The sequence below is a fragment of the Dermacentor variabilis genome, chromosome 8, assembly GCF_050947875.1.
Source record: "Dermacentor variabilis isolate Ectoservices chromosome 8, ASM5094787v1, whole genome shotgun sequence".
In the NCBI taxonomy this organism is placed as follows: Eukaryota; Metazoa; Arthropoda; class Arachnida; order Ixodida; family Ixodidae; genus Dermacentor; species Dermacentor variabilis.
In genome coordinates this window covers 13,209,299-13,480,773 of record NC_134575.1, presented here as the reverse complement: position 1 = coordinate 13,480,773, position 271,475 = coordinate 13,209,299, and the positions used below count along the sequence as shown (strand labels likewise).

The following is a 271,475-nucleotide window of genomic DNA, read 5'->3' as shown; positions in this document are numbered from 1 at the left end:
GATGCGCATCAGCTTAACAGCTACCTTAACTGCAAAAAAGGAACTGCCTGGAATTTTCAGGTACATTACAAGCAGTGCATCATATCCATTGAAGTAACAAAGCAAAATTTTCCATGCATGTCCACAACTATCACCATAGGTACACGGGCGTCGACCCTGCGCAGATGCGGAAGACCGTGAAGACGGCCGGACCACATCTGCCACCTCTAATTTCTAACCAATTAGAGGAAATAAAGTTTTTCCTCCGCCTCCTACTGCTTTTACCATCCGTAAACAATTTATCCGCTAGAATATCATCGTGAGTTACGTTGTTCGCTAATGACTGCATTATTTAACAGGCTTCAATGGCCATTCTATTCTCCAAAGTGACCTTGAACTAGCTTGGCCAATGTTCTGTAACCATTCAAAATACAAGGTAAATTTTGTTAACCGTTGACACGCGAACTTCAAGTTTTCCTATTCTATTATTAATACCAAAGATTACAAGACTATATCGTATAAACACTTTGGCGCCCATCTTACTCCTAATCTTTCCTGGTCCATTTCTGATCCTTCCTTTTGAAAGCCTCTAAGGCTCTCGCATATCTGCGCAGAGACTTGCGTGACTCCCCTACTAACATAAGCAAATTAGTTTACGTAACCTATTCTCGTATGCAACTAGAATTCACGCCATCCACATGGTCATCTTATCAAGATTACCTTATCTCCATGGTGGACGCTGTGGACTCCCTCATGCGTTATTTTACCAGAACGTTTACATCAATAGGTCTCAACCTTCGCCGCTTCCTCCACCAGAACTCAGGTCATTATGCCTTAGAATACCTTCAGCTTTATGCGCATGCCCAATGAAGCGCGAGCATTTAACTCCTCTGCATTGCCCTGCTCTATTGCGCATTGAAAGGGTCTTCCGAACTACATGGCCTCCCGGTACAATCCCGAAACATTTCGCGATAACTTGAATACGCTGCACTTTTATATTGTATTATGATGTTTCGCTGAACTTTAACTGTGTTTCCAAACGTTAATTTGTAAATATGAACGTCCATTGCCTTTGTATTTACTAGGATTGATTTTTTTCTGCACCGTGCCAAATATGTTACACGCCGGGCTCAAAGCTCTTGATTGGGCCTGTTAGGTGTTGTAAATAAATAAATAAATAAATAAATAAATAAATAAATAAATAAATAAATAAATAAATAAATAAATAAATAAATGCGATCACAATATTTGTGCAAAAAGCGGACTAATTTCCGCAATTGTATTCTCTATCGGGCTAAATCAAGCGAAAATCAAGAGCTTTTCAGTCGCGTCAGCGGCAACGACAGTAAATGATTAGCGCAATTTTTGAGATCTTTCCTCGTGATTCCAGCTAGATTATAACAAGACAGTAACACGTCATAAAGCGCTCAACGCTGAGCCCGAAGGCATTAACCGGCACAAAGGCGTACAGCCACGAATTCAAAGCTTACTTTAAGTGCTAGAAGAATGTCTTCGTTTTGATGACCTAAACCTCTGGCCCTTATTATTTCTTTTTCACTGTATATCCTATACTTCACAGCCATCTGCTGCATAGACGCAGTTAGCGTCAAGTAAAAAAAAAAGAAGGAGAAGAAGGACTCCATCTTTTTTTTTTTTTTCCTTGAACACTGCTAGCAACACATTTTCTCTCGTTGCGTCTTCAAAATTATCTACAGAGGCAAGTGCATTCATACGATTCGTCTGCAACGAATTTTGTAAGTAAAAAAACACCGCTGTTGTATTTATTTATTCCCTTCTTAATTTTTTTGTGCCGTACGTGCTAGCGACACCCAAACGCACATATTTACATCGAAAAAATTTGTTCGTAATGTAAGATGAACTACAGATTAGCAGATTCCTGACCGAATAACTTGCGATTTGATTTCACAGTTAAAGCTACATTTTGTGGGTAACCTTCGGTGAATTGTAATCGTGAGCAGAGACCTTCATGTGGCTATTATTCACTTTAGTTTTGTCCACGTCCCTAGAATAAGAGAAATAAATAAAATTTTATTTGCAATTTGATAAATGAGCGAAAAACGAGATATTTGCAGGGGATGCAGTTCCCTCTGTTACTGATCGTAATAGGCTCAGACTTGCGAGTACTGTGCTCTGTCTTTACTTGGCATTCAAATGACGAAGATAGGTAGTGCATCTGCACAACCTGTTGCAAACTGAAGTCAAGGTGAACGTTCAAGCCTCGTCGATGTGTCTTGCCTCGAGGCTACAGCTCGAACTTTAACGAATGTGCTCAGTGCTGCACGATTACAGGATCATTGCTCTCAGTAAGGAATTACCATTGCATATGGCGAAGATGCGTCGTATCGATCACCGCACGTCGACCATGTGGTCTCGTTTCGGTTTGTTTCACGAGCTTTATTTTACTAACCTCTCTCTTAAAAAACAGCTCCTTCTGCCTCCCACCTGTGTTTCTTCTCGCAGTGACCACGAATTCGGAGAAGTCCAGAGGCCGAACCAACCTTTCTTTTTTTCAATTCCTTTAAACCACGCACGAGCAACGAATGGAATCGTCTCCCTCCCTCAGTTGCTGCAATTACTCATGCTATCGCCTTCAAGAAAGCCATGTTTGAAGATGTTTGTGTATGAAAAAAAGATACTCTCTCTTCTATGTAAAGCCTTCGGATCCTTTAGAGTACTGAAATAAAATAAAATAAAACATATACCAAGCACACCAAGGGTGTCTGCGGGCAGTGGACACAGACTGTGAAAAGGAAATTGGCGCGCAGCCGACTAACGCGACCAATCCCCTATTTTTTCATCATCTGTTGCTCTGAACAAAGACGTCGCAAGACGATGCAGACTTGAAATGGTCAACAGTGACTGAGCAAGGGGAGCCTTCAACCTGGAGCTTTCGACGAGGGGGCTCTTCGTCAAGCACCTTCCCCGCAGGGCCACCATTTCGGCAATGTGACTTGTCTTCGCCAGTATCCTAAGAAATACAAGTCCTCTTGTGACCCCAGTCTTCGCCAAGTGCAGCAAGGGCCTCGAAACAACATTTCAACGAGATGACTTGGCTACATAAGGGCGCTAAGAAAGATAGATAGATAATATTTAATGGCAGAAAGGTGGAGAGGTTGGCCTGAGTGAAGTGCCTCTAGCCTGCTGCTCCACGCTGAGGTAGGGGTTTGGGGAAATCACAGTGATAGGATGTGAAGAGGAAGGATGGTGGTGATAGAAATACATGTACTTTTTTTTGACGCCGATGTTTCGACAAGGGGCACTTGTCCTCTTCAGGCTCCTAAAAACAAGACGTGACAAGGCAAAATAAGACGACGGGCCTTGTCTTCGCCAAGACCCTGAGGAAGACAAGCCCCTTTGTCAAAACGTTGCGCTCAGTGGCTTTCTTTGTCCAGCCACTGTTGATTGCTGCTTTGCTGGGCTGTGTAACGTAAATCTATGCATTCTAGTTTTATTCCAACCACCTGACTTCAAGCTTACGCAACGGCCGACGCAAGGTTACGCGCAGTTTTTTCAGCAGCAGCGCACAGAAATGGAGAGCGTTTCGGTTTATCCGAGCCAGCGCAGTAAAAGCAGATACCGAAGGAGGGATGCAGCGCGGGCGTCTGCGATTGGTCCGCTTCCCCTTGCTTTCATTACGGTGGCTGATCAAAAATCGTGGAGGCGTGCAACGGAAGGTTATGAATGCCGCTAAAATGGATCCTCAGACAAGGAAAGTTGGCAGAACGATGTCTTATACCTGCCGCAAGGACTCGATAACGTTATATTGTTGCGCAAAAATTCTCATTATACTCTGAGAATTAATTCTCCATGGCATCTCGGAGCAGCCAGCACCAAAGCGATAGCGGGCAGCCATCTTTCATTTCTTTCAAAACGGAGGAGTCTCCGGCTATTCAGGGAAAAAATCAGTTTGGTATTTAACTGCATCGTTAATGCGTGCACGTGACTTTGGCGTGGTGAGCGATTAAATTTTTTTTGCGCTGCGTGACGGAAAGGCGACGTGGGGGTAGCCCGAAATATTTTGACTAATAGCAGAGGGATAATTGCAGAGAAGGCCTAGAATAGGAAAGAGTTATTTTTCGTTTTGTCGGCTTAATCACGTGTAATCAGTATGTACAAATCATATCCGACGGGGAGTTAATTATCGCAGTTTTGGTGACAGACAGAGGAAGTGGGGGGGTGGCCCGAAAAAAATGTTGACCAATCGTGGAGTGCTAGTGGCTGAAATGGAATAGCTTTACGTTACAGCACCCCTTGTTCCCAGAGAAGTGTGCGGAAATCCTGAAATAGATGCTATACCTACATAACATTCGCAGATAGCTAATATGTTTTTAACAAGTACTGTACGATACTCTCTCCAATATTTTCTGCTTTTCTTTTTCTCGAAGATTAATGTCATGCGTTTCTAACGTGACGCAGTACGGGGGCCGAATCGAGGCTACGAAAGGATCGACGCTCCCTTGGTGCCATGACGCTGTCACCGACTCGGAGATGCCTCGACCGGAAGCTCTCGACTGGGCGCGGAGCGTCGAAGGGCCTGCTCGCCTTCTTCCTAGTCGCGATCACGTTGTCGACACTGCTTCTGCAGGCGACCGCTACGCGGATTTGCGAGCCGAACGCATGTGCAACGCGGTGCCTAGGAAGAGGGTTCGACAATGGCATGTGCAGCACCCACCGGGATTATTTGCACAAGGGCCAGGCACTGTGCCGCTGCGCGTACATGCTCGGATCTGCGCCCAAGGTGCATCGACGCGAAATGTTTGAGAAAGCGGCGCACAGGGGCACCTAAACTGGACACGGAAATAGCTCGCAAGTAGCTACAACCGCGAGGTCAAATAAAAGTTTTTGCAGTGACCGTATACTTGGAATGATCCTATATTTATAGGGATAACAGACATCACGCACTGGTGGTTTCAACCACACACAGACAGACAGACAGACAGACAGACAGACAGACAGACAGACAGACAGACAGACAGACAGACAGACAGACAGACAGACAGACAGACAGACAGACAGACAGACAGACAGAAAGACAGACAGACAGACAGACAGACAGACAGACAGACAGACAGACAGACAGACAGACAGACAGACAGACATCCCGCAATTAAAGTGCCTGGAGTGGCCAGTCGCGCTACAATATTGCGTGTATTTGGGGGCTTCTTTCACGCTCGGAAAAACACTTTTATGTAGCACGTATTGAGCAACAGAAAGCTGTATCGCGAGTTTTTCATGTTGCTCTGCAATTTTCTCGCTGACACTTTTCATCAAACCATAATATTCGAGAAGTGTATAAATAATTAGGACTAATCATGTAATTATAAGCGGAATGCAAAAAAAATACTATGAGTATCTCCAAGCGACGGCTAACAACGTTACCTTGGTTCTGTCCAGAGACATGGCATTTGAATATCTTTCTTTAAATCATGGTGTACGATCGTTGGGACACCCAGTATACATTCGTCACTTTGTCGTGACGGTGAATAATAAGAATATGGCACAACGGCTAATCCCAAGACTAACTCTTTATTGGGCGATCCTGCGCATACAGACAGCAGTTACGCTCGTACAGAACGATATATTGACGAGCACGCGCGTCGATCGTCGAAATATGATTCTCCGTGTCAGGCGCGTCGGCTATTTGTGCACCACACTCGGCGAAGATTCCAGCGTAATCGCTGGTGCTCGCACTTGTTCATTCTAGAATGAACAACCCTATTCGCGTCGCGCGTGCGGTCTGATCAAGCGACGTTCGGCGACAACACAGGCAACAAATAGAACCGGCGATGTCATTCGAGAAAGTTCCAATGCATGCAGGCGCCTCTTGCGCTGAGCGAAACTTTTTGGTAGCAAGTGAAAAGCGGCCCCCGGAAAAAGAATAAACAAATGATAAACAATGTACGCGAGACCCCGGACACGAGACCTCACATGCACATAGACAATCAAAACTTGTACTGCTAATCAATAATCCAAACGCAGGCAATGAGTATGACAAAATAAAGCAAAACAGTCCACTGAAAAAAAAGCGCCTATCTAACGTGACATAACAGGACAGATTGCGTGAGGAAACGGGGCTAGAATTTAGCAGCGAGCTCATAGTTTAAGCGTCCATCTGACGCGGTGCGGTGGTGCCGGTTCGCCAGTAGAGTTTGGCGCCTCTGGTTCCTGTCGATGTAGAGGCTTGGTTGACGTCATCGGCCGGCGGAGTTGGCGATGACGACGCGATGACGCCTCGCCTCGCGCTAGGTTGCGGGCCGGCGTCTTTCTCTGCGGGCCTCGTAGCGACCGCGCGATCCGAAGTCGAACGCGTCTCGCCTCCATCTGCCGCCCTCGGAACTGCGGCCACGCGACGCCCGGCCGGGATGCGGTGTTTCCATCTTTCGCATGGTTCTTCGCCAGAAGCCCTGTGCAGAAGCACCTTTGTTTCGGCCTTTCTTGTTGAGGTTTGGCTGTCTGCGAATGGTCGTCACAAGTCCGTCTGGTCGCCCGCTGCCTCGTCGTCTGGTCGCCCGATGGTCACCGTGGCTGCTGCTAGGTGGGGCAGTAACCAGTGTCTCGCGGGGAAACACCCCAGTCACTACAGAGACTCACCTCCTGCAGTCAACCTAACCACGCAATCTTTTTCTTTTCATTGTATCTATCCGAAACAGATAATGTGAGACACATGCGTCAAGTGCATGCAGTCGTCAGCAAAGTGAAAGAGAATACCGAATTTGCTTTCAAGCGGGCGGATTTGCACCTGTCATGTTCGTATGTAACAAGTAGCTTTTCCGCCGTTTTGTGCCATCTTTGTGTTATACGTAATACGCTGGCACGATATGCGACACTTTAAGCATGCTTCTTATAGACGCAACTTTTCAGTGGTATTACCGTACACATGTCGGAATATCGGCGTTTTAGCATGCCTCTATTGAGTCTGTAAAATTATTGCTGCAATGAAGAAATGCGCTTAAGCCTTCCGCATCACTGGCGCTATAATTCTGTGGCGCCATCTCCTTGGGCGAAATCAAGCCACCCTTCTGGTCTCTCTAGGCGTAATGTCGTCAAAACAAGCCTGCTTATCTCAATAATGAGGACGAAACAGCACTGCTACTTGGTCCTCGGCGTGAGTTGAGACTGAGCGATGGCTCATTTTACCATTTATTTATTTTTTGACGAAGAAAAGCACGTGCACGTAGCCAGGGCAAATTCAGATCGACGAATACTGTGTGGGCGCCGACATGCTGCTGCAAGATAATGGCGACCTGCGGTCTAACTAGATTTACGGTAACACGTGTTTAGTCACAAGAAAGTAATCCGTCTGCTTCCTTTCATATTGCTCGACGGGGCAGAAAAGGATCTAATGCAGCTAAAGTTACTACTACAAGCCCAGACATAACAAACATGACAGTTCAGTTCAATCCAGCCCAGAAACTTAAGTGGGATAAGCGTACACACTTCATCCCCAAATGATAACACTCCGATTGGATATCATATTTGGTTATAAAAGTTCTCCATACGCAGTACTCTTCAACTGAAATGCAGTACTGAAGGAAGAATCGATTCGCAATTCAGACCTATACTAAGCGTCGTTCTCATAGGGCTGTACTGCTGTATTCATGGCCAAAGTGCGTAAGGCAGTTCGTAAAACGCCACCGAAGCTGGTAGATAGCTGTTACGTTGCCACTGGAATTTCTGCCGTATCGCGTTTGCCCTCGCCGCCGCTCTCGGAGGCCCATTGTTGCCTGATCGTAAGCGATGTGGGTCGCCGCTATCGTTAGATCACTTCAAGCTTGCGGCAGCGAGGAAACCAGTGATAAGTGCGTGTCCGACCCACTTTATCTGGTAATATCAAGAACGTTTGACAGTAAATAGATATTATAATAACCAGGCTTCTTTTTTTTCTTCTTCTTTTTTAACGCAGAAACATCGCCCTCAGGCTTGGCCTAACGCCGTGGCATAACCAGTCGAGACGGATGCCGACCAGAAAACCTGCAAACGAGAGTCAGAAGATGCACAGGTGAATGGAAGTTTGCACTTAACGAAATAAAAACACACTGACTTCAGAAGTAGTGTCTGGTCCAACGTTAGTCAGGTCAGTGCTATGCAAAAAAGATTGTAAACTAGGGATGTACGAATATCCGAAACTGTCGAATAACGAATCGAACACTGTCCTGTTCGATTCGTAGATCGGATCGAACAGTCAATATTCGAAAATGCGAATTTCTTTTTAATGCATTTTGAATATTTCAAAACGTCAACTGTGCCCAAATAAACATAAAACTGGAGCAAAATTACGGTAAATCTTCACCCTCGCGGTGACAGTATGAACATAAAACACGACGGAATATCGCAAATCAGTTCTGCGGAATCCTGCAATGTGGAGGAAGTATTCATGAAAGTTATCATCCACCCGAATGTAGCACGAAGCTACAAAGAAAACCCGTACGGGTTTCTCAGAAATAACGCTTCACAGTTGAGGAAAGAATTCGTCCTAGTCCGGAACCAGGACGAATTTTTGCTCAACTGCGCTCACTTTGGGCGACCCTGCTAAATTTTTTTTTTTTTAGCAGCATGTCATTTGTCGGTCAACTGAAGTGCAACAAGGCAAGACAAATTGTTCAAGTCGTTTGGCCAGAAGAGCTCACAAATGTGTTTGTTGTGAGCATAGAGTTACTGTAACAACTGTGGAGGAAATGCTGAGAGAAAAAAGTGGTATAACCACAATGACGCCGCTAGGAATAATCAAAACATGATGCAACAACAAGCATTTACACGTATCACGTACGTGTGGACAATGTGTAAAGTTCATTCTGTACATTTTCGAGATAGATCCGACGGGTATTTAAAAAAAATTTGCGTGTTAAAATTTACGATGCTTAAAAGGATGCGTCGGCAGGCACATGAACCAGATGGCACCACCACAATGACTCAGGATCAGTCAGGTGCCGATCGCGCGTTTCCTTTGAATCGCATCTCATCGTTTGCCAGCATAGCATTAAAGCTGGTTTCTCTCTCTCACATCTTCTGCGCCTGAGCACCGGCACACAGTAGCAACATGGGAGGGCCTTCGCGGTTACCGATTTCGATGCATGGGCGCTATGAAGTGCTTTTCCTCTACAGCTGGTTATATTAACTCTATGGCTGTGGGCATCAGAGACCATTAGGGAAAAAAAAAGAAGAGAACTAAGGCGAGAAATGTAGGAAATAAACTCAGTTGCTGGATGTCGCTCATGCCATCATGCTCGCTTGCTACGTTTACTGTCTCCGTGCTTTCTCATCAATATTTCTTAAAGGTGCGCCGACATGACATTCTTGCTTTATGACTGTATTTAAGTATATGAAGATTCAAGCGGTTTAAGCCCTTCAAAAATCGTGGCAAGTGTCAGAGGGCCCTAAATAATTCCCAGTCAGCATGAGAATGATAGGCATTACATGAATTTGCCTAAACTTCGCCGTTATGGGTTTAAATGGCTTCGCGGCATCACAAAGTGATCCTCTTCAAGTAAGTATTGCGTTATAAATAATGAAAAGAAGCTTATCACAATTGTCCGATATTAAAACCATTACGCCCGAACACATTTATTTTCTTTCATGGTAATTATTGTATCATGTTTATGCAAGAATCATACTATACGCGAGAAATGTGCAAGCACTAGCCAACACGTCTCGTATTCATGGCCTAGGAAGGACGTATAAATGACATTGAGCATATAATGCACCACACAAAAACTGCAACTAGCTTTGAACTCTAAAAAGTGGCAATGGCAAGCAATGTATCAGGAGATAGTACCAGTACAATTGCTGAACCCGTTGTTTCGTCGAAATTTTCTGTATTCTCAAATGATTGAACACTGGAAGGACAAGTACGACTTTACACGTTTTCAACCGGTCTGGTTCGCCAAGGACTCATGGACAAGCGGAACTTCTGCAATTAGCAAAGATTACTGCTACCTTCTATATCAAAAAAGTGTAAATTGCTTTTGAAATTTAAGCCAGTTCAGGCCCCGATGAATCGTAATAAACGCAGCCACAAGAATGTCTGGAGCCCCAAGCACTATGATCAGACAAATGGATGCACTACCCATCATTCCCATGGTGGCCGAACGATCGCAGCGCCCGAGTTCTCTCTAGTGATTGTAGCAAACTCTATGGATGGATGAATGCTTACGTCATGATACGCTTGCTCGTTCGATTCCGGCAATCGCTGCGACTGCTACAAGTGGGCGTATTTTGAGCCATAAATAATGCGCGCAGCACTCTTGTTTGATCTTTTTTTGTGTGTGAGCAACATGATTATACCAAGTCGTATTACGATTTATTTCATTTATTTTAGCCTCAGAGCCTTTCAACATTACAGAGAGAGAGGACGGGCAAGTTAGCAATACAACACAAATATACATAAATACGGTATAAAACTTTCCGTTGAAAATCGCAGTGAAAGGCTGGAAGAAATAAACACAATACTATTACAAGTGCAATGCAACAATAACAATGATAATATAAACACGGATTATTACAAGTGTTACTCAATTACAATAAAATGTAGTATAAAGCAAGAAAGGAAGCCAAATTAAAATTATTAAATTTTTTAGAGCTACAGGAGCAAAGAAAACATTTCTTCGAATGTAACCAAGACTGCAGCTAGTTTTTGGGATGGCTGAATGTGCTTGTAACTGTCACGCTAAGTCAAAAGAGATGTGTATTCCTAAATATTTACATGACTATACTGTGTCAAAACCACGTTACGAATTGACACAGTATGCCAGCAAATTTAGCTATCTGTCACAACGCCATAATAATGTCGATGATGCCAGCTCTATAGCACGCCAAGACGACAATCTAGTATCAAATGAAAATATCTGTTTCTCAACTTTCGTACTTACTAATCTCATCCTTTTACGCGTGAAAAGCGCGTGATATCGTTTATACAACCTTGAAACTACGTGTCAGCTCGTATTCTTAAAATGTCCCAACGTGTTACCAACTAACCCGAGTGTGCCTTCTACGCTAAAGTTATCTCTTCTACATGGACGTACTGTGACTGCCTCTAAACACACTCAATACTTCCATATTTTGTTGTACCTTCCAGGGGCGCCCCTTCGTTTTGGTGGGCGGAACCAAACGTCCGAGCAGTGGCACCTCTTCTCGTTCCTGTACGGCCAGAACTCGAGACACACTCCCGTCAGGTGGCGCCAGGCGACGCAAAGTGTGCGGCAGAATGACTCATTGCACCTGCCTTGCTCGTTCTTTGCAGCTTCCACTATCCCCAACGAGGCCGCTAGCGCCACCACAATAATGACCAGTGTGGTCATGGCGACCGGTGAAGTGGCGAACTCTGGGTGCTTCATCTCATCTACATATCAGCCGTCTTTCCAAGCACTTCCTTTTGGCGTACCCAGTTCCAAAGAGCTGACCTTCGCCTGAAAAGAAAAAATCGAATAAACCATTCGCTGCACTCAAATGCTCCCAGACGCCTTCTTGTAATAAATGCGTCTTGCGACAGATAAGCACGAGGCGTAATGTTACGTCGAAATGCCTGACGCGTACCCATATATTCTCAAGTGCGAGGCGCTATTTTTTGGATCGCGAACGTGAGCAGGGAGACAAGGCTCTCTAGCCTCCGTAGCGCTGATAGCTGTAGATGAAGCGCAGTATAGGTGACTAAGACTGATTTTCTAGACACGTCTTTAGCGATGTCTCTCAGCTACCGCTTGGCGCACCGCACCTCTCTGCCTGTCTCCAGTGTGTTAGAACGCAACAAGTTTCCCCTTATGGGAGGAATGACCTAATCCACCACGACGCTCTTTCGGCTCGACTTGCTAGCGCTCCCGTCATGGTTCGCGTAAACCCGATGGCCGGATTTCAGCCTAACAAGCTGAGTCCACCTGATTTGTCGGTTGTATGTAAACGTAGCTAGTGGTTATAGAAAGACGATACTTGTCTGCCCTTGAAGGCGGGGGGAGGGGGGGGGGTGAATGTATGACACGGGCACAACAATGACGTCACAGTACCACGTATATACCTTGCATGAAGGTTCACATGTCGGGGGTAAAAACAATGTGGAATAGCAAGCCAGAGACACCTTCTATGTCACCGAATTTTCTCTCACTAAGTTTCATTCTCTTGGTCTCTCACATGCCTTGGAGCCATATTTAAGACATTACCTACTGCTTTAAAATTGCAATCTGATTGCCACAACTTGATGGTGCGTGTTGCTGTAGTTCACCTTTACTATGTCTGAATTTTTTTTTGCGGATTCAAGAGAATAGTTAGCAGGTGCTAACGGCTATATGAAATGAAGGCACTGATAGTTACCCGGGTCAAACTTATTTGTAGCAAAGGGCGGATGCTCCTGGCAGATTACAAGGCTTGGCATAATTCTTTGGAAAGTATAATGACAAAAACTCACTCGGTACTAGGTAGAACAGCCATCGGCCTCTTTGCCGCAGAGAATGGCCAGTAGTACATACAACCCCTTGACTTTCAGTCACCCTCTGCTTAATTCTGGCTTAAGGATCATCCGTAATTCTTTGTCCTCTTACACCACCACGACTGAAAAGAAAGAAAAGGAACTAAAACACAATGCGAGCTCTGTTCTTCTGTGTCGGTGTTGAAACGCTCATCTAGTTCCATGGGCTGCGTAACGCTGCCGTCAAGACGTGCAGCTTACGTGTAAAAAAAGAAAAGTGTTTCGAAAGCGGTCGACTTTGAAAGCTCTCCCAGCTGGCACTGAGTATTCATTCTCCGAAAAAGCGCTGAAGACAAAAAAGAAAAATGGTGCATAAAAGTGAGTCCTTACGCAAATCTCAAAGAGCCAGAAATTAGTTAAGCTCGGCATCTGGCGGCGTGGGGATCAACTAAACTTTTCACAGGCGCGTCGCACCACTCCCAATCCTTCGCACAAATTTCTACCGCAAGAACATCTTCTGTTCCTGTTACCACGGTGGTTCATTCGCACGTACTTCTGCGTGGCAGGAGGTGCCGGGATCGTTTTCCAGATCATTCTGACTGTAGCGGAATGCAAAAGCGCACCTGTACCACGCTTTTGAGTGCCTGTTAGGGTAGAGAACACCAGTTGAAAATCATTATTCCGGAAGCTCCCACTATGTATTTTCACATAGCCGTCGACGATGAAGTCTTACAGCGGCTGAAAGATCCAGCGATCCAATTGGCTGCCTTTTCAAAACATTTCGTGGGGTACTTCACGACGACATGCTGCTTCCTTCGGATAAATCCCCTCTTCTTCAAATTGCCATGTAATGTGGCCATTTTCTATCAAAACACTCGCGGTCTTCGTGAATTCCACGCCAGTGTCATTTCATCCTCCTTTCCTATAATTGTAATTACCGAAAATTTTTGGTGCAGTGACATATAACCTTCGGATTTTTTCCCACCTGAGTACAATGTCTCCCGCAGTGACCGAGACTTTAGTGAACCAAAACAAGAAGGTGGTGGTGTATTGATTGGCATTTTGACTTCCCTGAAATGTGTTCGGCGCGTGGATAGTTAAGCCATACGGGAATCTATATGGGTTGAAATCAGCCTAGAGCGCACCGAGAAATTGCTGTGTACACTTTTATGTGCCTCTCAATGTACCTCCTCTAATTTTTCATGAAGGCATTGCATCAATCGAATGCGTATTATCCTCCCACAGTAAATGCAGCCTATACTTGTCCTCGGTGATCTTAATACACCGGGCGTTGATTGGCGCATGCATACACTACACCTCCTCACAGTAACCACTACGTATACAAAGCAAATGCGGCTTCTTGTTCGACTTTCTAGCCCTTAATTCCATTCAACAGCATAATTCGATCACGAATTGTTGTGGTAATGTGTTAGACGTATGCCTTACGAATGCGCAGGATGTACAGGCGTCGCGTTCTGACATTCCTCTCGTTTAAGCCGGCAAGTTTCATCCGCCCCTAGAAATAACAGGCTCCGCGGCCGGGTCTTAGACACAACACTTCCAGCGGTATCACCAGATGTCCAAGCTTTGCTTTCAAGCGTGGTGACTAAGTATGGCCTCTACGACGTCTTTTCCAACCCCGATTAGTCTCAGGTTACTGGCATAGTGGATGCTGAACAGCAGGCTCGCAAAATTATGGAGCTTGTTCTTGATGACATACAGAGATATATCCTCGAGTGCGGACATAAGTGCGCAAGGTGTCCTCATTGGTTCTCGTTTTAACTGATAAATGGTTAGAAGCATAGAAAAGTCGTGCGCACAGAAAAACTAAATGCTCACGAGGTGAAGATTGGGGGCAGCAATGTCGTCTTTTTAGAGCTCGTCGCAAACCTCTCTACAAGCGAGACCGTGATTTGCATGTGACGTTCCTGTAAAAGGGCGCCTCTGAATGGCTGGCTGATGTTTGAAAATAAATCCTAAATCGCTCCAGTAAATACGGAGAGTCCTTTCGTCTGCTTGACTCAAATGGTGCAGAAGCCTCAGTGGTTACTAATTGTTTTTTTTTCTTCTCATTTTTCTTCAATATACAAAACTTCTTATATCAGCGATAGTGCCTGTGAGCAGCAGGCTTCAGTTACGGTGCCTAGTACGGTGTTTTTAGATGAGAAGCTCATCCATGACTTCATTCGACGTTTTAAACCCTCATTGTCTTGTGGTCCAGATGGCATTCCCCCGGCCATTTCAAAAGCTTACGGCAACAAATTTCCGCAAGTATTTACACCTATATTTATTAACTGTCTAAATAGTTCGACCTTTCCCCCCATTTGATAAACTGCTCGTGGTTTCTCTGTAATTAAGTCTGTTTCCTAAACATATAGCTCAAACCGCAGGCCAATGTCGCTCCTCAGTGCCAAACCCAAGATTTTTCAGCTTGCATCGTAGTGTCTTCTGGCGTAAAGAGCTTGTTAACTCCAAACCAACACGGATTTCTCTGTGGTCGCTCAATAGTCACCAATCTTACGAGGTTTATGGCACAGATTTCTGCGTCAATATTCCAGAGGGGACCAGTCGATGCCATATACTGGGACCTCAGCAACGTTTTGATGTGGTCAACCATCCAATGCTCCTTCTCATGTTTATGCGTCATGGTGTTGATGTTTCAATCGTAGCTGTCTTTCGCAGCTACCTTTTGGAGAGATTTTGCAATGTTAGCATCAATGAACAGCCATATTTTGTGTACAAGGCCACTAGCGGTGTCCCTCAAGGCTCCGTATCAGGACTACTCGATCCTCTTCTCGGTATTTGTTAACGCTGTTTCTTCCATTATCCAGAAATCGTCCTTTCTTCAATATGCCGATGACATCAAGATTTTCAAAGATATTCCCATTATTGATGACTGTCAGATTCTTCAGCCTGACCTGGTGTCGTTTGCAGAATGGTGCAAAAATAATGGTCTCAGCCTTAACGCTTCTAATACCCAAATTATAAACTTTACTCGCAAGATCGAAAATGTTTTGTTTTCCTATTCTCTGGACTCTTTTCCGCTTAGTAGGGTTGCTGAGGTCAATGATCTCGATGTACTCTTTAACGCCTCTTTAAGCTTTTCACCTCATCTGAACGCATTGCTATGCGTGGTCTGCGCTCTCTAGGCTCTGTTTACCGCCTCTCACGCGAATTCAAATCTTACACTGTTTTCCTAATGCTGTATCAGGCAATTTGTCCTCCCCAACTCGAATACGCATCGGTGCTAAAAAATGGAACTTCCAAATCCCACAGTGATAGACTAGAAAGAGTACAGAAAAGTTCGTAGCAATTTACACCGTTTTTGCGCGGGCATTGGTCAATCTTGTAGCGCTTGCACTTTACCCTTACTACCGTCCCTTACCTGCCAACGTATTCGTCAAGACCTTCTGTTTCTGTATCAGCTCCTTCGCGGAAACCTTCACTGCGCTGAGCTACTTAATTATGTCACGCCTCGAATTCCGTAGAAATTCACACGGGGAGCATCGACTATTCTTCGTTTCTGCTTGTCACAACAAACATTTTGCTGTGTATAGGTTTAAAAATCTGTATAATACTTATTTCGCTTTTCTTAATATTTTTCATCAGTCGTTTTCCTCGTTCTGTTCACAGCTTCGTATTGTCGTGTGCTAATTTTTCTCCGTATACTAACGTGCTCTCTTTCGCCGTGTGATTTAGTACACTGGCAGCTTGCCTGGTGACATGTCTAACGTCTCAGAAAACTTTTTACTTTCTTTTTCTTTTACACGTACATTCAGTGCTCTTGTTGTATCGCATTTACATGTATTTTACATTAATCAATTTTCCTTTCTTCATTCACTTTCGCTTACATTTGTACCTTTAGCAGTACAGTTCTCTCTTTTTCATCGTACTGTCTCACTAATCTTCTGTTAATTTTCGGTTTACTTTATCTTTTCGATAGATATATGAGAACTTGTTTTAGCAACTTTCCATTACCTTGGTTGTGTGTCAGCATAATGCCCGAATGGCTTTTTTTGTGCATGCATCTTTTTCTTTTGCCATTGTATTCTAATTTTCAAGGCTGTGCAATATATTTTAGTTAGATTACCTTAGCGCCAGTATTATGACCATGTTTCTTTCTGGGCACATAATCTTAAAGACTGGACAAATTAATTTTTATTGACTCCCACGCATTGTTCGTATTTTCTCCGTCTTTCTGTTGTGCATTAGCCGTGGGTTTTGTTGGTTGTAAACTGTTCCTTTCTTAATTGTCGTTTTCATAATTGTCTGTCTTTTCCTGTATTTTTTTATTTCTATCTTTATTTATTTTTTTACCCAGCACGCAGACTGTAGAGTTGTTCCTGAGCACGTTAACTAAGCATGATTTATTTCAAAAGTACATACTGGTGGGCTAGTTGGTATGGCACTGTTTACACAGTAGCGCATCACATGGGCGACGATGGCGGTGTACCCCGACGATCTGAATACTTCGGTGTCCTACCTCAGGAAAAACTCATTGTCGTTGGTTAGCGCTGTGTCCCCTCTTTTTCTTTCGTCGTCCATGGGCTTCTCCACTACTGCGTGAAAACTGACTGACTGACTGACTGACTGACTGACTGACTGACTGACTGACTGACTGACTGATTGATTGATTGATTGATCGAGTGATTGATTGATTGATTGATTGATTGATTGATTGATTGATTGATTGATTGATTGATTGATTGATTGATTGATTGATTGATTGATTGATTGATTGAGTTCATTCATTCATTCATTATTAACTTCCTTATTAGGCCAAAAGAAACACATTGTAAAAGATAAGGACTTGCAATGCCTCAAGTGGCTAAACTATATATCAGCACCTGGTAGACAGCGGGAAACTAACGAATGGACAAACTTATTAAGACTGAACACACACAAGACATCAGCTTAGTTCCCAGAAGTACGCGTACAAAACAAGCTAATTGATAACAAAACAGGAATGTGCTTCAAGTTTCTGGCGCGAAGAACACTTGAAAGCAAGCGATTGAAACATATGATGAATGAAATCACGTGGATCCAACGCACATGTTCGAATATATATGTGAAGCAAAGCTTCCGTGAAGCGGTAAAGCAAATGCCACGGGACTGTTCACCTTCTGCGGTGCAGTCAGGGATCTTTCAATGCTATCGTGTTCCACTCTTAAAGGCGAAGCTTCAGCGTCCACCAATTTTTTTTTTTTAAGGCTGTGTACCCCGTGCGACACCTTGGCACGTTCATTGCGGGGATTGGTGAAAAATGAACGCTTGCCGATATCGCCTGCTCAGTGCCGAAGTTGCCTGTTCGGGAACATGCGCTGCGGCACGTAGCCCGTTACCCAACCGGCCTAATAGGCCAGACAGCTGCCACAACGATTTGTCTATCCTGGCACGTGCCACGTGACCCACTTTGTCTGCTCAGCGAGACTAGCAGCCAGCCCGTACATATAGTGGCCCCATGCTAGTGCACAATTTGCGTCGCTCGGTGAAAGAGGCTATATATATATATATATATATATATATATATATATATATATATATATATATATATATATATATACACCGCAAAGTGGGTAATGCTCCCGAATATAGCTAATCGCAATAAAATGTTAATTAGCGAATATTTTTAATTAGCTACATATTATCTTGCGCAGGAAATCTGCGTCTCTTCTAGAAATACACTTGAAAATAAAGTACAATGCTATGTGTCGCAGTCGTTTCTTTTTGTCTCTTAATCTCTTTTACCAAAAACAAGAAAATGTGGAATATGGCGAAGAACTGTGTCGAAAGTTCGAAATGTAACTCGGCAAGTGGACAAAAAAACACAGTGTGCCGAAATGTAGTTTAAAATTCTTGCGTTCTGCTCGAAATTCCGCTGTTCGCATTAACTGAAGCGATGGCTGCGTGTGTCTACTTCTGTGCGCCCTGTCTACATCGTGCTCTATCCACCGTCACGAAGTGAGCGAATCGTAAAGCCATTGAAGTCTTTGGGTTTATTATCCTAATTATCCTGTTCTTCAGGCAGAAGCGTGATCTCGGTGGCCTTATCTTCGAGGGCCTTTCGTGTCCCCTCAGCGTGGGAAGAATATTCGCTGCTGCTGTTGCTGCTGCTGGCCCTTGGTGCCCGGGTAGTTGAAGTGTCGGTCTGGCAAGTTATAGTAGATGGAGTCGGAGCACGTGCACAGCAGGTATCGCACGTTGCTGTAGTAGCGGGGCAGGCACGCGCCGGGCCCACGGCCACTGTACTGGCACAGCTGGTAGCACAAGTAGCTGACACATTGTCCTCGGGTCAGAGGCAGCAGGGCCGTAATCACGACCAGCGCCACCAGCCAAGGTGAGGCAACAGACGAGGGGCCGGTGGCGAGGAACGGGGGAACCTTGTGGTTCTTTGCGGATGGCATCTCGTCAGACGTCGGGCTCGCTACCGCTGTTGGCGAAAAGGTCAAGTCGAAATTTCAGTTCTCCGTTGAGATATGGAGATATTTCGGTCACGAGCGCCCGGCCTAGGCTGCTTGACGACATTCGCTGCAAGAATGTTTAGTGCGATTAGCTTTATTTGGGAACTTTACCCGTTTTGCGGTTGGTTTGTCTGTGCGTACGCATTTAACCTTCAGCGACAAAATGATCACGTAAACTTTACATATAGTTCTATCAAATAAAAACATTTATTCAATCATTCATTCATTTGTTCGTTCATTCATTCGTGGTTCCTGAAATCACTTACATTGAGAGGGCAAGAAAAAGATCAATAGCGAACACTACAGACAACATCAGTTGAAAAATACACGTTGCTTATTGAGTAAATAAGAACACTCTTTCAGCGTTAAAACGCAAGATGTTCCCTTTAAATAGCTGTAACTATACAGCGCAAACCATATTGAGGGGCGCGGTCATGTTAATGGTGCATTAAATAAAAAACGCTCAATCAGTTTTCACTCGTGCTACATTCTTTAAAATATACGTCCAAATTCCTTTGCCTCTACGAAGTGTATATCGAAAGTATTACGTCTGAAATGTACTTCCTGGAAAGCGACTCACTCACCTCGGAATGTTTTCCGGCGCGCTATTTTTGCGACACCATGAAGTTTCAGTCGAGGGCAAAGGAACCGAAAGGGCTCGCGCCAGAGAAGGATTACGCCAACTCTCGAACGGGGGTCATACTACTGCGCGCAAGGCCTTCTTTTTTTCTCTTTTATACGCTAAAGCATTACCGACCATCTTCTCAGAAATGTAAAACTTCGTGCTTTCTCGCGAGCATTCAATCCAGACGCGGACCACAACGAATAACTCCCCCTCCCCAAGAAAAAAAGAATACCTCCCTTCGCTGCCTTTATTTATATGCTTCTTTCCATTATACCCCGTTCCTGTCTCCCTGCTGCACGCTTACAGCGCGGGACGTCGGGTACATGGAAGCTTGATGTTTTTTGAAGACCTTCATAAGGACACGAATCAGACTTACCGAACCAGCGGCATGCAGGAACAGGCAAACCATCACAAAGTTTCAGGTGCATGCGAAACACGTAATCCTAAAGGCATCGCGCCATTGTTACTCTGCCGGAAGAACGCGCTTGCAAGTACGCTCACGATATACCCAACCTTGACTTCGCATGTTCCAAGTGCGGCAGCATGTACACGTACAACTTCGGGCACCACGTGGACCCATAAATTTATGTCCTTTAACAGATTAGCAGCGTATAACATTCAGCTTAGAGCACGGTTTTCATTGGCCTCGGTTAAAATTTGGATTCCGTGTAACGTCTTTTGATGCGCAAGTCCATGAATACGCTTCACAGAGCGTCCTGTAAGTGCCATAAGAAAGAAAAACAGCGATAAAGGAACTACCTACGTTGAAATGAAGCACGCACCAGTTGCTCTTTGCGAAGCGCACGTCGAGATTAGATTCACGAAGTGAAGGATGTTTAACTAGTGAAAGAACGAGCGCAATTTTTTTTCTCTTCTTCCTTTTTTTTTCGAAAGCGTCGCGGTGGCTCTTTTCACTAAAGCAACGAGCACTAAAAACGTTCAAAAGCCGCCACATGGCAGGTGTAATCTGTCGTACGCACCAAAGCGGCAAGCACCTACATTAAACAGTTCGCATCATGCTAGCTAATAACTGGGACCTTCACGCCTTTACGTATCTTTTTTTATTTGACATTGGTTACAACACGGTATCACGAGAAAATAAATTGAGTAAAATTGTGTTGCCGCATTCATACACTGCAGGAGGGACTGGTGAAATGGGCCGTCCACAAGCCATCGTTGTAAAAGAGAACCCGTGTATCTTTGTTGCAGTAATAGCTACTTATAGTAATAACTATTTATAGACAACCAAATCGAAGTGTAAGCGCGTTTTTAGATGCAATCTAGCACTTCTCTTTCCCGTTGCGTCCCCTTAGCTTACTTGGAGATGTAAACGTTGATTTGATAAAATGTAGATGGGAAAAGGTTGTCCATTACCTTATCCATGATGACGTTGGTATTGCTGCTACACTTAATTGTCCCACGCGTGTCGAATTTCTGCTCGATTCTTCAGTTCCACCCTGTCTCCTGCATGTTAATGTTCGGTCTACGCTTACCTACTTTTCACCAAAAGTTTCGGATAAACTTTTGTTTGTCGGCGTTTCTTATCTTCGGAAGGATCAGAAAACCATCACCGAAAGTTTGTTGCAACAGAAGTTGTACACGAGAAAAAGCTAGATCAATTGCTTCAATATTATGATTGCGGGATGCTTCCTTACGTCTGTGCCAACAAACAGGTCACAAGAGTCTATCGTTGAGTCTATTGATGCAAGAAAGCGTTAGTTGTGTAGCTAAGCTAGAAATGCCTTGAATTAACAAAAAGGTCTCAGCGGCTATTGAGGAAGGAGAATTGGTTTGGGCGTGGTCTCAACATTTACAAAGGAATGCTAAAATTCAAATTAGCCCGCAATAAGGCGTCCGTGTTACTTCATGCCAAAAGGCGAAAGTATTCTTGCTTTAAACTTAAACTATCGTAATTGAGTTCTTCCAGAACTCGGGCGGCAATTATTGAGTTAAGAAGTACCACATCTAGAAGTACACTTGAAGCGATCTATGCTAGTTCTTGGGGTGAATCCTTAACTGTACGGCCGACCAGTTTAGCTCATTTTTGCTGTGCCAGCACATTGCATAAATACAATGTATATATAATGGTCTTTTCCTGATTTAGCGTGTCTCCATCGTGTACTCGGACATCATCCGTTGTATTCTGTTCAACTTCAAACTAAGTTTGAAAACCTTGACTTCATGGCATTTCTGTTGATAAGTTGCGTAGACGACCTGCTGAGGTTCGTACTGCGCGACGCTTTTCCTCTGCGAGACGTCGGTTTCGAGGTGGGCATGGCGAACGACACCATGCTCGAGACATTCCCGTTCGAGATGGTCAACCGCACGGCCTGGCGGTTCCGTCGCCGCGTTCAGCAACTCGGCGACTGCCAAAGCACGCTGTCTGCTGGTAAAACGATGCGCATCACGTGTCCACCATCACTCGCCGGACTGATGGCGAGGTACGAGGTGGAATCCACTTCTGGCCCACGTGGGGACAGTCGCGAGCTGCTATTCCTCGGGTCATGGGGATATGGAGATCGCAGCGACACCGGGTAAGCCTTGTTTACTCGATCATGGTGCGCGTATGTATGTATGTATGTATGTATGTATGTATGTATGTATGTATGTATGTATGTATGTACGTACGTACGTATGTATGCATGGATGTATGCATGTATGTATGCATGTATGTATGTATGTATGTATGTATGTATGTATGTATGTATGTATGTATGTATGTATGTATGTATGTATGTATGTATGTATGTATGTATGTATGTATGTATGTACGCGTATGTATGTCTGGATGGATGGATGTATGTATGTACGTATGTACGTATGTATGTATGTATGTATGTATGTATGTATGTACGTGTGTATGTATGTATGTATGTATGTATGTATGTATGTATGTATGTATGTATGTATGTATGTATGTATGTATGTATGTATGTATGTATGTATGTATGTATGTGTGTATGTATGTATGTATGTGTGTATGTACGTGTGTATGTATGTATGTACGTACGTACGTACGTATGTATGTATGTATGTATGTATGTATGTATGTATGTATGTATGTATGTATGTATGTATGGACCCACAGGCGATTCAGTTGACAAGGAAAACTTTAAACACCCGGGTCAATGTGCAACTCTTTCTCTGCAATGTAAATTCTCTTACTTTGGTAGTGTTAGCAAAAAATTTTCCTGTCGTAAGCCGCTTCTAAGGCCCTTTTGTCTATATGCGTGCTGTAGTCAAGTTTGGAATGGAATACCAGCTAGTCCGTACCTAAAACCTGGTTTAGATAAAATGCCGCTGCTGTGATGTGAGATTTGGTGACACTGAAGACGGTGCCTTCCACGACCTCCTGGAAGAAAACTTTATCTCTTGTCCCAACAGTAATCATGAGGAGAGACATGTGCTAAGTCTCTACAAATCTACGGAAAATCGTAACGCACGTTTCATTCTTGCTAACTATTCTCGGACATCAAGCGTAACATCTGTGAAGGCTACTTTAAACCTCCCTCTCCTATCATCCCGTAGGAAGTTAGCACGCTTATCACTGCTGCACAAAATGTATTACTACAATCCGGAAAATAAAAGTGAACTTTTGTCCGAAGCTGCATACATATCATCTCGTACTGACCATCACCATAAATTGAGCGTTCCACGCTGTCGCACGAACCTTTTTTTTTATTCATTTATTCCTAAAACTACCAATGAATGGAATCATCTCCCGGCCTCAATTGTTAACATAACCGATACATCTGCTTTTAGAACTACTATTGAAGAATACCTTTGTTAATCTGCACTTTATAATTTTTTTTATCATTATACCCTGTTATCTGATCATGCTCTGTATTTTGTTCCACTCACTTATGTTATGCCTTCGGGCCTTGAAAGTACAAAAAATAAATAAATAACATAAATAAGTGTATTCTTCGCCAATACTTATGTGGGCCGCCCCGTGCTTTTCAGGTATTTACCCACCGCGGTGTCGTATGGTGGCCTTGATAGTGTGCTTCTAAGTCCGAGGGCGCGGGATCGAATGCCGGCCGCGGCGGATGCACTTCAATGGGGGCGAAATGCAAAAGCGCCCGTATACCGTGCATTGAATACACGTTAAAGAACCCCTAGTGGTAAAAATTATGCCGGACTATATATCGTGATTGTGGCACGCAACCCCCCCCCCCTCAATTTATTATTAATATTATCGTGCTGTACAGATTTTAACACGGGGGCTCTCCTTACTTGGGTCTTCCAATTCCTGCCAAAATTTCAATAGTGCTTCCCGAGTCTGCGTCGCTGGAATTAACGAAAGGTTTTCTAAAGAGACCTTTCGATTGCGTAGCTTCCACACCCATCATCTTTTATTCTGAAACGAAGTCTAATCAACCCGTTCTTGTTTTTCATTTATCGGGGAGGCCGGCGCAGCTTACGTCACCCCGCCTCTTCTCTCTGAAGATGGAGATGAGACAAAATGACCGGCTCCTGGTTCAACCTGACTTGGACGCAATTTTCGGGCTCAAGGTTTCTGAGAATGTGGAAAGGACGCTGTGGGAAGTCCTGGAAATCTCGTACGTCATCCTGATAAGCCGAGTTCTTCAAAGTATACGACCTCGGTTGCCTACAAGCATGTAAAGCAGTATACTCATCTTGTATAAATTCTGCATTGAGTGAGATGAATTAGTGGATCAGAAGAGCTCGGTTTTTTCAGACCCATTCGCCTTCTTTATTTAGCCCCGGCACTTCTCATGCCCCAGCCATGCACATGGAGTGTATTTTCTGGCATCTAGTTGGCGGTACGTCGCACACTACATGACTGCACGACTGCTAGTATATCTTTCTTAATTTCGCTAATGTGATAGCACCATAAGAATCATTGGAGGACACTTGACGTTTCACGCTATCATTAGAGTTGGGAGAATATAAACGTTAATGCGTTAGCATTCTTTGGGTATACCTCACTAACTTTTCGGGGACTACGTTTGTAGCTGCGTTTCTATCTAACCGTCTTCGCGCCTACCTGCGCCACTGGGTAGTGCGTCGTCGAATGGGTAGTGCTTCACGGTTGCTGTGCTGAGGCAACAGGGTTGGGAGACAACCGTTGGACCGATTTGGGTCGCTGAGTCACCGAGTACGTGACAATGTGCACATATGTACCGCTCTTCAACGAACCTCTTTCACACCGACGTGGGTCACCGTATATAGATGCGGGACTGGGTAGGCGCCGCTGTTTGTAGAAACTCTTTGGCGCTGACTTGGAGCGCTGCGTACGTGCCACTTTGTCTGCAGTTCTTCAATGAACCTCTTTCATGTATACTTCTGCCACTGGATATGTGCCAGTAGATGTGCGCCACTCTCAAATGAACGATTATGGGTAACTCGGGTAACTAGGCATGTGCCAACGGTAAAGGGCCACTCTACAACGACGAAAAAAAGATTCTTTAAATTTATTTGTTGCGGCGCGGAAACGAGCGCATGTCAGAAGGGTTCCTCAAGGACAGCAATTCGACACCTTAGCAGGCTGCGCCACAAATGCACTGGGTATGCTGCTTTTCAATTGTCTTTCACGCCAGCGCTTTAGCGAGCTGCGCCTTGAATGCAATGGACCACCAAAAAATGTGCCGCTAGGTGCGCGGCCATTCTTGTTCACGGAGTGCCTGTTACGCAGCATGCTTAGCCTTCCGGTGCTCGCCGTCGCGGTTTTCGACCAGCCACCGTAGGCTAAGCAAGGGCAATCGAGCCAATCAATGCCAGATGCTGGCATCACCCTCCTCATATAAGGTTAAATACTTTCACTGCACTAGATCGGCCCCACTGAAGCCCTCTCCCCTTCTGCGTGCTCCTCGTCTCTTGTCAGCCAATTGGATAGGAAAACCCTGTCGAGGTAGGCAATGATATTCGCTTTGAAAGCAAACAAAGGTGACCTCTTATAAATGAGGAGAGCGTTTGATTGGGTGGTTTGAACAACGCTGCGAGTCACCGCCCGATTCTTGCGTTGGCGGTCACGGAAATTTGATGTCAGGAGACTGGAATAAAACACAGATTGGAATATTTTTACGTTACAGGGCCCCAGCTACTGCATGCAGGAGGATCTAGTGCAATGACATTGCTTGCCGTGGATGAGTTTCCTTACGATGCATGAACAACCCATGCGTAGAAGTCGAAACGTTAGCACGGAAAAAGAAGGCAGGAAGACAAACAACGAACGACACTTGATGTTTATTCATTACAAAAATACACATGAATTAAAGTATGTGCTAAGCTCTAGACGCTCCACGTCCATGCGAAAGAAACACGAGCCCTCGCAGGGCTTTGCGGCCACTCAAGGTCAGAATGGATCAGGAGGTCAGAAGGTCAGAAGGATGGACAGGCTCAGTCAGCTAACAGGTAGAGACATATTAAGCGCTATAAGTCAGGTCGATTTCATCAAAGAGATGCCACCCACCCCGATATAATTTCTTGCTGCAGGAGCTTGATATGGGCAAGTTGGTGCAACATACTTGAAGAAAAAACAGCGCAATAGAGGCGAGGACAAAAAGAAGATAGGTACAACAGACGGGCGCTAACTTCCAACAAAATTTTTATTTGAAGAAGCAAGGTTTATATACGTGCATAAAAAAAAAGAATTGCACCAGCGTGACCCCATGAACTCTCTATCGCATCAGAAAAGCAATCTCTTTGTCGGAAGTGCCACTCATGGGCAGTCTATGCACGTGCTCTCTGCCCTCGCAATGTAAAAGGCTTCCAGTAACACCCTTTCTAGTCTATCTCCAGAACGTGCCAGAAACTTGGTGTTGGATGGCATTTGCAACGCTTACAATGTTCAGTCAAGTGCCCGCCCGCATTGTTATTTACGGCCCAGCTGTGCTCTTGCGCCCTTTCATTGTAGCAACGCCCCGTTTGCCCAATATGTACCTGGTTGCAGCTCAGGGGAATTTCATAGACAACATTCCTTAATTGTGCATTGTGTGTACATGTTTACACGTACGTGCTTCATGTTTCTTAGAGCAAGGGTCTGGTTTTGCCTTGGTCGCCAAGGACATATCTTGGCCAATCTACATGGCGCACTGAAGGTAATGTTAAAATTGTGCCTTTTCGCAACCTTTTTGAGGTTATGGGACATCCAGTGCCAATATGGGGTCGCATGTACGTTCCTGCTATCACCTGGTTTTTCTTTGCTAACTCCCTCCCTTACCTGTCTGATCATTTGAAGAAACTTATCACAAACGCTAAAAACTAGATATCAAGGAAAAACCGGCTTGTCTCAGCCTTGTAACATGGCTATTAAAGCTCTGTTATACGTTCTGAATGCAAGATTTATTTAGTGCTTGCTTCAGGCACGTCATAGCGACTCCTCTTTTTACTAATAATTTGGAGTGGGCACTGTCATACGAACTCGGTTGCTTGTTCAACCGTGTCTGGTACACCTGGCTGGTACAACCGTGGCTGCTACACCGTGAATGGCGTGTTCAACAACGTGATCTTCAGTTCCAGAAAACGAATACAATTGTCACTTGGCCGCTTGCTTGTGAAGCTTACAGCCCCAGACGCGTTTATAAAGGCGTTAATTATCGTTTCTACTTTGTCATCTAGCCTCGACTGCAGTACTTCGCTAACGACCATTATGTAGTCGTCGAAGTGCCTCAGTACAGTAGGAGCACTTGACTGATCCAGAATGCTATTTGCACGTTCGTCAAGTGTGTTAATTAAGTCGGAAGTTAGCGCCCGTACGTTTGTTAACCGTTTTCTTTTCGTCCTCGTCTCGCATGCGCTGTTTTTTTTTTTTCAAGTGAATTATTTCTTGCTGTTAAGAGAATTGTCACGAAGATTTTTAGCCTGTTGATTCATTGAGGCTTTAACGACATTCTTGCCACGCGGGTCACCTACGAAATGACCGTCGCCGTGACCAGAGAAAAAAATCAACTAATAAAGATTTGGGGATAACCGGCTCTTCAGTGGCCGAGTTTCTCATGGTTGGCAGTTAATAAACAAGAAGAAAATTGACTGAAAAAGATAAACAAGGAAAACAAGAAACTTCTTGTACTCCCCCGAGAAATATACGAGAGGAGATGAGTCATTTCAATTTCGACTATATACGTGAAATGTCCTCAGAAATATCAGTCTACTGCGGTGCATGCTAGAGATCTAACAGTTGGCGAGCTAGGAGCGGTTGCAACTTTCGAGCTCCAAACAGCGAGGTAAGGCACAGGTGAAAAATTGTCGAGGAAGCCGCTAAGCGTTGATGCGTGCTTCAAGCGCCGCCGTGCGGGCTTTCCTCATTGAACCTGTGCTTGGATCGCGCTGCATTTTCTCAAGCTTGAGCCAGATGCCATCGTTGACTACTGTGGTAATGAACGCCGAGCTCAGCTTGATAGGTTCCTGCACAGGAATAAATAAACAAAGATAAAGACAAAGACTGAATGAAACAGCAACTTTTTTTTTGCGAGTGATAAGTGATATTTCGCAAAATGGTATCGGACTAGACGCGCCCCTACCCGCACCACAAGACCCCGTGTATTTTTCTTACACTTCTGAGTTTGCTTGAAAAAAAATTAACTTTTTCGTTGCTGAGACAATACTGATAATAATAGGTCAAGCTGCCAATACCAATATTAATAGGTCAATTTGGGCAAGTTATGCAGAAGGCGTTTTTGGGAATGCCAAATAGGTGTTGGATGAGAGATGTTTGATAAATTTGTGGCTGACTAAAGTTGTTGAGAGCGGCGACTTGGTGCGTCAAACGCTTTAAACCGCAATGCGCAGTCGCAATGCGATCTCGACCGAAACTCCCTCGCTTTCCATAACTTCACAGAATTTAGCAAAGTTTGGAGGAAGTTGGTTATACGCTTAACAAAAATGCATTGTGCAAACCTCGCGGATAAACGAGTCTGCAGCCTGACAACTATATTAGAAATTCAGGGCACGAAAGAGAAAGAGTGTGTGAAAATCAGTCTCAGTTCGTGTCGCCACACTGTCGTCACCTTCCCCGTAATTTGGCAGGCAGATTCAGAAAGGACAGCTTGTCCTTGATTTCCTCCGTTAATCCTTATTTTTGATTTCATCAAATGTGACGAGCGCTCTCAGAGCGTAACTTAGCATTAGTGTCCGGTTTAAAGTTTGTCTATTCAAATATCGTTCCAATTATCTTATGTATTCTATGCCTACATGTATTCTTGGCTTCTTCAGCAGTTACGGTTAAACGGAAAAAGCAAAAGAGCTCAATTTACACCCCCTGACGCCAATAAGTTTAACTTCCCAGCACATTGTTTTCAAATCTAACATCAACTCACAGCCGACGCCTTCAATGATTGTATACACGATGTAGAAAGGTGGATGTACGTTGCAATATTTTACATGGTCCCGAAAGCGTAGTGTCTTGCATGGAGACGCCGTAGTAAATGTTTGTTTGTGAAACTTTACAAAGAGCAGGAAGGAAGAAAATTGCTGCTGGCCCCATTGTAACTGCCAGTGGTTAACACCTGAATGGCGCTCAGCAATGGGCGAGCGGTGTGATGCGATTAAGAGGACAAAAGAGAGAGGATAGCTGAAACGGCAAAGAAGACGAGAAATGCCTATTTATATTCTAGCCTATGAAAAGGTTCATTACTAGGCGAGAGCTTTCACTGTAGTTCACGTATTTGGCACAGCACATAGCAGATCACTGAAGTCACTGTTTCTAGAGCCGACTGTCGAAAGTCACCAACACTTCTGCTGCGTACGTACTAGTACGTGCAGCGTGACTTGTAGATTGTCTCGCGCTTACCTTATGATGCTCCTCGTCAACGATGACCCTAAAATTGGCGAGGAATTTCGAGAGCATCAGTTTCATCTCGACGAGAGCAAAATTCTTTCCGAGGCATTCCCGGGGGCCTTTCCCGAAAGGCTGGAAGCTGACCGGGTGGATCTGTGACTTGTTTTCTGGGTTGAACCTATGATGTGCATACAGTAGAGAATGAAAAATACGTGATAAGAAGTGTCTGAACATGGGAAGCCTCTGTCCGAAGCCATCGTTTCGGCAAGGCCCTGACGAATACAAATCCCCTTTCCGAAATGTAGATTCGAGGATGACATTTCGTTTGTTCGGCCACAATAACCACTTCGAGTAATCTTCCACGAATTCTTCGTGTTTACTGAATCTCGCATGAAGCAAAGAAACCACCAAAAATGCCATAAGGAAAGAAAAGTGGCAATGAACCATTACGCACAAAAGCTTAACCTTGTGTACGAGATAACTTTTGCGTAGGATTGGTGTATAGCTTCTCCAACAGCAGCCGCTCAATGAAAAGTGTAATGTTTTCGATTGTGCCAGATGTTTTATCGACGAAAGAATGCATCTAGCCTAATCTCTTGTTTGGCTGCTTTTCTCAAACGCTCCCCTACGTAGGCAAGCCATTATTTATATCTGAGTCATTGTTCACCATTAAAAGATGCTTTGAAAGCGTGTTTTAAAGACAAATGATGGCATAATTACAAAAAGTTGAAATAGGTGGGAAAAGTATTGCTGAACATGCTTTTAGAGGCATTATTTCATTGGAACGCGTATTTTGAGCAATCAGTTGGAGGAAGAGCACAACAAATCGTTCTTGGTGAACCGGTTGAAATGTCCTGGAAAAACTTGTTGCCTGTGCGCAAATCTTTATATTTACCGTTTCTACGTAATATTAGGACATTTTAGCACAGCTTGCCGCACTAACACTACCTTTGCTGCTACCGCATGCCATGAATAGTAAACCCCGAGCAGCGCAGTCGGCGACAGGACATCTCATTAGCAGTAACGCTAACGCCGTGCTTAGTTACTTTAGTAAGCCAACAGTCAATTTATTTGAGGACACAATGCGCACTATATTCTACCGTGGTTCTCGACATACACTTTAAGCTTAAAAAGGCAACACGCAGTGCCCCGGTTGCTAGGGCGAAGATTGCTAAGCTAATGCTGAAAACGCAGCAGTCTTGTCAGCGGTGAAAAAGCTCTAATCATTGGTGAAATTTTACGTCAAGGAGCTCTAAAATGCACCACGAAGTACGCCGCGGTGCAGGGATCCAAAATAATTTTGACAACTTGTGGTTATTCAACCTACAACAACGAGTTTCTTGAGCATCCCAGCCTGAACCATGAACCCGCAACGTTTGGCAGAATGTCGCAGCACCTTTGAGCGAGTAAGTCATGACGTTCAAGTATATCAGGAGACAGTATGCTTTCACATCTCTCTACGCGCTGCTTGACACAGGAAACATACTTGCTCTTAAAAGCTCCGCAAACATTTTTGTTTCTAGGTTATACTACGATGGCAGAAAATCAGAAAATAGAGCGGCAGGGTTCTTCTCACCTTTCCGGATCAAACTTTTCCGGTTCGTGCCAAACTTCGGGATCGTGATGTAGGTAAGTGACAGGCACCATGACGCTGAGACCCTTGGGAATTTTGGTGCCCTTGAACTCGAAGTCGCTTTCTGCACGCCGTGTAACAAAGCTGCGCATATGTCGCGCCAAATAAGTGGCCTCCGTGATATGCGCCGACGCTATGAAGTCTGTTGTGTCTCGCTACAACGAAGCGAGCGTAGTCATGGCCAATCGCACTAGGTTTCCTTCAGTAACTGGTGGGACGCATAAATAAATCATCGTGCGCTAAACCAAACCTGGCCTTCAATTACCGGGAAAAAAAAGATTCCTGAAATAACTAATGCCACTCGCGGCTGGAAAGGTTAAAAGCATTTAGAAACATTACGTTAGAAATGTGAAAAGGCTTGAAACTATGACTTCCTTAAGAACTGCTTGAGTAACATACTGCAGTATGTTCAGGTTAGCGGTCTACACTACGAGAAATTGGTCATTTCGCTAGGTGTTCAAGAATCAATATTGAAATCACTAGTGTTTTAATTATGAGTACAGGATTGATATCGCTAACATACGCGAATAGCTTGATGTGATAAGCTGACAATACCAACACACTTTATTATCTCTTTCCCAGTCCCAAATAAAAAGCTGTGGCAAATGCTTATTCAAGTAAACTTCATATCTACTTAATGGCTAACGAGTTAAACTCAATTTGTCGAAGCCAAACTACATTTTCTTTCTCCCATTAATACAGTAGGACGTATAATTCTTTAAGTTGTTCAGGATCATACCTAATTACGGCAAGCTTCAAAGCCAAATTTTCTTGGTGTTTGGTTTAACGAGAAGATGAGGAACCTTTCCTGCAATTTTCAAACCACAAAGTTACCTTCTGATGCGAATAAAACCATTGGTTGTCTATACAAGATATCTCATCTGTTGCCAAAGACAGCCATCAATTATGCCCTTGTGCAGTCTAGGTTATTGTACTGCATTCTTGTTTAGGGAACTACGACGTCCAGTAATTGCATAAACCATTTTTTAACTAAACGCGCTTTGCTGGCTATAGAAGTTTTATGCGACAGACCTTTAGACGTACGCACGTAACCCCTATTACATAAACATAGAAAACAAACAAAGTCTACTGAAACACATTTCTGTTTACTTTAACACATCCATCGTCATGAATGGGGCTTTCATTTTCAGATAATTCAAGCAGCCGAATCCGCAAGAACCTAGAATTCCACCAATGACGCGCACTAATTGCGGCATGCAAAGACTAATCTGCGAAATTTCAGAAATAAAAAGTTGATTTCCTTTCGAATGTGGACATTACGCCTAACTAAAATGTGTTCAATCTACCATTACACAACATACCTAACTGAACAGACCAAATAATATATTTATTTGGTAGATATACCCCTACACGCATCTTCCTACCCGTAAAAGGGTTTTCTCTTGCTTGCGAAGGTGTCAGTTTTGAAATAGTGTTCTGTGTTTTATTACTGACCTTTTGTTTATCTGTACAATATTATGTACATTTAATTGTATCTGCCATGCAATATGTTGTCGATACTTTCTAGTTGTACGCACTTCTTACAAAACTTGATGCACGTTGACTTCCTGTTCACACGCTTGTATAATATATTATAAAATTGTCGTGAAGCACTTGTGCACAATGCCGAATTTTTTCCGGTTCCCCAAGCTCCTGTCAGGCCCTTGTCCTTTTGTGTTGGCACCCAGTTATCGTTTAAAAGCAATAAACTTTCGCTTTCACTTTTCCTGATAAGAAAATAGGCCTATCAGAGCTAGCCGTATACGTTCTTACTACTATCTCCTTTCTCAAGACAAAGCCATCTCTTTATCTTAAGGAGTAATGCGCTGACATATCATAACGGACTACCAACTAATAAGCAGCCCAATTTGCTCTCCGAATCGTATATTTATTAACACAACGTGGGACCGTAGCATTTATATTTTTATCCTATCTTTAATGTTAGTAACTTAAGTACAACGCTGAATGTCTAGAGGTATGTGTTGGCAGGTGTCAAAACAAGCTCAGACTCAGCAGGACATTGACGCTTTGAAATCGGGACGCGCATTTGTGTAAGCAGTACTCACCCGACCACTCCAGTGTAGAAGCGCATAGACTCGTTCAAAACCATATCCATGTACGGCATTTCCATCACGTTCTTCGAAGTAAACTTGCCCTAAAGTAGAGAACACCTATTGTAAGCTGAACAAATGGCACTGCGGCGTATTTATTAGAGCTGGACTTCCACTATCTTCTGAGCACAACATAGTACCTTGTAGCAGCTGTGAACTTTTGCCTTTCGTCTGTAGAAAGGACAAGACAAAACTTACAGCTACAGAGCGTCTAAAAATTTCGCTTTTGCAATGAAATCGACCATTCCGCTTGAAAGTGTTAGTGAATGTCAAAATTCGTCAAAAAGATTTGTCGACAGCCTTATTTCCTTTCACGAAAAAGGAAATGTGTTCATCTAGAAAAAATAATGTACAAAGAGAGATAACGCATTCGACTCGACAACAAGGCAAGTGCCTTGCTGTTACCTGAAGAAAAGGTTCACTGAAAGCACTTGACTTGTTATCCAGTCTTGCATGCTCTTTTGTGTAATTTCTTTCAAAATGAGCCGGTACCAACCAGGCGAACAAGTCCTACACAATGAAGTCATTTAATAGTTGGAACAAAAGAACATCAGACTTAGGATACACATCTGTGACGCTCTGAGAAAAAATACGTGGACAGCCAATCTATGAGAGAGTTTTGAGCACTATCCAAAACAGCAGTAGCTCCAGAATCATTGATTACTGGGCAAGATAGCGTGGAATCATGGTGAAAATGTAGCGTTAAAAGCTGGATTTTAGAGCTGCGACAGCGATCAATACTACGACAGTTAGCTCAAATGCTTCAAATGCGCTGAAGGGCCACCGCATTCTCCCACTTCAGGGAAAAGTCGCACTACCCGAAGTCGTAAAGTATGCGGCGGGATTTAGATATCAGCATCGAGTCATCTCGCCCGCTAGCTCACGTCTTTTTGGAGAACCTCCGAGATCTCAGCCTGTAGCCTGTCTTGAATCTCGGGATGCAACGCGAGAAGGTGCAGGGTGAGACCCATCGTGTTCGGCGTCGCTTCCAGGCTGCGAGCAGTAAGAGCATGTAGGCTGTGCTTCAGAACGAGAACTCGTCAGCACTCTAAACGAAAAAAAAAAAGATGTTTGCTGCATTTGCTGCATTCTGCTGCAACGAAACGTTATCTAGAGATAAAAAAAGGCCTCGATAACTTAACTCTGAATCGCTTCTAAAGCTTCGCATTGCAAGGAACATGGTACTTGCCTGTATCTAGTAGTACTGCGTGTTCGTGTTCTTTACGTTGATCTAAGCTTAATAACTTGTTAGAGACCCAAAGATCAAACCTTGCCTAAGATAAAGTTTTTTTTTCTGGAATATCAGCCTCTATAACGTTTAAGGTTGAATTGATTCGTTTGCCCGTTACTCTGCTCGTTTGCACGACCGTGTCGTGCATGTCGTAGTTAATTTTGGTACCGATACATTTTTTTTTTCACAAGAGAGCGTTTTATTACGTCGTGATCGCACATAAAATAATATAGTGGTATATACACAGTATAAGCTTAACGAGCACTTCGCGTGACGTGAGCAAAAGGTAAAAGAAAAAGCTTTACATACCCTGCAATCAAATAAAATGCCGAATTCGCGATCACTTCTTCCCTCGTTAGCGCCAGCTTCGTTTTCCCGTCGAACCCTGTTTCGGAGATAAATGATGGAAAAAATCGGTGCCTACTTACAGTGTTCCTTGAGATGTCGCGATTAACCTCGCTTGCTACTTTGCTTCGTGCTGCGAACCGGAGTGCAACGGATACTGTTCAAAGGGATTCTCGCTAATTGACAGGATTGTTGAAACATATGGGTAACAGCGCGAACAGACGATCACAAGAAGGCAGACACGTACACACAAGCGCTGTGTGTGCGTGTCTCCCTTCTTGTGGTCGTCTGTTTTGGCTGGTACCCATATGTTTCAAGATGAACCAACTCATCCAAAAAGAAGTATTAATGACAGGATTGTGCGGCAGATTCTCTCTCGGTTACGCTCTCAACCATGTGACGTTGCGTGCCTCTGTGTGTGACTGTGGGCGACCACGTGGCGCCTTGACAGACTCAGTGAAAGCGCCCAACACAGATGGGTTTCCTTTTCTTTCTTTAGCAATCGACGTGCCACTATTTTTTAAGAACGACTTCCTTACATTACATTATGGGGTTTTACGTGCCAAAACCACTTTCTGATTATGAGGCACGCCGTAGTGGAGGACTCCGGAAATTTCAATTACCTGGGGTTCTTTAACATGCACCTAACTCTAAGTACACGGGTGTTTTCGCATTTCGCCCCATCGAAATGCGGCCGCCATGGCCGGGATTCGATCCCACGACCTTGTGCTCAGCAGCCTAATACCACAGCCACTGAGCAACCACGGCGGATGACGACTTCCTTGGTACGCGCAGAACGCCGCCCTCCTGCGGGGTCGTACTGCCTGCTGCAGCCGGTGAAGCGCATGCTGCACATCACCACCATTTTACGAGTCTGAGTTGGGCATAAAACTCTGCACTAATAAATGGCGTCCAAAACATAGCGTCTATTACGGGCTTCTGGCTCTTTGAATCGCTCCCAGCACTTGCAGTAGGCAAAAAACATTGCCTTCTTGATTGGTGTTTGCTATTCTCAAGAAGCCGTCGTTGGGGGCGTGAATTTGAAAGGTCAGAAGTGTGGCAGTTTGGGCGAGTTGGTATGTCATTTTTTTATTTATACATACTGCAGCCCGTTATGTATAAATAAAAAAATGACATACCAACTCGCCCAAACTGCCACGCTTCTGACCTTTCAAATTCACGCCCCCAACGACGGCTTCTTGAGAATAGCAAACACCAATCAAGAAGGCAATGTTTTTTGCCTACTGCAAGTGCTGGGAGCGATTCAAAGAGCCAGAAGCCCGTAATAGACGCTATGACTTTTTTAGGCTTATAGCGCAGCTCAGAAAGAGCAAAAAAGGAAGGATGTAGGGGTAATCAAAGGGAACGGAAAACAGAGTGAGCGCTATGCTCACTCTGTCTGCTATATGCTCACAGTCCTCTATGTTTGCTCTATGCTATCAGTGCGGAAGCGCTCACTCTGTTTTCCGTTCCCTTTGATTACCCCTACCTCCTTCCTTTTTTGCTCTTTCTGAGCTGCGCTATATGCTTAAAACAGAGAATTTGAAAGCCATCTATTGAATGCAGAGCAATAGTTCCGAGGTTAGCAGGTGCGGCTCCCACTTTCAAGGGTATAAGATCATTCTGCAGTGACGGAGAGGCTGTGCTATTCGCCATATGGCAAGGATGAGCACGGTAACTGACGAAGATGATACTATGGAGTAACGCAAAGGATAGACAGTCCGACAGACTCGCACAATAAATTCAGTTTTGAACTTTGGAACACTTTGGCGCATAACAGCACATCATGCACATTATTTTGCAATTTCCTGAGGGTTACTGCCTCTTTCCTATTTAGGCTGGGTCTACGTTATTCTATTGCACCGGATCTCATCCACTCAGCATTCATACTTCTGCACGTACTGTGATGTCCCAGGCATACTACGCTCTATGGTATGAGGATGTGTCGAAAAACATGGCCCCGTAGACACCCAAACACTAATCAAAGAGCACTGGGAGGCCAATCTATCAGACCCGGACCCGAAGAACCAACGCAGCCTGATCGAACCGGCCCGGGAGATGACTATGGCCCACGTGCTACCTGGGAAAAAAAGGCCGCCCGCCTAGGGCGCAGACTGCGCTTGCTCTGACTAAAAGTTTACTCTCTCTCTCTCTCTCTCTCTCTCTCTATCCACATCATTTTATTTGTATAAGCAAATCGCTCACCTTCGTCTATTTAAATTACAAAAACAACTCCTATGTTATACTTGCGGACAACTTTCCGTGCAATGAGGGAAAAGCTACGGAGGCAAAGCACGCACTAGTACCAGCATTCTTGGAAAAAAGCCTCCCATTCTCATCCGGGTTAGTTTAAGCTGGGGAAGCGAGAACATTGGCGTCACATTTGCAACACCAAAATAAGGCAAATACGCGGCTCAGTGCCATTTCTAAATTAATTTCCTTTTTTTTATCTCTCTCTGTCTCTTTTGCGCTTGGTAAAGTGCGAAACCGTTGCACATGGAAGCTGCCCTGATTCAGCATCTGTTCCAAGAAATCAAAAGTAACACAGTGCGGAAGCTCCGCCCCTCTATAGCTTTCCTTTCATTGCCACAGAAAGTTGACCGCAAGTATAGCAAAAACGAAATGCTATGCACGTGTTTGACAATCTGTTTTGAGCTCAACAAACTCATTTTGATATCTGTATTTATATTATTTGTCTTGCAGTTCATCGGTAGTTTCATGTTTTAACGAACGGAACCCTGCTAGGACTATTGAAAGGGTTCTGGGGTCTTGCCTGTATAAAAGTAGGATTTTATATATCTCCGAGAAACAGTAAAAATAATTCATTGAGCTTAACTACTATCACCGTAAACACCTTCTAAAGCTCGATGCAGCGTTATCTGGCATGAAAAGCATCAATCAAAGCATCATTGCGTGGTCGTTTAAACAAGACAGGGAATATGGCGCTGAGAAGGTATCAAAATTAGGAAAAGATCCAAAAATCTTTATTGCAATTTGAAAAAACGAAGAATTTTATTATATCTTGGAGTACTGTTCCCGCTGCGACGCGCTCCCCGCTAAAGAAAATAATGTTGCCGCTTCTAAGGCTCGAGTTTCCGAGGAAATAACAGACCCGCAGTCACGACTCACCGTGTCCGTCGTTCTTGAACAGCTCTCCCGTGCTTTCTTTGTTCAAAAGAAGCTGCAGGACATCAGCTTTCTCACGCTACAAAAGATGTTCGAGAAATAGAACATAAGAAGAAAAAAAAAAGCAAAACGTCGTGCACCAACAGAATTTGCTAATCCTACCAACGTGAAACTGCTCGCTTGCTGCAAAACACGAACGCTATACAGCATGGGCGTTAAAACGTCGTTACAGTTCTAACATTCTTCAAGACTAAGAACTTGCTATATACCACTCTCCCCACATCCTCCTCTGGTTGAGAACTGTCGTGACCGGACCTCAAGGAGCTGGCAATGGCCTGCCATGACGCGGCAGCCCGAGTGCCGTCACATGGATGGACTGCGCATTTTTTAGACGAATAAGTCAAATAAATATTTTCTTATTTTTTTGCAATTTAGTTTTATTTTAGGATTCATCTTTTCTCTCGACTTTAAGTTCGAGGATCACTTTTTCCTTTCTATTTTCTTCTAACTTTATTGACAATGTAGTTGCGTTTTGGAATACCAGTTCAACTTCGGTAGTATAAGATCTGGGCTCTTAGTCAAGTATTCTTTTGCCTTGCAAAGCAACACATATTACTTTTCCGTGTGAAGCAGGAAAATCACTAGAGACATCCGGCATGTGCGCAAACACACGGCTCCTGTGTTCTAGATGAAATTTTTGGTGGCTGTGTTTGTATATTGCTAGATCTTATTCGAGCCCACGCCAATACCATAAGGGCGAACTTACAAAATGAAACGGCAGGAGGCAAACTAAAGCTTTAGTGGTAAACTAGAGTGTGATGGAATTTGTCGGGTCGAGACAGGACGTTATCTAACATGAAGACGAACATCAAACCACAAAACCCAACAGCAATGTTACCGCTTCGGCTCCCGCGCGGAAGCGCAGTTCACAATCAGATAAAAAAGCTACGAAGCTGTCCTTTAGGTACGTCATATACAACGTAACCAACCCAACTATAATGCACGTATGCAGGTGGCAAATTACAGTCGTTTCAGTTGAGAATTCGCACCACAATTTAGATGCATAGCCAGTCTAGATAAAGGCGGTTAGGTATTTTGAGGTCGCAGTTTACCTTCGCCTTTTATCCCGCAATCACTTAGAAAAAAAAAAGCTGCTTGCTTTACTTAAGGTTATTTTACAAGCGCACGTATTCCAAATAAATATTGTTTTGTCTGGTCACCACTTTACGTTCCATTTGAAGAATAACAAAACAAGTCACGCTCACTAGCGCCTTCGCCCGCCTCTCGGACATAACCGGCTGGATGAGCTTCGTGGTTAGGGTGAAGTAAGGGACCACCGCCCTTGACGTCACCCACGTGAGAAGGAACCAGAAATGGTGCAGCTCCGGGAAGCAGTCTGGAAACAATCAGAAAGACCCAGTTCGGTGCATACATGTGATGTCCTCGTCTATAGTACGTTGTCAGAATCAATTTTGTTTTCTTTCGTGGTTTCGTCTGCATTGCTGGTGGCGTATTTCACGTGATGATTTGTGAGCATTACTGTCATTAAGACAATCGATATAATTCCTATGCAAAACAACAAAAGGAAATTCTTCTGGCACGCGCGATACCTGAACCTGAACAGTATCTAGGACGTTACATTCCGTTTTACCTCTCGGATCTCACTACGCTCCTCGACAAGGGTAAACAAGCATACTTGCGGTTTCGTGTTATTGATTGATGGGAGAGCATCGAATGACTCACTGAACAAAAAGCCGGCGTCTGTAGCATCAAAACGGCACCTAAATTCCCATTGGCTGCGACGCCACGGCACGAGCGCGCCTCGACGGAGAGGAGCGGGAGAGAGGGAACACCTGTTACCTCAGTAGCGCGCCAGGTGCTGCGCGAGGGGAAAGGGCATCGCCACGAGGCGACGTCGCCCTCGCTCTCCGAAGCCTGCGTCTTCCGCGCGTTCCTTGTTCACGTACGCTCTCACCTGCTTTCTAACTGCGCCTCGCTAAGGCCAAATCAAGACGCGCTCGCTTGCCCGTGAGGAGTTCATAATTCGAAGGACCGCTCCGCGGCGTTCAATTGGGCATTAATGCTTTCGCATTCACAACTCATAAGAAGTGCTTAGCAGTCCTCAGATTTTTTCCTTATTCCTCTATACAGACAAATGGATGCCTATCTTACGAACAATATACACATACGTTGAGTAAGAACGCAATAAATAATACCGCTGTTGAATCAAGGAGGGAAAGTGGGCATAGTGTCGGAAAGAGGCGAAGAACACATAAGCCGGTGTCAAGCGGTTGCGCTCTCACTGAAGGTGCAGGATACGGCCATAGAGGAGCAGATCACTCAGAGTCGATGCAGAGAAAGACCTGCTGAACAATGCGCATACATGGGTAGTGTCTTAATTTCTTTAGGGCATACATCCATGATGAGGGGAGTAGGTGGCGCCCTCTGCGAGCGGTGGTGGGAGACTCAGTGCGTGCGTGCGTGCGTGAGCGAGCGGCCATCAGCGTTGTAGGCCTAATAAACCTGACTATTCCTCTATCATCTGTCGCAGCAAATTCGTCGAGGGGACTAGAGAATTACAGGTCAAAATGGTTGTTCAATCGGCTCAATTTCATTCGTATCTACGGAAAGACTAATTCATTTAACTACTCCGCTCTTCCAAGAGCCATTCGCCTTTGGAGCGACCTTCCTAATGCCATTGGTCATGAGAGTGACCAAAAAAATTTTTTACTTTTTCTAACAACGCATTTTTCAAACTCTACATAACCAACGTGTTTTTTCTTGCCTTTCCTGTTGTTAATGGGCAACTATCCATTAAATATTGTTTCGTTATACCCTAATTATGTCCCGCTCGCTCTGCAATCTTTATTGTTAAATGACCTGTCGCTTTCAAAAGCATTCGCTTTGTCCGTTGTACAATTGTAACACCACATTACTGTATGTTAGCGCATTTCTTACACTGTACTTTTTGTATATGTATTCACATATGCTGTTCTAATTATTGCATGTTATAATCTTTCAGTGTGCTCTCCCTCCTTACACAATGCATCTACGGGCCTGTAATGTATCTTTAAACAAATAAATAAATTATTAAAGTTATCTCCTTTTTTACGCATAGTTTTCTTTTCACTGAATTAGAGACAACTACCAAGCCACAAGTACAGCCGCTCACTCACTGGATAGAAAACTTATTCCTTGCAGGGGTACTCTCCTCAACAGCGCTCCAGCGCCGTCGCCCATCTGATCCAGAGGTCCTCCAGGGGTGCTATGCTGGACGTCGAGGTTGACGCCGTAGCCTGCCTTGAACATGGTGTCCATGGTGGCGCGCCTGAAGGCCTTCGACACCTCCACGGCCTCGCCCGCCGCGGCCTTCTGGTGGAGCAGCTCGATCATGGTGTCGGTGCACTCGTCCATAATGACGAAGATCTGCGGGAGGTGCACCAGTAGTTGTGGAAGCAAAATATAAGCAAAACCATAGGGGCAGACCAAACTGAAGACCGGTAAGCCAGAAAGGACGAAATAAAAGCAAGAGGTACTCTACGCCACCGTCATGACAATTGGCGCATCAGCTCCTTTATTCAGCGTCCTGTCGTCATCACCTTTGAATGAACTACACTGTGACCGAGACTATAGACTACATCCTTTGTTTGTCTGCTGCACTTGCGAGATAGACATTCATGTGTCGGATCTTTGGTGAACATCGACAAATCAGTTCTTCTGAAAGTCTCTTTTTTTTTTGTCAGAATCATGTGCGCTTCAGGCCCCGAAAGCCATTGTGGCGTTATCTAGAGAAATTGAAGAGCATATGCGATAGTAATACGTGCTTCCAGTTGCGTTTTTTTTTTTTTTGCGCTGATGTACAGCTCCTTATTTTATCTCCTCATCATTACCTTCAGTTTCTCCCTCTCTTTCTTTTTTTTCTTCCTTCTTACCCCAACGCTGGAAACGCAGTAATCCAGACCGACCTCTCAGCTTTTACGCTACAATAAATCCCTCTCGCTCTCCATTTTGTCAACATTTGCTCAGCAAGCAAACGCTCGACATGAACATATTCAATAACTTCTCAGAAAGGGGCCCAGTGCACGAAAATATTGCTAAATATATGTTGTCACTGACCTCGCGGGTGCGCTGGTTTGGGCGATAAGTGTAGATGTCAAAGTTTGGCGTCCATTTTTTTCTGTATATTTAACTGACCTTTCCGTCTGCTGATTATATTCCAAATACAGTTTTTAAACCATCATTTGTCAATCCAAGTGGTGCACACCTTGTTGCCCTAGTAAGTTTGCATGAAATTGGCGTTCAACATCCATATCTTTCTCAGGTTATTGCGTTCATTTACAGGTATCTCATCAGGCAAATTGAAACTTTTCTATCATTTGGCTAAACTTTCTTTAACTCCGTAATTAGTGCCTCAATAGTACTTTGTTTTGGCCCACATGAACATTTGAACATTTGGTTCAAATGTTCATATGTATTTAACCGTTAGCTTCTCGGGCTATATACGAAAAGAATAGGAGCGGTAAAAAGAAAAGCTAAGGCGAAAGCGCGTAAGGAAAAAAAACCTGTGACATTAGGTATCGTATCGCATTACACATCTTACCGCTGTTCTCGCTTCAAGAAGGACAGCAACAGCACGGCGTCTGACACGTATGTTAACAATTGAACGTTGAATCTTTGTCTTTGGCAATCGTCAAAATCCAATATGGGACAAAGTGCATAGCGCAACACCAGGACATGGACGCGAGAAGAACCGACAGTCACACAGCGCTTGTCGTGAACGACATCTTATTTCGCGACGAGCTGCATGGTATCTACACATCTGTGTCACGATCCACGTTTCAATACACATTTTAGGCGAAGAAACGGAAACAAAAAACAAAAAAAAATAAGAATAAAAAAACGCACTAAAAGTTCGCAAAAACTGCTCACAACCGCGAGCCCACGAGCCCACAGAGATACATTTCATTCAAGAAACACTTTGTTTATTGTTGAAGGTTAGCGCTTTGTGTCTGTCGTTCCTTCTTGTGTCGATGTTCTGGCGCTGTGCTATATACACTTTGTCCCTCGTTCAATACGCCCGGCCAACAGGCCCACACCTCCACCCAGGTCAAAAAGATCGAGGTGTTGACGCACTGAGATGGTGAGGACCATTAGGTCCCCCATGTCAGTAACAAAGACAATCCTTACTGGTGGCTTCGAAGTAGGCAAAAGCGCCATGTCTATGCCTACCTGCGACAGTTTCCTGGTGGTGAAGGCGGGACTGAGCACTGCGCGCATCTCGCGCCATCGATTCACCGGAGCGGTGACGATCAGCCTCTGCCGAATGTCGGGCACGGCCTGGACCTCGATGACATTCTGGACGGGAACGACAGTGCGTGGCCAAAGGGTTTCTCCAGATTCAATAACGTTCGAAAAAAAAAAGTCGAATTGTAGCGATGCCCTGAGGATAAAGAGTACGACCCGCTAGCCAGAGCTGCTGCAAAGGTCGTTCAATTCAGGGCGCCCTTTGGGTTGATTCTTCCCGTTCACCGATTTTGAGATGTGAGTAACCAGTTTCTACAGGCTAGCGCTCTCCCGCCGAATGATGTTTGCGTTTCAGTGTGCATATTCGTAGGCGCTGTTGTTGGTGTTCGCGGTGCCTGTGGCGTCCGCTCGACTCCTGTGCTCAGAGGTTTGACGCACCAACACAGTCGCCTCGAATTCCTAGCTTTACCGATTCGGCACGCGAAATAAATCTCCAACTCAAAGTTAGTTTGTTGCACACACAGGGACACTACCCTTCGTGAGCCGACTTTTGACTTCGCGCGCGGTGTGCAAGAATCCCATGAATAATTCTATTATTTGTAATTATTAGTGCTTGTATATTACGTGTTATACATCTCTTGTGCGTGAATTATTTAACACTGTGTAATTCCTCATCTGTTTATCTGCTCATCGAATTCTACATCACGGCCGTTTTTGTGTGTTTGTGGCTTTGTTTGGGAAATCATTGTGGTGCAACTTGCATTTGAATTTTATACTGTTATGTTCATGGGCGTATAGGACTGTGCTGTGGATTTCTGACCATATGAAGTGATTTCTTTTCATTTTCCTACATATTTTTATATTGTTGTTTCCGCTATGAGAAAAGGAGTAGCCGTCACCATTATAAGGTGACTACCGTCTCTTTCTCTTATTTTCCTTTCAATAAAAAAAAAGGTTGGTAGCCGTAGGCGCCTCTGGTTGATGTCGTTCCGCACAGCTCGAGCAAAGAATATGCAATAAGATGCTTATTCCTGCAAGATGGAATGACCGAACGGATCCATTTCTCACGTTTTTGAAACCTGCTTCTGTTTCTTTTTTGGATTCCGCCAGACTCATCTAGCACACAAATGAGCGCCACTCACCCCTCGCTCAGCAAAATTGTGAAAATCTTCGATTTCCACTTTCTTCAGCAACTCCAGGTCATTGACCAGGAGGAAAGGAATGGCGCCGTTGTAGAACCTGCAAGTCAGTGAAGATGCCGTAAATGGCCGCTTCAGATTTAATTCAATTGAGAAGCTCGACTTGTGCACACAAAGAAAGGGTAAAGAAAAGAAAATTTGTGGATATACACAATGTTTCGTCGCTATCAAAGATATTTATAATCACCTTTGATTTCCAAACTGCGGGCTCATTTGCTAGAATATATGACAGAAAAAATGACATTTCGTGGTGGATCTTTAGTGACGGTGAGCCCCAGAACAAGGCTTTGCAGCAAGTTCGATTTCTGTAATACTGAGATATTTTGTTAAGAGATATCTAAAAGCCTAAACGGATCTCTTAAGTGAGTCACAAAGAAAATTAGCGTTTCCCCTTATATACAACAAATTTTATTCCAGCAGGTGCATCGGAATCCTCTCGGAATCTCGTTTTTTTTTTTTTTTTTGCTTAGAAAAGCCTACAGTTCTTTTTTTTTTTTTCGTGAAAGCTCAATTGAGCCAGACCTTTAACCTAAAGCTTTCTTCGATCCAAAGTTATAGTTAACTCTCGAAAACTGAACTTCGCTCAAAACTATCGTTTTATCGATGATTTCGCTACATATTTTTCCGACGTGTACGAATCGGTTCATATATCAAACTGCTCAATTATTATCTTTTTGTCTCTATCTCTCTGTCCTCACCGCTGTTTCTAGGGTGTCCCAGCTAACGTGAGCCGAACTATTCAAAGAAAAATATAATTTATAAAACACAGCACAAGATACGATTTTAAGACTTACGGTATTCGGTCGTCAGGCGTCTGACGACCGAATACAGTCTTAAAATCGTATCTTGCACTCTGCCTTTTTCAAAATATTTTTTTTATTCGGACAGCTTGGCTAACGTTAACTTCGACATACCGTATGTGCGCTGCAAGACGAGGAAGCACGGAATGAGAAATTTCAATTCGGCGAACTAAAGACGAAGTGTAGAGCTACATATCTATGGAACAAAATATAGCGATGGATAATAGCGGTAGAACGATACATGCACCGCACACCGATCCACAGCTCACTGTTGACGCGCGGGCCTGACATCAGTGAGCACACAAGTCATGCGCTCTTGGAAAAGAAGGTGTACGTACTAGAAGGTCTGATCACGCGTCAACGTACCCGACAATATTTCCGTACTTCTTTATCCATTCAGCAAACATCGTAGCGCCACCCTGTAAGGAAGGGGAAACAAAAAACAATGTGCAAAAATGCGCATATGGCTAAAAATGTGCACAGTCTTCAACGCGGTAATGAAAGGCCCCTACATGTAATCGTTCGCGCACATGTACGAGTACTCAGAGTACAAGACGTGCTACAAAAAAGGGTGACGAAAATTCCACCACTGATACGAAACAGTTATTGCATTTCGTTTTCGTTAATTAAACGTCGGCTTGGTTTTGTTCCCTTCAGAAGTGTCCTTTTATTTAAAAGATAAAGAATGAGTTCATTCTTTGTTTTAGAGAAAATTAAGATTGGTATCTTAACTGCAACAAGTTCAATATGAGTTCGATCAAGCTAGCAAATGTTTCTCCTTAAATAATTATTTGATTCATTTATTCAGTATACCATCAAGGCCCTCCGTTGGAGGCTATTATATAGGGGGGATATGCAACATCGTCAAAGGTAACATGTAACAGGTGACAACAATATACAAGGTAAAAAAGAAAAGCGGAAAACATTCACACTCTAAAAAAATATTGTAGGGCCAACTTGTGTTAAAGGTTCACTTTATGCAATGCAGAACAATGCAATGGTTGCAAAATGCAAAACACTGAAATTTAGTGCTACGAAACCAGTTCTTTTTAACAATAAGTAAATATAAAAAACCGAGAAATAAGAAAAAAGAAAGGAGAAACAGCGATAAAAAGGGGATGAGCACGGTTGATGAACATCCAGGGCATAAGATACGACCAAACAAGTTTCTGAAATTGATTAAAGTCGAGTTCTGTTGCAATATCAGATGGCAGCTTATTACACTCGGTTGTAGTGCGCGGCATGAAAGAATGAGCGTATCGCGATGTGCGACAAAAAACGCGTTCGAGTTTAAAAGGATGATCATGACGAGGCAGTATAGCAGACGGTGTATAAAAAAACTCATGCAGGAATGGGTGGTGATAAAGTTTACAAAATAGTGGAGTTATGCGCACTATTTTGCGACGAACTGACAAATTCTCGAGTTCAGCACGCTGTTTTAAAGGGAAGCTGAAGAATTTGTCGAATTCAATAAGACGCTCATATACGGATGCGGGAACCTTATAAACCATGTAGGTAAAATTTTGGGGTTTTTTTCAATTAGGAGCGACGTAATCGTCGGTTAAAATTGCGCTGTAGCTCCGCCCCCCGTCGAATGCCGCGCGCTGCTGCTGACGCTGACGATGCGAGCGGAGACCGCAAACCGCGGTGTTGTGACGTCAACTCTAGTGTTTTGTTCCTTTGCAGCCTGCGCGACCGTGCCTGACCGTGCTTGTTTCTGCGTGCGTGCCATCGTAATCTGCTTCGATCGACCCTGCATTCCTTTGTTGGTGCGTCTGCGTGTATGTAGAGTGGTAGTCAACATGTGCAGCATCAACTGAAGTGGTGGGCCGATCATGCCGGCTTTCTGTGCAGCCTACGGTTGCACGAGCACCAGCGGCCGCGACGATGTTGTCTTCCATTGCTTCCCACAAGACAAGAAGCTTTTAACGAAGTGGGAGGCTGCTGTGAAGCGAAAGAATTTCAAGCCCTCAAGAACAACAGTGCTGTGCTCCAACCACTTCCGTGACGACGATTATCACGAGAATTTATCATTAAAACGTGCGTTGGATTTGCCAGTCAAGTCGGCTCGTCTAAGGCCCGGCGCCGTGCCGTCAGTGTTCGCGTACACAAGGAGCGTACACACGAACTCGCCCAAACCTGGATTTTGATTTACTGCGAGCTCCTTCGTGTTAGCACGCTGAACGGAATGTGTATGTTTATCTCCCACCCCAAGGTAAATATACCTGGTAGCGAAGCTTCCATAGGAGCCCATACGTTCAAAACATGGCGGTCCATCGGCGGTTCATGGGGCTTAGCGCCATCTGTATGTGGTGGGAACACTTCCGGCGGAAGAAAAAATAATGTGACGCCATGTCCGTTAAAAGCAGAAGTGGCGTCATTTTGCTTTCGAAGGCGCGAAATTTGTTTTGTTGTCCTTCCTTTGGAGTTATATATTCAAATGCCCCGCCATTCGACTTGATGGGCGTTTCGAGCTTTCAGCGTAGAAACCGATGCAGGAAAAGCCCAGCCGTACGGTTGTCGAAATCGCATCCCTGCACAGAACATACTTTCTTTGGAGGCCGGCGAAAGCTTTAGATGTCGAGTGCTGATCCTATCGTCGGATGCCAAGCCCGTCGGCCAGCGCAGTCGCACGAAAACAACTACACAATTATCTGGCGGTCGCAACTCACTACTTTTGACTGAACAGATTAAAAAGCGATGAAGCTACCCGCGTCACCAAATTCAGACAAACTTCGACAAGCAAAAAGGCACGAACTGCGAGAGGGGCGTATTTCAACAGGTGAACTTTACGAGTGCGCCTTTCTGCCCATTTCAAGACGTGCATTGCATTGCGAGTGATAGTGGCGTCAACGCCCCCTGTAGCGATGGGCGCTGAAAAGAAATGCATTTATTACTAGTAATAAAATTAAACTTGTATTTTCTTAACTCGTCACGAATATATAAAATTGACTAGGAATTTTATTTTCGTTGAATGAATCTAACTGTGTCTCGTTTGAATTAGAAAAAAACGCTTTTTCTTTCCCAATGTTTGTTCCCTCCAAACATAGTCGTGCTTCAATCGCTGCTCCCATAACCCCCCTTGCTGATGTCGGTGACAATCTGTACTGAACCGCTTTTCGCCCGAAGCTTCGCGACCTATTTGAATCGACCTTGTCCCGCCCTTGACGCAGGTTTCGTCGCAAAGCGCCGCGAATTTTCTATTTGCACGTGTGTTGTAAAACAGCCTGCATGCAGCTACCATAACGCAGTGCAAATGTAGGGTTTGCATGTGCTGGAAAGCCGGCGCACGCCAGGACGCTACGCTCCCCTCTTCTCTCGCGCACAGCGACAAACCGACCGTCTCACGTAGCCGACGGAATTCGCCGCCTTTACGACTTCGGTTACGAGTAGTGTGCGGATGCATGAACCGGGAAGCTTTTCACGCGTTTAAACCGTCTTTGTAGATTGCCGACAGCTTTGGACAGCGCACAAATGCCGACGATCGCATCCCCGCTTACGTTCCACGAGGAGGCATGCAGGAACACAACACTACAGCTGTTTGACCGGAAACGAGCTCACTAGATCGGCGAAAGGTCGGCGAGATCACTAGATCGCTTTGCAAAAAACATACTCACCAAAGAGCATTTCCAACACGAGGAGATCCCAAGACTTCGCTTTCGTTCGCGTCGAAAGCACTGCTCGCACCAGCATCGTTTGCTTCTTCGAGAGGCCGGCTCTTCGCAATCGGCTCGTGCATGTAGGGAGTAACGCCGAACTCCTCAGGAAAACGCAGTCTCTCTCAATTTTCCATTACCTCTTAATTTTCCATTACAGCACCAAACTACCTGGCACCGCGCTTCATGTGTAGCGGCAGCGGTCGGTCACTAGAGTTGACGTCACGAGGCGCCCGACCAATCACAGGCGGAAACGAGACGCGCGAGCTGGGCGTGTCCGCTGCTGCACTTTTCGTCGAAATAAAATATATTTGCGCTTTCTTTCGCTCAATTTCGATACGATATACGAATTCGGAGGGTTGAAAACCATTATGTACACATGTTCACTCATTTTTTTCTGGAAAACCTTTCAGCTTCCCTTTAACTGTGTGACGCTAGTTATTCGTGAACAGTCCGAAAAAATAAATCCCGCATAGCACGATTTTGCAGAGCTCCAGTGTCATGTGTACTCATGTGTCATGTGTCTCATGTGTCCCATGTGTCTCATGTGTACAATGTACTCGTGTTCGGGGTCCCATAAGGTCGACGCATATTCAAGCTTTAGTCGAATTAATGTAGTAAATGCTAGTTTTCTAACGTGGGGTGGGGCGTGTGCTAAAATGGTTTCAATGCGGCTTTTCCACGTAAGATCACTGCAGAACCGGAGCCCTAAGCGGAGGCAAGCTCAACGTTAGTATCGTTTAATACGTAGGAAGTTTGAAGTCGAGTAGTTCGATTAGTAAAAGACATAAATTTAGTCAATTTAGAACATTCTGGGGTTTCACGTGCCAAAACAACGATAGCATTATGAGCCACGCCGTTGGAGGGGTTACGTAATAATTTTGACCACCTGGAGTTCTTAAACGAGCAGCAACTACACGGTCCATTCACAAGTTCCCACAAAGAGAGAACGTCAAAAAGTTACATCACATGAGCTGTGACGTCAGAACGCGCACGTGTGCGTGTGCGTGCGTGTGTGCGCGCGCGCGTGTGTCGACACTGACACAAAGCTACACTATATATAAATTCCAACTCGCTGGATCTGCTGCATTTTTTTTCATTAGTACTTCGCTTGAACTGGAACGGAAAACCTTGCGTTACCTTTTGCCTGGCATGTGCCCTGCGTTGCCACATGCGCGGCGGCGTTTCTTTTTTTTTTTTTTTTTTTTGCCAATATAGCAGCTGTGTAAACCTGCCTTGTGGATTTGTAGTCTTGCTTCGCCACCGCCTCAAGTATTGTTATAATAGGCCCTGGGCTGGGGATTCAAAAACATAAGCTAAATGCGAAACTTCCCTGTGCTGCCTCTTTAATTAGGCCTAACCAGCAACAATAAATTTGTTTAGACTGGTGAAGCTATTCAGAAGTGGTCGTATAAACCCTGATGTTTTTCTGTTCACTTTCTGATGCTGTCAGTAGACATGTGGAGATTGAATTGAATATATGGCATGATTTGTGCAAAAGAGTGGTCTGTCACGATTCCACTCGTGCTCATTTAGACGATATTTTCTGCAGTAGCGGAGAAAATGAAAATCAAAGTTTCCTTTGCTCAAATGAAGCGCAACTGTAAGCTGACTCCTTGAATCAAATCTTCAGCTCGTTATACGCCATTGCTTGGTCTTTCTTTACAAGTCTTTACAGTTAGGTGTTGTGCTTCTACTCAGTTTGTTGCATCCAATATGTGTTCTGTTGGAACGCACATGAATGCCACGCACGATATTTGTAAGAGTTGCCATTCCATCGATTTGGGCGTTGAGATGTCTCTGCACACCTTCGCACGGATTCACCTAACAATCTTTCCACTAAGCCACGACCGGGGACAAGTGGTGCAGAATGTGACCGTATACGACTTGAGCGCTCAGCAACAGAGCAGCAAGAGTGTTTATTCATAGCACTAGCTAACACTATCTACCGCAGCTGCTTTCGCATATGTGCAGCAGCGGGTTTCCGTGGTGCAAGCAAAGTCAAGGGCATCTTAGCGGGACATTACAACAGCTACAGCATACGTCGACACTGGGTTACGACACCAGAGCACACGTTCAGCCCGCACTGGCGACGCATTGGCGCACCTTATCTCTATGTGGAGAGCAAAGGGGCCATATGCGTGGCAACCGCTTTCCCTTGACTAAAAATGCGAAAAAAAAAAGAAACATCGCGCGATACCGAAGCACGGGTCGTCGAAAGCCCCGTGTGGATCAGCGCGTCTGCACCTGGTGATCGCCCAGGCGTGCTTAACCTAATGCGAAGATGACAAGGATGTTTGTACCGCTTATCCACAGCTTTTGACTTAATCGAGAAGTTTCACACCCTGAAGCTGTGCACAGTAAGGCTGCACATGAGGGACGCCCAAGCAGAGGGCTTCAGATTAATTTCGGACCATTTTGGGGGTTCTTATACCCAAACCACCGGTACACGAGCGTTCTTGCATTAAGTCCCTATCGGAAAATGGCAGCTGCGGCCAGAAGCTACCGTATTTATTTGTGTCTGTCTGTCTATCTGTATGTCTGTTCTGTTCTGTTCTGGTCTGTCTGTCTGTCTTGTTGACAGAACTTCAGCACCGCGCCAACAATCTCAGAGGCTACACCCTGAGTTTCTGTGAACGTCACCACTGACACCACATGATTGCACTCGAACACGACAATAATAATAATAATATATGGGGTTTTACGTGCCAAAACCACTTTCTGATTATGAGGCACGCCGTAGTGGGGGACTCCGGAAATTTTGACTACCTGGGGTTCTTTAACGTGCACCTAAATCTAAGTACACGGGTGTTTTCGCATTTCGCCCCCATCGAAATGCGGCCGCCGTGGCCGGGATTCGATCCCGCGACCTCGTGCTCAGCAGCCTAACACCATAGCCACTGAGCAACCACGGCGGGTGAACACGACAACACGAACGTTCGAAAATTCTGGCATTGTCGTAGTCTGAGCAAGACTTGGCGCGTGGTGCTTCGGCTAGTCATAAAACAAGGCCATATTTTTTTTTTTTTTGTCGCTTGGAATGTTGTCTTTTTTCTTGAACAGAAATTACTAACAAAATTGGGTGTCCGAAGGTGAGATTTCAACTACGATTCGCAGGCGTATTAGGCCTATTTTATAACGGTTAGGCTACAAGTGCAGGCTATTAACGCGTGCTTAATTTTTAGCTTTGCTGGCTACGTCGCTTATCTCAGCTTGCTGTTGGAGTCGACTGGAGCGCGCATAGGCGCTTACTGATTAATTGATGTTTATGAAACAAATGGGGGGGGGGGGGGGCATCTGAGGCCATAGAGTGCTTAAATAATGTTTTGACGATAAGCATAACTTTAAAGACCTGATTCATATTGTGAAAGTCACTGACTTTAATCCTCAGCAAATTCGCTAGCCGGTGGTCGTATTTTCTGCACTTGAAACATCTATGTAGGTTTGGGATTAATGCTCTTACGCTGATCTTTGTATATCATGTTTTGAACTATTCTGTTAGCAAAGTCGACGCGAAGGTATGAAAGGAGTTTCTTTCTTGTCACGCCTGATCTTTATTCGTTGTACTTGTATAACATTCTATAATCCTTCCATCCCTCTAAAAAAAAAAAACCTGCTTCGTTCAAGTTTAAGAGGTATCACTCCTCAAGTCCAACGTAAACCGAGGTGTGCAGTCACCGTGGTTGGAACATCACCGAATGCCACAGTGTTTGACATTTTTCCGTGTTGTTGGCTATCGTAGACCTCAATTAGGAGGTCATCGCTGGCTTTGTAACCGGAACCTGGTGTGTCAGTAAGAAACCTTGCAACAATGAAGGGTAAAAGTGTTCTCACAACCTTTCCGGGATTTTTGCTGTGCATGGCGTGAAAGCGCGGAAAAAAATTATTTGTGCTGGACAAGAGTATGCCCACTCATCGCTACATCCACTTTTGAAAGAGGACAATTAGTTAGTCGAGAGAACAACTCTGAAGCTATGCAGCTTTCGCCGATTTGGGCCGCGATTCCAGCCGCCCAGCACCGAGCCCAACAAGACGACGCCACAAAACCTAAAGGCATCGCAGACGTTACTACTTCTTATAATCAACGAGAAGAATGGGGGTTAACCGAGAGGCCCGATTTTTATTAGTCATATCATAAGAAGCCAACAAACACTGACATCAAGGACAACATAGGGGTAATTACTCGTGCTTAATAAATGAAATAAAGAAAACGATAAATTAATGCAAGTTAAAGTGGATGAAAAAACAACGTGCCGCAGGTGGGAACCGAACCCACAGCCTTCGCATTTCGCGAAGGTTCGATTCCCACCTGCGGCACGTTGTTTTTACATCCACTTTAACTTGCATTCATTTATCGTTCTTTTTTATTTCATTTACTAAGCACAAGTATTTTCCCCTGTTGTCCTAGCATATGTGGATTTATTGACCAGTTGCCTTCACCCAAAAAGATCACGTTCTCGTGACGCCTGTGGCAAAAAGGACGTTCCACGTCCGCCGCCAAGGTCTGTGAGTGGTGGCGCTGGCAAACACCCCCAGGGTTCTACTAGGACACATAAATACCCAAGAAAGTGGATAGGAAAACGGTGCCGTGGTAGCTCAATTGGTAGAGCATCGCACGCGAAATACGAAGGTTGTGGGTTCGGTTCCCACCTGCGGCACGTTGTTTTTTCATCCACTTTAACTTGCATTAATTTATCGTTTCTTTATTTCATTTATTAAGCACAAGTAATTTCCCCTATGTTGTCCTAGGTGTCAGTGTTTGTTGGCTTCTTATGATACTTCTTATAATGTAACATACCCAAGGTTAGATATAATACATCAGATTAACCCAAAGCTACGATAGCAATTTAGTAAAAAAGGATATGACGGGATCGAAAGGAAACTTCATAGGAAACCAAAAGATCGAAAAGGTATAGGAATAAGCGACCGCCGATTTCCTGAAAGTGGGACAGCCAAGGGGCACCGACTATGTGAAACTGAAGCCGAAGTGATGTCTTGCCTCCGCCGAAGGGCATTAAAGGTCCAAGCACAACTGGACCTTAACGGCCCCGTACAACGCTGTCAGGCACGGCTAAGCGCTACAGGGTCCAACTCCCATGTGCTCGGGTCCGTGGTGTCGCACAAAAGCAACGACCTACTGACTGCAAACACCAGTGAGGGGTGCACAGGTGCTTATACGTAAGCACGTGCACGCGTCTAAAATATATTCTATAAATAATATCGGCACGTGAACGTAAAAATTACAGGGCGACAGTTTTGTGTGGCGACATCTGGTGAAAACGAAAGAAACGAGCACGTTGCACAGAAGCTTTGAATGGTTCATAATTAGTTCTCAATGATATAAGGCTTATTCGCTTCATGCTATACGAGCACTTTGACACAATATAAACGCTCGTGGACGCTTAGAAACACGCGGATGCGTCTAAAAGCACATCATGAATAATTCCCACCATTGCCACCCTTTGGTCGTTGCAGCTAACCTTTCGAGACAATTCAAATTCTCATTTGCGCTCGTAAAGCGATAAATGAAAGCAAGTTTACCGCGAGTGTGGGCCAAACGACACTTTGCTTGCACCTTTTCCCACAGTACATAGGACCTGCACAATTTTACTGCGATAGCAATTATATGGACACTCCAGGCACATTTCTGCCGTCGGTGTTTGCGTCGGCGTCGCCGTGGTGTTCCGGATCCACGTGCCTCATTATTCTTATGAACCATATCCACTATCAGCACTTCGAACATTAAACCAGATCTCGTTCGTTTCGAAATGCTCTGCACTTACCCTTCGCTTTATTTCCATCAGGTTCCCAAATATCAGGCTTGGTTCTGGCCCAGGTATGCCCATATCCTTGAAGTACGAAAACTTCCTCTTGCGCCATCTGCAAATGAAGAGGAAGGCAAGAAAATGGGGCTGAATCCATCTCACGATGAATGTTGGTGTTAATGCGATTGGAACGGAGCAAAGCAGCGACCCAACGTGATTCCACCACACAGGAGCATCGTGTTTCAGGCGTGCGTACTGCCGGGCTACTCACACGCGCTTCCCTTTGGATCATCATCATCATCAGCCTGGTTACGCCCACTGCAGGGTAAAGGCTTCTCCCATATTTCTCCAACTACACCGGTCATGTACTAATTGTGGCCATGTCGTCCCTTCAAACTTCTTAATCTCATCCGCCCACCTAACTTTCTGTCGCCCCCTGCTACGCTTCCCTTCCCTTGGAATCCAGTTCGTAACCCTTAATGTCCATCGGTAATCTTCCCTCCTCATTACATGTCCTGCCCATGCCCCCATTTCTTTTTCTTGATTTCAACTAAGATGTCATTAACTCGCGTTTGTTCCCTTCCCCAATCTGCTCTCTTCTTACCCCTTAACGTTACACCCACCATTCTTCTTCCCAAGCTCGTTGCATCGTCCTCAATTTAAGTAGAACCCTTTTCGTAAGCCTCTAGGTTTCTGCCCCGTACGTGAGTACTGGTAAGACACAGCTGTTATACACTTTTCACTTGAGCGATAATTGCAACCTGTTGTTCATGTTCTGATAATGCCTGCCAAACGCACCCCAGCCCATTCTAATCTTTCTGATTAGTTCAGTCTCATGATCCGGATCCGCGGTCACTACCTGCCCTTAGTAGATGCATTCCCTTACCACTTCCAGTGCCTCGCTACCTATCGTAAACTGTTGTTCTCTACCGAGACTGTTAAACATTACTTTAGTTTTCTGCAGATTAATTTTTAGACACACCCTTCTGCTTTGCCTCCCCAGATCAGTGAGCATGCATTGCAATTGGTCCCCTGAGTTACTAAGCAAGGCAATATCATCAGTGAATCGCAAGTTACTGGGGTGTTCTCCATTAACTCTTATCCCCAAATCTTCCCAATCCAGGTCTCTGAATACCTCCTGTGAACAAGCTGTGAATATCATTGGAGAGATCTTATCTCCCTGCCTGACTCCTTTCTTTATTGGGATTTTGTTGCTTTCTTTATGGAGGACTACGGTGGCTGTGGACCCGCAATATATGTTTCAGTATTTTTACATACGGCTCGTCTACACCCTCCTTCCGTAATGCCTCCATGGCTGCTGAGGTTTCGACTGAATCAAACGCTTTTTCGTAATCAATGAAAGCTATATATATATAAGGGTTGGTTATATTCCGCACATTTCTTTATCACCTGATTGATAGTGTGAATACGATCTATTGTTGAGTAGCCTTTACGGAATCCTGCCTGGTCCTTTGGTTGACAGAAGTCTAAGGTGTTCCTGATTCTATTTGCGATTACCTTAGTAAATACTTTGTAGGCAAAGTATGTAGGCAAAGTATGTAGGCAGCGTATCCCTCTGGATACGCTGGGTCATTCAGCGGCGTCACCGCGAAGTCTGCGCATGGCAATTGTGCGAGAATACATTCAGAGAAATTTGTCTGCATTCCGCTAAAGGATTAGAGAAATAATAAATGATTTTTTGTTTTGCCATTCAACAGTGGCGCATACTGAGAGGCGCATAGTTACCCAAATTGGCATCAAAGAGGTTTCTTTGCAGAGCGACATATACGCTGTGGCACACACCTGGTGACCGAAGTTGGCGTCTAGGAGGTCTACGGAAGAGCGATACCTAAGCAGTAGCACATACCTAGGAACACAAGTTGGCGTGAAACGCGTTAACTGATGAGCGGCAGATACCCAGTGTCATACCCAGTGACCCAAGATGGTCCAGCGGTTGCTGTCGCACCCGATTCACTCAGCCCGATGCCCTACCCATTAGACAATGCACTTCCCAATGAACGAAGTCGGTGGAAAAACGGATACGGACGGACGGACGGACGGACGGACAGACAGACAGACAGACAGACAGACAGACAGACAGACAGACAGACAGACAGACAGACAGATAGATAGATAGATAGATAGATAGATAGATAGATAGATAGATAGATAGATAGATAGATAGATAGATAGATAGATAGATAGATAGATAGATAGATAGATAGATAGATAGATAGATAGATAGATAGATAGATCTCGAAAAGTGGGTGACGTACCCTAAGAATGCTAATCATATTAAAACAAAACCCCTTTATTGTCATCTCCCCACGCATACTGCGCACAACACGGCAGAATCCAGCCTTTATTAATTACAGCAGTGTTACAAATATTGCATTGTATTACTGAATTCTTTGTTCATATACATTTCAGGAATCGGCCTTCTCGGAAAGATTTAACCAAAGTTCGCCTCACGAAATAAAGAAACGCCTGAATTTTTCACCATCATCTCACCTTAAGATGTCGTTCTAGTACATTCTTACATTGTTTATTTTTTCACCATCCTCTGGAATATGTTATTCTCCTCCCTACGCGGAATAGCATGTCAGCGGTAATGTACCCACTGGAAAGATACCTGCCTTCCAATAAAAAGCTTCCCTCCCTTTTCCTGTCTAGGGGCGATGCCATTTTGAATTTTGATAATCATGTGACAGTTACACGCGGTTCAATGGACTTTATAGCGCCTGATCGCGACTAGTTCGACGATAACGAATAAAGAAAATTGCGCAGAAACCATCGACGGTGATTGTCAATGTAAGCGAATAGCCCCAAGTAACGAACTACCGAAATAACGAGGGAGAGAGCGAGTGAGAGAGAGCGAACGAACAAAATAACGTTTTCTTTGCCGAGTCTTACCACCTATCAACGACTATCACTGAACTCCGACCAATCACGGTAACTAACGGCCGAAAGAGGCAATGAAATCTGTTCGATTTAAAGGATAATATTTTTACATGCAAGCGTATAACATTACAAGAACCGAGAAACAAAAAATAGCCACACGTCTAAATTTACAAAGATTACATTAAATTAAAATTAAATAATGGGGTTTTACGTGCCAGAACCCCAATCTCATTATGAGGCACGCCGTAGTGGGGGCTCCGGAAATTTGGGCCAGCTGGGGTTCTTTAACGTGCACCCAAATCTAAGTACACAAAGATTACATGTGATTCGAAAACTAAAAAAGGCAGTGTGGCAACTTTCAGGAAGCTTTGCAGCGAAAGGACTATATGCATGTAAGTAATCGAATATAATCGAATGCAACAAACTTCGTCAAATTTGGCGCAGTGGTTGCCGAGAAAAAGGAATTGCACTTCTACATGTATTTAGATAAAATTAAAAAATTAAATTATTGGGTTTTACGTGCCAAAACCACTTTCTGATTATGAGGCACGCCGTAGTGGAGGACTCCGGAAATTTCGACCACCTGGGGTTCTTTAACGTGCACCTAAATCTAAGTACACGGGTGTTTTCGCATTTCGCCCCCATCGAAATGCGGCCGCCGTGGCCGGGATTCGATCCCGCGACCTCGTGCTCAGCAGCCTAACACCATAGCCACTGAGCAACCACGGCGGGTTGTATTTAGATAGGAGCACCCGAGATATAATGCCGAGCTGCAACGTAAGCCCCCCCCCCCCCCCCCGAACGAAATTTCTGGCTACGCCACTGCTGTGTATGTGCGCGTGAACCATTCAAGTGAGGAAGGAGTAAAAGCTTCCGTGAAGGTCTCTTAAGGCCAGAGGCGGCACAACAAGGCTCTGCCATTCCTTGGGGACTTCAAATTCCATCTCTCGGTCAACCGGCACCCTGACCACCCCGAATCGTGGGAGCTGCGCGTTCAGGACACCTTATCTATTGAGAGAAAACTGATTGATACGCACGTATAGAGAACCCATAATACGGTAGCTGCCAAGACTACGGAGATCCAGACGGCCATGCTCCCCTGCTCCAGCAAACACGTCAGAAGGCTTTCGATGACTCCAACTCTACTGCGATCGCCAATGACTGGTCTACAGATGAGGAGTTCGTGGTTAGCAATATAACTATCTGCTGCTGAATGTGAAAAGTAACAGCTGTGCATTTGCAAGCGCACCCGCGTGCGAGCACCCGAAGGCGGAAAAATAGAACAAAAAGAAGATAGCGACTGTCGCACATGTGGCATTTCCAGGAACGGGATGGCAGAGTGAAACGCAGCTCTTTATCGCAGGGTGGTGTATTTTATTTACTGATTGCGTAATTCACTGATTTATTGATTGTTAAAATTTAAGGTACAAAAGCAACCACCCTGTCACGCACAGACCACGCACAGACACCTTGTCATCCTCTTTTCGATCAGACTGTCGTCGTGTGTCGCCACCGCAACAGCTTGACCAGGGAGATCGTGGAGGCCACAGAAATAGCACCGGCCGGAGAAGAAGGCTGCATCAGTTGGGAGGAGGTCAGTGGGTTTATCAAGGAAAGAGTTCGAACGCTTGGCATAGATGGCACGTGGCAGTTTACCTTCTTCGTATCGGTTCGTTCCCTTTGCAGATTCAGATGGGTGCACATATATGCTCAGGATCCGCAATAAAACCTTAGTTTAAAGTCAGCGCTTGTCCTGTCTCGACGATTTGTCCTTTGTCCTTGGTGAGTCGCGTTTTCTGTGTTACAATGAATACCAAACACGCCCAAACCTGTTCCCTTGTCTTTGCCATTGACTGCCTGCTTTCACTAATTATATGCACATCATCAGGAGTGACTCAAGTTATCTCTTACGAGCAATTCTATCCTAATGAATGAATGAATGAATGAATGAACAACTTTAATTATAAGGATTAAAACCCTACAGGTACTGCGGGGATGGGACGCGACAGAGCCATTTACTCGCGGTAGAACTCTACCACCTCCGCGGTCCATCCCAGAACGTCGTCCAGCAGACCAGCCCCCGACAGCTCCACACTCTTAAGACGGGAGAGGGAAGGGGGCGGCATTTTATCGTAAGAGCTTTTAGTGAATACTGGCTCAGATTTTTAAAAAAAAGTTTATTTGATGGCAGACGCCTTCACCTCACATTCCTGCGAAAGGCTGAAGCGGCATACTGATGGTGCCGCACTTTCGTTGCACGGAAAAAGACCCTCAAGTCCACCACACTCCACCGCTGCCGCACCCATGCAACAAACACACGCCACCCGTACACATACATACAGATACAGATTTGCTTAACCTCTTCTTTTCTTGTTTTAAATCCAGGTGGCAAGAGCAAGCTGGAGCCGTTCGGAATGAATGATCTCTAAATGACCACACGCAACCCTCTTGAAGTGCTCGTCAGCGCCGAAGTGAACAGGGCCTTCGTGCAAGAGACGACAGAAAACTGCGAACGCATACTGTGGCCAACCTTGCAGGGCGACTGCGCGAGCGCTTTAGGAGTTCACAACGGGGAACAACCGTCCATAGGTATTTTAGGGAATCAGCGGCGCTTCAGTGCCCTTTAGCGCGTTGAACGTGTCATCGGGCGATGCGAAATAAAAAGGAAATATCATATGATTTTTCGCCACTGGAAGCAGTAGGCATGGCTGAGGGGTCGCACGCATGAGTTATAACGTTTCTCGAATGAAAAATAAAACAAGCTGCATGAGAATTCCCATATTCCAGTGACACTTTAGAAATCCATCGAAAAAAAAATGATATGCAAACAATATATGACTATTAAAACAATTGGGCAAGTTGGTTTGCTATACATATATTTTGGAATTGTGCACCATAAGGAAACATAAAAGCAGCGAAATATTGGCGACAGAAAAGCGCCAACTAGGAACTGTTTAATGAAGGCTCCAGGCACGTAGCAAAGAAGACTTCCGCACACGAGCAATACACAGCACGATAACAAGCAACTTAGCAACTGCAACAGCAACATCAACATAGCAACAGCAACAGCAACACAGCAACTGACATACATATGAAAGCACGGATCAACCCTCGAACATCAAGCCGCCGACGCATGCGCAATGCTCTTAGCAAGGTACAGATTTTTTAGTTCTTTAAATTGATGAACACAACATTTTGCCCTAACAACCTTATCTTTAAATTCAGCCTTTTAGAAAAGCTATCTATTTATCTATATCTCTATATAGTGTCAGTATGAACCAACTGGCCCAGCAAGCAGCACTTCTCCAGTAACACGTCGATTCTCTTAATTGTTTGATACTGCTCAAAGAGGTTGCAACGCTCTCATGCGTCCTTGTGCAGCCACCGTGCCGAAATCATACCACTATCGTTATCATCGTCTTTGTAGTGGCCGTTGTCATCAGCGTTACACCACCGGTGGCATGACAACGGTGTCATTATCATGACATCGCCATTATGTCACCTTCGTCCTCCATCTCCTCATTGTCGTCCCACCACTGTCATCATTGTCGAGGAATTGACGTCATGCAGCAGTCATTGTCGCTTTCCTCGTATTGGCGTTATTGTAGGGTTAACTGCGCAGTGCAGTAAATGAGTTATTGTGTCTCAAAGGTACCTGTCTCTCTTACATTGCGTTGCCTCGGTCGACGCCAAAGTGTGACGTACGAGCTAACAGATGCAGTCAATTTTCTGGTGTGTAACCGCTGTTCGCAATAACTGACTGTAGCGGACCACTCATTGGAAGGTCCTAAGTGCCACTCAGAACATTAATAGCTGACCACACGATGACGACGACAGCAATGACACCGCTGACGGCACTGCAGTGATAGCATGACAACAACAGCAAGAATAAGCTAGAACTCGTAGTGTGCAAATCCAGTATGTAATTTTGGATCCCCTTAGAGTGCGCAAATGTTAAGAACTTTCAGGTAAGGAATCAAATATTGTACCATTCAATTCAGTAAGCCCCATCTTGTCCTCGAACCAAATAGGAACAGTTCCGAAATACGAATATTCCGGAAGCCAGGAAAAGCAGATACCGAAATGTGAGAGAACTCGTCGACGCGTTACATAAAAGAAACAAAGGGCGCGAATGTCTTAGTGACCCACACTAAGCAATAAATTAGCTTTAGCCCTCTTTCCGGAAGGTATGGACTTGCCAAATACATGATGCACTTGCAGTAAGGGCCTTGCCTCTCTCTCAGCGCAAATCCCATGAATGGTCATGCTGTTTGAATAGGAGTATGAGCTACTTCTTTGACAAGCCTTATGTGCACGCCCTATTCGTCAGAAACGCCCTTTTTTGAAAGACAGCTCTCATTACAAAGTCGTGTTAACGTTGTTATCGTGCTGTGTATTGCTCGTGTACGGAAGTCTTCTTTGCTACGTGCCTGGAGCCTTCATTAAACAGTTCCTAGTTGGCGCTTTTCTGTCGCCAATATTTCGCTGCTTTTATGTTTCCTTATGGTGCACAATTCCAAAATATATGTATAGCAAACCAACTTGACCAATTGTTTTAATAGTCATATATTAAATGTGGTTACGGTGTCAAGCAACAACAACCCAATATACATTTCACACTAAACGTCAAACTCTTTAAGTACAGTGTAGCATGTTTCATATCATGGTGACATTTATTCATCGTTGTGAAGAAAGGTCTAGCGCTACAGCTACCCGCTACCCACGGAAGCGTCATGGAGGCTGCGAGGTTAATGAGCTCCGACGCGAGAGTCTACAAACCGATGACGGAGAGCTGTCATACAGCGGCTACGGATGTTCGTCATCGTCAAAGGATGTAGTGTGGGTTGGTCTGGGCCCGGCTCGAGACGAAACCTTGGCAGGGAAAGAAATGCTGTCTCCAAGCCGCAGCCAAAGCCATCTGCGCAGCTGAAATGACATTTATTCCAGAAACAAATTGCTAAAGAACGAAACATTATTTCAGGAACGTGGGATAACGTATCCAAAAGTAAGTTTCAAGAATTCAATGGTAAATCGAAAGCAAAGTAAATGGGCGGATACCACTGGAAGATAATTGTCCAGCAATAGGTCTGTTGTGGGCTTCCTGACATATGTTGCTGTAAACGTTTTGGTTAGTTCTATATTAGTGTATGCTATGAGGCGTGCGAGTGCTATGATGTTTTACTGGCTCCAAGGTCGTCCAGCGTTACAAGCCACATTAAATGCCTTGCGAGGAGTCACATATCGCACGGGTATCAGAACCGGTACCGCCAAGCCAAGATCTTTAATTACACTGTCGATCTGTCGCATCAGCGGAGCTCACTCAGCCTGAAGGCAGCCGCCCATTCAAAGTCCAGGGAAGAGAAGGCACTTTAGTAACAAGAATGGCTCCGTGACCGAAGCAGTGCTCAGCATCAATGGTTGGTAGCATAAAATAAAGAAAGAAATAAAGGAATATGTAGCGCTACCCTAATCTAACGGAAGAAGAGAAGCAAGAACGTTTAGCTTGGAAACGCACAAATAAGGCGCCACTATTTATATCGCTTCGCACTACGACAATTATCCAGAAGGGAGTTTCGGTCGTATTTTTTTATTCGAATAGACGAAAAATGCTCGCACTGGGCTTTGGGCCGACGATTCTAAAGGTAATCGAAATGTGAAGCTGCGTCCACGAATATGTGACAGCCCGCCGACCAATGACAAGATACGGCGGACGTCTTTCCCTATTCGCGTGCCTCCTTATGCTTTGATTAGCAGGTCAGGCAGTCTGGCCTGTACATATAGCATTACAAGGACAGGAGGCAAGCTGCATAGCATGTTCCGAGTCGCACCAAAGTTTATTATTGACGAACCAAAACACAAATTGTCCATTTTCTAGGACTCGAAGACGACACTGCTGTGTTTACTGTCAGCCTTACAGCACGGTCCGCATGAACAGTCGGTGTTTTAAATTATAGATACCATACACCATCTCACTGAAAAACGACACGAAATCATTTTTCAGTGGCTACCAAGTCACTGTGGTATTATCGGCAATGAACGTGCTGATCAAGCTGCTCGTTTGGCTCACGTAGAAGAACACCGGCTATCAATCCTGCTGTCTAGTACAGATGCTGCAAGGATGCTCCGTCTACTTACACGCCAGTGCACCACACCGGAGTGGAATGAACCACATTTTATGCACGCCTGTTTACAAACCCTGGATCCAACCTTAAACCTTCGACTTCCACCTAGACTTGCCCGAAGAGAAGCGACCCTTTTGTGTAGGCTATGGTTGGCCGTCGCGTTTACCAAATGCCAACACGTTGCGCATAAAGATGGCCGACACCACAGCATGTGGTGTTTGCAGTGACGAAGAAACAATTCATGTTCTATGCCAGTGCCCACATTGTGTGCAGAGGCAATCGTTTTCCGTCATGCTCAACCAGTTGGACGACAAGCCTCTGTCGGAAGAAAGAATTCTACAACCTCGACGGTGCTTAACATCGCATCAGAAGGCCGTACGTGCAAGCGCTTTTTGAGATCGACCGGCCTGTGTGATGAGCGCCTGTGACTGGAACGCATTTCTTGTTACGACGCGTTTCTGTGCTCCTTTCTCTTTCCTTTTTTTCTTATTTTTACATCGAAGCTGTACATGGCTAGTTTCGATGTTCGTAAACCGAAAACCGCGGGCCGATCTCGAAGATTGTGCAATACCGGGCGGACCCGCGGCAGAGATGAAGCAGGCTTCAAACACTCCACAAACTCGCAAAAATAAGTTTAATACCTTGGGTCCAAATACAACCAGTATCGGATACTAAGCTTAGAAGAGATAATCGTTAAAATTAACGCACTTCTTGCTTTACCGCTCGCCTGTCTTGTTTCGCTATCGGTCGAAGGAATGTATGGTGCGCGGGTGTACGTGTGTGTGAGTTTTTCTATTTTATGGCTGTTTGAACGCGATAAGCTTTTACGCGTGAGTCAGCGCTCATGTTTTGTGTCTCCGTGTTTTTAGTGCGAGCTGTAAGTAATGATAATGAAGATAAGAAAAGATACTACACTTTGACATGTCTACGTTCGCACCGCCCTCTCTTTGTCGGCGTTCCAAGCGCTTGAGCATCTCCTTTCCTTTCCTTCCGCTCTCCCGTGATGACGGTACCGTCGAAACGTCACGCGTGTCTAGTTTCCTCCGCCTCCTCGGGGCGGCGGTCCCGTAGTCCACGCAAATGTACGTAAATACCACGGTAAATGAGTCCGCACCTATGCTCAAAATTTTGTGTCACCTCTGTGTCGTAAATGCTAAACAACTTGGCTGGTCATCCACTTTCCCATAGTGGAATGGCTCAAGACTTTTTCTTTCTCTCTTTGCCCTCTTTCCAACCCCTATTTCCCCCACACAACGCAGGGTAGCAAGGCGGAAACTCTCGTCTGGTTAACAGCTCCCTGCATTTTTTCTCTTCCTCTCTTGCTACCCTAAACATTTTGTTTTCTTCTGCGCTTTGCGAAGTGCCTGCCGGACCACAAAGTCGTTCTATGCGCATCGAATACGCCTCGCATAATCCTTGCCATCGTTCGCGTTCCCGATTCTGTCGTTTCGGTGCTAACCTATGCTGGCGAAACCAGGGAGTAGCGAAAGGCAGGGAAGGTTAAGGGGCAGCAAAAAAAATGTGGTTTGCTACCCTACACTGGCGGAGGGGTAAAGGGAGACAGAAATGCAAGTTGGCCTATTGGAGACACGGCGATCGAAACGCTGTGGAGGCTGCAGAGGATTACACGCTCGAGTGATGGCTTAGTAAATTTGCAGAAATATGGATGGCAAAACAAAGCTAATCAAATCTCTCGAAGAGGACTTTAATGGGACGCTAAAGAGAAAGATAAAGTCGAGCTAGATTGAAAGATTAGGTTTCTGTAATCGTAAGTACTGAGAACAGAGCTTTTGTAAGCAAGAAGATGACGAAATAGGAAAATCGGAGTGGCGCCGCCTGCTGTGGACTACGGCACCTTTCATGTAACTTCTGTACCGGCTGATTCACAGAGAACGGCTAGAGGGAGGTCACGTGGAGATTACGTCAGTTCGTCCGTCATGGCGCAGCTTGTTGAAATTAAGAAGCAGCAACGGGACCTTCGGCGACAATCTTCTACTAAAGAAAGTGCTATATTGGCGCACATAAAGCAATGATAGACTTCTAGACGAATAATCTATCGATATAGCTCGACCTAATGTTTTCATTTGAAACAACATGTTAATAATGAACGTGTTGACGGCAGCCTTTTTTCCTATTTCTGTTCTTTAAATGAATTAATTAATTTGGAGAATCAGCGATTAAACGGTTAATAACTTCATCGCTAATATTTCTTTTTCTATTTCCCCTGAGCTTCAACAGCCTTGTAAATTTGGTGCCTCTGAATATACGTAACGCCAGCTGCAACAAACACAAACAGTGTTGAATGTTGTTACTGTGAAACAACGCCTACGAGAATCTCGCCTTATCTCACTAGTGTAACAGAGGCACTTTATCTGAGTTCCCCGGAATCTTAAGAGCTCGATGGCCGCGTGTTTGTGCGAACACAGCGCGGATAACGCTGCGGCCTCACTTAAAAGACGCATTCTCGCAACGCCCCCGCACTGTTCGAAGACCCACCCATTGACGTTCCAAGTGCGGGGGCGCCTCTCGGAGCTACCAGCCGTAAGTCCTAAGAGAATCTGTTTGCGAGTGATCGGCCACAGCAACGTTGCGCAAGCTCGTCTCATTGTTTATATTAGCGCCAGCGATCGCAAATGAGTTATGTCGAATGTGTTGCTTTAAGCCACGGTGCTGAGGTGAGTGACCGCTGTTTTTCCCAATCGTATCGATAATTCCCGAGTGCAGCTGCACCCTCGCCCAAATATATCGGAACGTATTAGGGGATATGCGATTCGCAAGGAATGCTGTAGAATGCTGGAGAAACCTTTCTTTTTCAATTTTTCTTGTTTCGTCCGAAAGCCGTGCACATCTTACTCGCATGTAAGCTTCAGGTTAATCGAAACTACAGAGTGTAAAGTATACAGCCACAGGCAGAGAAAGAAAACCACGCACCTTGTTTAAAAAGGTCACAAGCTGCAGGTTCGTACTTTAAATGAGTACTGACATATTTCCGACTCTTCATATCTTGCGTTAAATGACCTCGAGACCCTAAAAAAAATGCTGGAAAGCCTCATGGCGTCCTAAACTAACTTTATATAGTAGTAGTTTTTCCGCAGACACTTTCAATGTCGTTGAAAGCAACCAAAGATCGCTTTCAAGATAGGGCCCGATCTGCACCGCCATACGCGGCGGCCGCCGCAGTAACCTCCCTCCCCCTCCCCCTCCCTCTTCTCTCTCCTCCTCCCGGTACCTTGCGCGCGACGGAAGACGGCGCGCTTCCTCTCTGCTTTCTTCCCTTGATGGCGCGATATTGAGCCGCCATCGTCGGCTCACCCCCGCACGCTTTAACACGCACATACAACACACGGCGCGCGGCGACAACGTTATCGCCCTTGGACTTTACGTGAACATCCCGGCGACACCGACGACGCCTGAAGTGCCCATATAATTGCTATCATAATGATAAATACTCCAGTTACGTGAAAGTCCGCGAAATGAATAATCGTGTCTTTTCTGAGCGGCTGCTCGAAGCAGAGTTGGCGCTGCCAGTGTCGCTCATTCTCTGTCGTCTGCTACTGGCAGCTCGTTGCGCCGCCAGCGCTCCCTGACAGGAAGTCATATTTCTGTGCCACGCGAGAGGCTAGGCTGGGTCGGTGAGTTTTGCAGCTGACCTTGGTTCTATAAACGTAACTGCCAAAAGCGACTGCAGTGCTGGAAGAAAGTTGTCTGGCCAGTAAAGGAGGTCTCCTTCGAGCGTATAGCGTGAAGCGGGGCCAAGGGCGCGGTATTGCAGCTCTGTAGGGTTGAGCTTTGCGTTGCGAGTGCTGGGCAGAAGAGGAGAGTCTCACTTTCACCGCAGAAGCCGCAGACTGTTGAATTTGCTCGGCCTTGGCTGTAAGGCGGGCGGCAGCAGTTTTGACACAGCCGGAAGAGAGGGAGTCATCGATACGCACATGCGAAACAACAAAGAGAACACGAGTATTCGACCGGCGCCGGAAAAAATCAATAAACCGGCTCAGTCTGGACCCGGCGCTCGTCCCGCCCGCATGCTTCTCCCTCCCACGCGGGCTCGCCTCAGCACCTTCCCGCTCTTCGTTCAAAACAGCAGGCATCGCAGCGTACCCGCGTGGATATACGGCCATCTTACAGCCGTCACGGAGGCAGTGGACGTAAGTGTGACTGCGGAATTCCATTGACGAGTCTCCATTGGCCAAAGCGCGTGCTCACGTCACCCGGCTGGTAAAAGCTTCGACAGTTGTTAGACGACCTGTCCCTGAACCCGAGCAGACCCGGGGAGGGGAAAAAACTAGTTTTAACAAGTTTACATAGTTATTACCGCGTAACAATAATGTGTCATAGTATAAGTACTAAGATGCAGGGCGCACAAGTGTCACCGAACAAGTACGCGGAAGAAACCGAAAAACACGACAGACGAACTCGGGTACAAACAATATAATTCTATTTAATTCTGGACAGAAGTTCTATTCGAGGCAAGGATTTGGTTTAGGGCCCGTAGTTCATGCAGGAACTATTTTTGTATTGTTTTTAAGGGATGGATTGAAATGTTTTAACCACAGAGGAAATTTGTGGGCGCACGTGCGTCTGCAGGTTCGTCCTGACACTGATGAACTGCCTGAAGCATTTTTCTTTTCCTTTCCTTCTTTCTTTGCGTTTACAGATGTCCACGCTGCAGCAGCTTCAACATTTTGTTTTCGTTCCCGTTTCTCCAATTCCTCTCTTCTTTTCTTTTTCCAAAATCATACAAATGGTATTAGCCAAGATATGAAATGCCTGAACCTTTCTGCAGCAAATAGCTGTCATAAAAGAACAGAAGGACAGATGTAGGAAAGTGGGGAGGATATGCAAATTAAATAAATACGAGAGCGGATACATTATCTGGCGCATTCGTTTCGCAGTACAGCGTAGTGTAGTGCAAGAACCCCTATTGGGGGGGGGGGGGGGATTGAAATATATGCCGTAAAATAATTAATTAAGAAGTTGATTTGCGTAAACGTTTTAATTATTCTATAAGGTATTTTGATTTCTCGAACAGATAATGGCCACATCACTGAGTAATTTAGATCAAGGGTTAGAATTCTGCTATCTAGCTGCCACAAGCAATGTAAAAAAATTTGGTGCAGCTAAAAAAGAGACGCTGAATGCATATGCCGGTTTCCGCTCGAGTGTCAAGCGAAAACGAGACCATTATTCATATACAAATAATTTTAATAGCATAGCTTGATCACTGGCTCACACAACGTCGGTAGCGTTCATTACCTTTCTAACACCTGCATTTATTATCAACCTTTACGAGAAAGCGAACTTCGTGGAGAAATCGAGTTTGGGCAGATATCCAGAAAACTTGTTCAAAAGGCGAAAATTGTGACTCATCGGGTTTTGCCTGAAAATGAAGGACAATAAATGCCAGCTGCAGCAAGGTGCCCGTAGTGTAAAGGACTCAAGACTGCACAGCAGCACCGACGTATAAAAAGAATTGGTTCATTAAATCAGCTTATCGAAGTTAATGTAGAATAGCCATGGTAACAGAACAAAAGTCCATGATAGTCAGTCAGCCTCTAGAATCTGTGCAGGAGTACGTTTATTTATTTCAATTGCTCACAGATTACCTTGATCATGAGAAAGAAATACACAGAATAATAACGGCTTGGAGCGCATATGGCAGGCATTACCAAATCATCACGGGGATGTTACAGCTATCCTTGAAAGGAAAAGTGCACAATCATTGCATTCTACCGGCGCCAACATATGGGGCAGAAACTTGGAGGTTAGCAAAGAAGCTCGAGAAGAAGTTAAGGACCGCGTAAAGAGCGATGTAGCGAAAAATGTTGGCTGTGAGGTTAAGAGAAAGGAAGAGAGCGGTGTTGATCAGAGAGCAAACGGGGATAGACGATATACCAGCTGACATGAGGGGAATTAAATGGAGCTGGGTAGGCCATGTAACGCATAGGACAGATAGCCGGTGGTCCATCAGAGTTACAGAATGGGCGCCGAGGTAAGGGAAGCGCAGTCGAGGACAACAAAGAATTAGGCAAAGTGGGGAAACTATAGGGCATTTGCAGGCACAAATTGGAACCAGCTAGCTCAAGACAGAGGTGATTTGCGATTGCTGGGAGAGGCCTTCATTCTGCAGTGGATATGAAGATTATGCTGCTGATGATGATGATTACATGGAACGGTATCTAGTTCGGCAGTTTTCCGTATATCGGCACAGCCGCGCAGTCTTGGGACCCCTTCAACCAGAGGCGACTTGTCGCGAGTCATATTGAACGCGAGTGCCCTTCAAGACAGGAGGTCCTGCCCGAAGCCGAAGGCTGTGCACAACCTGCAGTTCTTATATAGGAATATGTAGATTTATGCTCCTGCTGCCCTTTACCGCTCTTGCTTCCGGGGCATACTTTTCGGGGACGGCCAACTTGTGTCAATGCGTGTGATTTTAACCGAATTTATTGCGAATTAATTGCTTTATTGAATTTGTTACCTTAATTTTAGACAAACAAGGATATAATGTTGTTAGCTTCTATAGTTCGATCACATTTTGCACGATCATTGCCTCCATTATTTTCATCCCCAAACTGAAATATGCGCATTTAAGATTTGAGCTCTTTAAGTAAAATGCCTTGCTAAATATCCTTAACCTAGTCTTTGCTTCTGTCGGCTATTACATGGTAACTTTACACTTGCGCTGCTCAAAAAAAGTTTTTCGCAATGTTTTATTGTCCCTGCAGTTTTATTGTGATACTTTTTGACATACCACTTGCCGTAAAATCTCGAGAGATGTCCCACCCCTGAAAGACAACTCAACCCAATTTTCAGCACGATTTTCTAGTTTTTCAAAAACAGCGATAGATAATCTACCCCTGACAATAGCATCGTCCCTTTCGGTGATAACGTCCGCGGAAACGAGGTTAGCTAGCGTAGGAGATGACCAAACAATGGGCACTGGCTGAACTGTGACTGCGATAACAGGTCACACACAGGATCACTGCAAGGCTGTGGCAAAGCTTCACCGTGGAGAAGAAAGTGAAGGTTGTCCGTTGGCACATACGCCAATTTGGGCTGCAAATCGAAAGCAAGTTAGGCGGTGAAATTCTGCTTATAAAACTCTCCTTCAGGAGTGTCACGGAAAAGGAAAGCTTAAGCGCTCGTTGAACAGCGGTCGACCTGTGTTTTCCGGGGAGACTGACGACAGACTTCTTGAATTTCTGCCATAAGGGAGAGCGGCGGGATGGTCGGTTAGTAACGATTCGCTACAAGAACATACAGGGAAGCTCGCATTGGAAACCAAGCTGGGGGACTTCAACGCTTCGGGCCAATATCTGTCCCGATGGAAAACGAAGTTCAACGTGTCACTTCGCGCCGCGACAAACGACAGCCAGAAACCTCCGATCGACCATGTGGAAGCTGTATCGGCCTTCCGAAAGGCTGTAGGAATGCTGTGCCTCCAGCACGACTACAGTGGCTTCTCCATCACCAACGTGAACCAGACGATGGTACGGATGGATCATTCCGCAAAGCCAACCAACAACGTCACCGGGAAAGCAAGTATCCAGAGCACGATCCGTCAATTACGATCATGCTTCCGTCGTAGGTTTACGGCGGCGTTCTGTGCGACCGCGGCGGGGACTAAGCTCCCGGCATTCAAAATCCTCAAAGAGCCGACCGGCCGGATCCTTCCGAAGGTGCTGTTCGCCCTCAGCGTTCCGGGTGGCTGCACACCGATAGTGCAGCCAGCTGACGTGAGTTGGATGAAACCGGTCAAGGACAGCATTCGCAAGGCCTGCACAAGCTTCGTTCGAGCTCGGGCAGTGACGCCTAAGGGGAATCTCAAGAAGCCATCGCGACAAGATGTCGTCGACTTCGTTTCCAAGGCTTGGGCGGCCGTGAGCGAGGAAGCTGTCGCCCACTCCTTCAAGCGGTGCATGTGGTATATCAACCGGACATTTTGAAGCAATAATATTTCTAAGTCACGTACACACCGAGTTCCGGGGCCGAGCTTGGTCATGCAGGTGCAGGCTGGGGCCTGGTCTGGGCATGTAGCCACGGGCCCGTGCTGTGCTCTAGTACTGTGTGTGCTTTTAGCCCGCATAGACGTCACGGATTCTACTTCATTTCTGCTCACGTTGGTGATCGTCTGGTGCCTTGTCTATTGCATCACTGGTGGACGTGATTACGGAGCGTAGTAATGTTTAACGTATAAAGGATAAGAATAAATTATACCACGAATTCCTTAGTTGTCGGGATCCTGAAGTGTTTTGTAGATACAAAAAATTCCGAAATTCTCTGAACAATGATTTAAGAAAAGCTAAAAATAATTACTACACAGCAAAATTTGAGAACATATATGACAACGCTAAGAAGGTGCGGGAAATGGTAAATGCATTAACAAATAGAAACAGTTTGGTGATATAAAGGAAATTATATAAATGGTAGAACTACTTGTGGTGAGGATCTGGCTAACTCAATGAATGCCCATTTCATAAATGCAGGATGTTATGAAGAGCCTAATGCCACTGATTGTGAACTAATATTACAGCTATACCCATGTTAGAACAAACAATATTCATGCAACCAACATCTCCTACCGAAGTGGAAGCGTCCATGAGGCTGCTAGAAAGTAACGTCGCCCCTGGAATTGACGAAATTGGCTCTAAAGAATTAAAACAAATATCTCGCCTTGTTTCGGGGACAATTGCTCACATTATTAATCTCATGCTAACAACCGGTGTGTTCCGACATAAACTTAAGATAGCAAGAGTAAGAGCTATATTTAAAGGAGGTGACAGAAATAATTTATCAAATTACCGACCGATATCGGTGCTCCCCATTTTGTCCAAAATCTTTGAAAGTGTGATTAACCAAAGGCTGATTTCTTTTTTTTTTAACGAACACAAAATCTTGTCTAGTAGCCAATATGGATTTCAAAAAAATAGATCAACTGAAGAAGCGTTGTGCTATATTAAAGATAGCATACTTACAAACATTGACAGTAAGAAGTTAACACTTGGTTTATTTCTCGACTTAAAGAAAGCATTTGACTCAATAAAATACGATATTCTACAGCACAACCTGTCTAGATATGGTGTGCGGGGAGTTGTACTAGCGCTCGTTAAAAACTACTAAAGTGACCGCTATCAAATCGTGCAAATAAAAGACACCACATCATCACAGCTAAAGTTAACACAAGGAGTTCCACAGGGCTCAATATTAGGACCGTTTTTATTTCTTGTTTACATTAGTGACATTGTAACTATACCCAACTCTCCTGAACTTATTATGTATGCCGAGGGTATACTAATATCTTTTTTAATTCCACAGATCAAACAGATTTAGAAAGAAGGGCCAACACCTACCTTGCGTCCCTCGCGGCCTGGCTCCGCGAAAATAGGCTGCAGCTTAACACAGCGAAAACAAAGCACATAATATTTCATGCACTTAACAAACCACTAAGTAGAGAAATAGCTTTAACTATTGAAGGGCAACAGATAACCAGGGTTAAGGAGCAAAAGTTTCTTGGTGTTTGGTTCTAAGAGCACCTTTCATGGAATGTACACATTAATAATTTAGCTACCGAACACTCCCGACCTGTTGGATGCTTGTATAAAAATGCACACCTATAATACCTATTTGGCTGAAACAAAACTTATATACTTCACTGTTCTACTCCAGATTATCGTACGGCATATTGGTATGGGGTACCACAACAAAAACTAACTACAACAGGCTCATTATTCTACAAAAGAAAATATATTGCACATTTATGAAAACTATCAGGGACCATGTCATGAGCTAAGCACATTACCATTATTTTTAAATACCGAATGCTTAAAGCTCACGACGTTTATGATTTTAAACTACTGCAGTATATATATATAAAAATCCACTATATATACACGAAAACATTAATGAAGTTACTTACGATATGAGACTAAAAAGAAAACGGACCCTAAACACAAGGACCAAGTATGTAAACAAACAACCAGGTACCAAGTACTAACAATCCTAAATAAGCTAGAAGATAACATTGATTTCAGTATGACTAGAAACGCCTTCAAAAACTATGTGAAGGAATTGTTACTAACACAGTGTTTGAGAGAGTGATTGTTGCAACATAAATATATTATAACCCGCTTTTTTTCCTTTTTTCTGTTTTACGTGGATACATACATGTTCATGGTTATGTGCTGCACTTTAGTGTACTATGGTAATTTACCTGTATAACCTGTACTTTATTGCCTGTGGACCGGGAGAGGAAAGGGGAAGAAGGGGAAGAAGGGGAAAAAGGGAACTTTTTTTTCTTATTTCACCGTCTATATTAGTAAACAAACTGTAACCCCATAATTTTTTCAGTTCTGTTCTCAGTTAGTGTAAACTCGTGTACAACGTGTTAAAATATGTAACGTTATGTGTGTCCGCTCACTGGCAATGAACTACCACTAAATAATGTATAATAAAAGCGTATATTGCAGGTACAGGGGCCCCTGTCAGGCGCTGTGCGCCTTTTGCCTCTGCACCTTTCTTGAAAGTGTACTCAAGATGAAATGAATATTCATTCATTCTTTAAAAAAAAAGATTAAGTCCTTCACTAAAGCGCTCGAAACCGCAGTATGTTTCAGTCCGTCAGGGAGAGTCTTGTGCTATTCCACGAATTCTCGGCAGTCTAATAAGTAATGTTTCAAATCACAACGAGCGTGACAGAAGGAATTGCTCTGACACACCGCGATAGTCCAGTGGCTATGGCGATGCGCTGCAGGGCAGGAGGTCACGGGTTCTATGATGGCCGCGGCGGCTACATTTCGTTCGGCGCAAAGTCCACGAACACTGGTGTGTCGTGCGTGTACGTTGAAGGATCCCAGGGAGTCAAAACTATAATCCGCGAGTCCGCCCCCCCCCCCCACCTCATACGGCGGGCCTCATAATCTGATCGTGGCTTTGGCACGTAAAACCCCAGAATTTAATTTTAATGAGCTGTTGTGCATGGCAGACACCCGCAAGCTTTCTTTGAATGTTTCGTTCCAGGTCGAGGAACACCGCGCTGTAACTAGAGGCGGCAAGCGCGAAGACAAGCAAGCGTCATGGCGTCCGAAACGAACGAGCCCTGCCTGGTGAACCTCCACATGACGCCGCTTCAGGCGAGCCACGGTGCTCAGGAGCTGGCCAGGTCCGGCGTCGAGCTGCCGAGCTGGATCCAGCACTGGGCGATCGTCTTCCTGTGGCAGGAGCAGGACCGCGCCCTGCGAGTCGAAGGCATCGAGGAGGACGACAAGTGCGAGGTCAAGGTCAAGGAGATGAGCTTCCAGGAGGGGCTGGAACAACCGGGAACCAAGGTATTTTGCTGTTTGCAAGCACGGACCTTGGGAAACTTCCGGCATTGCCCGCGTAAATGACTCGTTTTTCTGGTGAGAAAGGACGAGCAATTGTGTAAAGAAAGGAAAAGACAGGGATAAGAAAAGAGCGTCAGTCACTCTTGGCAGTTTTGTGGCGTCCTTTTCACGTCATTTTGCATATACGCGCTGTCATATATATATATATATATATATATATATATATATATATATATATATAATGTTACGCATGAAGAAAACGAAGACCAGTGAACGTGCTTGCGGTCCCGAGTGGAAGAAGAAAGAAGAGAACGACGCTCAGTTGATAAACCAGCTGACCGCTCTTGCGCTCACCTTCGCGACGTAAAGTAAACGGTCCCCTTCATCCGTCAGGGTTATAAACGGTCTCCTTCGCGCGTAACAAAGTGGTGGAGGTGCTGGGTATCGCTCACAACAACGGAACCATCACTGCCGCAGCTTCGTCGAAGCCGTCGACTTGCCGGCCTCCCGCCATCAGCCGTGACCATCTTCGACATGCCAGAAGAAGGAGCCACTCCGAGGGCAGCGCCTAGCAGTCCGCTGCCATACTATCGAGTTCCACCCACCTTCGGAGGCAAAGCGGGGGAAGATGCCGACGAGTGGCTCGTCCACTACAAACGAGTGAGCAAATCCAACGGGTGGGATGCAACCGCTCAGCTCACCAACGTGGTGTTCTCCCTGACCGATACCGCCCTCGTGTGGTATGAGAACCACGAGGACGCGCTTACGACGTGGGAACATTTTGTTGACGAGTTAAAGGCGTGTTTTGGGGACTCAGTCGCCAAAAAAAAGCGTGCGGAGTAGACACTGTCGCAACGGGCGCAGCTACCAGGTGAGACATGCACAACATACATCGAAAAAGTGTTAAAGCTGTGCAAGGTGGTCAATGCTCGCATGTCGGAAGAAGATAGAGTTGGGCATTTGCTGAAAGGAGTGGCTGAGGATGTGTACAATTTTCTAATTGGAAAGGAGAGCCTCAGTTCTGTGTCCGATGTCATACGGCACTGCAGAACTTTTGAAACGCTAAAGATGCGTCGGATTGCGCCAAAGTTTGGTCGGTTGGCAAACGTTACGACGGTTGCCAGTGTGGACACGAGTCCTTGCCTCGACCTTCCTTCGACCATCCGACAGATTGTCCGCGAGGAACTTTCCCGCCGCGAAGGGTTGTTGCATTCCACTGGTGACCACCATGGCGTGTACACGTCACGTGAGGCTATGACGGCGCCACATTCGGCCCCTTGGCAACCGATGGTTACCGCAGCGGCCGTGGAGTACAGCGCAGCCCCACAGTCGAGGATGACAACATGCCCGCCGACTCCGCGCTATGACCAACGCACTCAGCGCACGCCTTCTCGACGCTCGATGTATCGTCGTGACACTCGCCACGAACCAACCCACTACACGCGGGAAAATGATAATATCCGCTTCATCGACGAACGACCAAGGTTTAGACCTCTCCCGGTGTGTTATTCCTGTGGTGTCCCGGGTCATATATCGCGGTTTTGCAACCAGCGTATAACCACGTGGTATGGCCAGCCGTCAGAGTTTTTTCGGCCCTCCGAACGGCCACACGGTGCCCCGTGGCCAGCACACGTATCGTCTGGCGACGAGTATTGGCCGAGCAGCTCCCGGAATCGCTCCCCAGCATCTGACAGAAGTTTGACACCCCCACCGCAACGTCGTGCTCCCCGTTCTCCCTCACCGCTGCGTCGCACCGCGTCCCCTTCGTCACCGGAAAACTAGCTAGCGCGGCCGATGGAGGTGAGGTCGCTGGAGACGTGCTACTGACAGAAATACCTCCTGTGTTGATGCTGAAAAACAAAGTTCGCGTGCTTGTAGATAATGTCCCTGTGATGGCTCTGGTGGACACAGGCGCAACAATTTCGGTCATGAGTGTCTCGTTTAAACACGTGTTAGGGCGAAAGGTTTTGTTTAAATGGGACGAAGATTCAAAGTTCTGTGGAGTGAGTGGTGAGCCGTTGCGACCTATTGGTGTGTGTAGTGCTGACGTATTTTTGGGAGGCCATGTTATTACGACAGAGTTTGTAATTATTCCTCGGTCGACCCATGATGTTATCCTCGGCATGGACTTCTTGCGGGAGTGTGGTGCTACTGTCGACTGCCGCACCGGAAAAGTATTCTTAAGTGGTAGGATTCCATCAGGACTCCTGGAGAACCCTGTAGATCGCGAAACTACACTGTGTGTTTGTGGTGATACGGTCATGCCTGCATCATCTACCGTTTGCGTTCCCGTTGTCTGTTGCGGCGCCGATTCCGACTGCTTCGAAGCTACCGTAGAACCGATGCACTTTAACTGTATGAAGAAGAATGTTTTGGTTCCACATTGTGTGGTGTCGATCAAAGGCGGACGCACTGGCTTATGGACCGTAAACTGTTCTAAGGAGCCCCTTATACTATCTGACGGCATGAAATTAGCCTTCGCCAGGGAACACGCGTCCTTATCAGTGGCTCAACTTACAGATGTGCCGGAAGAACCTGACGGCCACAGTTCGGAAACGGCCCTTTTGTCGATGGTCAATAAATCGCTCAGCACGAGTGAACGCCGAACGTTAGTGGGTGTGCTTTCGAAGCACGTTTCGGTATTCGACTTTGCGCAGAAGGACAATATACCTGCAATCCCTGCGTCTCGAACGCGCCATACCATCAACACGGGTTCGGCAAATCCGATTAGACAAAAGCCATATCGTGTTTCACCATCAGAGCGCCAGATTATCAACGAACAAGTGCACGAAATGATGAAAAAGGGAGTCGTACAAGAGTCAGCAAGTCCGTGGGCAGCTCCAGTGATTCTTGTTAAAAAAAAAGATGGATCTTGGAGATTTTGCGTCGACTATCGCCGTTTGAATGCTGTAACAAAAAAGGACGTGTACCCACTCCCACGTATTGATGACGCAATAGACTGCCTTCATTCCACCTCTTACTTTTCCTCAGTAGATTTACGATCCGGCTATTGGCAAATTCCGATGCATCCTGACGACAAGGAGAAGACTGCCTTTGTAACCCCTGACGGGCTCTTCGAATTTAATGTGATGCCATTTGGATTGTGCAACGCTCCGGCAACTTTCGAGAGATTTATGGACACTGTATTGCGTGGCTTGAAGTGGAACATCTGCATGTGCTATCTCGACGACGTCGTCATCTTTGGCCGCACCTTCAGCGAACACAACTCGCGTCTGGATATTGTCCTGAACTGCATCAGAAACGCTGGTCTAGTTTTAAACTCTAAGAAATGCCACTTCGGAGACCGCCAAACCCTTGTGCTTGGGCACCTCGTCGACAAGGATGGCATCCGCCCTGATCCCCAGAAAACAGCAGCCGTTGAAGCGTTCAGTGCACCGCGCTGTGTCAAGGAGCTCCGTAGTTTTCTGGGGCTTTGTTCCTATTTCCGCCGATTTATTCCTAAATTCGCCGACGTTGCGTATCCGCTGACATGCCTGCTACGAAAGGACACCCCCTTTGAGTGGACTCCGGAGTGCGACTCTTCTTTTCGTCAGTTGAAGTTCCTGCTGACGTCACGACCGGTTCTTCAACACTTCAGTCCTTCAGCTCCGACAGAACTCCATACGGATGCCAGTGGCATAGGTATTGGTGCCGTCCTAGTTCAACGCTGCGGTGACCGCGAACACGTGATCGCATATGCAAGCCGCTCATTAAGTAGGCCCGAGCAGAATTACACTGTGACGGAACAAGAATGCCTCGCGGTAATATTTGCGGTTCAGCGGTTTCGTTCTTACCTGTATGGACGCCCCTTTACAGTGGTCACCGACCACCACTCGTTGTGTTGGCTTGTGAATCTTCGTGACCCTTGTGGCCGCCTTGCGCGCTGGGCGCTCCGACTGCAAGAATACAGCTTCACCGTCTCTTATAAGAGTGGTCGACGACACGCTGATGCGGACTGTCTCTCGCGTATGCCACTTAGTACTACGGACTGTGACGCCGACGACTTCGATCACCTCGTGGCTTCTGTGTCGCCGCGTTTTCCAGACTTCGACTGCTTCACAACCGAACAGCGAAAAGACGATAAATTAACACCGCTCTTCACCGCTACGACCGCCTCGACGACAGCAAACCATTTCTGTGTACGTGATGGACTCCTCTATAAGAAGAACTTTTCCAGCACTGGCGCACCTTTTCTCCTAGTGGTGCCGGAGAGCCTTCGCACAGCGATTCTGCGTGCTATGCACGACGACCCTACGTCTGGCCATCTGGGTTCGGCGAGGACGCTTTACCGGATTCAGGAACGCTTTTATTGGCCTGGAATGCGACAATCTGTTGAGACGTATGTGGCCAGCTGCATGCAGTGTCAGCGCCACAAACGGCCATCTACTGCTCCGGCAGGTCTTCTGCAGCCGATCCCGCCTCCAAGCACGCCTTTCCAACAAGTGGGCATTGACTTCGTAGGCCCATTTCCCAAATCAGCCAAGGGAAACCGCTGGATAGTTGTGTGCGTCGACTACCTCACACGCTACTGCGAGACGGCGGCCGTGCCCTCCGCAACTGCCACTGACGTTTCAACATTCCTGCTGCAATATGTGATCCTGCGACATGGTCCGCCCCGCGTGATCATCAGCGACCGTGGACGACAATTCACAGCGGACGTCGTAGAGGAGCTGCTTCGTTTGTGTGATTCCCACTTGCGTCACTCGACACCATACCATCCACAGACGAATGGGCTTACGGAGCGTACCAACCGAACAATTGTAAACATGCTATCTATGTACGTTTCATCCGACCACAAGAACTGGGATGACGTACTGCCTTTTATCACGTACGCATTCAACACCGCCAAGCACGAGACCACCGGCTATAGCCCTTTCTTCCTGCTGTACGCACGGCCACCCCGGTACACAATCGACACTGTTTTCCCCTTCTGCAGTCACGAAAATTCCACTGTCGCCGAGACTCTCCGCCTCGCCGAAGAAGCTCGTCGTATTGCTCGTTTGCGCACTTTGGCATCGCAGGACAGATCAAAAGTACGCTACGACATTCGCCACCGTCCGGTAACCTATCGCCCTGGTGATTTAGTCTGGCTGTGGACTCCAGTACGGAAACGCGGGTTATGCCAAAAGCTTTTGGCCACCTACGATGGACCGTTTGTGATTATTAGAAGACTCACGGAAGTCACGTATAACATAGCTCGCCTCACGGCGAGTGGTAGAAGAGCTGCCAAGACACAAGTGGTCCATGTCGCCCGCTTGCAATTGTTCACGTCAAGACACATGGATTGACTCGCCCGGCGGGCTTCGTCTGCGACGAGAGGAATGTTACGCATGAAGAAAACGAAGACCAGTGAACGTGCTTGCGGTCCCGAGTGGAAGAAGAAAGAAGAGAACGACGCTCAGTTGATAAACCAGCTGACCGCTCTTGCGCTCACCTTCGCGACCTAAAGTAAACGGTCCCCTTCATCCGTCAGGGTTATAAACGGTCTCCTTCGCGCGTAACAATATATATATAGTGTGTGTGTGTGTGGGAACCAACTAGCCCAGCAACGAGTAGTGATAAATAACACGCTAACAAGAATGACAGTGGTGAGCCGACCTAGCGCTGGAACAGATTTGAGGAGATCACTTGACGCTTTTTCTTTGCAGCTATCTCACTTTTGCAAATTGACTTTACTAATTTTACATTACTAAATTACGCATATTTGTACTTAAGTCATGTGGCAAATCACTTCTATTTGAAAGCGTAAAAATAGATGTCCCGCGCACGTTCAGCCAACTTGAAAACGTGCTTGTTTTCCTTATATAACACGTGACCGAAAGTTTCTCGGGGAGCAAGCTCACTGCTATCGTAGCGTTCGCAGGACCATCTATTAGATTGGGACCTTTAAATGTGAGAACATATAACTTGCGTGCCCTCAGCCACTTTGCTGAGCCTGACTGTCATCATCTGAGCAACAGACGACGCCGGAGAATACGATAGAAAAGAAAGGAGAGCGTCACAAGGTGCACTAACTGAAAGCTTAGTTCTTGATCGCGCTGAATAAATCCGGTTTGATAAGAATAAACCGAAGATACGCGCCATCCCAAGCACACAAAGAAAGCTGTAAACTGTCGAAAATTATCAAAAGGACCGTCATCCGCCGCGGCGGCTATATGATGTTACGCCGATAGTTAGCACGAGGTCACTGGTTCGATTTCCAGCGGTGTGGGCGGGAATTATTCTGACCGGGGCGAAATGCAAGAACTCACATGCACTTAGCTTTAGGCACTCGTGAAAGAACCACGGATGGTTAAAATTAATCCGAAGCTTCCCACTATACTGCGTCCCTCATATCGCATTGTGCACTTTCAAGACACGAAACCCCACAGGTTATTTCAGTTTAATCTGGCTGTTTACCATCGAAGCTAAGAAAATATATATTTAAAAAATTAATTAGTTTGGTTCGAAACAACAAGCCGGCGGCCGTGATACAGGCCTCTTACCATTAATCCACAACGGCATTCCACAACCACGACACACAACCGCGACAATGGAAGAAAAAAAAAAGTTGTGCTATAACTTTACTCTCCAATTTCACAGAATCGTTTTTGATGGGTCCCCGTAAAGGTATCATCAAAAAACATGATATCTCTTGTTTCGTGATGTAAATTAAACTCCAAAATTATTAGCTATCGTAAGGACAGGAAGTGCAAATGATCGTGTGTTCACAAGAAATACGCAGAATTTGAAACTGCGTAGTTATACCTATCATACTCCTGCACACAGTCCCCTGCTCATTGTCGCAGGTAGGGAATCGTCTACGGAGAACCAGAATCGCCCCTGACGTGACAAATATATCCACTATAAAAATAACACTGTAATGCCCAGCGTACCATATTGTATGGTACGCCGATTTTGATGCCTCAAATTGGTGATTTACGCGTGGAAATCTTAACGCGAAGTCTACAGTTGCGTTTTGGTGTGCTAGGGTGAAGTTCCAGCCGTGAATAGTTCAGTAAACCAATTAATAATCAGTTAATTTCTGTACTAATAGAGTTTTAACTCGAACAACATTTAATCTTTTTTTTTTCTTTTTGCACAAATGCACTCTCCAGTAAACGCGAATAGCTGCTCCAATATTGCTACTGTGACATTGTGTTTTAGAGCATTACAGGGATATACAAAATTATACGAATAGTGTCTTAATGCGCGCGCCCTCTCCCAGATAGTCGTTATATGTGAATTCTGAAACATGTTCAACAATGCGGTGGTGTTTGGCGCGTTCAGTGAGAGTTTCTCCTCTGCGAGATCCCTTCAAATTATTCCAAAAGTCATTGGATAAACATCTGGAAAAGAATGTGCGAATCTTTTAGCGGCAACTACATACATATCGACAGAAAGCAGATGCCGGTATAGGCTATGCCTTGAATAGCAAGAAAGATTTTATTTCTAAACGATCTTTAGACCAAGCCATCACTGGAATCTATCTGGTTCATCTGCTATGATGATAGGTCAAGTTAATCTAAATATTTGTTACTACCTTGTCCCTGTTAGGTAGGGTAGACATAAAGGAGCCTCTATGCAAAATTATACGTTTGAAATACAAGCGCAAGCGTCACGGAAAGCTCACAAAAATTCCAATCTTTAATACCGGAACTAGGGTGGCTAGTCACCATACTGAAAATGAAAAAAAAAGATAATAATAATAACACCGTCATTACCGCTTGCCGGAAATGACGTATGAGCTAGAGCGCGCGGCTCTTCGGCATGACCTCCGAGATTCCGCGGCTACCCGCGGCGCAGTGAAAGATCTCGGATGCGGCGTGCTGGAACATACGTCAAAGTGACAACCACCAGGTGTATGCTTCGTCTGCTTACGTGCTGTTAAGTGAAAGCTAACAAGAAAACTGTAATTATCAACCCTGCGGCGTTGACAAAATTGCTTTAGTGGTACATGCTAGTCAGTTATAACAAATTTAGTCAAATGAAGCTTTGTTGCAGTTGGCCTCTAAATGTAGAGGCCGCAGACCGCAGCAATTCTTCGTATATGCCACCAAATCTTCATTTTGAAAATAATACAGCGATGTATGCGTGTGACATTTGAGCGCCAACGATGCAGTGGTCAACTGAAAATTTTTGAACTTGTCGGACCAAATACGCCGATCACTGTACTGACTGTAGTGTACTGACTGCCTCTTTGCAATGCTCGATGTCTCTTGCCTTCACACAGGTCGAGTGCGGCACTTATCCATTGACTATTGAACAAGTGAAAAAGGTAGCCGAGGAAAAAGGTGCCAATCCACCAGACTACGACGAGCTTACAGCTAGCTGCCAGACTACGGCCAAGGAGGTTCGTTCACACTGCATGGTTTTGCGTTTTATTTTTAAGCCTCGGCATAATGCCTCCGCAGAAGCTTCTGCTACTATGCAACACCTGTGACGTTGCAGCTGCTTCGAAAACCTGAAGGCGGTGTGGGCACCTGTTTGTCACTGTCTTTCGTCGTGTTCCATAGAGCGCACTAAATTTAAGTTGTCTGAAAGAACCCGTCGCATACAAGCCGTATATATTTTACGAGTTTCTGTCGTCTGCAGTTTGAGTGCACGTCGTAGTACATAGTTAATCACATGTGGTTCGCCTGTTGCGGTGTATACCAGCTAGGCCCAGTGCGATTGTCAAACGCGCGCTATGCTTATACCGAGCAAGACGTGACCTAATCGAGGGAGAACGCCATGCGGAGCGAGAGATAAACACTTTATTTCAGATAATCAAGTCCGATGCCTCGCTGTTACGATTCTTCAAGGCAGCGTCGACGAACTCCACCAGGTAATCCTGTGCCAGTCAAGCCGCCGAAGGGAGAGTGGTGGAGGGACAAGGAAGGAGAGGAGAGAGAAACAGGCCGAGGCAGTGCCATAGAAAGCGCTGGGAAGTGATTGATACGAAAAGCAGGGAAGAGATTTATACGACCGGGCCCGTTATAGACATAGGTAGCGGTGCAAGGTAGATAGAGAAGTTTTGAGGAAGAAAAAGAACATTAATTAAGGACACCAATTGCAATGCATGCTCACTGACCTGGAGAGGCAAAGCAGAAGAGTGGGTCTAAAAATTAATATGCAGAAAACTAAAGTAATGCTTAACAGTCTCGGGAGAGAACAGCAATTTACAATAGGCAGCGAGGCACTGGAAGTCGTAAGGGAATACATCTACTTAGGGCAGGTAGTGACGGCGGATCCGGATCATGAGACGGAAATAATCAGAAGAATAAGAATGGGCTGGAGTGCGTTTGGCAGGCATTCCCAAATCATGAACAGCAGGTTGCCGTTATCCCTCAAGAGAAAAGTATATAATAGCTGTGTCTTACCAGTACTCACCTACGGGGCAGAAACCTGGAGGCTTACGAAAAGGGTTCTACTCAAATTGAGGACGACACAACGAGCTATGGAAAGAAGAATGATAGGTGTAACGTTAAGGGATAAGAAAAGAGCAGATTGGGTGAGGGAACAAACGCGAGTTAATGACATCTTAGTTGAAATCAAGAAAAAGAAATGGGCATGGGCAGGACATGTAATGAGGAGGGAAGATAACCGATGGTCATTAAGGGTTACGGACTGGATCCCAAGGGAAGGGAAGCGTAGCAGGGGGCGGCAGAAAGTTAGGTGGGCGGATGAGATTAAGAAGTTTGCAGGGACGGCATGGCCACAATTAGTACATGACCGGGGTTGTTGGAGAAGTATGGGAGAGGCCTTTGCCCTGCAGTGGGCGTAACCAGGCTGATGATGATGATGATGAATTAAGGAGGTGCACACAAAAATGCAGAAAGCATGTATAGCATATGTTATTAACTCAAGCAGGCTAGGTGGCTATTTGCCACCACCCCGATTCAAAAGTGATGTCAATAAATTATCATCATCATCATCATCTAGGAGTTTGAGTAACCCCCACAAAAGGGGCAGATTAGTGTAGGTTCATCTGCGAAAGCGTGGAGAAGGCAGATGCGGGTTGGAGAGAGCAAAGATTTGGACTGAACTAAAGCCCCTTAAACTTCGTAAAGTAGCAACACTCTCCTCCTCCGCCTTCCCTCCTCTTCGTTTCTCCTCTCTTTCACACTCCCTCCTCGACCGTGGCGCCGCCTACACCGCTCGAGCGTAGCAACTGCGCCAACATGCGCTCCTCGCCACTCCGTAGACGCTTCTCGAGCGAAAATGGCGCTGATGCACGGCGCGAGGGCCCACGTGGTGCTATCAGGCCAATAGCGACGCGGTGTCGGCCTCAGCCAGAGCGCGTGTGGAGGAGGCGGCATTCTTCAAAGCGTGGCGCTACATTACAAAGTTTAAGGGGCTTGAGACTGAACATGCGGTAGGTGCAACGCAATTCGCAAGCGGGAGTGCCGGACGGGCAGGGGAAGGCGGAAGGACGGAACCGCGGGCGGATGCGCTGGCGTCGGTGAAAGAACAGAGAGAGAGACAAGAAGGAAAGGCAGGGAAGTCAGCCAAAGTCTCACCCGGCTGACTATACCCTACACGCGGGATGCGATGGGACGAGTGGGGAGGTAGCGCTTGATCGAGGGCTTTACCCCGCGAAACGTCCCGTTGGGGTCGCATGCGACGTGAGAGGTGAAGTAGACACCGTAGGGAACGGCGCAGCCTAAGCACTCAATGATAGTGCGGCCCTGTCAAGTGAGGCCTAGGCGAAGCTCTTCCCATTTAAGCGGCGAGGGGGGGAGTAAGGGAGCTATAGCTCTAGGACTATATCGTGCTCATGGAAAGTAATCATTCTTTCTCAATACGTTCGCCGATTACTGAAGGTGTAAATGGAGTAACAGCGGTGCATATCTCCCTTTGGCCAAGCAAGGTGGATCGGTGCGCCCTTTTCTCGTCTAAGCGGTGAAGTCACCCGCGGGTGCCAAATAACTGCAGCGCAAGGCGCTATTCTTGTTGAACAACTGCGTTAACCGATAAAGAACTTGCCTTTTTTGGGATCGCACATGCCCTCTCGTTCATCTTAAGAGGGTAGCTGTGATTCGTTTTAAGTTTGAGTGCTCGCTCATGTTGGCTTCATGCTTTGGAGGGGACGTTTTTGCCTTGGATTCTTGGTCATGTATGCTTGTTACCCGAAATAAAAAAAATATGCCGTGGTTGAACGCAGTTGAACCAAGTTTATCGAGCGAGCGATAGCACGGTTTTGCTTGCTTTTGGAATGAACACAAACGCCGCTCTGCGCCGTCAGCAACTATAGCCGCATCTATAATTCCACCACAAGACAACGCACAGACGCTGTTCGGCACGGCAGCAGCAGCGAGCGAATTGGCCCCCATGCTGCGTCTCGCTTCAACGCGAACTAAGCGTCGAAAGAACAGCGCATACGAAGCTACCAGCACTCGGCGCACTTTGTACACATCGCAGATCGCTTTGAAAATATGGGCGCCCACGCTGCGTACGCAGCAGCCGCCGGTAGTGGCAGGCTAAGTAGCAGTTTGATCTTGGCTGAACTTGAAGGTCAGATTTACGGAACCAAGCGTTCTCTGGATTTGTACCTGGAGCAGTAGAGCTATCGCTCTAAAAATTCAGCTAGAAGTCAGCGCTTGTATTAGTCTTTCTAACCCCTCGTCTGTGTATGGGTTGTAAGTCACGTTCGCAATGGAATACCAACTAGTCCGTACAGGCACGTACCCAGGTGGGGGGGTCAGCTCCCCCCCCCCAAATTAAGCGGCATACCCACCCCCCTATCCGCCCCACGCCGCCACTCCTCACACACGTTCCTAAAGCGCCGACTAATCAATCTGCTCGGCGGTCAACATTCTGCTGCGTTTACCGCGAAAGCAGTGTGTGACTAACTTCCACAGTCTTTTCGGCCAGGAAAGGGATTCGGTTCGGAATATTTTCGGCCAGGAAAGGACCAGGAAAGGGTTTCGGTTCGCTGGTCTGTATGCTCGTGGAACGAGTCGTGGCAGGAGAAAACGCCATTTGCGTTTACCTTTTGCTTCATTATTTCCTCGACTGACAGTTCGCCGCGGCACTGGCAGATCCTCGGAAGCATATACCCGCGATATGGTTTAGATAACGTGGAAAATAAAATCATGCGAAACAACGTCTATCATCAGACTCTGCAACAACCGTTAAACCCATAAGCAATATGACTGTCATCCGTTACCTCGTCTGGCTTTTCCCTAATTGTAAATCACTTTTCGTGCAAAATTGGCAATTGGAAACAAGAGTCGCAAGGAGTTGAGAAATTAAGCGATCTACTAAGGGAAAGATAAAGGCAACAGCCAAACAGGGAGGAAAAGCGAAAATCGTTTGTGAAAATATTTATGGATCAACGTCTTTTGAGTTAAAAAGGAAGTAGAAAAAATGCCGCCGGAAGTGGCGAATAATTCCGTGTGTCTTGATTGACGCTGCTACAGTACTAAATCGAGCCGCCTGACATAGCCACTTCTCTGCTGTGCTAATGTGGGTGTTTTTCTAACCTTCCGCGGTGGGCACAGTAAGTCTAGAACCGCAGCGTTCTGCGCTCTATACGTGTTTGTATGGTACTGGTGACCACGCATCGTTACGCAACTTCCCAAATAACAACGTGAGTCGGTTTTGGCACTTAGTAGAGCCGTAAACGAGGGATCCAAAAGAATTGTGATTGTTCCGCAAATATATATTTATCTACAATTCTTCCAGAGCTAATTCGAAAAACGTTGCTAGAAACCTTTATTTTGCACTTTCGCTTGTTAACTTGTTCTTGGCAAGATTCTTCCTGCGCATCTTTCATGAGTGAGTCCATTTGATGTGGTTATTTGTTTGCCAAGTAAAGGAGAGGTGTACCTCACACGCGTACCTGTGAGATACACGTTATTTCAATTCTCTTTTCCGGGTTCACCCGTCTTTATGGCAAATGGTGGGCATTATTCAGATTCGTACTTCCCCCTCCTCATTTGCATAGAAAACTTGCCTTAGGCTGCCCCCCCCCCCCGAAAAAATTTTCTGCGTACGTGCCTGAGCCCGTACACAAACCCTGCTTTATGTGGAGCTGTACTGTATACACTAACAGAATCTTAATGTAAACTAAAAATCAAAAATAAAATTATTTTAGCTTTGATATATATATATATATATATATATCGATAGCAAGTCACATTTGAAGCATGGCATCCGAGATAGGGCGGCGCGCGATGTCAGTGTTCCACCCGATCTCGAAGGCCAAACAACGTGTGCGCGGTTTCATGAAGCCTTGCGTGTCAGTGGTCACTCCGAGACTTTTCGAGACAGGCAAAATTTTGCTTTCGATAGCGAGTTATACCGTTTGTCCTAGATCTCAAGCCTTGCATATAATGTGTCTAGTAGTACAAAAAGCAAAAGAAAAACAATAACGGCGTGAAACGAATAAGGTCTGCACCAAAATCTCGGAGGCAACAGCCATCGCACGCGAAATGCACGCCAAGTGGCGCCACAACACTGCACCGCTTTAGCGCCACGGCTTCACCAAGGCGCACGTATCTGCGCTTCTGCGCCTTGCTAGCGACGTTCATCAACTATGTCTGTACAATGTCGTCAACGCACACCTGAAGCGCTCATTGATCAACAAGAACACGTACCCGCGTCGTCGGTACCAAACAATTGCTTTCATTCAGTTGTATACATAGACGCTTTAGTTTTATTTTAGAGCGCATCTCTTAGGCGCCCGTTCCTGCTTGAGCGTCGACGTCCCTCGGCGTAACCGAGATAACAAGGACAGCGAAGGATGAAAGAGCGAATGCGGAGCGCGACGGGGGATGAAAGACGGCGAAAGCGAAGAGAGCGCGAGGAGGAAAGAAGAGCAGGCAGGAAGGTATGGCGAAAGCGTAAGAAGAAAAATGTAGTGCCGCGCAAAACGTATTCTGCGGCGATGATCGCTACGAGATGGCGCTAGAGCAGCGCGCATCATCTGTTCACCGATGACGCCATCGAAAATGCATGCGGAGAGCGCGTCCGTCGATAAACAAAGCGCTGCATGAGCCGAGGTCTGTTTGCAGCGGCTGATGTGAATCGCGCCCGCGCGTCACCCACGCGCTGCCTCTCACGATCTTCAGGTTAGTGAGGCAGTCGCGCCATACTTGGCTCCGTTCGCAACGTGTCGCCCGAGACATTGTCCGCGCCAGCCAATATATCGCGAAATGAAAACACGTGTAGAGGTACGCTTAAATTTCGCATTAGGGAGCATTGTAATCGTCGGTGAATATTTTATTACCTTTATAAAACGAGGCAGTTTTGCAGCTTGTGCGAAATACAGTTTCGGAAAACAGTTGTAAACTGCATAGCTTATGCTGACATTCAAATTTATATGCGCAATTTTTTTTCAGGTTCTCTCGGACCTCGGCATTACAATCGGAACGCAGAGTGCGCTCGAGTCTGTGCTGACCGTTTTGCTGTCCCTAGGAGGAGACGGCGCTGCTGAAAAGTTGCAGTCTGCCCTCAAGGACAAAACAGCGCGTTAGCCACCGCAGCAAAATCAAAGGACTGCAGAAAATTCCGGCACATGTGCCAAAATGAAAGTACACACTTGTGGTTGAATAAAAATCACTACATCCCAATGAAATAGGGCGACAGTCTAAATTCGCCATTTTTGATGATCTTACTGCGAAAGGGTGAAAATATACGATTTTCGGACTCCCTAGGGGCCGCGAAAACGTCCGAAAAAGTGAATGCATGTCTTTTACAGCCCTTAAGGGCTCAAATCGCCACCGGCACGCCCGAAAAAGCTCTGAAGGTCTGCCTTTACACTTATTAGGCATATCGGTGCTCGTAATGTGACAGGAGGTGGCGGGTGCACGCGTGTATGGTTAAGGAATACATACTGTGCCCCGTGACAGTTGCCCCTTCCCACACCTATGCTTCACAGCGTAACACTGCTGTAATGTGGCGAAGCTGACTTCCAGAAACCGGCATTATGCAACGCGCCATGCTTTCCGAACTTCGAAGCCAATCGCGATGACCGCAAAGGTGGTGTCGGTGCCGTTGCTGACAGCGGCGAATTCTTTCAATGAAAAACACGTCACAGAACGGCAAGAACCTCAATACCGAACCTCGAAGCAGCTAAGCCTAGCATTGCCGCGGTGCTGGCTACGGTTGCCAGTGAATGTGCGTGCGAGTTCGCGGTTGTGGCTTTTATGAATGCCGTTTCGGACCTGTGGTCACGGCAAAAAGTCCGGGAAATCTGACGGCCGAAGGATTCTTGCATCCGAAATTTCAGACGTCCTTATACATTGACCCCAGGGGCTACGTAGTGGGGCCGCGAAGCCGTCCGAAATATCTGGCGTCCGGAAAGTCGCTCGTTGACTGTACTCTGGCAACTCCTCCAGCCGACGACGCGGCGTCAAAGACCATTCGTTACGATTCCTCTCTGTTACTCGAGTCAGCATTACCGCGACTTTCGTTTCCTTTCAATAAAATTACAGCTAATTTTTCCTTATAGAAGCACAAATTCCCTGAGTTTTTCCGGACTACTCAAAATCGCTCAGAATTTCCCTTTTCCCGGTTTTCCCGGTTGGTAGACACCCTGAGTGGACTCCACATACACACACACAAGAAGAAAGGAAGCCTTCAGGCAGTGGCGTATAAAGGAGGAGACATCGGCCTGGAGAGCGTGTCTCTAGCCTGCGCTACTCCCCACTGGGGAAAGGAGAAGTGGGAAATACACGGAAGGGTAGGTGGAAACAGCTGAAAATCACACGAAAGCTCGCGTGCCCTTCTCCTCGAGGGTACGGCGCTTTCTGTCGGAGAATCAAGGTCGACCGCATAAACCAACGTAACTCGATCTTGGTAACGTCACCGATTACGGCAGGTGACTTCGGTAAGTTATCCACTGAATTAACACGCAAATTAAACCACCACTGGAAGATCGTGCTCTCGCACAGCCCACATATGCATGCACACACAAAAAGAGATAATGGAAAGAAGTCAGCGACGATTAAGCGGCAAATGAGAGAAATAAATGCGTTATAAACATCACGTCGTAACTCTAGCATCGCGAATAGTTTTAGCTCGCTCGGCGACACGTCCAGCCTCTTCGAGAAGCGAAGTGCGACTTGCGGTAGTCCAGAACAGATTTCAGCGCCGCCGCCTTTTCGCTCTCTCGAGCACCCATTTGCAGCTGTGCTGTTAGAGGGAGTGAAGGTTTTTTATGGCGGCGAGGAGTTACGGAGTCGCCATCTATCGGAAGCGCCTCGCTGGCGTAGTATGAGGGATCACGCGGCGCGCTCTTCATAGGTTTTGCTGTCAGCGCTCACTGAAAACAGCACGCGCGAGCTCTCCCGGACATTTCTGTAGGTACTTTCGAAACGAGAGACGTTTTTTACTGTCTAAATAATAATCTTGGGCAAACTGAAAGCACACAATCGTTTACAGACCCTATCGCTTTACCGAATACGTACAGTGAACGCCACTGTGCGAGGTCGCCGCGATGAAGTCGCCCGAACCGGCTTCTTGCGTGAAAGGTAGGTAAACGCTGAGAGCAAACTATGTGAAATATGTTCTTATAGTGTTTGTATAACTAAATGGAGCGTAATAGAACGACTCAATGCAGCGATCGCGCAGATTCGCAGCGACCGACTGCGCGTCTGCACGCTTGTCCGCGCACTGTTTCGCTTTCTCCGCACGCGCGTTTTCGCACCGTGCCATGAGATTTAGGCCGCAGAATATGAGCATTTGACAGTATACAAGCAACCATTGTTGCGTGGGCGCTATCAGAGCTTTTCAAAAATAATTTCATTGTAGAGACTTCGACTTTTACAGGGACTGTGATGTGCCGTCGCGACGATTCAATCTTTTTTTTCTTCTAAATTCTTTGTCCTTTCAATATTATTTCTCGAGTTGCGTCGCACTGTATGTTTATCGGTGTTCTCAGCGTGTAATTTCCCGCTGCTCCTTTCTTGTAATCCAGTGCATTAATTCATAACACAAACATGACCATCTGCCATGCTTTCTTTAAATGTGCTTCTTACCGCTGCCTTTCCACTCCACTGAACTTGCCAGTATCTATAGCATCGACAAGTTCATAGACCAAACCGTCATGACATTAGTCGGGCAGCGGACTCGGGCGAGCGTCTCAGTGCGCGTTTTCAGAACATCGGAGACCGGGCGCCGTAGCAGAAATCTTCCTTGCATCTGTGCTTGCTGCATACCCGAGTTGTAGCCGATGACTGTTTGCCGGTTTTATGTTTCGCGAGCCAAGCTTCACGCAGCTTCTTGTCCTGCGGCTACGTGTGAATAAGGCTGACACCGGCCTCCGTTACGCGCGTCCGGCCCTGTGGCACCGAGCAGTAGCCTTCCATGTTGCGCGCCTTCAAAGGCAGCCACTACCTATATGTAGTGCTTTCAAGCGTTGTAAAGGAGACACTCGAAGCGGGGAAATTTCGCCACTAAATGAGGACCGCAGCGTACAAGGGAATTTAAACTCGTTTTCAGCTCGCTTCGGCGCTCCCGAAGCAGCCGACGCGGCCGCTACGTCCACGTGATCCCTCCTAGCACGTCACGCCGACGGTGGCGCCAGCTTTTCCAGTGGTGAAGCTAGAGGCCAATAGTACTGCTCTCTCCCCTTCCTACCCAGTTCCGAGTGGCTTCTAGACTGCCCACGCTCTGCTAAGCTTTCCTATTGGTCAGCTCTTGTATGCTCTCCCATCCGCTCTCTACCTCTGCCACGTGACCAGCTTCGTATACCTCGAACCGGCTTCACACTTCACACTATTCTCCACTTCGACTCCCCTAATGCGGATGCATTAAAAAAGGAGGCGGGGCTCGTGTCGTAAACGTGACGCGGTTTCTCGGCTACGGCATGGAAGATGGCTGGGGTGCCTCGATGCCACGCTTATCCGTGGGCGGGAGGTGGCGCTGAGTAAAATAGACTTTGAACAGGTAGAAATAACTTAACGGAGGCTGATTGGTGGGTAATATCAACGCAAAAGTAAAGGAGTAAATACATAGGTATGCATGCATATAGTACCATTCAAGGCAAGGTGGCGCGCGCCGCCGCGTCCGATTCAAGGATGCACCACTGGCCTCCTTGAAACCCTTGGGTATAGTGTACTAAAATAATACACTATAACCTTGGGTTCCGCGGGAGCAGTGGAAAAGTAAACATGTCTGCAGTAGGCATTAGTAAGAGGCGATTGGAGGATTGGTGGAAGTAGGGAAACGACAAAAAACGGAGACGTACAAAAGCACAGTTAGCAATAAGGGATCCGACAATTTGGGTGTGGCAGTTCATAGTGTTTATTTTTTTATTTTTCATTGTTTAACTTAGGTAGGACATTCAGCAGTATAATAGCAAGAGCTTTGTGGCGCAACCCACCGCCCCGTTCCAAAGGGGACGCTCATGACATCCATCCACTTATCCATCCATCCGATTCAAAGGGTTGAGCATCGAGTTTCTGTTGAGCCTCATTCATCCATCCATCCATCCCAAAATGGGTGGATGGATGTTATAAGCGTCCCCTTTGTAACGGGGCGGTGGGTTGCGCCACCAAGCTCTTGATACTGCCTAATGTCCTACCTAGGTTAAACAATAAAAAAAACACTATGAACTCCGACAACCAAATTTTCTGATCCCCTATTGCGAACTGTGCTTTTGTACGTCTACATTTTTTGTCGTTTCCCTACTTTTATTCCACCAATCCTCCAATCGCCTCTCACTAATCCCTATTGCGGACATGTTTACTTTAAAAATGTCAGCAAAGGGACGCCCCTCGCGGACGCTAGTCGTGACGAAAACAGAGCGTCAATGTCGGCAGCGAAGCTCGCCTTCTGGCCGCATGGCGACACGTTATTCCAATTTCTCCTATCTACTCTAACAATGAACCGATTTGAAATATTCCTGCGGTCGAAAATATTCCCCATACGGCGCTTTACAACTTGCAGTGTATCCTCTTCGCTACCAGTGTCCACATTTGTGGACACTTTTTCTAAAGCCGAGTACTCCCGAGGAGAAAATTAAGAGACATTAAAATTGCGCTGGTGCGGCCGCTGAAAAAAAAAAGTGAAGATGGTTGCGAGCACCTTCACAAGTACTCCTGCTCGCTACCAGCGTCCATGCTTGTGGACTCTCTTCCTAAAGCCAAGTATGCCGTTGTGAGAAGTTGAGGTATTCAAATCACGCGAGTTTGTCCGCCTACATCTTGGTTTGCCCTGCTTCCAATAAAGGGTGCCATATCTCGGCTGAGGCAGCAGTAAAAAAAAGAAAGAAGAAAAGGAAACGGCTGCGAGCAGCTCACGAAATGTTTTCACAACATGTGCACACATTTGCAGACATGCTTTCTTTCTTTTTTGGTTTCAAGATGTTTTTTTATGACACCATTTTTTTTCTGTGAGCTTTTTAAGTAGTGTGAACTAAAATTTTAAGAGAGTTACTCATTTCTCTGCCTACATTGCCTTCAGTAGAGAAGTGTGTACACAACAAAAATTACCGGTAGGGCCTAGTGAGGAGCCTTTTAACGTGCACCTAAGTCTAAGTACTGCCATAATTCAGTTAGGAAGAATATGTTGCAAGGGAAGTGCACTAACAAGAATGCACAGAGGTGTACTGTCAGGATTATCACGTGGGCCAGACGAAAACGAGTCAATTCAACTAGCCACAATTAAAATATCCACAATGTTGCCCACAACGAACACCGAAAGAGAGAACAAAATTGCAACATTCCACATCAATGAAAGATTGACGAGATGCGAGCAATTTATTTAAATTATTTGCATTGAGCAGCCCGACACACTCCCCAGAAAAGTCGTTGAAAGTACAGGAATAACTTTAGAACAGCACCACTGCATTTTCACTGATGCAAGAATAGTAATCATATGCTAGATGACATATTGAACCATTACCGAAGTGGCTGACACAAAGTTTGACGAAACGCTGCCATTTACTCACCACCCCAGCAAATCTAGGCAGACTGTACAGAGAAAGTAATAGAGTTTGTCCCAAAGTAAGGCACAAAATTTCATGCACCGTGTACAAAGATGCCACTTGCAACAACATTAGCAACAGCCACTGCAGACACTATTCAGCAGGACGAAGTCTGAAGACAAAATTAACTTATGTGGCATCACTAGATACCAGCACATTAATTTGAATATCACGTAAGACAAAACATATCACCAAACAGGGTCTTGCAGTCTACGTCTACATGAATGACCAAAAGCCTGAACCAGTGCTTATAATACGAATGAAGGGAGTAATAGACTCTTTCAAGATATAGAGATAATAAAACAAAACAAAAAACTGTTGGACCGTATGCAATTCCTAGCCTCATATACCGTATCCCTAGAACCGGACACTATTACAGATGCATGTGAACTATGAACTAGTACATTGTGAGAACTAATGCTTCATAGTGGCCGTGAAAAATCGGTAAACATGATAAAGCAGCCGTGAATACCATTCCAACCTGCCCTGACTTGACTACCCTGGATTTTTTTTACATTCAATAATAACGGTCAAACAATCGGAAAGTTAGAAAATCATAACTAAGCAATCATACAAAACCTACCAAGAAAAAGATAAGGAAGATGAAAATAGAACAAAGCCTTTGGGTTAACATCATTATGACAAAAAATTTGAAAACATATTGAGGTAGGTATAGTGATAAACAAGAATGTCATGGTAATATAAAATGTAACGTATTTCATGGAAAATTTGTTCACAGATGCAATTAGTCATCACTATACTCTTCTACAGAAGGCTTCATAAAAAATTGCAGTAATAAATGCTGGATTACTAGCCACTGTTTGGCACATATATTTTCATTGTGTCCTCGTGTGTTCACGTATCTCATGCTCATGAAGACTTCATGTCTTCATGTACTGTCGTGAGCAAAGGTAACTGACCCCTGTTAGCACATGGCTGGACTATGCTGAACCGTATCACAACGCTACCTACTTCCATGCCATTGAGCTCATCTGTGAGGCTCACGTAGTGCGTATCTCTGCCCTATATTGGTTTGGCATGATCTTGGCTTTATCCTAAGCTTCACACTACCGCTGCCCCAGTTTTGAGACAGCTGGCACTACCTGCATGTTTTTTTCTTAACAGTCCTATGCTGTGCTGGAAGATAGCGGGACACCATAAGGTGCCCCTACTACAAGATCCTGCCAAGCCATACGTGGCAGGCAGCGGTGGCTTATACAGAACTCGCCAAGGAGTAGCGCAGCATATCAGACCGAGCAAACGGTCATGCTGACGAGCAATATAGGATGCACGTGCAGACTGCATGGTTCTCAGCACGGTATGAGCTCAATTGGCAAGGAAGTGGTTGGCACAGTGATGTAGTTCAGTGCAGTCCAGCAACGTTCTCACAGGGGTCCATTGCTTTTGCTCAAGACTGTACATGTACCTGATTGGTTTATGCTTGTGTATGCGCAATGCTTCCCAAGCATCAAGGTAGAAGGCAAGCAAACAGGGCGCTTACGAGTGCCTCAAGCTCTGGAGTTGAGCATTTGTCCACACCAATGGCAGACCAAAATTCAACGCAAATCATTCTTTAGAAACATAAATCTGGCATAATCTATAAAGTCTTACGAACATTGCAGCACAGTGAGCATGAGAAAGCTTTACTTTTGAAAATTTGGAGACCATCATAATGGCATGCGCCTATTCGACATTCATGGTCCACAGATCTATTGACAGTAGGAGCATCTCATTTATTACTTTTTTTTTTCCAGGACAGTTCGAAAAGCTTACAATTCTATTACAACATGGCACCCTGTAGGTACCACCATCAATTATATAGCTTAATGCTTTTGCATGGGAATTTTCTCCATAACTTGATTTCTAGCACTGTGGTACAATTTTGTTCCAGCAGGCATTGCAAACTCTCTGCATAGCACCAGGAAAGCAGTGTTAATACATTCCTTGCATTTTGAAAACCTTTGACTAATCTGGCAAATAATTTGGGGTCTCAAACCAGTATAAGGCATGCTGAACTATCACTAGTGATATCTTTACTAGTAGTGTAGCTATGGCAACAAGCCATATTAAGACTATTAGGAAATGGAATATCCCCCTAAATGAAAGGACACTGTCAAAACAGTGTCCTATTGTAAGAACTAGCTATGAGGTACTGCATCATACCCCCATAAACCTGGACAACATCAGAACACTCCCAGAAGTACTCTCAACCTTAGCAATAGGTGTTGTGGAAATGCTCAGCCAACAGAAATTTACCTTCAAAACAACTCCTTGTATCCCATTATATCCGGCTGTAATCATAAATGGCAAGATTTTTTTTTTTTTTACATAATCGGCCATGCTAAAAAGTAGATGGGAGGCAGCTGTCGCTTATGTTGACAGTGACAGCTTCATAAATGCAAAATTTGTTTAAAGCTGATTAGAGAAGGAGTATGTTTATGTCTACTGCAACTGTTCTGTTTAAGCAACTGTCATAGAACAAAGAGGTTTCACCCCTTAGAAACTTACTAGTATCTTAGCACCAGACAATGTAGAGCTAGTTTACAAGATAACATAGTTAAAAGAGAGTTTTGAGACAGTTGAAAAAAAATTCAAAATATGTTTTCATTTCTTCCTGTAATCGCTAGCAGCCTAGCCTCAGAAAAAAAAAATACATTACCATAGAAAATTATGGATCTTGCCAACATGAACTGAAAACAGCAAAATAAAGTGATCAGGCATAACATACTTCATGCAGGGCTTGGTCTCTGATCACATACTGAACAGTAATACATTTGAAAACAAACTGCACAGATATATAGTACTGCCAATGAGAGCCAGTAAATGCGAGTCATTTGAGATTTCTCAAGCATAATTGTCTTTCCTGATCAATCTTCAATAATTCTCAACATGGATTCACCAGCTGACATGTACTCTGTTTACTACGCAGTCATTATATAATGTTGAAAAAAGATGTATAGGAAATTATTATGGAATAGCTTACAGCAGTTATTCAGAATGGGTGGTTGCAAAATGCATCGCGAGCAGTTCAAAGTTCTAACGCTTCGAATTCCCAATATTTGTGCAACAATCTGTTTGCAGTTATAACTTAGAGTAAAAACTTTAAACTCAAAAGCAGGAGCCAAAAGGAAAATAACAGGCATTTAACGCAAATCTCTACCTATATCGTTCCTAAGCTATTAAGACACTTTCTCATGTTTTCTGGTGTCAGAAAGTATGGCTTGGATTTATCCATTTAAAAGACAATATGACTCCATAAATAGGCATTGCAATACAATAGCATAATTTCCGTCTCAAAATAAAAAAGAAGCTTATCTCACACTCAATGCTGACTCAAAGAAACAAGCATTTAGGAAATCCACTGTTTCTTCACTCACCGTAGAACGTATAACAAGAAGGCATGTCCACAACATACCAAGTAGCTTTCTCCCTGCTAAACCAAGAAATCCAACACCATAGCAAATCACAACATTAAATTAGTAAAGATCTAACACCCTTCATCCTAAAAGACTAAAGACCATTTAGGCATACAGATGCCAATAGAGCGAACTCCAGTCATTAATTCTAAGTGACAATAAACAAGCGTAACTACTGACAAAAAGAAATGAACATACAATAAAGCATTTCATTTGAATCTCACCAGGATGTTTCAAAGCTAGACGGCTGATGATTGCACAATGGCTTCACGACCAGGAAATGCTGCAGTGACCCACTCCAGAAACACAATCTGTGACAGAAACATCACTTCGGTGCTTGGCACTATCCCATGACATTTCTTAGAGCTTTCTGCAATTTAATAAAGTAAGTTCTACTGGTCAAGCAGCACACTAAGGCCCTTCACATCATTGCCACCACCATAGTATTGTGGAAGAAGCAGTGGCCGTATTCAATTAATGTTATCTACATCTGGGCATCATAGTAAAAAAACATTTGCAGCACCATCTTTTCAAGTGGATTATGTAAACCCCAGTGACCCAGCTATTAGAGCAATCATTTTGAAAACGGGACATTACATTTGTGGCGTTCAAATTCCCAAAAATGGTCGTGCTGAAGACAGCCCTCATCGCATGCGGGCTGAGAAAGTTATGTGCGTGCGACGCTGACAGAATTGCAGCATTGACATTTTCATTACAGGGAGTCTCGTCACAGTAATCTCGTTGTGATGTACTTAGAAATGGCAAGCACTTTGCAATGCCACAATGGATGTGTGTGTCATATAAAACACTGTCGACGTTGAATGTTTCTTCAGGGAGGATGCAGTCGGTGAGCCCCGTCTCTTTGAAAAGTCACACGGCACGCACACACACGCACCGACATTTGACAAAGTAGTCCACGCTGTGCGTACTGAAGACTCGAAAAATCTGTTGCTTGAAAGAATGGCAGCTGCTGCACCACTGCTGTTCATGTCCACAGCAAATTTTATACAACGTTTTAAAAAACACCCTATGCCAACCACAAACATCATGAGTGCCCTCTCCGTCGTAGCCGTGTCAGCAACATCTTGCATAACGTCTTTTCCCTGCGGTGTGTTTCGGCCAGCCTCGACGGCGGAAGGTTCAGCCTTGAGCAGCGCAGCCGCCATGCCTGCAGCTTGCGTAGGCTTCGCAGAAGGCAGATTCGCGAATCACACAGTGTCTTCACCAGCTGCCTCGCCACATCGTGGCGAAGGTGTCGTAACACAAAGCGCACAAGTCGCGTAGTGGTGATGTAGCCCGAATACTGGACGCTGTCCGCTTTTCTGCAAGGAAAATGGCAACGGATGCGCAGAGCAAATTTAGTGATTGATTTTTGCATATCACAGGTACACATAGTCTATAATGGGTGTTGTACGAGTGGTGGAGGACTATTGTTTTGGCTATTTGAGGCTCAGAACAAGACCATTTCGCCACCGTGGCTTTCAGGGTTTACTTCATCCCCTTTTCATGGCATCTCCTATCCCGTTTATCATAACAAAGTTTCTTTGGAAGGACAAGCAGCTGGAAAAAGAAAGATTATTGTCCCCATCCATGGTTTGACACCCGGGTCCATGATGTCTGTGCCATAATGCCATCACCATTGCCGTCTTGTGAACATGGTCTGCATGTCGTCACTGTTATCACTGCCACCATCGTCACTGTTGTGTCATCATCTTCAAGCTGCTGTCGTAATAATGGCCATTGTAGTGCCATTGTCATTGAGAAAGCTACTGCTGTTTTGATGGTGGTACTTAAAGCTTTCCTTTTGATGGTTCACTGCAATTTTCTTTGCAGCTCACCTCCTTTTCTTTTTGAAGCCACCTGAGCCGGGATCTTTCGCAGTGCAGAATTCTGTGGCTTCCAAGCCGCTATAATAAGTACACAGAGCCAATTCACACAACACAACAGATGCAATTCCTTGGACAAAAGACTGCGATAATGATAATAAATAGTACAAGTTCAACTCTGCCATCACAGTGTGAAAGGCTACAATTCTTGCAGCGGGCATGCAATGAATCACAAGGAGAGATTCCAATGTTGAACAGAATATCGTGTCAAACTGAAATCAACACAAAGGCAGCCTGCTTAAAGCGATGGAGTTCTTATAGCGCAGCTTCAGAAATCTGCCAATGTCACAGAGTAGGAAGCAGTCAAAGTTCACTGTAATGTCACAATCCTGTACCGACGCCTGGCTGCACAATGGGAGGACTGCTTCGGATGGAGGCAAAAAATTATAAATGCATGTTAATGATCAACATGAAAACTGTCATGCTCACACCTACTTCTTACTAAGGGAGAGAAAATTGTTTCAGCAAATTTAGATTTTTTTAGGTAAAGTTCTTGAAGAGGTAGCCAATGTTTTCAGTCTAAATGGTCATTCCTTTTGAAAAACCATTAAGACTTTTTAACCGCAGCACAGTTTATCAACTGACAACATTACTGCAGTTTGGAACATCACTTGTGATACAGATGTTTGGAACACTGGCATCACTGTACCATACAACAAAGGTTAGCTCTGGTTCAGGTGTTTCTAACGATAGGATGAAATGCACAACATAAGTGTGGCTGCAAGCTTGACCACTCACATATAACTGTGATTTGATATTGTGCAACATACGACAGAAAGTTTCTTACTTCCGTGAAAAGAAAATGATGGTGGGATACTGTTGTACAGTGAACTCCCAGGGCAGGTCATTCTTGAATGCATCGACCCTGAAAAAAAAAATGATGGCAAACTTCAGACAGAAAGCATACTGTGCCATATTTTCCTATGTATAAGACACATTTCTTATTCCAAAACTTGTGTAGGTGCGTCTTATACAACGACGTGACTTGTATAATGACGTGACTCAAGACTGCGAGTGCTGGCTGGACAAATATGTGCATTTTTTTTATGAGTACAAGAAACCATGTGTATCAGCATTATGAAAGAATTTGAATGTTGTTCAACAGTGGAGCGACCGGAGCAACAAATTTTAGCTCTTAGGCCTCACCATGTAAGCACTGTGACGACAGCAGTAAAGGACTAAATGAAAAGAGGTCCCATGAGCTAGCTTACAGTTATAGTTTAGTTTTTCTTAAAGAAAAGGTTAATCCCCCAGAATTGGCACCATAAATTTTTAAGATGCACCGCAATATTTTTTTTTGTTCGGTTGTAGTGCCCAATAAGACCTGGCATAAAAGAAAAGAAAAAAATGTGAAGAAAAACCCGTAGCACTAAGTGGTGTCCAAATCCACACCCCAGTGACGGCTCTCTTGGCAGCAAAAGCCAATTTCCACGGTCATGCTTTTGCTGACTGCACGTGCCGGAAGCAATGGCAGAGTCAGAAACACGTAAATGCTGCCATGTTTTGAATACCACCTCTTAGTTATCACCATCATCATCAGTCTTTGCGAGAAGTCACAGAAGTCCAGCAGCTATAGCAGTAGTCGAAGTGCTTCCAGCTTCCTGTTACCATTTTGCTTTTGTATGCGTGTGTTCAGGCATGATGTGATCGTTGTTCCTGTGTTTTTCCCAAGCATGCCAATGCCACAGAGGCAATGCCAGTGACATGCTTCAAGATGCTTTAAAAAAAGTTATTCAGAGGCCGACAAAGGTGACCCAGCGATGCTACCGGCTGACATTGCTAAGCTTCTTGACAGCATGTCGGAGGATGAGTCCTTCGATGGCTTCAAGTGAAGTGCAATAAATGTTGGTTTCCTGCGCCTAAGAGAAGTGTTGGTTTAAGTTTTATCCTGCTAGCATCTGCAGCTCGTATAAATATATTTTTGGAAGTTTAGTGTGAGTACGGCATTTTGCTACGAGTGTACAAGCATGGATAATCAAACTTCATGATGCCAAAAGAGTTAAAATATGTACGTCTTATACACAGCTGCGGCTTATATAAAGTAAAACCTTGTTTCGAATTTCCCAGGACCGAAAAAAAATGTCCAAGTAAACTGAATGTTGAATCATCGAGGGTACCAAGAGAAACATAGACAAATGCTTACTGCATCAACAAACCCTTATTTACTGCATTAATCAGCAAATCCTGTTTCCATATTGCACAAAAGCTGCACGATACCTCCTATTCTCATCACCCCGTGATTGATTAGTGCAAGCAGCAGCGAAGGCCTCACAACTTTCTATGCAGTGTGGCCATAGCACAAAACCCACGCCTTCACCCGCAACACACTTTTCTCTACCACATGCACATCCGAATTATTTTTCACCAGTGAGCTGGCTGGCAAAAGTATCGCGATGTAGCCGGCGGGTTCGATGCCAGCATGCAGACCGTGGTAGAATCACTCTTCTCCTCGGCAACTTTCACCGCGTTTGACATTGCTTGCACATTGCACTAAGTCAAAACGAAACCACTTATCATCACAACCACTGCAGGCAAGTTGACGCCATCATGGATAATGACCATGCAGCTCTGAAGGCACGCAATGAGTACATACTCGTCAGAATGAAACTGTACAACTGCTGCGGACAAAATCACAGTCACTATCGACAGAGTCGTGGATGTTGATTATGCAGTTCCGAAGGCGCACAATCAACACAGCATCACGTGTGGTGGTAAACACAAGAACAATGTCTACAAAGGTACATATAGGAATAAAACGTTGGTTGGATCCTGTAGTTCCCGTATGGTTTTTGCTGATGACTAAGGCAATGCGGACTCCAGCATCTTGTTTCAGTTGGACGCTTGCGTCGCTCTTGCTCTTTTGCATTGCATGTTTGTGACGCACCATACTCCAAGGATTGTCCAAATTAACCTGTGGATCTGTCCAAATGAACGAGAGTTTGATGCTGTTAAAGAGTGCATATGCCTGGCAGGACCAGAGGACGATTCCGAATTATCCGGTTTTGCGAATTAACACGGGTCGAATTAACAAGGTTTTACTATATCAACTTTGTAGAAAGTCATGAAAAGTAGAGCATGCATCTTATACAATGCTGTGATTTATACACCTGAATGTACTGCAAGTTCAGCTGAAGGAAGAGTAATGGTATATTCAACTGGTCACTGTCAAGCATTCTCAAGCAATCTTGACTCGGACATGGTTTCTCCGGTTCCACTGTCAAGAGACCTCAGCATTGCTGCAAGCTGAATCGGAGGACCAGTAGGAACCAAATAAGTATACCACAAGCTTGTCTTCTTAATTTGAAATAAAAGACATGGTTAACTGCTGCTGCCTCTACTGTACAGTATGTTCAAAAATCACACCTTTCCCGTTTCACTTTCTACAACTTCAACATACTGCTACAGATCTCTTTTTTTTTCGAAGTATTATTTTTCTCACCTGGTAAACCATTTCAAGACTCTTTTGGTCAATAACCTTATTTTGCACTTTTGTTTTCTGAACATTGCCATGGTTATCTTTTCTTATAACAGCTCCACTCCTGCAATAGTACATTGTTTAGCTGATGGCATTAACAAATCATATTAATGAATATACATCAGTCCTAATTAATCACTGACACCTCGCATCTACTCGCGAGTGGCACCGAGCAGACTGGGGATGATCCAATTTAAGTTAAATATCCCAGTCTCATTGTTTACTGGGCCAAACAGAGCAGGAACGTCATGCATCCCGAACACCAGTATGGCAGCTTTTCCACTAAAATAAAAAAAAGAGTTTTAAAAAATGTGCACTGATCACTTCCTCAGAGTGGACATCAACCACAAAATCCACGAGATCATACCACCACAAAAATGCAGCCCATGTGGCATGGTTACATTGTGCAACAGTGTAACAGTAATAATTTTGTATTGCTCCCTATGCCTTCCCAGGCAAAGTTACAGAGTGTCTTTGTGACCTAGCACAATACTTCTGAGTAGAAAAGCTGTGTTCATCTCCATTTCTCTCTAGGGAACTGTTTTTTCATGCTCGCAATTACAGCGCCAATCCGAAATATTGCTGCAGCAAAAGTGTAGCAGTGAATCACAATTGTTTCCTGCTTTAACCCCACAAAGCCAGAAACCATTGCACATGAAGGAAAATTAAGATAAGCTGTTTGCATTTATGTCTGGTCATGGAAAGAATATATTAGTACAAAAAGAAAGCAACAAAAGGAAATTCAAGTAAATACTATCATTTACCGTAAAGACTCTTGTGAGGGCTGCAATACCAACTTAGCAGCCAAAAATTTGCAAAAAACATTTCGAACGAAGAAGCAATCAAGTTCGGTAACCTGATGACACGCGCACGCTTGTGCAAATTTTGGTGCGATGCATAGTTCCGAATGTCACTAACGGATGGCGAGAGCTGCGCACTGACCTGTGATGCAGTGGATCCAGGGTGTGCACAAGTCACCGGCTGCACCAGCACCATTTTCACTAAAAGGTTCGGTCCAGTGTAAGGGTCGCCCCTCATCAAAATTTTTTTAAGTGCGGCCCTTACATGAGTCTATACGGTAGTACGGTAATTAGTTAGTATAATTGGTCATCAATTATGTGCAACTAAAAACTTCCTCCGGCACATCAAAAACACTACCATGGGTTCTGCATGTCGATTACAGGTATAAATCAGAATTTTAAGGTATCTAATTCAGCTCATTAACAATCATGAGGTTTATAGGGTGAAGTATACAAAGTCCTACACTGTTGACTCACCTAGCAAAGATGAGTCCTTTGAAACCCCTGAAGAACCTTGCCGTAGCAAAGAAGTGGTGATAGATGGCCTTGCAGAAGCCGCACCAAGACGCATAAAACAGTACGACTGCATCCTGGAACAAGATGCGCAGAGGGTATTTAAAAGTAATAACCGGTGTTTGGTTGAACTCAAACAAAGCTAATATGGAATTGAAAGATCAATTCTAACAACCACAGTTTCTGACGCGAAGCACACGCAGCAGAAGACAGAAAGAGCAACCTGTTTGGTAAAACTCGGAATCACATAGCTTTCACCAAACTGCCCCGGACTGGGCAACAAAATGCGATGATCAATTCTGTAAAGAATGCCCAGTTCAATCATTTCTGAAAGGCCAGTGGTTATTTAAGCCCAAAAGAATGCAGTCAACCGCACCCTCACTGGCATCAGAATAGAACCCGGAATACTATGTGGGTGGGCCATGCAACATGTCTTGAAAATGAACAGAGCTGCGCAAGGCCACAGCTGATGCCTTCTTTGGTTCGAAGTGCTAAGAAGGTGCATAAATCTGCATCTCCCTTCATTCTTCTTATCATTACATTTTACTATTTTCTTCTCTCTCACTTTCATCGGTGGTAATCCCACGCCTTCTCTTGTGCATACAGGAGTTTGTTTTGCAATAGAGCTCTGCTGCCAGGTGGTTGAGCTTGTCGCACTGTATTGCCTGATGGTTGAGCTTGCTAACATTGAGCTCAACCATATGATCCTTAGTCTAAACCATCTTAGTCTTAACCATTTAATTATAAAGCTAACAGCAATAGAGTGCATACAGAGTCAGAACTCGTGGAAAATTCTGCAGAACTTTGTGCTGTGAAATCACCCAGCTACGAGAAAAAAGGCAAGCGATGTGAGCAGAAGATAATAAATTTTGCAGCAGAGCAGAACTGAATTCATTGTACAGCCCACAAATCAACAGATGCTAATCCAAACCAGTGTTCTCACCCGTGTAGTGTCCAACATGAGCTTCCGGAAGCCCTTGCTGCTGAGTTCGGCGACAAGGCCGTCACTGCTACCAAGTGCGATCGAATCTGGTCCAACCGAGTTTAAGTGGCGGTCCAGGACCCGATCAGCAAAGTCAACAACAAGCTTCTTTAGAGTGGGCGCGGTCACTGGTCCACGAATAACATACTGGGCTTCATCCTATGTTTACAGAAAGAAAAAATTCAGTGGTGATTTAGCAGTAAATGCGAGAGAAATGCATTAGCATTACATTGTACTTCATTGAGTTCTCGGATCTATGATTTAAATCGCATCCACCACATTGCAAAGTGTTGTTCAAGACTCACTAAACATACGTGAGTGAGCATACGGATACAGGGTGTCCCACATAACTGGACAGAACCAAGGTAATGTTGTTTGCCGTCACTTGGAGATACTCAGATTGTTTTTTTAAAATTTTGCTTAGTTAGATAATTAGTATTAATTAAATAATCAACTTCTCAAATATTATAATTAGATGAAAAGTGTCAATGAGAAAATTGTAGAGCAACATGAAAAACTAATAATCCTTTCAACAGAATGCGTTGTTGGGCAAGTTGGTTCATTGTAATTGGAAACGCTGGTTGCGCTTCCTTGCGCCTGTCCTGTCTCCCTTCCTTGTGATTGTCTAAAAAGCGCAACCAACGTTTCCAATTACAATAGTCCCTTCAAGTAGGCAATAATCTCTTCAAGTAGGCAATAACACGAGTATTACGGTAGAAGCCTTGTAGAAAGGTTGCCAAGTGAGAAAAACATGACAAAGTTATGACTCCTGCTCCTAGAGTGTCATATGAAAGCATCATAGATGGAAGTTGTTGCAGGCACACTACATTAACAGACTAGAATATGGTAGTTACACTAAAATTAGCGAGCTCTGAAAAGACGGAGATAAAGAGTTGTTAAAATGCACCTTCGTAGCGTAAATGACAGCGGTAGGGATGCCATCAGAGAGGAGACCAGGTGGCGCAAACTCCGAGTGCCTTCCATCCAGGGCAACAAAATTGACAGTGTTGTTAGTCCGGCAGCTGAGGCCCGAGAAGCGACCTTTCAGGTCACACGACTTGTAGTCCTGGGACAGCTGATGCATCTGCATGTGAATATGTGAGGATTCAACTTTGCCAGGCTCTAAGAAAACATGGAATGCATTCTGCACATCCCAGGAGCACATCAGAAACGGTGGACTACAGCAGTAAAAATGCCTTTTGCCCAATACTTTTCATTAGAAGCATAGTTATTAATAGCAGCAACTCAAGGAACCAAACATGTCTTCTATTCAATGCTGAAATGATTTGGGTAGTGTAAAACATGGCGCAGTGAAAACAACTGTCTGATCACCACAAGTACATCACCACGAAGTGCATAGTAGCTTTTCACTACTTTCCCCTGGCAGCAGCTTCTAAGCTTACTGCAGTTTCTCTGCTATATTCAAGACTTTGCTGAATGGGCACTAGAACCAATTTCACATTATGACTTTAAGTTGTGCACGTGTACTCAGACAGAAAACAGACATTTTCTGCATTGGTATTCTTGAGTTAGCTTGTATGTGTATTGGCTTGTACATCCCACTGCCAATAACTCCATTCAATTAAGTCAAGCTTGCACCTTATCACTCAAGAGAGCTATGCACATATGACTAATTAGCATTGAAGAGTTAGTCATCATGCAGTAAACATTAACGAACAATAACCAGCAGTACATCTCCTTAGTGTAAAATCTATATACATTTTCAGTGTTACACTGACTACATTGCCCACCAAGTTTAAAATTCATAATCATTCTGAGTGTCATATAACACATTATTGTCAATAAAGCAATAATTGGGGTTGGTTCGTTCATTTTGATTTCTTTTAAGAATGTGCTGATTTAATAGTATTACACAAAGAAATCACACGGAAACATAAGTTGACGAGACAAAGCGCAACTAATACCTTTAAGTTGTTAGTCATGCCTTGTCCAGTAAATTTGTGCTTCTGTCTTGTTTCTTTGTGTAGTGCTTTTAAATCAGTGCTTTCTTAAAAGAAAATATAGTGCACATGTTGACTACTAAGCATCAAGTACCAAAAAAAATTTGTGTTTATGTGTGCGCCAAACAGATGAAGAGATCAGAAATGACTAAGCACCTGAAAGTATTCTGGGCTGCCATGCTCCGCATAAAGGACAAGCGCTGAGTGGTTCTCAACAAGCTTCGAAAGACTCCTGCTTTTCAGGCCAGAGGGAGACACCCAGTGTAGTGTTCGAGCCTGCACATAGGATTCACAATCGAACATGCAAGCAAGCCAGCAGCTGTGAAGGCAATGAAATATAATGCAAGACTTTAAGGTGCACCTATAGTCGAGTGAAATTTAATACCTCACGAGCTTTGTTGAACGTCCAATCAAGCACAGTCTTGTAGTCCGTACCTTTCTCACTGTAACCCTGTGAAAAAAGAAGGAATCCGCCTTAGTACAAACACAAAGGAACCTTCGGAAGATTCTTCACCTTACCAGAAGTTCGCAAGAAAAGTGTGCCAAGTCTACAGGAAAACAAAGGTCCCAAAACTGTTCAGCTTGTCAGACAATTTAGCTCACCAGGATTCGTATGAACCCTTCAGCCACTTTCAGGAAAAAATTCTGGGATATTACACTCAATATTCGAGACCTTTCAATGTTGTGTTAGGCACTGCATATTCATCCATTTGGCAGATGGACGTGTTGCACAGCATCACAGGAATGCTGCACAAAGCATTTGTCTACAAGAACACTTACTGATCAACTAACGGTCACATGCCATGGTAGCTCAGTGGCTGCGGCATTGTGCTACTTAGCACAGGGACGCAGGTTCGATCCCGGTCAGAGCAGCCACATTCTGATAAAGGCGGAATGCAGAAACGGTCATGTACTGTGCATTGAAGAACCCGAGGTGATCTAAATTAATCCAGACCCCTCCACTATAGCGGCCCTCATAAGCTACAGTGAAGTTTAGGGACATCAAACACCACAGTTTAACTGCAATGATCATCTGGTGGCCGACTCCCAAAAACGAACTCACCAACGACGCGTTCCAGGTGAACAGCGTCACAGCGTGCTCGACGCCGATCTCCAGGGCGGCACGGTTGTCCACGGCCACGGCGAACGCGACGTCCCGCCAGGGGTCTCGGGTGAGCGCCTGCAGCGCGAACCCGTAGAAGCTCTCGTACGCGCCGCCCCTGGGGTCGCCCACGATCCCTAGGACGACGGCCGTGTGGCGTCGAAGCAGCGCCGCGAGGTCGACGGCGCTCGTCACACGTACCAGCGGCGTCGAGACGTGTTGGAGGAAGCCGTCGAGCGTCCGCATGGTGGGCGTCACGTTCATGGGGAAGACGACGTCTCCGAAGTCTCGGACGTGCGCCACGACGATGGGGTAGAGCGAGGGGGAGTGGCGCTTTCGGCAGCGGCCGTTGGGCCACCAGCAGTTGACGGCGCCGAAGGCGAACTGGTCCCGGTACCGGTACGCCAGGTACTCGAAGGCGTCGCGGGCCCGCATGCTGGCGGCGTCCCACGGCGCGTAGTATAGGACGAGGGACACGTCGTACTTGTGCACCCGCTCCGGGTCCAGCTGACCCCTGCGTTAAGGAAGGAAGGCGCGTACTTTTTTCTAATGTCTACGGATGCAGAGCTTATCTGTAGGTTTTCGTTTCTACTGGTTTTCGCCGCAAAGGATTTTACCTCCGTCAACGAGCCGCACAGATCACGTGTCGGCTGCTACGCGTTTAATACTAACAGCAGCTGTCGAAGATGAAATGTGCTATACGCGTATGTTTACTTTTTTGTTCTTTATCACGCGCTCTGTTTAATGTATTCGAGTTTATTTACAGAAACCCATGTGGTTTCTGCTTAGGTGTCTTTCATTGCACAGACAGATCTACAACTCTACCACGAGTACGGCCATGAAGTGGTTCCCACGTCTTTGGCTCTCACGGTAAACACAGATGACTTCGACGGCACTCTATAGGAAAGTGTAGTTTTCGTTCGTGCGCGGTGTTGCAGGGTAACGCTATGCCAGATTTTTCCTTTAGGTATTCCGCGTAATCGACAGCCGACAGACGTCTGCTTTTAGCCAACCACGTACCTGTAGGAGTCATTTACGGGCGAGTGTTTTGAAAAGAAGCGTCGCGGAGGCGACGCCGGTCGCGTCTTCTTGGCCGTTTCGTGCAACGCCGCCCAGCTCGCCAGGAGCAGGAGCGTGAGGAAGAACAACTCTCGTGCGTACGACGTCATCGTCCTCCTGCGGTGTCCGTCGAGATTATCCTCGTCGACGAGTGTTTCAGAGGTTTCAGAATCGGAGCGCTGCTCCCGCGGAGCGACACGTGGATTAGCGTCGTCGTTCGTCGTCGGCTCATCGCTGTCACCACTGCTGCTACCGCTGGTGTTTTCGTCGAGCTCTTCCATGGTGACGTCATTGCCCCCACGTCTCGCCGAAAGCCTCCTCGACGTTCAGTGGAAGGCGCGGAGAGCTTCGGACACGACACGATCGCCGCCGGCAACTACGCAGCGATATCGGTGCAGCGACGAGGGCACGAGTGTTGCGTGAAGAACGCTTAACTTTCCCATCGGTTTCGATATCTGCCTATCAGGCAGCGCCATGTTGGCTCGCCGGTGATGTGGCTTGTCTCAATGCAACCTTCGAAGTTGTTTTAGAGCACGCATCCACGGATCCACTTGCAAAATACAGTTTCATCTTATGTAGTAAAATAAAACGCAGATAATAATTCTACTCGTTTTATTTGCTATATTTGTAACAACTATATTAAAGAAAACCTACGTAGTTACTTTGGGTGTCAGATTGCCATCGTTTGAGTCCCACGAGTAGTGCACCTGGCAACAAGCAACGCTTGAAAACATACAAGATGGCGGCCACGTGAAATCGAAACTGCCCGTGAAACGCCTCTCCTCAGAAATGACAAACGGCTTTGCGAATATTTTCCTACCCGTGCAGCTGTGCCAGGGCACGGGGGTGCTCGTAGGATGTGCGGACAATGCGGAGACCAACATCGCGTGCTCCGCATCGCTTCTGCTGCCCGATTCCGAAGCGACGAAAGCCACAATCGACGTGTTCAGGGACTGCCTGGCGAGCAGCTTAGCGCGGTGCGGCGAATCGTGCTTCGTGGGGCTGCTTACGAGGGGCGACGACCACGTCGTGTTGGTCGCGCACGCAAAGGAGACGCTCGACTTCTGCATCCAGGTCGACGATTACGGGAACGTGGTGCAGTCCTTCGTGAGACAGCCCTCGACGAGGACGATGGTCGTGCTGTACGACGCTCACGTGCTAGAGCGCACTCCTAGCTTCCGAGAGCGCGGCGTCAACGCCTTGGTCGGCTGGTTGATCGAATGCCAGCAGTTTCGACTGCCTGAAAGCGTCGGCGGCGCCGCAGACGTCGTGTACGCCAGTTCCGACGCGGAGGAAATCTCTTTCCTGTGGCAGCCCGCGATCTGTGCCGGTTCGTTGATACATGCTGCGAAGGCGGGAATGGCGCGCAAGCTGCCCACTCGGTAAGCTGTGCACTGCGTGTCCCAGTTGTTCGACGTGTGTACTATTCCAGGTCGTTCAATATTGTAAATGCACTGGGCACGATATTACGCGCGCGTTGCTAGGGCAATGAAACATGTTCGATAGCGACCACATAGCTCACACGTACCACGCTAATGCATTGCGCATAGTTAGGGGGACAGCAAGGAGAAAAACAAACGCCTTTCGTAAGGCATGTTGCCACCCAATCGCGACAGCGAACGAAAGTATCGTGTTTTCTCGAATGGAAACCACATACTAGATATTCATCTTCAGGCCGACAAAAAAGAAGAAACTCGTACGCAAATTATTGGGCGCCAGTGTTAGAGCTGGCGTTTTGACAAATATTTTTAAAAGATTCTACACGACAAGCAACACGAGTTCAAATAATAAAAGCTTGTGTTCTGATATATCGAGAGAAACAGGAGCATCGGGCAGTTATTCGATTGGAGAATATCGTACAACGTGATTACACCGACAGTAATTTTTTTTTCTTAATTTTGAAGTGGCTTTGTGTTATTTCATTCTGAGTTCCTCCAGAATAAAACGATATTTGTTGCGTAGAATTCGTGGTGTATTATTTGCTTCACAGCGGTGTATTATACATGCACTGCGTAACCAGTGCATCACTGTGGGCACCCAAAGAAGGCTGCGACATTCCTAAATTTATACCTTCTCTTTCAGAACTACAGAACACGTTTCATGAGTTTTACCCGCACGGAAAAGTCACAGATAAAATACAGAGCGATATTTTACCGGCTTCGTTCCATAAACAATATATCCTCTTCTGTACGATAATTTTCTGACGGCTGCATTGTATACCGTTCGATTAACCGTTCCACTGACCCCGCGGCACTCCAAAATGATCTTGCACATATCAGTGATTGGTGTGCTACCTGGCTCATGTCTGTAAACGTGTCGAAGTGCAAAGTAGTTTCCTTTTCTCGAAAAAATTAACTCTCACTTTTATTATCATTTTGATTCTAACATAGTTGACCACACCATAGAATATAAGTACTTAGAAGTGCTCCTTACGCACAATCTTTCATAGACTAATCACATCACCTCCATTTCAGCTAACGCCTCCAGATCATTAGGATTTCTGCGCCGCAACTTAAGAACTGCGCCTTCACCACTAAGAAAACTCGCTTACATAACTGTTGTACGGCCATGGAGAGCATCCAGAATAGAGCGAGCCGTTTCATTAAAAAAAAAAAAAAAGATATAGTAACCAGTCAAGTGTAATCCAAATAAAAGTCGATCTTTCGTTGCAACCACAAACTACTCGCCGTCGTATTGCACTTCTATTATTATTTCATAGATTCATTTACACAGTTTTTCTAACCTTATCAAACCTGAAGAAAGTGTCCTCGACCTCACGAAGACTGAACAATCAGTTCAGCTACACCCGAATTTATGGCAACACACACGCTTTTAATTTTTCAGCTTTGCCCCGTGCGGTCCGTTTATGGAACGCTCTACCAGATAACATCGCTTGCCAATCTAAACACAGTGCATTTCACAACCTTCTAATCAATGAATATGCCGTTTAAACACGTCTTGCCTTCTTTGATTTCTTTCCTGCATTTTTCTACAAGTTAATAAAAGAATTTCAGTGATCCTAATTTTCTACTATACTTACTACTGTATACATGCAAAAACGTTTATAATGTTATTATGTTATTGTGTTTACCGTTTATTGTTATTGCTCTACATATTGTATTTGCTAATGTATTAATTTTCCATGTTGCGTGCATATTCCTTTGCACGCAACATTCCTTTGCATTGCACTCATGTTTCTTTTTCCCCGATTCCATACTAATATGTTACCGTATCCCCCCCCCTTACATAGTGCCTCTCGAAGGCCTGTAAGGTACATGTAAGAAAATATAAATAAATAAATAAATAAATAAATAAATAAATAAATAAATTAGTCCTTGCACCCGAATATGGCTTTTCTGCAGTGCTGGTGAGCCGTGGGGCAAAAAGGCATCTTCGAGAATGAACTAACTTTACTTTGGGCGCGGAACAAACAAATCTTCGACACAACCTCGCCCAGTTCTATCGTAATTTGGCTGCGTTTCCTCCGCTTTGAGTTTATTATGGACACCCCGGAGTGTCCAAGAGGGGCTTTATTGAAACTGATCTGGGTTAATCGGAGGCTATCGGGAGTTTTCCATTGACGCTGTTTAGATCATGGATCCGGGACCTCAAAGAGGTGTGACATAATGCTAACGCATTTCTCTCTCATTTACCGCTTAATCAGCACATACTTTTTTTTTTTTTTTGACACGGCACTACCTCATTGATGGTCGCCCTCTGTGATCATTCCAAAGTGCCACGTATGCCAGTCTTCTATCTATCTATCTATCTATCTATCTATCTATCTATCTATCTATCTATCTATCTATCTATCTATCTATCTATCTATCTATCTATCTATCTATCTATCTATCTATCTATCTATCTATCTATCTATCTATCTTTTGTCATTTTTAGGCGGAATAACAACTCTTGTTAAATGTACGCTGCAGGGCTAGGACGATTCTGTCGACGTGTGCCCAGGCAACGTCCACGGGTGCACTGATCTGCAAGCGACTCGACGACTTCGCTGCCGTCGCCGACAGCGTGCGGTTACATGGCCGCATCACTCTTCGGTAAACCAAACCGCTATAACCTGCTTCGTGTGCCCGCATTGCAGAGGGGCATATGATAAGTGCGACTTTGCTATCTGCTCTCCCACGCGAGTAAAAGTTAACAGAAGCGCACGAATACAATTTCAGGCAGTACAGTAATGTATACAAGCAAATTAACTCTCCCTGCCCGGCTCTCTCTTAAAGCGAAAGCTTTACTGGCCGCGAACTTGCGATTTCGCCGTGGCCGTGCTTCGACGAGGCACATGACGTCACACCGCGTTCCTCGTCGTTGCGTTCGCCTCCGCTCGTTTCGCCAGCTGCGTCGCATGCCTCATAACATGTCGGAGGATTGAAAAGGAAAGCTCGCGTGCGCCGCAACCACAGTTGAGGTGGCAGTACGGACGGCGACAATTCTGATAAGCAGGAGGAGGCTTGGAATCGACATCGAAACGAGATGAAAAGGAAACGAAGCGCCCAGGAAACTGACGAACAGCGCGCCGAACGACTGGCTGAACTCCGCAACATAGGCAGACAACCTGACTAACCTGGACTTGCAATCAAGCTTAACCAAGGCTAACCATGCTATGCCTTAGCTTTCGCTACGTATAATAGCCGAGCTAAGCCATTGCCAATTTGTTTTCTTTTTTTTTTTTTTTTTGGTTACGCATTTGACGGTACACGGATTAGTTGCACTGTTTCACCGTCAAGAGGCGCCACATGTCATTATTGCACCACTTTCAGAACCAAGTTAGAAATATAATTTCTTGTTTATGGGATACAAGCATGCCGTACCGACAAGCCCCTATAGCTATCCCTAAAAGGGTTCTTGGACGGGGCGTGGTCATCCGTTCAAACTAGCGCGACCCTTGCCGCGCATGCGCAGCTGCAAGAACAGGATGTGCAGCGTGCTGCTCGACTGCTTGCTGGGCGCCTGCCTCGCCTGGGTCGTGCACTGGGACAACGGCTTCTCCGAGGAAGTGCCGTGGGCCTCGCTCGAGTGGACCGAGGTCAGTTGGCTGCTGCTGCCTGTTGTACTTCTTCCTTATAGTCCAACATGTCGCCCACCTACTCGTTTACTGTAGCTGCTGTCTGTCAGCTGTCATTACAAACACCTCTTCTTCAGCCACGGGTCACTGTTGACCGTTTTGTTGTGTACAATGGCCACGACTCCACGTGATGACTTCCTGTCTATGGTGTTCATCTGCTGAACACGACGTCTCGGGTCCGATTCCCAGCCGCGGCGTCAGCATTTCGATGGCGGCACAACGAAAAATAAAAACCATTTACCCACGTGTACCGGTATTTAGGCTACTGGTTCAACAACCCCAGGTGGGCAAAATTAATCTGGGGCCGTCTACCATATATGGCGCCCATTCATAAGTCAAAAGGCCACGTGGCACTTTCCTCACCACTAATCTGGCGGGACACAGGGAAGACAGAATATGCAGCTTGCAACAGTCTGAAAAAAAAAAAGGCGGGACTTCTCGCCAGTTATTGTTAGTATTCGTTCGTTTGCGCACACGAAAACAATTGGAAGGGGAAGAAAGCCACCAAGAGGTGCACTACGCCTGCATATGTGTGTGTGTGTGTGTGTGTGTGTGTGTGTGTGTGTGTGTGTGTGTGTGTGTGTGTGTGTGTGTGTGTGTGTGTGTGTGTGTGTGTGTGTGTGTGTGTGTGTGTGTGTGTGTGTGTGTGTGTGTGTGTGTGTGTGTGTGTGTGTGTGTGTGTGTGTGTGTGTGTGTGTGTGTGTGTGTGTGTGTGTGTGTGTGTGTGTGTGTGTGTGTGTGTGTGTGTGTGTGTGTGTGTGTGTGTGTGTGTGTGTGTGTGTGTGTGTGTGTGTGTGTGTGTGTGTGTGTGTGTGTGTGTGTGTGTGTGTGTGTGTGTGTGTGTGTGTGATCGTTCATGTACAAGCCGAGTACGTTAATATTGAACAGCCCCGCGCACGCACGCGCGCGCGCGCGTGCGTGCGTGCGTGCGTGCGTGCGCGGGGCTGTTCAATATTAACGTACTCGGCTTGTACATGAACAAGTCAGAAAATGGCAGCCTCTGTTTTAAGCACCATCCCTAAACATGTTTTTCACTAGAGTATACCGATTAACAAAGCTTGCCCCGGTTCTGCGCGAAGCTTTAGATAGCGAATAGTCTGTACTCTCGGCCTGCTCTTTCACTGTAGCTTAGCTTGTTCGCACTTAATTCCTCAAAGCCACCACTCGAATTACCGCGACGACGCCTCTGGAGTTGTGGTGGCATCTAGCGAACGCGGCGTGACCAAGAAGCGCGGAAATGCGCCTCCGAGTTCCCTGGTATGGAGTAACAATGCCCCGCGCTGTTTTCGCGTCCACGATGCCGTAGTTATCTACGCGAGTTTGAGCAGCGCTTTACTACAGCACGACATTGTTTTCACGCTAAAATGTTCGTTTAATTCATTCCTCGCGCGGATCGACCCGCCCAGTTTGGCGCCTGGCCCTATGTTCGAGATTTAGTCTTTGATCGTTTGGCGTGAATCATATATCGTAAGGCCAGCTACGTTCTCGCCTAAGAGAGAGCAAGAAATAGGAGAAAAATCAGTTATCACTGTCAAAGAACGAAAACGGGGCTAACACGATATGACAAGGTGAAAAACTGACCGGAAGTTATTCTGGTTTCGCACGTGAGCAGTCCTGTCATGCGCTAGAGGCTGTCTAGCCACGAGCAAACGTCGCTGCCGGCCTCCGAGATTGCACCGACGTGCTATCTCGGAGGTCACGACGCCGCGTCGCCGAACCAAGATGTCTGTAACGTCGCATCCGAGATCTTCGGCCGCGCACAATCAATGAGACTGAAGCTGTCGAGACTCGGGTGAAATGACCAACGCATATGGCGTCACGAGCGGTCGTTCATGAGCGCGAATAAGGTGTCACGTGCATAGAATTTATTGTAGGAAACTCTACGGTTACGTGTAGCCATAACGCGCACCTTGCCTCGCAGACGGTCGTCCAGCACCTGCAGACGCTCATCCAGTGGCTGATGGGCGCCCCCGCTGGACTGAAGCTGAACGCTGCTCTCAACAACGCGCTGGGACGCTTCTTCCTCTATCACATAAGCCTCTGGAAGAGTGAGTGTGATCGCGCGTATGGCCACTAACACAACGTTTTCTCTCACATCTCACTCTTTCAGTAAATGCGCATTGCTAACCGCAGAATGGGATTACAAACACTTGTTTTCTGCGTCAAAGCCTTCTTTCGACAACCTATGGAAAGATGGATTCGCGAAATTGTATCTGAAAACGTCAGTGTTATCCTTCGCGCCACTTGGTCAACATTGAAGCCTCTTGTGGAAGGCGTTCGTTTGCCAAACTTCGGCGTTATTCTACTTGTCCCATCCGTTTTCCTCAGTGATTACTGTTCTTGCTAGGCGCTGGCGTAATTATGATGATCTCATTATTATAAAATTTCTAATGCGAAGCATTTGCAAAGAAATCAGAAGCAAGCAAGGAAACGCCTCGCCGCAGCGGCAGTAGGTGCGTGTGATGCCTGGCGTGTGGGATCGGTCCCTAGCTGTAGCAACTTATCTTTCCGTCCGCTTTCATTTGCCGTTACCCTTACTGCCGCTGCTACTTTCGAAAGAGAATATTAAATGCGTAGTATTTCTTTGCATATAGTCGGAGCCAAGGTCAAACGCGATGCCGCCCAAGATCACAGAGTTCGTTATGGAGAAAGGAAAAATATAGGAAGAAGCCTTACGTCCCGCAGGCAGCCTTGGCAAACGAACGCTCCGTGAAGCCACAGTACGTGGCCCAACACGAGACCTCTTGCGTCGAGATCACGGAGCAAGAATCGAAATTCGCTGAGACGTTTGGTTCCCATTAGCTATGCCAGTTCTCGTTCGGTGCGCGTTTGTTCGGCTGCCCTGCCGTGGCTCTGCCTGCAGAGAGGGAAGGCACATTCACACCGAAAGCGGAGCGCCTAAGCGGCCAAGCGGATTTTCAACGCGGCGAGGCGGTGAGCGCGCGCACCTGTTCCCACCGAACGGCTTGCCTGGCGGCCCGCGTCGCAGGGCAGGCGGGGCATCTCGCAATTTCTTTAGCAATCTCGCGGCACTTTGGGTTGGTACGCGCACTTTCGATATTTCTTTCGTCGTGGGTTGGCGCGCACCCGTCCGCTGTCTACTTCTGCAAAATGATGAGCTCAGACGAAGAAGACGAGATCGTTGGCATTTTACTCGCCCCTTGTCTAGTCGCTTTTCAAGTTTTGTTACAGCGCAACACAAGACAAGGACAAAAGAAGGTATGAAGCGACGACACGGCGCCGTGTCGACGTTTTATACCTTCTATTGTCCTTGTCTTGTGTTACGCTGTAACAAACCTTACTATGAATCCCAGCCAACTGGCCCAACTTGCCGTTTTGACTCTTTTCAAGAACAGAAGCGAAAAGCCCAGAGAAAGACATTCGTTTACATTCGTTCGCCAGTGATTCCTCAGTGTCGGGTTCTGATTGGCTGCGGCCAAAGCGGCCAACTTGTCCGCGCGGAAAAAATCGGTCCGGGCGCGATCCGGCCAAGCGGCCGCGCATTTTCCGCGAAGCGGAAAATCCGCGCCCGCTTGGCCGGATCCGCTTGGCCGCTTGTCCGCTCCGCCTTCGGTGTGAACATGCCTTAAAACCAACCGCGCACTTTGACGTAACGAGCGTGCGTTGGGCCACCATGGTTGGCTTCAATCGCGTTGCGGTATGCTTCACTCCTATCTTCTTGCTTCCTCCATGGAGTTTGTCAGGGAGTTTGTCGCCGATGCCCGTTCGCTTGCCGCCGGTTGGCTCGGCCCCTTCTTGCTCCACGCGCCCGCTTGCACACCGCAACTGGCTTGACGCCTCCTCTCCTTGCTCCCCTCGCCGGTATGGGCGTGCGCGCCACAAATACACGTGGCTCGGTTGCGCTAGCTACGCTGTGTGGCGCGTAGACCTGTATTTGCAGATAAAACCATGAGCCCTCGGAAGTACCAAGCGGCAAATGAGCATAAGCGTGCAAAGGCTGTGCGAAGACTACATAGAGGTGTGCGATGCGAAGATAAGTGGAGAGGCCGGAGGCGGAAGCGACGGGCTGACGATATACGCGCGGCCGAATAACAGCGTCACGCCAACCGAACGGCCTCTGAGCTGGTCGCCGAGACCAATCGGCGCAAATCAGAGGACCACCACTCGCTGCGCGCAAACGCGTCCTTTCAAAAGAACTCTGTTGGCGACGAATTTGGTGCGGCGTGTGTCGTCTGCGACCCGCCTCAGATTCCAATCGTTTACGTCGTCACGGTGTCGCGGCCGGTCGCGCACGTGGTGGTCCTCGAGCGAACGGTTCCCCCGGGAGGACGTATGCGCGAGTTCCTTTCGGGCTTTAATTGCGCCACGTGCAGGGGAGAAATGCTTCGTATTGACTTACGTATAATCATCGAGGACGTAATTTTTATGAGCGCCGATTCCCATGGCATACTTCGGCAGTTCTGCGTTATCGCGTTTCCGATATCTGGTATTTCCTTCTTACGGCGGTAGCAGTTTAAGCGCATGATGTCCAGCGTATTGTATATGCGATACGGTTAGTTTGATGCCACAAAAGTCTGATTTATTCGCGGGGAGCTTAACGACGCCTAGCCTAGTAGTGTGTTTGATACGCTGGAGCGAGTCCCCGGCGCGTCCAGCGCGAAAAGTGCCGCGCGTTTGTCGCGTTTTGCGGACTTGAAAAAAAAAAAGAAAAAATAGATATAGCACGTATCAAGCAACAGAAAGCTGGATCGGCAATTTTGCTGCACAGTCTACGATTATTTTCATTGACACTGTCCCTCTGACTATAATATTTGAGAAGTTTAATAATCAATAATATATATTTCTGTAATTAGGTGAAATACAAAAAGGAAATAGTCTTACTTGCTGCAAGCGACGGCATACGTCATAGCCTCGGTTCTCTCTAGCTACATGACACTTGCGTGTGTATATATATATATATATATATATATATATATATATATATATATATATATATATACACAATTTTGACTCAATATACGTAGGACCCGCCATGGTTGCTCATTCGCTATGGTGTTGGGCTGCTGAGCACGAGGTCGCGAGACCGAATCCCGGCCACGGCGGCCGCATTTCGATGGGGGGCGAAATGCGAAAACACCCGTGTACTTGCCCAGGTGGTCGAAATTTCCGGAGTCCTTCACTACGGCGTGCCTCATAATCAGAAAGTGGTCTTGGCACGTGTAAAAGCCCATAATCTAAGATACGTAAGACGCATGGTATACCAGGAATACATATTCCGAAGTGAAAATTTCGTTGCTCTTGACCTTTAACCCTACGATGCGCTGTCACGGCCGCGCGCAGCGTACGTGGGCGTCGTGGACCCGTGGGTCGGGGCGCTGCTCAGCCTCTGGCCGGGCAGCCTCACCCTGCACCTGGCGCTGGCCTCGGACCTGCTGGCGCTGGCCACGGTGCACATGTACTGCTTCTACGGCTACGCGTGCCGCCTCTACCAGGGCTGGGTTCGCGCGCTGGGCGCCCTCTGGCGGCTGTTCCGCGGGCGCAAGTGGAACCCGCTGCGGCGGCGCGTCGACTCGCACCGCTACGACGTCGACCAGATGTTCGTGGGCACGCTGCTGTTCGGCGTGCTCTTCTTCCTGTTCCCCACCGTGGCCGTCTACTACGTCGTCTTCGTGGCGGTCAGTTTCGCCTGCAGAGCGCATGCGCAGCCGGTGGCGACGGTGATTTCTGCCGGCACCTCCCCCATTAAAACGAGGTGGCGACAAAGCGTGACTATAGCCTGCTTGAGATAATCAGGTTTTACTACGTTTATTGCACTCGTATTTTGCCTGTCTCTAGTTTACATTTTGTTTTCTTAATTAAAACATCTACTATCTCTTTATTGTTAGTTACTTATGTCTGTAACGACCCCGGTTCCATCTTTTCCCTGCGTACGTTTTCTTTTTTTTTTTTTCTCTCACCAGTACTCTGAACTTCTCTTGGTTATCTCGACCTCTGACCAGTTAGCGCTCAGGTCAGCCTTGAACCTCGCCGCCTCTATAAGATGGACGTTCACTACGGTCCTGATTGGGTGAATATCTTGGCATTCCATCGGAATGTACTGACTCGTCTCCGTGCTTTTGCTGCAGCACACACGCGTCTTCTCATGTTACGTCATTTGCTTTTGTTTCTTTTCTTTTTGTTTCCTTTATTTTAAATCCTCAAGCAACCAGCTGGCGCCGCAGGCGTGGCATAGCGAGGCACTGCCCAATCTATTATCGTGCAAATTTTATCTCCTGATGATGATCATCAGGAGATAAAATCCTAGCGATTTATTGGTAACACGTGTGGCAGAGACTCCGCCCCGTAGCTCTTCCTTAATTGCCACAAAAACTTATCCGCTAGTATAGTGAACTTGGCTGGTACGATGTGGCACGATTCCTTCTCCTCAATTTTGCGCCGCTCTTATCATCCACCGTTTATGGTGAATAACCCGTTAATAACGCGGGTGAGTGGCCGCTCTGACCGCTGACAATTAAGACATGGCATTGGAACAGAATCTTTACATTATTCTGATCTGATAATGCGATAATTCGGAAAGTGCGACATCCAGGTGATGTTGCATGCTCTTATGGCAGACGAATGCTTGCTTTTTTTTTTTTCATTCAAGAAATATAACTTTTTCTTTTGCTGATCTTTTGAATATCGGTCGTGGGCTTAGATTTTAATAAATACGATATAGTTTGTTTTTAATTGGTGTTTTGTGAGTGCCTGTTACTTTCCCCCTTTTTATTTCAGCGATCTTAAATTTTCACATCGAAACAAATTTTCTTACTCGAAAGACGTAGCTCTGGGACCAGACGCCCCCCTCTACCCCCACCTCCCAGTCTCTCAGAGTCAAGATTTTCTCTTGTTTCTCTTTCTGTTGTTGTTGTTGTTGTTGTTGTTGTTGTTGTTGTTGTTGAACATGTGCCACCACCGTATTTCGAAAGCGTACACGATTTTATCCAAGCCTCTGCTACTTGATCCTCGCCCAGGCTTAGCAGTGGTTTGCACGGTTGAGGCCGTTATCCATCTGTGGGAACCAAGGCTGTGGGAATCTAGCTGCATCTCTTTGAAATCCGACTCTGTCACGGACCACATGTGGTCGCCCTACAGCGCGGCGATATACGAACGCGATAAGACGCCTTCCGCGATTGTGTAGTGCCGTGTATAAGGCTGTTTCACAGGGCGTGATTGGGGCGAAAAAAATCGTCCTGCCGCGCACGTCGCAGAGCGATTTTCGCTGTCAGCTTTCACATGCATCCGCGACAGTGCGATTTCCGTCGCAGCGATGCCCAACATAGCCCGCTGCTCACGAAGCATCCATGCCTGCATCATTAAATAAAGACAACCAGAAACCAGACAACATGAATACTAGACTTTACCTATTATTATTGAAAAATAGATTAAGTACACCATTTTTCAACGTTTAAAAGTGTTGAGACTTTACGATCGCTTGCCGATGCGGTGAGCGAGATGCTGCGCAACACCGCAAGTACGAGCGTGCGGCTTGTGTGGCGTCGGTGGGGTGTTTCGGTTAAGTACGCTCTGGTTTCATTGTTACTATAGAAGCCACAACTCTTTTCCTGGAGGAGTATTTTGCAGAAGAACAAGCTACTATTGAGTGTGCATGTACAAGCAGCTGGCACAATTTGTAGCGACGAAGAGGTTGACGACGGTGGCGATCGAGTGGGTGCGTGCCTTATGCTGAAGGCGGCGTCTGCTCCCGACCTGAATAGCGTGCAGCTTCTCCTTTTAAACGAATTGTGTGAGCGGAAGGAAAAAATATGTTACGAAGCTCCTAAGCTGCAGGCTCTGGTGGGTACGCCTCACTGAAACATCCCTAAAACTGGCGCGCGACATTGCTCCACAGAGCTACGTACGCGTGGAAAAACAGGAAAGCGCCTATTTTGACGTCGCTTTCTGTTGCGTCACACGTTGCCCCGCCCACATCGCGCCGATCGCTGCGACTCGGCGACGGTGCGACCAACTTGTTGGAATCCATTCGCGGAGAGCCCGCGACGTCGCGGCGGTCGCTGATCTACGGAATTCGCTGTGTCGCTGCGTGAAAATCGCGCCATGTGAAACAGCCTGATACCACCTTCCTGGAAGAAAGAAACCAAAGCGTTCCGGGGCGCGAAAGTGCCAGACGCAGCGCGTAATTTAGAGAAGCAAAATGTCGGAGCGAATAAAGATTTTTGTTTATTCGGCAAGGTACAGGGATAGACAAATTAAGGGAGGGGGAAGTGGTTTGTATTATGCGGTTTTCCATGCCAATGAAAACGGGGTAAAGGCCTCGGCAAGCTGCTAACTCAGCAGCTGTTTGCTCCCATCCTAGCATTTTCATTTTTCCCCGTTATTTCCATAAAAAATGGGGAAAAGGGGAAAAGGCAAATGTCGAATAAAATTTGATTTGATTCGAACCGCGGTGGCGCAGCTCTGTGCTCCACCCGTTGGGCCATGGGCGCTAGCGCGTGCCATGGGAGAAAATCGCAACCTTGCCGCTCCTATAGTTTCAAGCCAGAGTGTGAGACACTTGGCGCGTGCGTCGCGTCGCGTGCAGCACCGGTTTGCTTTTTAAAAGCGAGGGCGCGCCGGTTTTAATGCGTTGGCATTCTTTGGCGAGTAGTACCCCAGCAAAGTCTGTCTGTCACGCGAAAAGCGTAATGCCTTGTACCTGCTCAAAAGCGCGTAATTTGCGAAGTTAAGACAGCTAATTGTTATAATAGCGTTAATGTAGATTATTGGCAACTTTATAAGCAATAAGGGCAATTGAAAGAAAAAGAAAGCAAATATTTGATCATAGAGAGAACGGTTCACGTCAGGCCGCCTTGAAAGCTTACTTTCCCGCGTTACGGGTGTATGTGCAGAGAAGCGGGATGTGGGGCTGCTGAGTATGATTTAAAAAAAATTAAATTATGGGGTTTTACGTGCCAAAACCACTTTCTGATTATGAGGCACGCCGTAGTGGAGGACTCCGGAAATTTCGACCACCTGGGGTTCTTTAACGTGCACTTAAGTCTAAGTACACGGGTGTTTTCGCATTTCGCCCCCATCTGCTGAGTATGATTGGCACATGTGATGATGATGTTGATGATGATAGTAATAATAATAATAATAAATGATTCGTGGCTTTTAAAAAGAAACTGGTGCCGTCGCCGCGTCAAGGTCATAATAAAAGAAGCAAACAAATAAAGATAATAAACAGCTGTGGTGAAACCGGTTGAAACCGTTCCGGTTCATTTGATACGGTCGCTTTGAAGGGGCCACGCAGTTTCCTGGCAACTGCTCTCCACACCGTTCAGTGCACGGATTTCATTTCTTTGATACCGGGAAAGCAATGGGTAGACATGCATAAGCTAGGAAGAGCGAAAGCGAAGTAACAGCCGAGCCAAAAAATGCTTACGCATCAGCAAACAACTCTCCGGATTTCTGGTGCACTTTTTTCCCCTGTCCTCGTGGGCAGCTAGCGCTTTGAGACGGCAGGTGACATTGCACATCATTTGGGATCGGCTCACTTGAGATCGTCAAATTCCGCCTTATTGCGAAATTCTGCGATGGTGGCGTTTTGAGCCAATTAGAGGGACCGTACAGCAGCCCTAGCTCTGGGCCAATCAGAGCTGACAAGACGGGGAATTCGACAATATGGCTGAATTTGACAATATCGAATGAGAGAGAGAGAGAGAGAGAGAGATTGTGAATAGGAAGGGTCGCTATTTTCTGCAGCGTTAAGGGAGCACCGCTCAGCTCCTTGGGGAAGAGGAGGGGGTAAATAAAGAAAAAAGAAGAGAGAGAGAGAAGGTCGGGGCGGTCACAGAGCCCTTGGCTGTCGGCTGTAGCCGGGCGGCGCGTTCACAAGTTACACGGCAGGCCCCGTGTCCTCCAGGAACGTGAGAAAGTACCCGAAGGCGGAACTGGTGCTGCCGGCCTTGGAACAACAGTTGCGAGGCCGAGACCGCAGGGGGTCCCGGGCGTCGAAACGATGTGCAGAGAGAAGCGCTCTCTTTGGAGAAAGCGGGGCAGGCGTAAAGGAAGACGCTCGATTGCCTCGCCGCACGCTGTGCAGGCCTGGGGTGGAGCCAGGCCTTTGCTGCAGCTCTGGGACGCCGTCCAGGAGCATCTGATCCCGAGGCGCAGCAGGGGAGACTGCTCCTGCTTTGCGAGACCTCGATCAAGAAGTAGACGCGGGGTGATCCACCGCTGGCGACGCTCTGAGCTGGCACCCCATGCAGGTTGGCAGGAGATGAAACGATCCCGGCGGGCAGGCATTGCGCGTTGTGTTATATAGGTCGATTTACGCTATAGTCGCACCGCCCGGCTTCAGCAGGCCTCGTGCGGTCTTGCGAGAAACGGAACATGTCGGCACACTGATGTACAAATTTCGGTTTACTCAGCTAGGCACTACCTGCCCCTGCCGACGTGGGAGCGGCCGAAAGCGACTCCTCCTTCGTAAGGGGGGTTTCGGAGTCGCTCCTCAGGACCTAAATAAAGTTCACTGCCTGCCTGCCTGCCTACCTGCCTGCATATGCGTGTCCAGTGTAAGCCGAAATTTGTGCATCCTGCGGTGTGTGACATATGCAATTTTTCGCACGGCCGCGCGAGGCGTGCGGCAGGCGGGTGGTGCGGCTCGAGCCTAAATAGGCCCATACGCGACAAAAGCGAGGCGCATACGTGGTCGACGAAGCCGCGCGTCTCGGGGTCTTGCCTGCTGCGCGGTGCAGCCGTGCGGCAGTCGCACGAAGCAGCCGAAGCGCTTCTTCTGGACGAGAACGCACAGACAAGCGGCCAGTATATAGTAGTACAAAACAGTATACTCTTCGCTTGCTTAGACACCATAGTTTTCATCTTCTATGGTTGCTGCACATCCTTTTCTTTTTCCCCTCATCTTTTGCTTCTCGGCGCAGCTCCGTTTGGTCGTCTTGTGCGTCCAAGGATTGCTGAGTCGCGCGGTTCTGGTGTGGGACTCGTTGCCGTTCTACACCCTGGCGGCGAGAACAGTCAGCGGACGTCCGATTGTGGGTGAGCCTCGTCGATGGCCTTCACGCGGACGAATTACCACTGTAGCGCTACTAACACGTGTTGACTACACAAACTGTTCGTGGAAGTTAGTACCTGCCAGCACTTCGCTGGCGTACACGTCAACGGGGGAAGCGCAAGGTCTGCGTTTGCCATTGGGTGCTTGACGCATAGTTACGTTTGGCTTGTTTATATTTTAATGCAGCAGTGGTATAGTGGTTTTAGTTCGACTTGGACCTATGAATTACTTTCTCGCAGTGGTCTTTCTTTTTTATTTTCTTACTTTTTAACATACGCCATAAACATGTGTTTACATCGCAGGAGACGTCCGCTTCGACGCCTTGTCATCGGGACCGGAGTTCGCACTCTACATGCAGGTGCGTTGCCATTGTTTGCGCATGGCAGGCAATGGCTTAGTGACATGATGGCACACAGACGGGAGACACCAAGTTTGTTCCGTGGTATCTGGCTGTAACTTCAAAACTATATTAGCATTTTGTCAGCTGGAAGCGCTTTCTATACAATAGCGGAGGAAATGAAAGCCACGCTTGACTGTCTTGAACGTCGCTCAAAGAACCGCGCATCCCGATAGCGTAATCTCTAGCCTCACAAACTTTGCCATGTTTCTAGGTGCTTGTGTCCTTTATAACTTAACGAAAATGGCCAGGTCAAGCCTCTGCTAACTTTTGACTGCAGTGTCACTGCGCTTTGTCACTATAGTATTTAATGACCTGCAAGCCAAGCGAAGGTCACGGTGGAACCTGTAGGACGATTTCTGTGCGGCGTCGCCACCCCTGCCTTTTGTAACAGCCTACCCCTTCCCTCTCCCCCCCCCCCCACCTTCTGACCAAACCTCGGCTCGTGGTAGTATATACCTGACTGGCCCATCGGCAGCTGGAGGGAGTGTTAATCTGCCATTAAAACTTCTCATTATATAGCATTATTCCGGCGCTTACGGTGACGTACTCTGATCTGGTCAGAAAGCTGTAGAGAAAGGAAGTGTCTCCGGCCACGTTAAGCCGAAGGGGCCCCGCATTCACAAAGCTTTTTCGTTCGTAAGGGTTCTTTACCGTCGGCCAGCCGTCGCCTCCGCTAATAATGTGCTCAACATCAGAATTGGCTGGAATTCGCTCGTGCGGATAATTCTAGCGTAAGTTTACTTTGTGTGTGTGCGTGCATGTGTGTATGTGTGTTAGTATGCATACATAAAGCTGCAGACTGCGCTGTACAGGTAAAGATATAGCTAAGATCACCGAGTAGTAGAACGGGCGATGCCCTGCCAATCGTCATTTTTTTTTTTCGTCGTAACTTATTTCCTGTTCACACTTCAGGGCAGGACCTAACGCGCGTGGTGGCTCTGTGGCTGTACATGTAATGTCCTACTCCCGGCCACGAGGTCGCGAGTTCGCTTCCCAGCCTCGATCGACAGCCGCCGCAATTTTGATGAAGAAATGCAAAAGCACTCGCGCGCTGACATCTACGTGGTCAAACGATTTCAGTCATCCACTATGCTATCTTCTATAGCCCCCGTGTTGCTTTAAGACAAAAAAAAAAGAGTGGATCACAAATAAATTAGTCTACCAATCAATCAGTATGTCTAATTTCACGGGGCATACTGATAACACTATGTCTGTAAGAAATCTGATTGTTTCTTTTCCGTTGCTCTGGGCGCATGCAGGTGATCGGCGGAAGCGTGGATTTGCTCCCAGAACCCTTGGGCTTCCCTTCGTGGAAAAACCTCTTGGCCGACCTCCTGGTTGGACGCATCGTCTATCCGCTGTGAACGGGCTTCACGCCTAACTGGACGTTATCGTTTTACGTCGATGAAGACGTGGCTTCCAAGCACCCCTGTATAGTGAAAGGCGTGCTACACTCTAGTCGGATGAATTCCCGTTTAACGTGTATGGACTGGATCACCGAGAGACGAGTGCCGTTTCATTGAAAAAGAAGTGCGCGCTGCATATGGCCAACAGATGAGGAATCCAGTCCGGCGCGGGCCATGCTGGACATTCCAACCGCCGGGCGATTCTGACATACGTTCGCCGTCTTCGAGGTACTATATATAGGAGACAGCGCTAGCCTTCTATGGGGGGTATTGAGAAAAATATAGGACATACATTCAGACATCGATATAACGAACAGAGATATAACAAGTCGTTGAATGTAGCGAAGTAAATCTAAAATGTTTTTCGCCGATATCAGCGTGTTACAAATATGGTTATAACGAATATCACATACAATGAACGTATTTTTTTGTCGAATGCGGCTTAGTTATAGCGAGATTTGACCGTAGCTTTATTGAAAAGCCTGGTACCTTATGGCTCCCTGGCGGCCTTGATATGGGGCACCATGTTTTCCTGTAAGATTACAAAGAGCGCAAGACATTCTTTTCCGCGCGGCCGCGCGGGTCATATCTTGAAACCGATCTGCGATGGGGACAGAGTGCACCGAGTGCTGATAGCTTCGTGTGCTCTGTTCTCGCCGCTTAGTTCGCGTTGAAGCGAGAAGCAGCGCGAAGGTCAATTCGCTCGCTGCGGCTGCCGCGCTTCCTCACGCCAGTGTTTTGACAGCGAGTGCGCGCGGTCATCGAGTGAAATGTGTTCACCTTTGCTTGTGCGCGCGTGACAACATGCATGTTAATTTAGTTAGTAAGTGAATGTTCCTGCCGATAAAAATACTATCCTTACTTCGTAGAGGTGTCTACTAATTTGCTATCGCAAACGACGCTTCGCCTTTCGGGCTTAACTGTTACTTTTTCTCTCTCTTTTCCATTTGTGATCGCGCCTTAATTCTCTGTCTCGACTTCCACACGACGCACGAAAATCATCTGCAGAGACTCGTAAATATTATCTGACTTTAAAGTTTATGGTATACTATATGTTGTGCTGTTTTGTCAACCGATGACTGGTCTACGCATACTTTGCTCACGTGTTATTCATTCCATTTTGACATATCGATGTACCCATATGTCTCCCCCATTGTGTTGTAAAATAAAAGGGCCGCAGCTGTCGTTTGACCGCTTTTCTGTAAGTTACTGCTAAGTGCGATGACAGCGACATCCAGTGTTTTAAATGCGAAGCATTTCTTGGCGAACATTTTGCCACTTTGACAGTATCTATCTAGCCGCCGACGTCTTGGTGCTCTCATGGTCGTTTCTTTAACTTGGTATCTACCAAAATTGACATAGTATGACAAGAGTGTGTGACAAACATAAATGATAGGTCATGACATGCGTGTCATGTAGGTCATGAAACAGCCGCCTACGTCTTGGTACTCTCATGGTCGTTTCATTGACTTGGTAGATTTCCCGCACACTGCTTCGCATAACATCGATTCCCACAGGGCGTGGTATCTGACGGCTTTATTTTTTTTTTCTCTAGCGTTGGCACGCTGCAGGCCAGTGATCGCCTCACAAAGAAAGCGTCGAGCGATCTCTGGAATGCTCCTGGTGACTTCGGCGACCTTCTGCCTAGCACGAGGTCGCGAGTTCGATTCCCGATGCGGCTGCCCTAGGCCGTGTTCACGATTTATTCGGTTGGTTGGTTGGTCAGGTGGTGAAAAGACAATCAACAGAGCATAGGCGACTGTGCCTGGACTGGATCTTATAAGGAATGTAGGCCGAGTAGCTCTATGTGGCCGTAAAACACCCTGGATCGCCACGATACGGTTACTATCGTTGCACAGGCGCTGTGCTTCGAGGTTAAACCTCATCACTCGGTCACTTAATGAATCAATAAAACAATCGAGTGTATAGCAATTTCGTCCCGCCTGTATAAGGTACGTGCGTATGGAAGCTCTATAGGTTTGCATTCACGTCATCGTGGCCATCATCATATAGGGCTTAAGCTCGTCGTGAAGTTGCGTAAACAAGAAACGTGCAAGCACGACGGACACGCCTTACTTAAGAGAGCGGCGAATCGATAAGTGATAATCCTCTCAGAGCCCCTCTCTCTCTCTCTCTCTCTCTCTCTCTCTCTCTCTCTCTCTCTCTCTCTCTCTCACACACACACACACATCATAGAGTTTCTCACTATAACACCTAGAGGGAAATATGGCGCCGCCGTCTATGGGAGTTTCTTAAGGGGCGCCGTGCCGCCATGGGAATGACGGTACAGGTTTCTGCGAGGCTCGTGTTCGCTGGTGTTGCAAGAGGCTTCGTCTAGAACGTGGATATGGCTACACAAATAACGTGTTCCTAAAGTAAAATCTTCATAAAATGTTTCCATTTACGAATATTACATCTTTACTCACCTACAATGCATGACCAACTGAAGAAAAGCAAGAACAGACGGTAAACTGTTTAAAGCGAGCTCGAATCTTGTCTGTTCTCCAACTTTAGCGGCCCGCTGATACTTTTTACGTATCATATAATTGTACATGCAATAACAAGGTTTAACTTAAACAAAACATGTTCTTGTGTAATAATAAAGCTAAAACAGCTTTTTACGAGCTGTTTTAGTAGATTAATCATTGTGACAGACGGCACCGTGCTTGCCTGGCTCTCCGAGAACGATGCCAGTCCGAAGTCGCAATACACCGGCATTCCCATGCATACCACAGCACAGCAGCGTCAGATTTCCGTCTAGGTAATATGGTGAGAAACTCTCTCTCTCTCTCTCTCTCTCTCTCTCTCACACACACACACACAAACACACACACACATATATCGTCAATTTCAGTTTACGCTCGTTACTTACAAGGAAATTTAGTTTTTTCAGCGGCCCTGTAGTCCGTGTACTTTTGTTTACGGGCGTACGTTATCGTACATGCTAGACCTCACTCCCATATGACGGGCCCTGTCTTTCTACATATGGCTGCAATTTTGTAACAGCGCAAAAGGGCAAGACACTAAGACGAAGGCTACGAAACAAGCGCTGACTCGCAGCTCTGTTCTCACACAACAAGGTATTATATTTGTCGGGAGCTCGGTTTGGCGGAGGCAAGGAGTACACGTTTTGACAGCTTGAGAATGGAGAGTGCACTGACTTTATTGAAAGGTAAAGGCAGGTTTGCCGAGTGGCTGTGGTGGCGCCCCAGTCGGGCAGCCACTTTCCAAGATAGAGCAGAGGGAAATTACCCCCACGGCGAGGCAAACTGGATTTCCAGAACAAGGGTCAATGGCCCCCACGGCGGGGACAACGAAGTGACGGACGGTCGATGCATATGCACACACGGTTTAAAGGGAAGCTGAAGAGTCTGTAGAATTCAATAAGACGCTCATATACGGATGCGGGAACCTTATAAACCATGAAGGTAAAATTTTGGGGGGGATTTTTCACTTAGGAGCGACGTAATCGTCGGTTAATATTGCGCTGTAGCTCCGCCCTCCGTCGAGCGCCGCGCGCTGCTGCTGACGCTGACGATGCGAGCGGAGACCGGAAACCGCGGCTTAGTGACGTCAACACTGGTGTTACGCTCCTTCGCAGTCTCCGTGACCGTGCCTGACCGGGCTTATTTCTGCGTGCGTGCCGTCCTAATTTGCTTCGCTCGACCCTACATTCCTTTATTTGTGTGTATATATGAGTGTATATATACACAAGCTAGCGATGACAGTACCCTCTCCGCAATGGAGGTGGTGACATGTCATAGCTTGCGCACGTGTATAGGACCTCACCTTGAAGTTGTGTGCGCATATGATACCTTGTTGTGCATGAATAAATCTTAGTTGCGAGTCGGCCATTGTCCTGCGGCCTTCTTGGTCTTAGTGTCTTATCGTTTCCCGCTGTTAGGAAATGGAGTTATATAAGGATTCGTTCAACCGTCCATACTTTTTCACGTGGCTCAAACATTCGAGGTGCGCGAACACATCGGGAGAGCGCACCCCACCTGATCACGTAAGTGTGATCACTTGCGCATTACGCTTAATCATAGCCGAAACGACGTGTACGTGACAATATGAAACGACTACCGCCCAAAACAACCCCGAGGCCGACGACGTTCCCCGACATAAATGCCGCGCTTTTCGGAAACGTCACCGGTATGCTACACAATTCCCCCCCTTCTGGTTGCCGCCGCACGAATTCGTTTGCACGTTTAAATCACCGTAGACCGCCAATTGTCGGTATAGGCTCGTTGTCGGTTTGCTCGCGCATGAAGAAATGCGAGCAGCGGCGGAATCCGACAGCTATACTAGCTGCATCCTCTGATTCGCACGTGTGTCACTCCACTCACCGCAGTTACTGGTCATTCACCTGCCGCTTCGCCTGCGAGATACATGTAGATAGGCCAGAACGTGCGTGCCCGTATAGTTGAATTTTTTTTCGTAACGTCAGCTGTGAAATAGCTTTGAAGCCTGGCCATTTCCGCTGGGCGAAATTCATAGAGAGATTGCACGCGAGGTAACGCAGGCACCGTACCGTCGGTGAACACATTCACTATCATCACGCGTATATGTATATATATAGGCACCGACGGTACGGTGCCTGCGTTACCTCGCGTGCAATCTCTCTATGAATTTCGCCCAGCGGAAATGGCCAGGCTTCAAAGCTATTTCACAGCTGACGTTACGAAAAGAAATTCAACTATACGGGCACGCACGTTCTGGCCTATCTACATGTATCTCGCAGGCGAAGCGGCAGGTGAATGACCAGTTACTGCGGTGAGTGGAGTGACACACGTGCGAATCAGAGGATGCAGTATAGCTGTCGGATTCCGCCGCTGCTCGCAATTCTTCATGCGCGAGCAAACCGACAATTGGCGGTCTACGGTGATTTAAACGTGCAAACGAATTCGTGCGGCGGCAACCAGAAGGGGGAGAATTGTGTAGCATACCGGTGACGTTTCCGAAAAGCGCGGCATTTATGTCGGGGAACGTCGTCGGCCTCGGGGTTGTTTCGGGCGGCAGTCGTTTCATATTGTCACGTACACGTCGTTTCGTCTATGATTAAGCGTAATGCGCAAGTGATCACGCTTACGTGATCAGGTGGGGTGCGCTCTCGCGATGTGTTCGCGCATCTCGAATGTTTGAGCCACGTGAAAAAGTATGGACGGTTGAACGAATCCTTATATAACTCCATTTCCTAACAGTGGGAAACGATAAGACACTAAGACCAAGAAGGCCGCAGGACAATGGCCGACTCGCAACTAAGATTTATTCATGCACAACAAGGTATCATATGCGCACACAACTTCAAGGTGAGGTCCTATACACGTTCGCAAGCTATGACATGTCACCACCTCCTTTGTGGAGAGGGTACTGTCACCGCTAGCTTGTGTGTATATACACTCATATATACACACAAATAAAGGAATGTAGGGTCGAGCGAAGCAGATTAGGACGGCACGCACGCAGAAATAAGCCCGGTCAGGCACGGTCGCGGAGACTGCGAAGGAGCGTAACACCAGTGTTGACGTCACTAAGCCGCGGTTTCCGGTCTCCGCTCGCATCGTCAGCGTCAGCAGCAGCGCGCGGCGCTCGACGGAGGGCGAAGCTACAGCGCAATATTAACCGACGATTACGTCGCTCCTAAGTGAAAAATCCCCCTCAAAATTTTACCTTCATGGTTTATAAGGTTCCCGCATCCGTATATGAGCGTCTTATTGAATTCTACAGACTCTTCAGCTTCCCTTTAAACCGTGTGTGCATATGCATCGACCGTCCGTCACTTCGTTGTCCCCGCCGTGGGGGCCATTGACCCTTGTTCTGGAAATCCAGTTTGCCTCGCCGTGGGGGTAATTTCCCTCTGCTCTATCTTGGAAAGTGGCTGCCCGACTGGGGCGCCACCACAGCCGCTTGGCAAACCTGCCTTTACTTTTCAATAAAGTCAGTGCACTCTCCATTCTCAAGCTGTCAAAACGTGTACTCCTTGCCTCCGCCAAACCGAGCTCCCGGCAAATATAATACCTTGTTGCGTGTGAACAATTCTTAGCTGCGAGTCAGCGCTTGTTTCGTAGCCTTCGTCTTAGTGTCTTGCCCTTTTGCGCTGTTACAAAATTGCAGCCATATGTAGAAAGACGGGGCCCGTCATATGGGAGTGAGGTCTAGCATGTACGATAACGTACGCCCGTAAGCAAAAGTACAGGGACTACAGGGCCGCTGAAAAAACTAAATTTCCTTCTAAGTAACGTGCTTAAACTGAAATTGACGAGCACACTGCAAAGTTCGCAATTCCAAATTTGGACTGCTGTCCTCAATTTCAAGCTGCATTCATAGGCAGAAGAAAAATCGGCTTTATCGCGCAATCCCTGCACCGTACACCATTTGCTCACGGGTGTACCTCAATATAACAAACAAATCATGCACATCCCAGGGATTGTGGGAACCGGTATCAGCGAAGCTTTGGCTAACCGGCAAGACCTAACGGCGAATCCATTATATATATAGAAAAGATAGGCGCAGGGGACTTGAGACGGCGTGATAACTGCGTCGGTCGATTCGTTGACTGCCGATCCAGCTCGTATAACCTACAGAAGACAGGCGTGATGCGTGCGCGCCTGCAACGCCTTGCTTCCAGAGGTGTCCCCCTGTATGGGCCGCAAGGAAGCTTCGCGTCTTCTCCTTGCATCCATGGAACAGCATAGTTTTATGGACATGGTGGTGACGGTGTACCGCAGTGACACGAAAAGCGAAGCTTACGGGCGAAGTGATTGCTGGCATCGATAGCCAGGCTAAACCCGCCTGTTGCTACAATTCACCACTACCAAGGGGGTCGTTTGCCCGCCTGCCTGCATAGTTAGAAGTTTATTTTCCCACTGATTGCATGGGGAGGACTGAGGGAGAAAAAAAAGTCTGGGAAAAGCTGTCGAGCACATCGGCCCTATTACACAGGCAGCGATCGATCACATGTACGAATAACAATGTAGAACCATAGCAAAAATGCAATCGCTCCGGGGTATCTTGCATTACAAACAAAGAACACCACAAAAAATAAACCAATATACATCGTCACACTTCGTTGTGTGGTTAAGATTAACACATACAGGCAAGAGGGTACAAGTGTGCTGCTGGCTTACAAAAAAAAAAACAGGAAAAAACAAGATCTTCAAGTACGCAATTAACATGCACAATAAACAATTCATAAACACACATTGGCAAAGTAAATTAGTCTGGTCGAATACCTTGATAAAGAACGTTATTGGTGCGCGAGGCTTACGGAAATCGCATTCAGAGTTCTGTGCAACGATCCGTAACTGACGCTCCGTGTTGTTCCGTACACAGGGCACCGGAAATGCCACGCGCAGAAGCCGAAACAAGATACTCGGAGGTGCCACGCTCAAGTCCAACGTTCCAGAGGACCCGGTGGATGACGGACAACAAACTTGCAAAGTCATTGTTGCAGCACCTGCGTCACACATGGCTGCATGCGTTATTTTTTTTCTTTTTGCGCTATTTATTAGGATTCTTTACTACATGCATATGCCTTACGTCTGTCATGTCGGTTCTGCGGAATCCCGCGAGGTGGAGGAACTATCATTTTTCCTCAACTGAGAAGCGTTCTTTCTGAGAAACACGTACGGGTTTCCTTTGTAGCCTCGTGCTGCTTACGGGTGGGTGCCAATTTTTCCATTTCATGCCTTACGTCTAGCCCTCACTCCCCCCAACCCCTTTTGGACGAATTATGATAATAAGCAAATTAGATCAGCTGCCTCTCCTATAAAATGGCATCGCTTAGGGTACAGAGGACCCACGGCGGCGGCTTAGCGGCTATGGTGTTGCGCTGCTACAGTCTCAAAAAGGTTAGAGCATTTGGGTCGTATCTTATCCCACAGCAATAGGACTATATATATAATTTTTTTTTACCTACACTGTCTACACGAGCGGAGCTAGTGTAGGAGGTCGCCATATTTTTTTACTTTGTGTAGTAAAGTGTATGCTCCGCCCACCTACACGAAGCAACTTTTTTTTTTTTAGCTTTAGTGTCTACTATGAAAACTACTATGAAAACTACACACCGTGGTTTCGATGAGTGTAGGCAGCAGACGACAAGCAAGCAGGCTGGCGTTGCAAACGCGTGGCGCCAATTCGTGCGTGGCTGTCGGTGCTGATCATAGCGACGATAGTGAATATTAGCTGCAAGTACGGTAGCGAAGTGCTGGCGTGATCATGCGTCACAGAGGAAGGTGTGCTAATCTTCCAATAAGATAAAATCATTTTATTCACGGTGGTGCGGGCTGTTCCAGACTGCGCGCTATACCATACGCATTGAGAAGTTGTCATCGTGCACGACGCATTCGCGATATATTTAGAGGCAGTTTGTCTAGATCACAATCCGTGGTTTAGATTTGTTCACGAAATGAAACTCGTATACATTGGCCTTTATTTTCAGGCGAGGGCATATACGCAGCCAGTAGGTGCGAAGTCATGCGAAGTGCGGAGTCGGGCGCTTTTCGTCTGCCGATGCAGAAGACGACGCGCTGTCTGCTCTGATTGGCTACAGCCCCGCGAGCCAAGTGCAGCACACGACGTCATAGCCTCTGCCCGCGCCACTACACTCGCGTACGCGAGCTTGCATGAAATGTAGGTTTAAAAAAATGGCCCTAATAATCGACATCTGTCTTGTCCGCATTTCCTTTCCTTAACGCTGTGAGCCCGCCCGTTGCTTAAGAGTCACGAACGGCTTGCGCGTTATCAGCGTGACAGAGCATTCTCGACAAAAAAGTAGCGAGCGCCGAGTTTTCAAGAAAGGAAACGTGAGCAAGGCAAATATACGGCATACCTCGTAATCAAATAGTGGTTTTGGCGCTTAAAACACCAGAGAGAGAAAGGAAAGACAGGGAGGTTAACCCGAGATAAAACCCCAAAATATTTAATCTTAATTAAGGGCACACATCTGGCACCTTGCGCTAAAGCTATCCATATGGTTAACAGCAACGCCGGAAGAAACAGTGGCATAGCTAATATGAGAAGGACGCTTATGAACGTCCGCCGCGACACCTGAGGTCTCTTATCACGAGTGCCTGGGGAGTGAAGATGCCAAGGTGCGCATGCTCTGTGTACGAACTGGACATATCCGCAATCGAGATCAGAAGCGCAAACATTCCTGAGCTCGGGCTCGTCGCGTGCACTCAGACGAGCGATAAATCGCGGGTCTTTTTTTTTGTTTGTTTGTTAGGAATACGTCGTTTCATATGCTTTCATTTTCTAGCCTCTCTATCTCTCTATAGCAACCGGCGTCGACGACGCTGGAGTGATCAATAAATATGTCGGCAGCGAGCTCAGTTTTGCACGTTGCCGCAATGGTGTGCCGGCGCAGCCTCCGTGAGAGACGCGATGAAACGTAAAAGCCATCACAGGCATGCAAACACGCATTCAAGAACGTTATCTAAGTGAAGCATGCGCACTGTGCGCGACAAAATATTTCACTCGTCGTTTTCCGTTCGCCAACGCAACTGCAGTTATCTCGGAGCACCTCAAATGTGCGATGACTCAGCTCGGCTCCACGCATCTGAGCTGTCAACCTTGGCTCGAGCACCTGCCGTAGTAAATCTGCAGCGTTCCCGCTGCGCCGTGAACACACACACACAAACTCCGCCTCCATTTCACTTTGTGAAAGTGCATGTATACAGCGAAGCTGGTGCGGACGTTAGATAAGTACCATCATCATAATTTCTTTAATTAAATTATTAAGTACAAGTAATTTCCCCTGCGTTGTCCTTGGTGTGTTTATTGGCTTCTTATGATATGATTTAAAAATCGGACGCCCTCGGTTAACTCCCTTTCTTCTCGTTCGTTACATAACGAAGGTCTCGATTCCGGTAACATTGATGCGTTCAGGTAGCATGTGTGGGTTTATTGGCCAGTTGCCTTCACCCAAAAAGATAACGTACTCGTGACGCCTGCGGCAGAAAGGACGTTCCACATCCGCCGCCAGCCGCCAAGGTTTGTGAGTGGTGGCGCTGGCTAACACTGCCAAGGTTAGTTCTCGTAGTAACACATGAACATCCCAGAAAGTGAATGGGAAAACGGCGCCGCGGTAGCTCAATTGGTTAGAGCATCGCAGGCGTTATGCGAAGACGTGGGATCGTTGCCCATCTGCGGCAAGTTGTTTTTTCATCCACTTTCATATCCATTAATTTATCATTTCGTTAATTCAATTATTAAGTAGAAGTAACTTCCCCTGGGTTATCCTCGTTGTCTTTGTTTGTTGGCTTCTTATGATATGATTGAAAAGTCGGGCCCCTCGGTTAATCCGTTTTCTTCTCGTTCGCCCCAACTGACGTTAGACGACGATACACAAGCACCACCACTACAAGTTACGTACGTCGCGCGCAAGTGCAGCATGCGTCTTGATTCTTCTAGGCCGTCCGCCAAGCGCAAATGCCTTATCGAACCAAATTACTGTTTAAAATTAAATTGCGTCAAAAAATGCGTAAAGTGCGACTTTCACACGAGCGGAAGACATGATAGCTTGGGATTGTTACTCGAATGTACGAGAAAACATAAATCTGTTAAGCAGAAACTGAACGACAAAGACCTTTTTTCCAGCTGCTGTTTGAGGTCTGTCCGAGTGGCTGGAGCAGCTAGGTGGCGGTACCATCTATGGCGCTACCGTTAGCACAGCATACAACCTCATTCTTGTAGGCCCTCCTCCGCCTAGCGCACGCGCGTTACTGAAATAATTGAATTTCTCAAAATAAAATGCGTCAGAAAAATTCGCAAAGTGCGACTTACACACAACCTGCAGACATGATAGCTTCGGATCGTAATACGACTATAGGAGAAAACAAAATTCCGCTACGCGGAAATTCAAACACAAACCCCCTTTTACAGCTGCCGTTTTTTGGGTGAGCACGCCACGAAACATTCCAACCAACTGGAGACTACAGCAGCGCCACAGTAAAAAGGAAACAAAGAAAGAAAGAAAAAGAAACAAAGAAAGAAAAGGCCACCGCCAGTTTTCGTGTACTGCGTATGCCCATATGTATGTAGACAATACAAGCCGTATCATCGCACGCATCGCTGCCAAGCGCACGCAGCGGTCGCAACCGCGACGCGCGGCCGTTTCCGTCACATTTGCTTGCTCGAGCGACGAGACCCGCTGCAGACAGGGAACGCGTTGCCGCCATGTTCCGTACTCGATGACGCCGGCGTCGCATTTATGCAGGGCGACTAAGCTATAAATCGCGGAGCAAGTTTTAAGCAGCGGACACGAAAGACCGAATCCCTTTAGAGTGATAAAGTATCATTTCAAAGCCCTATATACTTTCGCTAATTTCGCTTCGTATATAGGATAAACGTTCTGGAGCCTGACGTGCCAAAACCGTGGGCTCTGATTTGCGAGGCACGCCGTATCGGAGGATTAATTTCGACCACCTGGGGTTTTTTTTTTTTTTTTCAAGGTGCACCCCATGGCAAGGTGCGCGCGCATTCTCGCATTTCGCGCTCAGTCGAAGTGCGTCGCGCTTAGCAACGTCACAAGCCGTTAAAGCCGCGAGGGCGAGTGGGCTCATTATTAAACGAGGAAATTAAGGTCAACGTATCGTTTATTGTACTTTCTCGCCGATACCTCGGCATTTTAGTATTTTTAGCAGGTTTTTTTTTTACTAACATAACTGAATTTGTTTGTTTTTTTTTTTGCTTTTATTCAGTGCTCTCTTTAAAAAGAGGCCGAAGTCTTCTGCGCCGACGAAACCAAGTGTATATGCAAGCAACTTATATATAGTAACAGCGTTATCATGCCGAGCGCGATGCTGAGAGTCCGATTCACGGCAACTTAGTGAGATTTCGTTGCACCCTGATAAGCCCAAGGTCGGTCGATCGGTCTAGTTAGTTAAGTCGACACCAAGGCACATGACAGACACCGTTCGCACGACGCTCAAGACTTGTCCCTCTGGGGCGCGCGTGTATTTGCTAAAGGAACTAAATGTTAAGCTAGTTAGTTATGGTGGTTAATGTTCATAAGTATCAGCGCAAAAAGAAAAGAAGGGAAAACAAGGAGGAGAAAACGGGCGACGGCGAAGCGCACACGGACAGTGCTTTTTTATGCCGTCTCCATCTTTTATGACGCGTCCTGCAAAAAGCGTACAGTCGGCGCCGAAAGATTGTGGAATGCGGCTTCCGTGACGAAGCCACATTTCAGAACAATAACTTGATAAGGTGGAAGCTTGGGCGAGTTGGTGATTCAATATCGACATGTACATGTGCACAGCGCAAAAGGCGACGACTGAAGAAAGAACACAACACAGGCGCTAACTTCAACAGATCTTCATTTGCGAAATCGCCAGAACTATATACATTAGCAACAGTAATAAAAAACTTTTGCATTTTGTCACGCATGAACCCCTCTTGCATCACAGCCAGATACTTGATTTCGTTATTGGTTAGGGCAATAGACGGCATGCTGATGCAAAGGTTACCCAGACCCGCCGAGGTTGCTCAGTGGCTATGGTGTTGGGCTGCTGAGCACGAGGTCGCGGGATCGAATCCCGGCCACGGCGGCTGCATTTCGATGGGGGCGAAATGCGAAAACACCCGTGTGCTTAGATTTAGGTGCACGTTAAAGAACCCCAGGTGGTCAAAATTTCCGGAGTTCTTCACTACGGCGTGCCTCATAATCAGAAAGTGGTTTTGGCACGTAAAACCCCAAATATTATTATTATTAAAGGTTACCGAGCCGCTGTATCTTGCAGAGATTGCTCCTGTGACCCTCAATTTGAAAACTGCGTCGTTATCTCCAAACACCGAGAACAGCTTACACGTGAAATCATAGAGGCTGGCAAGATACACAGGCTGAGTGACCTTTCCATCAGCATGCCGTCTATTGGCCTCACCCAAAACGAAATCAAGTGTCTGGCTGTGATGCAATAAGGGTTCATGCGTGACATAATGCAAAAGTTGTTTTTCATTACTTTTTCTCGTGTATATAGTTCTGGCGATTTCGCAAATAAAGATCAGTTGAAGTCAGCCGCCTGTGTCGTTTTCTTTCTTCAGTGCTCGTCTTTTGCGCTGTGCACACATGTTGATTCGGAACAACGTTTGCTTGCAGCTGCGCAGTAAACAGTACAGCATAATGTCGGTAGCGTATACAATGGGCCACGAAAGTTTACGAGGCACTGCAGGCTCTGTAAACAAAAAAGAAAGAAAGCTGAATTTCCGCGGCACACAGCGTCGAATTAAGCCTGTTATAGCGTATACGCAGTGATTTATCAAATTAGAAGCGCCATGCCCCGGCAGAACAGAAATTCACATTAGGCGGGAAGCCCGCGTTGTGACCACCTGCCGCGGTATATAGTCCAGCGGCGTTGCGCTTCTGAGCTCGATGTCGCGGGTTCGGTGTCGGCCACATTTCGATGGGCGCGAATTAAATTTAAAAAAGCGCTCGTGTGCTTATAGATTGGGGCGAACGTTAAATAAATAAGACAAGAACACCAGGCTATAAATATTAATCCGCAGAATCAAATCTCAGTTTTGCAACGTAAAACTACAGAATTTCAATTTAACCACTGCCTCGACCGGGCAGAAATTCACGCTTGCAGCACGAAGGAAGGAAGGAAGGAAGGAAGGAAAAAGTGGAGAAGGAAAGGCAGGGAGGTTAACCAGTTTAGCTTAACCGGTTTGCTACCCTACACATGGGAGCGGGAAATTGCAGCACGAAATTCGCGTTCGGTAAACCTCTGTGGTCGACTGCTATAGCACACGGAAAGCGAAAGATCTGCAATTACAGGCTGCGCGTGCGCCTGCAGACTCGGCAAATATTCAGCTGTATTTCTCAAATGCTGCGTCCCGTAAACTTGCGACGGCTACTGCACATACGCGATGAAACACTGGCCACGTGTGCGATGGCAGGGCTGAGTCAAAGCATAGTTTCGCACCACGTTCTCGTCGCTCGATCCGCCGCGACGCGCATGATGGTGGCACGGAAGCCTCTAGTCAATCGTCACCTGCAGCTCACCGACGGATACACGAGCAAAAAAAAAAAATAAAAAATAAAAAAAAGACGCCGCATGAAACAATCGCATGTCGGGGGTGATTCCGGCACCGTCGCTGCCGTCTCATCCGCGGCGAAACCGCGAACGATGCCGATACACCGAGCCAACGTTCGGCAGAGCTGCCAGTCACGTGACCGAGTCGCTTGTCGCGGCCTCGCTCGCCCCGAAGCGCATGTTGTCCCGGCGTAGCGGCGGCGGTAACAGCGGTGGCAGCAGCAGCCAGCGAGTGGGCGGGCGGCTGTTGCACCAAAGTGCGCCACGGAAATAAGGAAGACAAGCCCGCGCGGTTCGTGCTTCGCCGGTGAACCGGAGCGGCGGAGGAAAAGAAAAAAACACGACGCTGCCTGAGGTACGGTGCTATACGTTATTGAATTTGTGGATCGCGTGTTGTAGCGGATCTCGGTTAATTCGTTGGAATTCGGGGGAATATTGAACAGCCGTTTGGGAGATGTTGACCCACGTAGTGCCCGAGAAGACTATCTCAAAAACTGCACCCCGCCACCGTCAGTGCTGTCAACTCGCTGCAGGAAGGAGCCGGGTTGGCTCCGAAGCATTAAGAAATCCACTTTATTTTTTTTATTTTTTGCTCGAGTCCCTCCTAAATCATTTGTGCTACGCTGGGTTTGCTTTGTCGGAATTCACAAGCGTGGAAAACTAAGCGCGTAGCCTATAACTGTGGTTGTCTTTATGGGCTGGAGGGCGAGCTTTCAATTCCCGATGGTTCAGTAAAGCAATTACTATAATAATTAAGAATTTCACTAAAGCAGCGAATTTCATTATTTCGGTACACATGCACTCTACAAGGCAACAAATCATAGTGCACAATTAAGTTGTAACTTATATGAACTTGCGTTCGGGCACTACAGGGTTAATTAATTTCTTCCAATTTGGCAGCTACCCGCCGTGGTTGCTCAGTGGCTATGGTGTTGGGCTGCTGAGCACGAGGTCGCGGCATCTTATCCCGGCCACGGAGGCCGCATTTCGATGGGGGCGAAATGCGAAAACACCCGTGTAGTTAGATTTACGTGCACGTTAAAGAACCCCAGGTGGTCAAAATTTCCGGATTCCTCCACTACGGCGTGCCTCATAATCAGAAAGTGGTTTTGGTACGTAAAACCCCATAATTTATATATATATTTTTAATTTGGCAGCTGTTCTCTGGTTGCCCTGTACCGTCTTGGGCCAGAGGCTGACGACGGAAGAATCAACAGGTAGCTTTGTGAAAGTAGAAGCGCACTACCATCTAGTGGGCAGAATTTAACGGAGCGGTTTGGTATGTCGATGTGCTCAATTGCATTGGCTTGGCGGCCGAAATAAAAAAAGAAGTCTCGTGCATTTGAATTTCGGCGCTCGTTAAATAACCTCAGATGGTCGAAGTTAATCCGGATCCTTGTAGGTCCATGCGTTTGGTGCGAACTACGGTAAACATCACAATTTTGATTTTGACCGTGGCGATGGGCGTGCCTTTGCGACTTGCTTGACGACATGGACAGGCCCTATGCTGCAAAATACCTGTGCAGGTGATTTGGGACAGCGAACAGGTCCTGCGAAGTTGGCTTGCACGATTCGGAGCTCGACCTCGGTGTCTTACTGCCGTCGCAGATTATAGGGAAATGAGGAGGGTTAGATAACGGCAGGTCGTGCTACGAGATAATGGTACTTGTGTCTGCCGGAAATAACAATGCAGGAACCAGGTTTCCTTCTGTTCTAATTTTTTTTTCTTTTCTTCGTTTGTTTCTCGTTATTGTGCTCCAACGCCGCCGTTATCGCCAACGTCTCTCAATAGGCGCGACTGATAAGATTACGAGAAAATGGGGGGGGGGGGGAGTATTTATAGTATGTGTGCGTTGAAACGACGTCGGAACAAATCGTCTAGCTGCTAAACAGAGGAACTAGGACTAGTTGTTTTGTGAGAGTGCAAGTGTGCCGTCTCGCACGTGAGCTTTCCGATTCATATCGACACGTGTACTTGTTTCTTTATCGGGTGACCACGTTTGACCGACTGTGTTATGGATCACCAAGGGACGCGCCTGCGTCCTCAAGTGTTATTGATGTTTCTATCCGCTGTCTGGTTGTCATCGAACTTTGTGCAATCTGCGTGTATGCGCGACGCGAGTTGTGTAGCACTTTCTGGAAGACACGCGGGCACCAGCGATTACTCTGGAACCTTCGATGACCTATATATGTATAAAAGCCGATGCATGTCGATGCTCTTGACCCGCTGATCAGATTTTCGACGATCGCCGACTGTGTTCGCCGTTATCGTTGTCTTTGAGTGTAGCCCGTTTTCAAGGGCACAGGTTCGGCCAATAAAACGCAAATTTCGTCATTCACAGTTATGCTGCTTTCTTCGCCGTCACTGTACTACGTGACAATACACATGCCGATCTGGAGGTTTAGTAGAAGAGAACGATGCCCAGCCGGCTTTGGGTATCTGGCTCTTGCAGAATGCCGTTCTTCGCAATGACGAGGGGAAAAAAGAACACATGAAGAGGGAAAGACGTGTACACAGCCTTGTCAAAGGAAATTTTCGGCTGAGTATCGAAGCACTGGGTATTTATCGAAGCAATCGATTGGCCGATTGGTACGCGTTACCTCAGACTCGACCACCTGGAAGATAAATTGCTTCCGGTATAAGGTGACTGTGTAGTTTGTCGTTTATTAAACGATGCGCAAGTGCCAGAATAGGCCACCCAATGGCCTGCCAATCCATGCAGTCATCCAAAATAAACACTGACGACTACGGATTACACGAAAAAAAAAAGTGAAAAGGGTATTGTGAATTAAAATATCCCGGACAGGCCGGACGCGTATTGAATTTAAAGCATGCAACGCTAGACTGCACTGTGTGCACTTCTAGCACAGCGTAAAGGAATGTCCGCGAACGTTCGCTTGACCCGCAGGAAAAACGCATTAGGTGATAAGTCATGCTAAGCCGGCCATCGCGACTGATTTCGAAGGCCGAGATCAACTCTGCACGATCCGCGGGGTAGCTATTCGTGGACATGGTAAAAGTTCCGCCATATTGTCGAATTTGGTAATGGCGGCATTTTGAGCCAATCGGAGCGGCAGCATAGCAGCCCTCTGGGCCAGTCAGACCTGACCGAATTGCAAGTTCGCATAACGCGTCACAGAATACGGACCCAGAATAGCACTGCACCGGACGCCTGAGACGTTGCAGGTGCAATTGTTACAGCGACGCTGCGCCGGGAGAAAGCCGGCGTATCGCATAACTTGGTCCGAGAGCGCCGTGGCGTTACACTTAACGTCGTGAGTGAGCGAAAACGAACACTTACCAACGCTACGGCGGCGAAACGCGCCCAGCTGCAAGACCTCTCGTCTTGTGGGCGATTATCCGGGGCATTACGGCTGCGCAATCGCACTGTAAAGGCGCGACTCCGAAGCGCTAAGTCATCGCCTCCCTTTAGCCTTACCGACTTGTCTCGCTCTATGGTATCCTCTTCAGACCTGTATAATAACACCCGAACGAACAAATCAATAGCATGCCCGTAATGAACTGTTCCGTGAAGTGATGCCCTGCACTCTTAAAAATGTTTGCACCCTTTGGGGCGTATCGGGTCCCACATCAATAGTCATCTGTCTCGCCCGCATTTCCTTTCTTTAACACCGCGAGCTCCGCACCCTCGGCACTTACAAGTCACGGACAGCATGCGCGTTATCAACGTGACATAGCATTGTCGACAGGAAAGTAGCGAGCGCGGCGTTTTCAGGAACGGAAGCGCAAGCAAGGCAGATGACGGGGCGTATCATGTCTCACAGCTATAATCGACGTCTGTTTTACCTGCATTTATACTTTCGGGTGCTCCTATCTAAACACAGGTTAAAGAATTCGTTTTTCTCTGCAACTACTGCAGCAAACTTGACGAGGTTTGTTGCATTTAAAAGAAAAGCTTACCCCCGTATTCAGAAATGCATCTTAACTTGAATCTCATTCTTGACTTGATATAAATGACGCCTGTTGTGAACGCGCTCAAGACGCTCATTGCGTTTCCTTCGGTGCGTTCACGACAGGCGTCATTTAAATCAAGTCAAGCGTGGGCTTCAAGCTAAGATGCATTTCTGAATACAACGGTTAAGATCTAGTTACTGTTGGTTTCGAATTGTCAATTTTGTACTAAAAATTGGCAGAAATAAGAAATTTTCAGAAAACAAAACTATGAAGTTTACGGCTTTGTAACTCAGCAATTAAAAATGATATCAGAATTCTGTGAATTGCCTCTCATAGTACTTCTATAGCGGACAAAACTTATGCTACACATGAATCTAAACAAAATTAGTAATACGGAAATACAGCTTTTGCAGAACTCCTGTACACAACGCAACAAATTCACTTAAGACATGAATTGACATATAGAATTTGTTCGCTTTGAATGATCTAATGGATGCCGTTTACAGAACCGCGATATCTCTTTTTGATGAAGGGATATTAATTTGTAAATTTGGTGCTTCAAATCTTTTTGAATTTTTGAAAATTCCTTCAATTAAATTCAGGCCCTAAATTGAAATTCCGCTTCTAACAGTCACTAAAATTTAGCTTTCTCTCACAAATGCAGTAAATTTCATTAAAATCTGTCCAGCGGTTATCTCAGAAAAGTGTTCTTGCGTTTTACATGTATTTGCGAGCGCAGCGTATTCAAGAACGGAAACGCAAGCAAAGCAGATGACGGAGCGTATCATCATAGAGAAACATGTAACTGTACGTAAAGAGTGCACACTCGAAGAGTTTCGCGGATGAGCCAGTAAGGGTCTGACCACCCGCTAGGCGGCGTAGCGATTTGCACTTCTACTTTACCTCAAAGGTAGACAGCTTATCATACGTCTACGAGGTTACGTCCACGCATCTCGTTTCCTTAGAGACGTTGATGTTGCGCCTAAATCGACCGCTCGGCAGATATCTACACATTCTAGTAAAATATGCTCCATCGTTTTCCTAGCTTCACCGCGGCAAACATATGTTCGTAGGAGCTGGCTTCTCCGCAATATGTGTCTCTTTGAGAGAAAGCGAGCTTTACAGGTTTCGTTCGCTTTACGGCAACAGTGGGATACACGAGGAAGGTCTCAGCCTAGAGCCACCATTCCGACGAGAGGACTTGTCTTTCCAAGGACTTCCCTCGTTTGCCTGCTGTTTGTCAAGTTCGAGTCACCATTTTTGTGCGACCACTTTGGACTTAGCTTTGTTTGGACTTTGCTTCACGTACCATATTTTCGAAGTAGTTCGGATCCAAGCCAGAGTACTACCGTGACAACGTTGAGCAAAGGCGACCCTGCAGACGATTTATTTATTTATTTATTTATTTATTTATTTATTTATTTATTTATTTATTTATTTATCACTTCCAAGACCCAATGGCATTACAGGAAGGAGTGGTAAATAGCAAGTGTTTGCACAGTAGAAGAGAAAAGAAAATTGTTATAGCAAGTAAATAAAACATGTTAGCTAAAGCCTTCATGAATGGCAGTCTTGAAGCTGTCGATGTCGGTGACGGCGGCTATGGAAGCGGGAAGGTGGTTCTATTTTTTGCTAATATTTGGAATGAAGGATTCGCTGTAGGTATTAGTCCAACAAGATGACACACCAACTTCGTAGTTATGTTGTGAGCGCGATGACACGTAGACGAGAGCAGAAAAAAAAAGAACGTCTTTTAGAATAGGATTGTAATGATAGATTTTGTAGAACAAGAAAAGGCGAAAGCACTTACGGCGCAAGGACAGTTCAGGTAAGGGAAGTATTGCTTGCATTGATGATACGCTGGCATGCCGAGAGTAATTTAATAGAAGGAAACGGGGGGGGGGGGGGGGGGGCTGCGCGTTTCTGGGCGGATTCAATAATTTCTCTAAGTGTAGTGTTCTTGAGGTTCCAGATGGCGCATGCGTAATCTAATTTAGGGCGAACAAGAGTTTTAGATAGATTTAATTTGTCTGAGGAAGGTGATGGGGAAAAATTAATTCGTAAGTAAGTAAGTAAGCCAGCATGAGGTTTGCGGTGTTGGTAACATAGTTAACATGTGTGCGCCAAGAAAGATCGCAACTGATGTGGATGCCGAGGTACTTGTATGCAGTAACAGTATCTAGTAGGACCCGCCGTGGTTGCTCAGTGGCTATGGTGTTGGGCTGCTGAGCACGAGGTCGCGGGATCGAATCCCGGCCACGGCGGCCGCATTTCGATGGGGGCGAAATGCGAAAACGCCCGTGTGCTTAGATTTAGGTGCACGTTAAAGAACCCCAGGTGGTCGAAATTTCCGGAGTCCTCCACTACGGCGTGCCTCATAATCAGAAAGTGTTTGTGGCACGTAAAACCCCATAATTAATTTTTTTTTGAAGAATCTAGTAGGATGCCGTCAAGAAAATACGCGCTGCTAACAGTGTGCTTTTGTCGAGATATTCGCACGCCTTTACACTTCTCGATGTTCAGCCGCATCAACAATTTACTGCACAATGAGGACAAGTGGCTAAGATCTTGAATTTCCTGCTGATCAGTGGGTTCGGCTAGATTTTTATAGAGGACGCAATCATCGGCAAAAAGTTTTATTGATGGAAACGTGATACAGTCAGGGATGTCGTTAAACTCGGGTCATCATCATCATCAGCCTAGTTACGCCCACTGCAGGGCAAAGGCCTCTCCCATACTTCTCCAACTACCCCGGTCATGTACTAATTGTGGCCATGTTGTCCCTGCAAACGTCTTAATGTCATCCGCCCACCTAACTTTCTGCCGCCCCCTGCTACGCATCCCTTCCCTTGGAATCCAGTCCGTAACCCTTAGTGACCATCGGTTATCTTCCCTCCTCATTACATGTCCGGCCCATGCCCATTTCTTTTTCTTGATTTCAACTAAGATGTCGTTTACCCGCGTTTGTTGCCTCACCCAATCTGCTCTTTTCTTATCCCTTAACGTCACACCCATCATTCTTCTTTCCATAGCTCGTTGCGTCGTCCTCAATTTCAGCAGAACACTTTTCGTAAGTCTCCAGGTTTCTGCCCCATATGTGAGTACTGGTAACACACAGCTGTTATACACTTTCCTTTTGAGGGATAGTGGCAACCTGCTGTTCATGATTTGAGAATGCCTGCCAAACGCACCCCAGCCCATTCTTATTCTTCTGGTTATTTCAGTCTCATGATCCGGATCCGTGGTCACTACGTGCCCTAAGTAGATGTAGTCCCTTACCCCTTCCAGTGCTTCGCTACCTATCGTAAACTGCTGTTCTCTTCCGAGCCTGTTAAACATTACTTTAGTTTTCTGCAGATTAATTTTCAGACCCACCCTTCTGCTTTGCCTCTCCAGGTCAGTGAGCATGCATTGCAATTGGTCTCCTGAGTTACTAAGCAAGGCAATATCATCAGCGAATCGCAAGTTGCTAAGGTATTCTCCATCAACTTTTATCCCCAATTCTTCCCACTCCAGGCCTCTGAATACCTCCTGTAAACATGCTGTGAATAGCATTGGAGATATCGTATCTCCCTGTCTGACGCCTTTCTTTATAGGGATTTTGTTGCTTTCTTTGTGGAGGACTACGGTGGCTGTGGAGCCGCTATAGATATCTTCCAGTATCTTTACATATGGCTCATCTACACCCTGATTCCGTAATGCCTCCATGACTGCTGAGGTTTCGACTGAATCAAACGCTTTCTCGTAATCAATGAAAGCTATATATAGGGGTTGGTTGTATTCTGCACATTTCTCTATCACTTGATTGACAGTGTGAATATGGTCTATTGTTGAGTAGCCTTTACGGAATCCTGCCTGGTCCTTTGGTTGACAGAAGTCTAAGGTGTTCCTGATTCTATTTGCGATTACCTTAGTAAATACTTTGTAGGCAACGGACAGTAAGCTGATCGGTCTATAATTTTTCAAGTCTTTGGCGTCCCCTTTCTTATGGATTAGGATTATGTTAGCGTTCTTCCAAGATTCCGGTACGCTCGAGGTTATGAGGCATTGCGTATACAAGGTGGCCAGTTTCTCTAGAATAATCTGACCACCATCCTTCAACAAATCTGCTGTTACCTGATCCTCCCCAGCTGCCTTCCCCCTTTGCATAGCTCCTAAGGCTTTCTTTACTTCTTCTGGCGTTACCTGTGGGATTTCGAATTCCTCTAGGCTATTCTCTCTTCCACTATCGTCGTGGGTACCACTGGTACTGTATAAATCTCTATAGAACTCCTCAGCCACTTGAACTATCTCATCCATATTGGTAACGATATTGCCGGCTTTGTCTCTTAACGCACACATCTGATTCTTGCCTATTCCTAGTTTCTTCTTCACTGTTTTTAGGCTTCCTCCGTTCCTGAGAGCCTGTTCAATTCTATCCATATTATAGTTCCTGATGTCCGCTGTCTTACGCTTGTTGATTAACTTAGAAAGTTCTGCCAGTTCTATTCTAGCTGTAGGGTTAGAGGCTTTCATACATTGGCGTTTCTTGATCAGATCTTTCGTCTCCTGCGATAGCTTACTGGTTTCCTGTCTAACGGAGTATCCACCGACTTCTATTGCGCACTCCTTAATGGTTCCCATGAGATAGTCGTTCATTGCTTCAACACTAAGGTCCTCTTCCTGAGTTAAAGCCGAATACCTGTTCTGTAGCTTGATAGGGAATTCCTCTAGTTTCCCTCTTACCACTAATTCATTGATTGGCTTCTTGTGTACCAGTTTCTTCCGTTCCCTCCTCAAGTCTAGGCTAATTCGAGTTCTTACCATCCTATGGTCACTGCAGCGTACCTTGCCGAGTACGTCTACATCTTGTATGATGCCAGGGTTCGCGCAGAGTATGAAGTCGATTTCATTTCTAGTCTCACCATTCGGGCTCCTCCACGTCCACTTTCGACTAACCCGCTTGCGGAAAAAGGTGTTCATTATCCGCATATTATTCTGTTCTGCAAACTCTACTAATAATTCTCCTCTGCTATTCCTAGAGCCTATGCCATATTCCCCCACTGACTTGTCTCCAGCCTGCTTCTTGCCTACCCTGGCATTGAAGTCGCCCATCAGTATAGTGTATTTTGTTTTGACTTTACCCATCGCCGATTCCACGTCTTCATAAAAGCTTTCGACTTCCTGGTCATCATGACTGCATGTAGGGGCATAGACTTGTACCACCTTCAATTTGTACCTCTTATTAAGTTTCACAACAAGACCTGCCACCCTCTCGTTAATGCTATAGAATTCCTGTATGTTACCAGCTATTTCCTTATTAATCAGGAATCCGACTCCTAGTTCTCGCCTCTCCGCTAAGCCCCGGTAACACAGTACATGCCCGCTTTTTAGCACTGTATATGCTTCTTTTGTCCTCCTAACCTCACTGAGCCCTATTATATCCCATTTACTACCCTCTAATTCCTCCAATAATACTGCTAGACTCGCCTCACTAGATAGCGTTCTAACGTTCAACGTTGCCAGGTTCAGATTCCAATGGCGGCCTGTCCGGAGCCAGGTATTCTTAGCACCCTCTGCAGCGTTACAGATCTGACCGCCGCCGTGGTCAGTTGCTTCGCGGCTGCTGGGGACTGAGGGCCGGGGTTTGATTGTTGTATGCATATAGGAGGTTGTGGCCAAGTACTGCACCAGGGTGGCCAATCCTGCTCTGGTGAGAGAGTGCGTTACCGGTTCTGGTCACCGGGATCAGGCCGCACTCCAGGCCTGTTTGTGCAATTTCTCAACACACGGTTTTTAAGTTACTTAAGTTTTAAGTTACAGACTAGGTTTTAAGTTTTTCTTTTAAATGCAACAAACGTCGCCAAATTTGGTGCAGTGGTTGCCGGGAAAAATGAATTCTCCTTTTACATGTATTTAGATAGGAGCACCCGAGTTTTCCACCACTGAAAAAAGGAAAACTCGGGTGCTCCTATCTAAATACATGTAAAAGGAGAATTCATTTTTCCCGGCAACCACTGCACCAAATTTGGCGACGTTTGTTGCATTTAAAAGAAAAACTTAAAACCTAGTTACTGTTGGTTTGGAATTTTAGATTTAGGTTGTGAATTTTTTTATTAACAAGTGACAAAAGCTAAAATTTTCAGAAACCGAAACTATTAAGTTTACAACGCTTGAACTCAGCGATGAAAAATGATATCACAGATATGTAAATTGCATTTGATAGTACACCTAAAGCGGAGAAAATTCATATGTTACATATGGATGTCAAAAAATGTTATAGTAAAAAAAGTAAGCTTAAGCGTGTTGTTTAGTATGCAGTTGTATCTATATACGTGAATTAAAACATGTATTATTATTATTATTATTATCATCATCATCATCATCATCATCATCATCATCATCATCATTATATACAACTGCATACTAAACAACACGCTTAAGCTTACTTTTTTTACTATTACATTTTTTAGATCCATATGTAGCATATCAATTTTCTCAGCTTTAGTTGTATCTATATACGTGAATTAAGACGTATTATTATTATTATTATTATTATTATTATTATTATTATTATTATTATTATTATTATTATTATTATTATTATTATTATTATTATTATTATTATTAATCGAGTGCGCTAGCACCCAGACCCTCGAGGTTGTTTCTGGGCACTTTAAAACAACTTTTGATTGATTGATTGATTGATTGATTGATTGATTGATTGATTGATTGATTGATTGATTGATTGATCGACATGCATTGCGGTATGTGGTACGCGCGCCGCAACTCGGTATAGGAACGTGTGCGCGCGCAGTGACGTTCGTGCCAATGTCAGCACTCTGCCTGCGTGGTTCCGGCAGCGCTGATTCAGCGCAGCGTGGCATGGCGGGTGCGTCCACTTGGCTTCATCGCTTTTGCAGCCAAACGCACTGCGCTTCGCAGGAGGATTTCTAGCCTTCCACGCGCGAGCCGATACAGTGAACAGCATGACGGTGACGGGGCCAACGGTGCGAACGGACCTCGAGAATCCGTGTAATTGCTATCGCAATAACAAACATAAACGCGCACACACGCACACACAATGACGAGAATTGAGCATCAAAATTCTGGGGTTCTACGTTCCAGAACCACGGTCTGATTATAAGAGAGCGCGGATAAATTTGGCCCGCCTGTTCTTTAATGTGGGCCTAAATCTAAGTACGCAAGCGTGTCGGCATTCCGCCCACGTCGGAATGCGTCGAGCGTGAACGGGAATCGAACCCACCACCTCGGGGGTTCAGCAGCGCAATGCCACAGCCACCGAGTCACCTTGGCGGATGAGCATTTAGCGTCGACACGCTTGAATCGGGGATCAATGTGCGCGAAGTGGGCGTGACAAGAAACTCTGTGCAATGTGCAAGCAGAGCGTTTCCCGACCGATTTGTTTTCTGACCAGGAAGAGTGGGCATGCTCCGGCGAAACAGGGTCCACCCCGCGGTCCTGATCGCGCTGCCGTTCCTGGCCACCTTGCTGCTGATGACGTCGCCTCCCTGGGGCCTGCTGACGGGTCGCGGTAGCGGCCAGGTGCCCGCGGAGTACCTCAGGCACCGCTACTGGAACTACGACCCCGACGTCCAGGAGCCCAGGGATCCGCGCCAGAGCTGCTCGCTGCCCGCCCTGCACCCGTTCCATCCCGCTGTGTGGCCGTACCTGAACCCTGTCACGCCCATCGTCTGCAAGGTGTGTGTGTGTGACTGTAGTCACAAGTCTGGTAGGCTTAAACGTAGCAGCGTTGCAATGGAAAAGACGAATTCTCCTCCTGCTCTGCGTCTTTTGTATGTGAAGGGGTGCTTTTAAAGTAACAAACAAACATTGATTGATTGATTGATTGATTGATTGATTGATTGATTGATTGATTGATTGATTGATTGATTGATTGATTGATTGATTGATTGATTGAGTGATTGATTGATTGATATTAACGTCCCAAAGCAGCACGGTGAGTTATGAATGACGCCGTTAAGGGGGGGGGGAGGGGGTGATCGTTGGAATAATTTCGACCGCCTGGTTCATTAATGTGTACATAAAGCGCGTTGCACGAGCGCTCCTGCACTTTCCACTAGCGAAATGCGGCCGCCACGCGGCAAGGAGTTGAACCCGCGACATTGTGCTCAGCGTCAGAACCGCTGAGCGATCGTGGCGTGAGTGTCAGCATGATCTCATTTTTTTTTAATATATATCTCTCTCTCACTTTTCTACAAGGTTCGACAACCCTGGCTGACGTTCATCGACTCGTACGGCAACCTGCGGTTCAATGCGTCATCGAGCTACTCACTCTCAAACCTCCGGTGCAGCTACAAGTCCGTCCAGCGCGTCACTGACAACGAGATAACGTACAGCGACGCAGTGCCTTTCACCAGAGACAAAGTGCCTCTCAATGACGACGTCATCACCGTCAGTTGTAGCAACGCGCTGAAGTGGCCCATCTACAGCAACATCCACGCTGTGGCGGTGCGGCGTAACCCTCCCGTTCGTCCCAACGTGACAGCTCCGAACAAGCGAACACGAGGAATAAGAAGAAACGCCAGCTTCAGAGGTTCCAGGCATGGGAGTAGCAAACCGCGGATAAAACCGAGGCAGCCCCCAAACGTGCTAATCTTCGGCTTGGACTCAGTCTCGAGACTGTCCATGATGCGGTTCCTGCCCAAGACGTACGACTACCTCGTCACCCAGCTCAACGCCGTCGTCTTCCGAGGGATGAACAAGGTCGGGGACAACACGTTTCCAAACTTGCTGGCACTGCTGACAGGCCGGCGAGTCGAGGACGTCGTGAAACCCGGACAGAGGGACAAGGTCTACGACGACGTCCACATCGTGTGGAAGGACTTTCGGGAAGCCGGTTACGAGACGCTCTTCGCCGAGGACTTCCCGGCCTTCGCCTTGTTCAACTACCTCGCCCGCGGATTCACGAAGCCGCCCACGGACTATTACCTGCGTCCTTTCTGGCTCGCCGTCTACGAGTCGTTCCTGCTAATGTCCAGCTCGGCGCTGTGCTTGGGAAACGGGCCGAAGCACATGCTGCAACTCGAATACGTCAAGCGCTACTTCGACGGCCGCAACGCTAGCAATTCCGATAGGCCTTTCTTCGCCTTCTCCTACCTGGTCGAGATCAGTCACGACTTTTCGCAGCAAGTCGGAGCCGCCGACGACGACTTCGTCGAGTTTCTTGACTATCTTCGCTCCAACGGCCACCTGGACAACACGTTCCTCTTCTTCCTTTCGGACCACGGACATCGCTTCGATTCGATCCGATCAACCTTCGTGGGTAGAATCGAAGAGCGACTGCCATTCTTCGCCCTCGGGCTTCCCGCAAGAATGGATTGGCTAGATTCACAAGCGCGTGACGTCGCATCGAAGTCGACGCTGACGCGTCTAAACGTTTCCCAGATCGCGTCCAACCTGGAGACCAACGCGGGTCGCTTGACGACGCCGTTCGACACGTACGCCACACTTCGGGACATCGCGTCATTCGCGAGCGGCGGATCGGCGATCGTCGGCCAAGACGACTCGCACTACGGCATCAGCCTATTCGGCGAGGTTACGCGAGACAGAACTTGCGAGCGAGCGGGCATCCCTTCCGAGTACTGCTCCTGCGGGTCGGAGGTTCCCGTCGAACTGGACAGCCCTCTCGTCAGGAAGGCGGCCACGGCGCTCGTGGAAAAGGTCAATGACCTCTTGAACTCTGACGAACTGGACGAACCGTTCGCGATGAGGAGGCGATGCGCCATGCTTAGCCTGCGCCGCGTCTACGACGCCCAGGAACTGCTCGTTGTGGACAACGTCAAGGAGACCGCTGACGGCACGCGGCGCCTCAGGGTCACCGTCGAGGTTCTTCCAAGCGCCGCCATGTTGGAAGGCCTGATGGTCGTCAACGGGGAGGAACAATTCGACGTCTTAGGGGACATCAGTCGCATCAACAAGTACGGCAATCAGTCCCACTGCATCCGTCACGCGGTCTTGCGAAAGTACTGCTACTGCCTGGCGGAAGCGCCGATGAATAACGAAACTTCGAGGGACTACGAGGAACAGACGTTTCCTACGATCACCTAGAAATAAGAGCGGCTTAAGTTATTCTCCGCGAAAACGTATTACCACGAAGTGAGCGACCGAGGCAGAACATGACGTTTTGTTTGCGCCCTGGTACGAGGCCGTACCGGGGTGTCCTCGGAAGTGTGCGGATGCAGCTGCAAAACTGCGACTCGCAAGAGGACACTAAACCAACCATGTACATACTTCTATGAAGACTGCCGCAAGGTGGCGAGACGCCACGTTTATTGCCACACTCTAAGGCGAGTACCATGCATTTCTTTGAATCGAGAAGACAACATTCATATTTTCTTTTAGGAACTGAATCTCTTACGCAGTTTGCGACCGACATATATGCGATGCTTTGTTCATACCTAAGTATGTCTAACGTTCCGTTATAGCAGTGGCAGGCGTTGCAGAGCATTTCGTATAAGATGATGACAAAACCCAACGCCGAAGGCTGCCGTAATCAAGCTGTTTTGCAACTGCTGCGAAACGTAGGTAGACCATAACACGATCAATTGAATCAATGTGGCAATCAGCTTTACACCATTCGAACATCTCAGCGATCGCCGACGATACCACGCACGCTTCGAACAGAACGTACCTTAGAGGGTGTTGCGGTCTTGTACATCTAGTGTCAGTTCTGGAGCAATAAGGTGCCGAGGCATAGCCTTTTAAGGCAGGAGCTCTCGTCTCATGCTTTCGGGTAATGCGTCAGCGCAGTCGGAGGCCGTTGGGAGACGCTTCAATTGGTTTTGTGATGTCACATGTGCTGGAAACTATACGTGGCAGTATATTGTACTATAAAATATTCTAGTACTCTTGAGAAACGGGTCAGACGACTGCAGAGGGGACATACCGAGCAATGACTTCGCATCATTCACAATATATATGTACATATTTTTTTCTCAACAGCATCAAAGAGGCGCCAAGCTTTGTTCTGAAAGCTGGCCGTTACTCCTGCCATATTTATGTAACTTAATACAAGCTGACATCATTTCTTTTTTTTTTTACGTTGGCATTTCGTGCGCAACATAGTTGCGAAACTAGTTTCGAAATAAATTTTTGCAAACAGCATTGTGTATTTATCTCTTTTTATTCTTAATTTTCTTTCGGGAGTGTCTTGTGTTGGGACGGAAATATCGCAACGTTAATAAAGTCATTGCTCTTTGGGGAAAGTGCAGAACTCAAGGCTTTACAGATATATGGTCGGCGACAGCGCCTTCCATCACTGTAACACGTAACACTGGTGACATTCCCATGATCTCGGTTGGCTCCGCGCATGGTGGAGGACCGTTTTTGTTCTTCCTTTTCACATGTCCAATTCGCGAAGCACTGCAGCTTCTCCTGCGGAATACTTATGCACAGAATGTTCATATGCCAGTACGCGGGACAGCGACCACATTTTTGGGGAGTATATGCGTCTTGTCGAGAAAAAGGCACGGTTGATTTGTCCGCGTGGTGGAAAGGAACGGTGGAGAAGGAGTGGAACTCTCTTCTTCAACCTCCATCTTTCTCTCCCCATTCCCTCACCCGAGATTGCCGTGTCATGTTCGGAAAGCGGAGGAGGAAGGTATGGCGAAAGCGTGAGTAGGAAAGCGTTGTGCCGCGCAATGTAGGCTTTGCGGCGATGATGGCTACGAGATGGCGCCAGAGTATGGAGCGCGTTACCTGTTGAAACAAAGCGCTGCATGAGCGGAGGTCTGTCTGCGGTGGCTACTGTGAATCGCGCCCACGCATCACCCCCACGCTGCCTCTCGCGATCTCCCTATTAGCGAGCCAGTCGCGCCATACTTCGCTCCTTTCGAAATGTGCCGCACTAGACATTGTCCGCGCCAGCCAACATATCGCGAAATGAAAACGCGTATAGAGGTGCGCTCAAATTTGCATTACGTAGTATCGTAATCGTCGGTGATTTTTCTTTTATCACCTAGAGAGAGCCGCCAGAATCATAATAGGGAACCCACCGTCATTTTCGGAGTTTCCCTGCCTGGAAATGGCCCGTTCTGCGCCAAAGCTGTGTCAGCCTTCATATCGACCCACTACAGCTAACTGGTGAAACTTTGCTTAGTGGCGTATGCGGAATTTTTTTTTTCGGGAAGCCACATGCGAACATAGAAATTCCGAGGGAGGGAGGGAGGGAGGGAAGGGGAAGGGCGAGTCTTGTTCCCAGTGCGTCACCCCCTGGCTACGCCACTGACCATGCTGGTCACCGAATCATCACGTCCACCATGGGCGTTTTATCCTGTAGGTGAAACACGCGGCCAAGTCGGCACTTCGGAAAGGGCGCAGAGCAGCTTACCATTCGATATAACACAACCAGGACGAGTGGATCGTATGAGCAATCCCATTGAAATTGGATTGTGGCTAGGGCGCTGCCTAGCCTGATAACTTTACCTACAGCCGTTTATTTAGCTTTTCTTTGTTTAAAACCCTACGTCCCAGAGCCTTCTGTAAGGTAACAATACCTTCAATTACCTCTGGTTGCTGCTGAGCACGAGGTCGCGGGATCGAATCCCGGCCACGACGGCCGCATTTCGATGGGGGCGAAATGCGAAAACACCCGTGTGCTTAGATTTAGGTGCGCGTTAAAGAACCCCAGGTGGTCAAAATTTCCGGAGTCCTCCACTACGGCGTGCCTCATAATCAGAAAGTGGTTTTGGCACGTAAAACCCCAAATATTATTATTATTATTACCTCTGGTTGAATACTGCGACATGGTATCGATGGTGTCTGCGGTATACTTACACTATATTTTCGAATCGAATACAAGCAGTCGAGAAAAACGGCCTTCTAATATCGACTCCAATACCGAGTACTTTCCCATTTCAACGCAATGGTGAAATATAAAAAGGTTGCGTGGAATCTGTCTGCGGGTTAAAAAAAAAGTTGGAACTCTTATTTGCAATACACTATTTGACACATGTAAGGCCGTTCACAACGAAACTTCCAGTCAATCGAGGAGCTTGTAAATCAAACTGAGAGGTGATGGTGTTTGGGGCACTACGACAATGACAGTAATGAAACATCGGAAAAACACGGTACCTTATGTTAAAGGATCAAATTATAGAACTACAGCACCGCACATCGTTGTACAGGGATGCAAACATATGGTGAGATCGCGCAAATAATAATTTGGCTAAGCCGATAGAACGATTCATAGGCTGCCTAAAGTTGAGGAAAAGCGGTAACTGAGCTAGTTGGTATGCGCTGTACAGCTTACAGAAACAGCGTTAACTGCACGGCTCAGATAAAGAGGAACAGACAGGACGAAAGTGTTGAGGCATCCTTACTGAAGGACTGCGAATTGTTGACCAGAAGATATTTACCTATGCGCTCTGTTAGCAATTCTGGTGCCTTTTGGCGGGAACTGCGGCTACTCGGCAGAGTCATTCGGGGCAGCCTCCGCTTGCATCTAGTTTTCTCGCTTTGATTCTCCCCTGTAGAGCTTAGCACTTTCGTGACCGCCGATCGATAGCATGCTATCGATGGTTACAAATTCAAGTTTTGGCGCTCTCCAAGCGCTTCTGGACAGGTAGCTTCATCTAATAGGTTGACGAGAAACTATCTTATCAGTTTCATTTTTTTTCACCGCGCGGTGATTTTGAAAGCGACGTCGTAGTCGGGGTGACGAGTGCTCGTAGTTTCGAAGATGGCGTCGGCGTCGCTACTCCACGGAAGCGGCGAATTTCGTCGCATCTGGGCCAGAATTTCCGGATAAATGGAAGCAACACAGACTTGGAAGAGGACTTTGATTCGTCAGACTTTAGTACAGACGGAGAAAGTACGTCAAACCGCCCCGGAACGTCAACAGGCATCCGCCAGTGATTTTCTTCTCGGACCGTCTCATCGCTGTCGCGGATTGATCTGAGTATATCCTCCGTGTACTAAAGGTCACTGTTCCCATCTGCATGGTGTCGGCGTCGTTTGGGCGGGACCGAACGACCGATATTAACGGCCAGCGGTCGCACAGAGAGTGGGGTTTTGTGCACAAAGATGGCCGATAGTGGACCTTGGCATGCTCCGCAGTGCCGCGTGGAGGATCACAAGGGCTAATGTTTTCCTACGTATATAAAAAAAAATGTTGTACATGCAGAGCTTATACTTGCAGGATGACTGCATGCGGTCTTTGTGTTAAAAATGTATATGTCGAGTTTTTTAAAGGTTTATTTTCTGCAAAGCAGCAATTGATGTCTTTATCAATCATCTTTTGTTACAATTTTCATGTTTTCATAATTTTTTCACACTATCTTATCAAATGTGTTGTTTGAAATACCATCAGAAATACAATTCCTTTTTCCTCTACAATTTCGTACCATGCACTTTAACATCAAGCATTTTTCTGGGTCAGGAAAGCTTACTAGACCATCAGAAAATTAACGATTTTTACGGGGTCACAAGGCGTTAATACGCGTTGTTATCCCGCATATTCGAAGAGAGACGAATATACAGGAACTTTCGAGCAGCGAACCCTCGAATCAGATACGAATTGACTATGTGCTTCAGTTAATTCGACTCGTGTTATCGTATCTATTAGAATATAGATAGACATCTATTTTTTCGGAAACGTTACCCCAAATAATCTATCGACCTATGTCATAAACAAAGCTAGCAAAAGTACCGAGATAACGGAGTTCTTCCGTCGCACCCGCCGTAAAGGCAGTCTGGATGAGGTTACCCAGATTGGCTTGAAGAAATGTTACATATCCAAGGCACTGGATGGTACCGAGGACGACGTGTCTGGCAGTTCCATCGGGAGAGAGAGAAAGTCAAGGTAAAGACAGGGACGTTAACCAGAGATTATCTCCGGTTGGCTACCCTGTACTGGTGGGGGTGCAAAGGTATGCTATATGTGATATTACCCCGTATTCAGAAATGCAACTTAAGTCGAAGCCAATGCTTGACTTGATTTAGACGACGCCTGGCGTTAACGTGCCTAAAGAAGCTCACTGCGTTGCCTTCGGCGCGTTCACGGTAGGCGTCACTTAGATCAAGCCAAGCATGGGTTTCAACTTAAGTTGCATTTCTAAATACGGGGGCTAGAAAGAAAAAGAATGAAAAGAAAGATACCCAAACACAAAAGATGCAGCTTGTGGCATCGAGTAGCTACATTTAGTAACCAAGCATAGGGTAAGTAAAAGTGTCTCATGCTGAAAGTTTCTCTTATTTTTTTTTTCAGAAAGATATGGATCTACCCTATATTCCAACTATACTTATTTTTCTTCATTCTTCGCCGAGTTCAGGAATTTGCGGTCGACCTACATTTTTGTTCGGCCCATTTTGAAGTAAATATGGTAATTCGATTTTTCGGTGAATTCGATCACGGCTTAAAGGCCAACTGCAACGAAATTTTCGACCGCGTAAAGAGTCCACTTTTACACATGCAGGAGCCTGTGTGCAAAATCTTATGCTTGAAATACAGGTCAATGCTTCACAAAAAGCTCCCAAAAATTGATGTTTTGCGTACCGAAACTGAAAAAAAAAAAACGCCATTATCGCCCGCCGGAAGTGACGTACAGTGAAGAATGTGGAGCACCAGCGCCCGTGCTGTCTGCTTTCCTTGCTTGCATTCCGTTCCGGTGCATCGGTGAACAGGTACTGCACGTCTGCTAGCTACACAGTGTAATTTTAGCTGCTTCGTGCGTTGTGACCACGCCGTTGCGCCCCTGTGATGTTCTTTCACTGCGAAGTATAGCGTCCTAGTCCAGCCGGTTTTCCCTGTCTGGTTGTCTACGTTCAACAGTGCCTTGATGCATTCTGCCTCCGCTCGAAGAGCACATTGGGGTGACCAAGCTGCTGCGGTATAGTCCAAATGTGACCAAAGGTGCGGTGTAGTCCGGCTTAACGTAGACGCGATATATCCACGCGTGGCGCAGTTACGGTAAATCGGCGAAAACTGGACGCTCTACAGTATAGTGTGGCTGGCGCAGGCACAGAACATGTCCTATTGCGCATCGGAGCAGCTGGAACAGGGTGCATGGCGCGCTATCTTGGCTGACTAGCGGCATGCTGCTCGGATTCAACGAAGCGAGCGTATTACGCATGATCTCCCACGTGACATCCAAGAACAGAGCCATGAAGGAAGGGACACCCTCCGACTGTTTAGAAGTCTGGTGGTGAGCAGAATCGCATACAGCCTTCCCTACTACCAGCTCGCACAGTCCGAGACGAAACAGGCCGACACGCTCTTGAGTATGGCTTTCAAGACCGCTCTCCGCCTGCCCATGAGTACATTGGCAGGCGGCCTCCTCCTTTGCAGCTCGGCCTCCTCGTGAAATTTGACAATGTATCAAATAAATTAATAATAACTACATTGCCATTGCCAAAGATGCTGCAAACGAATTCTCAAACGCTAAGCGCTGTCAAGTCAATAAGTAAAATATGTATTTTTTATACAATAATATACTCTCGTATATCCCAAAATTTGTGCCCGAAATAACGGATATCAATGTTTTCATGTCTTTTGTCTGTTTAATAATAAAGAAAATATCACACGAACGTTAGAACTATATCACTGCGAAACCAGCAAGGCAGTGCATGCCGCTAAAATGAAAAATGTAAAAGCCATGAAATTAACAACTTGACAATTATTTTATTTAAACTTTGTCACTCAAGAACCTTGTTTACATTTTCGTACATATGCAACCGTCAAGGAAAAATCTCAATGGCGCTGTCCTTTGATCCAGTGTATTGCGCAGGAGCAGCTGTCACCGGTCGTTCATTGCGAGTAATGGCACCGACGAAATATAGTCGCAACAGAGAGCACATATAGAAAGCAGGAGTTCTCCAAAATATACCAGGGTGAGAGAAATGAAAGCGAGCAAATGCGAATACATGACAAACGGGGTACATTATATAAAAGTAGTCTCCACGAGCATGTAGACATTTTTCCCACTGACTAAGGAGTCGCGTGATTCGCGTCTCATAAAACTACTTGGGTTGCCATTGAGAGTTGGACCTCTCCCCCATTTGGCTGCTTCAAAAAGTGTGTAACTGACGCTTTCAAGTCATCGTCCGACACGAATCTAGTTCCCTTGAGCTGTTTCTTCAGTTGCCCCAAAATGCGGAAGTCGCAAGGCAACAGGTTTGGGATGTATGGCGGATGTTGCAGCGTTTCCCACTTGAACTTTGCCAGTTTTGCGTTAATCACATCAGCGTCATGGGGACTGGCATTGTCATTGATATGGAGTGCTTGGAAGTGCTGTGCTAACACGTGTCGCACTAGAAGTGATATGAAGTGCTGTGCTAACACGTGTCAAACATTATTCGTTCTTTTGTGTTACGTCAAAGGCAAGCAGCCTTTATACATAGTTCGTTGTCTCTGAAATTATCGTTGTTGTGCGTTTGCTTTTGGGCCGTCTCCGTCACTTTGTCAACCGCTACAACATTCATGGAGCAAGATGACCCCATTTGTCAATTTTGCCACGTCGTTTCTTCTTCGTCCGGCGTTTCACAATATCGGAAACGATTGATAGCCTCTCCAGGTTCAGCAAATTCGATCATTAATGGCCGCTGACGATCGAAAAAAAAAGTGAACACCTTTCCGGCGGAAATGAAGGCCTTTTCTTTCTTTGAGGCTGGTGAATTCAAAAGTTTCCACAATAAGCCTTGCCGCTGTGTTTCAGGCTCGTAGTAGTGGCACCATGATTTGTAGCCGGTCACAATTTCAGACAAGTCGTCATCCTCATTGTGATACCGGATCAGATGAGTCAAGGAAACGCCTAACTTCTCCGTCTCCAGGCGGTGGTTCAAAATCTTGGGCAACCAGTGCGCACGCAAGAGCGGATAACCGAGATGTTGATTAATTATGGTGCATACCGAACTGTGACTGATGTTTACACGTTCTGCCAGTTAATCGATGCTTATCCTCCGTTCTTGTCTCATCAGCTCATCAACCTTTGCAATTCTGTTGGGGGTGATTGCACGGTGGCTTTGACCCGGTCTTGGATCGTCTTCGCAACTTTCACGTCCTTTTTTGAACTGTTTGCTCCGACGCTTCACAGTGGCCAATGAAATGCAATGTTCAACGTATACACGGCAGCCATACAGCGACTAATTTCTTTTTGGGAAACACCTTCAGCTGTCAAAAACCTCACGACAGCACACTGTTCAATTTCTGGAGCGTCCATTATGTCACGCAACCATGTTCAACCCAGTGCATGAGAGCATTAAAGAACACTCATCCTTACACCCGCCTGTCACTTTTGTAAATGAGAGATGCCTGTGTGCTACGCGTATGCCTCGCAGCTAATGAACCGAACAATTATTGGACGGGATGGGTTGGCTTACTTTCATTTCACTCGCCCTCGTGCATTAGAAATGCGAATATACAATGGAATATACAAATGCGAAGATACAGCTTGATAAAGCGCAAGAAAGTGTCACTGAAAACAAAGTTCACTGCACGTATACACAGTACCTCGCAACAAAATATTTAAATATACGTAAAGTCTCCAATGAATCTAAGTATCTAAGAAAAAGCCACTGTATATAATGCGTCAAGCAAGGCAAATAATCATGTAGCGCAATCACAGATCACAGAATCCCCCCTCCCTCCCTCCACTCCCACTGATGTATCGCGCGCGACGGAAGACGGCGGGCTTCCTCCCCTCTTTTGTACCTTGCTCACACAAGACTGAGCCACCATCGTATGCTCACCTATGCTATGTGTGACCACCACCCCCTTACGCTTTCATTTGCACATACATCATGCGGCGCGCAGTCACGATGTCATCGCATAGGACTTTACACGGATAATGAGGGCAACGGCACGAATGCGCCTGGAGTGTCCATACAATTGCTATCGCAATAATATAATAAGAGCATCCGGCAACTAAACTGTCCCGTGGACCATTACTTTTCGCAAAAGTAACAAGAGCGATGTCTCAACATGCGGTAATTCGCTGCGCCGCAACAATGTCTTCTTTTCTTTCATGGAGCGGGGGCACCGAAAGGGGAAAAAAAAGCGCAAAGGAAAGCATGTTGGCCACAATCGAACGCCTACTTTTGGCACCTATAATGTGGCTACCGAAGGATTATCGAAGAAAACGTGAGGCGGTTGGCCCACGGAGAAGCATACGCATACTGCTCAGTATCCTACACCGGCGAAGCAAGACTTTCCTGAGTGGTCGTGCTCAAGCGAACGCTTTGCAATCCGCTGAGTCCCCATATTGATGCCGGCGAGCGACCATTGTTTCTTTTTCTCATCTGCTAGCCTGAAAGCGTCCAGAACTAGTTCTGCCAGGCGAAAATCAACTCGGCCAGAGAAAAACGAACGCGCATCGAAGTGCGCCGCGCGGTGGTCTGGGCAGCACGAGAAAAACGCATGCGCTTTGGCTGGCTCTGGCAGCCCGCGGGTAGCGAGAACAAGAAAACTGGAGACGCTCAATGTGTCCTTGCGAATAAAAGTCAAAGGAGAAAAATAAATAAGAACGTAGTTACCTTTGGTGGCTTTAGTGTCTTGACATCGATGCTTTGGCGTATAGGTAAAAAACATGCGATAGTCTTTTCTGTGGCGTAACGGCACAAATGAACCACCACAACGCAGTTCGTTTCATCGGACCTCGCTGTGTGCTTTGTCAACTTGTCCAATAGTGTGTTGATTTGGCTTGTCTCGTTGTATAGTCCTATGTACGAGTTTAGAAAAGTCGGTGCACCATTGGCGTCAAATGTTTAAAGAACATAAAACCCACAAAGATCCGGAATTGAAAATCTAAAACACGACCTTGGAAATATCAATGCATATTTTGCATCAAAAGTTTATGAGAGCTTTATACCCACAAAGTTTCGGAATTGAAATCCATGCGATCCGTAGATTCCGCGGCCTCCGCGTGATACCGCGACAAGCCCGCTCGCCATCAGAAACACCCTTGAAACTTTGTGCTCGGGTGGGGCTCCTTGAGTCACGTGGCTCCCGGTGCATGGGCGTTGCCGTGAAATTCTGCCCGCGTTCGCAATGTTCGCGCTGAAATGACCTTTCGAGCGTGAAATAGACATTCTAGACAAAATCCGGAACGATTTCCGGCGCCGGGGGTTGTTTTGGTCGGCAGTTCATGACAGCCCGAAAAAATTTCAGGGAAGGGGGCCTGAAGCCCCATAAATGTAGCTTGTGCAGCTTCGTCAACTGCAGTTTTCAGGCTTTGTGCACGTTGGCTGGTCCGTGTTGTACATGCCTGCGGCGCCACGGTTCACGTACGCCTTCGCTCTGAAAGTTGGGACGCGAAAGGTGTAGGACGTGTTCGGCCATTCTCTGCTCGGCGTTGTGTACTGCACAGCCATTGTTCGCGTTCAAGTGCGTATTCGAGCACCTGACGGCCACGTAACTCATTGGCATTCTTGTAACATCTCAAATCACGAGCGCAACAGGGACCACGCACGCCGAGAGAAACGCCCGTCAACATGCAAATGATGAGAGCGAGCAATGCGCCTGGTTATTACATAGGCGCAACATGGCGCAATTGAGAGGTCCACCGTAAAGAAAGGATTGATTAACTGCAGTTGCGTACGGACGAGACTCCTGCCGACAATTCTCGACACGTCTTGGTCCTATTTCGAAGCGATGCAGCAGCTTTACAGATATTTATTAAAATTACCCCATTCTAACGCGTGCGTCTTTTACAAGAACGCAGTCCAAAAACTACTTGCTTGGGTTACGATCAGACACGAAATCGAAACCACGTTCTTAATTGGTGCTAGCAACGGCTCGCTGTCTTCGCCAGCGTCATCGTCACTGTCATCACAAAGAGGCGGCAAAACAAATTTTTGCGTAGCATGACAACGATGACGCGCCGCTTTCAGGCTGTAATTAGGAGAGATAATTCAAAAACAACTTATTTTAGATGCCAATTGCTAACGTCAGAAGAGTCGCGTAACGGGTTTTTGGCCCTCCGGAGTCTTGCATGCGTCGCATGGAGAAGTTGTTTGCACGCATGTTTGTACACCATCCTACCGTTCGCGATGGTGGCAGTCGTTCAAAAAATGCGGAATATCAATCACTGTAGACCACACTAGCATGACATGTTTTAATCAGATAAAAAAATTCGATATTGACAATCGATTATGATTTACGTGTAAAATGTACCATGATTTTGAAACATTTACTGTGCACTTTTTTATGTCCTATACGTTGTATTGTAAAAAAAAAAAAAACCCTTCCCCTACCGGAGAATAGGGGTAAGCGAAGCTTGACCTGCGTGCACTTGAGCTTCGTCACGGTTCAGTAACCCACAGGTAACGGTGCCGGATTGCTTCGGCCTCCCGCTCCCTAAGCTAGGGATCTTCTCGTTGCTGTCGGATTGCCTGGGCTCGGGTGGCTCTAACGGCTGGATCGGCACGCCGACGGCGAGCGCTTTCACGGGAGAGTTCTCGACGCAGCTCGTCGAAGGTTCCCAGTTCCTCGGGGGAACGCGCGGCCGTCCTATCCGTTTTTCTGAGAATGAACTGAATGCAAACGAAGCCGGCGCAGCGCGAGCGAAACCCTTTCCTGCCCTTTCCCTCCCGGTTGAAGCGAAACTCCTCTGATTGGTTGCGCGCGTGGCGTGAGCGCGCGCCTATGCAGCTGGAATCCTCGCTAATGACTCTCACTCCGGCGCAGCCGTCAACTCTTCAACCCCCCCCCCTTTATTCGCAGCTGCTCTGCTCTGGGAGCAACTGTTTTTTGCATGATCACAACACCGCCGAAATTTGTGAGCCAATACAAACTTCCAAAAAAATATTTGAAAGGGCAGCGTGTTCCTGACTACAATGTTGGCGAAAATTTATACAAGAAGCAGAGTTTTGGTGACTGAAGAAGCAGGTTATACAAGCAGAATATATTTGGTTACTGCAATAGCTGTACCAGCAGGTGGTGCCCACCCGACCACAAGTGCTTATGCGTCTGGTAACCCAGTAATCCGCAAACGCCATTGCATATACCAGAGTAATGGACTCGCAAACTCTCCACTGTGTTTGATTGCCTCATATATTCCACATTCTATATTTTGTACTTGTGCTTTCAAGGCATACAAAAATTATCACAACTTTACTGTCTTTCTGGTTGAACGAATGCTGCCTTTCTAAAGTAAATTGATGGAGGAAAAGGTGTTTTTTTGTTTTACAATACTTTCACTTACTTTGCTTTTCCCCAGCTGTTTTCCTCTTCTCAGCATTGCCAACACTCCCTCAGGTCGGTGTAGCACATCTATGCTGTGTGCAAACACTCAGATAGTCATGCCACAGTAAACTCCTCAGATCATCTTTTTGAATGATTATTTAGTGAACATGCTCCTTTAGCCATTCAAACATGCCAACAGTGCCACATTTATACTCAATGATGGCACAGCAAAGACGATTCCCAGCTGTGGTAGCCCAGTGGCCACGACTCAGCTCAAGGTTGCAGGTTCAATCCAGGCCATTGTGGCTGCATATTGGAGGAGGTCAGCTCGTTTCCTTAGATTAGAAAAACACTTGTTTGCTTATATTTAAGTGCACATCATAAGCAGTTTACTTATGTTTAAGTGCACAAGCCGGGTGGTCAAAATTCAGTCCCCAATTATGGTATGTCTCATTATCATATCATGGTTTTGGCACTAAAAACCCCAGAAGTTAACTAATTTAGACACCATATCATTAAGAGGTTAAATATTATTAAAACACAGAGGACAGAACAGTGGTGTTCGAGATGCCCCCTTCCCACATTTTCTCTTGAACACTTAAGTCATCTTAAGGCACTTTAAATTACTTTTTCTTAAACAATTTTAATGAAATTTACACAGTTAATGCATCTTAACCAGCTGATTTCAGAAATGCAATTATTTTTTCCCATGATAAATATTTTATTATACCCAAAAGATGTTCTTTGTTTAGGGCCTAATGAGCTAATTAAAAGCAACTTGCACAGTAACGTACAGCACACTGAATCGATTCTGAATGTTCACAGTGTGTCACAAGCTATAAATTGTTGTTTTAGGCCATTTCTGAACGAAGTTATACATTGCCCAAATGCCCACCTTGATCATAGAAAAGTATCAAGTTCGGCATTTGTTAGGACTAATTTTGATAACCTGCAACTTCGCTTCAATACAGCCTAAAACCATTTATAGCTCACGACACAGTATGAACATTCAGAATACATTCCGTGTGCTGTACATTGCTGTGCATATTGGTGTAAATTAGCTAATTAGGCCCTACACAAACAACATCCTGTGTTGGAAGTCATACAAAAAATTTACAGAAAGAAACCATTTCATTTTTAAGATCAGCTGGTGAAAATACATTAACTGTGCAAATGTTATTGCAATTGTTTAAAAAATAAAGGTTTTTTGAACTGCCTCGTACCCCCTTAATCAAATGCATAAGCAAAAGCAAACAACTACAGCTACAGAGCTGGGCGTTACTATTTATAGTGTCCTGCATGTTTTTTCACCTTGACTTTGGTCAGGGACTGCAACTTCCTAGTGTCCTTTTATGCAGATCATGTCCAAAACGAGTTAGCACACCTGCGGAAGCAGCAGTAAGTAAATACAACTGAACGGTGGCTCTGTCATTTTATTCAGGCACAGTGTTTTCAAACAAAGTGAAACTTTAAGAACGAGAGATGAAGCACACTGTGTACTTAAACACCAGAGGCTACTTCTTCCATCCGCCCAGCCATCCCTTGACAAAGCCTGTCAAGCCTTGGCCCTTCTTTGTGTCGACAACGTCGTCAAGCGATGGGAACTCGATGTGGTTGAGAGCGAGGTCAAAGAACAGCGGTTTGCATGGAATGGGCTCAAACGGTGGTGGAAAGGCGGCAATGTTGGGCTTTGAGGATGTCAGACTCTTGTCCTCGAGGTAAGTGTCCAGACGGTCTACCAGTAACTGAAAAGGAAGCAGCACAGTACAGTAGTTAAGGACATTTAGGTACACTGGTGCTGATTGCCATGCATTTCAGCAATCCTAAATGACACCATGTTAATACTATACATCCTTTGAATTGTGCACAAGAAATGCACCAGTAGCACAAGAGCATAAGCATTCTAAGGTGCAGTCTTGAAGTGAGCTCTGATGCAATGATTTGCACCCGTACGGGTTTGTTAGAGATTGCTAAGTCCATTTCTGTTGCCGGACGCCGGAAAAACTACGGAAGGTTAGTCATATACAGCTTTCGCTGTAAAACCGAGACCAGGAAAAAGACTAATTTCCCACAAACTAAGAGTGGTCTGTCAAGCAAGATTAAACTTCCTGAACAGTTTTTTATCAAATTTTTATATGCCATCAAGCTGTAACATTCCTGTTCGAAATGCTGCCACCTAGGGGTGTTCCTTTATACAAAAGTAAATGCATTTCTAATATTGCAGCTAGCATTTTGTTAACTGACACGAATCTTGCAAGAGATAGTTAAAAACAATACACTTGAAGCATGACAAGAGTACATTCACCGAAAAATAGGAAAATAGGTGAAGCAGATGAGAATTGAACTTTCTTTCTTGCATACAGTATACAGTGAAACACATTAAAATGCACTTGGATCCCTGTCTCAAGCCTAATTGATATCCAAAACAAAATTATCTACAGGAAGCAGTGCAAAATACAGGTGGCATAAATACATATGCTTAGACTAAGCAGGTACCTTTACATCAGACAAGCTAGAGAATACAGTAGAAAAAATCTTGACAATACAGGATGTAAAACGAGCAAAAGCTAATATATTGCACATCTACATGTAAATGAAATGCACCAGAAAAAGCATGCGGTGAATGTAACATCAAACGGAGGGGGGGAGATCATGAAAATACAGATTCAATCTTTCTAAATTTGCTGCCAGTTTTAATTTTGCAGGTAGAACGTTCCACTGGACTACGCCGTCACTTCAAATTCGTGTCTTACCAAACACTAGAAGCGTGATATATACAGTAGACTTCCATTAATTTACCCTGGTTAATTCAATTTTTCAGTTAGATCGATCTAAGCTGAAGGTCCCAGCCTACACCCATGCATTTCTATGGGCCCAAACTTTTGTTATTTCAATCCTACTGGACAATTCGAACTTGTACAATCAGCACAGACACGCCTGACCTCCATGGTGACCCGTATAGCAACCCCCTTTGTGGCAGCATCTGTCTTGGCGGAGCTTAGGGGACAGCGAACGCATTGAACACGCGTCATCTGTCAAAAACTCATATTTTCAGCATGCCCTAAAAAGAATTCCAAGCGATAACCGTAGCTCACAATGTCTGATTGCGGTATTTACCAGATTCTAACATGTGCCTTTCTTTTTTCTCGTGAAAATCGGGCCGGGAAGTGCTTGCGCGGTGCAATTGCACACAATAACAAAACCGCCTTCCACCGTTAGTACGCTTTACTGCAAAGCACCAATAAACTGCGGCAAAATTGACTAAAAATAGTGCGGCGAAGCTGACTTGGGAAACCGGTTGCCACTGTGTAACATATATTAGACCCTTGCCCATATTTATTGCTAAAAGGTCAGGTGCGCGTTAGATTTCTATTTTGTTTTGAAGCTTTAACATCATCTCTACGTTGGTGTTCTACTTTGGACAACAGACAATGGGCGCGCATTTCATTCGGGGGCATGTTAGAATCGGGGAAATATCAAATGAATCAGCAGTGTGTTCTGGCATTTTCTCTGCATCTTGTCTAATTCAACTCGCCAGATAAATCCATCAGTTTCGTCGGTCCTGTCAAGGTCGAATTAGTGGAGGTCGACTGTACACACCACTCTAGCTGACCTCTCTGCCTTTCCTTCAATAAAACCTCCCTCTCTTCTTGATATACAGTTGAATGCCTTTATAACAATGTGCTCGGAGCCTCAGGCATCATTTGCTATTCAGGTCACTTCGTTATAAAGATCACGCACTCCACCGCTCACAATAAAACCGGGACAGAATGATTCCTTCGTTACAAAGGTCATTTCAATGTAAAGGCGTTTGTTGTAGAGGCACTTAACTGTATAGAGACATTACAGTTGAGTGCAGCACACCCTACTACCCACCTGAACCTCCTTGTTGTCCTCAGGTGTGGGTGCTTCAGCCTCTGATCCGAGAATGCTTTGAGCATGCACCGAGTACACCTGGCCCTCTAGGATGCCGTCTAGCTCCTTCAACGAAGCCACTGCCTCCTGCACAAGAGATGAGACGTGGTTGCTACGTTATCAACATTATCACAGTACAGCTTCCGTGATCACGGTATCACACTCTTCTTGAATTGTAATTACTGCAGCAGCCTGCCACTAATGATTGTCGAACCTTCTCTTTCTTTCCACTATGAGTATGTTGCAGTGAAAGTTTCAAAGTGAAGTGAAAGCTTGAGGTAAACAAGCGGCAATAAAATGCCACATGTGATAGCTTAAATATGTTCCAACCAATAAGCAGGCAAGACCTCTGAAACCATGCATGAACATTCTCACTTTCTTTGTCAAACGCACATCTATCATTATATGTATACATTAGGAATGATGCAGTTGCAAAGAGTCTATTAATGTCAAGCACATACAACTGCTTCACGCTGACTGCACTGGCATTGTGTTCTATCGAGAATAGTAGTTTGAACACACAAAATACACTCCCTCTCATTGTGACAAGATTGAAAAGCTAGTTCGTACCTGTGTGCACAAGCTCATCTACACAACGTCATCATCTACTTATCTTCCAGCTACTGAATGCTACAGCATCAAAAGCTTGTGATTTCATGCTCTTGAAAAACTTACAAAACGCACATGAAAAAAGACACGGAGACAGAAAAGGATAAATGCGCAAAGTGCTTTTGTGTGTTTGTCCTTCTCTGTGTCCTATTCTTCAAAAGCTTTGTGGATTTACACTCCTGGTGTACACAAAGAGAGGGCATGGAGAAGGACAAACACACAAGTGTTTTGCTTGTTTGTTCTTTTCTACGGCTGTGATTCCCTAAGCGAGAAAAATAAGTGGATCTGAGGGGCTTGAGCTTCTTGTTAGTCACAATCGTAAATATATAAAAAAAATATGTCAGCTGACATTTCCACTGACATTGCCTGTTTTTTCATATGATGTGTTTTTCATTGTGTGCATTTCGTGAATACGACCTGTCTTACCAAGAAGCCCAAGCCTTATATAGTCATGCGTGCACAAATTGCAAGCATTTGCATGGTCTTGCCTTGCTCAGATGAGATGAGACGGCGAGGGCTTGCTGGACATAGTCGCGACCACGCCGGTAAAGCGCCATTGCCTCTGGGTAGCGGCCTGCCGCAGCCAGTGCCTGCCCAATGTGACGGACCCGGTGCGCCTTGTACAGCAGCAGCTCCGCCTGGACCTGCTCTGCAAAGTCTGAGCCCTCTTCCACACCTGGCAGCTGCAGCATCTCACCCAAGCACTGCGACAACAGTGGAGAACGAGGGCACAATTAATCAATGAGTGGCAGTTATTGTTTTGATGTGATGTGTAACAAAATCAGTAGGCTGATGCTGCCATGTTCTCAGTTGATACTGTCTCTTAATTTATACCTTTGCAGGCAAAAAACATTGAAAATATATTCTCAGAATAGTGGATGCTGCTTAACAACACTACCTTTTTTTTTTACATCTTTTCTTTTTTTCATTGAGATGTTTCAAGGTTCAATGTACTGCGCCATGAGAATAGTCTGCATGGTGATGGCATTAGCGCAGCCTCGCACAATGAGGGTAGGCGTAAATGAAAAGGCAAGTGCAATAGTTGATGTAAAATAAAACACAAGTGCAGTAAAACAACAGCGTGATTTACGAAACCAGTCACCAAAGTGCCTGTTAACACCTCTATCACAATGAGCACTGTGTAACTGCAGCATTCATTACACAGAAGCACACTAGAAAATCTGCATTAAATTTTGTGTCAAGTTCAAGCATTCACTCAAAGAAACTACTTGGGAAATGCAGACAGCAATCAGAAATTATGTAAATAAAACTGTCACGCAAATGGTCAAAGCATTTCCTGGGGCAGCGGATGGTGACTCTGTGAAAGGACTGCAGAGTACACTGAACAAAGGAAGAAGAGGTTGGAGAAATGGATTATGTTTTGTATCGCCTACTGCAGAGGACTGAGGCACCTTGCCTACTGCTTCCATTAAGTGTGACTAGTTTTCATATTCCATGGCCGTATACTACTCAAACACTTTGAGTTAGCAGTGTACTACAAGCAAGGCAAACTGTCCAACTCACTATCAGCCCACTGTTGTGAATGTCCTTTGTACATTGTCATGCAGACTAACCTGGACGATGATCTCGTACGGCCGGACAAGGTCCTGGGGCTTCTTCGGGCCCGACTCATTCTCTGCCAGCTGACGTATGAGCAGCAGGTTGCGCTCGACCGTGGTGCGCTGGCGCAGGTACACCAGGTACGAGTGCAGCAGCTGCAGTGCAGACACCGGGCCCTTGCCCTGAAGACCGCCGCCTCCTTCGGCACGCAGGTCTTCACGCAGGAGCTGGTCAGTCGAAGCAGGGAGATCACATGCTTACGTTCGGGACACAATGCGGTGCACATCGAGTAATGTGACCAGTGGCAACTATTGTACCTACATCATAGGTCTGCATACTCACGAGTACACCGACTTATGCTTGCTTCACATTCATTTCACAGTGCATTTGCAAATAATGAAAGGTGTGAGCGGATGAGGGAATGAATAGGAGCACGTGCTGGCTAACGTAAGTAAAAACGAAAGTCAGTTCGTGGAGGCTCTCCAGATTACTTTGTCCATTTATTGTTCTCGAACAAGCCCTGAAATCTCAGTGCACCAATGTTTTCACATCCATCAACAATCGAAACTGAGAATTCCATCTGTGCACCTGATGCACTAAAAACCTTCTTATAACAAAGCCTCATGTGGCACGAAATTACTTTCGCTATATGTGATATTTGTTAGAAGCATGCATGCTGATATCAGTGAGATCGCATATTTTAGATTGAATTTGCCATACCCAATAATTTGTTATATCTGTGTTTGCTATGTTGAGGTTTGACTGTATTTAACATTAGGGTATATCTGATTCAGGAACTAAATAGGGAAAATGATAACTCACAATGAATAAAAGCTCATCAAAGATAGCAACCACACGTGTAAATGAGACGCAGCTACAATATTGTCCCATTGTAGTGACTTGTATTGTCCCATTGTCAGTGTTAACTTTTTTAATCAGCAAGCTTGCACCCAGAAAATCAAGCAACACTCAAAGCTCACCAACAGCAATAGCGATATAATAGCAAATGCATGATATAATAACATGATGAAGCACTGGAACGCCACGTTACCTGCAGTGCATCCTTGCAGTCAAAAAGCAGCCGCTCGTGCACGGCAATCTTGGCCTCGATGTCGGGTGCTTGCGCCAGCTCGCGGGGCGCCTCCTGTGCAGCCAACAGGAACAGGCGCACCTTCTCGTGCCGTACGGGCACCGTGCGGCCCAGCCACGTCACCTCCGACAGGCTACTTGCTTGCTTCTCACGTGCCTGCTCGATCAGGTGCTGCAGAAAAGTGCATGTTGGTTTGTCAGTCCAAGCACGATGACTACGTTACAGTACGTTGTTTCACGTCTTTTCACATCTTATATTCCTCAGCTTGCATCTCTCTAAAGAGGTTAGTCACACGGGCAATTAGACCTTTCAGGACAGGGATCGCAGTGAAATCCCTTTCAGCATAACGATCCCGTTTCGTGCAATATCCTGGCGTCAGCGTTCGCAATAGAGATACAAAAAAATCATGCTTAATTTTTACTGGTTAATGTCCTTGCAGAAAACACCATCTTTTGGCACAAGCGTTGCAGAAAACACCATCTTTTGGCACAAGCGTTCAGTACGTAGCCAAAGTGTGATTGCATGATACGTTTTCCAGCCGCCAGAACCCATGTGAACAAGAAAATATATAAGGCACGCGCGACGGAGAGCAGTATAGGCGCCCGCCATAGCAGCTTCCCCACAGTGCTCGCCCGCCCATGTCATGTGAAAATGCCAGCAGGTACTGTTTCCTCTTCTGGTACCAGCAAATCTCCTCATGCATCATCACATGTCGCATTCACAGTTATCACTGCCAACATTACTGAGATAAGTATTTTCCCCTATCTGTTTCACAATGCGTGTGGCGTACTGCTGTTGGAACCATACTGCATGCTTTTAATTGGTGATAACCCAAACGTAACGCAGTTCCATGCTGCAGGCACGGCAAAGTGACCACCATGTTTTGCATTGCACTCCAGCGTCACCCATCGGTTTGATTTCATTTCAGTTTCCCATCACAGTCTTAAAACACTACGCAATAGGCTAAAAACCATGCACATCTTGGGACCCTCAGGCGCTACCCTGCGTCAGTTGTCTTGTGCAGCAATGGTTTTTGCCAAGTGGGCGGGCCAAAACTGCTTGCCAAAATACCCAACCCAAGCAGCTGCTGACCTAGACCGAATTCGAGGGGCACAAACATAAAGTTGTCGAAGCCGCAAAAACGACAATGCGCATCTCGGGCCGCTCGGGCTCTACCAGTTCGCCACACGTCGATGTCTCATGTGGCAACGATTCACGCAACGCTAGGCATCGTGTTGATTTTAACTACAGTTGAGTCTGCCAAATTTTTCGGTGACTTTGGATCGTACATATTCCCGGTCGGTCAGTACATTTGTTGTCACTTTTTTTTTTCCCAACTCGTACGAACGAGGTTATACTGTAATCGGAGTTCCATGGTATGCCTACTGCTGGTTTATGGGCTAAGCAAACGAAGGCAGGTCAACGTACATCCAGCTCGTTGCCCATGTTAACGTTGCCCTGAAGCCTCATGCGCTTCAGGTCCGAGATGGCCGTCTCATCACCGATGTTGTACGCACAGTAGCGCAGGCTTGGGCTCAGCTCGTCCACCCGCTGCTGGTAGAGGGCGCGCGGAATCTCTCCGAGAGCCTGGGCCAACTTCTCGTAGATGGTCTGCGCCTTGCTGAAGCTCTCCATGGCTTCCTGCAGAACAGAGCAGGAACAAAGTTCGATAGCTGTTGCTCACATCACATGCATCATAAAAGGCAGTTTCAGTGACAAACGATGCCTTAAAGGAGCGCTGAAACACTTTTTTGAACATGGCATGAAAACAAAAATTCCCGGTCTGTAGGCAATGCTGTCACGAAGATGCAAGTGAAACATATTATTACACCCCATGCAGCACGCAACCCACAATCTTGCGCAGTAGATCACTTGTTCTCTCCTCTGGCTTTCGAGGCTGGCGCATTTTTCATGCAAAGCTTTCTTTGCCTCTTCTCCACCCCACTACATTGGTGGGTGCTGGCTGCTGTCTTGCCAAGTAGACAACAATTTTTGTCACTGGGCAAGTTTGCCACAGATAAGTAAAAGAAGGCAACAGAAGCAGCCGAGCGCGGAGAAAGAGCGAAGCGAGCGAAATGGCAACACAGTACTAACATCTACGTGGTTGCACTACATTTGAATAAACATCCCTCTTCATCTGCACCATTAGTATATATCATGTTTGCGTCAAATTACATTTTATGTGTGCCATCTTGTAAAAATATTTCCATAACTAACACTACGTACACATAACAGCTGCTTTACATTTGCCTAAACATCAAAGAAAGCTTTATTTTATGCTGATTCCCGCAAGAACGTGGCATCCATCTTATTTCTTTCTTGCCTACGTCACTGCCCCAACTGGGAGGAATTGATGAGTTGAAGGGGGAACAGGGCAAGTAGACAATGCACTCGTTGCATATCTGTTCATTATTGGTCCCTCTAAAAAATGTTTTCAGGAACATATTACACTGCTTGGAAAAACAGTGCACTCACTCCAGCATACGACTCAGGTTTTATAAAAAAGTGTTTCAGGGCCTTACCTCGAGACAAGGAAATGAAGCGCAAGCACAGTATTTTCGCAGCTTAGTCAACTCAAAAGTGATGCACTCAATTCTTGCATAGTAGTGCAGATTTTGTATTTCAGGCAAGCCCAATGCAGAGTTATCAGTTGGGTGCGGCTAGCATCAACAAAAGAACAAGCATGCTGGGAGACACCGGTTCACATTCTGCTTGGCTAACACTCAAGCAAAATGGGAATTCTGCTTTTTTGTTAATTTTGTTTATCTTATTTCGATACCTTCAAGGTCCATAAGGATGCTACAGAATGGAGTGGTAAACAGCCCTAAATTATAAAAAAAACAACAAAAAACTGAAAGCAAAGCTAAAGTCTGTACTGCTGGCAAATCCAGAATTGCCTCTTCTGTGCTGAAAGACTTGCATTTTTAATTAAAGGCAGATATTGTTTTAATGTACAACGGAGAGGTTTGCCTGTTGGTATACGTAGCATTTAATTCCATATTCTTGCTCTGTAGTTGGAAAAGAGCTATAGTTAGGATTTAAAGCACAGTGAGGCTGAAGATTATATTGCCCAGGAAAGGTTCACTGTTTTCAGAGCATGTTTACATTGAGCCCCTGACCAACTGCTTTTAGTGAGTAGTTTGACTATTGTAATTATATTTGGCAGCTTATGTACTGCAGTAAACAGAACTATGCTCCCCTTCTTACAAGCTTTACTACACAAAGCGCTGGTACATGGGAGAAACTTCACACTACACTTAGTGTCTAGGTTTAAATCCTAGGATTACAGGTGCCGATGGTTGTATATCATCTGAGAGTGTCACACTGCATGTTAAGCTTGCGTAATAAACACAGTGTTGACGCTAATCATCAAACAGTTAGTGTGAACACTACTAATAGGTGTGTGGAACTCTCACCTTCCACTGCTGCAGTTCAGTGTGCAGGGTTCCCTCCAGATAAGCGCAATAGGCCTGAGCTTCCAGCTTGCAACGAGCATCACATCTTGTCGAAGCTGTACACAGCGCTTCCAAGGCCTGCATTTGAAAACACATGTGATAGGAAAATGACTCGGAAATTGTGGCAGTTCTTCAAATGCGGTTGTACTGGTTTTCACGGAGTTTAGTTGCTGTCACTTCTATGCATCATTGGTGAAGCCAAGCATAAATCCTCCGAGTGTTACGGAAACATACTTTAGGTTTCAACAAATATTTATCTGGTTAGATATTGTGACGAAAGGCATTAACTCTGGTTACTGACAAAGTGAAGCGAAAAGCAAAGGGTTAATGTCTTGAAACACTTTTCTTTCTCCAAATAAAAAAAATATAGAGGCATGTAATATTTGTAATCAAGAAATCATAAGAGTTCTGAAAAGCTAATCCTTAATCTTTTGTCCATTTAACCTGGTTAGCGACAGAAATTGCTGTCTTTGTCACAGTATGTCGATATCGCTCTTTTCTTGATGCTGTCTTAAGGAAACTTCCTATTTTCTTGCCCTGTCTGCTAGCGCACTGCATCTAATTTTAGTTTGAAAGTGCGACATAGACTCATGCTTTCTCTCTCTCTTACACTTGCCCATCACCCTCCCCATGTATAGGGTAGCAAACTGTACTCAGTCGGGTTAACCTCTCTGCCTTTCCTTTCCCCCCCCTCTCTCTCCTCTCTCTATAGTGCATAGGGATGAGGGTACGTTGCTCAAAAGAGCATGTCTTGACCACTTGAATGTCTTAAGAAATCTTTATAGATTGAGTTCGGTGCCTCACTATAACAATTATTGCTAAACTATTTACAAACTCTATTGGCTTGTCACTTATTGGGACTATCCGTGAAGATTGTTTAACACAAAACAGGTTCAAAAGCTTCCAAAGCAAGGATGTAAAAGAAACGTAAGGTACTCGCTAACACCGCAATACAAGTGAAGGATGATGTGTAAGCTTTGTATGCCGATATGATGGTTTACAATGTGGCTGAGCCAAGTGACTGCCCATAGTCAAGCCTGTACTCACCTGTGCATGCTTGACAGCCTTGCGCAGACGGCCAAACAGGTGGAACCGCTTGCGCGGCTCTGTGTTGGCCTCCTGACGCAGCTGCATGGCATGCGCCCACGCCCGCTCACACTGGACAACGATCATGAGCAGGTACCGGGCATCGCCGCCCCCAAGGAGCTCATCCGTCACCTCGCGTCCCTGGTACCGGTGCTTGTTGCCCTGCAGGAAGTGCAGCGACTTGCGCAGACGGCGAAGACGTCTGCTGCAGTAGCCCCTGAAGAATAGCAATTGATCTGTGTTGATTGATGGATTCAAGGGTTTAACATTGCCACGCAAAACTAGGTATATGAGAAACGCTGCGGTGGTGTGCAACCGATTAGTTTTGACTACCTGGGGTTCTGAATCGCGCATCTGAAGCATGGTGCACAAGCGTTTTTACACTGCACCTCCATCAGAGTGCGTTCGAGAACTGAACCTGCGACCTCACACTCGGCAGCAGAATGCCGTAGCCACTGAGCTAGGCCAGTGAGGATTGAACTGTGCTGAGACTTCAGTCGTTTCATTGTGAACGCTAATCTGAGAGACGTAAACTGCAAATTGGTGGCTGCATCGGGGATATGCTGTGTGGTGAATCCACACATTACACCAACACAATGCTTCTGTAACATTTATTTATGTGTGTGTGTGTATATATATATATATATATATATATATATATATATATATATATATATATATATATATATATATATATATATATACACATACATACACTTCCACGATAGCGACACAGATAAACCGGTGTGGCAAAATTAGCTGGTCGGTTAAGCATTACTGCAAAAGAATTGTAGAAAAAGCAAAAGTGACTGAGTGAAACAACAAAATTGGATGAATTATGTACATGTAAATTCATGCCAACAGTATTATATTGGTGCAAGGAACAATCAGGCAAGCAACAGAAAAAGATATGGATGCAAAAAGGTCAGGGTAATCAACCAATAATTTGTGTAACAGATGTGGTAGTCTGGGCAGGTTCTGCGACCCATGACAGTGTGTAGAGATTGGACTCTTTGTGGTCATGGGCATTGGGCCCCACCTGACACAAAAATATCCATTCAAGTCTGATGCTTAGTAGTGCCCAAAGCGTACATGCTCGTGTTCACAGGTTATTTGAGTTGCAGCAGAAGCTTGATGTGGTCGAGTTGGTTTTGCATACTTGAATATTTGAGTTGGTAACACCAGCTTTTGAGCACTTTTCCGAGTAATAAATGTACCATCAGTGTAAATATACAAGGCATTAATAGATGTTCATTTGTATTCTATAGATACACGTTTACAGCATGGATGCTACGATAATGAAATTACAGCTTGATTGCAGACAAATACAGCTTTGATTTCATGCATCTGATAAGAAGCCCGTGTATGCTTGTTGAAAAAAAAAAAAAACAGCAAAGATTGTGGACCTCTGCAAGTGATAGCTCACAACATTTATAGCACTTAAGGAAATATACATTTCACCCATCTGTCTGCACAATATGGAGGTGCCATATTGACTTTCTATTGGGCCAAGTGCTCCAAAAGCTTTTGATTAAAGAAATGACAATGCCAAACAAAATTACTTTGTTTAATGCCTATAATGTTGTGCTTTACAAGCTTAACTGCCTGTCTTCGACAAGAAATAAGGAGAAACATGGGCAGAGCCTGTGCCGGGTGCCAATGCTTCAACGCCACAAAATGTCTTCTGTCAAGGCAGCAACAGCCATTATTAGCAGAATTTGTAGCAAGAGAGTCAAACAGCACTGTGGTATGTGGCATTAGGAGGGCAGAGTGGGGAGAGAGATGAAAAAGTTCATCAAAGCCAATGAAACAAGTTGGAGTTAGCATAACTCTTTACACCACCTTTTCAAACCATTGAGAACCTGATTGGCTCATATTACTCATGACTCACAGGTAGCTGAGCCTACACTCTAAAAAATTTTTACGTCCTTTGAGGCTTACCTTGTTCCCAAACAATAATCTTGTATGTGTTTTCTTCCTTTAAAACGCTACACTCGCTATACTTTCCTGTCAGGAACACTATGTTGCGCTGATATGTGCACAACGTACCGGGAGTGGAGCGTTGCATAAAGAAGGTACACAAAAGATGGATGACGATTATTGCTTGGAGACAAGCTCCAAAGCTGCACATTTTTCTTAGACTGCATGTTATCCCCTTCGGTGATATTACTGTTGTCTTCTAGAGGAGCTGTCAATTCGTCAAAACAGTGGGGATAGACTGAGGCTAAACCATTATTTCCGCCAGACTTGTTCCCATTGCTTTCAGTTCACCCTGTGCTGAACAAACAACACAGAAAGCTTCTTAGTTGACAAGTTTGGCAACAGAAAATATAGCACAAGTGTAGTACCTGTAACGCTGGTAGTCTCCATGCCTGAGCCCATGCTTCTGCTGAGCATCCTTTATTATCTGTAGGACTGCGAAACAAAGGCTAAGGAAAGTTGCATTTCTCAAGTTTTCAAGGCAATACTACTTGTCTATTCTCTCATTGCTCCAGTCGCCACTATGGAGCATCTAACAGCATAGCAACAGCAAACATTGTGTTGACACAGAGATGTCCTATTCCCCATAAGGCTAAATACTTTGCAACAAGACCCAGTACGAGGAACCGCATGTTTGGGAGATTAAGGTAACATATGAAAGCAAAAAAAATATTAAAAATAGGTGCATGCATGTGAGACATTAAGAGATAGTGAGTGAAGCTGGAACTACACAATACGTAGCTTCCAGATGGTGTATATGGCAGAGCAAGCACTAGCCAGGGTAGTTGCTTCCACTGTTGAAAGAGTGACGTATGTCTCCGATGAACCAAGAGCACCAGGCAAAGTCCGTGAGCAGTTTCTTATTGTGTGGAGCAAGGCTCACAAAGTATCATTACAACTTTTTTTTTTTAAATATATATATTGCATGAACAGTTTTGGCACTACAGTAACAGTGCGACAATCTGACATGCAGCATCTGCTGTCCCTGTAACCTCACGGACACCAGAAACTGTGCAGAAGTCGCTGTTGAGGGACGAAAGTTGTACGGGAAGAGCTATTATCGTGAGGTTCGTTCACGAGGGAGGTTTGACACATGCTTCGGCTTCGTAAAATGAAGTTGTGAGCTAAAGTCAAGAAAAAAAAACAAAACTGCTGGCACGGTGCCAACAGTGCATACTTGCCGTCGGCGTAAAGTAAGTACGATTGCTACAAGGTGAAACCTCTGGCAAATAACTCTGAGAAGACGATATCGACGGTGACTCGATATTTGCATGCCGGTTACTGCGAAAGGTGTAGTCGCGGAATTATATCTGGTGTAAAAAAAAACTTTTTTTAACGTGGAGCTGTGAAAACCTCCAAGTGCAAATTTATCGCGTTGTAGCTTGTTTTCAGAAGCAACATGGAACACAATCGATCCATTCGCACGTCTGCGGATGCCCGAGTCTGCGACCGAAAACGGTAAAGGCGCCGAATTGGCTGCGTTCTGGGGTCGTACAGCGAAGGCATCGGGAGGTGATACCCTTTATCCGAAACTGCATTCACGCCGGGTAATTTATCACAGCGGTAACATATGGCCTGTACAGCCCGGCGAAAGCACGCGCCGTTCGACGTGCAAGTTTCAGAGGTCGGTTTCTAAACCACCTCGACCCAGCGAGCTCGCGAAAAGACGGCGATGGGAGAGCACCAATCCAACGTTATCGCTGGCATGCAATCTCCAGATTTAAGCCGCGAATTCCGTGCCACGTTGAGGTTTCCCTGGTTCGACGCCCGTCACGTCGGGAAAGCCGGCGTTCAAGGATACTTTCGAGGGTCAGTACGGTCTTGGGAGGCTCCTCTGCGGGCTTGGTTTCGCTGGCCTGGTCCCCCGGCGCTTTTTCGACTTCGGCGGGCATTGTGTCGGCGCTTCTAAAACTTGACAGGACCCAACAAACTTGTCGTATTTTTTTGCACGCACGCACATACACACACGACGAGGAAGTGGAGCGGCCTGTATAATCTGGCAGCACTGTCGTATCAAGCGCACGAAGACATCACAGAGGGCCAGTTTGTAACTTGACCGCTAGGTGACAGTAATTGCCAGGTTATACTTACGTTAAAAAGATAATTTCCAAATGAAGTCACGGTATAAATAGTTACCATAAAAATTTAAAAATTTTAACCACAGACATAAATAGCGTCACAATTTACGCATAAGCGTGCTGGTGTTGCATGGTGGTGCTGTTGCCGCCGCGGAAGATTTGAATTCATCTCACGCTGGAGGAATCTCGCGACAGCTTTACAGGGTTCAGTGGCTCTTAGGTAACTAACAGAAAAATGTTGCGGCCCAGAAAGGAACAGATCCTCGACATTTCTCCGACCGTCACCGTTAACCATCACCGTTATCCCGTCACCTGGTGTAAAAATTAGGCACGACCCTGCTCGGTATATTTAACCGTCTTATCTTATCTTTTTTTGTTTTTAAAGGAACGTGCTGAACCTGCTCTTGAATATATGGTGCAGTGATATTTATGATGAAAGAGCAATGTTTCTAATGCAAGCGCAGCAGTTTCAAACCAACACAAGATATATGTCATCACCATTATCAATTATTTGGTATTCAGCTCTTTAAGCAAATAAAGAAGGTTAATTGTGGATCAAGCTAATTGGAAAACTATTGTTTCGCCTGGCTGTAGATGAGCACTTAATTGCCCACAGTGCAACGGATCTGCGTCTTGTGCGTCATTTAAAAACTGATAGAAGCTAACCAATCGTGTTAGCTAACTAAAAGATAATAAAAGATGAGCAAGATCTTGTGCTTATCGTGGAAGCCGCATTACTAGCTACTACAAATCAACATCGCACAGTCAAATTTTACTGATCTGATCGACCCCTACAGGTGATACAAAGTTGGTTCAATTTATGACATTTCGAGTTAAATGAAATGTTGCTCACACGTGGTTATTTTGTTGGAAGCATTTGCCACAATTAAGTTAACTGATGTAGAGTTTATGAAAGTTAACTGTGTGTATTGTTAGAAAGTTGATGACAATTCACAAATAAGAGAGAATATTTTATGTATAACATCAGAAATACACAGCAGAGTACAGGAATAATGTAGAACAAGCACAAATGGCGTTACGTACACATCTGATGCCTGAATTACAATGGTATAAAGCTCTGTCACATGACACTGTAGTGCATGTCACTGCCGTGTCACCCATAAGTAAGGCACTGCAACTCTGAAGACATGCGATTTAAAATGTTTATTTTATTCAATTAGTTTATTAACCTATAGACATGATGCAGGTGTGGCGTCTGATTCTTATGTGTGATGCATATGCTCAGAAGAGCGGCCGGAACAGTGGCATAAGAAGCCGGACCCAGAAAGGCACGTGACGGCTTGGGTTTTGAAATGTGGCGAGGGAGACGGGTGCTGCAAGGTCGTACAGCCTTTGCTGCTCCTGCAAACGAAAGAACAAGCAAAAGAAATGTTTACGGACTGAGTGAGAAGGTTTAGAATTGGGCATTTCAGTAACCCATTAATTTCAGCAGGACAGTACAAAAGTCAAATCTTGTTACAATGAAGTTGCGACAAAAAAATTTAATTTTGTGATATCTGATATCCTTTATAAGTAAATACATTTATTGCCTGCTGATATTGATGAGAAAAGTCTTACATTTACTTCCCTATATCCAATAATTTGTTATATGCAATAATTCGTTATATCCGACAATTCGCTATAACCATGTGCGTTATGTCAAGGTTTGACTATTCAAAAAAGAAGAAAAAAAAACGATCACCTAGGAGAATCAGAAAGGACAACACACTGACTCCAACAAAGGTTTATTTCAATGAAACACATATGTATGCAAATTAGTGCACCTTTAGCATGCTCAGCAGGACGTCTGTTTCAAGGAAAGAGCAGTGAAGGTAAGAAGATATCATCGGTGATGTTGAGACATAGAAGATATAAATAAAAATATTTTTTCATTAAAAGCCGGTGATCATTTCTGTCCCTTCTTATTACTTTGTTTTTTTAACTGGCTTTCTTGGACCTTCAGAAAGGACTGTGACAGAGCCTAGCCCCAGTACTATATTTTTTGATAACCCAGAAAGAAACAGAGAAAAAAAACAATTTAAAAAAGAAGCAATGTACCTACAGATTTCTGCTAAAAGCATGACATTTTATCATCACATGATATGAAACCTGCTCCGGTGTCTAAATGAGGTGGCCCGAGATAGGGCGGCCTCGGATTGACTAATCATGCCAGTGGGTATCTACACTTCTGCTCTATTCTAAAATTTTTTGTACTCCAGCTTCTTCACATATTTGTGCTTTGTCCCATGCACATACAGTATGGTACACTATTGAAGGGTACACCTAATTAGAATGCCGGCACCAATTACAACTCAGATTAGATAAGGAGATGTCTACAATGATCGCATGTCAATCAATGTCTGCCTAATGCATCATATCAGCTACCAATTTATTTTTAATACAAAGACTTCTCGCAGTTATGCAAAATTGAATGCTAAATTGGTGTTCCATTTAAGAGTCTACCTTACTGCACCTCCGTAATCTCTCTAAAGCATTAGAAGGTTGTATTTCCCACAACGCAATTTTTTTTTCAGGATTAAGTTGTTGCAGTAGAAAATGTGCTGTCACTCAGAACACAGATTGCAAGAATATCTGAGTGTATCCAGCTTAGTTTGACGTAACTATGAATTAGAAGACAATTTGAAGCTACTGTAATGTGTCCCGATTGACTAGATCGTTAACATTTGCCAACCAGCAATCATACTGCACCCAATGTTGGGCCTAACTGAGTTTTCCAAGTAATAATTAAATGATGCTTTTGAATGGAACACAAATTCAACACCAAGAACTATTCTATTTGCATATAAAGCACTGAATATTTGCATACCACTATTGCATTATGATAAAGAACTAACAAAAAAATTACAAAGAACTACTTACATGGTTCAGCTGCCTCTGAAGTTTCTCATTGGTTGTCACAATGGCAACTTGTGCTTCGAGATCTTGGTGGACTGACCGGAAACCTGCACGTTCATCAAGGAAGGCAAAGGAAAAGACAGGTTTTGTGGAATAATTGTTTGTGGGGACAATGAAAGATTAAACTCCAACTTTCTGCCCATTATATCGGTGCCAACAGAATGCCACGATCGCTGAATTTTCATTTCAAGGTTAGCAGTAAACTGGCAGCCATGACTTGGTAATGCCTGTACAATAGTCCTGACCATTGTGCACATCAAAACAGAAAAGCAAGCAAGAGTTTCCGGTGCTGTGTATTGGCCTCCTGTTTCAAAACAAGGACTGTAAAAAAGCCCTCACCAAAGTTTGGCGAGCCAATGAGAGAGAGGCACGGCCATGGCTGGCCGTCTCTCCACAGCCACAGTCCCTTGCCGTGAAAAGTCCACTGGGGCCGCTCGTACTCGCCAACCTGAACGTGACCGTGTGCCGGCCCGACTCGCAGGAAGAACTGGCGCAGTAAATGCGTGTACACAGTCGGGATCACGCCACTGATGCCTTCGGCACCGTAGAAGCCGTTCACCTGCAAATCCAGATACATTGGTGGTGTTGGTCATCTAGTGAGTGATGAAAATATCAGAGCCCAAGATAAGACTTGAGACCACAGCTGGACTTTAACATAACGAATACCGTGAATTAAATTTTAAATTTGGCTGGTCACACTTTAATTGAATTGGTTTTCTATGGCTATAACATAACTTGAAATGCAATATCTAGAGCAAAATCAGTTACAGTGTGAAGAAAATACAAGACAATTTTGAGCTGACAGCTCAGAATGTTTGTTGTGGTAGCAAAAATTCTCAACCCCCAGAAACAGCAACTTGACTGCATCTTGGAATGGCAGTTATCAGGTTACAATCTTGATATATTGCACTGCACTTGTGCTTTCTTTTCTTTTTGAATTTTTTTCCCGAGATCTGATTATAAATTTTTTTTTGTTGCTATCAATGTGTACTTTTATAATGACTATTAGATGTAATGAAGGTCTCTTAGTGTTGATTGTGAGTTTGTTATAACACTAGCAGTGAATATCTAAACCTTAAGCCATTAGCCAGAATATTAACAAATACTAACAGCAAACCCTTACTACAGCAAGCAGTAATTATCCCCCTAAATTCTCCACACATTTTATTGTGGATCAGCCATCACATACGAATGCTGCCAGCAAAGTGATTGCTGCAACCAAATGCAAAGCTGACACACTACCATATAGTTAGACAAGGGCTGGCGCTATAAATCACCTTGGGTGAGGCAACGAGGAGGTCGAAGCGTGAACTTTGATTGTTGAGAATGATGTTGGAGTAGCGCTCTGTAAGGTTGAAGTAGCCTGTTGCGAGCCGCAACGTTGATTTCGCTGGAGCATGGGCAAGCAATCGCTCGGTAACAACTTGGTCCTGCAAAGAAGCAATAATGGAGAAGTTTTCTGCCTTTCTTATTTTTTAAGCTTGAAGCCATGTGCTACGAGCGAATGCACTAAAAACTATCCTAAGACATTTTTCGTGCTTGCTTGGAGCTTCTTGCATCAAATGTCCCAGTTCAGTGACAGCACTCTGTGCTGGTTTCTATTGGATCTTCAATACCAAGCTGTTTGCAATTGAACTCTATGCTGTATATGAACCACATTTTTCATTTCCTCTTCTGGTTGTCTGAAAGGCCTAAAAGACATGTTAAGCATAAAACAACAGCCAATGATCACTCATGTAAACAGCAATTACCGCTATATTAATAAAAGCCTAAAATAGCAATGGCAGGTTTACTTAGCTGGTTTTATAAAACTCCTGTACACTGCCTTCAATGACCGGAAATGTGTGACCCCTGAAAAGGAACTGTAAGCTGCAGTATGATCACAGATAAAGGTCTAAACAATAGGTGAGGTTAAGGAAACAAATCTTCACAACCTCAGCATGCAGTCTGAAAGTGAGGCATACAATATGCACCTAGCTTGCATGATCACTGAGGGGCGCGAGTAAATTCTGGGCTTGCGATTTCTTCCATGGCTCTCATGCTCTGTACATTTCCGAGAACTGCTCTGCATACCTGAGTGATGCCTAGTGGTGCCATCTGGAGCAGCGGAAAGACCCAAGTGTCAGCCGGAGCATCACCTCGACTTGGTGCCGGAGCTGTCTCCCTGTTTGGCTTGATGAGCTTGGACAACCGCTGGTTTGCAGCCGACACAAATTCTTGTTGGTCACCTGAAACAGAGGTTTACAAAAGAATACTTGAGTGCTGCAGTGGAATTATTTGCTCATTCCTTCAGGCGCCGTGAGCACAAGTGTGCACGCCAAGACAGCACATCAAAAGTAAAAGTGTTGATGAAAAATAATATTTAAGATGTGTCATGTACATGTTGGAATGCTTTCAGTTGGGTCTGTGCTGCAAGTGAAAATAGTATGTGTGAAGTGGCGTAGTAAAACAAGTTGGAAGATAGGCATGACCTCGGTGTCAGTATGTCGTCATGTATATAGCGGGTTCATTTCTCTCATTGTCTTTCACTCTCTTATATCACGCATATCTGTCAAGTGGCTGGATGGGCGCTTTCCAAGCATAGCATAGATAAAATAGTTGGTGTTCTCACATCTGGCATTCCTGTGGTGAGTTGTCGCACGGAGAGTCCACATGCTGCAAGCTTGACAAAACTAACTGAAGGATTAAAAATTCCTAATCCGTTCTGCAGCTGCACACTTTTGGTGATCCTGAAGATGCAAGAAATGTATGTAGTTAAAAGAAATTTTAATTAATGGACTATATTAATTGGTGTCTGAATAGGTTAAATCTATGTTAGCTATCGGCACAGAAATTGACAGAGCCAGAGCGCATTGCCTACATTCTAGTTGTTTCTTGTCCTTGTCTGTGTATGCTGCACTGATAGGTAATGTGTGTTCGCAATTTCAACTCAGACAAATCAGCACTTCATTAAGTTAAAAAAGTGTGGCTAAATTTCTAGCTGCATCCCAAACTGATTTTTCCTGCCTTCTGTCACATGTTCCTCACTCTAGCATGTTGTCATAGAAAGTTACGTTCCATTCGTCATTTGCACTGAGCTATGCCAGTTTGCTTCTGTGCTAAGCCTATATCTACCTAAGGTCTTCACAGCATGATCAATTGTCACATCAACTGCCAATCGGTCCAAACTTTTGTTTTGTATTCTTTGATGTCAGTTCCTTTCTTGGCTGCACAGTGGGCTGTGAGGGAGCTTGCAGTGCAAAGCTTCAGATCTGTAATTTTGACCACCTAATGTTTTTTAAAGGGGCATTAAAGAGAAAAGCAAGTTGAGCTTAGTAAATTACTCTTATACAATACCAAAGGACTGCCACTCTTACTCCGAGAAGGGGCTTGACAAGCTAGAAAAGATGCGAAAATGAAAGAAAGGTGGCAATATGCCACTTTGAATATCTTGCACGAGCTCACCATGAAGCCATGAATTTTGAAGGCATCTACCCAGGTCTAGTTAATTTTTTATCAGTAACGTATCAATATGTTAGAGAGCTTTAGATTAGGGGATGCAACCTGTACCCAAGTGTTGAGGGACGCAAACTGCCAGCCGGGAGTACAAAAGAACCCAAAGCGAGCACAGAAGAACACGAAGAGCCCACAAGAAATGCTTGTGTAATAAGGCTTTGCGTAATAAGGCTTATTACGCAAAGTTAAGACACAACCAAGGGTGGAAAACAAGGTTTGAGGACAGGAAAGAGTGCCTTTCTTGTCCTCAAAGCTTTTTTTCCACCCTTGGTTGCATCTTAACTTTGCGTAATAAGATGAACCAACTATCTTAGCAACAAGTATTGATAACCTAAAGCTCAACTATGGCATCCTAAAACAGCCAAAGATTGAAATTAGCAAGTTTCAAGAAAAGTTATGAAGACAAAGACATTTCAAAAACATTTTCGAGTACAATGACCCAACATACGGAAAAATAACTTGAAATCCATGACATCACACTGATGTGCCAGCATTGGGGTTCAAATGTCAAGAATCAGATTTAATGAATGAAGTTATGACCCGACATTTTGGTGCTAATAAACAGTGTAATTCCATGAAATTAACAAAAATTCAGTTTTCAAAGAGTGCTCTGTCATTCTAAATTGACTCAGTGTGCTTCATTAGTATGTATTTAATGTGCAGCTAAAGCACGGCATACAGGCGTCATTGCATTCCGCCCCCATTGGAATGCTGCAGCTGCGAGTGGGGACAACCTGTGACCCCATGCCCTGCATCGGAACACCACAGCGATTGAACCTCTCCACAGTGGGTAGCAATTTCTTTCCCACGCGGAAAACGTGTAATGACTATTTTGCAGATTTATTTCCTCTCTCTCCCTCTTTTTTCACATTCGTCTTTGTCTTTTCCACTACCTTTGAAAGGATGAACTTTGAAGCTGGGATGAACGCAAACAGAGTCGTCCCCTTGGAGCTGCAGGGAGAACGACGACACCGTCTGCACGACATGAGAAAAGTAGTCGGCAAGGTGTGGACAGTTGCGGAAGACCACGTAGCGGTCCTGCCGGTTCCTGAAGTACTGGTCACTCAAATTGGCCCTGTGAGGAAGGAAGGAAGAAAAAGACAAAGAAGAGAGAGAGGAAGGTGTAAATTTTATGCTAATGCAGTTGGTACATCCAATGACACCCATACTTGAACCTTCACCGGACTGAGGTACAGAGAATACATTGAAGCCCTTCTAAGGTGACCGCAAAGAGAACACTGTTTATTACAAATTCAATTTATACACACACTAGCAATGCACAACTGTCGGTAAATTGACTATGAATAGTATTCGAGAGTGTAAAAAATATTGTCGATAGTATCCACAACACTATCGAGGGCATCACAATATTTCGATATGATATGTGAATAATGTAACAAAAGCTACTCACAGTGGTACTACATATAGGTAACATTGCCACAGTTGGGTAGTGAGAATGTGATCGATAGTTTTGCAATCATTCAATAGTGATATTACCAGAAATGCTGCATTAGCTGGCTACCAGTAATGCTCAGTTGATGCAAATGGAAACAGGGAAACATCACAAAGTTTACATAGCAGCGTTTAGGTGTGTACGCCACGTGATATTACACTGTCAATAGCATACTTGATAGTACCACAGATATTAATAACGTGTTATAGATTGTACTATTGATGATGTGCTATCAATGGTACTATTGATAGTTTCTGTACCAACTGATGGATAATTACCTAACTATATATCAATAGAACTATTGATAGTTTTCCATCACTAATGCCGCATATAATGATGTTCATGTCTGAATCTTTGTTGCTGTAAGATACAATTAAGAATATGGAGCCCTTATAATATGAACCTGAATCTCATCTTACAAGAAGTTTTGCTGAACAGAACCACGCAGAAACTGAATGGGCTAGGTGGAAAATACTAGAAGTAGGCTTTTATATTACATTAGATTGCCCTACACAAGATGGCCAACTTCCCGCACACGCTATCAAATGTGCCAAGAGAATTTGGAAAGGAAGAGATGGTTGCGAGGATAGTGGTGCCACCTTGCATGTTGCTGATTTATTTCCACTTCTAGGATGGCGTCTGCCACGATGTGTGGGTCAAACGAGACGTGCAGAGATGTGCCTATTGGGGCTATACTCATTCAGTTTAGCAAAGAATTTGCTTTATCATAGGGTTAGCGTTAAATGCACGTCAGCCTGTAGAGTATTGTCAGACAGAAAGAAAAAGGAAACCAGGAGGGCTGCAAGATATGCAATAAACCTTGGTATCCGCAATCCTCAGTACTCCTTTTCAAGCCCTCAGCCATTACCAACGAGTGTGGCAACAAAGATAAAAAAGATAAATGAAAATTAGCAGGCAAACAGCGGGTATAAACAACCTGCTCACCCACTCAGGATGAGGGTGTCATCAAACAGGTAGACCTTGAGGTGACTGAGCCCAAGCGTCTCATTCCAACGTGCTGGTAGGAGCCAGCGTACGAGGCCGCGGAGCCGTGGACTGTGGTACAGGGCCACCTGCGAAAGATGAGTGCCGGTGTGCAGGTTCCTGCGAGTACTAGAAATGCTTGCCTGCTCAATCCACTTCATGCTCTCGACAGATGAAGTTTGAGTAGAGTCAAACCTTGATTTAACAAACATGTGTATAACAAAATATCAGACATAACAGAGCAAATACAAAAAAAAATTTTTGCCCATATCAGCATGTAACAAATATATGTTTGCAACAAATATCAGATATAACACAGACATTTTTTGGTTGGTTGTTGCTTCACTGTTGCGAGAGTTGGCTGTACAGCCTCCAGGATCAAGTTGTGCATAGCACAGATTGCATCAACAGGATTTGATGAAAATACACTAGAATCATCCAATGGAACTCGAAGGGACAGAAAATGTGTTCTGTTTATCCGAAGTTTCCTTCAAGAGAAGAACACAAAAAGTTGCCAACGACTGCTTTATACGAAAAGCGTCCAAGTGTTTTGACATTACTTTCATGAAAAGAGGAGATTTCACTATGGTTTGCTTCTCACACTGTAGCTTCTTTTGTGTAAGGTTGTGTTCATGTGCGAAGAAAGGTTCCCAAAGTTTTGGCAAAGTATTTGCATTCAAAATAGCGCTGCAGACTCTCAATTGCATCTCTTGCGATCTGGTCCCAAAGACTAACGTGCACTGTGCCTGATGAATTTAATTTTGTTCACTATTTATAGTATCTCCATTTGGCATGTTTTTGGACTTTTCCTGTTCCGTACACCAATAATGTAAGTGGCAGTCTTGGTCAAAGTTATATTCGAATTTCGGGAAAATATGGGTTCCATTTAATCAAGGTTTGTTGACATTGTGCCTATGGGCGGCCAACCAAAGCGGATATCATTGTTCTGCTTATCCGGTATTTTCATTTAAGAGAGTTTCGTTTATCCGGAGTGCACTGTAATAAGTTTTCCAATTATTCTAGAAACATAGTTCCAGAAAAAAAAACACATACAGTAATGCTATAAATTGTAGTGATTATACCGTGTCTAAAGTAGAATGAAATCAGCATGTATGTGGCTCTTGGAGAGCACCAGGAATTGTGAATCATACTTTTGCAAACTTTGTGCAACAAAAGTCATTTTTTATGGAAACTGTAACATAACTACACCTGCTCGAATTGCTCTATCACTTATAGTCTACACATATTCTGTAACAGTCAAACGAATTATCAGATATAAGGAAGTAAACATATAATTTCATCGCTGGTAGCATATCAGTGGGTAACGAATATATGCTTACAATGAATATCGGATATAATGAAGATACTTTCACGCTGCATGTGCCCGAGTTATAATCAGGCTTTACTATGTTTTCGGCTACCGGAATTTTTCAGTTGCCAGAGACCAGCAAAATGGACAGTCTAAATTTTTTACCCACTGCTTTCTTCAACTGAAGTGTTCACATCACAGGCAGACCACAAACCTGAACTTGGCTCGGTGATTCTGCAGGCTCCCCATGGCTGCCACTACTGCTCGACGGGCCACCAAACTCTTGCAGCAGGGGCATCAAGAGTGTGCGCGAGTTTATCTCGCCCCTCGATCCCCTGGTGTAGTCCAAGAGCACGCGAATCTCCACGTTGCGCCTGGCCGCCGCATGCAGTTCCGAGACCTGTGTCAAGAGTTCTTAAAGCTCTAACTCCAAGGAGCCTGATAATGTTCACTACTTGTAACAGACCACGGATGAATTGCTGTGTCCAAAAGCTCGCATTTAACATACTTTAGGCTCTGAACTCTCTTACAGTAATCCTTGAGCTCGCACATGACAGCTGCACTCCAAATCAATAGAACAACTGCATTCATGACATTGTATTTAACCCTGTAATTCCCAATGTATCATTTATGCCAGGCTGAATTTGATACATCGAAATGGTTATTTAAGCATGAGAAACTTAACTGATAGGCTATAGTAACACTAGCACTTCTTAAATGATGTAGCGAGTTTTCAGTTGAGCATAGTTCAGCAAACCAATTACTAATAAACTTTTCACTAGGCTATTTTATTCAAATATCATGTCATGTTTTTTGTAAAGATGTGCTCTCTATCGCCAGAAACAATGGTGAACGAGTTATTTCCTTCACAGGGAACTGTGCTTGGACATTACGGGGTTAATTACCAGTCTTAGTTTCTAAGATGGTTTGTTTAGGTTTTTTAAAGTGAACAGCTTTTAAATGCCTCTTTCACTAGTTTTCGTCGATACTCGGACTTGGAAATGATAATGTTTGTTCGTTTGTGCGTTCACTCACTCGCTTGTTCCGACTATTCGCTTACACTGATGTTCATTGTTGATGGTTTCTGCACAATTTTCTTCTTCTTGCTATATTCATGTCTTACTTTCGGGTTGGTTTACTTGTGAATTTTAATACATAACTGATTTAGTTTGCCTTGCATTCATTTTGTGTGCTGCAGTATAGTCAGCTGACATTTTTTTGTCCTTTATTTTATTCTCAGACAAGGCATAAGAGGAGGCAAGGCAATAATTTATATGATTTCACCACAGCCTGCTTCACACAATGCATATGACATTAAAACATATTCACTTCGTCAGTTCACACAGCCATAGACAGATTGGTACATGTCCAGAACATGAATTCAGAAAGAAAGAAAAAGAAGGATGCTATGTATCTGCTTGACATAACGTATAACAAAGGTCATGTACATCAGTTTACAAGTACAAAATGTCAATTACAATAAGAACGTATCAAATCTAGAGAAATGCAACACAAATTAAAAGTATACACATCACATACACTACATAACAATGTGATAACCGAAACTTTTCTTGCAAAGCAACAACTGTGCAATAGATAGAATAAGCACCATGTGATGGAGGCAGTTAACAATAAATAAATAAATAAATAAATAAATAAATAAATAAATAAATAAATAAATAAAAGCAAATACTATTTAAGCAATAAGAAGAAGCAGGGAATAGAGGTTTACGTCATCACAGCAGGTGACATTGCTGTGATATGTCCATTCACCGTGATTTTTTTTTGAGTGTGTATAGGAAGGCCACGTCTTAGTCAGGTGGTGTTCTGCACTTTGCCTCCCTTTCTTGGTTTGTAACCCATGAACCAAAATAAAATTGTTATTATTATTATTATTATTATTATTATTATTATTATTATTATTATTATTACACCATGATGCATAGCGCAGAAAGCAGAAATACCAACACAGTGGCATAAATGCAGATATTGATACTATTCAAGATAATACGAACCATGTTTACATTTTTGTAATGCATATCAGGTGGCAAAGTGTTTCAGAGTATACTCACTAGGTCTTTCTCGAGTTCCCCATTGCCAAGGTAGAGAGAGGCCAATACAATACGTTTACTTGCAGATGCTGCCAGCTTCTGAAAAGTTGGAAGGAATGTGAGAAAGAGTGCATCTGGTGCTCTGACATTATCTTTTCTAATGTACGACTCATCTCACTTGAAACAGAAGGAAAAAAAAGTACCTCCTGCAGCTGAAGCACTTCTTGCACTGATGCTTCATAACAGTAATTGCCAATGCAAAGCCATGCCAAGCTTAACAATATTGCTCACCTAAAACACTGGAGGACAATTGTATGTCAAGAAGACATACTTTGGATATGCATGCAACCATTAATTACATTATCAGCTAACTGATTGTGGTTGAGATGCACCGATCCTCTGGAATTTACCTCTCTGCTCAAAATTAAGACAAAAATTTTCCTTCAGCTTTGAAGAGACATCTTCAGGCTAGCATTTGTCCTCAACTTGCATAATTAATAAATTTATAAAGAGATTTACACATTGTGGTTATCTTGTGCTCGCATCTTTACAATCTCACTGCTTTGATACCTACATGAAATATATGCATATGCTAGTTGCTTATTTTGTACTGTGACTCTATATATAGTCATACTCTTTTGACTGAATTACTCGAAGTATGCATTAACTTGTGCTTTCATTGCAAATTTATGCTGCACTCTGTTCTTGTATGGATACCAACTAGTCCGCAGCTAGGGATCCAGATGGTGTAAAATTCTGACCAAGAGTAAACTGAACTAAGACCTACACCGACAGCAAAAGCTGTGCGAGACGGCAGGAATTTATGGTACAGAAAGGCAGGCATTCAAACCAACGCAGACACGGGAGGAACGAGAAGGAAGTCTGGCATTTGTACTGTCTTTTTTCTAATAGTTAGCAGCACCCCACACACCTTGAGATGCTCATAGAACTGGTTCGGTTCATGTAGCACTGTGACGCTGTCACCCGAAATGGTGAAACCGGGGCCGAACTTCCATAGCCAGTGGAAGTCCTCCATGGTCCCCGACGACTCCATCGATGGCTAGCTGCAGTCCAGGATGAAATTAAAATCAAACCTTTAATCGAATTATTTCTTGCAGATGGATCGATGCATAAATAAAGCTAACAATACGTATGAAAGAAAGGGGTTGGCAACATTTAAGCGCCATTATTAGCTCATGTTTAATCACTAAAATAGCAGCTCATTTCCGAGTTCCACACCTGTGAACTGCATGCAGTTATACCCAAGTGAAAATCTTGCTGCAGGTTTTTAACTCGAATGAACCGGTCTGAAGTGGTACCAGTTGAAAACCGACTGGCGTGCCACTGTTTTAACGTAGTCCCAGTACAGTGCTACTGGTCTTGAGCTAGGAATCTGCTCTGGCTGGAACTGGTACTCTATTATACATGATCATGTACATGATTTGACATTCGAGTGTCAAATCTGAACCAGTTTGTCAATGTGTCTATATAATGCAAGAAAAAAAAAAGTTTTTGTTCGAGGTTTAAGTGCCAATGAAAACCACATTGTTCAATGATCTAGCCTCGTCTATATCAATTAGACTAGTGCTTACATAATTATGCAAGCTGATATATGATTTTCTCTATTTAACTGGGAATGAATACAAACGATGTCGCATAAATCACGACTCAATCAACGCCAGGCCTGACAACGAGTGTCAATTCGGAACCAAGTCCTTTGTGGAGCTGTCAGGTTTTTCCTCTCGAAAGGGTGAGCTGTAAGTGGGCGCCTAGCTTTTGCTGCACCACAAGCGCTATCACTTTCGCTTAGCGCAGCTGAAACGTCCGTCGCAGTTAAAGCGCTGATCCAGGAGTTTCAGGCCTGGGATCCGCATTCTAGATACAATAACGTGAAATAACATGACGTAAATATGCGTCCTGATTACCTTTTCAGGAGCAGCGTTACGAATTGTGGAAGCATCGTGAAATGACGCAATTGCATAGCGCCGCAGTTTTTGAGTGCTAAGAAGGTATGGGCCGTGTTTTAACACGCAAAACGCAGTGTGTCCTTCAGTCTGTTATCAGCCGAATGCCTAACTATATTTGCACTGAGCGCTACGTTTGATTCAACCCACAGTACATTGAAAATGAAGTAAAACGATGAACTTACACGAGAGGTGCCGGAGCGAGCACGCTTCTACCAGCAGATGACAGCGTCGTTCATGAAAAAAGCGTGGGAGACCGCTAGCATCGATAGCACTCCTAAGTAAAAACTGTTAAAACAAACCCACAAGTATTTGTCTATAGCAGGAAAACTTATAAAACTAATAATATTTTTTTAATTACTCGAAAGCGTTGTTAGCGCTTAACCTTTATTCATTAAGCAAGCAAAGAGAGTACTGAGATAACCAAGACAATCCATAAATCAAGTCGCTACGTGCCGTAATTTGTTGCGCGCGCTAGAGTGCTTCTTGTTACGATTTGTTGTGCTTAACGAAGAATCGTGCCGATTGTTTCTCGCTCATGGAAAGACAGTTATCGTCTACCTCTGCAACGGAAAATACGGTCACCGACGGCAAAATGTAACACGAACGTCCGCGGTTTGCGACCGTCTCACTCCAAAGTGCGATCGCCGACAATATTTCCTACCAGCGACGGTGCGCGCCGCTCTTCCGTAGAGAAATGTCGGAGGCTCGCTTCTGCATCGAGTACGCCAAGCGGGGAACTGCGGGGTGCAAGAAGTGCAAGCAGAAGATCGACAAGGAAGTGCTGCGCATCGGCAAGATAGTGCCGAATCCGTTCACCGACAGCGGCGGAGAGATGAAGCAGTGGTTTCACGTCGACTGCATCTTCGAGCAGCTCTTGCGGGCTCGTGCGACCACGAAGAAGATCGAGGACGCCGGCGACCTTGAGGGATGGAGCGACATCGGCCAGGAGGACCGAAAGGTAGTCCTCAAGCATATCGACGAGCTGTCAGAGAAGTTCGGCGCTGGAAGCCCCGGCAAGCGAAAGGGGAACAACGCCGGCGGCGGAGGAACTCCTGCCAAGAAGCAGAAACTGCAGACGACTCTGACTCCTCAGGAGTCGGACGATACCGAGGAAAAGCTAGATCTGGAGGAGCTGGAAGCGTCGCCGCTGACGAAGAAGTCAAGTAAGGACGACGCCTTCAAGGAGTTCCGCAAGCTGTGCGCCGCCATCGCGGAAGAATCGACCTACACGGGCAAGACGGCGATCGTCGCGAAGTTTTTCAAAGGAGGCAGCACGCGCAAGGGTTTCACGGGCGACCTCTGCCTCTGGGTCAAGTTCCTTTTGCCCATGGTCAACAAGCGCGTCTATAACCTTCAAAGCAAGCAGCTCGTCAAGGTGTTCAGCCGAATCTTCGGCAATGGCTGCCACGAGGAGATGATCGAGGACCTGGAACAGGGCGACGTGGCGCGTACCGTCGGCGCGTTCTTCGAGAAGTACGGTTCCCCGGCCGAAAAGAGCACGCTGACGATGCAAGACGTTGACGCCTACCTGGAGCGCCTGTCACGGCTCACCCGCGAAGACGATCAGGTGCAGCTCCTGAGGCACCTGAGCGCTCGCTGCACTGCGAACGACTTGGTTATGGTGGTCAGGCTCATCAAGCACGACATCCGCATAAACTCGGGACCCAAGCACATCCTGGAGGCGCTGCACCCGGACGCGTACCAGGCGTTCCAGGCGTCTCGGAACCTGGAGGACGTCGTGAGGACCTCGAAAGAAGGCAACGTCAGCGTCTCGGCGAGCCTGATGACGCCGATGATACCGATGCTGGCGGAGCCCTGCGGCTCCGTGGACGACGCCTTCGCCAAGTGCCCGAACGGCTTGTACGCGGAAATCAAATACGACGGCGAACGGGTCCAGTTACACAAGAAGGGCTCGGAGTTCTTGTTCTTCAGCAGAAGCCTGAAGCCGGTGTCGGCACACAAGGTCCAACATCTTAAGGACTTCATTCCAAAGGTATGAAATGCCGAGTTGCTCGGTGTAATTCAAAGGCATCCATAGTCTAGTCATTGTGATGCATGCTGAAAAAATTGTCTGCTAAAGCTCTTACCATTACAATGCCATTTGCACTGTGAACTTTCTCGTGCTTTGTAAAAGCAGTAGGTGCACTATTATTACTTAATTTGACAAGGTGCCAACAAAATGAAACGGTTGAGCACCATTGCACAAGAATGTTTTCATTCGCCATTTAACTACATTCTGCAAGTGTATGCATTTGATTTTTATCAGGGAAAGCAGGTGCATTTACACTTATTGCAATATCTGGACAGGGCACAACTGCCTTTTTCTGATGGACAGCTACAGTTCTGTTCGCATGTGAAGTGATTGTAGACCAGGGGAACAATTCTGTAAGCGTCCACCTAATGGATATTTCCACTTGGTCTGCTGCTGAAGTGCCAATTGGCTGGGGGTGCCTCTCTCCTTCTGAAGCGTACGCCAACCCAGCCAATCAGAACTCCAGCAGCAGACGAGGTGGACACTTGCAGAATAGCCCCCCTGATGAACGTGGCAAGTCACATTGAAAGTCATGACCATTGCATTTATCTAAATTTATTTTTTCCCTGCTGTTTATCAACTTCACCTGTTCCTTTGGATGTCCTTGCCTGCAGGCTTTCAAGCACGGCCATGACCTGGTCCTCGACAGTGAAATTCTTATGGTGGACACACACACGCAGAAGCCACTGCCCTTTGGAACACTAGGAATCCACAAGCGGGCAGCCTTCAAAGATGCATCTGTGTGTCTTTTCGTCTTTGATTGTCTTCACTACAATGGCAAAAGCCTACTGGACCGGACACTGCGTGAGCGCAGGGAAATCCTACAGGCCAACATGACCCCCATCAAGAATCACGTCGTGTTCAGCGAGCAGCATGTGATCACGACGCATGAGAAGTTGCGGGACCTCATCAATGATGTCCTGTCTCAGGGCCTGGAAGGGCTTGTGCTCAAAAACCCTGATGGCATTTATGAACCAGGAAAGCGCCATTGGCTCAAGGTTAAGAAGGACTACCTTAAGGTGAGCATTGAATACTGCAATTCTAGCATGTCTGTATCCATAAAAGAGAGCAACTGAATAAGAGAATGCAAGCACCAGCACCACTGGTGGCACCATCTTATGACACTGAATTCAGCTAGGGCACACTATAATTGCAATGACTTTTCTAGTTATGTGCTAGTGCAAAAACATCAGCAAGAACAATCAATTATGTATAGATCGCTTGCACTGATTTCATTCTAGCTACCATGTTAGAGGACTGCTATGGTGAAAAGGCATGTCAGTTGGCGTCTCACGCATTGGTTCAGCCGGTACTGCCATGGTTCTGGCACAGACGCAAGTAGTGTTCTGACCGCATGTCCATGACATTGAAGCAGGTTTTTCATGTGGACTTTAAGATAAACCATGCTTCTGGCACCATTGCCACGCCTGTACAACAGAAAGTGATTATCAGCAAAGAAAATAGCATTTGGATGCAAGAAGTTTCTCTTGTAGACAAATGACAGGGACGAAGTGGCGAATTTGCCATGACCTCCCAGTCTGTGCACTTCTTGGCACAAAATCAGTCACCGCGCTTGGTCACCTGCACTGTGCGCTGTGACTCAAAGTAAAACCTAACAAAGTTTACAAATTATGCTGCCTTTCTTATGTGTCAAGGTTTGCCACAAAGAACCTTGCCCCTGTCCATGGCTTCATAGTTTCCACAAACAGTGTCATCACAGGAGGCTGATGTATGAATTAAGGCAATGGTGCTATGGGCCCCTTCTCTATACATGAATTTCTTTTACTATTCACCTTGTTTTGGTAAAAGGGGCATAATTGCTGCTTTAGAAGGGAAAGCTTTTAGTCTAGCTCGCTTTTGTTTTCCTTGAAGCGCATGGCCTTATTGCGATGTGCAGGGTGGTAGCATGGCGGACTCAGCTGACCTCGCAGTGCTTGGAGCATACTTTGGCACTGGAAGCAATGGTGGCATCATGTCCATCTTCCTAATGGGCTGCTGGAATCCGGCAACCGGTCGCTGGTGTACCGTCACCAAAGTACATGGCGGCCACGATGACAAGACACTGGAGCGGCTCCAGACAGAGCTTGAAATGAAGAAAATATCACGGCAGATGGAGCGGGTGCCAGCGTGGCTTGATGTCGAGAAAGTACTGGTGCCGGATTTTGTCGCTAAGGACCCGGACAGCACTCAGGTCTGGGAGATCGCCGGCGCCGAGTTTACTCGAGCCGAGGTGCACACCGCAGATGGCATCTCCATACGCTTCCCCCGAGTCACGCGGATCCGGACGGACAAGACGCCAAAGGAGGCGACGACATTGCCCGAGCTCCGCAAGATGTTTCAGAACTCCAGGGCAAAGCCGTTTGACCTGGGCCTTGGCGAGGACGAAGACGACAGTGGTGTTGCAAATGCTTCATTTACCTCAACAGATAAGTCTTCCTCGCCAGAGAAATCCAGTTCCCCAAGAAAAAACAATTCTTCAAAAAAGACTGATTCTCCAAAACAGACCCCCTTGTCAGTTTCAAAACAGCAGCCTTCACCTGCCAGGAAACGTCAGGCTGAAAGAGCATTGAAAAACAACACCAAATCGGAGGCGTCCACAGGAATTAACAAGAAGCTTTGCGACTTTCCTGATGTCTTCACGGGTGTTAGAATGTGTCTTCCTCAGAGTAGGCTGTTGAGAAGGTACTTCGTTGCCTACAATGGCACGCTTGCGAAGAGTGAAAGTGACAGTGTGACCCACATGTTGTCGTCGCCGAATGTAGGTGTTAGACAATGTGCACATTCAGTGAAGATTGTTACCGTAGATTGGCTTTGGGACAGCATAAAACATCAAAAACATCAGGATGAAGCGAGGTACTCTGCATGAACGCAGTTCTTGTTTTTGAGCCTCTAGCTTCTACTGTTGGAGCTGTGCTTTACATGTGCAGAGTCTAACTTTGAAGTTCACAAACTTTCGGTGCTGAACTTTCTGCATTCTACTATATCCTGTATGAATGGGGCAGTGGCCTTCAAAGAAGCCTCGCTTAGAATTTGTACATTTACAGTGCTGCTGTGTTTGTGCACCAATGTACTTATGCAGTTTTTCTTGCAGAATTGCTTTTGGAGTCATTCTTGCATTCTTCTGAATATCCTTATTGATGTCAAGGCTTGTTGTTTTCACTGCTGCCTTTATCTCTGGAAGCAACAGCTATAAAGGGCCTATAAGCCTTCCTTTATCCCGGGCTTGAAGCTGGAGCAAGCATTATTATTATTATTATTATTATTATTATTATTATTATTATTATTATTATTATTATTATTATTATTATTATTATGTGCAGGACATGAATGTTCATAGTGGCAAGGTTAAGAGGTGAAACTGAAAGGGCATTGAATGTACATGTATAGTAGGGTTCATTAAAAAACCCAAACTATTTAGTATTTTGGGACTGATTAATTTCGCCTTTGACACGGATGCATTTACCAGGTCAAATGTACCTAATGCATCACACCGTGTGTTTCTTTCATTTTAAATTGATACCTTCAAGTCATGTTGATTTGAACACTATGTAATTAGGTGTCCATTTTAAAGGCCAACTGCAAAGAACTAGGGCTAAATTGGTTATAGATGAACTGTACATACCAAAGAAGCAATCATGGCAAAGTTGCAGGGCTGGTAGTTGTCTAATTTGCTTATTAACAGCCTTTAAATACCATCTTAACAGATGATCCATGCACCTGGTGGTTAGTGGATGTGATGCAACTCACAAAATTTGGGATTTGTTTTCACCGTCGTAAATAGTACAGTCGTGACCCTCAAAGGGTTAAGGGTGGACTGTACTGTACATAATGTGTGTTGCATAAATAAGAGTGCCACATCTTCTTGCTAAGCAGCAGGGTCATTCACACTGAAATTTTGTACATTTTGAAGTGAGTTTAGCTTAATATATTGCTTTTGTGAGTATGTGTTGATTTCACTGCAATGTAATGGTGGCACCATCTGTCATTTTTCTAATGAACCTTATTTCTCCTAAGCCATGACAGATGGTGGCACTATGGCATGGCTGTGGAATCAAAAGATTTTTGAACACCACCACCACAGACACCCACTTCAAACTTACTGTGGACAAAATTGATGAGTAATACTCATAAAAATGGTATTAAATTAAACTCACTTTCTCGCTGAAAATTTGCATACAAAAGGCCTAGCTATTTAGCAGGAGCAGTACTATTTATGCGACGCACAGTATACAAGTGCATGTATGCCTGTTAGGGGCGTGTGAATATTCAAAACTTTCTAATAACAAATTGTATAGGGTCCTTTTCAATTTGGTTTTCAAATCGAATAGTCACTATTCGTAAATGCGAATATTTTTCTAATACTTTTAGAACATTTCAAAATGTCAACTGTGCCCAAATAAGCATAAAATTGGAGCAAACGTATGTTACATTTTCACTTCGGTGAGCATACTATAGACATAAAACATGATAACTTGTGTAGTGGAGCAGGCTATGTCACTTAGGTAGCCATACTTTACAGGCTGTACAGCCATCATTCACACACTCTGAAGAACTCTGTATACGCGAAGAAACTACTTGTTGGCTTCTAATGCTCTGTTTGTGCTTTTAATAAACGACACTACATAACGTGCTATGTAACAACAGAAACTTGCCAACATTAAGAATACTGGGAAGTGAACATCATTTTGTATCAGTTGTGATAACAGCTGTTTATTACTAAAAAAATCTTTGAAACGTATTCAATATTCGATTTGCTTTTGGCACTATTCGATTTGTATTCAATTCGGTCTCAAAAATAACTATTCGCACACCCCTAATGCTTGTGTATCTGTGTGTATATGACTGTGCAAGTGTGAAAGAAAGATGAAATTGTACTCATGTTAAGACCTTTCTTTCGCATTTAGTTGCACCTTGTACACTTTTTCAGTCTCCTTTTCTGGCCATTGTCAGTTTGTGCATCTATGTATTTAAAAGGCATTTGTTTTAAAAGTGAAAACTCATTAACTGATGATACCATGTCAGTGGGTGTGTTGTCCTGGCACAAAACCTATTTGGCCATTACATATTACCGATGTGTTTCTTAGCTGTTGTTGCTGTTTTGGAACACAGTGCAAAATATAAATTTAATGAAAATGACAGACTTATGTCAGGCTTAACATAATTGTTAAGCATTAAATGTCTTCCAAAGTATGGATGGGTTGAAATTTTTTGACTGAATTGTGAAGCTGAGCACTGAAAAACATTCTTTGCAAAATATATTTCATATGTTTGTGCCTTGGTTATGTAATTCTCTAGGATGTTTGGAAAATGCTTGTTGCTTTTCTTCACAAAGAAGCATATGTGACGTTGCTTATCTTCACAAAGAAGCATAACTTAAGTGACGAACATATTGAGCATGTAGATGTTTTTGTCTGGCCTGGAAGGGTCTCTGTTACTGCAGTCTAGTTGTAGTATTCAGGTGATGATACTTTGGTTACATAATGTGCAGTGTACCTCTAAACTAACTTAGCAGTATCTGCAAGATATATATTTAGATATGTTAATACATTTATGTGTGTTGCCTACAAAAGGTATTTTTGCCGTCAAATTTTGCGTGCCGTGATATCGCACTGTACACCAATCCAGTACACTAACATGGCTGGATGCTCCATATGATTTCTCATATTTTTTTAATATGTTTTTCATTCGGCTGTTCTGTAATTTCAGTGTTTCTATACACACAAGTTTGGAGTGTTAACTGTAAAGAACACAATAATTTTGGGGCATGTGCGGTTAATATCATGAATAGAATTTAAAAAATGGAAGCGAATGCTTTAATGAATGCTTCATTAAACATGAACTTGGAACGATGTTACCAAAGAAAAGCTGTTGTTTTGTGGGCCTCATAGATATCAATATGTACTAATGCGCTATATCCCTAGAAAAGTGTCTGTGACCAAATTATATAAAGTTTGTTAGTGTATGCTTGCGTCGATGATTAATCTCTATCTACTAAGCACGTTTTCTCAATGCCATATGTTATGGTTTGTGCATGACTATTCTGCTCAGTGTTTCGTTGCAACTGGGCACAGAACATCTAAATAAACGCTTCCATGTGATTTTCAAGCATATTCCACATTTTGTCATGTGTGAATGAAAAGAGCATTTGTCGTAGCTACAAGCTAAAAATACAGTAGAACTTCGTTCACACGTGTTGAGAAAGAAAAGCTGCAAGAAAAAGCATACTAACCGGGAAAATGTATGATCCGAAGCAACTACAAAATTTGACAGATGTAATGCGAAGAGTTGCAGGAATCATTGCGGCTCGAGACGCCGATGCTTGTCGAGCTGGTAAGGCTCTGCTGGGCTAAAGCCCCTCCATACACGTTTCCGCCGACCAGGTTAAGTACCGCCAACCTGCCCTCCTCCTCCACGCTCCTCTCCCACTCACCCCCTTAGCTTCCGGCGTCAAGCGGAACTTACGTAGCTGCAGCTTCCTGTTCCGAGTGGAAGTGACACTTTGCTTTTTAGCGTTGTTTAGTTTCGCGCCGCTGGAGAGGCTTTACTTGCGCGAGTTGCGGTTGAAACTGTGAATGCGATTCCATCCAAGAACCACCGCCTACTGTAACCAGCGATCTGCTCGTGTTCGCTGCTTCGCGTCAACCTGCGACAGGTTGTGGCACGAGCGACAACGTACAGTGGAATGTAGTGCCTGGGCGCTTGGAGACCACTGCCGTTTTTCGTGCATTTGGACAACAGTGACCGCGAACTAATACTTCAGCGGAATACAACAGCTTGTCCCCTTTGCATTCTTCTTATGGTGACTGCCACAGCTCTGCTAAGCACGCGCGGGCGTCTCAACATCGTCTAACAGCAGTCAAAGCGGAAATTCCCGCAGTGCAACTCTAGGAAGCGGAAACGCCGGAACTGGAAATTTTTAAACCAGAAATGCCGGAACCGGAAATACCGGAACCGGATTTGGTGTGAGGGAAAAAGGCGGCGCACAACAAAGGTTGTCGCTACTTAAGAAAGCGGCGGTGGCGCGTAGATGCAGGGGCTTTATGCTGGGCGGCCTGAGACATGTTTTGTTGTTTTCTCATTGCGTAGTGTTTTAAAAGGGCGATGCCAAACTGAAACAAAATTGACCTGGTGAGCGATTCCAAATGCCACCGGAGCGAAACATGCCGCTCACATCACGCCGCCTGTACCAGGAAACAGTGGCATGTTTGGGTTATCACCTACTAGAAGTACGCAGCATGCTTCCAATGTCACTATATCCCACATGCTGTAAAACGAGTAGGTGAAGATGCTTATCACAATACGTTTGGCAGTGAGCGACAACCTAGGAGGATATTTGCTGGTACCGGAATAAGAAACTGAGTGTGTTCTGGCGTTTTCATGCCATATGGGTGGGCGAGTATTGTAGGGAAGCTGATGCGGTAGGCAGCTACTATTCTTGATCGCACATGCTTTGCGCATTTTCTTGTTTATGTGGGATTGAGCGGCCGGAAAATGTGTCAAACATACTGTTGGGAACTGTACGGCTGGCTGCAGAGCGCCAGTACAAGAGGACAAGCGTAGCCGGCTTCTAGAAAAGAATTGCTTGTGCCGTGCTTGCGCATCGACTATGCGCTGCCGACACCAAGGTGCTGGCTGAGGGTGCCAACCTTAGCATCTTCGTGTTGCAGTGTCGGTAGGCGCTACAATACGATTGCGTTTTGCAATATACGGAACGCAAGTGCCAAAAGATTGTGTTTCCCGGGAATGTATGAACCAGTAAAACATAAGTGTAACTCTAATGGATCATTTTTTGTGTGCTCGATTGCGAATATCTCCACGAGGCTCTATTGTATTTTACAGCTGTAGCTACAACAGATGCTTCAGCGAACTTTTGTGTGGTTTCCGTTATCACTCTGTCTTCCCATAGGATGTCAAAAGAACAGCAAGCTGTGCTATTTGTCCTAACCAGGATTTGATCCTGTGTCCACAATTTGCGAGCCGTAATGCTGTCATTGTCGTCACTCCATCATCAGCTGGAAGCTACCATGATTTCATGTGACATCCTAGTTTTCATGTGAGTGAACATCTACAATTCTTCAAGTTATCAAGAACCAAGTTCATCTTTGGAAGACCTGAGGTTGTCCTTCTTTATTTCCAGGCACACTGCTAACAGTGGCTTTCTTCAGGGATGGGCAACACTGCGCCCAGTGCCATGTCACTGCTTCTGCTATTTAATTTTTTGTATGGCACATAACTCTATACATTTGCTTGGGTTGCTTTCTTCACCGCTGTGCTTATGACATATGTATGTCAACCTGTCATCCAAAATGTGGTAAAAATAGTTGAGAAAATAAGTATGTTAAATATGATGAGCTGTTGCTAGTTGGCATCTGTGTCTTTCATGTTCCAGTGTTTATTTTCTCTAGCTTTCTGGAGCCTGTAACATCAGTAAAAACTACAGCGACACTTGCTGGGTACTTGTTTTGACTCAGCATTTCAATGCATACTATCATGACATTCCAAAAACGGTTCAACACCATCATCATGGCTGACTGAACAAAAAGACAACACAAAATGGCGATCAAGACTTTTTAAACACTTCTCTTTATTGCCAACATTTCGCTGCAGACTGCTGTTACACTCTGCGTCTAGCGCAACGCTGTAGTAGTAAAGGATCGCACTAAGATAAAAGCCTGACTGGCTGCTCCTCAGTCCTCTGAGTGCAGTGAATTGATGTTTACTGCAGGCGATAACCCTGCACAACAAATGAGTTAACTTGGCACAGATTTGCTGCACTGTGCTAATCTAACGTAGCAGACTGCACTGAGCACTGCCCTGATTGTTCACGGTAATGCAATGGACCTTGTGGCACGGATCAATGGGTCAGCCTTCTACTGTACAGACAGTAGGCTCAATGCTGGAGCTATTGACTTCACAGCACTACCGGGGCCGGCCTCTACAAAGAACCAGCAAGATCAGTTTCCTTTGCAAATCCAACAGCTTTGAATAGGCTTGAGCTAAAGTGGGCTGGTATGGGAGACCAAATACAAGAATGCATGCAGTTCATCAAAGGGAACTGATGCCAGAAGAGAAGTCTATGGGTCAAGGGTATCGTCTGTGCTATCGGGGTCGAGCTCTGTTCATGTACAGGGGCCGTATATATGAAATGGAACGTCTAATCAATACTCAGTGAACAGGTACTGCAGAAGCAAGAGTTGGAATACCACTTGCAGGCGTATGCTAATGACACCTCATTCAACCAGTTGCATTTTTCACTGGTCGATCTGGAGCTACTGCCGAAATCCTTGAGCAAGCTCTCGGGTTTCACAAATCTTAATCAGCCAGCGGAGCACAGAAACGCTCTGTGGGGAATCACACAGGAAGTCTGCGTACACATGACACAAACCGGATCCGGAAGCCATGTCCAACTTCCGCTCTGTTCGTTTCCACGGCAGCCAAAGTCACCGTCCCCCGCAGTCGCCCGTGTGTAATTTGACTGCGGCAGTCGCAGAGTCCGTCGTTTCCATGTCGCACACGCAAGGATTTTGCGTGGACAAGGTGCATAGAACGCTTCGCACAGCACCTGCGTCACCTCATAATCGCTGTCGTCCGAGCTCTCATCGCTAAACGCGACCTCTGCAGCTGCACCGAACGCAGCCATTTTGCGAAGCAACACAATGTTATGCATACCAACGGGGTACCGATTTTGCTTTAAGACGGAAGTGATGCGAGCTATTTCTGCCTGAATCCGCACCTCGGTGGAGGAGCAAGTGAGAGCGATCCAGCGCAGAGCGAGTTGATCCGAAACGACCAGCGGAAAGCACAAACCCGCTCCAGATCGACCAGTGAAATTCAGATTCGTTGCCACAGAGCAAAGAAATCCTGCTCCGAATTGACCAATGAAAAACGCCGTAAGTACTTCATGGCACCTTGTCATTTGGCCACAAGAAAGGCAAGGACCTTTAACAGTCTGGAACACAAATTGGGGTGTTCCCATTCATATTGGTGCACCTTGTATACAGAATGCACCATGGCTGCTGCCTATGAGTACTGCCTATGCTTAACAGCAACTATTAACATTGTTGAGGCCAGCAGTTTGTCTAATACCTAACCTAACATGCCACTCACAGTTCCTAACTGCAGGTACACAATGTACTCATTTTTGACTGTTCTCAGTTCATTCCTTGTGGAACCAAATGCACAGGATTTATGAGTACACTCAGTACGTGACAACTACCAGTCCATTTCTGCTTTCTTTTTTACTTATAAGAGAGAGCAGTAAGTTAACTACCACACTGATAAAGTGTCACGACCAGTATCGTGTGCGTTGTCTGCACTAGCTCCTACTGCGGAGCACTTTTAGGGGCACACAAGGGAGATGCTGTCAACCTTGTAAACACATTATATCAACAGAGTCATCTTTCAGAGGCCACTAGCAGACAGCTGAACAATTGAGACAGTTCAAGAAACTCTGGGAGTTGTACAACGCACATGTAATGAAACTGCTGACTGCTTTAACAGGTGCTGGAAATACCGGATTTTGGCAGCAACATTAAATACATATTTTCTCTCTCATTAACTTAAACGACGGACTCAACCGGGAACTGTGGAAGTCTCCAGTTCACAACGCAATGCCACGACAGATGGAACTAAATGAAAGCATTATACGATGTTGGACTATGTACATGTGCCGAAGCATGAGAATTAAAAATAAAGGGGGGGATTCTGTTGTAACAACAGTTTGATGGCGGAACAAACAGTTTTCTTTTTTTTTTCAATACTGGTAGCTGGCAGGTGGATGAAATGGGGCAGTTTTTATGACAGTTGCGGACCTGGTTGCAATGCAGTACGATGTGCTTCCTAAACAAGGTTTGGAAACATGCTTGTTCAGCCGGGCAAACCTTCCTCCATTTCCAGCTGCGAACTCGTGTCGGAGAATCGGCTGAGAGCCTCTGGAAAAGACAGAAAGGTGCAAATGGCCATGAAAAGTTACGTCACCTGGAAATTGAAATTCGGGCTGTTACGAGACAGCAGCCCCTAGGATGTTTGTGAAACTATGAACAGCCAACATGCTGTTGTTTTGAGTTCATTTGTGATGCATCATCGAATTACACTGCAGAACAAACACAGCTACATCAAAACAAAAAAAATGAAGCAGTGTCTATTTCTGTGTAGTTCTCTTTCTTCATTCCACACGGCAATTCAATGTCATGTGGTTGCTAATGTCATGTGGTTGCAATGTCATGTGACTGCACCAAATGCAGCAGCAATAATGACTGAAATCATGCACGCCTATTTCTCAACCAGGCAATTTAAACATTTAGAACTGTGAAGGTCTTGGCCAGTTGGCTATGCGTCTTCAAAGAGAATGGTACAGAAATGAGACATAAGGATTGAACAGGTGACAGCATTCTGTGGTGTTATATGTTCCATCCTATCTCTGAGCTTGAAACTGGACTGATTATAAAAGGCACCAACCAGCCAGATTTGCTATGTTCAAACCAACATTCCATAGCTACTTTGATTCATTCATCAGGAGTAACTTGGGGAAGCTCCAATCACTTTTCAGGCTCTGCACTCGCCTGAACTCATGTGTACTCACACTCGTCGGCATTCCTACTCATGCTCACCCGAACTCGCATTCATAGTTGCTTCCAATCACATTTTCTGGCGCCCACTCGAGCTCATACTTGCGTTTGCTCCCACTCACTAGCTCTCACTCACATACACACTTACGCCCACTCACACTTGTCGAGTCACTCGCACGACAGTCCGTTCAAGCTCACCGTCACTGACCTTTGTTCATCCTCCATGTTAACCGGCACCCACTCTTGTTCATGCTCATGTCCACCCACGCCCTTCGTCACTCACCAATGCTCTATCTATCTCAGACAGAGCTGAGAAATAAATGCGGAGCAACTATTAGTCACTGCACTCATGAGTGAGTATGCTGACCTGTGGTCTTCGCTGTCTGTGTCCCATCTTAGTGCTGTTTTTTCTTTTTCTTAATAAGCTATGTGTAACTAGCCCACGTAAACTACAATCCTGCTGTTTGTTAAGTACCTTCAAGTACTTATATGCCATTCCCGTTAAATTTCATCTGCTCACCATGATAGGAAGCGGCACTCTCCCGTCCTCCGCTGCCTCCTGTTGCTGCGTCGTTCCCGGCACTGGTGGCATGCAGGGCAAGTGCGTCGAGCGCCTCCTCGAGGCCGTCCAGGGCGAGGTTCTCAAGGGCACGAGCAGCGGCCATGCGCACTTGGCGCGAGTCGTCCTCAAGCCGTGCTGCCAGGGCCCGCACGGCCAGCTGCTCGGGGACACACGCTGCAGCAGCCTGGCATGCTAGCATGCGCACCTGCGGTTGGCTATCCTCCAGCAGGCCCAGTACGGCAGTCACCACCTCGCCCGACACCTGCTCGAAGAAGTTGCGCTTGTTTCACCCCTAGTGTGGGCAGTGGCGGTGATAGTTTGCGCACTAGTGTGTGCACTAGTGTGTGCACTAAGGCTCGCAGCCACAGGCTGGTAAAATGAGCACAGCTCACTCTGCCTTGGTCATAAAGTACATTTAACTTAGGCCTCTCTCAGACTCACGTGTGAGCCTAACTGAGCAAGCTTTGGAGGGAGTTCACCACCCTGGGTTGCGAAGACAGTGGCAAGAAATGTGCTTTGTAGCTTTATCGCTGCCTCAGTCATCACATGTAGCACTGCCAAACATTCCGATACAGCAAGTCAAAGTTTTAGTAAAAGCTACTACTCCAAGTCATAGCCATAAAATATTCAGACAGAACCCATCCCTTGGGAATGTTTATCCTTGTTAATGCACTTTGCATTCAAGTGGTGGTGTACATGTAATTTGGTGGTGGGAGATTCATTATTGAGAGCATCGATAAAGATTTGTTTAATGTTATGTGCCCGAGCCAATATGCTGCTGGAGGGTGAAGCTAGGTTTGTACAGAACATATGACTCAAAATTCAAGGAGGGGGAAACGAACATTATTCGTACACATACACTGAAAAAATAAATCTCCTTTTTATTACCTGCAATTTCTTGCAGCTAAGCAGCTGCTGAGTTAGACACACATTTCAAGCTCTTCAGGTCACTTTTCTAAGTTGACGGTTCCTTTGTAATAATCTCAATCTTTTTCTGGCATGATGGTTAGTACAGCATCCGACTTCAGCCAAAGATACTCATGTTAAAGCCAAATGGTTGAAACTTATTTTCAGCAGAGCATGTCTGGAGCTTAGGGCTCAAAAATGGAGCTATGATGGCTATGGCGTAAACTACTGAAACAACAAAATAGTGGCATGGTTCGGTCGCTTGATCCGTCTTTGTCTAGCTCCATGATGGAAATGGTGTTTTAAATAAGCCTGTCATTGGTGGCTGTGAACAGGCCACATTGCAATGGTTTAGTGGCGCTCTCAAAGGAAAATAGCTAGGATTTTTTTCCCGATAGACACATGTCCATGGCATAGCACGCATGCGGATTTTGTTGATTTGAATGTTCAAAAGTTGCCTCCAACCCCAGTTTTCAAGGAATTCAAGGAGCACATTTATTTTCATTGAGCTTTAGGGTCCTTGAATCTCTTTCTTCAAATTCATGGGTTTTCAAGGAGATGTATGAAACCTGGTGAAAGAACTTGAGCTACAGGTGCATGGGGTGGCAGTTTTCATCGTGCTCCATGTACTGCAAGGAGTCCATGTTCTTGTTGACCAACCCGTCGCTCACATCAATGTTGGCTGTGACCACATACAGCTTGACCACCCATGCCTGTTTGTCTCTGTATGGCTAGTTGGTCCTGCAGCCGATGCTGTCGTCACACACACCCTGGCAGACAACGTCATACATTACCTGGAGGGGCTGCATGTTGTAGAGGTCCATGTCAACATTTCTGTAGCAGGGCCGTATACCATTGGGGCAATTTGTACCGGCTTCATTGCGGGTGACAAAATGGCTCTCATTATTTTCCCATAGTGTGAGCCACTGCTGATATGCATCCATGTATATGAGCTGTGTACTGCAGCCGGGATCCTCCCTTGCGCTTCCCTCTGGACACACTGCATCATCTAGCGATGCAATGTCCCCCTCCCAATTTAGCTCAATGTCCCTCTCCTTTTGAGTGGACTTTGAGATTGCACCGGAGGTGTGCCAACCCGTGCTAATGTTTAGAACCAATCCCTCGCTACCAAGCTCATGATCGTGGCCAAGCGGATGCAGCATCAGGCTGTTGTGCTTGGGGACCCACGTTTTATACCGACTAGTACCGAAGTTTTGCAAATCATTCTTTTTATTAGAAAGACAGCCAAAGTAAGGAGGCTAGAAACATGGCGCAAATGGCAAAGCGGGGGAAGTAGCCTAACAATGCTAATCACATTAAAAACCAACAGTTTTCCTAATTCAGGTTAGCCCATATAGGAGACTAAGTAGGGTTCAGGTGACCAAGATTGGCACGTCAAAAACATTCCACATGGATAGCATGGCTACATGATGCAACATGGTGTAATGCTACAGCAGTCGGCTGACCTGCAGGGATGGTATGCACTCCAGAAGCTGGAGGAGGCATCGCAGCCCAGAGGTCCGTGCCGGAATGCTTGGTCGTCCCGCAGCGGTCAGCAGTGGGAGCAGGGCCTGCAGCGCCGCATTGGTGCACTGAGGGGGCATCCGGCCAAAGGAGAGCGCCTGTTGGAGCACCGTGGCTGCCTGGGGCTGCCACTCCGGCCGCCGCTGGACTGCGTTGAGCAGCGCGACGAGCGAAGGAACCAGGTCTCCACTCTGTGGACCTGCAGTGGTTCGTCTAGTCAAGAATCCCCCTTTTTTTCTTCTGGCATTAGCTGGCAGCTGTGCATGCGTGTGAAACACAAGTACTCTGTTTTAAAAGGGCACTACATTGGATTATTATAAATTAGGCTTAACTGGCGCTGAAAACGATGGTTGCTGGCTAAGAAAATATGACCTACTTAAGAAAAGTGTTGCCACAACTGCACGAATGAATGCATGAATGAATGAATCTTTAATTGAGTAAGGATGGCCTGAAGCTTTAGTAAGAAGGAAAGGTGCATTTGGGCATAACAGGACTATATCAGCAAGTTTTCTTTTCATAATATGTAATTATGGGAAAGAAAGTTTGTTATTAAATAGTGAAGAGGCTTGTTGGTGTATAACTATTCATTAACATGCTGCTATGCAAGCCAGAGGGAGAGATATGCTTGGTAGAATGGGAGCACTAAGACTGAAAGGACAAAAAGAAATTGTGCAGAAACCATTGACTATGAGTGTCAATGTAAGCGAATAGCCCAAACGAATAAGCAAGCAAATGAGAGGGTGAGAGAGAGCCAGAGAGCCAGAGAAAGTAATCACACGAACACTCTTCTTGCCGAACCCCAACTATCGACTACCAACCACAAAAACAGCCGAAGGAGCCAAAGAAGGCTATTTACTTTAAAGGTTATGGGATCTTAATTTCACTGTTTACTCTCCTTTGTACAGTAATGCAAATGGTGAGGGCATTGGAAAACTGACCCCAATATACTACACAAGCCATAATAACCTCCCATCACGGCTTCCAGAACATCAACTTATCCTGACTCTGTCTCAACACTTTGCAGATGCACACATGACCATAACTTCCAGCTTCATTAAGGCTAAAGTTCTTCACACTAGAACTTAAAAGAGCCAGATAGAAAAAAGACTTAAACACACCTGCAAGTGAGACGAGCTCCCGCACGGCATCCCACTGTGTTGTCTTGGTGTGTGGCCGGTTTTCCGACAGGTCCTGGATCATGTCCTTGCCGTAGCCGACACACATGTCCTCCACACAGGGGAGGTTGAGCATGTCCGCAAGCTGCCTCAGCAGCATCGACACCTGCACATGAGGTGCAGATGCACTTCAATGTTTACGTGATCAGTAGCGACTGCATCAAAGTAATGCACATGAAGATGCCAGAAGAAAAGAAAAAGGAAGGTTTAGTGCTGTCCTTGAGATGCCAGCTTATTCCCCCACTGCTCCTGCCTAGCTGGCTTGTTAGTTTGTCCAACTGAATTGCTAGTTACAACAAGTTTAGTGCAAGACAAACAGCCACGCATACAACAAGAGATAATACAACCAATTGTCCCATCTCTCTTTGTACAAGGGTTGTCATATATAGGCTAAGACTGATGATGAGACTGAGGCCTCAAACCTAGACAACATGAGCCAAGCTATCTTTTGCCACCTTTCTAAACATCGTCCCCTATGTGCTAACTACGCCTTGCTCCATGTTAAAGTAATGTCCCTTATTTTTTTTTTCGTTCCCGACACATTCTCTTTACCCGTCCTACAGTCCAGAGCTGACACTCTCCGACTTCATTAAGTACCTCACAGCAAAAATTGCTTCGACATGGAACAAGAGACATGGGTTTTAAAGCTATCGTGCCTTATTATTGAACCAAATTTGATAAAAGTTTGCATGTTTGTTTAGTTTCTTTTTTCGATTCTTAAAATGCAATTCTTTTTTCTGTGCATTCATTATTTAGTGAGATAATTAAAAGAAAATTAATTTTGTTCTCTAGAACAATGGAGAAATAAACACTGCAAAAAAAAAATACATATGGTACATGGATCAATACCAGAAAGCATAAGACTCACAATGACGGAAGCACTTTTATGATTGGGTCATCATTTCTTGTTTCATATCAGACTGAACTCCATTGTTTTGAACACGGCCATGCAGTAGTCACACAAGACAAATTTTAAGAACTGTAAAACAATTTTTTTATACCTGCTCTCTATTTTGTGAACTCCAAACAACTAGCTTCATGCTGTGAGGAAAATTATTATTCTATCTGGTATAAGTACTGATGTGTTACAGTAAAACACATGCTGGGTGTGCAGAATTAGTGTTTTGAGAAAATGAAGAAGACAAACTAATCTCCCACCCAACAGTTTTAAAATTAACATATTATGGTTGAAATATGGACATAGGAGATAATAAACTTGGCAGATCAAGAGAATAATAGATGCAGAATCCAGAAATGTAATTTTACAAAGGCAAATCTTTTTTTGGTAATTTTTAGGCCAAAAGATCCATGTCTCCCCTTAAGACATTATAGGCGATCTTTAAGCAGGTGCCAAACGATGGCTTCACTCACGTTATCTAGGTTGGGGAAAACAGTGGGATGCGGGCATTTCACTTACTGAGGAGCATATAGAAAGGGATAAAGGTGCCGACGAATAATTTCCAGAAATAAAGATTTCAGAGCATTAGTCTCAGTCTTTATTGAACAATTCTCATATGTTTGATCTCTTGCCTTGCACTAAACTTATCGTAAAGAAACATGCACCAATCAGCTGAAGTATAAATTCTACTCAAACTGAGTTGTTTGATTTCGCCATATTTGCTCTGCCCTATCACTTAGTGTTCCTGTCCATGTCCTGTTGTTTGACTCGTTAGCACAAAATTTATGAATGATTGACAAGGCGACACCCTGCTCGTTTACGCAAAGACAGAAAATAAGATTCTACAGGAGCCACACCACAAAGATGCATGCCTGTTTCTTCTCCCACGTATACTGCCAGACAAACCTTTTCGGCGACGCATTCGTCCTGGGAAGAGCAGGCCCGAATACTCAAGCAGCAGGACAGCAGCTCTTTCACCGACAGGTCCATGGGGTCACACACACATGACAGCAGAGCATCCATGATTCCCAGCACCTCAAGTTGGCTCCTCTGCATGGCAGGAGATTCACAATAGAGTTTTCAACTGGTACGTATATGCTTCTGCGTATGTTTTAGCGTTACAGCTGAAACTCATTATAACGAAATCGTGTCCAACACGAAAACACATTTGTTGTATTACAAATGTTTTTTATAGGAATATATTCATTGCATGCGCATATTACTGAGCAACATTTAACATTTATTTCGTTATATCCATGGTCATTATGTTGAAGTTCGACTGGTGTTTTAAAGACACCGACAACAGCCCAGAATCTGTCGTGAGATGCTGGTAGAAATGAAAAGACCAGAATTTATAGTGATAGAATCGAGCATGCTAATTTAAGTAGGAATTAGCATCATTTTAAATTGCAACAGAAAGTCATGAAAAAAGGCATGTTGTGCCATCTGGCAGTGAGACCTCGGTGCAAACCTATGGATGCACTCAGATTAGTGTACATAAGTCAGCTGTTATGTGCAGCATAATTACTGTTTGAAATCACAGTCTTAATATTACATAGGTGTATAGACTTTATTTTATGCAAATTACAGACTAAAAAACAGTTCACGCAAACAAGCGATGCTGACTTCGCGGCAATGAGTGGACTGGCAGACCAAAGGCAAGCTGTGGCATCCCTCACTACATGATGGTGCACGAGGGCTTTTTGTACTCATGCAACTTTGTGAGTGAGTACCCAGAAGGCTGTGATATCTCCATGCAATACAAAATGACATTGACTAATTGTGCCGTAAATGGGTGTCAGTGCTACCTGAACAGCACTACTTGACTACTGGTGTAAAAGCATTGTTTCGATTTCGAAAACTTGGCCTCTTTAAGAAGAACACCTTCATTTGCATCTGACAAAAGAAGTTGGACAGGAAACCACGAAAGCACATGGCTATTATTGTAGAAATAATTCAACACTTCAGAAAACATGACCCACCCGAACATCGGCTCAATAAACAACATATTATTTTCTTACAGCCAGGGCCACACGTGTCGTCTGCTTTCCACCAATGCTGGCATACAATCGCTATCGCGCCCCCTTATCGCTGTTTCCAGCATGGTTCCAGCGTACGACTTCATGAGTTCGATCGCAACTACAAATAAAAAATTCAGATACAACATTTTCCGGCTAACATTTTAGGATTGGACACTCTGACTGGTAAGCTTTCCGCTCCACTAAAAAAGAAAGGGGTACCATCAGAATTGGTTGCCAGTCCCTTTAAAGGGGAATAATGTGATAGAGACACAAATATCAGTACTAGTCTCGGCACCTCGCTGCGCTGCGTTCAAAAGAGAATGCGCTGGAACACCATTCTCTTGCGTGACGCTTCTTGGCGAGCAAAAGCACAGTATTTCAACACTTCAAGTAATTGGGAATAACACGTTCACGGTATATTTATCAATGGCTATCTTGGACAGCAAGAAAGGCAGTCTGCAAAGGCAAATTAATACTGTCGCAGCACAAGGACCGATCACTTGCCCAATGCACAACGACTGAAGTAACACAGGCAGGAAGCATGCAACACAAGCAATTTCACTGCCAAATGGCTACTCTGTTAGCATATACTCACCGTATCAGCCGCAGCACCCGAGTACTCAAACAGAATGGGAAAGAACTGCTGTGCGTAAGGCCTCAGCCGGTCGGGCGGGCAGGGTCGTACGAGTGCAGCCAGAGCGTGCAGTGCGCCTGTTGAGAAGGGAACCGACACGGCTTCCAGCCAGCTCTCGGGGTCCACCCACCGGGCGCATGTTTCCAGGCTCTTTGTGAGCTGCAGGTGAAAAACAGAAAATGAATCTAGTAGTACTTGCTTCGTTAATAGGTCACAAAAGTTGTGGGGATGCTCTCAGCTTTCTTGCTTCCTGTGACATTCCGCTTCCCCACATGCTACACACACAATGGTAAATGTTGGTGTCATAGTTATGCAGCGTCCACGAGAGATGGCGTAAGTGTTCTGATGCAAGTGCCGCCTGCTCGTGTGGATAACAGGGGCGTGGGCTGACTGACCACTTGTTGCTGCTCCTCGCAGAACTGCCCAGCAAAAGGCTTCCAGTTCCGCTTCGGAGTGTGGCACTAGCATAGGTGAATGCGATCGCTTGGACATTCTTGCGTTGTTGGAACTGAACCCGCAAATAGCATGGTCCTTAATGTCTGTTATAGAGGGAGATTCGCTCAGCATCACTGCTTGGTGAGCCGAACCTCTCACCTGCTCAGCATAGTTCAGAGGCATTTGGTTAGCTGAAACTGTATTAAAACAGGAACAATACATGCCCTTTTTAAATGGTTGTACTACTGTGTGCTACTGTGTGCTTTGTTCTTTGTTACCAAGAGCACTTAAAATCTCACGAAGTCAGAATGCTGCAAATATACTTAAGCCAGCGAAAAAAGCACCGTCCGTATCCCTTCACCAGCTAACTTATGAAATTGCTCACTGCACCTTATACTTGCTACGATGGACAAAAACATGTGAACGAGAAAGTACGGCACCTCTTGCAAACAATAACTTGAGAGTACTGTCATATCTTGCAACATATTACATTTGTAAAAGTTGATGTGGGCCCCAAACTAAATGCACATGCCAACATCACAATTGATGAAAGCAGGAACAAATGGAAGTTCTCTAGTTAGCTATAGCTTGTTCACATTTCATTTGTTCATGTTAGCACAGCTTCATGTTAGCTAGCCTTTGTGGCAGTTATAAACAGTGCATAGTAAGCTACTTAAAGATTGATCCATCCATTCATCCATACATTCAGTTTCATCCATTCTATTCCATCTATCCCATCTGTCTGTTTAATTCATCCCATTATATCTCATCAATTTCATCCTTCCCAATCATCATTCCATCAAATTTCACTCCATCTCAATCCCCATCCATCTATTCCATTCCACTCCATCCGTCTATCCTATTCCATTCATCAATCCGCCCACCCATTAATCTATTCCATCCATTCCATCTATCCACCTGTTCCATTCCATTCATCCCACCCACCTATTCAACTCCATTTATACATCTATTCCATGTCATCCAATTCTATTTCACCTATTCTAGCCACACATTCCATTTGATTTATCCATCCATTACATCCATCTGTTTTGTTCCATCCACCCTATACATCCCTCTCATTATATCTCATCCATTTCATCCTCCCCAACCATTCATTCCATCAAATTCTATCCCATCTATTTCATTCCACTTCGTCCCAATCATTCCATTCCACTCCATTCACCCATTCATTGATTTCATTCCATCCATCTATTCCTTCCCTTCATCTATCTCATTACTCATTCCGTCCATCCATTTATCCATCCATCCATCCATCCTCTATCCATTCATCTATTCCTCTATCCCACCCTTGTACCTTGCATTCGATCCATCCATATATTTCATTCCATTCACCTATTTCATTCCATCTATTCCATCTAACCATCTATTCCATCTAACCCATCCATGTCTAACTCAGTGTTTCTGAAACTGCGGATCATATGGAGGGTTCAACTATGTGTACATTGTGCTTGCTGGGAAAGGGAGGAGTTTTCAGTCTCGGTGCCCATAGTCTTTCAATGCTGTTTAGCGCGCGTGCACTCACTCACTCACTCAATCACTCTCTCTCTCACTCACACACACACACACACACACACACGCGCGCGCACGCACATGCACACACACGCACACACACACACACACTGTCACAACTATGATGCACCAAGATTTTAAAATATGCAAATGCCACATAGCTGGACAGAACCAAGGGAATGTTGTTTGCCGTTGCTTGGAGATACTCAGATTACTTTTTGCATTCTGCCTAATTACATTATTGGTCTGAATTAATTAAGAAACTTCTCAAATATTATAATTTGGTGAAAAGCATCAATGAGAAAATTGTAGAGCAACATGAAATACTCCCGATACAGCTCTCTGTTGCTCAATACGTGCAACACAAGTGTTTTTCCGAGCGTGACGGAAGCCCACGTGTACTTGCAAAGTGCCTCGAGTGGCCAGTCACACGGCAATTTTGCGCATATTCGCGGGATTCATTGGGCATGCGGAACTGGGTATGGGGCATGGCTATTTACTTCAATGACTCTCTTTCATGTTGGGTTGGAGCACTGTGCAATGTGCTGCTCTTCAACGAGCCTCTTTGATACTAATTGGGGTCACTGGGCATGTGCCAGTATAGTTGCGTGCAGCTCTTCAATGAACGTCTTTGGCGCCAGCTTCAGTAACTAGACAGTAATTGCCACTGGGAATGTGCCACTCTATAACGATCAAAAAGATTCTCTTAATTTCTCTAATGCTCGGCGGAATCGAACCCACGCCGAGCGCAGACTTTATGGTGGCACTGATTGTGCGTGTCCTGAGCAGCGCCATGCAGCGGCAGCTGTGCAGCGGAAGAGGAGCCCAGGTGCATTTCAACCAGGCGAATGTACTATATTAGAAAACATCTGAAATTTCTCCCTTGCTGGATGGAATCGAACTCACGGCTCACAAGCTCCTCAAGGACAGCAGCCCAATGCTTTAGCAAGCTGTGCAACAAATGCAATGGGTATTTGTCACTTTTCAATGAACGCCTTTCATGCCAACATTTTAGCAAGCTCTGCCATGAATGCACTGGGTATGTGCCACTCTTCAATGAACCTCTCATCAACTTGGGTCACCAAGGGCCCTGTAACGTAAAACTATTCCAAACTCCTGATGTCAAATTTGCGTAACCGCCGACGTAAGCATTGGGCAGTCACCCACAGGGTTGTCTGAACAGATCAGTCAAACGCTCTCCTCGTTCATAGGAGGTCACTTTTGTTTGCTTGAAAAACGAATAACATTGCCTACACTGAGCAGCTTGTCTTATCTAATTGGCTCACAAGAGGCGAGGAGCCCGCTCAAGTGGAGAGGGATTCGATGGGGCCGAGCCACTGCACTGAAAATCGGTAACCGGATGAAGAGGGTGGTGCCGGCGTCTGTGATTGGTCCACTTTTCCTTACTTAGCTTACGGTGGCTCGCTGAAAATCACAGCAGCATGCGACGGAAGCTTAAGAGTGACGCTAAAACGGATCCTCAGCAAAGAAGAGTTGATAGAACAAGGTCGTAAATGTGCCGAACGTGCTCGAAAATGTTACACGGCCACGCAAAAAGTTTTATTACACGCAAATAAACCCATGCTCTCCGGCAGGTGCGAGTAGCCAGTGCCTGAGCGATCGGCGGCAGCCATCTTTTATTCCTTTCGGAATGGGACAGCCTGCGGCTATTCAGAAGAAAATTCAGTTTTGTTCGGCATATTAATGCATCTTTAACGCGTACACGTCACTTTGACGTGGTGAGTTTTTGCGGCTTTGTGACGTTGCATGACAGGCAGCTGAAGTGGGTGCAGCCTGAAAACTTTTGACCAATAGCTGAGGGTTAATGTTGAAAAGGCATCGAATCAGAAATTAAATTTTTCTTTTGTTCGGTCAAATCATGAATAATCAGTGTGTACACATTATATCAGATGGGGAGCTATTGCAGTTTTCGTGGTGTCGTGTGACAGACAGGTGAAGTGGGGGTGGTCCAAAAACGTGTTTCACCAATCGCGGCGGGCTGATTGCAGAATTGGAATAGAAAAGTTTGGAATAGTTTTACGTTATAGCGCCCCAAGTAGTATGTGCCACAGGGTGTGCAGCCAGAGAGGAAATAACTGTCAGTGTTTGCATGCATCGGTGCACAATGCACCTCATTTCGGATGCCACGCACAGATTTTCTGACAGCGCCACTAGATGGTGCAGTGGGTAAAAAGAAAAAAGCGCGAGAAAGGAGATCAGCTGCCACCCGATGCATTTCTCAGCGCCTGCACTGGTGTGCCATGCATTTCAAAGGCCATGGGCAGGCTTCGTGGCACCATTGCTAGAGGGCGCACAATGTCCATAGGGAAGCCTGAGAGAAAAGCCCTGCTGCAGTACACACCTAATACATAAGGTGTTTCAATGGTGGCAACACATTGTATCGCTATATTGCTTTAGTGTTAAGTGCATTACCATCTACAGTTCAAAAATTATACTATTAATAGTTTGATAATGATTCAATCATCGATAGTACCATCGACAGTTTTGCATCACTAGTGCGCTATCTATAACGCATAAGCAGACAAAAAGTTATATCTTTTTCGCTCTTGAATGAAATAATCATATTTGCATCAGTGTTGTAAGAGTTTTCAATTTAACGAAGTCTTCAATGTCACTAAATATTTGTCGGGTTGTGTCGACTCTGGTTAAACTGAAGTTAAACCTCACCCAGTGCCTGAGATCCTGTTCATCCCGGCAGAGCACAGTTGTGAGCGTGGGCAGCAATGAGCACAGGTGAGGTGCTGCATGCGCCCCGGCGTGTCGGAACGCTTCGCACAGGAGCTTCGCTGCGCGTAGCTGCTCTTCCAGCCGCCAGCCTTGTAAAGAGTCATGTGTCACGCCCATAAGGTATGGAAGGTGCTTTTGGACCAGAAGTCGACAGCCCTCACTCTCGACAGCTGCACGAAGGAGTCAGCGAAAGACACAATAAGTCTTGCAGTTGGCTTTTCCCACCAGAGGGCAAGTTTTTTAGTCACCGTGTAAGCGTAATCTTCTGCTAACCAAAAACGTAATAAGTTACTCAGGCACTGAGACTAACACAAAACAAAAATGTATTTTAGATTTATTTCATCCGACCCGATAATTTGTTACATACATGTTTACTTATATTGACATTCGACAGTACTTTAAAGCCTTATGAAAGGAAATTTTTCTAAAGAAGGCATTAACCTAAGGTTTGCCAGTGAATCACTGGCTAAACCTGCACTCTCCAGAGAAAAAAATAAGTTTTTGAGAGAATAATGCTGAAAATGAGGCGTTTGAAAGAACAATGCTTAAACTGATTAGTACTCACCAGGCCTCAATGACTGATCAGTTGCATACAGTTTTCCGACTGCATTCCAGAGGTCACTTGCTTTGGCACTAACACTGAAAAATGAAATGTTTTTTTTTTTTGTCAGGAAAGCTGCTACTCGAAACACTGCAGTCACTGCTCCTGCATTAACGTCATTAGCTACAATAAATTCAAATGTATCCTTCTATCTGAGGTAACATCCAAAATAGTGAAGCACCTCGCCTAGTAACCAATGAAAAACTTAATGCTCTAGGAACAGTACCAATGTTTACTTCTCAAGCAGAAGTAAATCACAAATTAACTTTTGTTCATCAAAATAAAGCTGGGAACCACATTTAGGAATGTCTCTAACCAATAGTGGATTTATTAAAACCCAACCTTTCGGAGCGAACTCAGCTCCTTCCTCAGGGGTTAATGAAGTATGGTGGTGGGGTGCAAGAAGTGGACAGAGAGTTTCACCAGGGACGGCAACTTGTTTCCTTGTCTCTGACCTTCACAGTATCTTAAAGTGTCACAAAAATCCCACGGTGACCCATGTGTGGCAACTGCGTTACGTATTATCTAGAAAGTCTAAAATATTCCATAATCGTGAGAAGATGAAATGCACATTCAGCTAGTTTGCAATGTCTTGTCACTTACATGCACATGCCAAGTAAGAAACGACACACATTCAAACATGCTTCTGCAATTCTTAACCTTCTATAGTGCCAAAACTCATGCTGTAGAACCAATGTCGCCGAGAGATGACTACTACACTGAGCTTCCTTCTTGAAAATGAGTTGTGCTTGTCAACTTGCATTTCACCTTGCATTTTAGTTTCAGTGGTGATACATTCTCTTCAGTGCTTTAATTTTTTTTTCCGTTATCAATTCAGTCAGGTTAATATGCTTACAACTTACATGTATGCTGAGGAAAACCTTCTTTTTTGGACGAAGCATCTTCCGTGAATATTTGGGGTAAATGCAAAATACAAGCTGCATGAGTGACTCCCCTTTTTTAAATAATCATGTACAGTCTTGCATCCAACATAAAAATAGCTTCATTATATCCAATAGTCATTGTAAACGTATATTCATTACAGGCTAATATTGGGGAGGAAAATTTGATTTACTTTGTTAGGTCCAATAATCCATTATATCTGCGTTTTTAATATTGAGGTATGACTAACATGCGAAAGTTTGGGAAGATAAAAGGCAATTCAGAAATTCCGAACAGTTTGTAAGGCTTTCTTTGTGAACAGTCTCGAACTTTTCTGGTCATGGCTGCTGAGTGACGAATAGTTCACGCATAAACAAAATGTCATTATGCGCCCGATGGTGGGATCAAACCTCAGGCCCTCAGCAGAGCATCCCAACGCTCAAACCCTTAGGCCACAGTCACACGTACACTTTTATCGTGCCTACAAGAACTAGCTCTTTCAGAGGACTGCCGTATGCATTAGACTGAGTAGCACGGGTGCGCGTGCCAATTTCCTTTACGCCTAAGACACAAGAAATAAATGGGCAAATTTATAGCATTTAATTGTCCGCTTCATGAAAGCTTCGCTTCAAACAGATTTTAAGATGTTCGTTGAATCAGCATAGCTTTTTTCTGGAAAGTATTTGGGAGTCAAAAGCCCTTTAGGTGTGCATACCAACCTTTCAACAGGATCTGCAAGTGCTATAAGCACAATGGGCAGCGCCACCGGTCCAAAAGTTTTAGCCACCCATCTAGCCGCTGCTGTGGCCAAAGCTATCCGGACGGCAGGAGAGCGGTCATCAAGTAGCTCTGCCACTGATGAGATGACAGTAGGCGTGAGTGAGTTGCAGTCATTCTGCTCAAGAATGGGGCCTGCAAGAATTGAATAAAATTTCTGTATGGTCATCCAATGCTAGGCAGCAGAAGGACGTTTCCGAGTCAGTAAGAGGCAGGCCAGAATGACATGCAAGTGCTGAGGAACAAACTAGAGGGCATGCGATGTGCGATTACTTGAACATGTGATGTGGCATTTTGTCATCATCATCAGCCTACTTATATCCACTGTAGGATGAAGGCCTCTCCCAGCGATCTCCAATTACCCCTGTCTCGTGCCAGCTGACCCTATCTTATGGCTGCAACTTTCCTAATTTCACCCCTCCACCTAATCGTATGCCATCCTCGACTGCGCTTCCTTTCCCTTAGTGCCCACTGCATAACCCTCAACAGACTACCACTTATCTGCCCTATGTGTTACATGTCCAGCCCAGCTCCCATCTTTTGCTCTTAATTTTAACTAGAATATTGGCTATCCCCATTTGCTCTCTAATCCACATCACTGTATTTCCACTTCTTAACGTTGTGCATATCATTTTTCGTTCCGTCGCTCATTGCACAGTTAACTTCTTAAGCTTCTTTGTTAAATTCCAAGTCTGTGCCCCATTTGCTAACGACTGTACACTTTTATTTTTAAGGATAGTGGTAAGCAGCCAGTCGTAATTTGATAATGCCCTCCGTATGCGCTCCAACTCATTTTTATTCTGTAAACTTACTTATGATCTGGGTCCTCCTGTGAGTAATTGGCCTAGGTAAACGTACTCCTGCACACATATAGAGGCTGGGTACTCCTGTGAGTAAATGGCCTAGGTAAATGTACTCATGCACACATTTTAGAGGCTGACTGCAAATTATGAATTCTCATTCTCTTGCCAGGCTATTGAACATTACGTCTGTCTTCTGCATATTAATCTTCCACCCTACTCTTACACTTTGTCTGCCGAGACCCTTAATTATCTGTCGCAACTAATCTCCGGTGTTGTCGAACAGGGCAATGTCATCTGCAAACAGCAGTTTGCTCAGACGTTCGCTGTCGATCCTCAGCCCTTATCCTTCCCAGTCTAACAACTTGAATACTTCTTCTGAACATGCAGTGATTAGTGTTCTAGAGATTGTGTCCCCCTGTCTGACCCTTTTCTTGATCGGCATTTTCCTGCTTTTCTTGAGTGGAGAAGTAAGCGAGCTAGGCATGAGCGCAGGTCTCGCTTGAAGCAATCGGCGTAACTTTGGAAAGAAGCAATATGTGCATCTGCCGTTAACTCTTGCACCAACTCGTGAGCGACTGTTTGTGCCTATGTCCCCAAGTGTTCAGATCGCGCTGCTTACCTAACGCTTGTACCGCAAGCGTCCGAAGCGCCGAGTGCTGGTGCCGCAGCGCTTGAACGAGCGCAGGTAGCATGGAGTCGCACTGCAGGTGGAAGTGGTTGGGCACGGCCTTTTCCAGCTGAACGGCGCAGCGGCACGCTTCCTTTTTCACTTCCACGAATGGGTCCACGAGACAGGCGCACAGCGTTATGACGATGTCGTTCAGGTGAGACGCGCACCTCGACCCAGCGCCCATGACCGTCCGCGTGAGCGCCTGAGCTTCGAGAAGGCGCACTTCCTCGGCCACTTCGCCCGCGCAGCTTGTGACCGGCTCACTGCCGGCGAGTAGACGTCGGCGCAGCGCCGGCACGATCAGGGCCACTACGTCGTCGGAGAGAGGCAGCACCGACGTGATGTCGAGGAGCAACTGAGCGCCGAGTTCGCGACACCGCTCGGTGGGGTCGGTGAGCGCGCCGATTACGGGACGGATGATGACCGACACGAGCACCTTGCGCTTGTTTTCGGGCAGGTCGCCGTGCAACGCGTTCACGGCCGAGCAGATGTTTTCCAGCGCCCGTTTCCTGATGTGCTTGTCCTCCGATTCGAGCCGCTCAAGCTCGAGCAGCACGTCTCGGAAGTCGTCCGTCGCCATCTTTCAACGCTTCGCCGCGGTTGCCCTTGACAACGCAGCTGATGCGTGCTTATCGCTTAGGGTGCATAAAATTCTATTATTTAAGGCTTCATTTCTAATTTCTCACGTATATTATTTAAAAACAAAAAATACATATGAACAATTTTTAAAGCAACTCGTCAAAATATCTTGAGCAAATGGATAGATGATAAAAGCGCCTTTTTTGAATAGTTGATGATGGCTGTCGCCTCTAACCTCTATTGTTTATTCCGAAATGACAGCTTACCTTGTTATTAAGAAACTAATATATTATTTGGCTGTTTAGCACACTTTTCTTTAGCAACCTTAACTTTCAGGTTTCCAGAAGTCTGAATTCTGCATTGTTACGTTAAAGGGTAGCGAAGCAAGCAGGTGCTTCTCGTTAGCTCTAGTCTAGCTCTAGATTACTAATTTTGGTGTGGTGGCCAGCGCCTAGTGGATGCTAGCGGGGCCAAACTCGGCAACGTGCTCATTCGCCGCAAATTTGCGCCCTTCATCAGTACCATCCTAGCCTGCATAGCGAGCTGACAAGAACAATAACCGGAAATAATCGGTTAGGCGCATCTCCGATACAACGACTGCTGCCATCCACCTGGCGGTGCCTTTGTGGAGTCTCCCCTCTCCGTGCTCGTTCAACATGGCGGCGATCACACGGCTAGGCAGGTTGAGCCTGAAACTCGAGAAATTGTGGGCCGTCGGGCCTCCGCAGGCCCGCTTTTTGTCGTCGGTCGTCAAGCATCGTGCACCATGTCAGGCCCTGTCGGCGGCGCCACAGCCTGCACAACAAACGCAACTGCTATTTCAGGTAATACAGTGGAGGCCTAAGAGGCAGTGTGTCTGTTTGCAACTAAAAAAAAAGAAAGTTGTTCAAGGGGACACTGGGTTAAGGAGCCCGCCGGGAAAGTGTGAGCCTGGCGGCACACGCTTAGAAGCTGCTGCGCTGTCTCTCGCGAAACTCTGTGCGGACGCACAAACTTTCTTTCGCCAACTGATTTCGACGTCGTCTTCTCCGTGCAGCAGAATCCCCGCTTGACCTTGCGGCTCAACGTGACTCCAGCGATCGCCGGCATTCTTGCCGTTTTTCTTGGGATTATAGCATCTGTTGGATGTGTGATTGCGCAACATATCTGACTCGTCTGAGGAAAAAGCATCGATCTTTTAATAGCGGCGCGCGAGCGCCAGGCAGGGTAGCTGTTTCGGACCGTGTTGCGGCCGGGTTCGAGTCCTCACTCTTTCAGTGGATGTCCTGGGGTCAATGCACTTTCTTATTGCAGTTTTGGATCGTTTGGCAAACTTCAGCAAAACTTGCCCTACTTGCTTGGTGAGGCGACGAGTTTATCGCAGGAGAAAAGTTTTACGTTGCGGGTTCGCGCCATCCGCTTTCTAACGCGGTGTGTCGGCATTGTGTGTAAATGTGTCTGCTAGAGACGCCAGAGAACAAACAGATAGACAAAAAAGAAAATGTACGAGCAATGTTGTTTTATCGCCTCCGTACTCGAGCATTGTCGCAATCTACGGATAGGGTTTGGCTCCAGATAACGCCGACGTAATCATATACCGTTAGGTTCTAACTAAGGCGACCGCGTCTCTTAAGTTTTCTTTTTTTTTTTCCCTTATTTGGTTTACTTTATAAATTGCCGCTTACCCCTTAGTCCTCTGCCAGTTGTATATTCTATTTCTGTGGGGTGCATTGGTGTGTGAGCGCATCCATGTCTCAAAAGCGTTAGGGATTTAGTATTTGCTAGAAATGATATTAGCACGTAACGTACATTCTTAACGTGTCTTCTGCATTTCCTAATACTGTTGTACAATGTGGCACCCTATTCAGTGATTTATTGAGTATATTAAACTTTCGTAGGCTATAAGGGAGAAAGCAACGTCCTTAAGTTGCCATGTTTTCGTCATGGACTGCTTAGTCAAATTTCTTTCAAGTAAATGTTTCAATTGAAGAATTATTGCTTCTGTGTCATCATGAAGCATGTTGTTTAACATGCAACTATAGCTCAGTCATCAATGATGAAATTGCTTGAAGTGGCCATCACCATCATTTGGTTCCTTTCAGTCGCCAATAAGAAAAACTTCAAGGTGACGCTATTATTAGAACAGACTGGTAGTTTACACTGCTGGAACTGCTAATAGTTCAGGCATACTGCTAAGCCGCGGCATTATTTCTACAAAACCTAGATAGGTGGCATTTCCTCCTTGGCATTTCTGCATTAGCTCCCTTGTTAGATTTTAAGGGTTGAGCTAAGGCTAGCATATTGCTCAGATGATATTGTTACGTGGAGTCGGACACAACTGGGACATGTATATACAATATATTTACAAGTAGAGCAAGCACTGAAGCATATGTTCGAATGCACGTGCCAGATCAAAAGTGTCTTCTTCATCGACGCTCCTCTAGAGGAATATTACCATAACAATATGAAATAAATACATTAGAAATTGAGTCAGCCCAGCAGACTTTTAGGTCTCTTCCGTACTCGAAAACGACTCAAATATGGAAGAGAATTAAGAAATCGTCGACTTCACAGTTATGTCATGAGGGCCTTTATTTGTATGTGAAATACCCATTGTAGTAGTTCAGTGGCTGTGGTGTTTCTGGGTGTAGCTTGAGATTGAGGATTTCATATTTAGCCATGGTTGCTGCATCTCGATTGGAGAAGGATGCAAGAGTGCTCAAATGATGAACGTTAGTGCGTTAATAAAGGGAATATCAGACATCCACACGTTCGTAGCAGTTGCTACAAAGGAAACCCATACGGGCTCCTCGAAAGAAAAGCCTCGCAGTTGAAGAAAAATTCGTCCTGGTACAGGACTCGAACTCGGGACCACCGCCTTTCCGGGGCAGCCGCTCTACCACTGAGCTAACCAGGCGGCTAGCAGATGGCAGGGCGAAGTCGTATTTGTCAACAACTCGTAGCAAAGGCAAGAGTTCGATGTAATAGTTCTGCGGAAACCCGCAAGATGGAGAGAAATAATTAATAAAGGGAATATCAGACATCCATCCGTCCATAGCAATTGCTACAATGTGAGTGCACTAAAGAAATCCAGATGACTGAAATTAATCCGGATTCACCCATTCTCATATTGTGTGTGTTGCCGGGAGGTTATCTCCAACTGTCATTAATTCGTGTGCAAGATTTAGTAAGAGCCGTTTTGAGCCTTAATTTTTTTGGCTAACAAGCGCTCTTTTTCCACTGAAATGGGAAGACGATTTCGAACAAGTGATCTGCCAGTGCATCCCGGCATAGTAATCTCATTGGCGAGTCTTTAAAACGGCACAGCACCTGTTTGCAGGATTTTCTGGCTACAGCGATTGAGGGTGAACCCAGTACCACTACCTTTTCTAAAATTGCTTTGCTTTTCACAGCTGGTAGTGTTATTGAACTGAAGTGGAGAAAAAAAAAGACTTCCGACAAGTAATTACTTGGAAAGGCTGTACAGTGCTGTTTCGTAGTGGGCTGCTAAAGATAATGATGTCCCGAAGCTAGAGTTCTAATGTAAAGGCACACATGTGGGCATTGTGCTTATTTCGTTTCCTATAATTTTTATTTCTTTTTTTTTTTTTTTTTTACACCTGACAATGTGCAGCTGCTTTCTCGTAGTAAATGCCTAATGACAGCACATGGTGAAACTTGCTTATTCAGATCTGATGGCTGTGCCATCCTGCTTGCAGAAGCAATTACGTATCTCATCGGTCATTGCCGAGCTCTCCATCCGGCCAAGTACTAGGGATGAGTGTGCAGACTACAGTGGAATGTTTCTACCTTTGCACTGGCAAGGTTGCTGCTCAGTAATTTTAGTATCGAGATATTGTCGTCCAACTTTCAGTATTTTATTTTGACGCGAAACATTCTACTTTAGCAAACACATGCCACCTTGTAGCTTAGCTCTCTCCATGCTTTATATATAAATAAAAAACGAAAAGTTTAGGCCTCCTTACAGCTTTTTGGCCGGCATTAATACTGTGGGGCTGAAACTTAAATGAGTACTCGGAGAATATATTTTGTAAGGTACGAAAACACTTGTTGCTTGTAAAGGGATGACACTTAGCAAGTATGAAAATTGGGAACTTATTTTATACATTTATTTTGCACTAAAGTTGATCTCGGAATGCTGGACCAGGCATCATTGACGTTATGATGTCATGACAGAGCAAAATATGTTGATGTTATTAGCACTAAGGCTAGGTATTATGATTTTGCTCGTAAGAATAATAAACAAATGTTGCATGCCTTTCTTTTGGCTGCGTTCATGTGCAACAGTTGCAGCAATAGCAGGAACAGAGGAAGCCAATTTACTGTGATGCATCCACCCGCTTGTTACCAAAACTGGTGTGCAGACGCTTTGCCAGTATTATTTCCATGGCTTAGACCTCCCTTTCATGCAAAGAAATGGCAATTTGAATATGTCATATCATTATTTCCTTGATCTGCTTAAGGACAAGACAGGTAAATACTGGAAGAAAATGTCCTTTCTCATCTAAATGTGCAAAGTACACAGAGAATGAGTGTATTCAACGAAAAGAAAAAAAAAACGTTTTGTGGAAACTTTTTCTCCAGTGGAGGGACAACACCAGGCGGAGAGCACTGGAAGCGAGCTTTATCCCAAGCCACCTATGGCCTTATGTGGAACTTGTACAGGCAGTTCTTGCCAGATGTGGAGCAGAGACGTACATTTTGTTTTCTTTACATTACCTCTGCTATACCACTGCAACCGGTGATCTTGCATCGGTCTGTCTCTTCTGATTGTGCTTTCAAAAGAAAGCGAGTTGCACACCAAAATTGTTCGTCCTTGTCTTGTGCTCCAACCCTAGTCCAACAAATGAAGCATGCTGCCTGCCATTCAGTGTTGACCTAAGACATCTAGCCAAAAGCTTGATACTCAATGCCAAAACTCGACGAGAAAAACTTTTTCTGGTGTGTTGCTGTAGGCAACGTTCGTACATAAAAGGTAAAGGGGGAATTAAGAAAGGACAAAATTTTAAGGAAAATGGTAGGTGTAACAGCAAGAGACAAGAACACAACGGCATGATTTAGAGAGTGAACATAGGTAGTTGTAATGTTAGTTGAGGTGAGGAGGAACAAGTGTAGTTGGGAAGGTCATGTAATGAAAGAACCAGATAACTGGATGATAGTTACAGAAAGGGTTGCGAAGAGAATGGAAATGCAGTCCAGGATGGGTGAAGGTTATGCGGTGTGATGAAATTGGAAAATTTCCAGGTGTACGATGTATTATGCTTATCAAGTTATGTAAGAAAGTGGGAACTGAATACTGCTGGAAAGGGATGGGGGGGGGGGGGGGTCTTTGGTCTGCAGTAGGCATATAGGCATAAATCATTTGGGGATGACGGTAACTATTAGGTCTCCTAGCATCTGTATAACAGTCTGTCATTCATATTTTTTTTTTCTGTTTTTCCAATTATCCTGGCTGCAGTTGCTTTCCGATGGGGGCGGATTGCAAAAGCACACATGAAGCCCCGCGAGCAGTGGCAACAATCAGATTGCTTCCAAGAGCCCTTAGTGACATAACACACATGCCTTGCTTAACGGTATTCATTGAGACCTAATGTTCAGTGGGATGGCTACTTGCTAAATTTTAACAAATTAGATTCGAATTAACATATCATGAGTAATCGTTCATTAACTCTTTATGGTCCAATGATACCCTGTAGGAATCATGGCATTTTATCTGGAATCAACAAGCTCTTAAGAAATACATAATGCAAAAAAGAGGTGATGCGTGCAGACAGGACACAAGAGTAGAGAAGTGCAAGCAATGCTAATTACTTATTGTCAACTTTGTACTTCAGGTCAATGTTCCTCCCTGAAATTTCACATACGTCCATGCCTTGCATGGCAGCGAAGTTAGGCCTCTGCTCTGCATTTGGAGCCTGCTGCCTAATGCATATCACCTGCCTTGGGTGGCATAAAAGTGGTCTTCGAGTGATCTGTAGCCACATTTTATGCCATTATGGTTGTGAACTAAGAAACCTGAACCACACGCTGCTTACAACACGGATAGTTTTTGACAGTTCATGAGAACAACCGTCGGTTTGTTGTCAACTGTGGGAATTTTCCCTTAATTTCTCTTCACTTTTGTCTGTCCAGATGCACATAATGTAAAATTTTCTCTTCATTGGTAAATTAGGATTAGAGAGGGTTAGAAACGAGTTTTGTGTTTCCTCTCATATTGGTGAAGAATTCAGAGTATTGAATGTACGGTAAAGAAACCGTAGAAATCCTGATTATCCAAGAGCCTTCAGCTGTGGAGCCTATGTGTCGTTGGTTATCTTGGGAAGTCACGGCCATAGTTCCTTTTACGAGATTAAACTCTATCAGGGATAGCCTTTCTGTAGTATCTGTGTATAGAAAGAGACTCTCGGTAAACATTCAATTGAGTTGTGGTTTCCATTAGGGGTGATGTACGTCCCGGAGGATGGCAAAGCAGTTTTGACAGATTGCTGCAAATTTGTTTACACAAAGACTTCTCCTCTTTGGACATGTTTGCTTTGATCACAGGCACGTACAACTGTTTGGTTGGCATGGGATTAATTTCACAGTCATTGGCTTTCTTGCAGGTGCAGGCACCAACACAGTTCCTCCCGTCACGGTCATACAGCGAGAAGGCGCCGTTGACGGTAGAATCTATCCGCGACAGAACCATGCTCGTGTTGAAGCTGTACGACAAGATTGACCCTGAGAAGGTCGGTTCATAAGCTTTCCAAGACTAACTGTGTTCTGACTGTTTTGTATATTTTTGTAAGTTAACATATCTGTGGAGAAATATGGAATATTTGTCTTTCTTTACTTGCCATGGTAGTTTAGTGCGTATAGCATTGCACTGCTGAGCTCAAGGTTGTGGGTGCAATCCCAGCCAGAGCAGTTGCATTTTGATAGAGGCAAAATGCGGACATTTGCACACTTAGATTTAGGTGCATGTTCAAACACCCCGGGTGGTTAAAATTAATCCGGAGTTCCCAACTACAGCATGCCTCAAAATGAGGTTGCAGTTTTGGCTCGTAAAACCTCAGAATTTAGTCCATTTAAACTTATTTGTGTCTGTGGTGACTACATGCAAGCTGCTCATGGACAAAAAACAAATGGTTGTGTACCAAATCGTGGCCTGTAAGCCATCTTTTGTGGACTTCATTTTGTGGATTTGTGCGAAGGGTCCTCAAGGGTTTTGTCGAAATAGTGCCCCATCATCTGAGGCGTGAAGTAAAGCTGTCCTCCTTCTCTTGACCTTTCCTGCAGCTCACGCTTGAATCGCATTTCATCTACGACCTGGGCCTAGACAGCCTGGACTGTGTCGAAGTCATCATGGCCATAGAAGACGAGTTTGGTCAGTGCCCACCACTTTGCTGTCAGCATGCTTTGGACAAAAGCTCTGTGACCGATACTAGCCATCTGTAGATGTAAAGCCAACCATGCTTACATGTTTTCTTGTGGGCTGCAGCAAGATTTCTTGAGTGTTGAAAGATATTATGTTTAGTGTTCCAGGTCCTGCAGTTTGTCATTTAACCTTTGCACAGTGTGGCATAAAGCCTTGGCAAAATTCTGCAAGTGTTTTTATTGTTGAATCAGAAACTGACCATAGTGGCACAAGACAAGACACACCTAGGTTAACTGGTTTGCATGAAATGTGGCATTGTGTACCATAGGCCTTCTGCCAGGGTTACATTCTGATGGTTCACTTTTTAATCACTCAATCGATAAGTGAGTTCGTTGACCAGTGATAGGATACCAGCTTCACTGAGCCCGGTGCTATGTGCATACCTGCCAACTCTCCTGATTCATCCGGGAGACTTCTGAATTCGAACCAATCTTCCCCATTGTATGGACATGGCCATAAATCTCCCAAACTGCCCCAACCTTGTGCTAAAAAACAAAAATGAAACAATGTTTTGCCTCGTCAAGTTAGATTTGGATTCAAGCTAGTCGTGTTGGCCTAACTCAGTTTGTTTTGAATTGAGACATGCGTTAAGAATGATACGGGAGAAAAAGGTTGAATATGCGCTGCATAGTGGGCCTTTCCCTAAGTTAGCCTTGCTGCCATATAGCTGCGTGATGCAGTGAAGCATATTAGGAGCAGAAAGGGGCCACTGCCATGAGGCATATTGTGTGTTCCTTAATTATCCACGTGCACATGTGCTGTCTCCAGTCACAGCACGAGCACCAAGACATCTAATAACTTTACTGGCAGTCATTCAGACCTGTGTCTAATGGTGCTGTGGCAGAGAAAAAAAAAAATCTGAAATTTTTTTTAATCAGCGGAGAAGGCAGCAAGATTTGTCGATAGGTGTCATGGCAGTGAGAAATGGAACAAAGTGTGATAGGTGTGAAATTGTGAGACAGGAAGACAGTGGTGTAGATTTGAGAGAAATCAAGGATAGTGAATATTCCTAATATGATTTAAACGGCTTAAATGCAGTTGGGCTGGCCAGGTAATGCATAGGGCAGACAACCGCAGGTCCATTAGAGTTGCAGAATTGATGCCAAGAGGAAGGAAGCACAATTGAGGATGGCAGATATGGTGTGACGAAATTTGGAAATTTGCAGACATAGGACACAGGGGGTCAGCTGGCGAAAGACATAATTGTAGATCGCTGGATGATGTCTGCTTCCCCACAGTGGTCATAAAATAGATCGATGATGATGATGATGTGTAAACTTCTCTGCCAGTAGCGTGTAAGATAATTTCCTGGCAAATTGTGTTCTGTCTCACCTTGGGTCTCCTTGTTGCTGCAACAGGTTTTGAGATTCCGGACACGGATGCAGAGAAGTTGGTGAAGCCTTCGGACATCATTCAGTATGTGGCCGACAAGGAGGACGTTTACAAATAGGTGGTGGCTACTACTATAAGAGGTAAGCGGTCTCAGCGTGGTGACGCTGCGCTACTTATTTCGTATTGTCTTTTAGGAATCTGTGAAAGTTGTGTCAAGCTGCTGCTCTTGGGTTTAGGATCTGCATACCTGCCTAACCTCTCAAATTTTTCGTAAAGTTTACCAATTTGGACTCTTCATACACTTTTACAAATGTTGCGTCAAGTTAAAAAAGAAATTCTGTGGGCAATAATGTTTAAAGTTGTTCAAAGATAGAGCAGTGCAGGATTGTAAAAGTGCATACAAGAAAAGGAATCATTATGTGCTACCTGTGCCACCTTGTTGTGGCAGCACAAGGCATCATATAAACCAAATAATATTTGCTTCAAGCAAGTTTATTCACAAAAGTTGTTTAACCAGGCAAAGTTGACAGTAGGAAAGCTGCTGAAACTGTTCCTGCGATCTAAAAAGAATGGGTTACTTGTCACTTTCTGCTGTTGCAAGTTTGCTGCTGCTGCTGCTTGCTTACTGCTTCTAAAGGTCAACGATTGTTAATAAAGTGTGTCTGTGTTCTACAGAAAGTGGGCGCTCAGGGCAAATTTTCAAAGAAAAATGCGAGATAGTGCTGTCTCCCTCCCCTCCTCTTGCCGAGTTCGCGGGATTTTTACCTTGAATTTTAAGGTGCTCAGGTTGGCAGGTATTGGTATAATAAAACTGCATTCCTGTTACTGTTTATTGTGAAGCTATAGAAATTGAAGTAAGCTTTAGATGCAATATGTCTTGGAATGCTGATGAGCAAACTGCTTATGTTAAGAATGCAGAGGGCGCAAATGGCTTTTTTTTTTTCTGTAATCAAAGGAACACGGTGTACACATCGAATTGAGTCGTGCTCATTTCTCATTAGGCACAGCCATGAAATTCTTACCTGTTGGGGTTGATAGTTTATGCTGCACACTTTAAACCTCGATATATACAGTGCTTGTTTATTATTAGTTCTAAGTTTTCCTAAGCATGATGACAGATGCAGCGTGCCCTGTTGTTATTGGTGATGTTTTGCAAAATTTAATCTTGGCAATCTCTGCTTTCCTCATTTTTATATCTTGAAGTGTCCCACCGATGTGTAATAATATGTCAGTGACAAGTGTTGAAAGTGTTATAAAAATGCCACCTGTGCAAGGCTCATTGAACAAAAGTTTCTTTGCTTGTGTATGCTTTGTCCTGTTGTTTCCTGCAGACTCATTTTAATGGCAAACGACCGTGTTCTTTGTCAGCAGTCCCAGATTTGAAAAGAAGCTTGCCCAACTTCATTTATCTGTCATTCTTGGTGTAGGGCACTCTTTGGTCACATCTGGCCCTTGAGCCAATAAACTCCAATAATCATCATTATGTCATTCTTGGTGTGAATGGCAGACCCTCGTCATCAGCCTAGTTTTATGTTCACTGCAGGACGAAGGCCTCTCCCTGCGATAAACAATTACCCCTGTCGTGCGCTAGCTGATTCCTACTTGCACCTGCAAATTTCCTAATTTCATCAACCCACCTAGTTTTCCGCTGTCGTTGACTGCACTTTCATGGAAATAAATTAAATTAAATGGAATTAATATTTTTATGGGGTTTAACATCCCAAAGGTCGATGCCTGAGCTATTAGAGAAGCCATAGTGGAGGGGGTGGAATCCAGATTAATTTTGGCCACCTGGAGTTTGACATGGATCTGAGCTGCGAGTCCACTGAGTGTTTCAGCGTTCCACTCTGGTCAAAATGTCACTACCACAGTTGGGAATGGAACAGCCATATTTCTTTAAAAGTAAAAGCAAGTGAGTGCTATGTGGTAAGGAGTTTCAAACATTTAGCCATCATGGGCCTTTTGACACTCGCAGTTTATTGCACACTTGCAATTAGTTGGTGTTCAGTTGCTAAGCGCATGGTTGCAGATTCAATTTCTGACTGTTTCTGATGAGGTGGGATAAAAAGGCACCCATTAGATTTGACTTCGTGTGCATGTAAAGAAGTCTCAGGGGGTCAGAATTAATCTGTAGCTCTCCAATAAGGCACATCCTGCAGCCCAATGTGACAAAGTTTATTTTCTTCCATTCCTTTTCTGCCACTTGCTGTGCCAACTTGCTGCTCTTGGTGATGATGCATTTGGCATAGCACTTGTAACATGTGGGAAAGAGTGGACCTAGAATAGAACAGCTGTATCATCAAAGCTACTACCAGCCACTTGAGATTCCTTTTTCAGTTTGTCGATGAATGGCAGTCACACAAATCACATCCCCATGTGTTCTGCCCCTCTACAAGTTGCACCAACTTAATAGTAACAAAGAAAAAAAAAATAAAGACATCTTTTGAATCTTTGCAGCAATGTGCATAGCTGACTGGGACTGTAGGTAGAGTCCACTGCTGGCTTGTGCCTCTTGGCAGGCTAGTTTTTCGCAGCAAATCTGTCTGCATGGCCCTTGTTATACGTGTGCAGCAATCGACGATCCTTTTCAAGGCACACCAAACAGTTGCCCACACTGTAGCCCAGCTTCTCAGCTATTGCGGTGTTGCTCCTCGTCACACCTTGGTTGAGCCGGCTGATGGCTTCAGCCACTGCCTTCTGAGCACTTTGTAGTGAGGTGTGTTTATTCTTTGGAATTTGATCGCAGATGACAACACAGACTCTCCCTGGCGTTTTGAGTCATGCCATTGTTGCACTGCTCCAAGAGGGCTTCTTCACTCAGCCACTTGAAGACAGGCTCCAAAGCTTCGCTGATGAAGTCGGACAGGCTGTTTATTTGGAGGTGGGGGGGGACGTCCTCACTTTTTGCCACATCACAGTTGTAGCAGCATATCATCCATGGTTCTTCAGGGCAAAGGCCATGCTTAGGGACATCATCAGTTGACATGTGCCGAAGCGTGGCCTCAACTGCCCTCTTCGTGCCTGGCACAGTTCTTGTGGCTCCACAGGGCATAGTCTTGTAATTCATTTCTTTTATTGTGTACTGGGGGAGCCATTCTTTTCCTCTGAGCGGCTTACCTCGAGCCTTCTTTTCGTCTGCAAGCCTGCACAAGGCTGCTCCCGTGCACTTGTGGACATGGTTGGCACAGTCCTCGTTTGCCACCTTGATTAAGCTGTAGTATTCAGATTTTTCTATCAAGGCATGGAAAGTCCTGCTTTCCCCATTGGATTAAATTGTTGTATAGCGCAGCTTATACTTGTCAAGTGACTTTTAAACATGCACCGTACAGCCTGCACCTCCATTTGCCCAGCCTTGCAGTCAATGTTCTTTTTTTTTGCACTCTGGAGTATGTTTTGCATGCCAAACTGTGTACTCCGGCTGACTGGGCTTTCATCTGTTTGAGCAGCCCAAGCAAACGTCGGACAGCACAATGTAGTTTCCACGACATGCCCAGAGTACGTCTTGATGACGCAGCCAACAGTAGCGTGCAAACTGTGACTGTGTGTGAGCGAAGTTTCGTCACAGATCACATCTATGCTCCCTGGTGGATTGCCAAAGTCCTTATAATATCCCCTTGATCTGGACTACACTTGCGGTCTCACAATCTGTTGCAGTACTGCTGCACGCTTGCACCATCATGCTCATGTGACCCTCATAAGTCTTGTGGTGCAAGCCATGGTGTGATGTGTTCATAGTTGCAAAATAGCCTGAAAGACCTGTTGCTTTCTTACATATGCCTTGGAAGGCCTTCATCGCATGGGCATTCACCTCAAATGGTGAAATTGAGGCACCGCCACTCGCCCTTGGCCAAGAAAATTGTGCGTCGTGCATGCCTCACGTCAAGCATGTTAACACAAGCTTCACACAGAGCCCATACTCTGTGCCTTGTTCCTTATACAGCATCACCACTCTCGTGCTGCACCCTGGGTGAGAAAGTGGTGCATCCTGCTGTCATTGATGTTCCCTTCCTCCATGTCGCCCAGCAGACTGAACCTGTGTTTTGTTGTGGACTGCGATGCAATGCCAGGCATTTTTTTTTTTTCAAGTTGTTGGCACTTGCTGCATGCTCGACAAGGTGTGACTTGCTAGATTGCAGTTTCATACTTGAATCGGCAACCACTGATTCCGTGAGTATGATGCAGTCCGTGTCGGCACTGGAGGCGTGCACGCTGGATGTGCTAGGTTACGGTTTTGTAGTCTATCTGGCGATTCCTGGAGTATGGCATGTCTTGCCACCTTATGTTGTGAATTCCACGGTTGCCTTCGTTTCTTAGCAAACACTCCACATGTAGTCCTCTCGAGATGACTACCTTCACTCATTGGGGCCCTGAGTGAAATTTCAGCCAGTCATTCAACGTGGTCGTGAAGCAAGTGGCTGAACGAACTTAATACAGCACACCGATGCAGGCAATTTGATTGAGGCGACACCAAGAAGCGTGCGAGACTCAAAAAAAAAAGAGGAACAAAGGCTCTGGGTCAATGGGAGGCAAGCGTGTGAATGGAGCGCGTGCTGTGGCCAATCAGCGACACGCAAGTGTCTTTTGAAAAAGGTGTGATAACGTCACCTCCTCTACAGCAACACTATTTTGAATATAGACAAAATATGCACAAAGAAATCGGCTTCAAAACAAACACAAAGTGGTGGTGGCCAGTGGCTGCCGTCACAGGTTGCAAGCATGTGCACTCTGAACATATTTGACAAGTTTTCTATAATTTTGCGTCCACCCTGGCACTTATAGTGCCCCTTTTCCAATATTTCAAGATTGAATTTAGCTTGCAGATTTTGCAGAGAGATTCTTGAATGTATAAATGTAGTATAAATGGCATTTTGCTGAGAGTAGATTCTTTTGTGATTCTTTTACTCTTTCAAGACCCGCATCTCCCCTTAAAGCATTGTGCTGTTTGTTTGCAACCATTGTGGTGTGTCTCTTCCCCCCTAAAATTGTCGTTGGTCTCTCTTGCATTTCCTTCATAACTGCGCTTGCTACTTTCCTGCCGTGAAATGTGTCATCTGGTAATGTGCATGCCATATGTGACCTTGAAGTGCCAGAAAAGTATGCTGGAACAGGTGACGATTGTTGTTTGAAGACAAGGTAAGTCCAATAAGGTGCAAGCTTTTCTTGGAGTACACGAAGTATATTCTTCCAGAACGAGAAATGCAAAGCCCAAAAGCTGTGTCACAAAAATGATTTTTTTTTTGTTTGTTTTTTCCTTCCAGGTTGCCGAAAGTTTTGTACGGGCTTGGCATGGGGCCTGTGTATCTGAACCGTCGACGTTGGAGGATAGTGCGCACCTTTTCATTGTTTTTTCTGTGTACAGTAGACAAATAAATCCTGGTTTGTTCTACATTGCGCCCAGGGCAAAGTGCTCCTGACAATGTTGCACAGCCCACAGCTGCATGGAATCGAATCGTGCTAAGCATGAATCATCCTGGTCTCCTGAAAAGAAACGCTATTTAAATTGAATGTACTATCAGGGACGTTCCGAAAGTAAGTTTCATCATTTATTTTCGCATGGAAACTTTATTGCCAAAAAAAGAATATACACCATGGCATCAGGAACTATACATCTTGCACTATTTTTTCCACATAGTCGCCACCGACATCGAGTCAGTTGTCGTAGCGTGCAATCAGTTTGAAAAAACTGGTCTGGTAAAACTCGGTGCCTTGCGATGCAAGGAATCGTCGCACAGCCTGCTCCAGCTCAGCATTGTTTTGGAAGTGATGTCCCGAGAGTGTGGCTTTCAGTGCAGGGCACAGGTGCCCATTCATACCGGATAACAGCATGCACTTCAATTGGCAACCACGTTGCCAGCACACGTCCGTCTGCCATTGGAATTTGTACTCCGATAACCTCGGGCGCGCCAGTCTGCTGCTACTCTCCCTTCGACGCTCTGTGCTTCCAGTACTTCCAAGTACTTCCAGAGTAGGCTTGGCGAACTTTCATGCTTTGTCACACGTCATCTTTGGGATTTGCATTTAGAGCTCTCCTTTAGAGTAGCATTGACACATTTTTGACTTGCAGTTTTCTGTGTGGAATGAAGGTGAACTTTCATGCTTTGTCATACACCTGCCTTGCAATTTGCATTTAGAGTTCTGTATTGACACATTTTTGACTTGCAGTTTTTTATGCTAAATGAAGGTGAAGGCCCTCTGAACTAGTGAAAGCACCCAAGCGACCTAAATTATTCATGCCTGTTTTCGAGAACCAGTTTTCATGGAGTTTGCTAAAAAACTTACTCAACCAGACTCGGGCTCTTGTGTCTCATCATCAGCCAATTTTTATGTCCACTGCAGGACGAAGGCCTCTCCCTGCGATCTCCAATTACCCCTGTCCTGCGCCAACAGATTCCAACTAGCGCCTGTGAATTCCTTAATTTCATCAGCCTACCTAGTCTTCTGCCGTCCTCGACTGCACTTCCCTTCTCATGGTACCCATTCTGTAGCCCTAATGGTCCACCTGTTATCTAACCTATGCATTACATGACTTGCCCAGCTCCATTTCTTTCTCTTAATGTCAATTAGAATATCGGCTATCCCTGTTTGCTCTCTGATCCACACTGCTCTCTTAATGTTATGCCTAACATTCTTTGTTGCATCGCTCTTTGCATGGTCCTTAACTTGTTTTCGAGCTTCTTTGTCAGTCTCAAAGTTTCTGCCCCGTATGTCAGCGCCGGTAAAATGCATTGATTGTACACCTTTCTTCTTAATGGTAAGCTTCCAGTCGGGATCTGACAATGTCTGCCGAATGCACTCCAGCCCATTTTTATTGTGTAAATTTCCTTCCCATCATCAGGGTCCCCTGTGAATAATTTACCTAGGTGAACGTACTCTTTCACAACTCTAGAGGCCGACTGGCGATCCTTAACTCTTGTTTTCTTCCCCGGCTATTGATCATTATGTTTGTCATCTGCATAGTAATCTTCAACCCCACTCTTATACCATCTCTGTTAAGGTCCTCAATCATTTGTTGTAACTCGTCCCCAGTGTTGCTGTACAGGACATGTCTATGGGAGCTGCAAACAGGATGGTTCAGCCATCAAAGGATTGATGGTTAGTACTACCTAAAGTTCGTCCTGGCTTCAAGTACCTCTGTTTCTTTACAAACCAGTCTTGAACAATATGGTGCATTGCAGATGCCATGATTTGCAGTAATTCCACATGTGCAGTCTTATTTCTTTCTGTGTTTAGAAAAGATAGGGTTGACTTGAAATTTGGGTTAATAAAAGGGCAGATGAAGCATAGTAAGCATAGCCACGACATCTGATGCTGGAAGTATGTAGATCAGACAATCTATACTAACAATTCCCACTGTAGTTGAATGATTGTGCTCGAGTTCCCTCTAGTTATTTTTGTGCGAAAATCTGTACCAGTTTCGGTACCCAGGAGCTGTATGTGTCATGATGTGCTTGCTCTGCTCTCGTGAGCACAGCTTGAAGAAATGCACACCTGTTAATTTTCCAGCAAAGCTGTTAAAGCATGTTCCACAACGGTTCATGCGTGGCAGTATCAGTGCTGCTTGAAACACCGTGGACAGTATCAAATGTTGAGCAGCCGGCAACACCGCCTGCATTGGACCCCTGAAGCAGCGGCCGTATCACCAGGCCATTGGGTTGGTGCAGAGCTAGGGTTGATGATGAGCTTTCACTAAAAACAGCTAGTAACACAATGCTTACCAGGCTGTTGGAATGCTCGGCTGGCGTCGGCAAGGCCGGTGCTGCATGCAGGAACAGGTGTCTGATATAACGGGGAGTACAGAAGTACTAAGCTTGGATATAGCAACGTGTTTGAAATGGCATGGGTATGGCGAAGCGGTTGCGATGCCTTGGTTAGATTGTGGGAAGTGGAAATACAGACTCCCTAGGACTTTCGAAAGGTGTGAGAAATTCATGCAGCTTTGCTGACCTCAGTGTGCGACTTCCTTGGGTTGGAACACATCTATGAATTTCCGAACGTAGACATTCTACTCTGGCAAATGGTCGCTAAACAATAACTCGCAATTCTTTAGAAACACCAATAAAAGCTTCATTTGAACTGATCCCCCACAGCTCATGGAATTCAGATGTCTTTTCTCGTAATGTGTGTTTTAAGATCGATGATTCCAGGAGTGGGGCCTTCAGAGACCTACGTTATCGTCAGGTTATTTTGTTTCCCAATCTTTGTGCTTGCTGTGTGTCATTCTTTTACGTACGAGAAGCTTGTGCTAGAGTTTCTGCGAGTTCGTAACCATGTCAGTACACCTTTAAAGCATGTTTGCTCTGTGTTCAGATTGTACAGCCTCTGGAAAATGTGTTGTGCTTGAAGTGTTCCCATTGTAACTACACTTTGCCTTGCCGAGACAACTCGTAATTGCGGTGCAGCCTTTCACAAATAAGTCAACATTTGTCAAATGCAGTTGTTGCCAAGCTTTTTTTGTTTACCCAGACACGGTTCGTACATGAACTGTAGTTCTGCTTGTGGCTGATCCAATTACTGTATTTTTTCTCTCGGATCAAGAAAACTCGTTTGAAGTTGCGACAGCTCTGCAGCTTTTGTGTTCAGTGATTGACAGTGGTTGTCATATGTCCGTCTGACATTCTTGTTTTGATATGACTATCTCTAAATCAGACATCTGCGGCAAGTGGCACTGTCAAGTGTGCAGCACAATTGGTAGTGCAGCGCACGCATAATGCGGAGTTTGTAGGTTCGGCTTCCACTGGCAACAAGTTGTCTTTCCGTCCACTTTCATTTCCCTTTTCCTCATTATTTTCTACATTTCAATTTCAGCTACAGCTAATTTCCCAGATGCTTACCTTGGCTTCATTGTCTGTTGGCTTTATGTGGTCATGATCAACAAAATCGAGCCCCTTGGTTCTCCTTCTCACTGTCTAGTGTGGGATGAAAACTCTAAAGAATGGCCTCTTCTTTTCTTACTTAAAAAAAATTGTTTTGGAAGTGAGTTACTTTAGTTAGTTCTTTTGTTTGCTGACCCCCCCTCCCATAAAAAGAACAATTAAAGAGTGAACGAAACTGAAAACTTTGTATAGCAGAGAATACTTGTTTACTATTGTGACTCCCTCACTTTTATGCCTCAGAAATTTGTGAAAGGTATTGCATTGTAGCGTTCTTGTCCCAATGCTGCGGAAATACTGCTGACTGCCAGCGGTATGATGGCGCTCAAAACATGGTACTCCGAAATTGTGCTTCCTCATCAGGCCATTTACAGCAGGTTACGATTTCCTTGCGAATGTTCTTCCCGCTGCTGCTCATTTCGGGTAGCAGATGATGGAGCAGCATGTCCATGTTAGAATCACTAACTGCCGTCTGATGTGGAATATCTTAATATAAGTAATCAAAGGAACCTTTATTTCTCAATGAGAAACATGAGGGGGAAGGGAAAAAAATTGCAAATCCAGACAATGTGATAAAAGAGTTAAGTGTTGCCATCTACCTTATGAAAAGGGCAAAACAACCTTCTGACGGACTTTTGTTTCATCATCACCATTCAAAAACTGGTGAAATACCCTTGAACAGGTGAACTTGTCGTAAGCTGAAAAATGGCAGTCACCCTTGATGAGGTGAGGACATCAGAACACTTGCAGGGTTAGGCTGGATTTGTAACTTGCACTTTTGTAATGCCATAAATGTGGGGTCTTAATTACCACGAATGTCATCTTTGCAAGCCAGAAAAGAAGCGCTAAAAGTTCCTGGATTGGTTCTAACGCGATAGCGTTGAAAAGCCCGTGTCGCCGAAAATCCGGGCTCGGCATCTGGCGTTGTTCCGGCAAAAAGATTTTCGAACCGCATATACCCAGGCCTTCCATCTGACACAAGGAATTGACTTAACGGAATTTCTGAAGCTAAAATACGTGAAAACATTGTAAAGTGCGACTTACAGACAACCTGTAAACATAGCGTCGGATTGTAATTTGACTATGTGAGAAAACGTAATTCTGTTATGCGAAAATTCAAAGAAACTACTTTTCCAGCATTTCTACCATACATAGACTGGCCACGGCATCCGCCATTTGCGCGCGCCGGCGCGCGATTATCTCGGGGCCCACGGCGCGGCTGGTTCCTTGCAATACCTCCTGATGGCGCTCGCCTCGGCTGCATTGTAGTGTTCTTGTATATGCTCCCGCAGGGAGCCGAGTTACGCGTAACTTTTCGGGCGCTGCTTGAACCGCTATTCGCCGAGCGCTATCATGTGGTACAAAAATGACGTCAAATGTTTAACTGCGCCACTGTGAAGCCAACTTTACGGGCTCGGCGTCGACTCGTTTCCGTCAGTGCCATCGAAATTGCAATAAGTGGACCGTTGTGCGTGCGTTGCACCGATCGGCTCCAGGTTGCAGGTACGGTGTTCGACGATATTAAGGTAATAACTTTGGTGAATTGGTACGAAACCCATCATTTTGAAACTTGTATTCCAGTATAACGGGGTGCAGCGCAACAATCTGCACAAATCGCACAGAAGGTGGCAAAGCTTTTTACGCGGTGCCGTGCGGACGGACGAGACTGGCCAGCTCCGAAAGGGACCATATATGCGAGGTGCGTTCGCCTTGTTTACAGAGGTGAGTTGGGCTTGTTTACACTAAAGCAGCATTTATATCGAGTAACACTCCTGTACATGCTGAAATGCGCACGTCTGGCATGAGAGGTTGTTCACTTGTGCAATGTTTGGAGTATATGTGCAGCGCGACACAGACGCGGGACAAAGAATGGACAATACGTCTGTGTCCCGCTGCAGATATAAGCCAAGTATGTTAACTTACCAACTCGCCCGATTCGCTGTGTCACTTGTACGATTGTTCTATGTGGCTCTATAACAGTGTGTTCAAAACAGAGTAAATACTAGCAGATGCGATTTACCCGCTGCATCCTGGCTTTCCTCTGCTGTTTTTTTTTTTTGTCGGCGTTCTGATTTGTCATGTAAGGTCGATAAATGTAGTCGTGTTCATTGTTTTGTGGTATGCGAAAACATCGTGCGCTCCTGCTGATGGGACAGCTGTGATAGCTTCAGCATTTACCGCCCGCAATATATTGCTTGTTCAATCAGGCTTAGTCGACGTGAGGAATGTGGAATTATTTTTGTACATTTAATAAGCGCTCTGTTATAGTAAATTAACCTCAGTAGTATGAAGAGATAAAGAAAAGTGTCTCATATTACAGTCTGCAATGTCTGAATAATTACTTTGCTAGTTTGCAATCGTAAATGATTAGTGCAATAAAAATGACCTGTTGTTACTGTTAATAACTTGTTGCCTTTCCAGTGGCTTTGAATTCTGCCCCAAGGGCTCCAAGAATCAGCACTCATCCCCTGCTGCCACCAGCCATTGCTCATCCATTCCCTTGTACGAAATAAATTTGATCTAGAAGCTCATGCATCTTGAGTCCTTTTCCAGTCGCAGATTTGCTGCTGCGAAGCAGCTGTTAAGTTTGCGGTATGAATCGTAAAAATAACCTTTGCATAAAATATGCGCATGGGAACATTTGAAATGCGTTTAAATCTACGTGTCTGTGCCGCATATATCGAAAACGTGCAGCAGCTTTGAATGACGGTTAACGGTCACTGACAACTGCAGGCACTATAGTTCTCTTGGCCACGATCATTATTCGTTTGTTTTCGGCGGCCAGAATGTGCTCACATAATTGTCCACCACACGTGCGCGATGTTTTCTCCAAACACCCTTTAAAACATTTTTTGCCTTCCGGCCTCCGCTAGAAAACTTCATATGCATGCTGAAAAACATTGCACCGCTTTTTGTTGCAAGGTAGCGCGCGCTTGCACGTGAACTTTTGAGTTGTTCGAGCCACAGGCGTGGTCAGGATTTCATTTCGAGGGATCGAGGGGGGGTCGTACTCCTTATATGTGCGTTATATATATATATATATATATATATATATATATATATATATATATATATATATATATATATATATATATATATATATATATATATATACAAACTGAAAATTTCGGGGGGTTGGCACCCTTCCAGCTACGCCAATCGTTCGAGCTTAGCTTGCATTAGAAAGTGTCATCTTGCTCAGCGCTTGCGAACAATTGCCGCGTGTTGCTCACGACGAGCAGACAAAAAGCAATTGCAACACAGCGCGGCATTTGCCTCCTGCGCTCTTGAGGAGTTGCTTCACTGCAGAGCTGGAACACAACGGCGGACCTATGCGCAACTCTGCTCCCTGCGGGAGCATATACAGGGGCACTACCGCATCGCGGCCCACGCAAGAGGCCGCGTTTCTACCTGAAAGCCCGCGCTCGCGCGTAGCGTTCGCGGCCAGCGTTTCCCGGTAAATATTACGGTTAAATACGCTCCTGTTGGGAATCGTGAGACCCACTCAGTGATCTTTGAATGCTATCGCGTTCGACTCTTAAAGGCGAAGCTTAAGCGTCCTCCAAATTTTTCGACTGGGCATAAACAAATGAAGTACTAGACTGATATCGCGCAGCAAAGCCAAACCAGGCAGCATATCCTTTTCGGACTGCTTTATTCGGATATTTTCGCGGCATTGCCAAGTACAAAAAATCTGTCGGCTGCCTCAACCCGTTCGTAACCAGCTGCCAGTGGTCGCGTTATTCTGCATAGAAATCTGAGACTGAGGGCAGTTTGAGGCTACGGTGAGGCGCTATAAGCATTCCTCGTATAAAGCCTGCACCCTGCAAAAATTCCAGAAATAGAAAGCACTGGCCTTGCACGGGTAAACTCATTACATTGCATTCTAAACGAACAAAATGCACAATGTGTGTACAAAGTTTCAAGAATTTGTTTCCAGAGAAAAACAGCCCCGATGGTATACAGCAAAATCTGAAAATCGATGAACAATTCAAAGTCCCTCGAGCTGTCCTTATTCTTCTACACATCGACCTTACACTTCGAGCTGACCTTACTATTTCGTACCCATTTCATGGCGCTTACCCACGACGGGAGAATTGGCCAAGAAGCTGGCGGTTAAAGGGGAAAAAAAGGAGGGGGGATGAAGGAGGAAATAAAGCTTAATTGAAAAAGAAAGTAGGGCAGGTTAAGGTAGATATCTTAATAATTAGGAAAAACTAATTTTTGTGAGTCTAAATCAACGAAAGAATAATTAGATATATAAACAGCAATTGTTAGGAGAATTTCGACGGCGACTTGATGCAGTATGCAAATTTGAATCAGAAGAATTAACATGTTATTCTCCTTGTGCCACTAGTGTTTACCTCCATTGTTCCATTGGTTGGTTGGTTGGTTTTCCTCTGCAGGTGACTTGTATGCACTATGGGGGATTGGCAGAGAATCAGGTTAGTGTTTTTGATCATTTATTCCTTCATTCTATTAAAATTATACGCTAGAATCTTTGTATTAAGTATCATATACCTATTCACAAATTTTGCTTACAATATTTTGTTTCCTTTTTTTTAATTGTTATATTGAACTAGTCGGTTCTTAGCCAGTTCCCCAGGGTGGGTACGCTATTTGCACGGTTGTAACGCGCAGCTTTTTTGAATAAAAGGTGCGTTCAAATTTGCATGCGCGTTACGATCGTAACTAATTGTACTCAAAAACAAAAACGAAGCCGATTCTTAATAAAAAAATTACAGTGCAAGGTAGGTAGCCTCATTGCCATTGAATGGGTCGTCTGAAGAAAGCGACGTTCGGAGACATCGCACGGTGACAGGTCACAAAGGCCTAGCCTTAAACGAATGTGCAGACACACTCGCAGTAGCATCCCACGATGGTCCTATAATCCCCATTTCATCTTCGCCAGCTTTAATCACTGCGGTCAGAAAATATACTACAACGAATAGGTTCGCGCAATCATCATTGGCGACGTTTGATTTCCCGCGTCTCAGTTTTCCTTGAAACAACAAATGGTGCTCCTCTAGAGAAATTGAAGTAACGATTAGAAGACTACGGTGCTGAGTCCCCCCGCTTAACTTTTGCCACCACAGGTCTGGTCTGGCTATATCGCCTTTGTGCCTTTTATGCAATGAGAGTGTATCTCTGGAACACTTCTTTTTGACATGCCGCCGTTTCATTATTCAACGGAAAATATCTTTAGAAGAACTCTTTGAAAAGCTTGGCTTGCATTTGACTGTTCCTGTAACTCTTTCCGTTGGGGCTACCGTACTGGGTTACAGCCACAGGAACGTTTGTGAAGCCCTCTGCATCTTTCTGCGTGAGACAAAACGAATTGCATGTTAGAATTCTTGAAAATTCTTATGATGGTCACAAAATTCACAAAAAAATATCAGATAATTGATTATTCATACCTGTAAAAGTAGACACTTTAAATCCGAATTGCAAGATACTTATTTCATTTCACCCGAATTTCTTCAAAAAACGAAATGCTAGCAGCCCCGCCCGATTCATGGCCGATCCACCCAGAGTGGGCTGCGCCATTTCACCAGGGAACAAGAACAAGGTGGGTCCATGGTGTGCGGAATGCCCTCCCGCAGACGATGGTTGCGCGAGCTTCCACAAATGTGGCATTTCTAATGCATTAAATGGAACTGAACATGACTTTCTGTGGTCGGCAGACAGCAAGAAGGAGTCGTTAGACTCCGATAGCGACTTGCCGCTAAGATTCAGTTGTGTGGGTGTCTGTGTGCCTTTATACGTTCCACAATGTCATTTCAGCACGGTACCAGTCCACTCGGGTTTCGGTACTTGATGTGCGCGTTAGAAATGGCACCGAGTCATTTTTAACGGGACAGCGTTAAGGGCCCCGTGTGGCAGAAAATCCGTCGTAGGCGTCCAGCGTCGGACGTCGCTTCGACAAAAAGAACTTCTAACCACGCATACCCAACCACGCAGGCCCTCCAGGTGGCGCAAGGATATCACTGAACTAATTGAATTTCTCAAAGTAAAATGCGTAAAAAATCGTAAAGTACTACTTACATGCAATTTCTACACACATGATAGCGTTGGATTGTAATTTTAATATACGAGAAAACATAATTCTGTTACGCGGAAACTCAAACATAAACCCCTTTTAACGCGATGGCGTTTTGCAGCTGCCGTTTGAGGTCTGTCTTAGTAGGAGCGGTGCGGCCACTTCGGTTCCTTGCACACCATCAAAAAAAGAACCACAAAGCTTGCCTTCGTGCATAGCGTTCGTCGCCAGCTTTTCCCGGTGAACAATACGGTTACATAAGCTGCAGTTGCTGGGAAGCGTGAGAAACACTCAGGGATCCTTGAATGCTATCGCGTTCCACTCTTAAAGGCGAAGCTTAAGTGTCCTCTAGAGTGAGCTACGTTTGTTTCTATTTACTGTCTCTTGATCTACTCTTCTAAGTTAAGCTGCTAATAGTCACCATCATCATCATCATACTATTTTATGTCCACTGCAGGACGAAGGCCTCTCCCTGCGATCTCCAATTACCCCTGTCCTGCGCCAACCGATTCCAACTAGCACCCGCAAATTTCCTAATTTCGTCGCACCATCTAGTCTTCTGTCGTCCTCTTCTGCGCTTCCCTTCTCTTGGTACCCATTCTGTCACCCTAATAATCCAACGGTTGTCTACTCTACGCATTACATGACCTGCCCAGCGCCATCTTTCTTTCTCTTCCTGTGAATTAGAACATCGTCTATACCCGCTTGCTGCCTGATCCAAACCGCTCTCTTTCTGTCTCTTAAAGTTATGCCTAGCATTTTTCGTTCCATCACTCTTCGCGGTCCTTAACTTGTTCTCAAGCTTCCTTGTCAGTCTCCAAGTCTCTGCCCCATATGTCAGCACCGGTAAAATGTACTGATTGTATACTTACCTTTTCAATGATACCGGTAAGCTCCCAGTCAGGAGCTCACGATGTCTGCCGTATGCGATCCAACCCATTTTTATTCTTCTGTGAATTTCCTTCTCATGGTCAGGATTCCCTGTGATTAGTTGACCTAGGTAAACGTACTCCTTCGCAGACTCTAGAGGCTGACTGGCGATCCTGAATTCTTGTTCCCTTGCCCGGTTATTTATCATTATCTTTGTCTTCTGCATATTAATCTTCAACTCCGCTCTTACACTCTTCCTGTTAAGATCGTCAATCATTTGTTGTAAGTCGTCCGTAGTGTTGCTGAATAGAACAATGTCATCGGCAAACCGAAGGTTGCTGAGGTATTCGCCATCGATCCTTACTCCTAAACTTTCCCAGTTTAATAACTTGAATACTTCTTCCAAGCACGCAGTGAATATCATTGGAGAGGTTGTGTCTCCTTGTCTGACCCCTTTCTTTATAGGTATCTTCCTACTTGTGTAGAATTAAGGTGGCTGTGGCATCTCGGTAGATGTTTTCCAGGGTATCTACTTAAGCGGTCTGTACTCCTTGATTACGCAACACCACTATGACTTCTGGTATCTCTACTGAATCAAATTATTTTTGATTCGGTAGAAATACCGGCAGTTATAGTGGAATAGAGGCTATTTAAACTGCTAATAGTCGTATACGGCCCTAAAGAAAGTGGATGCCGCTGTGTTTCAGACTGCAGCGTGGCAGGCAGCTGTGGTTGTGGCGAAGCTACGGGGACCTGACACATGTGGCCGAAACAATCCTATATGCAGGTGGCCTGTACGCTGTGAACGAAGCTGTGTGCAACGTTTGGAGAGGAGGAGGTGTAAATAGCTTGTTTGTTGGTACGAAGCCTGTCAGGTGTTTGATCGCTATTCAGTTACTTTTTTCCTCGTCGAGCAATATTTTTTTTTAATTTACAGTACTGCCACTCTCACTTGACAACGTGGCAGTTGGGCGATACAGTATACATGTATATATCAGTACGCATCTAGGCAGAGCAGTTAATTGAAAAAAGGAAAATAAAAAGAAAACGATTGACCAAGGATGGCAATATAAGAAGCAAGCTGAGTTTAGGAACAAAAATGCATGTTTTTACATGATAGTTAATTAACATGATACTAGCAGTGAAGGACATGTAAGCAGTTATAGAGGAAATAGGAGCGAACTGAAAGATAACACTTAACGCGTGAAGAAATTTTAAAGTTGTGCGAAGAGATGTGCTTAAAACATATACACTTTGAGAGCGAGAAGAAACGAATTGAAAAAGAAAAAAAAATAACTCGTGGCAAGTGGCAGCTACCGCATGTGACAACTAGGAATACTTTTGATCATCCGATTGTAGGTTTTTCCTCAAGTGCGCCTACTCAAGTCACACAGAGTCAGTGCACGGAGATACACTTGACTTTAGGGTGACATACGTGTGCATAAGTGCTTATTTATCTGAACTCCTCTCAAGTTCTGGTAAATGTCAACCTAGCAAGTGTGCAGTGTGTATCCTTTTTCTTCTTTTTTTTTGGGGGGGGGGGAGGAGGTTCATTTAGGCTGTCATCATGCATTATCAAAATATATCAGCAAGGTAAAAGCTCTCTGCACCCTGCTGTTAGGTTCACGGTTTTTTCATCACCTGCGCGCACGGTATAGACAAACATGAGATTACTACACAAATTATCATTTACGTCACGTTAGCTTATATTATAGTGTTCCAAAACGCCTGCGTTTTTTTAAATTACCCTTGACAGTCTTAGCGAAAGCTTAATTCTGCAACATTGTCTCACTTATTTTTAGAGTTTAGCGCTGTTAATTTTTGCGCAAAACCAGAACATGAAAGTGTCTGCTCATGGCTACAAGGCTAGCGGAGGGTCCATGGAGACATCGGCATAGAAAACAGCAAAAGGGTGAAAATGGACATCACATGCAATCAGTAATAAAACTTTGTTATCGGTACTGGGAGTGATGGGTTGGGCTGCCCCGCCAGACATGAACCCTCATTCGGTGCTGAAGGCGAACTCTTGGGCTCGTGCTCTACATGAAATATTTGGACAGCCTGCGAGGAAAACACTAACTGAAGCTTCGTACCAGAACTGAAATATTCAAGATGTACACTAAATCAGTGAAAAATCTTAATTTTACAGCGAAGCTGTTAGCCTCTAGTTCGTCGGGATTTTTCGTGGCGTGCCCACCCCAAAAAATGGCAGTTGGAAAATGGGGTTTGTTTTTTAAGTTTCCGCGTAAGAGAATCTCGACCAGCTAGAGGCTAACAGCTTCGCTGCAAAACAACTGGCCGCAGGTGAGATACGAGCCCATGACGGAGCGTTTGCGCAGTGGTATTGTGCTGCTCTCAAGCGTGCGTTCGGTGAAGGTCGACAGAGAGAGAGAGAGAGAGAGGGTTTGCCCCCTCCCCGCACTCAAAAGTAGTTGTTACGCCACTGGAAAGCGTCTCTGTTGGCCAACGTTGTTGGTGAAGACACTCTTGCACTAATTACGCCAATGAATCGCCAGATCGGAAAATGAAATTGTTAAGTCAAAGCTTCTAGTAACCGTGTATATTCATGGCGTTTCGCACAAACTGAAGAAGGCAGTAGGAGTCACAGTAGTTTTCGCATCCAAAAACAATCTTGGATCAACGTGTCGGATGGTCGCGAATGGCACTTCGCCCCATCAGACCTGTGACAAGAGCCATTCACGGGGGTTTATTCCGTGCGAGACAAGTCTGGTGAACGAGGTACCGCTTGTGTGAATGCTTTGCATAAATAAATTATAAATAAAAGAATAATAGAATCTTGGGTAGGGTAAGAATGATGTGGGGCACGGGATTCACAGTATCAGCTGTGGAATTAGCGCCCCTTGAGGTGGTGTTAAGTCAGATTGGAGCCCCCCCCCCCCGCTCCCCCTCTCCTTCAAACCCTGATATCTCAATATAACTCAACATAGATTTCAAAACTTTCTGTAGTCGGTCGACTCCTCCGGGAGTATCCAGTGGTCTATCCTAAAGCCCATCCATACTACTACCGCAAGCATGAGCTGATGGAGGGGCTTTAGTCTATAGCCATGTTTCAGCTGGAACGCCACGTAGTGTCAATTCGCGCAACGCGCCGCCCTGCATGGCTATGCTGCACCGGCGAATGAGAAAGCCCGTCGCTGCGCTCACTTGGCGTTGTGGTTCCCACAGCCAAGCGCGCTGCGCGTCTGCTCTCTCCCGCGTAGCTCCTCCTTCCCCCTAGCCATACCTCATTTCCCTCCGTTCTTCTCCCGTATCTGGTTGGCCTGCGAATGACGTCAGAGCCTCTTCTCAACCTTTGACGTCGAGCGTTGCGCTCTCCACTTTCATCCTCTCGGTAGTTCGTTTATCCGCGCGACAGAAGTAAATCGTGCCTGGGGGTGGGGAGTGGGAGGGGCGGAGTCAGCCACAATAGTGCTATTGCGGATGGCATGCGCAGCAGTCGGTGGTCACTGAATATGGCGCTTGAGGATGAAGCGTAATGAGAAGACGCAACATAGATGCAGCGACCGTGACAAGGAACAGAGTAATTCGGAGCCACATATAGAGCCACCAAAGGGAGCGCCCCATATGCTTTTGGATACATCTCGCTCAAGTATAAGATGATGAGCGCCCCATTTTTTTTGCACGGTTCCCCCACAGTGCCATGGACTGAAGCGTCGCTTGCTTGAAGTGCGAAGCAGTGGTCTCCCGCAGTCGTTAAATGACTGTAAATGACAAACAAAAAGGCAAACAAACAAACAAACAAATGCCCCCTTCAGTACTACTCAAGCACTGTCTTGCGTAACCGATCTTACCAATTTGCTCTCATCATCGCTCCTGCCATGACTTCCGACAATTAATGCTAACTCGGTAGCGGGGGATGCAGGACGCGAGCCGTGTTTTCTTTGATTTGAGCCTACCACGGGACGAAGACCTCTCTTTACTCGGCTCCACCGTTCCCTTCCGACCTGTGCCACTTCAACAGAACACAACATCTTGATCTGTGATACTTTGTCCTGATACTTCCGCGTGAAATATAGCCAAACATTGTTCTCACAAATTAGGCCTCGGGCCATGCTATGAAGTTAGAGATCGTTCAGTACAGCGTTCTTTTTAGTGTACGGGGTCTTATGTCCGTGCAACGCCTCGTTGGTCCGTGGTCGTCTGACAGACGCACGACGACGATTATTGGCATTGCGCGCGCTTTACGAACTGCATGTTCTTTCTTTTTCCTCTACTAACCAAATACTGTAAGACAGCAAAATGTAGAGATAAAATGTTTTTGCCTTGGGCATAGGGCTGACTTTCTACGATTCGTTAGGGAACAGTTTTCTAAAATGCTTTTAAAAGCCGCTGTTGTAGTCGAAATGCCAGCTGGTCATTTCGGGGGCCTGTCGCGCAAGGTGTCTGTGCATCAAACCAGTGCTCTCGTCTAATGCGAGAAGTTTTACAGACAAGCAATATTTATATTTTAGCTAGGCGTTGAGAGCGTTCCGTATTTACGTCCTAAGTTATCAAGGGCTGTTCACGAGCCAATTGTTGAAAACAATGACAATGCGAAGGTGTGTGACGTCGCTTAATCTGGACACAGAAGAGGAACGTGACGCTGGTTCTAGAAATCACGGCAGTGAGTCTATGTTTCAACTGCTACTTTTCAGAGCTACAAGTCACAAGCTGTCCAACCTTTACCCGTCACGAATACGTTGGCCCACCCAGATATTATTGAGTGACAGCCATGGTGCACTGAAGACGTTGTTCTGGGACCATGACTCACAAAGCCATTTCTATATTTCCAAATGCCAGGGATACGTCGGGGCAGCAGTCGCTGCATTTGATGGCGCAATACAACTCTTGTATTGTATGAAACCATCGAAGATGATTGTCAAAAGCGAATAGCTACTGCAGGCCCCAGAAATAAAATGGACACACTAGTAACACTTCCGAAGTATACCGGGTGCCCCAGCAGTTAGCCAAGCTGTTCAACGAAAAAAAGATGCTTAAAAAGCACGGTGCAAGGCACAGTTATATGATTTACGGTGTTCGGTCGTCAGAGGTCTGCCGACCGAACACCGTAAGTTTTTTAGTTGTATCTTGCGCCGTCTTCTTTAAATCTCTCTTTTTTTTTTCCCCCGTTGAACGACTTAGCTAACGTTAGCTGGGACATTCTATTATATACTGCTGACCTCGATCTCGATGTTTGATGATGGCGTCACAGATTGTCATGTTTTTGACGGCATAGTATAGCGGGACAATAACGACGATGGAATGACGACACTGGAGATGACGAACGGCGACATGACCAAGATGGCGTGACGATAACGAAATGACGACAGCGTGACCACGGTTGCATGAAAATGGCGGGGCTTCCGTCACCACTCGTTCACTTTCACGACGAAAGCGAGATACTTCTTCCACCATTTGCCTTGAAATCGTGTCGGTACCACACACTTTGGATCCATAACCATCCATAACCTACTTATACTTAGCCGTGCCTTTTGTCGTCATATTTCTTGGATGTGACTTGGTTCACGCCTCGTTCAAAAAAGTACGTCGCGGAGTCTTCGTATTTATGTATTTTTATTCATTCAAGCAAATACGGTTACGATTGACGTGTTATGTGTTGAATGGTTCAAACCATGGCAAGAAGTGATCGTCCATGCTGGTGCAACTGTATAGCCCTTTCTTGAACGTACATGCTCTACGCATTTCATTCACCCTGCAACAAAATGAAACATAAAGTGTTGAAACGGCGCCAAGAAATATCGGCTTGAGGCGTGCATATCCAGGTATTTCGCTGCTGCTTTCCTGATCGTCGGCAGCGCGATATGAACAATGAACCGAATTTTGCACTCGAAACGCCGTATGAACTGGCTCAGAAGGAAAGCCAGCGAGAGAGCGTAGCTCATTTACTAAGGCTTTTCTGGAAAAGCTGTGCACATAAAGCTAACGCATCGCATAGAGCGACGAAAGAACCTTATATTATTGTAAAGAGTACAACGTTCGACACTGTGGAACGAGTGTATCATGGACTCTACGGAATTGACTTTTGGGATGTGCTTGCTATGCAGAGAGCGTCGAAAAACAAAAAAGATATTGGTCACAGGGAACAATCAATCGACGTGGTATCCGACTTAGAACGTGAAGTTCGGCCTGGAGGAGACATTTGCACTAGTGAGCTCTGTGGGACTAGACTCATAAGCTTCACGACGATCGGAATAAATTGAGCATTCTTTCTACGTTGATGGACACTTCACTGAAACATGTTCAATGGGTAGGTTCTCAAATCTTCTGAAAATTAAAAAAGAAAGATGTACATAAATGTTCATTCACTAATCTGCCTTTGTCGGAGTGTCTCATTATGGCTCAATTAAGTAAAAATGTCACTGGCCTGTGCCGCACACACATCGCAGTCGCAGCATAAGCTGGAGGAGCGCCTTCATAGGAGCTCGATTTTCGGCAGCACGCATTAGAGGGTTCGTATACATTCCAAGGAGGCGCCATAACATGTCATCAGCATCACCATCAGCAGCAGCCTGGTTACGCCCACTGCAGGGCAAAGGCCTCTCCCATACTTCTCCAACTGCCCCGGTCATGTGCTAATTGTGGCCATGTTGTCCCAGCAAACTTCTTAATCTCATCCGCCCACCTAACTTTCTGCCGCCCCCTGCTACGCTTCCTTTCTCTTGGAATCCAGTCCGTAACTCTTAATGACCATAGGTTATCTTCCCTCCTCATTACGTGCCCTGCCCATGCCCCTCCATTTCTTTTTCTTGATTTCAACTAAGATGTCATTAACTCGCGTTTGTTCCCTCACCCGATCTGCTCTTTTCTTATCCCTTAACGTTACACCCATCATTCTTTTTTCCATAGCTCGTTTCGTCGTCCTCAATTTAAGTGGAACCCTTTTCCTAAGTCTCCAGGTTTCTGAGAAAAGGGTTCTACTTTATATATACCTCCTCCTTTATACCTCCTATATGAATACTACATAACATGTACCGAAGAGTAAACAAAGGGATTACGCGGCTCACATGTCACATCCCGTGACCCGTGGTACGATACTGTGCTGCTGCTGATGGAGATGACGCTCATTTGATGATTGCAATGATTGATGGCGATGACGATCGACGCTAACCGGCACGCATCTCACAACGTGCGTCTCATGGAGCGCGAGCGCGTGTGTATAGGGGATTTTTTTCAGCTACAAGCTCGCAAGCGCTGGCGCGGCCCGGTGATATAGAGTAGCTGACTTCCACGCATCGGGCCCTGGTTTGATCCCAGCGGGAACTGGGTATTTTTGTTTTTCTCATTTCCGGCGATAGCTGCGACGGACACAGGCTAACAACACCATCGCCAACCGAAACGGCTATTAGAACAGAGCCCATAAGAGCTTGCGCTGTAAAACATCTGAACTTATATATAACACTAGAGGAGTGAAGCACCTCATTAACATATGGACAAGTGAGCGAAAATTGTCTGTTTGCCCATTTTCAATAAATTTTGATGACACTGTCTCGCTTATTGAGCAGTGGTTAAGATGAGTATGGCCCTGGCAGTGAAACAAATATCTGGAATTCTAGTGTGTTTAGTTGCAAAAATTCGAGAACTATAGTTTTCTTTGCTTTCATAAATATATTGGCCTAACGTGTGCTTCTCTAACGTGTACAGGAGAAGTATCTACTTCTCGCGTGTTGACACCAACTAGCTTTTGGGGTCACTATATTTTTCAGTTTGTATTTTTGCCAGTTTCCATTAATTTTGCCCATAAAAGCGAGAATGCTTCAGTTTAATTCATTCACCGCTCGTCGCAGGTATATTGAGGCGCTGGGCTACCTTGCCCTTCCTTCGAGATCATCACGGATTCCAGTCCTTTTCTCGTAGCAGAGAAATAAATAGAATAAACCTTACTTTAACGCATCCCCTAGTACCGAGATCTTCTGTTGCAGAGAGAGAGAGAAACGAAGAGGAAAATGCAGGGAGGTTAACCAAGGACGTGTCCGGTTGGCTACCCTGAAGTTGGGAATAGGGAAAGGGGGGAAGAATAGCTAAGGAGAAAGAAGAAAAATAATAAGGGATGAGTTATCCACAGAGTCAGTCGCAGAGGAATTTCCGCTGTCACAAGCGTTCGCGCAATCCAGTATCCTTCACGAAGTGCAGAAGGGCTTTTCATTGCCTTTCCCATGCAAGAATGCATAGGCCATGGTCCCAGAACCTTTTCCTTCGAGAGCGCTCTGTTATCTAATAGGTTGAGTTTAGCTTGTAGAGCTCATCGTTGAATGTCAAAGGATGGACAACGACACACAGAGGGGGCTCTTGAGTCTCATCGCACCCACACAGAATCTTACTTTGGCATTGCCATTGCTATACCAGACCATGCTTAGCATGTCCCGAGCGTGCTGAGCGAGGATATGGAGGAAATGTAGATGGGTTCCTGGAGTGATCCAGTCGTTCAGAGAGCTAAGGTGTATAGTGCAGGCCGCGTTGTGTTAAGTGTACTGGCACGGCACTCAACCAGCGGTACTTGTTTTTTTTTTTTATGGGTACTGTGGCACCGACTTGGGGATCGGCCAAGGTCATAATGAAACAGGTTGAAACGTTTCTTGGCCGGAGTACAACTAATCACTCGTCAAGCTATTGTCGCCATACCATCGTCGGAACCGTTGTCTCTGCTGTGCTGTAAAACCCATCACGCCCCCCCTCACACACGCAATAGCTTGCCCTGCAGAAACATGTTGGTCCATTCGGTGACGTAACGCTTAGCCGAATCCGAAATGGTGCTGGATGGCCAGCTGCTTGCGAAATGTTTCACACAACAGTGATTCCCACAAGTCGTGGGATCTTAATAACTCTTTAATTAATAGCTTTCTTTGGCTATTCTCAGAGGTCACACCGGAACGAGTTCGAATCGGATTTCTTGCTTTGAACAGGTTTCCCAGGGCCGAGGCCCGGAAAGAAAAACGGGTTAGGTGGCTTTCGTAGCTCGCTATTTATGTGCTATACCAAAAAAATCAAGGAATGTTGATTCGATACAAGAAGCTTGCATTGTCCATCTCACCTTGAACAGGTCCACCAGGGCGGCGGCCTGGAAGGAAATGAGATATTGCGTGAAATCGTAAGGAAGCAGCGGTTTGGGTGGCTTTCGTAGCTCACTATTTATGTGTTATACCGAAAAATCCAAGGAATATTGATTCGATACAAGAAGCTTGTATTGTCCTTCTCACCTTGAACAGGTTCACCAGGGCCGCGGCCTGGAAATAAATGAGATATTGCGTGAAATCGTAAGGAAGCAGCGGGTTGGGTGGCTTTTGTAGCTGGCTATTTATGTGTTATACCGAGAAATTCAAGAAATATTGATTAGATATAAGAAGCTTGTATTGCCCTTCTCACCTTGAATAGGTCCACCAGGGCCGCGGCCTGAAAAAAAATGAGATATTGCGTAAAATCGTAAAGAAAGAGTGGGTTAGGTCGTTTGCGTAGCTGGCTATTTATGTGTTATGCCGAGAAATTTAAGAAATATTGATTCGATATAAGAAGCTTGTATTGCCCTTCTCACCTTGAATAGGTTCACCAAAGCTGCGGCCTAAAAAGAAATGCAATTTTGAGTGAAATCGTAAGGAAGCAGCGGGTTAGGTGGCTGTCGTAGCTGGCAATTTATGTGTTATACCAAAAGATTCAAGGAATGTTGATTCGATACAAGAAGCTAGAAGCTTGTATTGACCTTCTCACCTTGAACAGGTCCACCAGGGCGGCGGCCTGGAAAGATATGAGATATTGCGTCAAATCGTAAGGAAGCAGCGGGTTAGGTGGCTTTCGTAGCTGGGTATTTATGTGTTATACCAAAAGATTCAAGGAATGTTGATTCGATATGAGAAGCTTGTATTGCCCTTCTCACCTTGAACAGGTTCACCAGGGCTGCGGCCTGGAAAGAAATGAGATAATGCGTGAAATCGTAGGTGAACAACGGGTTACAAGCCTTTCGTAGCTGGCTACTTATGTGTTACACCAAAAAATTCAAGGAATATTGATTCGATACAAGAAGCTTGTATTGTCCTTCTCACCTTGAACAAGTCCACGAGGACCGCGGCCTGGAAAGAAATTAGATAGTGCGTGAAATCGTAAGAAAACAGCGTATTAAGTGGCTTTCGCAGCTGGCTATTTATGTGTTATACCGAGAAATTCAAGGAATATTGATTCGATATAGGAAGCTTGTATTGTCCTTCTCACCTTGAACAGGTCCACCAGGGCCGCGGCCTGGAAAGAATATTTTTATTTTTATTTATTAGTTGCCTGCATCGCCCCGTAGGGCATTACAGCAGGGAGGTTACAGACTTGAATAAATACATGAACAAATTATTTGAATGCGTGTAAAAAAGCATCATTTTCTGTGATGTATACAATGCTCGATGGCAAACTGTTCCAATCTCGAACAGTTCTAACAAAAAAGGAATAACGGAAGGCGTCACCCCTACAAGAATATTCCCTGACCTTCAAACAGTGGTCAAGTCGCTTAGATATGTAGTGTGGTGCCGGGATATATTTTTCGCGGTTTATACCTGTTTTAATATAATAAATATCGTGTAAAAATTTTAATCTGATATGCCTTCTACGATCCTTCAGCTCTTGCCATTTAAGTTTGCTTTGTGTCATGCTAAGCTGCTGGCTATAGTTATCAAGAACAAATCTAACTGCCCTATTCTGGATTTTTTCTAATTTATTCATAAGCTCAGATGTGTGTTGGGTCGTAACAAACACATCCATGTTCAAGTACTGAGCGTACACGACTGAAATACAACTTTGTTCTTAAGTCACTCGGTAAATGACTGAAATTGCGCGGCAAGAATCCCAAAACTGATGCTGCCTTATTTCCAATGCAGTTAACATGCTTGTTCCATCGTAAATTAGAAGTAAAAAACACACCTAGATATTTAAATTCCTTGCTTATATTTAGAGTTCAAACATGAATTCTATACCTATACGGATGATTAGCTCGTTTTCTTGTGAATGTGACGTGAACAGTCGTATATATATTTAATGACATGTACCAACGCACACACCATTCTGCTATAGTAATTAAGTCAACTTGTAGGATTTGTGAATCGGAAATGGCATCTAGGACTCTATAAACAACACAATCATCGGCAAAAATCCTGAATGAAGACTGTATACCAGTTGAAATATCATTAATGTACAACAAAAACAATAGTGACCCCAACACTGAGCCTCGGGGAACTCCCGACGTAACTGATGCATATTACGAGAATATACCGTTCAGAACAACAGCCTGTTCCCGCAATGACAAATATTCGGCAGTCCACGCTATTATTTTACCATCCAAGTTATATGCTTTTAATTTGGAGAGTAGGAGACTGTGTGCGACTACATCAAATGCTTTACGGAAATCTAAGAAAACGCAGTCCACAGCTTGTTGCTTATCAACTGCCGAGGCTAAATCGTGAACAAACTCTACCAACTGTGTATTTCAAGATAAACCACTCCTGCAACCATGTTGGCTGGGGGTTAGGAGATTACTTTTAGTTAAATGGGCCATAACGCAACTGTATATTGCATGCTCCATAATTTTGCAGGTTATACTAGTTAAGGAAAAGTTCTGAACGAAGTTTCGCACCCCACTGGATATGTATGGGCACGGCTCGCGCTAATTTCCTATCATCAGTCATGTCGATTTCATTGAGGGACTTCTGGAACAACCAAGTGAAATAAAAGCATAACGCGTCCGCACAATTCCTTAAGATAACGGCAGGAATGTCATCAGGGCTGCATGCCTTAGCCTGGTTCACATCTTTTAATAATTTACGGATACCATCGGCACAAAAAGTGACTTCCGGCATGCGGTCTATTTCAGCAGGTAATTCAAAACAGACAGTACGTGAGCCAGACGACAGAAACACAGATGAAAAATAACGACTAAAAATTTGAACTTTGGACTAATTATCACGAATAATTGTTTCCTCATTTTTCAAAACCGTTATCGATCTGTTGCCCTTGCCATTACGCTAGGCCTGTCGTTCCCGACGTGGGAGCGGCCCGCGACGTGCTAATACGCGTTCTGCAGGACTGTAAAATAAAAGTTACTCAATCAATCAATCAATCAATCAATCAATCAATCAATCAATCAATCAATCAATCAATCCCTGACAAGTCTTTCTCCTAGATAAAAAAATGCAAGTCCTTAGCGATGTCGGACTTTTGTCTAAATTCAATTTTTATTGCTTTCAACAAGGCCAAATGCTCTGGCGAATTAGACGCCTTGTATCTTTGATAATTTCGTCGCTGTCGTCGAACAATGAGATATTGCGTGAAATCGTAAGGAAACAGCGGTAAGGTAGCTTTCGTAGCTGGCTATTTATACGTTATACCGAGAAATTCAAAGAATATTGATTCCATATAAGAAGCTTGTATTGTCTATGTCACCTTGAACAGGTTCACCAGGGCCGCGGCCTGGAAAGAAATGAGATAATGCGTGAAATCGTAAGGGAACAAAGGGTTACGTGGATTTCGTAGCTGGCTATATATATGCGTTAAAAATTATTAAAGGAATATCGATTCGTTATAAGGAGCTTGCATTCGTTTATCACCTTGAACAGGCAAACCAATGATGATCCATGAAAGAAGAAAAAAATTACTTGGTATGGTAAGAGAACAAAAGGATTAGGGTCTTTCGTAGCTGGCTATTTATGTAGTACACCAAATAAATGAAGGAATATCGATTCGTTATGACTAGCTTGTACTGTGTTTATCACCTTCAACAGGCCCACCAATGGTGCGACCAGGAAATAAAAGAGAAATTGCATGGTATGGCCAGGGAGCAATGGAATTCGTGCATTTCTTGCCTGGCTAGTGGTGGCGTTATACTCGGGAAATTCAAATAATCCTGATTCGTTATAACAAGCTTTGGTCGTAATTCTCACCTTGAACACGGTCTCCAAGTCCGCGACCTGGAAAGAAAACAGACATTGCCTCAAATCAAAAGGGAACAACGGGTTCGATGCCTTTCGTAGTTGACTATCGGTGCAAATATTTTACACTCTTGTACATTCAGTGCACGCCTACCCATTAAACGTAGCATGAATCAAACTTTTCAGGTTATACAACTGCACCATCGATGCGGCCTGTAAAGAAAACAAATTTTGCGCAAGTATATATAAAAGTGCGGAGCAGCGCCTGCCCTCTCTTACCAGCTTCTTGACCAGTTTTACGCGATTCGCCGTAACGAGCACGGAGTGAATTGGTGATCTTTTATAGGGATTTCCAAGGAGGAATCAAAGGCGCTCATGGAATTTAAAATTACTTTTAGTAGCAGTTACCGTGTATATTTGTCCCACAGCATTAATCGTCATCTGCGTTGCTTGCATTTTTTTTTCTTGAAAACTCCGCACTCGCTACTTTCCTATCGAGAATGGTGTGCCACGCTGATAACGTGCAAGCCGTTCGTGACTACGAAGCACCGGGCTCGCAGCGTTAAAGAAAGAAAATACAGGCAAGTCATGTGACGATTATTCTTGCGGTACAAGGTAAGGCCCAAAGGGCGTACATTTTTTTTAAGGATGTAGCGAATGCTGAGCATTCTCTCGCTAGGCTGAAGTGCAAGACTTGTCAAGCGCAGTTTGATGACACAGTCGTCTTTTCTTAAACTTTTGAGCAACATCCTCATCTCCTGTGTAATGTGCTATAAGCAATCCGATCGGCTGACCTCATGTTACAAGTAAGTTCCAGAGGATTTCGAGCCGATCCTGATGAACCTCGGAGTAGTGGCGTTCCTTGCTCATTTCGTGCACCGTACTGCGTGCACCGAAAAAGAGCGTGTATGGTATGTCGCGTGTCGCTGAGTATGAGCGGGCGACGTTACCATGTAATGTCTAAAATATGGCTCTTAAGACGTGTTTCCGGCACTGCGATTGCTTCCGGCGCGTGCAGTCAGCAAAATCATAGTTTCGAGATTGCTTTCAGTTACCCTATGGGAGCCGTCGCTGTGGCGAGGCTCGCGGTACCATCTATATATGTTCCGGTTCCGCGTGGTTCCGGCAATCGCTATGGGGCGCGGGGCGTACGCACGCTCGAAGTTGGAACATGTGCAACTTTGGGCCTGTTGGTCCGACACGTTTAAAGAGGAAACATGCGAAACGTACCTTGCGCCAGCATAAGAGCGCTTCACATCGCATAATTCAGGACGCGAAAGAGGCATTAAGCTGGGAGAGTGAGGTAGTCGATGTCAATGTGGCTGCATAATTACAAGCGTCCGTAATGTGTATGAAATGATTGGCGGCGCACCAAGCAAACCTTGATATGCCAGAATAGCTTTGTCATCTCTAATTCATTGCACTAGAACTAATAGTACTCTGGTCATTTGTGCACACATCAGACTTCGGTTTCTAATTTAATTCTCATGTTGGTAGCGCGTTTTCTGTCAGACTGTACAACCTTTCCGCCGACTTACACTACGTCTCTATAACCTTTGACAGGATTTTCCTACTACAGCCTTGTGATTTCGAACCTCCTTCCGTGCATTTATTTGTATGTCATCTTATGCGCTGAACCTAATAATGATATTTGTTCTGATTTTGTATCAAAAATACCGTGCTGAAGCTTTCTGTATATCATTCCAGTGTTTCCGTTTGGCTTCAATATAACACTTGCGCAATGTATATTGATTAGGTATATTATCCATTTAGTTTTCATAAGAATTATTGAAGTGCATACGGAATGTTTCAGTAGGTTGTGACATTCAGTTTGATGCGAGGACTGTGAAGGGAACGTGACGAGGCGAATCCTTGGGCGGGGGTGCACGTTAGTGTTACCAGCACTGGTCGTGCAAGGAATGTCACCGCCAACTCGTCATTTGGACAAGGGGAAGCAGCTGCAGTTTACCAAGACACATTCACAGCATGACAGCAAATGGCTTGGGCCAAGACAAGTCCGTTTGTCGAAACGTTTGATCCGATGACATCCCTTGTTCGACCCCTTCCGATAACTTCAAGGCTCTTTCTTCTTTTGAGTTACTGTCTTGTTTGGACGTTCCGTAAAATCAATTATTTGGTCGCATAGTCTTTGAGTGCACTGACAGTGCGACGAACAAACGTTGTGTCGACCGCTGCTGTCGGTGTAGTGTGGCATCACAACGTGTGAGCCATATATGGCAAAGAAAGATCTTTGAAAGCATATTTAGCACCAGCAAACAAGGACGAAAGGGAGACGACACCACAATGCGCTGTGGTGTCGCAGCGCATTGTGGTGTCGTCTCCCTTTCGTCGTTGTTTGCTGGCGCTAAATATGCTTTCAGTTTACCAACACGCCCAACAAATGGCAAAGATCTTTGCACAAAGCAATCGATGGAAGAACGCGACACCAAGATTTCTGTGTCCTTTTCAGGGTCGTAGTAGCGTACTTACAGAGTGCGACAAGCCCAGCAAAAAGCACTATGGTAAGTAGCTTCATCTTGGCACCGTGAAAGGTGGCTGGCGAGTTATTTCTGTGAAATAAAACAATAAGCACTTGTGAGGTTCTGGCCCAACGCGTCTAGAGTCCTACGCGTATAGAGTCCAATCATCTCTGTCAATGGCACGTGAAGATTTATAGACAAAAATATGGGTTATATAAAGAAATAGTTTTTTCCGCTATACAGTTAGAGAGTAAGCTATTACAGCAAGGAGACAGGCACAGCAAATGTAGTAAGATAAAAGAAAAAAAAAGATCGCATGTTAATTTTCTGGGCAGTATAGGTGCAAGTATAGAATGTTTCTCCATTTATTCGACACCAGCATGAGTGTGCACTTGACCTATAAACACATAACTATGTGTTCGAGATATTAGCACATCCCATTCTTACAAATTGTATGACAAAATGACATTTCCTGGTCGAAATGTATGCGACGATGTCTATGGACAGTCTTCATGCAAGCAACGGCATAAGGGAGATAGAGAACAAGCAGAGGATTCCATGTCCTGAAACCATGGTAGGGACTCACAGTTTTGAACGTGTTTTAAGCTGAACGAGCCGATTTATACGTTTGAGCAACCAACAGTCATAGTGCTCTGCCTTGCTGTAGCGACAAGAAATGCAATATGCCGCATACTGACAGTACAAATGTGTGCAAATACCATGTGGTTTGCGGTAGTCTAACGTCCAGATGCTGTTAGGTGGACGAAAGATGCGAACTTGCGAAGCAGTTATTTCCTTAAAAAAACGGTAGGGGGGTCAAAAACCACTGCACTGCGTAGCCGGCGGAATGATACTTAATTGACTTCACTATATAATTATGCGTAGCTTCCGCAGTGTTTTGTGGTAAGTGTACTAAACAGAATTTATGGTTTTAGTTGCTACGTTAAGTGCATATCAAAGAGGCACCCGCCGTATTTGAAAATCTGCGGAAACGTTCTTACCAAACACCGGTTGTGTACGAGCGCTCAGCGAGGAAGAGCTCCGGTCGCGGAAATCGGCGGCAAGAATTGTGAGCATCGGCAATCAAGCGCGCTATTTATGCAATTTCAACTCTGGTGTAAGGTCATTGAACCATAACCGCAACCATTGCTTCAAAGTAGCAAGGCAGTGCTTTGCCTTTTGTGCATATGTATCACTTTATGTTCGGTTCCTCGCACCTGCATGCGGGGCGTTTTGCCATGATACAACAACAACAGTAATATTATTCATCATGGTAGCTGGCTCAGCCACCTGGTTCTGCGTGAAGGTTCTCTGAACCCGGCCATGGCGTTCGCGATTTCTCTGATCAGGCCACGAACCTGAAGGCAAGAATTCGTCACGTGGAACGCACATGGCCATGTTTGGTTGGCGCTGAACAAGACTAAGGTTCTAGTGCACGTTAGAAATGAGCGATTGGATAAAACTGACCAGTATATCTGTCGTAATGTTGTCGCAGTACTTGATGTTTGTATTTTACTCGCAATGGTGACTCAGTGGGACCATCTTCTGAGCACTAGCTCAAGCGTTGGAATCTCAACCGCGGTGGGCACTTCGCGTCGGAGACGGAAGAAATAAATATTAAAAAGTGGGAAGATAATTGAATTTCCAATTAAATTCCATCAAAAACAATAGCTTCCTGAGCGAGCTGAGGATGAGAATGGGCCGGAGTCATTGCGCAAGCACTCTGTTCATCGCGTTACCCCTCGCATGAGAGAAGCAGAAGAAGCGTAGAACTTGTTCAGTTTTTTTATGCACTATCTTCAGGAGTGGCTCACATACTGACGAGTGATTACTTTTTGATTAATTTTATATAATGGGGGGAATATTCGGTAGCAACATGCTGGCCGATTGCGTAGTGTGTGTGTGTCATAATTAGGGGTTAAATAAATATTGCTAAATACTCGTTTTCGGTCCTTTTAGACGCCTTGTAAGAAACGCTTAAAATGTTACCCCACTTTCTTGAGAGGACCTAAAACGGCAAAAATTTTATATTTACAGCAAGGAGGGCGGCGGCAATCTCAATGACGCTGTCCTTTGTTATAATGTATTACGCAGGAGCAGCTGTCACTGGTCGTGTATTGTGAATAATCTGCACCTAAATTATAGTCGCAACAGAGAGCACATGTAAAAAGTAGTTCTGCAAAATATACGAGGGCGAGTCAAATAAAAGTGAGCCAATGCGAATATATGATAAACGGCGCACTTTATAACTAGTATTCATGCGCAAACAGACATTTGTCCTACTGGCTAACGAGTCGCATGATTCCTATCTCATAAAGCTCCTTGGGTTGCTGCTTCAAGAAGTCTGTAGCTGACTCTTTCACGTCATCGTCTGACACGCATCTGGTTCCCTTGAGCTGTTTGTTCAATTTGCCCAAATTGTGGAAGTCACAAGACAGCAAGTCTGGGCTGTATGGCGGATGTTGCAGCGTTTCCCACTTGAAATTTGCCAGTTTTGTGTTAACCACATCAGCGACCTGGGGACGGGCATTGTCCTGGAGCAAGATGACCCCATTCCTCAATTTTCCACGTCGGTTGTTCTTGATTGCAACACGCAGCGGATCTGGTGTTTCACAATATCGGAAACGATTGATAGTCTCTTCAGGTTTAGCAAATTCAGTGAGTAATGGCACCTGACGATCAAAAAAGAAAAAAGTCAACAACACCGTTCCGGTGGAAATGACGGCCTTTGCTTTATAGGAGGGGTGGGTGGAGGTGAATTCGAATGTTTCCACTGTAAGCATTGCTTTCGTGTTTCAGGCTCGTAATAGTGGCACCATGATTCGCCCCCGGTGACAATTGCAGACGAGAAGTCGTCGCCCTCATTCTGATACCGTATCAGATGAGTCAAGGGAGCGCCGAATCTCTCCGTCTTCTGGCGATGGTTCAAAATATTGGGCATCCATTGCGCACCCAAGAACATCGACTCTTGGGTGCGCAATGGATGCCCAAGATCTTCATGAATTATGGTGTGAACCGAACCGTGACTGATGTTCATACTCTCTGCCAGTTCACCGATGCTTATCCTTCGTTCTTCACAGTGGCCAATGACATGCAATGTTCAACGTGCACGGCATCCATATATACGAATAAATGTTTTTTTGGGGGGGAAACACCTTCAGCTGTCAAAAACCCCACGACACCACGCTTTTCAACCTTTGGAGCGCCCATTATGTCCCGCAACGCTTTTCAATCCAGTGTATGAGAGCATTATAGAACATATATCCTTACACTTGCGTGTCTCTTTTGTAAATGCGAGGTGCCTGTGTGCTACGCGCATGCTTCGCAGATAATGAAGCGAACCATTATTGCGCGGGGTGGGTTGGCACACTTTCATTTGACTAGCCCTCGTACATTAGAAATGAGAAGATACAATAGAATGTACGAATGTGAAGATACAGCTTGATAAAGGAAAAAAAGTGTTACTGGAAACGAAGTTCACTGCACGTATACTCAATCCCTCGCAA

General features: G+C 45.4%; 12 protein-coding genes across 14 annotated transcripts; 5 read left to right on the top strand and 7 right to left on the bottom strand.

The window, feature by feature from the left end:
* Window positions 1-5,518: 5,518 nt before the first annotated feature.
* Window positions 5,519-12,638, bottom strand: LOC142589667 (uncharacterized). The gene is made up of 3 exons (XM_075701199.1): window positions 12,392-12,638; window positions 11,065-11,402; window positions 5,519-7,971 (listed from the first exon to the last, which is right to left on the bottom strand). Exons 2-3 carry the CDS (start codon window positions 11,328-11,330, stop codon window positions 7,926-7,928), a joined length of 312 nt encoding a protein of 103 aa, XP_075557314.1. The 5' UTR covers window positions 11,331-11,402; window positions 12,392-12,638; the 3' UTR covers window positions 5,519-7,925.
* A 5,738-nt stretch (window positions 12,639-18,376) lies between these two features.
* LOC142590876 (uncharacterized) lies at window positions 18,377-19,615 on the bottom strand. The gene is made up of 2 exons (XM_075703276.1): window positions 19,437-19,615; window positions 18,377-18,821 (listed from the first exon to the last, which is right to left on the bottom strand). Exon 2 carries the CDS (start codon window positions 18,793-18,795, stop codon window positions 18,466-18,468), a length of 330 nt encoding a protein of 109 aa, XP_075559391.1. The 5' UTR covers window positions 18,796-18,821; window positions 19,437-19,615; the 3' UTR covers window positions 18,377-18,465.
* A 6,056-nt stretch (window positions 19,616-25,671) lies between these two features.
* LOC142589666 (cytochrome P450 3A11-like) lies at window positions 25,672-58,467 on the bottom strand. Its single transcript, XM_075701198.1, has 14 exons — window positions 58,268-58,467; window positions 54,348-54,444; window positions 45,275-45,327; window positions 44,052-44,148; window positions 42,895-43,020; window positions 40,842-41,091; window positions 38,931-39,061; window positions 37,669-37,744; window positions 34,504-34,579; window positions 33,848-33,956; window positions 32,919-33,007; window positions 30,796-30,936; window positions 29,232-29,397; window positions 25,672-27,847 (listed from the first exon to the last, which is right to left on the bottom strand). Exons 1-14 carry the CDS (start codon window positions 58,465-58,467, stop codon window positions 27,701-27,703), a joined length of 1,758 nt encoding a protein of 585 aa, XP_075557313.1. The 3' UTR covers window positions 25,672-27,700.
* An 8,825-nt stretch (window positions 58,468-67,292) lies between these two features.
* Window positions 67,293-89,299, top strand: LOC142590875 (uncharacterized). Its single transcript, XM_075703275.1, has 4 exons — window positions 67,293-67,500; window positions 74,369-74,676; window positions 82,886-83,005; window positions 88,980-89,299. The coding sequence occupies exons 2-4, from the start codon at window positions 74,425-74,427 to the stop codon at window positions 89,112-89,114; spliced, it is 507 nt and encodes a 168-aa protein (XP_075559390.1). The 5' UTR covers window positions 67,293-67,500; window positions 74,369-74,424; the 3' UTR covers window positions 89,115-89,299.
* Window positions 89,300-94,317: 5,018 nt separating this feature from the next.
* Window positions 94,318-110,237, bottom strand: LOC142589663 (thioredoxin domain-containing protein 11-like). The gene is made up of 9 exons (XM_075701196.1): window positions 109,726-110,237; window positions 108,667-109,219; window positions 107,989-108,054; window positions 107,760-107,879; window positions 106,550-106,726; window positions 105,604-105,801; window positions 104,625-104,737; window positions 100,660-100,737; window positions 94,318-99,308 (listed from the first exon to the last, which is right to left on the bottom strand). The coding sequence occupies exons 1-9, from the start codon at window positions 110,043-110,045 to the stop codon at window positions 99,032-99,034; spliced, it is 1,902 nt and encodes a 633-aa protein (XP_075557311.1). The 5' UTR covers window positions 110,046-110,237; the 3' UTR covers window positions 94,318-99,031.
* A 50-nt stretch (window positions 110,238-110,287) lies between these two features.
* PIG-Q (phosphatidylinositol glycan anchor biosynthesis class Q) lies at window positions 110,288-128,860 on the top strand. Its single transcript, XM_075701197.1, has 8 exons — window positions 110,288-111,146; window positions 113,697-113,819; window positions 114,682-114,805; window positions 116,766-116,892; window positions 120,146-120,480; window positions 125,728-125,842; window positions 126,161-126,216; window positions 127,518-128,860. The coding sequence occupies exons 1-8, from the start codon at window positions 110,554-110,556 to the stop codon at window positions 127,620-127,622; spliced, it is 1,578 nt and encodes a 525-aa protein (XP_075557312.1). The 5' UTR covers window positions 110,288-110,553; the 3' UTR covers window positions 127,623-128,860.
* A 12,836-nt stretch (window positions 128,861-141,696) lies between these two features.
* LOC142589662 (uncharacterized) lies at window positions 141,697-156,743 on the top strand. Of its 3 annotated transcripts, none has more exons than XM_075701194.1 (3): window positions 141,697-142,055; window positions 153,038-153,317; window positions 153,840-156,743. In XM_075701194.1, exons 2-3 carry the CDS (start codon window positions 153,045-153,047, stop codon window positions 155,685-155,687), a joined length of 2,121 nt encoding a protein of 706 aa, XP_075557309.1. In that variant the 5' UTR covers window positions 141,697-142,055; window positions 153,038-153,044; the 3' UTR covers window positions 155,688-156,743. The 3 variants fall into 3 exon arrangements, with proteins under 3 accessions (XP_075557309.1, XP_075557310.1, XP_075557308.1); XM_075701195.1 differs by having other exon boundaries at window positions 141,698-142,055; window positions 153,062-153,317; XM_075701193.1 differs by having other exon boundaries at window positions 141,699-142,055; window positions 153,034-153,317.
* A 12,432-nt stretch (window positions 156,744-169,175) lies between these two features.
* Srp68 (signal recognition particle 68) lies at window positions 169,176-183,459 on the bottom strand. The gene is made up of 10 exons (XM_075701191.1): window positions 183,254-183,459; window positions 181,821-181,887; window positions 179,434-179,689; window positions 178,348-178,464; window positions 176,360-176,572; window positions 174,893-175,102; window positions 173,856-174,068; window positions 172,770-172,985; window positions 171,634-171,759; window positions 169,176-169,502 (listed from the first exon to the last, which is right to left on the bottom strand). The coding sequence occupies exons 1-10, from the start codon at window positions 183,342-183,344 to the stop codon at window positions 169,272-169,274; spliced, it is 1,740 nt and encodes a 579-aa protein (XP_075557306.1). The 5' UTR covers window positions 183,345-183,459; the 3' UTR covers window positions 169,176-169,271.
* Window positions 183,460-184,679: 1,220 nt separating this feature from the next.
* Window positions 184,680-197,996, bottom strand: PGS1 (Phosphatidylglycerophosphate synthase 1). The gene is made up of 11 exons (XM_075701192.1): window positions 197,888-197,996; window positions 196,670-196,802; window positions 195,760-195,837; window positions 193,902-194,087; window positions 192,340-192,467; window positions 190,835-191,016; window positions 188,520-188,674; window positions 187,724-187,876; window positions 186,786-187,005; window positions 186,411-186,493; window positions 184,680-184,892 (listed from the first exon to the last, which is right to left on the bottom strand). Exons 2-11 carry the CDS (start codon window positions 196,790-196,792, stop codon window positions 184,773-184,775), a joined length of 1,428 nt encoding a protein of 475 aa, XP_075557307.1. The 5' UTR covers window positions 196,793-196,802; window positions 197,888-197,996; the 3' UTR covers window positions 184,680-184,772.
* Window positions 197,997-198,151: 155 nt separating this feature from the next.
* On the top strand, window positions 198,152-208,182 carry DNAlig3 (DNA ligase 3). The gene is made up of 3 exons (XM_075701188.1): window positions 198,152-199,698; window positions 200,352-200,756; window positions 201,635-208,182. Exons 1-3 carry the CDS (start codon window positions 198,400-198,402, stop codon window positions 202,601-202,603), a joined length of 2,673 nt encoding a protein of 890 aa, XP_075557303.1. The 5' UTR covers window positions 198,152-198,399; the 3' UTR covers window positions 202,604-208,182.
* A 117-nt stretch (window positions 208,183-208,299) lies between these two features.
* LOC142589659 (dynein axonemal assembly factor 5-like) lies at window positions 208,300-228,075 on the bottom strand. The gene is made up of 10 exons (XM_075701189.1): window positions 227,420-228,075; window positions 225,940-226,132; window positions 224,303-224,376; window positions 223,678-223,907; window positions 218,986-219,183; window positions 217,276-217,419; window positions 215,415-215,577; window positions 214,239-214,495; window positions 211,825-212,128; window positions 208,300-210,668 (listed from the first exon to the last, which is right to left on the bottom strand). The coding sequence occupies exons 1-10, from the start codon at window positions 228,048-228,050 to the stop codon at window positions 210,604-210,606; spliced, it is 2,259 nt and encodes a 752-aa protein (XP_075557304.1). The 5' UTR covers window positions 228,051-228,075; the 3' UTR covers window positions 208,300-210,603.
* Window positions 228,076-228,498: 423 nt separating this feature from the next.
* On the top strand, window positions 228,499-242,184 carry ND-ACP (NADH dehydrogenase (ubiquinone) acyl carrier protein). The gene is made up of 5 exons (XM_075701187.1): window positions 228,499-228,873; window positions 234,652-234,777; window positions 235,328-235,415; window positions 236,825-236,938; window positions 242,057-242,184. The coding sequence occupies exons 1-4, from the start codon at window positions 228,706-228,708 to the stop codon at window positions 236,914-236,916; spliced, it is 474 nt and encodes a 157-aa protein (XP_075557302.1). The 5' UTR covers window positions 228,499-228,705; the 3' UTR covers window positions 236,917-236,938; window positions 242,057-242,184.
* Window positions 242,185-271,475: the final 29,291 nt, after the last annotated feature.

What these genes read in the sequence shown, in the direction of transcription:
- LOC142589667 (XM_075701199.1), bottom strand. Translation starts at nt 11,330, where the DNA reads ATGAAGCACCCAGAGTTCGCCACTTCACCGGTCGCCATGACCACACTG. An exon ending in CGAAGGGGCGCCCCTGGAAG is followed by an intron (nt 7,972 to 11,064) that starts GTACAACAAAAT and finishes TCTCGTTTGCAG; the next exon opens with GTTTTCTGGTCGGCATCCGT.
- LOC142590876 (XM_075703276.1), bottom strand. Translation starts at nt 18,795, where the DNA reads ATGCCATCCGCAAAGAACCACAAGGTTCCCCCGTTCCTCGCCACCGGC.
- LOC142589666 (XM_075701198.1), bottom strand. Translation starts at nt 58,467, where the DNA reads ATGCACAGCTGTTACTTTTCACATTCAGCAGCAGATAGTTATATTGCT. An exon ending in GTTCAAGAACGACGGACACG is followed by an intron (nt 34,580 to 37,668) that starts GTGAGTCGTGAC and finishes TCTCCGAAACAG; the next exon opens with GGTTCGACGGGAAAACGAAG. An exon ending in GAAAAGTTTGATCCGGAAAG is followed by an intron (nt 29,398 to 30,795) that starts GTGAGAAGAACC and finishes TGCACATCATAG; the next exon opens with GTTCAACCCAGAAAACAAGT.
- LOC142590875 (XM_075703275.1), top strand. Translation starts at nt 74,425, where the DNA reads ATGGCGTCCGAAACGAACGAGCCCTGCCTGGTGAACCTCCACATGACG. An exon ending in TGGAACAACCGGGAACCAAG is followed by an intron (nt 74,677 to 82,885) that starts GTATTTTGCTGT and finishes GCCTTCACACAG; the next exon opens with GTCGAGTGCGGCACTTATCC. An exon ending in GCCAGACTACGGCCAAGGAG is followed by an intron (nt 83,006 to 88,979) that starts GTTCGTTCACAC and finishes ATTTTTTTTCAG; the next exon opens with GTTCTCTCGGACCTCGGCAT.
- LOC142589663 (XM_075701196.1), bottom strand. Translation starts at nt 110,045, where the DNA reads ATGGAAGAGCTCGACGAAAACACCAGCGGTAGCAGCAGTGGTGACAGC. An exon ending in TCACCTGGAACGCGTCGTTG is followed by an intron (nt 108,055 to 108,666) that starts GTGAGTTCGTTT and finishes CTTTTTTCACAG; the next exon opens with GGTTACAGTGAGAAAGGTAC. An exon ending in GCAGCCCAGAATACTTTCAG is followed by an intron (nt 106,727 to 107,759) that starts GTGCTTAGTCAT and finishes ATTCACATGCAG; the next exon opens with ATGCATCAGCTGTCCCAGGA.
- PIG-Q (XM_075701197.1), top strand. Translation starts at nt 110,554, where the DNA reads ATGACAAACGGCTTTGCGAATATTTTCCTACCCGTGCAGCTGTGCCAG. An exon ending in GCGCGCAAGCTGCCCACTCG is followed by an intron (nt 111,147 to 113,696) that starts GTAAGCTGTGCA and finishes TGTACGCTGCAG; the next exon opens with GGCTAGGACGATTCTGTCGA. An exon ending in ACTACGTCGTCTTCGTGGCG is followed by an intron (nt 120,481 to 125,727) that starts GTCAGTTTCGCC and finishes TTCTCGGCGCAG; the next exon opens with CTCCGTTTGGTCGTCTTGTG.
- LOC142589662 (XM_075701194.1), top strand. Translation starts at nt 153,045, where the DNA reads ATGCTCCGGCGAAACAGGGTCCACCCCGCGGTCCTGATCGCGCTGCCG. An exon ending in TCACGCCCATCGTCTGCAAG is followed by an intron (nt 153,318 to 153,839) that starts GTGTGTGTGTGT and finishes CTTTTCTACAAG; the next exon opens with GTTCGACAACCCTGGCTGAC.
- Srp68 (XM_075701191.1), bottom strand. Translation starts at nt 183,344, where the DNA reads ATGCCCGCCGAAGTCGAAAAAGCGCCGGGGGACCAGGCCAGCGAAACC. An exon ending in AGGCTGTCAAGCATGCACAG is followed by an intron (nt 178,465 to 179,433) that starts GTGAGTACAGGC and finishes TTTCAAATGCAG; the next exon opens with GCCTTGGAAGCGCTGTGTAC. An exon ending in CTGAACTGCAGCAGTGGAAG is followed by an intron (nt 176,573 to 178,347) that starts GTGAGAGTTCCA and finishes TCTGTTCTGCAG; the next exon opens with GAAGCCATGGAGAGCTTCAG.
- PGS1 (XM_075701192.1), bottom strand. Translation starts at nt 196,792, where the DNA reads ATGGAGTCGTCGGGGACCATGGAGGACTTCCACTGGCTATGGAAGTTC. An exon ending in CATTGGCTCGCCAAACTTTG is followed by an intron (nt 186,494 to 186,785) that starts GTGAGGGCTTTT and finishes ATGAACGTGCAG; the next exon opens with GTTTCCGGTCAGTCCACCAA. An exon ending in TTCAGAGGCAGCTGAACCAT is followed by an intron (nt 184,893 to 186,410) that starts GTAAGTAGTTCT and finishes TTTCGTTTGCAG; the next exon opens with GAGCAGCAAAGGCTGTACGA.
- DNAlig3 (XM_075701188.1), top strand. Translation starts at nt 198,400, where the DNA reads ATGTCGGAGGCTCGCTTCTGCATCGAGTACGCCAAGCGGGGAACTGCG. An exon ending in TTAAGGACTTCATTCCAAAG is followed by an intron (nt 199,699 to 200,351) that starts GTATGAAATGCC and finishes CCTTGCCTGCAG; the next exon opens with GCTTTCAAGCACGGCCATGA. An exon ending in TTAAGAAGGACTACCTTAAG is followed by an intron (nt 200,757 to 201,634) that starts GTGAGCATTGAA and finishes TGCGATGTGCAG; the next exon opens with GGTGGTAGCATGGCGGACTC.
- LOC142589659 (XM_075701189.1), bottom strand. Translation starts at nt 228,050, where the DNA reads ATGGCGACGGACGACTTCCGAGACGTGCTGCTCGAGCTTGAGCGGCTC. An exon ending in TGATCAGTCATTGAGGCCTG is followed by an intron (nt 223,908 to 224,302) that starts GTGAGTACTAAT and finishes TCCTTCGTGCAG; the next exon opens with CTGTCGAGAGTGAGGGCTGT. An exon ending in GAGTGCCGCTTCCTATCATG is followed by an intron (nt 210,669 to 211,824) that starts GTGAGCAGATGA and finishes TGTCTTTTCCAG; the next exon opens with AGGCTCTCAGCCGATTCTCC.
- ND-ACP (XM_075701187.1), top strand. Translation starts at nt 228,706, where the DNA reads ATGGCGGCGATCACACGGCTAGGCAGGTTGAGCCTGAAACTCGAGAAA. An exon ending in AAACGCAACTGCTATTTCAG is followed by an intron (nt 228,874 to 234,651) that starts GTAATACAGTGG and finishes GCTTTCTTGCAG; the next exon opens with GTGCAGGCACCAACACAGTT. An exon ending in GGCCATAGAAGACGAGTTTG is followed by an intron (nt 235,416 to 236,824) that starts GTCAGTGCCCAC and finishes TTGCTGCAACAG; the next exon opens with GTTTTGAGATTCCGGACACG.